This window comes from Mugil cephalus, chromosome 17 (assembly GCF_022458985.1).
Source record: "Mugil cephalus isolate CIBA_MC_2020 chromosome 17, CIBA_Mcephalus_1.1, whole genome shotgun sequence".
NCBI lineage: Eukaryota > Metazoa > Chordata > Actinopteri > Mugiliformes > Mugilidae > Mugil > Mugil cephalus.
Window position 1 is genome coordinate 7,496,504 of NC_061786.1, and position 288,358 is coordinate 7,784,861.

The window sequence follows — 288,358 nt, forward strand, 5'->3', positions numbered from 1 at the left end:
AGAGATATGAGGTCTGGAGGAGCTGGGGGTTGTTATAAATTACCTTGGTGATGAAAGTGATAATCCTTGTCAAAACAGCTCCTATACTGGCATGGGCAAAATCTCTGCCCATCTTTCCCTGCAAAGCTTTGTCACACTTGATTAGATCGTGATCTGGCTGTGGTTGACTTGGGGGCAAAACATAGGATGTATATTAGTAAGCAAATACACAACTACACCCACAGAGTTATGCCTTTACAGCCACACTGACATCAGATCAATTCTGCTGATATTAAAATTGATTGTTGATTTCAAACATGTGCTGTGAACTTTTTTTTTTGCGAAACTAATTTCCCTTAGTGGGATAAAGATAACCTAACCCTGAACCTGAAATCCTGAGTCATTTGTAAGTCATTGAATAGTTAGAAAACCACTCATGTGAACTCTCAAACCATGTTTCAAAAAAAAGATAAAAGTAATCTGTCTATTTAACAGATTTTCAGACCTTAGTAACAATTTCCTGGGTCAAAGCGCAGTCTGTTTATACTCCCGTAATCGAGGCTCGCTCTTCACACGAAAGGTTTCGAGTCCAAGGTATCGTTTAAGGATTAATTACTTTGTTTAAACACAAATGCAGCCTGAAAGCATTTGTAAACCGCTATACACCTAAACGCATTAAAGGCTACGTTCTACTGTGGCTAAAATCTCAACAAATTCTAACTTTTTTGTTTTTTTTTTTTTCAAATAACCAGACATTTAACCACGTAATGACTGTGATAAGTCCCCTTTATCAGGCCAAAGAAAATGCTTTGAGGTTCTGTAGATAATAATTAAGACGATACAGTCAGTCGGAGCTTGCAGAGGGCAACTTCATGTTTAATTGCTTAAATCAACATGATAAGATGCTCTTTAAATGTCTGCGTAGCTCTGACAAAGCATGCTGACATTCTGAACAGGCATTCACTGTTTACTTATTCAAGACCTCCATTACAAAGATCAAATCAGCTACAAACACCAAGATGAAGAACAATGTGACTGCACGTAGGGGTTGTTTGATGTGTGCAAAAACTAAAAAAATAACTGTATTAAATCGTATTATCTCCAGCAGGGTTTGCTGAGTGGGAGGCTGAACTACAATATTCCATAAAAACAACATATGAAATCTCAGCTAAAGCAGTCATATCATTCCACTCTTACTCATCAGACTAGACTGCTCAGCACAAACACAATCTCATAATCATTACCATTACAGATGAAAGGCAAGGCCCAATTAGAGTGGCTCCAATTGCTGCAATTAAATAAGTGTGGTTGGATGATAATATCTTTTCCCCCCAGAAATAAAGAAAAAGACGGCAGCATTGAATAATCATACAATCAAAAACAATCAAGTCGGACTTTGAAGTTGTTGCACTACCAAATCTTAGAAATACATCTGGTGTAGAAATGGTGTTTTGGGCTCAGCCGACAGGCGCCGTTGGCCCACTGCGTCGCGGGCCACGGGGTCGGGCTGGCTTATTCCTGTACCGTAGTACTGCTGCCGGGTTGCTGAGGACACTGGTGTGTGTTCCCACCCACGGAGCACTGCAGCAGACCGCCAGAGTCCACAGCCCTTTCACAGCCGTCCAAGAGTTGTCCCATGATCCCATCCCTGCATCAAAACCAGCTGAGTGCAAGTGCGGCGTGGTAAGCACTCGTGCTCACACATAATTTGTAGCTGACTGCTGCTCTTGCAACCAATTGATCACTGTGTAAACAAACACAATATGAATGGAACAAAACCTCACTGCGTCACTCAGAGATATTTAGACCGCTTTGCACTGAAAACGTGTTCAAACTTTGATTTACGGTCTCATCCTTTCGATTGTATCAAACGCAGGCCGTCCATTTCACAGCTGAAGAGCTTCTCACAGGACAGTTTTCCAGCTGGGCTGATGTCCAGCGTCGTTCCCCTTCACCCAGTGGACTTCACAAGCACTCATGCATGCCAAACAGAATACACCCAGATTGCTCCAGACTGGGACAGCAGATATTTCTTCAGTTGTTAGACATTACTCGAGCAAACAAACACTGCAACCAATTTGATATCTTAAATCAAAGCTAAATGCTAAGGTGGACCCATCTCAATAGGACTAATTATCATTACAATGGTGTGCAGCTGCAGGAAATGATACAGTAGACATTAAATGTGCATGTTGTTTGTAGATATTTCTTCTTCTTCTTTTTTTTTATCTTTTAGGGACTTGGAAACCTTGGTCAAATAGAGGTTTTGATCAAAAATCTTACCATTGAGGCTTCTTGTTGGAACTTTCAAATAATTCATAGAAGCCACTTCCACACTAATGTCATTTTAATTCAGGTTCTGGACTGAGTTTAATGACATCTTCTTTTACGCACACAGACAAACAAACTGGAGCATGAACTAGTTTATCTGGTTACTGGCAATCAGCCCATCTAACCAAATCTTAGGACAGGTTGCTTTATCCTAACCTTTACTGTGAATAGCTGCCACAGGTTTATAAATATATGAAACACAGAGCACATAAAGGGGCATTAAGGGACAGCCAGGATCTTTTGAACCACCTCTGATCTAGAAAAAAATAAATAAATAGATTTAACGTTAGATTAAGGAGGACCAGAAGTTGAAGTTTATTATTCCAGAGCTAATCATAGGCTCCAGTGCTTAGGGATTTGTTGCTGCTACTGGGCAGATATTTTTACCGAGTTTACATAAACTAGCCAGTAACTTGCAGAGTTTACTTCAAAACCAGCATGTAGGACACAGTGATTTAAAATTGTTCAAATGCAACTGCCAGCTAAATGTGAATTCAACTAAAATATTTATTTAGTATAGCCAGTATCGGTGAATAGCTACAGAAATGGTTTAAGTCACAAAACAAAGTTAGAATTTATATTTGTAGCCAGGATAAAATAAAAGGGCGTATTAAGGAATAGACCTATTTATTTATTTATTTATTTTAATAAATACGGTTAAAATACAGTGCTCACTGTATTGTATTTTGCTTCTTTGGGGAAATCATTGTAAATATGGTTTAAAGGTTTTTTCGTGAAAGGAAAGGAAGTATTTTCATTGAAGGGTCAAAATGTAACTCTAACAAATAACAAGTAAATGGTACAATTATAAAAATGTAAAAACTGATAAGTATTCAATTTTATTTCGAAGAGTTTTATGGGACTGGTTATTCATTAGTTGAGAGGTATAAGGATCTGGTTAGAGACAGACAGGGGAAAGTACAGTACACAGCGACTTTTTCATTATCTGGCCTTTTGAGTAAGACAACAAAGCATGAGGTTAAAACACAATAATCTTTTTTTGATAAAGTATTGTATGGTAATCTATTTGTTTGTTGGCATTTATTTTTTTCGTGCTTAACGAAACTGCTCCACGCTCCAGTCCAGTTGGAGGCGGTAATGCGCGTCTGAGCTGGTTTTGCTAAACGCCTTGAATAAACAAACAAAGTTTGACAGTGGGGAGTAAAGAGACGAGAGATTTTTGGAATTAAGTGGCTAGTGTGTAGAAATAGTTTGGAGTTAAAGTGTGTAGCTGTCGATATTCGTTCTGCACACGGCTATTGAGCAACAGAGGAGGTTTCTGCTCGAAGTTTCGCAGTTATTTGCGCAGCTGTTTTCAATCCTGTAGGCGAATTCTGTGCGTGCCATTAGCATTAGCATTAGCTAGCAACAGAGTCAATGGACTTTTACTCAGTGTAGCTAACTTGGCTAACAACATTGGTTGTGAGACATTGTTTTTTATTTATTTTTTACACGAGGATATGATATATTTGAAGTGCTGGCTAGACGTCTCAGCTGGATGCCTACTTCTTCTGCTTCGTCCTTCTGGGACTCAAGTGGTTTTGGACGCCAACAACCTCGTCCTTCACCTCCAACCCTGACACCGAGGAAGAATTTCCTTCTACCAGACTTCTTCCACAAGGTAACATATTTCTTTTAAATACTACTCGGGGAGTGATTTTGTCAAACTGAGCTGATTTCTACGTTATCGGACCTTTAATGGGTGTTTGTTCTGCCCACAAAGTTAGGTGCGGATTATTTTAAGTTTATTTGAAAGGGAAATTTGAATGCAAATGAAATGCATTTGTTTAGTTGCGTTGTATGTATCTACTTTTTAATGTCACGATTGTGTATGTTGGTATTTTTTTTTTCTAAAGCCCTGACTGTGTTGATTATCTGAGAGGCCAAAGGACTGTGTGTTGTTGAAGTATTTTGTTTATATGTATGTTTAACTGAGAGGGTTAAAATGACTTACAGTGATCCAAGTGTTCATAGTTTTTAACTAACTACTAAAATAGCAAGATCGTGTAAACAACAAAATCAGAGGGTGCATGGGCTACGCATTTAAAAGGCTGTTGAGGTTTCAATCAGCCAATGTTTTGACTTTGCTTAAACAAATGACAAAATACTAGGACACAAACAAGTATCAGGATTATTCTTAATCACTGATGGGTATTGTAACGTGTCCTTTTGCGTGTAGTGTATATGACGGATACGAAACATAAAAACCGAGAGTGCACCACACACTTTAAACAAACTGTGGTGCAGTTGCACTTCCAGTCCGTCTTTGGGGGTATAATCTGTCACATATTATGAACTTTGACAGAAGTGTGAAGGAAATACATGAAATTGCCTCGGGGGTACCCATGGCGACTTAACCACAAACAGACCGTGGCAGACTTCTCACTACAGGTATTTCTGAAGGGCCAATAGCCCAACAGAGAGGTGAAAGCTTAGCTTAAGTTACTTCAAATGAGAAAATGCTGTCACGGGCCTTTCATGTTCTGGGCTCAAACGCTTCATGTGATAACCATGAAAAAAATGGTTTTGATGATGATGTCACGAGGTCCTAATTTGATTGCTGTTTTTTCGCCTTGCTCAAGGCCATTTTTTTTTTTTTTCTCTCTCTACATCCTGCCAGGATCACAATTCAATATACAAACTGGTTCCTACAAAGCGATGTACATGCAGGTTAAGTTTCGGTAGGTGATGCAACTTATCCTCCATAGAGTAAATAGTGTAAGCAAATCTTTACAGAGGCTCTTATCCAAGTTAAACAAAGACGTTGGCATGCCAAATACCTGAGGAATAAGCCCTAGTTGATATCTCGTGTTATTACAGAGGGAGGTCAACAGTACAATACAAAAGGTCAATGTTAAGCCATTCCTTACAACAGTGACATATGTTTGGATCTGTTAAAACAAACACGGCATCATTAGAATTCATTTTAGTTTGTGTTTCTGGCCGTTGACAACTGACAGTCTTCCAGTCGCCTCTTTTTAAAGCTAATTTTCACCAACTCTTTTTTGTGTCTTTAGCTGCTAAATCCACCATTATGCTCAATGAATAACTTATCCTCTGTGTTATTTAGGGCTGGATAGTTACAGTTTCAGATGAAGACCAGAATGTAAAGAACTCAGGATGTGAATGCCAGTGTAAAATGTATTAGAAATACGACACACAAAAACCCCTACCTGTAATTGGGCAATTACGATGTCGATTTCAGATTGTATTTAATTGTTCAAATTACCTGCCTGTAACATATAAACAAATTCTTATCGCTCAGGCACAGCCGGAGGCTGCTATAATTATAAGATTGCATTTAAAAAGAAGTGTCTCAGTATTTTCATCCATTGCTAAATTGCTTTCCGGCTCAAACCGAATTTCAATACCGCTCGGAGTTGAGTTGCAGGAGGAAATTTGGTAATTTGCAGATGCTATTTTGGTAATACAGAGTAAGTGAGAAATCCTTGAGGTCAGTTCAAACGTACTCTTTACAGCTTTTAGTAACCCTCCATGAAACCTGTGTGCTGCTAAAGTTTCTGCCAATTGCAGATGATCACACAACACACTACTTTCATGATGCTCTGAGGATTATCGCTCTAACTGAAGTATTTTCTCTCTGGCAACAATATTAAAAGCTTTCAGCACCGCTGCCATTGTCATGGACGCTACTGAGCCTCTGACTCATTCAGCTTTACTTGACCCGTTTTTTAAAGTGAGATTTAAAGTATCACTTCCATGATATTTCGGTTTTCTAAAACGTTTTCTCATGCGCAGGGCATGTTCCTGTGTGCAGGCTTTAAAAAAAAAAAAAGAAGAATCCATAAAAGTCTTACAGTGTGTAGCCGTTTCCTGCTACATGTAGAATAGATTACCTTTGATTATTTTTGTATTTTCTTGTATTCCTAACCCACTTTTCGGTGGCAAGGTACTTCCTTCCTGACTAAGAGCCAAGTGTTTCTGTGTGTACATTTCTGCATGTCTCCGGGCTTATTCCTGAATATGCCCCTCTTCGGTGCAGAAAATTGCATTAGACTCCTGGCAGGAAAACATTTGAAAGCCGACTGAGTTTGTCGACTCGGTTTACAGTTTTTGTTGCAAAAAGGTAACCCAATCTTTCATCCTTAATGAGGACATATTTCATGGCAAATGCATGATCACTTAAACTGTTCACCTCACCTTACTCGAATCACATTTTTCCTGATTGGGACAAGTGATACCCACACATCCCAAATGCACAGAAATGTTTGAAGGCCAAAGGCTTTATGTGATATATGGTATAAGGGGAAGTAATAAGTGTGGCGCAGCTGACATACTGTAAGCTTTTTTACCTCTGAGGTTTGCTTGAGTGAAAGGGTCTGGATTGGCACTATACTGAGTTGTACAGTAAGAAATCTTTCTTCTTGGCTCTGTTCCATTTTCACATATCCTTCTTCCACACAAGCAAGCTGCAGCGTTGTAAATGTAGCCCATCTCTTGTGTGTCTTTTAGTAGCTCCGGGAGAGGAAGAAAAACCCCTAACGGCATCATGATCTGGTGTTCATTTGATAGTTTTGAACATGGGCAGCCCACCTGGTTTTGATTTTCCAGCTAGCATGCTGATCAGAGTTGCCTTATTTTATTGGAAATCTTGTTCGTATATTCTCTGCCCGGTCCTCGCTGACCTCTGACAGCTCCCGTGGGGCTCATGGGTACATCCAGGAAGGAATGAGTTGCCTTATTCTGTGGACACGGATGCTGCTCGCTAAAGTGACACTGGGAGTCTGGGAAGAGTTTGCATAAGTTTGCCATTCAGGCACTCATAGTTCCATAGAAGAGGGAGGAGGTGGTGGTGTCTCGTCACTGAACTGTGAAGAGCTGTTGCGTTGCTATGAAAGGGAGGTGGGTCCTTTGAGCCACACGCTAGCATGGCGGGATCCTGTTACAGCCTGGTGTACAAGTCATGTATTGCACTGTTGGACGCAGGTATCTGTTTGGGGCTGAATGGCTTCTACCGGGGTCTCCATTACACTGCAGGTGTACTGATACACTGTGGAACTACTGTATCGTGCATTGTACAGTTTTCCTCTGTGGCTATTAAAAAAATCTGAAATATAATATCTTTACATGCACACTTTTTATGGACTTCATTTGTCATTATTATTTGAATATGTAGTTGTAAATTCAACTCTAAGCATTTTTAACGGTGTACAAATCACCCTCTTTGACAATTATGTGAAAGTAGAATAAAAATAGAATGAAGTAGAGTTACTTTGTGTCAAATTCCTTTTAGGATTTCTAGGATTAAAACCTTGTAAGCTTTCACAGGCATTTTAAATAAAATGTGGACCTCAGCAACCAAGAGCAAGTTTAACCCAGAGCTGCTGTAATGTGGGCAGAGGTAGTACATGCTCCGCGGATATAATATACAAATAACAGTGCTTTAGATAAGGCCCACAAATCCAATATGATTATAATCGCTATTAAAGCATGAAGATATTTTGGCACCAATAGAGCACATCTCATTTGTGCAGTACGACTTTGTTTTGTTGCGCATCATTTATTTTTACTTACTTGTTTTTAATTTTGAGCATTTTAACTTTTACATCCTGCTTTGCTTCTTTCACATGTTTTTCATATTACAGTGCTGCTTTCCATTTGCTGCTATACAGAATATACTTCATAATTCCTGTTTTTTGAAATGCACACTGGCATAGATCTGACCGTGTGATTTATTAACCATTGTTGCATTTCTTTTAGTAAGTCGCCCAGCCTATGCTGTGTTTTTGCTGAGGATGAAATACTAAATCGTTTGAGTCTTCACAAAGCTCTATCGTGCAGCGTAGTTTTAGAAACGGCCCAAATCCATGTGAAATGTAAAGCAGTAAATAATAGCCTTGGACTTAGCTGGGATAGACCCTGATGCTGGGCCGCTGCTTTGCTTCAAACATAACGTTTCTTTTCCTTGACATGGATCACTATCCTGATGTTAAAGCTGGCATTCTGTTCTGATTTAGACTAATAATTTATTGCATCTGGCATCGGGGTCTGCACAACAAGACCAAAGGCACAGCGCAAGCTTTCAAAAAGAACCTGATATTTCTGCGCCCTAATCAGTTTAAGATGACCCGCTTTTTTGTGAAAAACACTATTTGCTAGGTCTAGCAGACAAAACATCTTTCTAGACTTAGAGAACCATTAATACAGATATAATCACGGGTCTCTTCCAGAGGATTTTACCCTCAGAGGGAATTCCTCTCTAGTGAGTGCCCGACTCCCTTCAAAGCCAAAGTGTGACTTACAAATGGTTTGCAGTGAATGAGTGACGGAGGACATGACAGATGGCCAACATCTCCTTTGTGGAGTATTAATTTTACTCAGACGGAGCCTTAAGCACACACACTGACATACTCTAATACCGGAGTATGTTTTCAAAAAGTCTATTTTTTTGCATTCATCACATATTATCTCGCCGTTTAACAGTTTCAGAGGCCGTTTAAAGTAAACGAGCGGTAGTTTCACTACAACATCTTGCCCTGGTTCGGCCTTGCGATATCGTGGAGGTTTGCAAGATTCAGCAGATCAAAATGAAGAGAGACTCATCAAAGTGGCAAAGTGAAACAAGGGCCAGTCATCAAAGCAAGTTCAGAGCTGCCTTTCGAAAAACAATGGCGCAACAGCTAATGCGGCTCATTGAAACGCTTGGCTGGCCGTGAATGGCCACGTTTCCCCACGTTAAAAGACATCTTCAGAGTCGGGCTTAGTCGAGGTGAGACTGTGTCACATCTACTGGCGCCTGGCCTCACATGGGTGCATATCCTCACCAGTGTCAAGCCAACAATCTCCATAGCCAAGCACACACAGACTTGCTGTATACATAAGAGCTGCCAAATACACACACTTTAGTGCTTTCCATTTGTTCACCAGTCTGATAATTTGCTGTAATAATAAATTCCCCAAATACATAATGTCTTAGGTTTTTGATTTATATATGCCAACATGTCAACGTGACAAAGATTCACTTAGCAGATTATACAGGTTAATTGCAACATTTAACAGATATAATTGTGCTCATAATTTATAGTTCACAAAAAGACACAAATACTCCCTATGTTCAATTCAAATATTTTAAATGCTGTATTGTGTACTTCAGAGGTAGTGCATTGTATGTATTGTAGTTGTAAATATACAGTATGTTTGTCTTACCACAGGGAGTATGCTTGCTTGAACCCACAAAGACAGGGAGCGGTGGGCCATGGGCCACAGACTTTGGGCAGAATTATACAGCTTGGTGAGATCAACTGAGGGTGACCCCGCTTGCTGAAAGAAAACACACAAATAAGGTCTGGTTTCTGAGCAAGGACGGCACAAAGTCGGCCAATGAATATATAAACTTAAGGGATTCTTTATTTAATTCACCAAGAAATCCTTGTTTATTGTAATATAATATGTGGTCAATTGTGGGGAAAAAAGTACGCATTTACAATTACGTACAGCGCACTGTATTTTTCACTTTACACTATCATTTTAGGCTTTTTTTAAATTTTCAGTTATTGTGTGTTGTCCATATTTTAATTTTCTTTTCTTTTCTTAATCAGGTTCGTTTCGGGCAACGTCAGCTTCACCGCAACTGTAGCTGGAACACAGACTCCTACACGCCAAGCAAAAATTTTAATTGATGTTTTTATATTTACGTGTCGGCAAATTAGGCATTGAAATGAAATAATGTCTTCCACTTGTGCCCCAGAACAGCCTGTAATGTTAGCAATTAAGCTATTAAATTGAAAGACACAAAAAATATGAAAACATGTATATATATTTATATTTGAACACACATGCACTTTTAAATTTCACAAAAAACATGAATTTTTATACAAGCAAATTTAATGAATAAAATTAGAGGAGATTCATATGGGTTGAACTTGAGGAAATATTAAATAATTAGCCGCATGCTGTCTCCATCTCGTAATAATGTCACTGTGCATGTGGAGCTTCCAGTGGTAGAACGGTTAAAGCAGCATCAATACTCCCACCTACTGGCTCATGCCCGTTAGTGTGTGTCTCCGCAGTTATTTTGCCCCTTTCTCAACCCCCCCACCGCCCACCTTGAGGTTTCCCTTCCTGCTGGAGGAATGGTAAAGTGATCTGTTGGTCCCTAAGTGCTTTTTGCTGTCAGTGGTGTTGACGTGGGATGCAATAGAAACCCAGCTGAGGCCACCTTGATGGTGGAGGCACATTGGACAATGCAGTGTACACAGACTCTCTGACATGCTGAAACTATATTTAATTTCCCCCCTTTTCTCTCGCCATTTCCGTTAATTCACCTATTTCTATTTATTCAGTAAAATTATTAAAATTTTAGTGTATTTTCCTTGTTAATTTAGCACCTGAAATTGTTAACAGTTCACACAGTAAAACGTGGCAATGTGTGAACAAATTAATTTAAATGATTGACCATCCTCATTTTTGGCTAAACGAGAATAAGTGAAAATTAGAATCTAGCACGTACTGTAAATGTGTTTTTCTTTCCATCATCCTGGAAAAGCGACATCGTTCAAGGCTCCCTCGGAGGAATGGATTGTCTGGGAAAATCCCTACTAACTGGAGGAGGAAGCCACGGACACAAACAGAGGAGAGTTGGGGACTACCTGCTGTTTAAACAGATAGCAGGGCCTGTGTGGCCGTGGCTGGAAAGACCCCTGAACTTCGCTCCACTTCAGATGTTTAAGAGTCCCAGCGAGGGCTTTGGGAGTTCTCCTGAGAAATAAGCAACTATTTGGCCAGAACAGCCTTTGGATCCCAGGGTGGACCGCCAGCGGCGATGCAGAACCCTTGTGCTGATTGGTTAGCGGACATGCAGAACATCCTCCAGGGAACTGATGCTTGGGTGGTTCAGGAGATTGCCAGGCAGCCGTGCAATTAACTCAAATAAGCCTTGTGGAGAATTACTTAATGTGTGTCAGGCTCTCGCTGAGTATACAAACTCTAAAGAATATCAGCGGTCGCAGCAGATCACAAGAGATGCACATTAGTGTACTTCAAATCAAGTCACAGCAAATTATTCAGCTTCACAGTCTATTCCACACCACAGTGTTTTGCATCAAAGATGATACGTGGTACAATGGTAATGAGTTACAGTTTTCGGCTTGTTACAGCGGTGGCATAATGGGAACGGATTCAGTTCAGAGTGAGGCTGTACTAGCAAAACACCTGTATCCGAAGGAGAAGAAGTCCTGAACTTTGGTACGTTGTGTGAGGCCCTCCGCACAGAGCCGATGACTGGCCAGGGACCCAAAAGAGCAGTTGTAAAAATAGATGAAAAAAAAATACGTTCCCAGTCATTGAAGAAGTCTCCATTGCAGAAAAAAGAAGCAAGTGAAGATGAATTGATGTGATTAAAACCAAACGTATCGTTGCGGATTAAATCGTTTTACGACTAGTAGGTAAATGAGGAATTCCTAATTCTCTGGAAACTAATTTTAACCTGGCTTACCAGGGGAAAAAATAGACAGGCCGAGTGAGTCTTCTGCCACCTGAAAGCCTAAAAGAATTCCTTTATGTAGCACACATCATTGTGGTGGACAGAAAAACACTGCATTGATATGCGGGTGCTTCATAGCTGTGTGACCACCTAGGCTCATTTTATTGCTCCCATTTCTGCTTCACAAAGGAAAACTGCAATTATTTAGAGACACATGAAAGTGTCAATAAGCAAAAGTATTAATTGGGAGCCAACCAACCTCACCTCAACAGTAAATCTGTTATTCCAAGTGCCTTACCCATGCATTTCCTCTGGCTGTAGTGACCTAATCATAATATATTAACTGACCATACAGGAAGCCGTGTCCCACTGTGCAGTTTTAGTTACCATGTATGCCTTTCAGTTTTTAAAGGCCATTTAAGGTAAAGGCGGTCAAGGCGAGCATTTTTTTAACTGGTCCATTTGTTTGTGGGTGCCAGACACACACAGCCACAGTTGAACACAGCAGCTTTCACCCTAAAACACCACCTTTAAAAAGAAACAATTTTATAGAGACGCGGTGACATCATTTACACGAATACGTTGTTTAAAATCCAAGAACGGCCTGTTGTATATTTGATTTGGCCTCGGGCACCCCAGCTGACCAATACATCACATGTCCCGGGCTTCGACTATTTAATGTAGAATCTCCAAAACTCACAAATGCAGTGTGACCAAATGTTCCAGAGATGTACCAGTATACTAAACAGGCTATATATCTCGCTGTCCTCTGCAAACAGAAATAGATTTCACTGAATTGTTTGATAAATTTGGTCTAGGTTTTCCAGCCGTCCTTATTGGAGCTCCTACTGTTTTTCTGGCTGTTGGTGGCCTAAGCCCTAATCACCCTCTGTTCCCTCAGAGGCCATAAATTACTCCGATGAGATGGTGCTTTGTGTTCCTACTGCTGGGGAGCGGGGCGAATTCACAGCGCCATATTTTGACAACCCGTACTTTAAATCATTGTTTTATGACAGATGGGAAAACTTCTGCACTTTCACCGGTCTGATTTATGTTCATTTGGGTCTGGAGGACACTATAATTTGCAAGTAATGTGAAAACAGATGGATAGAGAGATACCAAAGGGTAAGACTGACCTATACATTCTCAGTGCAGCTCGCAAATGGCATCCATATGCCGGGAGAACTCTTCCAGTTACATCTCCATTACCGTGCGTTACGTGTGTGTGCACGCATGCTTGACTTGTGCGTGTTTGTTCTGTTAGAGAAAATATGGGGGGAAGTGGGGAAGATTTCGTATCAAAGCAGGTTTTCGAAGGAAGTTCTACTAAATCCTTTAGAGCATTTATCAACAGCGAAATCAGTTGTGTAATACCGTTACATACTTTTATTAGCGATCCAACACACAGTTGACGGCTGTTCATTTGGATGTGTTTGACTTGTACGAACACTTTAATCATTTGTCCTTGGTTTATAGTGCAGCTTCCCATCTCCAGCGAGGCATGAAAAATGGAAGTGAAATAATTTAAGCCATACTGGACAAGATTTCCTCTCTGGTCAAATGTCAGTTTAGAGAAATTACAGAGTTGGTCTGCTTCATTTCCAGTGCCGCAGGTCATGCAGCAAGGTCATAGACAGACCGCTCAACAATGCCGATTCTGTTCACATCCACACGTCAAAATTAGATCAGATACACTCTGCTGGTATCATCCATATCTTTCAGGTTAAGATGGCAGCTAACCGGACTAATGACAAACTGCTGCTTAAATGTCCCACTGGGGTTTTCAGAACATAAGTCCTAGGATGCTTTTCATAAAAGATATTTACTAGTTAATGATGAGTTGCAGTAATGTGAAGATATGTCTGTAGAAAACAAAAAAAAAAATATAAAAATCTCTTCTGGCAGGAAACCAGCAAATGTAAGGTAATCTGTGAGGAAACCGAAAACTCAAAATATATCATGCACAGCCTGGGAGCCCTGAATGACTCGTGTTTTATGGCTTTTCCAATGAGGCAGGACAGTATGTGAGTGAGCAGTGTCTGGTGCAGCCATTGTATTCCAGCAAGGGGGTGGACCACCCACATGAAGTCCGTGATGAAGTAAATACTGTTGCGTGGCCACGTCCCCTTCCTTCGCTCGCAGAGTAAACTGTGGTTGAACGGCAGGCTCTGCTATCTCAGCTTGCGTCCAGATCTCAGGGCAGAGGCTCGAGGCGAAGGGGACGATCGCACCGACTCCCAGTCCCGCTGTGAATCCCCCCCCCCACTCTCTGCCCGCCCCGTGCTGGTCAGGAAGCCAGCTAATAGTAGTCAATGTCTCTGGGCTGGGTTGAACTTGGCAGAGCCCCATGTCTTTAAAGCCGAAGACAAACCGCTTACGCCCCTCTGGAGCCGAAGGCAAAGCAAGGCCCAGAGGGAATGAGGTGCCTACAGACGCCCTTGTCACAGGATGACGCCCTTGGTTTTTCTTCTCTTTAATGCAGGACATCAGGCAAGAGTTCATCATGGGAGGGTACCACATGTTCAGTCACAGACACGAGTGGTAAACTGTTTCAAGCGTCACACAGCTAAATGTACTGAATGTGAAATGCCGAATTTAAACACAACCAAATCTCTTGTGTCGTACATACCAGAGCCCTTTAATCATATCCTCTCTTTTTGTTTATTTGGGCTGTTTAGACATCAAACCTTTCGGGGAAATAATATCCCAGGAGCATGGAAAAGAGTAAGCCAGTTGGTCTCTTACAGGAGGTCTCTGAAAAGTACATTTGTATTCATCCGAGAGGGAAAACATTATTTTCCTTTTGTCAAACTATAAGACCGATTACCATTTGGCGCCTGGTTATTTGGTAAGAAAATGTAGTCGTCTTCCAGGTGGACACTTGTCAGTCAACTCTACGTCGTGAGGATAAATCTGATTGAAGAAACAAAGTGGTTAGATCTTTCTTTCTGATACATGAGCGTTCTTCTAACCTATCACACCTTTGACCTATTTCTGAAACACTGATCCAGTGAAAGCCACACAGAGTCTACTGACATGACATTGACAGTTATATGTGAGGAGGTTGTTCCGACAAATGGGTGCTTTATTGGTCTTAGATGATAGCATCGACCACAATGTCTTTTGCTTTCATAATGATTTACTGCTGCCTGGTGGGATGAGCTCAGTGAATATGTGTGGTTGGCTGCCAAGTCCACTTTTTCCTCTGTTTCTTTTTGGTCTTTGTGGGCCCTGGAGGTTTCTTAACTGTTACAGAGCCATTTGGACTGAAGGCCAGCAAGTATGAAGCTGTGTTTGGCAAAAGACCTCAATGCGTCTCCAAAAATAAGAGAGAGCAGGGTGAATATATTTGTCTATGTCTGCGTGTGTGCATGTGCGGGACACACACAGAAAGCCACGCCGGTCCAGTAGCGCTGGTACCTAAACCTACGAATGGGCATTTTATAGTAAAAACCAATGTGCAACTCACCAGAACATACAAATTTGAGTCGAGTCGTCAAATCCTCTCATTAAGCGTTTATATTGACCATGCAGGCATTAATATGTGTATTTAGTTAAGGCCTTTTGAACGTTAAGAGGGGAGAAATTACAATTTTACAAAACACATCAGTGTTAATGTTTCGCCAGCTGTGGGTAGTCATTTACCTGCAGCTGTTCTTTGCTGGTAGCCATCTTGAGGAAATGTTGTTAAAAAAAAGAAAAGCATAAAAAAAACAGAGGCCTGACCCAGCCGCTGCTGTTGTTTTAAAGGGGAGAGAGGTGAGCGCTCTCCTCCTGAGGGACCGGCGGTCTGACCCGAGGACCAACGGTCAGGGACGTGAACCTTAAAGAGCAGGCAGCAGGCCGTGTCTTTATAGGCGGCTTCAGCTGGAGAGGACACAGGTGAAACATGTGGATTCTTCCCACAGGAGGAAAAATTACACATTATATTGTATTTTATTATCAAAGCAAGATTAAAGCTTTATCTAAAAATATTCTTCATTGGGATGGATTTTGTTTTATTATTATTATTTTACACAATGAAAAGCGGTACATGTCCTGTCTGCTGCTGTATGATGGTGTTATAAGTGACTGGTGTGAGTATTGCGACCTCTAGTGGTCTCTGTCCCACATTTCTGCGCCATATGGAACTGGTTTACATCAGCGGTTAAATATGCTGCACCACACAATATTGGGCATGTTGGGCAGAAGTTGTGGCAACCCCTGCCTACAAATCATATGATCCAAAAATTTGTTGTGCCAATAAGCCAACTCCACTGTTGGCTTATTGTAGGGAATCGTGTTAATCTTGCAGCAAAGGTCGTGCTGAAAGGAAGTGAACTGGAACCATTATATTTATTACCGTAATAGTCAAGCTGCTCCGTATTTTCCTGGCATGAGTCATCCGTACGACAAATGATCCAAATGCATAAATTAGGTTGCTAACTGTTCTGTTTGGCTCCAAGTGGTGAAATGACATAATGCATAGTGGATGTGTTTCGTAGCTGTTCTGCAGCATGCTGCACTGACTTTAGCTTGACAGATATTTTCTCCCCATTATACCCCACCGAGTGACCCCTTTTAGTCAATGTGCCTAAAGAAAGCAGCAAAGCCACTTCTATTTTATACCTAATACAAATGGCTGTATTTGTGAATACAGGAAGGTTACCCAGGCAAAGGCTGCCTGTCTGAGCAGCACACAAACCGAGCCCTGTTCGTCTGTTTTCTCTGGCCACCCTCAAACACGGCGCTCTTACGTCACCCGCGATTTCTCTTTCAACAGGAAAGTGCCATTTATGTTGCGTTCGCCCTCCCTTGCAGTGCATCAGATAGTGATCACATCATGTAAAGCCATTTGTTTGGAGACTTTTGTGCGGCGGCCACCCGCGTTTAAGCGGGGCTCCGGTCTGCTGATGACTTTTCCAATCTTTCCTCACAGGCTGGTAGGCAGAGTGGAGCGGAGCGCGCGGCCCCAGCCCCGCAGCCCTTTCAGCCCCAGACCTCAGACAGGCCCCAGCCTTTCAGATCCCAGCATTCGTGTTTGTTCTTCTTCACCTTTATTCCTGTAAGAGCCTACCATCTGATGTACAGGTCAATAGGAGAGGAAATGACAATCCCAGCTGAGGATGAGGATATAACCTATTAACTTTCTCATCTGTGTGTGGGAAATGGATCACTCAGTAAGTCCTGTTTTCTAACTGGTGGCTGCTTCCGTCCCAAAGGGAATTAACAGTCAACTCCAGAGCTGAAAGCTGAAAAGCTCTTTCTCTCTCAGTTTGTGTACATAAATGTATTTTTCCTGTAAAAAAACACTATATCATGTTAAAAGGGCAAAACCTATATATAGTAAATATAAGTGAGCCTCTGCATTGCGGTGCATGTTTGGTTGTTTTGTTGTCCACCGTGCTCAAAAGTTTTTGTTTGAAAGCAGGTCATTTAGTTAACTGTTTCCGCCCTTGGTTTTGGAAGCTAGTGCCTTCCAAATAAAAGCTGGAATCCGGTGATGATTTATGACTATTTAGACAAGTGGCTAACAGAGGCCTAGGATTATGGAAATTCTGCTTTCATATGAAATACACAGAGCACGTCATGTGGGCTTCAGTGACCACTTAAATCTGTTGGCAGGCCTAAAACGTGCCCTTCATCTCGGCAGATGCACGGGGCTACTTCTCACTCCTCACGCCGAATATTTGACTTCCTCATGAACTTGACAGTTATTGCTAGCCGGAGGTCCCGACGCTCGCCGCATGCCGTCCGTGGAGAGAAATGTGGATCAACACGGAGGCTGTTTATTTTTTTTATCGTATGCAGAAGTACAGAATCACCTTTATAATCTATTCACGTCAAAGCACCTATAACAGCGCCTGGGTGTAACAGAATATAAAATGAGGGGGTCAGTCAAAAATAAAATGTGGATTAGATATGGTATACCACAGTGAATATTAGAATCAGACAGAATTAAACGCAGACTTAGGAATATGGACACATTTTAGGGGTCATTTCGGCTCCTCACATGAACGTTACATGGTTGGTTGTCAGCAGCTGTCCTTGTTTGTGATGTGGTGAAAGAGGGTAGAGGAGGGGAGGATGTCGCAGGCTGCAGAGAGACGGCCGTCTGGCCTGCCTCCTCGCTAACCCTCATCACTCAACAGCACTGAGGCGCTTTTCTCATCTCAGAGGTGGGAGAGACAGGACATGACCAAGGGTCAGACTCACACGCAGACATGAATTTTTCACCGGCATATTTTCTTTGGGTAAATAATCCAGATGAGCGTTGCCCACTGGCAGATGGTAGCTTATAAATCTTGGATCACAAAATAAATACCATTTAAAGGAAAATAAAGGCCTTTTGGCGTTTTCTTGCCAAAAAGGAATACTGTTGTTGCAGACGTAAGAAGGAAAATTCAAAGTCATTTTTCTAAAATGTTCGCACTTAACATTTAGCCTTCGTTTTATTGTTTGTGTGCAACTAAAACGTTGTGTGGAAAGATACTAACGTCGTGAACAATAGTGAGAAATTTGACTCTATTTTCTGTCGCTACTATCAAGACAACACAGACACAGATTTAAGAAGTGAGCCAGATGTATATTTCTTGTGGACGTCTTTGGCCACGGAACAAGAAAACGTCTGCAAATTTTTCAGCTCATAAAATGAAAACACAGAATAGTGTTAAGCACAAAGATGAAAAAACAAAGTTCTTGTGTCCCTCATAATCTCATAAAGTCATTTTGGTTGTCTGCCTAAGATGTCGAAAAGTCTGACTTTAAATAATTAGGTCCCTAGCAGTCCACTAGAAGCATAGCGACACATTCACACACATGACTTATTTTCTTCTGTTTAAAAATAACAAACGAACCTGCTGTACATTAATCCCACCATACTTAACTACCCATCAAGTACATTATTTTTTATAGATTATTCATACAACAGAACATTTGTGTTGCTCCAGCCCAGAGATACTAACAGCAGGACAGTTTCCCTAAATATTCATAACCATCTTTCAAAAGAAAAAAGCTGCAAATATTTAGTTGCACAATTTCTCCTTTTTTTGTGCCACTACATTCACAAGCTAATCACTTTGTAGTATGCAGTGGTATCACTCAAGTATTTTAGCTGAAAACAGCTGCCTGCTGCATCTTGAAACTGGCAAGCTGAGGTCTATTAAACAAAAATAGGTCAAAGACTTAACTGAGACCCGTGACTGCAGAACTGGGAGAATTCATTTAATTGTTTCTGCCTTATGTGCTTAGGCCAGATTTTTGACTTCGTATCTGTTCTTATATGGTATCAGCAGCCAAATGTACTATACAGTGTTGTCAATGTGCATTTATCTGCTTTCTGTTTGGATATTCATATTGAAAATCATCTAATGACAAGATAGAGGTACGTAGCTAAATTTCTGCTCGGCATATCAGTCATAGACTTCTGAGACGCTAACCACCAACATATTGAGGAAAACATCATTTCCATTTTTGCATTAAAAATCACAGGCAAAGTCTAAAGCAAGGTGGAGCAACAATTTTGATCCTTATGGGTTCTTTTATGCGAGTATCCCTACCTTTGATGGCGCATCTGCAACATGTCACAGAAACTATGGGGCCGCACCAGCGTCACAGTGGGTGTGTTGCGGAGGCATACCTCTTTTAATGAGTTCCACTAGCGGGGCAGAAGAACATCCCAGTATTAGACTCGGAGAGACTTTCATTTGTGCTGAGTTGTCCCCCACAAAAGAGCTCTTCTTGTAAAGAAACACCGGGACGACTGTACCTCCTATTCCCAGAGTTTACTGCTGCTTTTAAAAATATGTTTGAAGCTAATAGCCTCCTGAAATCACACTGAAATCATATTTGGACCTTTTGGCCCAACATCACAGACATTCCTTCTGTGATATACTCTTGCTGTTGTATTTATTAGTCGCCCACCTAACAGTAAATGTCAAACTTTGGACGTGTCCTGCAGGGTTCGGCGGTTCAGTGTGCGCAAGCACATGCAGAGGCAGGCAACTCGAACTTTAAACTGGAGCAGTGGTAATATGCTAAGTTTTCAATGACAGTGGGAGACCTCTGTAAGAGGCCTCCACCTGACACAAGTCTGCACACTCAATACTGTTACATGTCGTGTGCTTGACTCTTTAAAGTAGTTAAGTGTTACAATGGCGGCCGATTAAAGAGGAAGGGGAGTTATTGCTGTGGGAGAGAAAAAATGAAGAAAAAGAGGAGTTAGAAAGAAAGCATAATAGTTATAGTTGACAGTAGCTGGATAATGACAATAGCTGACTGAATGCTGCTAGTCTAGTCTTAACTATGGGGAAGAGACAATAACAGCCGCCAGTTTATTTCTTTGAAGTTGAACATCAGCTAACATAGCTAGCAATTAGCTAGCAGCGCAGTGTGTCCAGCCTTTATGTTCGTGACCAAGTCATGTGGACATTTTTGTCTCATGACCCAGTAAACTCTAGAACGGCATCTGAGCACATGAGAAGGATTTCCAAGCAATAAAACATATTTTAACTGATTAAAAAAAAAAAGTGTGATGTTGGTTCTATTTTCATTCATATTCACCTCTTTCCTCTATTTACCTAAAGAGCAAGCTTGGCTCTTATTCTAAATAACCATTTTCAGAAATCCTTCATCGCTTTCATCTCCTGAACAAACACTCGGCCTTGGGAGGCGTCATGTGTTTTTGATGACCAGTTTTCCATTTTAGAAACTCTGAAACATCCCTTGTTTGCTTGAAAAGGATAATCACCTAACCCATGAAATGTTGATGAGCAAAATGAGCAGAGCCGTATTTACCGTGCGCAGAGGCTCATTAGAGAACCAATCCCAGTGACGAGTTGCATGAAGTGGCAAGCACCTGCCTTCTGTCTGAGGCATGCCTCTCTTATTGCACTGGCTTTTATTTACTCACTCTCAAATTATTTTTGGCCCTTAGTTGACAAAGATAAATGGAGGGATTAATATATATTGGACTAATCTGGGAGCTTGCAGTGGGGGTAGCGGAGAGCCTGGATAGTATTTCCCTCAGGTAACCAAACGCAGGCCCACTGGATTAAGAGCCATTTGCAGTAAGGCTTAGCCGTGATCCAAAGCCATTAGCAGAACATGGCTGCTGGAAAAAAATGGAGGAGGAAGAACGAAGGAGCTTTTTAATTGCCTCCTTTAATACCTGATTTCCCTCACACTTCAGCTAATATGCTAGAAATTGAGCATATGGCCTTGGAAATATAATTAAACACCAGAAATCAAACTCTTTGTGCAACATAAAAGAACCTAAGCTTATTATCCTGTGTGATTCTGTGTGTATGTATTTATGTATGTATACCAGTTTTTCCAGCCCCACAAGAACATCTATATTGACATATTTCCGTCATGCTTAGTAATGAGTAAGACTCACTTTTCACAATAACCTAGTTCACATTTAATTTCTCTGTAAACCACCAAACATGTCGGACTACTTTACTGCCCTACACGTTGACGTTTTTTTCCTCAGTATCTTTTCCTTTCAGTTGCTCTGTGTGACATGTAATTAGCCCTAACTTCAAAAGCCAAAGCAGCTTTATTGTGTGCCTCAACAATTGTGTCAACAAAGAGACCAGCAGAGATATCCCACAGCTGCTGTACAGAATGCCCCCCTCCCCCAGCGTTTAAATGGCACTATTTACACATTCGCTGAAGTCACTGGAGCTTATTTCCTATTTAAAATCAAGACAAAAAAGACATGTATTAATGAAATCCAAATTATTGGTATATATCTCATTGTAAATCACTTCTGATTGTAAAAGAGGAATAGAATTCCAGGTTTTAGATACAGAAACCTTGTGCTTTTACGAGGAAAAAGTCACCAGTACAGTATGCAGATGTTCAAACGTGTATTTATGCAAAGAAGTGTTTAAAGAGACTAATTGAGTACATGACAGTTGTCTTGCCACAACTTAAAAAAGAAATTGATCTTGAGGATAGAAAAGGTACATAAAATGTTGTTAATAATTGTGCATTTAAGGCTAATCCTGAACTACAGGACTGGGAGCATAATATAAGAAGGTCATATCTCAGCATCTGCACATGGCTCAGACCTGTTCTTACTTGACTGGGTGAAGTGAACCAGCTGAAAAAACACCTTAGTTGTTAGAGTAATGAGACTTAAAAGAGCGTAATTATCCAAAGGTTATGTTCATTGATGTTGTTACAGAGTGAAAAAAAAAAATCGGGCTTTGAAGGTTGAAGGAAGTTCACCTAAAGCTACAAGATCACAAGAGCAAGAGTTTTTGTTTGCAGCAAACTTTTCATCCATTTTTGCATGACAAAAAAATACACACACAATATGTGTGCGCAGCCAGATTGTTTTGCAATGAGACATTACCCTTATGCATTTATTGGAAAGGGATGCGCCACCCCTACGTGAAATGTAGTCACTCACGTTTCTACTCGATGTGAATGTACAGGTCACAAGAAGTAATTGGGAAAATTCTTGAGTTTATTTATCACTTTTGCGAACGGCTGGCTAATTGGCAATGCTACTTTACAGTGCCAATGCTAAGCTAAAGCTAACAACCGTGCTGCTGGATTAGGACAATACTTGGACCGGTTTAAAAATGCTTTTTCTCACTTATCCAACTCGGAATACGGTGAGTGACTAGATTTCACACAGGGTTGGCGTATCCCTTTAAGTAAGAATATTCTGATCTGTATTGGGGCCAGGTTTGGAACAAACTAGTGTCGGGCTTCAGCCAAGGCTGATCTTATGCAATTCATTATTTAAGGTCAGCTAAACCAAAACCACGTCTTTGTAGCGTCAAAACATCTATTTTCTTGTCTTTTTAAAGGTGGCTGGCTAGCATCAAAGCTGCTAAACATCGACGTAGAAAAACTTGGATCAGGAAAAAGAAGTAAGTCACTCCATTTTCCAGCAATTCGGAAATTACGCAAAGTGGATCATCATTCATTACTACCAGGTTGATTCACCACAAAAAACAATGGGGAAAAAACAAAACAACAACATTGAAATACGTCAAGTATACTCAGGCAAAGGCTGTATCAAAACAACAGAAAACACTGAACGCTGTGTTTAAAAGGTTTCCTTGAGACATATCAGCCTGTCCTTCAACTTATCGCAACACTTGAACTCTGTTTCTGAACTCTGAGTTTTCAGAAAACACCACAAGAGGACGCCGTTCACATGGAGTTTAGTTGTGAACATGATTTGCAGTAAATATTATACTTCATGGCTGATGAAAATTTTCATATTGCCAACAGCCTCTTAATTATGCGTTTGTACTTACATACATTACATGAATTGCTCATTAGTGACTAATAAACGCCAACTTATAGACAATAATGTTGTCATTCCTTACGACAAATTTTACACCTTGTGGTCTACAAAATTATCCCTGTGCTTTGAGAACTTGTGGTCGCGGCATGGTAAGTCATGTACACAAAATGTGTTTAAGTTGTGATTGCATTGCATTTAGGAAACTGTTGGCATAAAGAAGCCAGACAATTACAAGGAAACCTCTGTACAGCTAAACTGCCATATAATAAAACGCCAGCAAACACATCACAGCTCAGACCAGGAAATTTTACAGGTGCAAGGTTGGGGCTGTTGTTTGTATGGACTCTTCTCAAGAACACGTTAAACACAACCTCATTTGAATGACAAGATTCCACTGCAGGTAAAGAGAAGACAGATGTCATTGTGTTTGAAATCCAAATGTCACAAGGTTATAATAGCCACATTAAAACTCTTCATAACAAAATGTGCTATCATGACCCTCATAACAATCTATATACATAACAATCAGTACAATAAGTATTGTGTTTTGTTTGCCACATCTATAAAAGGAAAAACATATTACAATACAGTGACTAGTAGAAGAGCACTGTGGCTGTAAAAATAGAAATGTAAATCAGCCTATCCTATCTATTTGTACACACAGAGTAGTAAGCACTTGGAGCAGTGGGCAGCCATACAAGGCATATTGTATTCCTCGTTCACAGGCATTAAACAGTTCATTAACATGGAGTTTGTGAGGAAAGAAATAGGTGAAAAGAAATCCCATGTCATATAAAGTGATAAATTGCCATATGTTGATATTCATATGTGGAAACATAGAAGAAGCTGCAAAGACTAGATATCAAACTTTAATACTTCAGTCAATAATAACCACTAAAAGCATTGTTTTTTGAGTTTTGATATCAATTATGCACTAAAATGACATTTTGACTTAAGAAATATTTCTAAAACTTTGATTTGCTAGAGTGAAACCATTAAAAAAGGCTGAGATTTAGTTGAGTGTTGATGGTCTTTAAAGCTCCTCGGCACTGACCACTTATTTGGAAACACTGGGACTCTACACTTAAAACTAAAACTCACAATAACTGAGGCAGTTCACTCCCAGTACGTTGCGTAGTATTGCAATACACAACATGAAACACAAGGTGGGGCTAGAGAATAAGCTATGGTTAAACCTGTCTGACTTTTCCACCAGGACGAGGTATGACAAACGGAGAGAGAATCGTCCTCTGCGTTATCCCACACAGACTGAATCTTGTTTTCACAGATATGAACCCTGTATGACACATCCAGACGACGAGACAGCTTCTCCATTTTCCCCCTGACCTTTTCTGCTAATCACAGCCACTGTAAAAGAAGTGCTATAAAACACTGGCCAGCTGGTGATAAAGAGCCCTCATCTAGCAGGTGGTGCTCTGTATATAACGTCCCCTCCATACAGCCAGCCGGTTATGGCTTTATTGCCCCACACATCCCCTTCATATCTGCCTGCTTCCCAGCCACGGCCAGGTAAGACCACCTGTCGGTGCAGCGATAAGACAATAAGAAAGATTGTATGTAGTTATAGCCTGGAAAACACTGGCTGTGGTAATAATAAAGTGCAGCGTTTCAATGACTATGGCCGTGTTGGATTAGTCCAGTTGTGGACAAGTGTGTATATGTTTTATAAATTATTAGTTATGTTTTATTCATATATTTGCAGAAATAGTAACGTAATCATTTCCTTAGGAAGAATAGTAAGGTTAATTTTCCACTGGAGGGCAGTGTTGCTCATTTTAACAGTAATTTTAGTTTAATCTTTTAAGTTATTTTAAGTTTTTTTGTTTATTTTTTAATCAGCAGACAGGTTTGGGGGGTATTATTTGAATTAGGAACCTCAGAAACTGTGAGTGAATTGTAAAGAAGGAAGGCAACGCACACAGACTTGTTGCATTAAACAAATATGGCTCCCCTTTTTGCAAGATTATCTGCAAAGTATCACAGCCGGAGTTGTACACAAAGCTTGCTCGCTTGCAGAGGTCGGTTGGCTTAGCAGTTGTACAAACAGGGCCGGCTGATTATTTTTGCTTTGATTTACCAACATGCCACTGAGATCAACAGATCAACAGCTAGCTTTTCGAGTGCTCTACTTTTCAGTGTGATGTGCAGTAAGTCTGAGGATCTCTGTGCAAACAGCCTCTTTATGACAGAGAGTGAGGTGAGTGGCTTCAGACACTACAAGCCAGACAACTCATCAAACAAACCTACTAAAGGCACTAAGTACACTCTCTCTGTACCATACGATTTGTCTTAATAGAGATTGTATTGACATTAGTATAATATTACAGCTTTCTGTCAATAAATACAGTCCCAGTGTGGTCTCTTCACACATTTATGCGCCGCACTGTCCACACTGTAGTGTACATTATCTTCACAAAGCAACCCATTTACTAAAACATGCTTTCAGCACTGGTATGAACACGCTTTCTGCATTTTTCCAATCGCCTCCTCATTCGTGATAGAACATTATAAGCTGCCGACTTTATTCCCCTCTCGACACTTGTAGTGCTAAGAATCAAATGGTGTTTATACAGGACGTAGGGAGGTGCCATTTTTTCTCTGTGGGCTTTAGCACCTTTCAGCACCTGGCTAGTTGGCTCGACTTGCTATCTGAGTTTCACCTGACGAATCCACACAACTCCCAGCTGCACGGCAGTGAGGCTGCTTTTCGCCAGTGTTCCTGGCAACAGCGTTGCCTCTAATCTCTCTCCATACTGTTTCTGTCTCTTTAAGCCATTTTGCTTTATTGTTTCTTGAATGTGAAAGTCGATGACTGATTATTTTAGTGCTCTGCCACCTTCCAAATCTCTGTGTGCCTTATCTCGAGATAAAAACGCAGTGCCTGTTAATGGTTGAAGTGAATGCAGGTGCACACACTGCAGATCATAGTGGGGTGAAAAAAGCATGTACACGTCACCCTCACACCCTGACAGGCTTTTCGAAGTAGCTGTTAATTCAAACTAAATTAGACAGTATATAACTAAAAACTCTCATGGCAGGTGGTTTAAAGTAAATGCGATGGGATCGGTGCATGTAGCATCAATAGCTAGCGAGGATGCTGCAGCACTGTTATATATATGTCGGTGTGTGTATATGTATATATATATGTGTGTAAAGTTAATGAAAGAGAAAATAATAATCTTTACTTGTTTTTAGAGAGAGCAGTTACTGGGGATGCGGAGGTCCAAACAAAAGCTTTCCACCTGTCTAATATCGGGCGATGCCGGCCCATCTACATCGCTTTCCTCATATCCATAAACGGATGTTTCGGCGTATCATTTAAAGTGTTTAACCAAATTAGCAGTCAAATGAGCAACAGCATCTGCTATACGTTAACGTCGCAATATTTTCCAGAGACAATACATAAAAAGACGTGACCGCAGATTCAAATCCCTGCCTGTTCTTTTCTGTTCCCGGATTTAAAATGGGGCCCATCGTTGGGACGACTATTGTGAGGAATAGGAAAATGTCATTCACGGAATCAATATCTATTTCCATACGAGATGAGGATGATAATAGGGCCCTCATTCAGATGATCGCCAAGGAATGGTGGTTAGGAGGTGTGTTACCAGTTCGCCTCCATAAAAACATTTCATGCCACATTAAATGCTGTGGTCAATGTTTTCAAGATCAACTGCCACAACTGTCAGTTTGGTGCCTTGAACGCAGCAGTGAGCAGCTTTCTAACCGACAACTTAAAATCTAATCACAATCTTACAAGGTCGAAACATTAATGCTCATTGTCTGCTTTTACAAAAGCCTTCCAGTAAGTAGCTCTAAAAAAAAAATGAAAGGGGAAAACAAATCCCACTTGCATTTCCACTGAATAACCCCACAATGCCTTGATGGACGTCTGTGGTGGTGGTGGTGAAAACACTGAGAACGTTTTTGTTTTTTTTGTTTTTTTTTTGTTCTGCTTTGGTTGTGGTCTTTCCACAGTGCCAGAGTGGGCCTGGTTTGCAGCCATGTGTGACAGGGGCACTTAGTGGCTCGCACTAATGACCCTAATTGGGAAAGTGGGCTCCGTTTCAGGGTCACTGACAGACTGACTGGCATGTGAGGAATGTGGCCAGGTGGCACCCGCCTATTGTCTGGGCCACCCGATCAATTAGCTGCTTAGCGCAATGGACACCGACTCTGGTGTTTGCCTCCACAGGTGGAAAAAACTGACCTCCTTTAAAAAAAAAAAACTGGCTCTCCAAGCAACAGATTTTCACATGTTGATCTTTTGTTTGGCTTTGTCAGAGTGACTTGCAAACTTTGGAAACGCAGATGAAAGTCTACAACTTCTTTAGCACTTTAAGACATTTCATTAAAACTTCCTAACACTGACGTCTTCCCAGACTTCTCTGTCAGTGGGAAAGTTAACTCTCACCTCTCTCGGGAGGTTTCGGCTCATTCAGACATCTCTTCTGACTCCCCATCGGTACATTGCAGACGTGCTTTGTCCTTTTGTCACACATCCCTGCCACAGATAGATGTGCTTTGTTAGTAAAAGGGAGTGGTGGGCAATCTGTTAGTGTTCTGCCCTAGAACACTAAGTTTGTCACAGCACTGCGTGGGATGAAGGTTCGTGCGAAAATTCAGAAGAAGTCGACTCACCGAGCTAAACGATTCACAGAACAATTCGCATAGCACGCCTCTCCGGCATCACATCATCAATTAATCTTGCGTTTCATGTGGTTGGCCTCGATTTACACTCCACACCCTCAAACCCCTTCGTGAATGAACCCGTTGTAGCAACTTCAAAACACGACTTCAGTCAAGAATTTTCCTCATTAATTTTGGATATCGGCGTTGCTTTTTCAGTTGTAAATGTGTTTTTAAGACATTCGGATATGAATGCTTAGAGCTTCCTGTAATGCTTTTGATTAAACATACTGGCCATTGTAAGATCCTTTTTACAAATGGAAGTGAAGGAGGGCAACATTCACCGTCCTTGTCCTCTGCTCAAATGTTTTTTCTCTTTTCTCTCTGTTGATCTGAAGCTAAAATGAAGCTTCAGCCGTCTGAGTTGTACAAATCAGGTGGAAAACTTCCAAAGTTAAAGCCTTTTCAGTACAGAATTCCACTCAGTCCTTTATCTGGAGCTCAACAGGGAAACACTGTCCAAAACACCAAGAGGAATATTTAGGACTTTTAGGAGCTTTTTCAAGACAGGAGAAAATGTATTCTTGATTATTCTTTCGAAACCGATTTGAGAAGATGCCAACCTATCCTTAAATCCAAGAAGACATTTGGTCCGATAACCAGTAGCACACACACGGTGCGTCATCAACCGCCTTCGCATTGTTGAGACCTTTTTATCATCTCAAAGGCACAATGTGTACAATAAACAGGCTTCCGTGTGCATCTGTGATCTTTTCTGGCTGTGGGATCCATTCAGCTCTCATTCTGAGCGTGCTACTGTCTGCCACCTGCCTCCCTGTGGTACCGTTCAGATGTGGCTTTTGCTAATACCTGCGCTATGGTCCTCTCATTTCAGCTTCAGCTGTGCATTACATCAGTAGGTGCCCAATGGAAATCAAAGCCCTCTTCTCCTTTTTTTTTTTTTTTTTTTTTTGACCCTGCCACAATTCATAGTGCAGATTGTAATATTGTAGCTTATTTGAGCATGCACTGGGACAAAAAACTAAAAAAATAAATAAATGTTTCTCTCATTTTTTCTCAGAATTTTTTTTAAAGAATAAAATATTTTTTTGGATGGGGATTGGGAAGAGTTTTCATTATCTGATGATTTTTGTTTGCAGCTGTTTAACACAAGTCACTGAAAGACATGGGTGTGAGCCACGCGCAATAAGGTATGTGTGTCAATAGTGCTGGCCTGGAGATGAACTCTTGGATACACCTTGTGTGGAGGGGAGAAGAAAAGGGAAAGGCGGAGAGGGGGGAGATGGAGAAAAGCGGGTGTGTCCCGCTAAGTGACTCAGCCGGAGCCCGAGTCTTCTGAGTGACAAATCAAATGCCAATTGACAGAGCGCACTCTGGCTCCAGATTCACTGGCTCCCTCCACCGCACAGGTGGTCTTTGTCTCGCGCACGGCACCACACGGCGGCACGCTCGCCCGCCTCGCGCGCACGCACACACAACCTACGCGGCAGCCTCAATGGATGATTGCTCTCTGCATTAAACAGGTTAATCTCCGCAGGAAAAACAATACTATTTGAGTTTGACAAACATTCCTGATCACACACGGCGAATCCATATTCAACAGGAAAACAACAACACGCATCACACTATTTTTTTTATTTTATTTTTTTTGCTGCTTCATTAAGATGTTGCAAGTCTTATCCAGTGCCCCGTACGTGACCTAGAAGTTGCAACACGGCATGCCAGGATCTGACCTCATCCACACACAAACCGTGACACTTGATTAATGGGCGCTCAGGTGAACCCTGTGTGTCTGTCCCAGGTCAGTCTTTTTGTGCTGATCCTTGAAGGGAGTGGTCAAGTTGTCCCTGTTAAATTGATGGTGCTTCCAGGAAGGAAGGAGGGAGGTTAAAGTAAGTGCCACATAGTGATACTCGCTGAACCTCTTTAAATATGGCTTCTCTTACTGCCGGTCTCTCTTGCTCTCCCTCTTTTTCTCTCGCTCTCTCATTCACACACACACACACACACACGCTCGCGCACACACACACGCATGCACACACGCAAGAACAAAGAGAAACCACTTTCAGATGTCAGTCACTGTTCTAGTTTACCTTGATAACTTTGGCATACTGTCAAACTTTAATCTATAATAGGCGTGTTTGCAAAGCAAAGAATCCCTAAGAATGATCTATTTGCTCGTTTCTTAGGTCTTGTTTAAATAAATGCATTACATAAACTCTTTCTGCATTTGTTTGTAAACATCAGGAGATGACGTGCTGAGCAAATTTACTCTCGTGTGTGGTCACATGGGTGTTGAAGTAGCTCCACTCCATAACGCCACCTAACAGCTAGGGCCTTTGATGATTTAAGGCTTAAACCCGTATTCATAAATATTATAGAGCATCTCACTTTTGTATTTTATAAAAATTGAAAAAACGAGTCAAACTTTTCTGGATTGTCTAGATTTTTACGATATGTATAAAGATGTATTCCACCATTAATTATTGGATGCAAAGTGAGAACGTGCTGTCCCAGCATCCGTAAAGTCGGACATCTCTTTCTTCGCCTTCGAACTCGCGCGTTCGCACATTATTGCGCGAATCGGGGCTTCCGCTCGCAGAAATCACCCGCGCTGATACCATTGCCGAAATTTTGTAAATGTGAAATGCTCTGTCATGCTCAGCGTGTTAAACATCTTATGAACAGACTTGCAACCTGGCCGCCTGTCTGCCTCCCTGTCTGCACTCCACCTCGGGAGACGGGGATTAGAGGCCTTGGAGGACTGACTGTATGGATGGTGTATGAATAACTTGGAAAGAGGTGACAGACGGGACAGATCGCGTCTCATCACCAGTAAAGCCTTGGGGCTCCCATAGGGGACCAGTGCATCACACAGAGAGCTACATAAAGGGCCGCCGCAGACGAAGGCCTGGTCAAGGCCTAAGCTATAGAAGCCCTGACATCTGGCTTTCTTCTATGCTTCACCGCCAACCTGCTACCCCAGTCTGGCAGCTATATGCACTTCATTATTGTGCCTTAATGCGCTCTTGAACCGCAGTCAAAATTTAGACCTGATATGTGTTTTTATTGCCAATAAATATTTCTCAGATGCGAGGCATCTACAATAAGATACACGCTAAGTTACGGCAGCGCACAGTATATGACGCTGGAAGTATCTTTATTCTTCCCATTTAAGTACAAATGTGCAAAGTGTGTTGCGTTTCCGCCAGAAAACTGTAAAGATAAAATTATGATGAGACAATAAAGGCAGGCTCAATCATTTTGAGGGGAAGACACACAGCAGGTGGTACGGAAAGCTCTGACAGAACCCCTGATTTGTGCAGAATTGTGTTGCTTAAAGGATATGGGCACCAGATGCCCATTTGGATGAAAATCTAGGTTTCAGTCTAATCTGTCAATTTCAGAAGCCAAAAACGTGTCAGCTTCACGAGCAATGCTAGAAACTTTGGTGTTAACACCGTTCCAGAAACACTTCTTTACTTTACTAGATTGAGAATTGTCGGGCGTGTCGTTTGCAATTTTATGATTACAATTATATTTTATTAATCTTATTTACAAATATCAAGGCATAGTTTTTTTTTCCTCCTCTGAATGCTTGATTGCCTTTGTGCTGGGTGCACAGGACCTCAGCAGTCCTAGGAACATAGCCATAGATGGCAGTGTTTTGCCTTATTCTTAACAGCCCACTGCTCTGTGCATATGCACAATTGAAATATTGTTCTTGTTGGTAATATTTTCTCATTGATGTATATATTTTATTTTTTCATCAAATAACTTTATCTGATCAACTACTACACATGGCCGGGGTGGAATTTCTACAACTACTCAAACCTTTATTGGAATAAAAACACTGACCCACACACGCTGACAAGCTTGCATCGTACTCTGTGTACGTTGGTTATTCACTTTTCAGCTTTGCATCTGATCGTATGTTTTTCCCACAACCTTTTCCCCACTTTCTTTAATTTTATGTAATTTTTTGTCCTGTCATCTCATTTTTTATTGTCTCGTGCAACAATTGTTATTTCATGATTTATTTAGGATGTAAAAAGCGTCCACTGTTTATTGTCCTCATGCAATTCTATTTTGTAGTTTGGCAATTAAATTTAGTCAGTGCACAGAATGATTTTTAAACCCGAGATGATTTTATTTTTCAGTTTTACATAAGTACTGAATTTAATAATGATGCTTCTTTTTTTATGAAAGAGGAAACTTCAAAAAGGGACTCTCTGACCTATTTCTGGAAACCTTCTGATCTTCTTTTATTCACTGAGTTATCAAAGATTTGTTGGCAAGTTCGACTTGAATAAATCGCGTGTCAACAACAGTAAATTTCCTTGGTCTTTTGCTCCGACTGGGCCAAGGTCGGTTTTATATTCGACTGAAATCATAAAATGACACTTGAGATAAACAGAATGTTTACCCTCCCCATGTGAGCTGAGGCTGATATGTAAATGCAGCCTTATTCCTTCATCAAATTTGCATTTACCCTCTTAACCAAACACTACAGGGCTCCAATTCAAACAGCACTAATGATGGCTGGCCCTTTATGACCGATTGCCGTATCGGCGAAAAAAGGGAAGAGCAATTTATCCCGGAATGAAAGGAGTAAAGCATAGTAGCTATCTGTGAGTGGCTGACAATAATTGGATCAACTTTGCACAGAAATGGATGTGTTTTGATGCTCTAGTGGCTGACTGGCAATCGGCTGGCTTTCCGCCTATTTATCATTCCCCTTTTATCTGCTGCTGCCAGACCCTTCCACAGCCTCCATTCCAGGGCCGGCTAATCAAACAACTTTTTAATAAGACTAAACGGCATCTCCGCGGCTGGAGAACGGAGCGCGGCTTCGCAGACCGGCGAGGGGAATCTTGGGATGAATATCAATTAACGCTCTGACACGCTGTTTTTCCGCGATGAGAAGTTTGACACAGTATCAAGAACAATCAGCTGACTTTGTTTGCTGCTTTCAGATCTGTCAGGCAGACTGTGATTCACAAGGCCACAGCCTCTTCAGATTCTTACTGCTCGTCAGCAAGAAAAGATTCGGCTTAGCCGGACTTGACTTTTCGGCTGGACGCCTTCCAGAGCTGCTTTGCTCGCTGCAGTTTAATTCGTGTCGTTTTTGCAAGGACTGCGCTGCTGATGTCTTTTTTTTTCTTTTTTCCCTTTTTTCAACCATAATTTTAATACTGCAGATGTTTCAGTAAACATCTGTACCTGTTGACAGTAAACACGTTTCTATATTTCACTTCATATATGTGAAGATTTTGCAAAGATTTTATTGCATATGGCATTTTTTTTTAAGACTCAGCTGTAGTGTGCTACATTACCAATGAGAGATGACTTGTGGTGGTGTGTGGCTCTTTAGCACCTTTACACAACCCTCTGGTCACTAATCCGAGCCAGACGCATGGCTGCTTGGCAATCAGGACAAACGGCATTACAGTGAGAAGATTCAAGGTGCTGTCAAAAGCGAGCCCGGTCTGTTTTCCCTCCCCGTCCTGAGGGTAAAATTGATGTCTCGCAGCCCACCGCAAGCTCACCAGCTGCTGCGTGTCCGTGTGGCTATAGAGAAGTTAACAAGCTCAAAACAAAACAAGTGACACGACCCAACAAAGGGCACCAGGGAGCGAACAGGGCTGCCTTTAAGGAGGATCTCCCTGTCCATCCCCTACCACCAAAGGAGGGCAAGGCAGAAAAGAGGGACCTTGATTCGAGTCCTAGGTAACTGAGGGTCTCATGTTTGGAATGTGTCTCCCTACGTCTGTGATATCCCGCCCTGCACGTCCACTAGCCATAGGTCACACAATTTGTCTTTGTTCTCAATCCTCAATTATGTATTTCCTTTCTGATTTATATAAAAAAAAAAGGGGGGGGTAAGGTGCCCTTGGAAGAGAACAACAAACTCCCATTTTGAGTGTGCCTGTCAAATTGCTATCTAATTGTTGCAGGGCTGCAGGGGGAGCTGATATCTGCTTTTCTCTCGCCGCCGGCTGCCGGCCCTGCCGTTCACAAAGCCCGGGATGCCACACACATTCTGTTTGTTCTACATGAGCAAACAGATTGTAAACTGGCTGATAATTTTTGTACTGACAATGTCATTTACGGCTGTCAGCCTTTTGTCTGCTCTGTTTGCTTTATTCAAATATGAACCGAGTGGACCTCCCCTCCACCGCTCACTTCTGCATTAAAATCACATCAATTCACTTCCATTTTGTCTTATCTGAAATTCATTGGAGGCAATCACTTGGTTGAATGCCCTGCCGTTGCCATGGAGACCAAAGGTCCCGCGTGGACTTCAGGAGGATTAGGAACTTGTAAGATTTAAGTCTTGAAGTACACAGTAGCTTTGTTGTGATTCTCTTTGATTTGATGGGGAGGAATCTGCCTTTTCTAACTTTGGACTGAGGTGAAATAAATCTGTATATGTATTAGCATCAGTTGGCAGGATTGATAAATATTCATCTGCTCCCCTTTGCTCTGGTGTATCTATACATTTACCATTCTCTTTAAAATGCACTTCTATAGTTATTTGCCTGACCCCGATCTGCATTCATATGGCATGGGGCTCCAAACAGCGAACCGCTCTGAATATGACATTTTATTCCTGCGCCGCTCTGCTTCATTTGTCAGGCAGCCATCTTTGTGCTGAAACTATGACAGTCCAAGTGGCATGCAGTGCCTGGGTGCCCTGGTGGCACCTCTTTGCCCCGCCGGGGGACAATAACTCCAACTCAGCGAAACGAGCTGGGGTGCTCGCTGGACGCTCGCCTCCCGGGGCGTCGCGCTCCACTCCTGAGGCATCTCCACCCTCCCTTTGTTCGCCAAGGTCAGGGCACAAAGTGCTGAGTTATTCACATCAAACTGTCTGGCTGGAAGCGGCTGCAGATGTTACTGTTTTTGTGTTTGGTTTTGTCTCCTCGCTCCGTCTTTTCTCTCTCCCTCGCATCTTGTCAGCGCTGGCTGCCAGGGCGCTTGGCGTGTGAGTTTTTAAAAAGCTGAAAAAACGTGGCCTGTGAAAGAGAAGTTGAGGCCTTGGCTCCTGCACCTCGTGAATTGAGTTTTTTTTTTTTTATTTTCTTTGCCTTTACAGCCAAAAGTACAAAGTAAACAGTCTGAAGTAAATGGATTCATTTTTAGTTGCGCCAGGGGTTTTGTGCACAACAGAGAGACGCTTCTTTTTGTCCTCTTTACCATCAGCGCTAACATCTATTAGGCTAGCCTTCATTGTCGGCCATGACAGGCGTTTTTCAGAACTTAATGCATTCCAAATATTTTCTCCACTTGCTCACAAAGGTTAAGAACAAAGGAAATCTTTTGAATAGTTTGTACATTTTACCTAACAAAGGGATGGTCTAGATCAAAACACTGAATAACGTTTCCTAAAATATGCTGTAGATGTATGGAGTAATTTGCATCTCATTTTCTTATTGAATTGAACCGTACACGCCGGCCAGTTTGACGACTGGCAATGCTACTAAAAGAATAGCGAGGGCGCAGGGGTGCAACATATTCCCTTAAATTTAAATGCTGTGTGATTTAAATGTGACTTGCATTTGTAAGAATCCATTTTAACAGAAATATGTCTCTGTACTCTGTACGACACATTCACAAAGACAGCTTAACTCAAAATTTAGTCTTCATTCCCCAGTTTGTTTTTTGCCACCGACACTTTAGCAATATGTCGATAATTTTTTAGTGCCACTTCAACATTCTGTGAAATTTGAGAGGTAAACAAAAGTTCCCTCTGCTGGCATGGTGTCACCTGGAGCATCTAAACAATCAATGCGCATTTGCAACTTGGTATTTACCTGGTGTTGACATCAATGGCAGCCCTTTAAATTAAGGTCATTTTGTCAGATATTGCATGACATTACACATGGCCTTTTGGAAGGATAACTAGACGCTGCATATGAAATAAAGGCGTCCATTTCACTTTCGCGGTGTGTCAACTCGCCTTGCTTTTTTCAATAATGGAAAATTAGCAACACAAATCAAGTAAAAACATGAATAACTTGTAACATGCATAGAGTAGATTTCCTCACTAAAGGAAAGCATTCCATAAACATTTAATTCCATTCCTCTGCTTTAATGGCACATTTCCTGTATTCAAAGCCAGGTGGTAAGTTTACATGTTGTGTCATTAACGAGACATTTTTCCTGCGTAGAACATTGCAGATCTCACAAAGATTCATCCCTGGAAAAGGTTTTGACAGAGTCTTGCCGCTGCCTGTCGAGACACTATTTCATCTATGGAAGGAGGATTATTCTCAAATACCAGCCCCTGTTTGAACAAAAGAAGCTGATGACGGCAAATTAGGCTTGGGCTTTTTCTGTTGGGAAAAAGAGGAGAAACCTCTAAAGTCTAACTTGGTGGTCTCCATTTATTCATAATGATATATTCACCCGCAGTTTACATGATTACACAAAGGGAGTCTTCAAAGTACCTGGAATGGGCAGTTAAAGTCTTCATTTTATTCAAAAGATCGCTGCACTGTGAACAAGCCTTGACTAAGTTGAAGGCTTCAAAGTGCACATGATATAACAGTGTGGGTTACACTTTAGTCAAGGACACATCTCAGGGGTTCGTTGACAGTCTTTATTGTGCCAAGAGGGAATGGGAAATCAATGGAACTGACCTGTCCAAGCCAGTGTACCTATACGCTGACTGAGGTCACTGTCAGGAAAGATCTGGCTCAGCAGAGTACACAGAAAACTTTGAAAGGTCCTCAGGGACATTTTCAACTAAACTGAGATATGGCGCATCAATATTGCACCTCGTCTGCAGTATTCCATTTCCTGCACAGCAAATGCCACAGAAAAACCGGGCTGAAAAGTTCTGAATAAAAGCGAAGTGCACACAAGTAGATCAAAGATAGAGATCTGACAATGTGGCCGGTCTGATCAGCTTTATCTCCTCTGCCTCGCAGCCCTTGCGCGGCCGCCACGGCCGCTAGCTGCTGCACAGTTGGCCGCGCTATTGATCTCATTGTGGTTAAAGACACTTCATGTACCCTGAAAGACTGCTACACAAAGCGGTGACATTGATAGGGCCACACTGAGGTGGGTCTTTTTGTCCCTGCCTGTGTGTGGGAGTCGAGCTGATGATGGGGGTTGGGGGCAGTGCTTTGAGCTGACCCACACAGGACAACGTTTAAACTTCAAGCAACTTAGAAGCTGCTTAGGGGTTAAACTGAAACGTTGGGCTGTCTTTTAATCTGTCCGCGTAACGCTTTTTCTTTTTGACTCATTTAAAGTCATCAGATTTTTTTTACAACTACTAATCCAGTTAATCTACTTTGATGTCTAGACATGCCACCCTAGCTGCGAATTTTGTATTTTGGAAAATGTTGCCGAATTTGGACGTGGTGACACAACACAACATCTCGCTGAACTTCTGCCAAGTTCAGCCCTCGCAGTGTCAGTGATGTTTGTACATTTTGTTAGTACTGAAGGGTTAAACCTTTCTTTGTACGCTGCCTGAAAGGGAAAGTCAGTTTGCAAAGCAATGGCTGTCGACAAGGCTGCCTTCCGTCGTCACACACACAAGTATCCTACATGTATCCACATGAGACTCCTGCCTGCACATCTGGCTTTTATTTTCGTAGCTAAGGAGTATCTAAACAAGGCTGAATCCGAAAATGGCTTTGTTGTTTTAGGCCCAGGTGGAAAGGATGTCGGTCGCCGCAAAAGGAATTTTCATAGCACACCGATTTCTGTCTTCCCTGCATTCCAAGCGTGACATATCACTGTCGTTAGTGGGCACTTTCTTTTATTGTTTTTCCAAAAGGAGTCCATTTTGATAGGATTACCCATTGCTGGGAGCCTTGTTATAGTAGACTTAGTTTATCCAAATGTAGGAGCTGCATTGTGCTGTTTTGAAAGAGCCGTGGCCACCCAGATTTCTGGAGTTGCAGGGGATGACTCTGCAGGCAGGGCGTGACTGATGCGCCTCCCACAGGAGAACAGCAACTTCCGAAAGGCAAGTGGGTAATTGATTCGGTGCTTTGTTAATAGCTCGTGGCTAATTGGGCATGCCATGTCTGGCAGAAAAAAACAACAGGTACAGAATGCCTAAAACTTTCACAGGGCTCAATTACATAGCCTGCAACAGATTAAACAAAAAGCGCACTTTTGTTTAATGTGGTTTAAGATGGAATATGTGGCATTTTGTGAGACGGAGGCAGGGTTGACCTTTAACCTTCATGTCAGGAATGGCCTCTTGCTGCCGTGAAACTGCAAAAAACACACTGCCTGTAAAAAGACACACAATGAAGTCAGATTTATTTTCTCTATCCATGTAAAGATTTATTATATCCTAACCTCAAATCCTAAAATGAATCTCATTAGCATGCTTTTGATTTACCATCCACTGACATTTTTTTTCTTCTAAAGATTCAGCTCAGATTCAACTAAGATTATGCCACAGCATTACATTCGGGCTTTTGTTGCTCTTCAGAATTTCAATGCCACCCTCTAGTATTTACAGTGCTCTGGCGAATCACTTCAGTGGCACATAGGCTGTCCCTAATTAGATCATAATGCTGATCTGTTGTCCTGATTAGCATTGAATGGACTTTGATCACCGTGTATTATCAGATTACTGTGATAGCCCACCTTTGGATTAAGACGAGGTCTACGCTCATTGTGCTCCCTCGCTGGGAAGAAAGAAGGGGGTGTTGGTCGGTTGAGGATTAAGCCCGATGCCTCCTTTGTATGCGGGAAATACCACTTTATCAGGGAGGGCTGTGTCGAGCCGCGGGGTCCAGCAGTGAGAAGGGGGGAGTGGGCTGCTCTTTCAGGGGACGCAGTCTTCTGTACCCTGGCCTCTCTTCCAGGGCCCCAGCCCCCTTTGTGGAGGCCCAGTGACCAGCAAGGATCACAAGGGATGACACACCCCAATCTGGCCTGTTTACCCAGGGAAATAATCACTAATTTTGGAATAATCATGCCTCCCGCTGACCAAGACTAATTGAATGGTGGCATGCCATGGAGGCGTTGGACCAGCTTTGCATTGCGTCTGCCTTGTCAATGGTGTTTGGCTAGGCAGCTCAGAGTGATTGATCCCCATGGAGCTCTGAACACAGAGAGGCGGAGCAGCAAGATATAGAAACATAATTAGTGATGAATATACCTCCATACCCCTGCTGTGATGATCCCGAGATTTTAGGATTGAGGAATGTTGGATTACCCATCAGTGTTATTTGGACAAGTTGGCTGCATTGTGGCGCACAAGGATAGTCCGAAGAAATATGTGACCCAGCCTCGCCCTCATCAAGATATCGTAATTTCATATGTAGGGATCGCCTATTCATAACCATTGAGAGCACTCGCATTTCTTCATTATGAAGTGAGGTTTCAATCTTACGGGCAGCTTTAGAGAAGAAAGAACCATCCCTTGCCAATAAATGGGTCACTCCTGTTGACATTTTTCCCAGCGTGAGCCGTTTTGATCACCCAAAATATCCATGAGTGCACATCCCAAAAAAGAGGATTTAAAGACATTATTCGTTCATTCTGCTGATAGACGAGTTATCGTTTCGCCTCCCCTCAGCTATTTCACCATTCAGCTAAGTCGCTGGAACTTAAAGGGAAGCCTTGAATGAAGTAATGGAAAATTTCAATCCATCTTTTCTCGCTGACAACCCTTCCCTCCTTTTAGATGCAGCTTAATGCAACAAAAGAAGCTGATGCATGTGCTTCGTGCTTTGTTTGGTATTTTTCAGAGGGGAAAAAAACGCCTCTAGGTTTGGATTACTTCGAGGCAGAGCAAAAGCTCAAAGAATGTTTTTTATAATGTAAATCCCTAAACTACATGTCAACCTCTGACTTGTGTCCAACTATATTTAGAAGCTCTCGTGTTTTGCAACAGATTTTGGGGTTCGCGCTGAGAAAATGTTATCACCTTTTTAATGTGGACATTATAAAATCTCCCTTAAGCGGAGGCACTTTGCATGTAAGCCGTGACATAAAAATGAAAAAAATTAAATATAATAAACTGTCACTCCATCTGCATTCAGCTATTCCGCTAATAGCAGAACAAAGCATACCGTTGCGTGGTAAAAACAGATCTTGGAAGGGAGATACTCTGGATTAACTTCAGGCAAAACAAACACGCAATATGTGCTTTTTAATATTTTCCTGAACACATTTGCCACAAATGCTCCAACACATGCACACACATAAAAATACAGACACGGGGAAAAAAACTGAACGCCTGATATCAAGGTTCCCATCTGCTGTCAGATCAATATTTTGTGCAAGCCTTGTAGGCCTGTCTGTTTACCCTAGGCATCTGTGCCTAGCATACCAACCCGGCGCAATGTTTGAGCATGTGACTGTGTAATAATGGCAGATAGGGGAACTAATAGCCACAGCAATATCTGTAGCTTGACCCAGTGTGCCTCTCCCTAATTGATCTATAGATTAACATCAGACACATCAGTCAGGGGTTAACCTTTTCTGTTAGCTGCACTGTCTTTGCTGTGGATTACCAAGCAATTGGAAAGCTGACAGGCGCCTGGCAAGAAGGAGGCAAGTCTTCATTTTAATTTGTTTCAGAGGAGAGGCAAAAGGAAGAAAGGCTTTATAACCACATTCAGTTATTTGGAAATGCATTTTTTTATTCAGAGTGCGGTGCAGTAGGTTTGTCCGTGGCGCTGTCAATGATGTGGATGTCTGTGATTCCACGAAATCTGTGTGAAAATTACAAAAAAGAGAAGAAATTTTTTTTTTCTTCCTTTTTGGCCCAGGTCTTTGAGTAATCTTCCTCCTCTGCGGCTTCTTTCACAAAGTGTCTGTTTCACCGGCTCAGACTCGACGGAGGTCAGGCCAGTTCAGTCCCAGTCGGCCCCACAGTTCCCTTGCCCTATATGTACACTTGGTCTGGCTATGTAAACTTTGACATGTGGGTGTCAATCTCTCCCATATTTACCGTGGGCTTTATCAGACCATGATTAGTTTTCCGAGCAAATTTGGAGGTAAAAAGAAAAACACCGCTAGCAGTGTGTAAGCCAACACTGCGTGTGCCACTGTTGGGCACTGCATATTTACAAGGGTCCTGCTTGTTTTGCTAAGGCTTTCTCTGTAGGTACATGTCAACTGAGGGCTTTTGTAAGAAGCAGGGGTTTATCAACAAAGAAGAAAGGGTGCGTTCTCGCACACCATCCACCCCGGCAGGTCCGTGTTTGTCAGCGGTGCCGTTCCACTACTTGTACTGTAAATACTTAAAGCGCCGCAGATGTCAACAGCAGGATTTGAGTGAAACAATCACAATATCGTCCTCGCGTTTATTCAGTCCCAAGTAGAGCAGGAAGCAGGAAGTCTATATTGTGTAAAAAAAAAATAATAATGCTAATAATTTAAACACAGGAAAAGAGTGGATACCTCTATATTAAAATAAGACAGATGGGATTATTTTCATTCATCGCATTAGGAAAACAGTGGCGCAGGACATCCTAAGATTGAACTTGATAGGATTATATTTGTGGACACTGGTCAATGACATACGAGGGCCCTAAGTGTTTGCCTCAAACAAATGGTCCCCACTAAACGTGTACTCAAGCCAGAGTAAATTTGATTGTGGTGAATGGAGAGAGGAGGGGGCGACTCGGCCATTCCTGTAAACACTGGAGAAAGAGAAACATTTGCTATGACACGGATAAAGCAAAGATGATAATAGCATGCAAATGTTGGCAGATGCAACAAAGCAGTTTGCTTTTACGGACCTTGAAGAGTCCTCATAGAATAATGACACTGACCTTAGTTAGTGGACTAGAAAGTACTCCTGTGGCTTGGTAATGATGTCTGGAAATACATTTTTATATACTGTACATATACTATACGTTATCCTGCATATATAAAGTATATAAGTATTTTGACTGTACAACATTGTACAACTTCTAATGCTTCACTTGAGTTTGCAGGCTTTCTCACTGACCTCTTATTATATTATGTCTTTGATTTCTAAACCTAATCCAGAGTCAACTCACTTTATCCATGTACAATCTCACAACCAGTGACACAGATCTTATTAATAACCAAAAGTTATTAATGTTGAAGTTGGACTTCCTCTCGCTCCCATGTTACCACCGAGCCCGGACCAATCCTACCCCCGCGCCGCGCAGCGTCATGGCAACCGCGGGAGCGCTTGGTCTCTGTTTAATAAACGTGGTCGGACCAGAGCAGGTCCCATATTGACCACTCAAGAAGAGATTAAACGCTGGTGACATTTCCGAGGTGGAATTTGCAATTTCCACAAATATGAGGGCGTCCTCGAGCCCGGCATGACAGCACATAAAATCAATACAAATAACCTGAATCCCTAATACCTTGATCCCTGTTAGTGGAGGGATGCATTACAACTAAGACACTGGGAAGTGGGAGACACAGCCCTTCGTCCCCACCCGCCGCCCCCCCACCCCCACACCCTCCCGCCGCCGCCTGGCTCACTGCTGATTCCTATCGACTCTCTCCAGGCCAAACACAGACGCAATAACAATTAGGTGGGACGCTGGCCCAATTCTCCCCCTGTCTCACACAAACACACACATATGTTCATAACACGACGTTAAAAAAAAAAAAAAAAAGTGGACAAATATATGTTTTTTGTTTTGAAATGCTCACACCTTCTGTAGGTCAGAAATAGAAATAAGAGGCTGCCATTAGAAACTATTTAATGCCACACAACATGATGCACAAAGCCAACATAAACATTCCTATTGATATTCAGACTGTGGAAAAGATATCTTTGGGAACACATTGGCCACACCCGTTGTGAGTCATCACACCAAGCGGGATTAGCGGGTTTACCCCAGACTTAGCCGAGGGGAGACACTGAAAAGAAAACAGCTCTTCTTCTTTATATCTCCCTTTTCTGTCTGTTGCAAGAGCCCAAATTGTGGGGGATTTTGAAGGTGTGCTACGCTGTACGTCGGCACTAGGCAGGGTCTGGATGACACTGGAACCGGGGGAGTTTTTTATTCGCTAAGCCCTCACAGAAGGGGCAGGTGAGGCAAGGCAGGTGGCTCTTTTACTGCTCAGAGAGCGGTTGGCCCGTCTTCAAAGCAGGCGCCTGTAAATGTTGCGCCACTTTGAGACAGTGAAGCTCTCATAAACAAAAGGGATACAACTGCAGGGCACAGAATTACTTAGTTTTACCTTATCGAGAGCGCTAAGTCGCTCGTGGCTCACCAAATGAGAATCGGCTACCGTTATGTGTCTGTTCATATACGGGCTCACATACGTGATTAAAATATTGTTCAGTGCCGTAGAGTGAGCTATCAGGCTCAGCCGGGGCTGCTTCATTTCCTGCCGATTGTGGTGTGGCTTCATTACCTTTCTATGGAGGTGATAACAGTGCACCTGCTGTCTCCGCTTCCTGTGTCTGACCACAGCTGGGCGAGCCCCTCCTAGTCAGCGCAGTTGTGTGCCTACAGGTGGTGGTGGAGGTGGAGCCGTGGACCGTGCAGTGGTGCCGGATGCACACACACACCTACCAGCAGTTCCCATAATGGTCCTGTTCTTAGCTGGGATTAGCTGTTTGTATTCCTCGTCTGTCCAGGAATAAAGAGGCAGTTCCACATTATGTCTAAAAGAGGCGCTCCGCCGATTTCCACGTGAAGCTCATGTGAATGGGAAATCTTTCACAGGCTGAAAAAACAACCTTGATAATGACACGTCGTCACACAGCAATCCACAATCTACTGCATGTAAAAAAATAAATGTAGAAATGTTAAGGGCTACTTATTGCCCTTTAATATTGTCACTCAGTACATTTACATGCATACACCTAACTGGAGAACTTAAGTGCATGTAAACATGTTACTCCGACTAAAATCTGAGCTCTCCTTCTCCGATTAAGACACCCAGATAATGTAATTGGAATTCGGTTTTCTCTAGCACGTATACGCTTAATCAGACTACAACAGGATAATGCGTGTGCGCATGCTCCACAACCGCTGCACTGGCGTGTGACCCCGGAAAAAAAACATTCAAGAAAGCCGGTCGAAGAAGAAGAACTGTCTGAGGGATATTACGCACATTACGTACGAGATTTTAAAAAAGTACTATTGTTTGAAATGACTCTTGTTTTATTAGATGATGTAATAGGTCAACCAGAAAGCGGGCCGTGTTAACATGGTATTAACCTGCTGAAAAGGCACATATCGCCACCTAGTGTGGAGGAGGAGAACATGTTCCTGTCAGTTATTCAGTTTTCTCCGCTGCATGTAAACTGGGACAAGGACTGTATTCAGAAAGTCGAATTTCGAGCATAGCTCGATTAAGCTCTGCATGTAACCGCACTGACTGACAGTCATAGTCTTTGGTAGTTGGGATTTGTAACACATTTATTTAAAAAATATATATACATATATAGCCTTGTTACAAGAAGGCATAACATTATGACCACCTTCCTAATATTGTGTAGGTCTCCCTTGTGCCTCCAAAACTGCTGTGACTTATCAGAGAATAGACATGGGTCTTCTGGGGGTGTGGTATTAGTGGGGACCTTGGGTTGAGGTTGGGCTTGTTCCAGTGCATATCACAGATACTTGATCAGTTTGGGATCTAGTGAATTTGGGGGCCAGGTCAACACCTTGTGCTGTTCTTCATAATTTTGAGTTGTTCCTGAGCCGTGTGTGTGTGTGTGTGTGTGTGCTGCATCCTGCTGAGGATGCCTGCTGCAATCAAGGAGTGTCATTGCTATGGGGTGGGTCTGGTCTGGTCTAGGTGGGTGGTACATGTCTAGGAAACATCCACACAGATTCCAGGTCCAAAAGTTTCCCATCAGAACATTGAATTGAACATTGGAGATGCTCAATGTTATTTACTTCTCCCCTCAGTGGTTTTAATGTTGTGGCTGCTGGCGTTTCTTTATCGAAATACTGCAAAAACTGTAACCATGAAATTAAAACCCCTGTGAGAAAGAAAATGAAGTAAACTCTTTTGGCTTTCCTGGTTGTGTCCGAGAGTGTCTCGTGCCCCTTTTTCCCCTCATGCGCACCGAGGATCCGCATATTTATGTGAGTTGTTTCTTTTTCCGACTCCCTCACATGACGGATCACTGACGGATGTGAGAACCTGAGGCCCGGATTCTAAAGCCCTCCTGTCAGGAGGCATTACTGCGCCCGCGCTGTGCAGGAGAACGTTTGGAATCCTTCAACACTGATATCTTAATCTGTGTGTCTCAGAAGTGTGCGACTCCCGGTGAAATGGTCAGTAGGGTGGGAGGGAGGAGTTTTCGGGGAATCCAGGTGGCCTGTGACGTTCACCGGTATAGGTAAATCTGATGGAAGCAGCATGTCCTGTCTCAACACCTCCTCTGTTCTCTTTTTCTTTTCTTTCTTTCTTTTTTTTTTAAGACAGAAACCTCAGCTTTTGCCCCCAGTACAGGAGAGTGTTTGCAGGTGTGTTAAAAGCTGTGCCCCAGTTAAAGCTGCCATCATCATTACACTAAGAGGTTGAACTGTGGCGGCGTAATGTGTGTGCCGAGTTACTCTGTCTGTTTGAAGGGCCCTCAGCAGAAGTGTGTCTGCTGTTGACACTCCCCATTTAATATTGTTTGAATTTTTCATCAAGATCCCGAGCCTTGTTACAAGAGCCCTTTGTTTTCTGACTTGTTTGTACGATCTTTGTGCGTGTGCATGGGAGTGGATGTTTGCAGAGACATTATAGATATTTATTTAGTTTGAAATGTAGCAAAGTTGGTGTGGCTTTACTTGGCACTTATTCAGCTTTGCTTAAATATTTCGTGTGTGGCGGTCCAGCGAGGGATTCCGGCCTCTGGCCCGGACATCCAGCCGCAGACATCCCCGTGCCCCCGTCCTCCTCTTTTGTGCGGGAGACCCTGACGCTGCCTTGAATGCAGGTCACCGCAGGTTACCGGCACAGCTCGGTCAAAGGGGGTGTTTTGTGTGCGTGTCTGAAAGAAGCGCGCGCGATTAAAAAAAATAGCCTGCCCTCCTGTCAATGCGTCGCCATTAAAAACAGCTGGGCCGGGCTCCTGCCTGCATTCAGCCACGTGAAAGTTGATTCTCTCTTTGTGCCGCTATCTTGTCACGACTCCCCCTTTACTGCCGCCCTTTGTTGGCCGCTTTGTGCGAGCGCCATCACGGAGGCAAAGTCAGCCTCATAAAAAGAGTTCATTTTGGATTCACTGGCCTCCGATGAACACTGGGAACTTTCTTTATTGTGCCTTCGTCCATAAATTGGTGCTCAGTCACCGGGTCCTGTCAGTCCGTGTCAAAGGATTCTTTATGGAGCATTTCCTGCTCCTTCCCTTCGTCACGTTTTGTCAGTTCACCCATGTAGGTAATCAGCCTTATCGCTCAGCTGACTTCCAAGCTCTTAAGACGCGAGTAATTCATCAGCAACGCAGGATGGATGCTCCCCGGATTTAATTTATTCGAATACGGAGGGTCGAGGCCGGGGATCAGTCAATGCATTATTATGTTGTATGACAGCTATAGATTTCTATTTATCAGCTTCAATCTCACCGGGTTGTCAGGTGATCTTGTTGCGCCGTGAGAGTGTTTTCATTTTGCTGTCAGTTATGACACATTAGAGCTTTCATTGGCTTTAGGATGAGTTCTCTGAGCCCACAGGTAAAAGTAAACACTCAGGATCCCACCCATGGAGCAGCTGTCAGTGGCTCCAATGAATCAGCTCTACCTGGGCAAACCAGGGGTTAATGGAAGTGGAGGAGGAAGAGGGCGGCCTCGCCTGTGTGGCACAGCCTCCCCTGTTAGATGTGGTGCTTTCAGGAAGACCTCCTTTACCAGACTTGTCATTTTCCACCACCCCCTCATTGTTCCAACTCTCTCTCTCGCTGTCTCTCTCTCTCTCTCTCTCCCTTGGGCCCTGTCTTCACTCCGTCCAAGGCCTTTTCTGATGCCAAGAGAACACACACGAGCAAGCAGCGACATGCACCCTCACATCGACACATAAAGGCAGGCACAGAAACGGGCCAAAAAGCAGAAGACACACACACACGGTCAGAAAAGTCGCCGAAGGGCTTCTCCTATCTTATCTGTATTGTCATCACTCTGTCAGCCACAGCAGATCGTCTTGTGTGATTATTCAGTGATTAGCAAATAAAAAAAAGAAAACGAAAGAAAAAAGTAGGACGTCGTTTATATAGTTTGTAAGGTTCAGAGGGCGTTTGGAATAAGGCAGTGGATGGAAATGATTAGGAATGATTACTAGGATTGTTCAAAAAATCTATAGTTGCTGGCACTTTTTTCTGTGAAAGATTAAATCATGTTATGAGATTGTCATTAACTTATTTGTGCTTTGCTTCATTTAGTGGATGACACACTAAAAAATAAATAATACATATATATTTACATTTATCTATCTATCTATCTATTGTTTTTATATATTTCAATTTACAAATGATCAGTTTTTAATTTTCATTTCTTTATTCATAGGCCTTTTTTGAGTCCTGTTAAATAAACAGGAACATTGATTTAAAAAAGGAGGGAGAGAGACATGAATTTTATCGATTTAAGCACTGTAGAAGTTTACATAATACCCTTGGTATTTAGTAGAAAGAAATAGAAGAAAAAAAAACTTAATCATAATTACAGAAGGTTTGAAGTTTTAAAGTCAAGACTCATGAAAATGTAGTGTGTGTTGATATTATACTAAGTCTTGAGAAAGAGCACGACATAGCCATTAAACTGCAGGTAAAATTGTATCCTTTGTAATTAACGATCACACGTGACAATGCACTTTTGATGGATCAAAGCAACTCCTTAACGCTGCCATACACAGTATATCACAGATGTGGGCTGCCTAGAAAGTGTTACCAGCTCCCGCTCTGATCCTGCTCATTTTCTCCTCCGCCGCTCTCGTCCTCTCCGCTCTTTTGTCCCGTCTATCTCTCTGTTTTGGCCTGTGCCGCCGCTGATGGAAGGGATTGTCTAGTTTTATTAATATGACAGGTGAGCCTGCCCAGCTGCTACCTGAGTGCGTCTGAGTGCGCCGCGTGTGTGTGTGTGTGCGCGTGTGCGTCCGTGTGTGTGCCAAAAAGCGGCAGCTGTCTCATACACGCAAAGCACACATGGTCTCATGTGAACCCTTTCACACGAGCATAATTGTGGCATATAGAGTTTTATGTTATCGCGCAATTTAAATCCCCCCCCACCCCGTCTAACAAGATCCTCTGAAGTGAAGTGCGTGGACACGTTTTCTCAAACTGGTGCAAAGCAACAACTGGCCAGATGCTCTCCACTCCGGAGCCATATTTGTGCGTTATTACCCTCATATATCACCACTTTGTTTACTTCCTGGGCTGCAAATCACCAGTGTAATTTTCACCGCCCCGCCGAGATGGCCGTAACATCCCCGCTTCTTGTATATACACTTTATGATTTGACTCATATGTTGGGGTTCAATACATCCATATTGACTCAGGTAATTGAACACGAGGGACGCGGGCCGTATTCATAAAAGAGGCGGAGAGACATTTCGGAGAATAGAGGGTTATTGGAACAGCGCTGAGGAGCTTCTGGCGCTTTGATCGACATGGTCTTTGCTTTGAGAGAGGCGTCAGCCTGTGGGTCTGCCATTGACCGCAGTTCAGGCGTGACGATAGCAGGACAGAGGTCTTCCACCTGAGTAGATTTTGTTCTGAGCCGCTCCATTTACCTGAGTAGGCCGCCTTTGTCTTATGGCTCCATGTGGAAAATGAATACATGGTGAAATTGGTCCGGGCCTGCAGCCGTCGCTAGGGTTGTTTGTGTGTGTGTGTGTGTGTGTGTGTGTGTGTGTGTGTGTGTGTGTGTGTGTGTGTGTGTGTGTGTGTGTGCTTTTTGGGTGGATGAAGTTGGAGAATGTTCCTGGATGTTTAAATCTAGGAACACCTGCTCTGTGGTTTCTTGAATCTGATCATATCACGGGCAGATGATTTTAAGCATCTCTCTGCCAAATAGACATTAAGTTAGAATCCCTGCAATCTAGCTTTAAAATCACTAAACTTGATGATTCTTTTTTTTTTTTTTTTTTTTTTAAAGCCTTTGCCGTATCGTTCCGCTGACAAACAAAGGTTAATAGATGCCTACTTGCGACAATAGCCTCTAAAATAGGAGGAGATATATTTTATTAGCGTTCGTTGGCGAGTCAACAAACTGGCCCCGGCTGATGGGTGGAGATAGTGCCGGCACACTTAGTTAACAGAGTCTGGGGACAGAGTCGGCCTGCACTGACCCGTGACTGCCGTCGCTGGCTGCTGGCTAATCTATCAGCTCCACCAAGCTGCTGTTAAGTTTTGTAACTCGCCATAAAACAGGCCCTTGTTAAGTCATGTGATCTTGAGGCTCTTTTTTTTTTTTTTTTTTTTTTAATAAATTTGAAAGACTTGCTTCATTGTGATGTGGACCATTACAGATATTAAATCCCTGCCGGTAGATAATAAATTTAATATAAAGCTAGCGCTTTGAGAAATAAGAGAAAAATGTGCTACAATGCTTCAAAGAAAACACAAGAGGAGGGTAGCTACATGGCAAAGCTTTGAAATGAGGCCAGCTCTATTGGTTTCTTGAACCTCCAAAGGCAGCAGGTAGAATAAGCACAAAGGTTCCCTCCCCTCAAGGATGTCATTACTCATGAACTACATTTTCCATAGAGCGGAATATTACTTCTTTCTAGGTGTGGGCCTGTCAAAAGACAAGGGGTTAATGCAGTGCATTGCTGCTTAAAGCGCACTTTGCTCTTTTCAATTTTTACCATTGTGCCGAGCAAGATCAAAAGGGCCCTTTCAACATGTTCAATGAGCTTTCATGTCTTACCTCATTACTGGAAAACTTTTCTTTGATTGAGCCGAGGTTCTGAGCGGAGTTTGGTCAGACAATGGGGCCAGACGACTTTCAGCGTAACACAATGAGGAGGCAACAAAGATGTTGTGTCAAATCCCTCTCGAGATGCAGGGCCCCCGCGCTCCGCTGCGGCCAGCGGGCTTGTGAATTACAGTAAGACCCCTAAAAGTAAGGATTTGTAACTCCTCTGATCAGACTCAGCTCACGACCAGGAGAGGCTAAATCCCCGCAGGGAACCAGCGCAGGGGAACAGGGGATGAGATGAGCTCTGCCCGTTTTAAACCCCCCTCTGATAGTCCGTGAAGGAATGCTTCGTAGAGGTTGAACTCAGACATTAAAATGTGTTACATTTATATTCAAAAATACATCAGAAACATCGAAAGGTCAAAGCTAGCCTTTTTAGAAAAAGTCTTTTTTAGAAAAATCTGACATTTCAAATGACACACAACACTTTTTTTTTTTTTTTTTAAAGAGAATATTTTATTCATGCTGCTTCTACACAACTTTTTTTTTTCTTTTTCTTCTTTTTTCTTTTTTGTCTTTACCAACGTTTCATGCCAGGGCACCAATATTTTTTCCAATCATTTTTTGGGGAATAGAGCAAACAAAGCAGTGAGTGAATCCTTGAGCATACACGCCCCTCTCTGACTCCGAGAATTGGGCTGTAAAAGTCAGAAAAGCCAGACAGAAGTGGCGTTTTACTGATCAGTGGTGCATCTCTGAGGAAACAACTTTTGACCTTTATTTTTCCCTCTTAACTCTTCCTTACTTTCTCATATAGACACTCCTATACCACATTTCTCTTTTTCTCTCTCTTTTTTTTTCTCTTTTTGCTCGCTGGCTTTCTGCTCCTTTTTCAGTATCTCACCTTTACAACTTAATTTCCTCTCCTGTTGATTTAAATTGTTTGTTTTAAACCATTTCTTTTTATCATCTTTCCACTGATAACTGCTTTATAGGCTCGGGTAATTGCTGATTGTTAAACTAAAATGCCAGCAATAGACAATATAAATATTTGAGCGATAAAAAAAATAAATAGGCCGTTCCTGTGAACTGGCCTACGTAGAAAATTGAAAATGAAATAAACTGCGGCGATTGTGAATTTTCCAGTCTGATAATTTTTCCTTTCCAGGCCAAGCTTTTGTTCCTGTTATCACACAGTGTTCATTTGTCTCCCAGCCGGAAAGCCATGTTAAGATAACGCCATCCTATCATCTGATTGTCTTATCGAAGTTGAGCGACACAGCTCCCCCCCCAGTCACTCTGAACAATCGGACGGACTGGATGAAAAGGTTAAGTGCTCCAGACACCTCTCGTTGAAGTTTGTTGCCAAAAATGCTGGCTCAGAGAAATTAACCGCGCGCAATTTATTAGAAATTTATTTGTCACATGCCACTTCGCAGGCGCGGGCTCGCGTGGGCCGATCCTCCAGCAGCCCTGTTTAATTTCTTACGGCCTCCTCTCGACAATTCAAGTGCAAGAGTGTGCAACCCTTATGCAGCGTTTGACACCAGGGTCAGTGGAATTGCCCCACTTGAACTAAAAAGACGTTTAGTTTGGTTTGGAAAGTGAAAACTCGGACACCATTAATGTGTTTGCTCTCCCACTAGTCATGACCACAGCAAATGCCATCACCTCAAAGAAGCGGTCGGCCGTCCTCGGTTTTATTTGTTTGTTTCTTTGGAGGGTGTGAGAAGTTGTGGAGCCCGGGCTGCGGCGGACATTGGACTTGCAGGGGAGGGGGAGGGGATGGCGGGGGTGGGTTGGTGGTGGTGGTGGTGGAGGGGGGGGTTACGCGCTGACTATCCAGAAGGGAGACTTTGCAGGGAGAAAGCTATAGGGAGCTAGCAAACAAGTTAGCTAGCGACGGAGAAGGTGGGTGGGGGTGGAGGTGGCGGCGGCGATGGCGCTGCTGGGAGGGGTGGGGATTCATTTAGCCAGGCATAGCTGCTCTTGTTTGTGGTTGTCCCTGACAGCGTCGGCAACGCCGCTCCAAAGCACCTGTGTTTGCTCACTAGCTTTCCCCCAATCTGCTCGAAAAATGCTGTGAGCATGTCACATGGTGGCCAGATAGCCCGGGCACCATGGGAATACAAAAGCCGGGGCTTTTAGAACAGTTAATCATTAATGGAGGCCTCTCTTTTGTTCCCATTCAGCTCCACGCTGACAGAGGCTTTGATATTACATATGGCAGACAGGTCAGACGCAGATATAGCCAAGTACATCGACGGGAAAGTGCTTTCAGGTCGCTTTGACGCACGGCGGTGAGAGCGGATGGAAAGCGGCGTCGAGAAAGCGTCCTCCTCCGGATGAGAATCCGTGTAGATCTGTGGAGGACGGAGAAACACACATGTTAATTTTAGAGATAGAAATCTAATTTTGCTATTGTCTGCTGGTTGGAAGCGAGCTGCCAAGTATAGCGAACTATAAATGCGCTTCAGCTCAATAGCCGTCCGCTACAAGAATAAATAAATAAGGACAACAAAACTCATGAATACAGCACTGTCACTGATTGGCAGGACAGCAATAAATGGAACAAGTCTTTCATGCAACCGGAGGCCGTTTAGCATCCCCGCAATTAATTAACATGCCCTAATCTCAGTTTGCGCTCCATCTTGAACTGTCAATGAAAAGTCCAGGGCTCATTTCACGCCTGTCAAAGTGGGCTTTAGAGAAACGGGAGGGGAAAGGGAGGAAAAAAAAAAAAAAAAAAAAAAGCAACGCATGAACTTGCTTTCACAAAGCAGGGCCACATTTATCTAGCGGGGGAGATTAGGTTTGCACAGCCACATTCTTATAAAGCACTAAAAGGGTCGGAGACAAACTCTTATCTTCCATTTACCTTCGCATGGCAATGGTTCTTTATTGAAAGTTAGTCCCCGACCCCACCCCAACCACCCACCCCGCCGACCCCCCCGAGCGCTAATAATACTGTATGGGACTTGGAGAGGATAGTGGGACCACAAACATTTACGGCTGAAAATGCGGCACAAGAGCAGGCAAAGTGGCCACTCAATGCAGGATGCTTGGTGTGCCGAGAGTCAATCATTAACGTGGCACTTTTAGTGATATCTGCTCCCTCTCTCTTGCGCGCGGACTAGAAGTCACAAGATAAATGAAGGTTGCGGCTCAGGGAATGAAGTAAGACTCCATCTCACAGACTTCGGTGCTTTGGCAAACATGCCGAGCCACTCGTGGGTTTCCTTTGAGATGTTTGTGGACGGTTCTCATGCCTCACTCGGGCAACGTGTTCTCAACGGCAGTGAAATGACTCGGGTTTGTTTTCGCGCCGGCGTCAATAAAAAAAACACTTCCTGAAATCTATGATTGAAACCTCTCAACCTTCCCCAAACCAAATGTACCAGCTTCTCATTTGTTTTGTACTTCCTTATTCTGTTGTCAACCTTCGTGGAGCGAACGTCTTTTCGTGACGTTTCATGACGACGCAGTGTGATTTTCATTTCGGTGCGTGAGCGGCCATGCAGCCATAAATCTTTCCCTTCCTTACATGCAGCTTGACTTCACTGCAGCGTGTTTATTTGCTAACCCTGGTCACCGGCGATAAGGCCCCGCCGACGTCCCCAAAACTGTGGCTCGCAATCTCCCTCTTGGTGACAACACGCCCGCGTTTCCACCCACACGTTTGCACTGCGAAACCCACAATAACAGGAAAATAAAGAAATGCGGGCGCTAATAAATCGTCTGACGCTGCTATCAGGAAATAAATTAGGTCGAGCGGAGTCAGAGGATGGGCTTAACAAGTGCATGTTTCGAACAAAAGTTCCTGTTTCGGGAGGGAAGGTGCACGGGTGATGGATGGCTCGGCAAACATAGTTGACATACCTGGCCAAAGCCATGGGCCGGTCACAGCCCAGGACTGAGAGGGACATTGTGTGAGTGTTTTGAGTGTGCGTGAGTGCATCAGCTCTTCCACGGCCATCCCTCTTCCCTCCGGGGCTTCCTCTCTCCCCTCTCCTCCACTCGGGCCGTGGGGATCACTTCAGTCAGCAGAGCCCTGTTTGACAGAGACACAGCCTCCATATAAATCCCATCCTCCTATTTATTTGATGTGCAGTTCTACTAGGACGCCTTCGATCCGTCCTCAGGGAGCCCGCATCTCAAAACACTCAAATAGTCTGGGTGCGCAGATAAGCACGGGGCTGGAATTATACTCCCAAATTCCCAAATCCTTATAGAGCATTGTCCCGTTTCATTTTAAAGCGTAGAATACATAGCCTGAGAGCTGCCAGATGCTGTACAAGTGAGCTGCTGTAATTTAATGTATTGTATTTGTGTGTTACATATAGCTATAAAAGATAAATTCAATAAAAAGCAATATGTGAAGGAGAGAAAAAAAAAACATGCTTTTTTTTTTTTCATGAGTGCAGTTTGGAGCGTGGGAGATGGGTCAGTGGAGTCTGGTGGGTGAGTGGTAGACCTTTTACAGGGAACACCCAGGAATGTTTAGTTAACTCGCCCGTCGCATTCAAGCATGTGTGTCAAAGGTGTTTACAGGGTGTTGACACTCACACACTGGCAGAGGTAAGTGAACGGTATAGCCGAGGCTGCCGAGGCTGCGCTGCGTTTTCAACGGAGCTGATACGCAGCGGTGAAAATCCTCCAGCACAAACAGTGGCATGCAAATAACCAAATAAAAATACTTGTGCAATTTGTTTTTTTTTTTTTTTTTTTACCTTGCTCAGACATTAATGCAACAAACTGCTATTCCTGTTCGATATTTTCCACTAAAAGGCGCCTTTTAAACATGATTGGAAATAACACAGCATTTGTAATGATTTAGACTTTTGTCAGTATTTTCCTTTTCTTGTAATATTTGCATTGTATTTATTATTGATTTATTATTATTGTTTAATTATTATTTAATATATATCTTAAAAAAAACACAAAAAAATGTGAGTAAAGACTGACACAGAATTGGCTCCATGTAGCACAAAAACAGAAACGGGTTTATCTGAACTCCAAGGGAGAAAAGAAGAATAAATATTTCTGATTTACAGCAACCTGAGGCTGATTTCAACAATGGTAAATTTTAAGCCCAATACTAAAACCTTTATTTTTCTAATTATAAGCAATTATATTATTTGTTAGCCTAGTTTAGCATATTTCTTTATAACCTATAAAATTTAGGTTATTATCTATCCTCAAATTCCATCACTAGATAATTGGATCAGTAACATTAATTAAACAAAATGTGTGTTTTTTTTTTTAACATTTTAATATATATGTATATATATATCTTCAGTTAAACATATTTAATTAGAGCTTAAAATATATGTATTGACCTTTTTAATCTAATTAGTTTTCTTGTTATTATTTTGGCCTTATTCTGAGTTGTTTTTAATGTGTTTTTTTTTTAACATCATTCAAATCTTTCTTATTAGTTTTTTTTATTTTCTTTTTTGTAGTTATAATGTGAATAAAGTCTAATTGCTGCGGTAGTAAATTTAACGACGCAGTAATATGTGGTATCTCTGATTAAACCACGCTGATAATGTGCGGTTTCATTTCCCTTCGTGTGATGCCTTGGCAATAAAACACAATTACGCTGCCATATATCCACTCGTTGCAGCAAAGGGCAAACACAAGGTATGTAAATATAAATGTTTGATGACCGAAAGTTGTTGTGTGACTATAAATCACAATTCCGCATTAAAAGAAAAAAAAAAGAAAAGAAAAGAAAACACAAAATTATGTGTGTGATTTGTGTGTCGGTGAAATGGGACCTGTCACCAAATAGATTTAAAAGAAAAAATGTTTTCAACCAACACAGGGGAAGATTTTGAATATTGTAATTTTCAACAGTTAGAAAAATAATAATTCTAATAATTGTATTGTTCTTATTTAAACCTTAAATGCTATTTATTTTGTCTGAAATATCTGAGTTTTAAATAAAAATAAATGTGTGCCAAAATTCTGATAAAAGCTTTTATGCTTTTTAATCTGAAACTGAAATGCCAAAAATCTAATTGCACGCAAGCCGCAACAGCAAGCTGTCTGTCTGTCTGTCTGCCTGCCTGCCTGTCCATATGACCACCCACAGAGAGCTGTAGGACATGAAGTGGAAGGCTCCAGCCGTGTTCCTACCAGCCACGCTGACCTACAGGTGACAAAGCAGCCAACCTGTTAAAGTGCCTGTACACCCAATTACTTTAGGTCACATCACATCCACATTTAGCGACTGAACCGCACACCGGAGAGCTGCAGGCATCACTCACGCCGCCATTGTTTAAGGGTAATTGGAGGAGTGTTGTAAGTTTCCTATGACTCACGCAGCTCTTTTCTCCACCCATGAATGCTAGGAGATTGTAGGCCGTGGTTAACTTAAAAAACGGAGTCCTCTCAACTCATAAATTACACGGCCACGGACAACCTTAAGCGGTGTTGAAATGCCTCGAACAGAGCTTTATTTCAGCGCTGCTGGAGCGTGAAGCTGAGAGCACCACCCCACAAGGAGCTTGGCTCTCACAGGCACAAATAAGACAGCCATTTATCTTGCCATACCTGAGGTCTGACATGCTGGCAAAACCCCACCGGCGCACCATAGGTGAACGTGAAAACAAGCACTTACTGTTTCTTGATGATGTCGCTCTTTGAGGCAGCGCTCCCGTAAACGGGTCCTATCTTTTTTCTTTTTCTTTTCTTTCTTTTTTCTTTTAACAAGGACACCTGTGAATAAAGTCTGGTCTTAAATTTTTAAATTTCTGCCCCAAACAAAAGGGGTTTCCTTCCTGGGACCTGCCTTGGCACAACTACTGGCACTTTGAAATCTGATCTGATAGATTAAGAGCTTAGCCAATAGAATAAACCATTGTGGAGTCATCGTGGGTGAAAAAAAAAAGAGCAGTTTAATGCAATGTGCGTAAGTGTATAAGATGCTTGTAGCCGAATATCATCGCCCTCTTCGGATACATTGCCACTCTTTAGAAACATATACAGACGATGCATTTAAGTGCTTGTGTAAATGCGACAATAAAACCGGAGCCGGTGGACATCTTTTCTCAAAGGCTTCCTTCACAACATCATATTGTGTTGAAATTATCCTCAGTCTGACCACCCAGGGGGTCCCTGACACCACAACCTTTACAGAGGGGGATGGGCTCCTCTGTGTGTGTGTTTGTGTTTAGGCAAGTGTCTGCTCACATGCATGAATATGCTCCTTCATCTTATGTGTATTGATCTTCCTCTGACATCCCTGCTTTTCTTCTTCTTGCCTTTTTTTTTTCTTTTTTTAACTTGTTTGTTTATTTGCTTCTGATTCATTTACTATTGTTATTTTATTCCCGGCAGACCTCGACGGGGAAGCGCGCTGCCTCCCCATTTCCTGCCCACGCAGACAGCGGCACCCGGACCAAATGTGAATACGCATTCGGCAGAGAACTGGTCAATGTAAATGCAAACACAAACCAACACACCAAAACAAAAGGGCACAATATGGATCCTTCTCTCAGCCAGGGCCACTACACTTGCTCTGTTTGCCCTCTCCTCTGGTTGGAGTTGCCATTAGGTCATATAATGCCCGCATCTCATTTCTCCCTCAAGAGCCCTCAGAGGCTTTCTGCTTTTGGCTGGAAAAGCACATTTCTGTCGGGTGCTAGAGACAAGAGTCCTGACTTTAAATTTACTCGCATTCCACATCAAACTCTTAATCGTCGGGTTAAATAGATTTAAGCTACTGTGAAAGGAAAAAAAAAAAAATCCAGTCTCGTGGAAAAAAAAAAAACGCCTGGGTGTCGTTATCGCACTCGGTGCTTGACTTGTGCTTCCTACTCTAAGACAAGAAGAGGGGTCAGCTGTGTCCCCCCCCTTCCCCTCCTCCTAGGCCACAACCCTGCCTTTTATGGCGAAGAGAGAGCAATTCAACCCCTAAACGAGTACACACGCTAAGGTGAACAGAGATACACGCGATAACCCGTTCAATTAGAAAACACGGTCGTGCCGGACAGAATGCGGACAGATAAATGACCATACAGTATGGCGTACAATGGGAATTAAAAGTATAGGGCAGCTGCGCTCTTATCTGGCCGGGGAAGAAGAAACCAGGCAACAAAGGGAGGCCTAAGACTAAGAGGCTTGATGCATGGGAAAGCCATGGGCCGGCCATTGTGGCTGCCCTTCTGCTGAGCAAATAGTCCAAACTGTTCATTCCCCATCTCCCATTCTCTCGCCGGTACATTGTTTGTGTCCTTGCATTTCATTCTGACTGGGGAAGATTGCTCTCAGGGCCAGTGAGCAAACAGTCCAGAAAAGAGCCAGCTATCTCCTGCCGTTCCCAGGAGAACTAGCATTTTTATTTCAGCTCCAAGCTGTCAAAGGATTGGAGAGTTTATGTCAGGATCCTGAATTAATTGCTTTAAGCCTCGGGGCCGACGCCGGCGTTTTTATCACCAAATGTTCGGTAAAATGTTTCCTAGCAAATTATGCAGCCTCCACCTCCCTCCACCCACCCACCCCCACCACCTCACCCGCCACCTTCTCTCTCTCAATGGCCAAACATTTGGTATTGGATACATACAGGATGAGTTTCACACAAATGATGTGTTTAGTTGTTGTGACGGCACAATGGTGTGAATAGTGATGGGCTCTAGCGCGGCTGTCGAGGATTTGGTGGAATGAAGGCAAACAGAAAACTTTTGTGCGTGCGAGTGAGTGTAAATGTGTGTGTTTTCTTTCTTTTTTGTTTTTTTTTCCTCCACGACGGTAGGTCGCACGAGCCAAGCTTGGCGATAAAAAAAAAAAAAAAAAAAAAATGAATAAGCTTACAGATGCCTCAATAAACCATAGCTGTCGAGACATTTGGTGGACCAAGCTTTAGAGGCTCCAAACTGTCCCCCCTGAACTGCCAAACTGACTTCAGAACCGTCTGTCATCCTCGTATCCATCCCCTGCTCCTGCTCGGTTAATAACTATACACTGTATATCATACATTTGGATCTGCACAACTCTCGTGAATGCCTACACTCCATATGGCTCCTTAACTACTTTGTCAACTCAAACAACTAATTTAAAGACAAACTTTGCGCCACATTTCTTTGCAGTGCATTGATCTTTATTAATAATAGTGGAAATCTTGATACAATTTTGGCTCCTTGCACAGTTTTGAATCCACTGTATCTGTCTCACATATTCCTTTTATCCTATTGCTTTTCACCAACATCGGTGTATCCGGATGTTGCGTTGTCATGGCCAACAAACAAGAACAGACAGTCCAACGGTTCTCGTTTTAAAACCGCAAGCATTGATTTATATTCTGCTGTATGTACTTATCAGACAACCTGTCACCGACCCATCACTGGACTAGAATAAGTCGAGATGGATTCCTCTTATCTAAATACTGATAGGGCTTTTCTTCCCAAAAACATTCAGCTTCTCATCACATGGAAGTTTTGCATGCGAAGGGAAGCCGGTGAGAAATTTGCATCAGCGCGTAACTGCAACTGACACCTTGACCTCAAACTGTGGCTGGTTGTAACAAGTCTGAACCCACAGCGAGTGTAACTGTTGCCAAAGGCATCACAAATATTTTATGGCGCGTTATCGTTCGCACCGAGCACTTGAAGGTAATGGTGTCCCAGCTCTGACCAATAAATCTGCCGGTTGACTCCTTAATCTGAAAGGATATTAAGTGACAAACACCGTGGTGTTTCTGTCAGCGTCAAGCAGGCGAGGGTTAAATAGTGTGTATCAAGGGACTACTCTGCAGTGAGGGGAAACATACAGGCCTCATCCTTCACTATAATCTGCTCAACAGCCCTATAGACACCTCCCAGCTTTCCTCGATCCTTCAACCGAGCATCCGTCTCTCCTTTATAAATAACACAGCCATTTATATGGGATTAAATTGGGGATTAATTTGATTCAAGTCAGGGTATGGGAATTCATTAGCAGGCTGACAGTGGCACTATACATGGGGAGAATTTAATTTGAATTCCCCCGAGGGAAGCACTATGAAGCCCTGGAGCCGCGTTGAAATGGAGGTCTGAAAAGACAAGGGGGGATATTGTTACGCTCCTTAGATTTGGACACTAGTAAGGTGGCTCTTTATCGCCGTTGATTGGTTGTCATCAAGTCCAGATGAACATTTTTTATTAAATGAGAGCATCCCGAAGCGGATAGACCGTGCTGGCTGGAGAGATGGGTTTATCTGAAGGAAAAAGGCTAAGCCTCGCAATTGGCCCCGTCTGTCTGCGCGGATCAAGAGTAGTTCCTGTCGCCCCCCGTGACGCTGAAGACGCACGCACGGCTCCTTTCGCCCGGATTTGGTTCTCACTCGTACGGTATTAAAATGAGCACATTATTTGAATGTCAGTGATTCTCATGAATGTTGAGATGGCATATCGTTCGCGGCCGTTCCCCGACAAGCCGCGAGGTGTAAAGTAAAGACATTAAATTCAACTTGGGCCCAGATTACAGAATTCACCCCTGCAGAACAGTGTCCTGGCATTCTCTAAATTGGACAAGTCCCATTGTAAGATAGCCTATCATTGTGCACATGTCTGTGTAGGAGAACATATGCAGGACAAAATATTCCGTAGTTTGTTATTCCGAGGACAGCTCTGGGGGCACACGGGCTTGTTTGCCTTTGCTGGAAGAGGAGATTGGATTGGGGGTTTAAATGAATCGCTGGCGCACCACGTTTATAGGTTTCATTAACTTTTAATGAGTTGGGTGTCCTTCGCTGCGATTGGCTGGCAGAGGATTGCCTTCACTTCCTGGAACTGGGGCTGAGGGGGAAGTGAGGAGACGCTGCAGCCTGTTGGCTTCCATGTCATGGCCATGTGCTGCTGAATGTGCCACAGAGGGTGGAAATGGCTCGGAAAAAAAGGAGATATAATGTGGTACTATTCATCAGCGCTGGCAAGGGCTGGAAATCTGGAGGTATGGAGCCTCGGGGGGAATAAAGAAACCGTGGCAGATCAATCACAGCCAAGTAGGCGTCTCTTCACCACCGCTGACTGACATATCATTTTACGGTAGCTCTGCCAACGAGGTGTGATCTCAAAGACGGGCACGAGGCCCGCTGGGAAATGCCTGCGGAATTACCAAAAGAGTCACCAATACCTAACTTCATATTTTGAGCATCTTTAATCTCCGTCCAATATGGTATCTTTCTGCCTGGTCGATCACACTTCTATTATCTCGCATGGAGGGGTTTTTCTGTATGCTTTATGTTTCCTCTTCAGAAGCTAATCTCCCCCTCCAGTGCGGGGCTGAGCCTCACTTCAGTGCTCCTGAGAAACAAAAGCTCTGGCGGGTCATCTCCATTTTTATCTCTGACATAAGACGGAACGCTCCTCTTCAAAAATTGACATTATCTCCGTCACCTTTGGTATTCAGTCCGGTCTCTCTGCAGAGACGGGCCTGCTAGGTGAGGGCTGCCTCTCTTCCATTTGCATGACGACAGAGCTGTGTTGCAATACCTCGGCGAGGAGAAACGCTGACCATCCATCCACTTCCAGCCTTATAAAAGCAGCAGGGTAGTGAGAGGCGCCCCGTCCTGGCCTGAATAGATTGCCTTAAGGTCACTGCATGTCCCACCAGCTGCTGCCTCACAGTACTCAATGGGCATTGTTGACGGACCTCTCTCTCACTCCTTCTCTCTCTCTCCCTATATCTCTCTCTCTCTCAGGACATGAAGGAGTCCTGCACTGGAATGTCACGTAGTCGTGTCAGAGTAGTGCGGACACATCACAGTTAGCGTCCGCATTCTCACCCTGTCCATCCCGCCATCCCTCTCCGTCTCTCCGTTTCTTTCAGTCTCCCCGGCGGCGTTCTCTTTCACACACACACCACCTCCTTTTCATCATCACCATCATCGAGACGCGCCCGATGACCTCGCCACACATTAAGATTCACAAAATAATGGCTGCATCTGTCTGATGTATTCACTGGGAAAATTGGCAGCGTTTTACTGAGCATTTATTAATAGTAAAAGTGAATAGCTAAAATATGGAGAAACTGCTTCATCTGAACAGGATAGAAATACATTTTTATTAAGATAAATAAGGGCCTTCTATATTATTTATTTCTCTCTGCAGGTTGTTAAAAAAATATAAATCAATGATACACATATAGTAACGCATAAAGTAATACTAATTTATGAAGAGGCCACACTCACTAAAACTAAGCAGTTCTTTTACAACTTCAAAAATCTGCCTGAGGTTTAATTTATTTAACTTTTTTTCCTGTTTTTCCTTTTTCTTTTTTTTTCAAAATAAGATATCAACTTAATGTAAGTAATTGGCCCCAAACTCAATACTCGAGGCCTTTTAGAAACCCATATGCACAGTGCTGCTTGCAAATGACATAGCATGCAATTAGATTCAATTGCTAAATACTATATTGTATTTTCCCAACGTTCAATGCCAGTTGTCTTGATGTTGTTTAACCCAAAATGTGGCCAAAATGTGGGAAAACTCCACAACGTAGGTACAGGAATATATGAATGTTTAAGTGCAATTTTCTTCTTTTAAAGTTAACATAATTAAAAAATATTAGCGTACAGTATGACAATAGAAATAATCATCTGCATTTTGATTTGCAAATTAGCACGTTTTTATGTAAGGCGTTGTTAATATTTTAATTTGTGCTCCTAAATTCTAACAAATTTATTAAAAATATGATACATGAAAATACCTAATAATAATAATAATGATAATAATTATAATAAAACACGAGTGTAATGACAGCTTTGGGACAGAATTATTCCCGCTGCAATGTAGAACAATATGTTTCATTCATTTGCTTAAAATTTAAACGAAATTAATTTGCATCCCCCGTTTATTTTTGTTTGTATTATTATTATTATTATTGTTATTATTATTATTTTCACACACTTCTCGGAACAAAACGGTGATTTAATATATTTATATATATATTGATCCGCTGATGAGTGCGGAGAAAGCTGGAGACACGTACGGTGGCTGGAGGGTCGGGGCAGCGGAGCGTCGCACCGGTCTGGGCCGCCTGCTGAGAAACCATGGGTGGCTTTCAGTTTTGACTTTGTGGTCCCTTTAATATACTGAGGGACGGCAGTTTGCCTTGCTAAGATATGGGATTAGGAGTGTTTCTGGTGAAAGAGGAGTTAAGTCGGGCTAGTGTGGACGGTCCCTCCCCTGCAAAAGGCTGAGACAGAATTACAGCTTGTTGGACCGGTGTCCCGCCGTCGCCATGGAGACAGATCTACTTGGGTGTTCCAGGGCTGCAGCGCTGCAGAGAACCCATATAGGTGCGGCGGACACCCCGCTGCGTGCACTGCGTAAAAACCATCCGACCCCCTCAAATTACAATCTGGTTTAATAAACTGACACATCCTGATGAGTCCGGCAATTACTGATGATCGAAGAGTCCTTATTGTCAGGCCGATCGGAGGATTGATTTGTCTCGTTCGCGCACAGACCTGACTGCTCTGTCTGCTGCTCCCTCTGATGCCAATAATCCTAAAATATTTCAAGCGATTTAAATGTATTAATTCCCCTCTTCCACGGATAAAACTCGGATCTTATAAATTGCAGCTATACGTGCCATCACCCTGCTATATCCTGTTCAGTTGACGCCCATGGGTGGATGCGCGTGTGGCTTATGGCGCTCTGAGTCATTCCCTGAAAATAGGGGCCCAAACTCGCCAAGGCATTAAAACGCATCGCTGTAGGGGAAGTGTCTCACTTTGGTGGGTCTGGTGCAATTAGAAGCTATTTAGAGACAAAGAAGAAAAATGAGGCAAACCGTTTATTGTCTCAGCGTAGCCTAAACATTTAAAAAAGACGCTGCACTTTTGTCTGTAGATCAGCTTGTGAAGAAGAATATCATTCATATCAATCATTTTGTGATTCTGTGCGCGCGTATTTATAGAGAAACTTTTTTTTTCTTCTAAATTTCTATTCCACGTATTATTTTCGGGTAGAGTTGACCTGCGGTCGACGTCAGTTGCCTGAAAAAGATTCGTTTGGGCGCATTGCGCCTCTGAGAAAAAGACTTCAGGCCTTAAACAAAAAAATATGAACATAAAAGATGCAGAGAAATCAGGTTAGCGAAGTAAAGAAGAAGGGGGAAAAAAAAGATCAACAGGCTGAACCATCCTTTATTCAGTTGCTATAACAACAGATGTGCTCCCCTATGATGGCGCGTCAACGGAGCTGCGGAGGTATCCTCCGCCGTGATGGGTGAAGCCTGTGTGAAGTTAGGGGAAGGTGCGGTGAAGTGGCCTCGGTGCACTTTTGTCCGCCAGTACAGATTGAGGTTGGTTACCTTTGAACCGGCCAATCTCCAAAAGGCCATTCCCGTGTCGGTGCGCGCTAGAGGGGGCTTGACTGGGGTTATCCCGCCTATGCAAAAGGTCGGAGGAGAGTTGAGATACAATAGTTGGAGATATTTTAGAGTGATCTCCTTCTCGTCGAAATTTAAAAACGGCCACGTGGACTTTATTTGTAAAGGCAGAAATATTTATTATTATTATTTTTATTATTATTGTTACTATTATTATAGGTATTAATCATGAGTTAATTTTAAAATATTATCAGGAACAGTTGCTTTTACGCATTAAAACGTTCCAGTTTGTGAACTAAATAAAAGCCGTATAGCCCTTAATTATTTTTATATTTTATATTTTGCAAATTTGCGTATTGTCATATAAATACTGGAGCATACAATTAAAAACAAATCAATCTAAATCGATGTATGTAGATTGTCATATAAAAGCTGTGAGGGGTCAGCCGCTTTTATTGCGTTCAGAGCGTCGAGCTTGATATCAATCAGCCGCACACTGCAAAAAATACCATCATGTCCACAAAGAGTCTCATGTGTCTGTGAACAAGAGAGGGGATCCGCCAGTTTCATCTGCTAGAAGCGCTATTGCCTTTCCAGAAAAAAAAATCAATGTTAAATTTTTACTTTAAATGATTTTCTTTTAGTTTTTTTTTATTATTATTATTTATTTATTTATTTATTTTTATTGGCGGAACTGGAAACGCGTCGAACAACGCAATCGGTGCGAAATCTGTCCCGAATAAAACTCATATCGACGAACAGCTTCGTCGCCACCTTGGCAAAGTTTTGCAGTGCATAAACGCTGATCCCTCCATCAAGCACAACAGAGACGCGGAAACTTGACGCAGCCTCCATCACACAACCTGCAGATCTCCCCGGCTTTGCCACCACCCTGTCGCGAAATCCAATACGTCTCATGAATTTTGGGATATCATCCTCTGCCCCCCCACCCGCGTACACTGTGCACGCCGCGGGGACGCCCGTCAAACCATCCCTCCCTTCCGAGCCCCCCCTCCCACCCCCCCACCCCCGAAAAACCACAAAAGCTTTAAGGACGTTATATAGAAATAAAAGCTTCGTACCTGTGCAAAATAGCCGGCGCTTGTTGTTGGCAAGGCGCACAGGAGCCCATTGTAGAAGCTCGCCTTCTGCCTTCTGCAAAGGGCTCCAGACATCACGGCATTTATTTGAGCTCAAACTCTGTCACTGTTGACTTTAGCACAAAGCAAAGATTTCACTGCCCCGCTAGTTAAAAAAAAATGATTATTTTACAGAGATATCGATCAGTGTGCTATAAAAAAAATCAGCTTAGCATTATATGTCTAAAATGAATAGAACGAAATTTAATGTCTGTGTAAATTTACAGAGCCGCGGCGTCCTATTCAAAGTTTACACTTGTGCAATTTGGTTTGTGTGTGTGTACTCTTCCTATATGTGGGCATAGCCTCCACTCTATTGTTTACTGGCTTTGTTTATTCGCAGATCACGCTGTTTAAAGTACGATCTGTAAAGAGGGTCTGGAGAATAAACGCGCACTTTAGGCCCTACGTGTTCAGAAGTCGAAGGGCTTGTGGTTTGGTTATAAGAGGGGGAGGGAGGCGGAGGGGTGTCCCCAAACCGCCTGGCCTTGGATTTGAGCGCGGGGCAGGAGGGGAGTTGGATTCATTTGGTCGCAACTGGCCTATCTTATCTAACAAGAGGGGAGGGTCCGGCTACTTTAAAAAAAACAGGGAGTAGACAATGGAGGCCCAGATTGTGGGGAGAGAAGTTAGAGCATCGCATTCAGGCGCCTCTGTTCCCAAATCAGCCCCCTTTCCCAGGGACCATTCTCCTGCGCCACGGGAGGCTGTTTTATGTGACAATGACACTTAATCTTATTCACTGATCTAAACTTTGCTGTGTGAAGGAGGGAGGGAGAGAGGGGGGGAGAGATGGAGGGAGGGGGAGACGTGTGACTGACAGGTAAGCATGATGTCTGAGTGACATTTTCGCTCGCAATGCGCCTCACTGTATGTGTGGGAATTTGAATGGATGCTTTTAATACATGTAAATGCTCACTCTCCCACCAGCTCTACTCACACACGGAGATGAAACGGTTCCCGATTATCAGTGTATTATATTAATTTTTTTTTTTTTATTGTATTTCCTGATGTGAGTTCCTGCCGAAAAACACAAGTTCAGTCATTTGACGCAATCTTTCCTTCCCTGGGTTGTTGGTTGTCAGTGTTCACACGAGCTTCATAATATTGTTAATATTGTAAAGTAGCTGACGTGTTGGGTAGAATTATATATATATATATATATATATATATATATATATATATATATATATATATAGATATATATATAGATAGATATAGATATGTCTTAATTTGTGTTCGGGATTAATGAGCATATATTTGTTTTGTTTGCATTTCCTGGAGACAGATTGCTGCCCATTGTTCTCGGTTTTATCCAGCAAAGCTATTAATCCCATGCTGAAAGCGTGCGCCTTTATTAAAGCAACACATTCCACAATGTTAAAAAAAAAAACTTCAACTTTTAAACTCAAACTTCTCTTTTCTTTCTCTTTTTTTGCGCATGCTTTCTAAGTTTTTGTGTTATTTTTTTATTTTTTTGTGCCAAAGCTGGATAAATGAAAAAAGTGTGTTCAGCTTAATGTACATCTTTACTCAACAATTTCAAGTTTTGTATATTTAATGAGTATAATTTGTGCAAATGAATTATAATTAATTATTTAATAGTTATGCGTATTGCTTTGACATTTTAATTGTGCGGTTCTTAATTGGAGCAAAAATGCCGCAAACGCAATTTATTGTAATACTGGAGACACTAATTTAATACTAGACTATTGCTAAATTTTGAATACTACTAATAACTAATGATAATAATAATAATAATAAAATAATAATGATAACCCAGACTGAAGCAATAAAGTTCCAAACACTTTCAATGCTTAAACCCTCAGTACTAGTAATAGAAATAATAATGATAATAATAATTGTCAAACACCATCGTGTTCAGAAAACAAAACCATTAACACTTTAATATAGATTCTGTTCTTGTCACTACAAGAATACACATATACAAGCCATAAATAGGAATTACACAAATGATTGAACAAATCCTGCGAGGCATTTAAATTCATTGAGGAATCCAGTGATGCAGGTGGAGGCTATTTTACAGCAACTTCTTGTTTGTCTTTGGGGTCCATTCCTGAAGCCGACTTCTGAACAGATCTCGTCACATTATCGTTACTTAGTTAATTCATTCATTATTATTATTATTATTATTATCATCATCGTCATCGTCATCATCAACATCCGCTTTCAAAATAATTAGGCTACGAACAAACTCGACAACTAAAACGGTGGGAAACGTCAAAAATATCTGAAATACATATTGTACACAAAGTCTATATTTTTTTTTTTTTTCCGTCGTCTTTACAAATGTACAAATCGAATGGGAAGAAAGTCCACGGCGGGTGCGAGGGGTTTGCAGGAGTTTATGAGGAGTTCATGATTGGCCTGGAATACACGCCTTGGTAGTAGGCTGTGTCGGGTATGGATGAGGAATCCAGGCCGGCTTTCCCCGCCATGGAGCCCATGGAAAGAGCTCCGGCCATGGGGGAGCCGTAGCCGGAGTAATGCATCACCTGCTCGTAAGTCTTTAGGTCCATTTTGTGATGCTGCTGCTCCGAGGACATGAGGTTGTTGATGGAGAAGGGGTGGTTGAAGGAGTAGTGGTGCTCCGGCTTCAGGTGGGCGTCGTGCGCGAGGACAGAGTGGTGCTGAGACATGAGGTGCTGGCCCTGCGACACGGGCGAGGCGGCGGTGTGCTCCGGGCTCAGGGCCTGGCTCGCCTTCATGTCCGACAGGGACCTTTTGTGGTCGCTGGAGGAAGTGTTGGAGTGCGGGGACTCGTTGCCGTTGCAGCTCTCCGAGCTGCTGTTGGAGGAGCCGCCGTCCCCGGGCTTGCGGCCGGAGTCCTTCATGGGCATCTTCTTCTCGCACTTGAAGCGCTTCTGCCTCCTCAGATAGCAGCCGTTCTCAAACATGTTCCCGGAGTCCGGGTGGAGAGTCCAAAAGGAGCCCTTCCCGGGCTTATCCGGCGACCTGGGCACTTTCAGGAAACAGTCATTGAATGACAAAGAGTGGCGGATGGAGTTCTGCCAGCGCTGCTGGTTCTGTCGGTAAAAGGGGAAGAGGTCCATTATCCACTGGTAGATCTCGGCCAGCGTCAGCATCTTGCTGGGAGACTGCTGGATGGCCATGGTGATGAGGGAAATGTAGGAATACGGCGGTTTGGCGTGCGTGTAGCTCCTGCGATAGGTCTTAGGGTCCCTGGACCTGTTGATGTTAGACTGTCCGTATATGGGGCTCATGGCGTTCATGTTGGTGTAGGATGTCAGGGCGTTCATGGACGCGGGCTGCGCGGTCATGGGGCTCATACTGGGGCTCAGGGCTGCGCTCATGGCCGTCATCCCCGCGCCCATGCCGTTCATGGCTCCGGTGCCCGGCGACATGCCGGTCATGGAGGGGCTCATGCCCGTGTTGACGTATGACATGTTCATGGAGTTGGCCGTCATGTTGGCAGTGCTGCTCATGCCGGACATGCTCATGTAGGTATTCATCGAGTTCATTCCCAGGCCCGTGTTCATGTTGCCAACCGAGGTGTAACACTGTCAATGAAGGAAAGAGGCATTCATGAGTTTCATTTGGCACCGGCGTTATAAAGCGAGGAAATAAATGGCACTAATATTACCAAATACGGATATTAGTTATTCTTTAAGTCTGATAAAATCCCATTATTGTTTAATCCAGAACCATTCTCAGAAAATATATTTTTTATTGCGCACCGCCTCGTAAATGCTGAAACGGTTTATTAGGCGTTTGCCTTAGGCGTAAATTCGCTTAAAACACTTTAGATGCACACATTTAATAATAATGTATTTATTCGCGCGATTGTGCCGAATAGTCTGAGCAAATTAATCCGCTAAAACTGTGAAATGTCGGGCGAAATGTTTGCACCCAATTTGACTGTGCTCACAGGGAAATAGCGACTGCAGCACAAATATTTGAATCAGCCTCCCTGAAATCAAACAGTGCAGATGTTTATCGAGAGGAAACGTGACAAAAAAAAAGAGAAAAAAAAGAATCTGTTTTAGCAAAGACACGTATAGACTTATGAAATTATAATCCGAGCGAAAAGTTTCTTCCCCCCTACATGTCAAGCAACTTTGTTAGGATAGCGCGCTGCGTGGAGATGGGGGAGGATTTGGAGGCGCCTCAAGTCAATATTTGATCACAAAGTTAATATTATCTCAGGGCTAATATTGAGTTGTATAAAATGGGATCGGCTTTAGACGGAAAAAAATATATATTTAAGGTACCCACCTCAGGCTCTCCGTAGTAGGTGCTCCAGTCGGTGTGTTCGTGTCCTTCCATTTTAACTGCTCCAAGCATCATGGAGGACTTTCACAAAGCGTCTCCCAGCAGAGGAAAAGCCAAAAAGTCTCTCTAATAGCAGGTGACTGGGGACCACTGGGTGTATTTGGGTCGTCGGTGTGTCCCTTCGTCGAGAACTGGCGCATGTGTGTCTTATGGAGCCAGCCGTGAGACGCGTCTGTCAGTGACTGGAGTTCAAATGACGCTCCGTGCTGCTTGTTAACGCTGTGATATAGCTCTGTGCGCTAGGCAAGCCTCCAATCCCTACTTCTACGCCTTGGGCCCTATTTGAATAATCTCCTCGCACCTAGGCGTGAGACTCCTCAAGCTTCTCCCCCCCTCCACCTCCCCCAATTGTACACCTGCGCCGACTGAAAAGAACAGTTTCATATGAAAAGCTTCATTATAAACTAATCTTATTGTATTTTGGCTGGGGAGGGAGAGGGGAAAAAAGAGGGGGAACTATAAAAAGGAATGTTTGGCGCTCTTCCTTAGTGTGCTCCTTTCATTACGCACATCCTCCAACGTGCTTATCATAATCCATTTTTATTGCGCTGTGTTCGAGGAATTTATTGCCCGAGCCTGCCGGTAATAGTTGATTATTTTACGGAGGAACACGAACATGTTCATCTACCAAGAGAAATGCGCATGAAGGATTGTTTTTAGGCAAATGAACCCATTGATTGAGACAAACATCACACATTTACTGCAAGGGTTGCACATGTTTATATTAAATTGCACATATTCAAAAATCTGCAATATTAACCTGAATAGAACAACGACCTTACAGCTGCAGTGTCTTCATTTCTACTTTATAATTTCCACTTTTTTTATTTTAATTTTATAAAGTGACTTAATGTTTCAGTGACATTATAAACCCTTATTAAACAGTTCCAATCAAAACGCCTTTTCCTCCCGTTACCATTTTCCTCAACTGTTTCTTGATATTTACCCAAGATGTTTAAAGCTGATTTTGTAATGACAGAATGACGGTTTCTGAACGTTTTAATTAGTGTTGAATGTGGCTTCGGAGCGCCCTCTCTCGGCCATTTCCGTCAACTGACTTTGCTGTGTGTGGCACAATGAACTGAGAGATTGTGAAACGTTTTTTAAAAAATCGCTAGAATGTGGGCTCTTCTTTTGCGTTTTGACTCCAAAAAGATGTAAAAAAATAAAATAATGAAGGTGCAATATTAATAATAATAATAATAATAACAATCCCCAACCCCGTCTTTTTATTTGCTGACTCTATCATACGGACTATATAAATCCTAATTGGGCTAATTTATCCATTAGATAGTGTTTTGGTTCCGCTCCTGAACGGCAGAGGTTCACCTTTACGGTTCGCCGCGACAGTAGCTGACTTCTGAGGACCTGGTTTGTCGAGGGGGCCCCTTAAATCTCCGGACCCGTACAGTATTTGTATGACACAAACATCAAGGTGAGGCTGCAGAGCGGTGCCAGCCACGTGTCGGTAGTTGTACATCTATTTGACCGCATATTTACGCAAGAGCATAACTATCAGTATAGAGCCCCATTAGTAAAGGCGAGTAAACCCGTCGTGTTGACGAGGGACTAACACGGTCTGCTTAACTTGGAAATGAGATCATGAGAAAAAGCTGCGTGCGTGTGTGTGTGTGTTTGAGGATTTGGGATTGCACCGGCGGAGAGCTGGAGACGGTCAGACCTGCGCCTTCTCGGCTCCACTCCCTCATTATTTCTAATTAAAATGGCATTAATTTTGACAATAACAAAAGATGTTAAAGCAGACATCCCTCCGACACTCCTACATGGGATTTGTATTATTTTAAGGGCACGTTTGCATCCACGGGTAATGAGTTGCGTTCACATGTATAAAATACTAAACATTTAATATATCAGTTTTGCTCGTATTTAAGGCTGAATCTGTTGCATAAATCTTCTAAAATGGTCCCAAACTGACTCGGACCTCCGTGTGCGCGTGGACCATCGTTACGCAACCATCTCGGGTGCTTTTCAGTGTCAAAAATGTATTTTCCACGCATGTGTGCAGACTTTCCCCGACTGCTTTCTCCAGCATTAATTCTAAAATCAAGTGCACGCAGTCTGAAAACACAAACAATCGATGCAGACTTTTGGATATTTACAGATGCAGAACCCCAGCATTTCTAAAACCGACCCTGACCTGCGTGACATTGTGTTCTTGAATGAGACATGTTGCTAATTCCACGGTTAATCATCAACCTGTCAGAGTCCTCTCACATGGGTGAAGGTCACATTTTGGATTTAGTCAAAAACAAAAACCTCACCTGAGGCCTCCATCCAGTTGCTATAGCACCCTGTGTGGTGTTTTGTATTTATCCTCTGATGTAAGGTGTGTGTGTGTGTGTGAGAGAGAGAAAGATATCTCACAAAAATCCCTCCACAACAGTAATACTGGCGTCATTACTTTTTCACATGAGGCATAAAAAAAAAAAAAATTGGGCAACATCGCTTCTGGGCTATGAGTCTGACTATGTAGAGCTAGAGAACTGTAACATGACTCCTTTATGTCTCTGTTGGGCCTGTCAGTGGAACAAATCCTCCCGAACAAAGCCATTGAAACCAGTTTTGTCCTGCTGATGTGCTATTTTTAATGTGTTACGGTCTCGGTTTTCGAAAGGGGCGTAAATTGTGTGCCCCCACGCCGCAGCTTTCTCAAAGGCTCGTCTCCAAGTTGCGACACTGCAGGAAAATGCACTCTTTATTTACAACAATAGCAACGGGGTCGGCCCCTGCGAATTTGATCAAACCTGCAGCGGTGGTGGTGGCGCTGGAGCCAGCTTTGACTCACTGATCCTTCATGGATGAGTGTCAGGTGATAAGTGAAATGCCACAGCTCCAGATTCACTGCGCTGCGCGCAAGCACAAACAAATGTAAGCCCGTTAGTGAATGACAAAACATTAAGTTGCATTTGTGCTAATGCTGCGAGCCGTAGTGCAAATAAAAGGCTTTTTTCTTTCCTTTTACGTGCAAGAAATGTGTTGTTGTTTTTCACTTTAACCATAAAAACGCCTTTTTGTGTTCTATTATTCCTGACACTAACCCTAAACCGAGCGGCAGCCATATTTATTTAGTCCAAATCTTTTAAACTGAAACGCAGTCAAATGTCAATTTTGATTTATTTCATGTGCAGCATGCAAGTTAAAACATTATTTTTTTAAACTGTTTTCCGCACTCTTCCGGCCGTTGCTTGCAGCGTTCGCTGTGAGTCATTGTGTTCCCTGCTCAGGCTTTCACCTTGTGCATACACGGCACACGAGAGCCGAGCTGCATTCACTTGCACTCGCAAGAATGAGTCAAAACGGGCCGTGCAGCTCACCGTGTTCACGTGAGTTATTGAGTGAATATATGTGTTTATATATGTGTCAGTATATGCAACCGTCCCTGCACCTGCCGCCACATTCATCTCCTTCTTCATCAGTCGGCCTCCGTGAGGAGCGGTGTCAACGTTTCACGCCTCCAGGTGTTGTTCCTTCGCTGCTTGTGACGAGGGAAAAGAGCCACTAAGTGGAGAAAGTTTAATGACTCAGTTAAAGAAGTGTAAGCACAGCACCTAGGCCCTAAAATGATTTCTTGGGTGCAGGATAGGGGAGGTGTGGTGGAGGTGGGGTGGGGGGGCTCTGGGAGAGGGAGGCGGAACACTTGGAACATTCCTTCAAACACCCAGGAGTTGTTGACGGGAACGTGTTAACTTTAAGTTTCAGCTTTCAAAGTAAGGATTTTTTTTCTTTTTTTCCTCCAACCGAAATTCAAAGATCCACTTAAGAATGTGCCCTTTTCGTGCCCTTTGTGCCAAGCCACACAAAACAGCACGGGGCGAAAGGTTAAGCGCGTAATTCGTCAAAATAAAATTAATAACCGGAGTTTTCCTCTTGGAAAGTGTCGGAGGGAAAAAAAAAAAAATGTTTGCTGCCAACTTGCCTGTGGTGACAGTAAACATTCCAGAGCCGGGCTGGAGTTTGGACTTGCCATTATCTGCCACAGCTGTGACAACGCCTGTTGGCTGCAGGTTTGTGGCTGGCCACACTGTGTTTACCTGGAAATGAATCTGAAAAGCGGCCGGGACTGGGAAGGCACACAAGCCGGCTAAATAAAAACCATTGCGACGGGATGCGGTGGGAGGGAGTCCAAAGTTATTGCGCTGGCCCCCGGCGGGTCGGGGCGCAAACACAGGCGTAAACGCGCTAAGGATATCCTCAAACACGCACCTTTTGATATTGAGAGGAATGCGGGCGAGGAATGCCATTCGATATGTTTTATGTTGACTGTATCCAGGCCGGTGCGGATTCAATACTCGTCCCTTGTCATGTTAAAGGATCCTGTGTTGACCGCTGCCCTTCATTTATCAAACAAGGTGACAGTTTATCTATTGGACCACAGGGGTAGAGAGAGAGGAAGGTGGAATCCAGAGAGATGTGCGGATCAGATGACGCTAAAGAATGCATTGGTCTAAAACATTTTGAGGTATCATGTTGCAATTTATGAGCAAATGCACAAAAAAAATAAAAAATACTAGTGCTTTATAACCAGCCACCTATAAGCTGCCTTCACAGATAATAACATTTTCTAGAAAAGGGTTGTAGATAATATCTGTGCACTATTGTGTGAAAGGAGAAAGGATAATTCTTTGTAACATAGAGTCCCAGATGTTGGAGTGTTAATGGCTCCGAATAATAATGATTTATTAAAATGTCCTGTTTAAGGCATTTTAGAAGGGGCACCCCGTGATGAAACAATCCTTATTTTTATGTATAATAGTAATTTGTGTAATAAAATAATTGAATACATATCATAATATATAATATTACATACACGTGCATCCTGACTCCTTGAAACGTCTGAACTTTCTAAGAAACGTGGCCGGGATGTGTATTAGAGCCGGAAGATTTAATATCACCAAATCAGCACATTGTTATTCATTAGTGGACCAACTGCAGAGTCAATACACATTTAATCACAGACTGGAGGCAATTAAAACGGGAGGGGGGCCGCTGGTGCTATGTTAATTGGAGTGCCAGGCTCCCATGGGAAGCGCCGTGGCTAAATATCACTACGATCGAGCCCGCGGGATAATCCGCGTCGGGCTATTGGTGTTCACACGCGGCGGCCGCCGCCGCGCTGTCACATCCCCAGTCAGCGTGGACGAGAGGGCAAACCTGGCCTCGTGATTAAAAAAAAAAAAGAAAGAGAAGAAGAAGTTGCGTGTCGGTAATGGACTTTTTGATCCGAGGCACCTCGAAGGACGAGTCCAAGCCGGTGGCATCGTTTCTGTGACAGTCAAATTAGCTCATCAGTGTTTTTGGGTTTTTTTTGTTTTTTTTAATCTGTTTAATGTGGGTTTGATGCGAATGATGCGAAAGCACAGCGACGCTCGGCCTCCTTAAATCTACCGAACTGAAGCCAGTGCTGAGAGGCCTCTTGAGAAAACATGCACACACTCTCTCACACACACACACACATCTCTACATCTGAGTGGTCCATTTCCTTTTTCCATCAATCACTCAGTCAGCCGGCGAGTGAGGTTCATATCTGCCGCCGTCTTATCTGTATTCCGGGCTGATGGGGAAATTCGAGTTTGGGATTACCTCTGACTACTGACCCGAACCCATCTCAGACAACCGGCCAACCCCGTGCTTCCATTATCCTCCGCTTCAAAGCGCCACACAATAAAAACAAAACCCTTTTCTCTCCGAGCTGAGAGGAGAACCGCTGCCGGCATATCTAAAACCCCGAGCGTGGCCGTCCTTGTTTTGCATACGCGAGGATGTAAATGAAAAGCTGATAGAGGAGAATTTATATCTGCCCTGCATTAGAGGAGAGCTGATATCTTTGGCTGCCGTCTACCGGCTAGCTGGTCGTCTCCTTCCTGTAAGGACTGGGGGCCCCATCCATATGCAGATGGCTAATTTGTAGTGTTTACAGAGGAGCACAGAGGGGGCCGACAACTCATGAAGAGGGCTGAAAAGAGGCTGCCTACGTGTCACCCCAGGAGTCCGCTGTTAAAAACCCGCCCCGCCAGAGCTACAACATAAGTGCCCAATCTGTGTTTGCTTACCCGCGGACACCGATGGCCGAGTCCTGGCCCGGGGCCCATAAATTGTGCCTCTTTTTTTTTTTTTTTTTTTTACAGGTCCTGACAGCTAACAGGCTATTGGGAACAGGGGCCCAATGACACAGCCACTCAACAGATTAGCACCTCATCAGCCTCCTGCAGCTTTTAACAAATACGGCCCCTGCCTCCTTCAAGGCACAATGGGGCGGCCACCGCTGAACAGCCCCCCGGCAGGAGAGCCCCCTCCCTCTCCCAGCCGCAAAACTTCCTGGCCTGGTCTTTCTCTGGGCCACAGCTGCGCCGAGAGGGCCTTCCCCAGTCCCTCGGCCCACCCCGACCCCAATTGGCAAGATGTGTGTGTTTCAGGTGAGCAAATATTGCCACTTGCCTGAGAGTTCAATGGCCGTCCCTTTCTGAGGGAAGGTTGGTTGGGGGTTGCGTATTGCGCCGGCCTGCTTCGCAACAGGGGTGCATGTGGCCTCGCACAGCAACCGGTCCACGGGACGGGTCGGGGGGGAATTCTCCGGGCACAGCTGGAGTCGGCAAATCAAACATACCTACGCAGCTCATCTGCATTTTCCCAGACGAGGAGAGCGTTCCCAGCTTTCATTTCCTCCCTCCGCAGCTTTTTACAACAAAGCAATGACCCGATGCCCCTCGCGAGCCGCCACACACGGAGCCCTGACGCGCGCTCCCGCAATACACGAGCCCGCAACTCCGATGACGTGGGAGCGCCCTGCTAAAGCGTTATTATCTTTTCAGGGACTAAAAAAATGAACAAACAAATCTGCAGTGATTCAGGCCGTTTAGGTGCAAGGTAAACACTCGAGGGAATAGAGGGTTGATCTTTGCGGCCACTTGTGATGTTTTTGGACATCTTTGTCTCCAATACGCACACGCTCAAGGCATGCGCGTCCTGTTTGGTCACATTCATTTGTCACTCAGGTCTTAATGTGGTGGGCCAAAAAAAAAAAAGGGAAGGGAAGGGAAAGTGCCTTGTGTGCCGAGAGATTGTATAAGAGATTTTGGGTTGAGTGTTTCTTGGGCGTGTTGCCTTTCGTCAAGGACACAAAACGGCGTGTCAGTCGCGGAGAGTTATGTGGAGAGGGCGCATGACCGATAAAGCGAGAGCAACGTGACGGCGAGAACGGCACTCGCTGAGTGACGGTTTACTGCCCGAGGGACGCCATTGTGCGGTAGGAGTGAACGCCGCGCCGAGCCCTCGGATAAAGGCCGGGACCGCTGGCAAAGAGGGACTGGGCCGGCCAAGGTGTGTTGTTGGGAAAATTCTCAATAAAGTTTGTCTAAAGCAAAGGCTGGAGGCCCGTGGCTGCAGCCAGCTGTGCACCGGGTCAGAAGATGATGTGTCAGCACGCACCGAGGACCACCTTGATCACCCCTGGAAGTCAAACAGAAGTGTGGGTAGCCGCGTCCTGGGAGGCCTCCTCTGCCATCACAGTGAAATGGAACTGGCCCTGAAAGCAAACAAGATCTCTCCCCATTTCTCTCCCCCTCCCTCCGCCTCCCCAGGCCCAGACCGACCCCGTCTGGGTGATGGGTTTTTCTGTTGTTCTGTTTGTTTGCTTGTTTGGTCTGGAGCCCATGGATACCCGGCATGGAGCAGAGAGGAGAAGTGGAGGAGAATAGAGGAGAGGTGGATGTGGATGAGGGCGGATGGGGAGGGAGGGGATTGGGGTGGGGTGGGGGGGCTGAGGATGCGTAACATGCAGACCTCCCCTTGAGGTGACGAGAGACCTGCCGAGAAGCCACCAGGAAAAACTGCTCAACAAATACGCAATACACACAGACCCCAGGATCAGGGGCAACAGATACACATGGCTGTTCTTGATCTTTCCACAGATGCTATTCCTGACATCCTGTAGCTTCACATATAAATGAGCCTTTTCATGCGACTCTCTGAGATTCAGCCGTTTGCCCAGGTCATTTCTACGCAGCGCGGACTTTAACGCTCGTGACTTGATGGTAACATTTGTGGGAAGAATGATTATTTATATGTATGTCAGGGTTACCAGATGCAGTTTTTCCAGAAATCTCCTTCAACTAACTGTGGCGTTACAGTTTCAAAGGATTAACCAACAAAGAGTGACACCTTCTGGCAGGAAAGAGAACTGCCGTCATTGGATGTCAGCCGTGTCCCCACATGACATTCGTTGAAGGAGGGCGGCCCTTTTCCTCCATTCTGATTCGCTATACGCGTGACATCATAGGCTATACGTGTTTCACAGTGGATGACCCGTGCTATTATGGGTTATAAATTGACCTCTGTGCATAAACGGTACGGCCAGAAGATCCCCTAGAGGAAATACTGTCTGTGGTTTTTCCCCACTTAAGTTCAGCAGCTTAGTTTTAATTCTTAACACCACTTCCCCCGAACTAAAAGAGTAACGTAGCCACAATGTGAAAAACTCCAGACTGTCTGAGTTACAGAGAGTGGTTAACGTTTGAACTAGATGTGATATCAAGAAATGACTGAGATTGAAGTAGAGCGTGATGATGTTTAACGGAGGTCACACTAAATCTGTCCTTACAAGGAGAAAACATGGGCGACTGGAACCCTTGCACCTCTGGTCCGGCCAGAGGAGGGAGACATTGCATCTGCTTTTGTCTCGTTCGCTTCTTTACACACTGTGTGATTATCAGCAGGAAGAAAGAAAAAAAAAAGGGTTTATCGCTGGCCGTTCAAAGACCAAACTCGGTGCTGTTGTATTTAGGCCTGTTCAGTGAGTCAGTGTCTCCCCAGCTGAGGTTAATGGGGTCATGTGGACTGGAGGAGAAGTCCACATCTTGAAATCGTTTAAGCTAACAGATAGAGGAGAGTATCGAGTATCTCTTCCGGGAGGAAAAAAAAAAAAAAAAGATACCACTGCAGTAAGGTTGGTCATGATTGCTACCAGTGGTCAGTTGGTATCGAGAGAAGCTCACATCAAACACGTGTCTGAATTAATACCAGCTGTCTGCTCGTTGTAGTACTTCACGGTGAACCGTCCCCCTCAAACAATAGGTCCGTTCAGAAATGCAGCGGAGGAATAACGAGACATGTCATTTTTACGCTCGATTCAAACGCACGTTTGATAATTGAAGGGAGTCTGCGTTTATCATGAGGGATTTCAAAGGCTTCCACGAACCCCCCGCGTCACCACCACCCTCTTTAACTAGGTCATTACCCGCTAGTGGTGAGCGACTGGCTCTGTGTGGTGCAACAATCACATCCAGCTGCTGAGAATGGGATCTGACATACGCGACCGCTACACACACACACACACACACACACACACACGCACACGCACACACACACACGCACACACACACGCACACACACACGCGACAAGCCGGGGCTGCATATACACACAAACTTTCTGTTTTTTATCGTGGAGCCCTTGTTAGGTGAAGGGTGGTGAATACGTGTGTAGGTCTGGAGCATGGACACAAAGATCTGAAGCTTTAAGACGTCTGTTTACGGCTTTTATTCCATTGGTATGTACGGAAATATACAAAACACTGACACCTGCCAATCCAGCGGCAACAGAGACAGGAAATGGACAACAGGAAACAGGAACATACTCCCAAAACACACCAACGGGGCAAAACGACAAGACTGTAGTAATATAAACTCCCATGTGAATCAAATTGCCAATATACCCGGTTTGTACTTCCTCCACTCTAGGCAGAAGAGATGCTGAAGAAAATCATTTTGTTCTGTGTAAAATCTCACATTCAAAAAAAGGGAACACGTGATGTTATGAGAGTCCATAGCTTGTTTTAGCTCACGTCGAGCAGGCTCCATTTCCCCGCAGCTCAGGGTTATGGTCCTCGCAAGAAATTCACAACTACAACAAAGGAAAAAGAGTCTGGAAACACTGAAATGAAGACGTTTTATTTGGTCAGGGCCTCTTGGTTCCTTCTCCAGGGAAAGTCGATCCAACTCCCACACTACAAGCTGCCACTACACTCTGACGACATCCGTGACAGGGAAGCTCATACTGTGTGATTGTCACACTTGACCGCTTTGCACCTTACGCTGAATCTGCAAAAGCGAGTTTGCTTTCTGTAGCAGCGAATAGTGTTTCTATTCAATTGCTATGTTCGGTAGTAACATAGTGCAAACACCTACCACAGTTACTTTAAAAAAAAAAAAAACAACAACATACAAATACATGTGATAGTTCCAGTTTCATGTCAAAGGACAGTCTCACAAATAGTTCAGAGATGAGAACAAACTCGTGTTCAATTCTCAGGCTGTAAATCCCTTGTGAAAAGTGCCCTTTACTCCTGGTGTAAGCTTTTCTCTGTGGCTGACCTCCTCTCTTACATCAAGAACATAGCCATTATTACTCAAAGTTGTCCAAAACCGTGTGTGCATTTAACATTAATCGTTATCAGGTTCAACTTGTGGATTTTGGCTGCAAACGTGAACCAAAAATTGAGCAAATCCATGGAATGTTTTCATACTGTAGAGAAAGAGAGAGAGAACCCTCCTTTCTCCAAACAGTTCCTTAATGCATTTCTGTGGCACGCATCTCCACCTGCTTGTAGCAGTGCATCACGCTACAAATTCTGTTGGGGTTTTTCCCACTTTTATAGCCAGTGGAGAGTAATACTCCACCCGATTGGCTTCTTTGTTTCCACAACAAACAGTTCTGAAGGGAAATACCTGCTGCTCCCAAAGCTTCATGCAAAAAGTCCCCGTGACAGTCCCTGTCCTCAATACATGTCATGTAATAAGTCCCCCGTGCCACTAGGGGTCCTCTTCCATGTCATCCAGGTTGGGAGCCATGATGAAATGTTTGGGGTAAACGAGGCTGTGCTCGTCCGCGTACTCCTCCCAGCGCGCGTCGTCGCTCTCGTGGGTGATGTAGCGCTCTCCCCGCCGCGTCTCAAACTCCCGCAGGTCGAGCCACGTCTGATAGTCCTGAGGAAAACAAGCATTTTCTTTCATCAACACGTCGTCCTCATCAGTGGGACACTGACATGAGAGGCATGTGAACTCTTGGCATTTATGTTTGGCATGACTTTTTCTCTCTTTGTGGATGTAAACACAACAGTCGCTCACGCTGATGTTCCAGCCCGTTGTTCTAAGAATGAGAATGATAAGCATGTAAACATAGGCACGGTTTCCAGCTAAGTCATGTTGGATGTGTAGATATTAGTTGGGTATTGGGAGCATTCGTATCCATTCAGTTGTGTCTTTTCCGTTAATAGTCCGCTCAGTGTGTGTTAGACACAAAAACACTAGTCAGTAGTTAGCAAAGCTGGTGATGCCCGAATGAGAAAACCCTCACATTCCTGGTAGGAAGGAGAAACATGGCCACTTTAAAACATCTTAAAAGGTTTTTTGGATAAGCATCGCTATCATAGTGCCAAACTATTCTGAAAGGTGGTTGAATGGATAGAAGTAGTGGAAAGTTTTGATGTGAAGAAGCAGACTAACAAGAGAAACTAAATATACATATTTAGTTTCTCTTGTTATTCTGCTTCTATATGATGCAATCATATTCATATCCACAGCCTTGTAAACAACTAAATATTATCTTTTCTTTAGAGTGAGGATAAAAACAGAACATGAAGATGGTGAATGGACTATATTATATGCTGAGTCTTGTGGAGACAGTTCCTGTTTGTGCTGTAAAACTCTCACATGAAAACTCTCTGTGGCTCTTGAATGAAACGTCTTTAGTTCACGGGTTCAGAAGTGAAAGTTTTACTTGGATGAGCGACCAAACACCTTCAAGAAACTCTACAAGTTGAGTTGCCCTTGGTTTCAGCTTTTACACAGACATGACAAGATTGAGCTTTCAGAAAGAGTGTGACTAAAAACTCAATTTCAAAAAGAAGAATGTGTCACCTGTAACCACGGGTGGCTGAGACACTTGTCCACGCTGTACCTCTTCCTCATCTTGACTTGGAGGAGATTGTTGATGAGATCGGTGGCTGTGAGGGAGGGAAAACGATAATGAGCAGACGGTATCGCAAACTAAACCTGAAGCCACATCATCTCCTGCTAACTGCATACAGTGCAGAGGCAGGACATGAAACAACTAAAGATGGCAACAGGACCAATAAAAACACAAATCAGGCCCGTTGGGACAGTTGGGTAAAACTGAAAGTGATTCATCACAACCGCAGACAAAGAAATGTCAGCTGAAAGTTCACATCACTCAGAAGTGTAGGTGGGGAGGACGCTCCTGTCTAAATATCAAGTTGACATCAAAGCACAGATGCAACCAGGTCAAAGACGACGCAGACTAAAGGTGAAACCTGGCTAGAAACTAATCAGACATATTATTTGTCTTCCTACCCTCTGCAGAGATGTCCTTCCAGGGTGTCGGGGGGTACATGAAGGCAGCATTCTGGATCTGGTCGTTAATGTCCTCGTCCTCGTTGAAAGGGAAGGTCCCGCTCAAGCTGACGTACACGATGACTCCCACCGACCACATGTCTAAGGAGCGGTTGTAGCCTTTGCTGCGCAGCACCTCCGGAGCCAGGTAAGCCGGAGTGCCCACCACAGACCGCCGGAAGGACTTCTCGCCAATGATACGAGCGAAGCCGAAGTCGCACAGCTTTACCTGGAAGAAAGCCGAGAAGCGCGATCAGCAAATGCACACGTGCGTAAAGGCAAAAACAAAAAGAGAAATACACAATTTTTTGTTTGTACCTGAGGAAAAGGCTCAGCTGAGGCCAGCAGTACATTCTCAGGCTTCAAGTCACAGTGAACAATGTTTTTGAAGTGCAGATGTCTCAAGGCCACCAGGATCTGTTGCAAACACAAGTCCCATAATCACAGACTTAGCTAAAAAAATCCAGATGACAAAATTGTAAACTCCTGTGTCTAAAAGTTTTAATGTATGGAGCGTATGGTATAAACAAAGAGCTGTTTGTATAATGTATGCCGTGGAACCTCTGGTGTGGCCATATGGAAAGAAATAGTAGCAATATAAGCACACTAATGCCCTTAAATACTTCCATCTTGACCAGTACCTTCACATAAAGACATATGATCTCATCTCATCATCTCATCTATATTCACGAGGCCTGGCGTAAGCTAGCGCTGCACGCATGTCTGGCTATGGCCCTGTACCAAAACCACCGTGGGCCTGGCTCTCCTATCCTGACCCCGCGTTTGACAGAAGTCCTCCCTGCCACATCAGAGCCAGGCCCACCGCAGCTAATGGGGCTGTTGTTAATGGCCCCGCTCCCGTTTGGGACCAGGCATCCACCGAGGCCCAGGGGCCCTGCTGCTCCTCTAATCAGGCCGCAAAGCCACCAGCACAGCGCAGGCTGTAATCCGCGGCAGGGGAGGAGGCCGTGATGCCACGCAGACCGATCCCGTAAACAATTCCCCCCCAATCAGCTCACCACAAGAATAAACATGCCTTATAGCTGGAGCGGAGGCTCATCGCACCCCGAAACAGCAGAGCCAAGCTAGAACTGTAAAGGAACAGACAGAAACTACAGAGCGTTCTAGCTAAAGGTAGCTTTAGGAGAAAAAGGACGGAGAGGAAGCGACACAGACCTGTGTTACTAGGAACTTTGTGATGCGTTCAGGCAGTTTGCTTTTCTCGCTTGATAGGATCATCTCCAGCATGTCGCCATGCAGCTTCTCCATGACGACAAACACCCGCTCCGGCGTCTCAAACATACACTCCAAGTTAACGATGCCAGGGTGATGCAGATTCTAAAGGGAAACAGATAAAACGTGAGGTGGTGTGCAAAACACGTAGTGTGAATCAAAAGGCACCGGAGAGAGAGAGAGAAATGTGTCATTACCTGTAATATGGCCACCTCATTTCTTAGCTGGCTCTCCTGCTTGGTGGGGAATCTCATCTTGTCGATAACCTTAATGGCCACGTCCCTGCCGCTCTTCCTGTGTTTGCCTAAAACATTTCAGATTAAATGTCAGATTAAACAGCGTCTACATTTGACTACATTTGAGAGAATGTAAGTTTTAATAAGAAGAGGAACATACCTCCATACACAATGCCAAACTGGCCTGACCCCAGCACTTCGTCACAGAATATTTGGTACACTGAGGCAATATCCTATGCAGACACAACATGCACTGAGTTACTGTATGTACTACCCTTTCTTGCTGGAACTGGCAATCATTAACAGTTACATCATTTATGGTTTGGATAAACTGTTGTTCTTCCAACATATTTTCTGGTGTTGCCAAATATATAACTTTCACTCAATGCAGAAGTGGAACCGAGACAAAAACCCCATGACCAAAATTGAGTCTTCAGCTTCCCCATTTGTGCCGAATAAAAGCTTCCACTGAACGTTTTAGTAGAAGAAACAGTAGGATACAATTTCTGATCTCACCACAACAGCTACTTTAATAGCACATGCATGCATGCCTGTGCAGGCTGTGCTGGGAAATTGTGCAACAGCATCTGAAAGAAAAAAGAAGCTCTACTTACCACATTCTCCTGGATCTGGCAGTTAGACACAGATATGCTGATGGACAGCTCTTCTGGAGGGGAAAACACATGATGTTTCCACATTTAACAACTCGAGAAACACCGCTTCACCAGTGCACAAAGCAGCCAGTGGATCCTTAAGTAATTGTAGTTAGAGATGAATTCTTTCTTCAGTCTTATCACAGCTGCACGCAATAAGTCACAGCCCCACATAATGAAGCATTTTATTACACAATAAATTGGCTATAAAATTGATCTGGAAAACTATGTGTGACTGAATGGTGCAAGCACGCAATGCATTTCAAAACTGGGAATTTAGACAGCCGCAGGGGCTAATTCAGCTCACTAGCCAATGAATAGAAAGCCAGAGATAAAAGGGAGCAGAAAACTCAACGTTGCGATCGTTTAGCTGATGCCACACACAAAAATGTAATATCAATCTTGGAAGACATGCTTTGATTTCGTCTGACAGACATGACCACACGGGTTACACTGATACTCGCAGATGAAATAATAATATGACTTCATATGCTTAATAAATTAATCCAGATCTGTGGAGCAAGAGCATCTTTAAACAATGTGTTTCCAATCCGGAGACAGAGAAGCGGTTTTGTAAGCAGCATAATCAATCTCTTTTATGTCACTGCCTTGTTTTCTAAAATCGTGCCAATGCTTCGAGTCCTCAGCTGCTACTGAGCACAACTCATGAGAATAACTAATCTACAAATCCATTTATAAGAGTACAACCTTAAAACCATTACAGATATTTAATCTCTTTTGAAGCTTAGAGTAAAAACTGTCATAACCAATAAGAGTTGAGCTCAGTTTCTGCTGCCATGTCACTCTAACACTGACCATCATTTTCAAACACTGATTTCACAGCCTCACTTCCTTTGACCCAGACAGTGAAGCAGCACCCTCCCTAGAAAAAGTTAAGCCAGGTCGTCAAATTGTTCTTTTAATTCCAAACTAAGGTTTAGCAAAGACAGCTCTTCTTTTTCTTCCTCCAAACCTCACAAAATCAGAGTCATTTGTCATGGACCTTTCACAAATCAGCAAAAAAGTCATCACTGAAAGTGGAAACAGACTCATGTGTGAATGCAGGATACAGTCACAAACTGACTATATTGTTTCCTTTGACGATCCAATTTCTGTTCTATGGTTAATACATAATTATGTTTCTAATTTCTAATTCTTCCCATGTTTTTAGGACTATAGAGTCATAATAAATTTCACTTACTGTGATCTTTGCCCTGACCAGCCGCACTTGCCACACTAGGCTGAGGGGTGACTGGCATCAGGGCCTGTCTGATGGCCTTCTCCCAGCCTTGGGCCACCTCCATGCCGACTCCAGAGGCGGCCAGCGCGGGGCTGTGGTAGTGGCTGCCGTTGTTCTCCCCGACATAGTACACCATGGTGGCTGTGATGATCTCAAAGCAGTGAGGGTTGCTGCCCTGGGCCAGGCTGCTGTAGTCTCTGGACTGTTCTACCTGGAGGATCTCAGACAGGGGGATTTCCTGTCGGGACAGAGAGGGACAGCTAATATGAAAAACAGACAGCGCCATAAACTGCGTTTCTCAAATAAATTACAAGCAAGAGATGGATTAAACTCGAGACGAAGACTCCGACATTGGAGGGGGCCAGAATACGCACAGGCATACAGTACATCTACATACTGTTCGTAAATACATGGAAATTTAAGTAGGAAAAATAGACAAAATCATAGAAAATAAATGAACAGATAAATAAATATTAAAAGGAAATATTTAGAAAAAAAAATCCCAAGACAAAAGTTCACTTAAAATGTAAACAGATGAATACATCTAGTATGTGTCTTTCACTTTTAAAGAAATGAAAACGGAAAACCTTATGAAAGCAGAAATGCTGCTCAACCAAATGCTGCACATGTTATACCTAGATAGTAACAGTGACACACAGCAAGCAACCATCATACTAAATGTAGAGGCAGCAACACTTACACACTCCGAGTCTCCACTCTCTGTATTTTCAGCTCTAACTTGCTCCTTCTCTCTTCTCTCTCTTATGAGCACCAACAGAAAGGACAGTTGCAGTACACTTTAAAAGTCCCCCCCTTCCCCTTCAGACTCATTGTCAAATCAAGGAGAGGAGGGAGGGTCAAAATAAAAAGTTAAAAAAAAAAACACGGCATTTCCAGCCAATGGGGGCTCACAGAGGCGCACGCTGTCCTCTCCGCGTGGCTCACCACAGAGTATCAGATGAAGTGCTTGTGGTTAGCGGGGGCCTGGTCACGTGAGCGGGCCCTGCGGCAGCCGAGTGCTCTGGTTCCCTGATTACAAGGCAGGGCCAGCCAGAGGCCCCATCTGAGCACGAGCCGCTGGCGCTACCGCTAGCCACTGAGACGAAAGACAAGGCAACTACCGTTCCTCCGCGGGGAAGGGTGTGAGTGGGTAGGTGGGTTTTTGGGTGGGTGGGTGTGTGTGTTCGTGTGTGTGTGTGTGTGTGTGACAGGACTCAATCTGGCAGAGACAGAGAGAAGCCCCCTCACCCCATAAAGGGTTCTTCAGAGGAAGCCACAAGTACAGGGGTCTCATCTTCAAACGAACGACCGTTATGGCTTCCAAATGGTGAAAATGGCTGCCATGCCTGGCAAGCGAGCCACCGCACGACCACCATTAATCAGATTGGAGGTATAAAGAAAATGGAAGAAGGGGAGGACAGTGGCCACACACTGATGAGCAGCAGGCTAGAAACCAGGAAATGAAAGGAAAATGCTCGAGACTGTTTCCCCGGGGAGCTAATAGAGAATCGGTGGTTTCAGAAACGAAACCTCAGAAAGAACCTTTTTCTATTCTGTGTACATGAAATGTTATTTATCACAGATAGATCTTCTACTCTGAAGGAACAGGCATGGAACAAAGGCTTGAGTTTGGAGCATAAAAGAAGGGATTTACAGCTAGCCTTCAATTAGCCTCCTGAAGGTTTTTTAGCGTAGCTGAGTGCCAAGTTGATAATAAAGAACCACATAAAGCTGCCTGTAAACACACCCTGAGGAGTCGGTCCCCACTGAGGTTTCCTCTCCAAGGCTTTAGTGGCAGGAGATACAGGGTGTGACAGAATAATTGGGAGTGAAGGGAGTTTGTTTCACAACCAACTTGGACGGAGGTGGTGCTAAAGCGTGACTCTAGGCTCTAGCAGCTGTGTAACAGTAGTAGCACCTGTTTGACACGCACTCAAGTGAACTGGAAACTCTGCATCCTACACGCCTTCCCACTGGGCCATACCTCCGACCACAGCTCAAGGAGGTGTCAAAGTCTCAAAACTCACAAAGCCATTCGAACAGTATAGCAATTACATCCCCCCCATCCTACACACACAACCACCGACACACATGTGGAAGTCTTTACCTTGCAGTACTGTAATTACTGCACTATTAAGCCCCTGCGGCAGTATAATGACTGACTACGGTGTTGCCACTGAGCGGGAAGTGTCAGTCGTTCTCCACAAGTGATTTTACACACAAAATTACAGCATTTTACCCAAAGCCACTATACAATGAGTTCAGATTTAAAAAAAAAAAAAAAAAAAAGAAAGTTAAAAGCTCACTGTTTTCTTTTAATTAAAACATCTCCTAGAACAACTCAATATGCTAGTGTACAGCCCTCTTTATATATATACACATATCATCTGAATTTTGACTTTCCCTTCAAAACCCCTTCAAATGTCCCATCTTCTGGTGGTGACAACACACAAGCTGAAACTGCAACAACAGTTTATCAAGCTACCCTTTCACTTCATGCAGGGAAGAGACCGGGCTGCAGAGAGAAAAACCACAGGGGAAATTTCAGCAGGCTGAACTGACCCCAAGGTAGTTTACAGTTTCACTCCCGACCTGAAGCTGAGTCACACACTTGTAAAGTGTTCATTCATTTAAATACTGTCCCTCTCATAAGTGTGACAGCGTGACAACATAGAAGTACAGAGTTAAGAGCTGACTGCTGGGAGGACCTTATAGAGGCCATCCACCACAGATTTTCTTCAAGCTGAACAGTCGTTGGACAGTTTAATGAATGTGCGCATTTGATGTGGAGGACAAGACATGTTTTGCCTTTCACAGGGCAAAGATGATAGATCTGAGCTTACTTTGTAGAACTTGGCTCCAGTGTCGTTCTGGAAGAGACTCAGACTCTTGCTGTCCAGCCTCCAGTAATGTCTCTTCCTCTGTTATAAGAGGGGGAAAAAAAAAACAAGTTCACAAAATGGCAAAACATACAACCACCTACCCATATAAAACAAGTGTAAAATTTTTATGTCACAAGGAAAATACCTTCTGTGCTGAATTCAACACATGTGAACAGCTTTGGAGAAGGAGTTTTCCCCAGCATACAGGCTGAGCACAGCTATTTCAGACTGGGCTCCTCTGTTGGGCTTTTGGGGTTATCAGTCTTACCAGGTTGTCCCTGCTTGTATAATGAACCATCCAGCCCTCCTTCACCACAGTGGAGCTCCGCCTCTTGGTGTGTTTGATGGACTGGACCACCCGCATCAGAGGGATGTTGCTGCTAGTGGAGGGGCTAGGAGCAGAAAGGCACAATTTTATTGATGGTGATCATAATTCTCTTACAGCTCATTAAAACGTAATACTAACTGGTTATATTTTAATTCGGCCATAACCATTCCACGAAGACTTTTATATTTGCTTTTCTAACTATCCAGTGTCTGGTAGGTCTTTCCTGACAGAGGTCCTGCGCAGGAAGTGATGCGTTTTATGTTTGCAGCAATAGCAACACTGCTGGAAACATAAAACGTTGCTGCTGGTGTAAAATAAACATAAGAATTGGGCAGTTAGACCTGGTGGTTAAAACATAACCACAAAGTCCCCGGTTTGAATCAGGCGGATGACCTTTATTGAATGTCTCCTTCCTCCCTCTTCGTTTCCTGTCACTCTTTACTGATTTCAATAAAGATGAAAAAGATGAAGTTGAAGCGAATTTTAAAATGTCACAAAAAAAAGAAAAGAAAGTTCCACAAAGCTAATGTAAACAGAGTAGGAGACGTAGAGGTTGAAAACCAAAAATCAAAACAAAACCTGGAAGAATAAGAAACTTCTGAAGGAAAATAGCAAGAGGGCATCTGGCCTTTGTTCAACAGAGCAAGTTGTACTTATTCTTCCATGTCAGCTACTTCGAAGTCAAGACAATGGAAAGCAATGATTCTCATGCACACAGCGAGTCCCATACGACAGCCATGGGTGCCATGGCATGAACAGGAGATGAATGTTACATGTTTGCTATGCCAACATTTGGAAATGGGGTTTCCAACTTCAATACAAACACTAACACATTTAAACAGGAAGCAAGCAAACTGTTTCTGTACTTAATGGAGACACTGCAACAACATAACACCAACAAAAAATGTAAAAAATTGGACAACATGTAATTAAATCAGCTTCTTCGTACCTTATAGTCTTGATGGGCTCTTCATCCTTCTCTCTGTCCAACAAAGGAGAATCCATGTCGAACATCCTCTCTTCTGGGGTGGATGATTCTTCTGGATCGTCCAGTCCTCTGCCACCATCCATGTCACTGCTGTCTACCTCCATAGTATCCATGGTGGTGTCTGAGTCTGGCCCGGGGCTGGCTGGCTCTTCACATTCATATCAAATCGTCAGTATTTGAAAATGCAAACATTAGAGATGTAGAACACATTTTCAAGCCTGACGTAGAGGTTACCTCCGTTGAAGTCCACTTCTCCTAAACAGTCTCTTGGTACCTTTGAAGCACACCGTTTATGGCAGTTAAATCTGCAATCTGGTGAACAAATTATGAAAAGGACTCAGTAAATATTGCCATTTCATTCTGAAATAAGGTTCAATGTCTTCATCAGTTGTCCCACCTTTACACTGCATGCCCTGGCGAAAGAGGCCCTTGAGCAGACGCTTGCAGTACTGGCAGATAGTAGGACGAGTGTAGGTGTGAATGGCGAAGGTGTGCGGCACCTTAACCCGTGTCTTCTCCATCCTATCCATCCAGATAGGCCTGCCGCTCCAGGACAGGATGCGCTTCCCTGCCTCCTGGTGGGACCTCTGCTGCTGAGGTTGGAAGGATGGAAAAAAGGGGGAAGATGGAGGGATTGTTAGAAGAATTAAAAAACATATGCAGGAAGTAAGCAAAGGGGAGAACACAGGAAGAGCATCCTCAAAGGGAGTGTTTGAGCGATAGAGCAAGACAGGGAGAAAAATGACATGGCAGTAGAACAAGGGAAAGAAATTACTGAAGGGGGGGGGCTTGACTTTGAATATTATACACAACCGCACTGATCTTAACAAGGTTATTAGATCTGTCAGAGTTTACCACATATGAGCATTTAGTTGTGATTTTATAGGAATAAATTAAGCACAGAAATAGGAAGGAGGCTTTGATCATTCTTTGATCACATCTAGTCAAACAAGTGAATAGATACATAAACATCAGTAGACTTTAATGTCATTAGCATAATCACATTTCCTGATGACCTTTTGCAGGGACACAGGCAGGAGCAGAATATTTCAGTGTGGGCTTATGCAAAAAACTGTTTCATAAGGCCTCGCTGAGGATCTCTCCACAGAGCTTTGTGCAGCACAATTCAATTTTCTGCATCAGTGGTATTCTACAACACGGCCCAAGAGATTCGCCAATGGAAGAGAGCCAAATATGATGAGTTTAGAAACATTTAACGGCGCAGGCATAGCCTGTGAGCTGCATCTCGATTGCGACTGCCTTACGTTCTTGGCCACTTCACTTCCAGTGTGATTTAGGATGGTGTCGGAGTGTGTGTGAAAAAAATCAGCACGTCCACCCTTTCATTCACAGCTTAAGCAGATACTAAATTCTTTCTACACTGCTCTCTGCACGGTCATGTGGTTGTTCACTTCTATCCAGAGAAAATAACTCACCTCATCTGGGACGACCACTGCATTTTCAGCAGGTAGTGGTCGAGGGACCGAAAGCGATGGTCCTGGCAGCGAAACATTGGACAGTCGCCTCTTCCTGACACCAGTACAGTTATTTGGGATCTTGAAGGCACAGCGCTTGTGGTAGTTCAGCCCACATCCTTTGCAATAGAAAAACATATGTGAGTCACAAAAACTCCATCCAAAAAAAGAAGAAATGCTCCGCTTAGCAAATTGGCCACAAGGTGGCCCACTTATAAACAATGACTTCATTGGTAAATAAATCAACTTAATTCATAGTCGGTTAAGAATTCAAATGAACACTAATAACATGAAAATTATATCATATAGATCTGATTCGTAATGAAAAGCGAGCCAGATTGCCTTAACTCCGCTGGGATCTATCTGTCAAGCATAAATCTCTACCGAGGCCAGACCTCATCATTCATGATTGCTTGTTTATGTCCATGATAGTTCCTCAAGGGCAGAAACATAGCGTGTCTGTGTCTATCTGTGTTTGAATACAGTAAGGTGAGGCTGGATTTTCCACAGATACACTATAAGGTCATGGAGAAGTCACATCATTGACAATACCACTGTGGTCGTGTGTGTGTGTGTGTGTGTGTGTGTGTGCGTGTGTGTGCATGTGTGTGCATGTGTGTGCTGTTCTAACCTTCACATTTGAGCCCCTGTCGGACGAGACCCCATAGCATCTCCCCACAGTAGTCGCAGAAGGTCGGGGCCTTGTAGGAGTGGACATAGAGGGCATGGGGTCGGATCTGGAAATCTTCAACTGTGGCTTGAGCTAGAACCAAAACAACACGTGGTATGACTAAAAAGAATTAAGAAAACAGTTTGGCGGCACAGTGGTCCAGTGGTTAGCACCACTAATGCAGATGTCTGCCTGCTGTTCCTGTGCTCGCCTGGGTTTGCTCCACGTGCCCTGGGTTCCTCCCACATTTCGTTAGATATACATTCTAGGTTAACTGGTGATTCTAAATAGGTTGAAGGTTGTTTGTTTCTTGGTGCTAACCCTGCGATAGACTGGCGACCTGTCCAGGGTGAACCCCGCCTCGCACACATTGATCGGGATAGGCTCTCGAATAAGCAGTATTGGATAAATAGGTGGATTTTTGGTTGAGAAAACAGAAGACTGAGAGGAAATCCATGACAAAATGACAGAACAGACATTTATCATTATATTTCAGCCTTACATTGTAGACAAAATACACTCTTATTATATGCATATGAGCTTGTGTAGGTATGAGAGCAGCTAAAACTACTATAAAAGAGCAGCAGGGAAGATCAAGTGCTCCTATGCAAACATATAACTGTCATATCCCCATAGCAACAGTAGAGGGCGTCACACCTGCAGCAACACAACTTCAATTTAATCATGCCGTCTTTCCAATGATCCAGTGATAGGGCAAACCCACAAGACACTAGACAATGCAGTACTATTCCGTTATATCAGTCCACCTTTGTTATTATGAACATAATATAAAATCCAGCAGAGTTTGACTGTGTCTCTCTTCCTGTTTCTCTCCTATTTTTCCTTCAGTCCTCCGCTGTTTTTGTGTGAAATAAGGCACACTGAGCTCATTGTTGGACAGCAAGACTTGGCTCATCGTGGCAGTGAATCATCAAAGATGTGATGATGAGTAAGATGTGGAGGTGAGCGCTGCCAAACGTGTGTGTACATGACTGAAGCTGCTCTACTCTCATGCAATCATTTATGCGTCTATAGTCACCGACACAGGAAGGCAAGGTTAATCTTTACACTTAAGGTTAAACAGCAAAACCCGTGTGGTGGTGATGTCAGCTTCTGTTTGCAGGTACGTGGCCTTTGAGATGACTCAACCGAACACGACAAGTGAGGTTATTATCAGCTGTTGTTACTGTGACTACATTCAGCCTTGAAAGACACATAGTCAATACATTTCCGGTGAAAATGGAAGATTTGGAATCCAATCAGATAATTTGAGAAAAGAATGGGACATTTCCACAGTCAGGACAGGTCTGTAGTCAATTTCTAGATCAAACTAAATAAATAAACAAGCTTAAGTTAATTTTCTTAATCAGTATGACACAGTGTGGAACAACTGTTATGAACGTCTTGAAGTTTACAGTATCATTAATACTGGAGGAGATCGTCTGAGGTGACTGTCCAAATTTTCTCTTCATTTCAGAGTACTATGACAGCCGGTTGGCATCTTGAATTTGATTTGAAAGAGAAGAAAGAGATCAGGCAGGTCACATGTCATGAGGCAACACAGCTCCGTGGCACAGATACATAAAAGGCGCCATTCATGAGCTTATTCACGCACGTCTGCAAAACAACTGGCTGCTTCTTAGTAGTTGCGATATTATGTAATGCTTGACGCTCTAATTAGCATCAGACAACACCAAACACAAACTCGACGCGTTGTTTTTCGCAGCACTTCTCACGTGGCTCAGAGGCTCACATGAAAGCACTATCTGTTTCCTTTCGGAGACCCGAAGTTTCCATTTAACCAAAATAAGGTCGCACACTGCGTGGCAAACAGAAGTTATTGAAAAATATCAATTTCACTGAAGAAGAGGCTCGTGAAAGTGGGTGGGAATTTAAGAGGAGTGAAAAACAGAACAAAGGGACAATCGGTCAGGCCAAACCTCAAACCTCATGGGCTGAGATGGCCTGCGCAGTGTCCGCTGCGTCCAGGGCCGCCCCTCACATCAGAGCGTGTTTACACTCCGCGGGTCTACTACAATCACTTACTGAAGGAAAAACAAGCCCCTTTTCTTTGAGCTCACAGCCAAGAAAAAGCCACTTCTGCCTCTCTCTCGCAGGGAGGAGATATTCAGGCGACTCTCTCCCACAGCCGCAGAATCCAACAACACGCTGGTTGAGGGAAAATGAACGGAAGATGACAGGAGACAAATTGCGGGGCGGAAAAAGGTTCATATTTTCTTTGAACCAAATGAAAGGCTTGGGAATGTGGATCTCTCCGTTCGGGATTCTCAAACAAAGATCAAGTGTCTGACATGCAAAGACTCTCATGAAAAAGGCCAATTTCATTGAGATTAACATCTAAAAAAGCAGCTCGCATTGCGTAGTGTGTAGCGAATCTGAGATCCTCAGCAGCGGTTTTCATCAGGTACATCTCAGGTTATAAATCGTCTAGCTTCGCCGTTGCGGCTTACACCTGCAGATGGATTTGTTGAGGGAGGAGGGATTAGGATGAGAGAAAGCGAGGAGGGAAAGAGAGCCAGAAAGACTGACACAAAAGAGAGCACAAGACAAACACAGACAGTCAGAAACAAAAAGAAGGAAGTTCTCCAGTCTTTAGTCTACGTTCCTCAGCCCCGATGCTTGAAGTGTCCTCAGATCCTGAAACTATACAATCATCCACTATCTAAATCCCCCCCCAAACAATACTCTCAGCCCAGGAGAGAGAGGGAGATATTCAGCACAGGTGGTATCAGGTGCTACTTAGTGGAGACAGATGGAGCAGGAGAACAGATTAGAGCTGAACAGATACTCTGAGCCATTTGTTGGTCTCAGCACCGCGAAGGAATCTGATTCAGGAAACGGCAGAGGAAAACCTAACACCTGTGTAGCCGCTGCGAAGGTGGACAATCTGCTAGAAAACTGGGATTAAATCACAATGTAAACTTATCACTAAATAAAAGAGTGGAGCGTTGAGTGGCTCAGGCAGCGAAGTTTGAGAGAGGACTCTGGCAGCGAGCGACTGACCCACTGAAGTGCCCTTGAATAAAACACAACAGGCTGTGTTTACTGGAAGGTGTGTCAACTATGACGAGGCACAAAATGTATCAAGTGAAGCTTCCTCCAGTGTATTAGTCTTAGACCATTGTTTGGACTTTAAAACACTTGGTTTATACTGCTCCGAGGAATTTTATGTCCATTTTTCTCCTGTTTTGGAAGTCTAAAGAAGCATGACAGTCTGTTTGGAGAGAAGCAGACCGAACCAAAGCTGTGCCAGCAAACACACTGTAATGTATTACAAGCTGTGTATAAGAAAAGGGTGAAAAAACGGTGCAAACTGTCTGGATGAATTATATCTGTGTGTCATCTCATATTTGTACCTGACCTTTTCGCCCTCCGTGGGTCAAAACATACTCGAGGTTTTCTGCTCCCAAGCCGATCAAATTTAGCAGTCTTTATTTTCACATTTTACACTACATTACACAATAAATATGTACTCAACTGATAATGACCCAATGCCTTCATGAGGGATGACGCCGGGTTATTTGGATAACTTATTTGAATTGTTTAAAATTAAAATTGTTACGTCAAGATGTGTAACCACCGTGACTGAATGATTTAAATGTTTTGTTTCTTCTGCAGTTTTGTATTTCTCAAGATTGACACTTACACAGGGTGAATCAAAGGTTAACAAATGCGCGAGTTGATTTTACTTTGTTCATGTGTCAACTAAACTAAATATATAGAAACACTTTGCCCTTCCATGGTTCCGCCTCACTTTACTCACCCGAGAGCACCACTTCAATGAGGTCTCCTTCATGGATGTCTTCTACGGAGGTCAGCTTCTGCAGGATGTTCTCGTCATTTAAGTTGTGGCGGAACAGCAGGATCTTGTCGTACATGCCAAAGAAGCCGCACTCTGGGAACTGGACAGAAGTGGAGAAACTGGTTAAGTTATAACTTGAATAAAGGCTCTGGTGAAACAGTAAAGATGGTTGTGAAGTTCTACGCATGATAAGTGACGAAAAATGGAAATTGTTCATACATATCTAAAGCTCAGAGTCTGGACATTTATGCGGTTAAGAAGATCCACATCTAATACAGAACACACAAAGAGACACTGATAAACCAGTTCAATCATATTCACAACCTGTTCTACTGTAAATTTCCTCTCGTGTTGTCCAGTGGCTTACATCACCACTGGTACGAGGACTGGGGTACTGGTTCAGGAAGAGAGCTCATGTTTAGCCTCTTTTCTTTCTTTTCCTCCCTCTTTTCCTCCCTTCAAAGGAATCTACTCTATGCAAGTAAGAGGACCCTTCAGTGAAGACAAGCACATTTTCATCACTGCAATCAAAACGAGCCGCCCCGCGTTTGTTTTCAAGCCATAAACCCCAGGTGTTCTGCTTTGTGCCAGTTTTATGAGCAAATCCTTTTATTTCACACGATTTCCAGGAATACAATGACATGCTAATTAGCGCCAGAAAATTGTCGTACTGCTGAGCAACGCACTGAGTGCATGTTTCACTTGTAAAATGTGCACGCTTTAATAATTTCCGACAAAGTCCGATCATTAAGATTCTAAAGTTACCAGAGCTTGTCACCATCAACGCCCGTGTCTTAATCAAAACAAATAACTGGCTGATCGTGAACTGGAGCTGAGTAAATGGCATTAGGCCATATGATCTACGACTGGGGCTGCAGTGAGGGTGGGAGAGGGAGAGGAGGAGGTAAACATCCTGAGAGGAGTAGAGGAGAATCAACGCACGGGAAGTGCAGCTCCAGTCAATACTGACTCACTTCCTGTACTGAGGGCAGCCCTTAACCTCTTAGAGAGCAGCGTTTCTGTCACAAGGATAAGCCCATAATGAAAATATATGACCCCACAGTGTACACAGCATATGTCCATACATTTACTGGACATATGGAAAAATGGTAAAGTGGCTCTGCAGCAAATCTTAATCGTTCTAAAAGGCGACGTCACACCATTAAAGGCTAATTAAAAAATAATATTAATAAGGCTGTTGGAAAACTCTCCTTTTCATTAAGTGCGTTAATAAAAATGTTGGTGAAAGTTTAGCAAAGGTAGCGTTAATTGTACTTGTTAAAATGTCAGAATGGAGTGTTTGTGTCAGTGCAACACATTTAACTCTCCTCATTTCTACAATGAGCCCTGAACCTGTATATGACAGCGTTATGAAGGTATTCATTTATTAACCCCACACCTTATTAAAGCCACACCTGGACAGTCACCCTGAGATCTACTGACTGATTTTCACTGATGAGAAAACCTTGTTCGGTGAGTAAATGTGATTCACTTTGTGTATATTATGTAAACTGACTGTTAATCATGCATGTGTCACACAGTGCTGTATCCAGACACCACACCAAGCTAATGTTTGATTTCTTCAGCCATGCTAAAGTAAATGCTAATTGATGTACAATTACAAGGTTAGCATAAGTAGACTATTACAGTTGTTACAGCTGATGGCAGAAAGAGTAACTGTATCCTGACTATGTAACTGTGACAGTGTTAACATGGCCGTCTGTTAGCATCAAGTTTGACTCTAGCTAAAGCTTGTTAGGTTAGCGAGCCCAGCATATTTGGTGCTGTTATACAATAAGCAAGAGGTGCAAATATCCCACAGGGAAATTTCAGTACCATATTTGGGAGCTTTGTGGTTTACTCAGTAAAATATTAGTAAAGTTGATAAAGACCAACAAGACAGCGTGTGGGTATCGCAGCTCAGAGCAGTCAGTTAAGTTAGCTGGGTATAACTGTACTGCATCGCACTGCACATTTATACATTGGGCACAAATGTAATGAATGTTTCTGTTTTGAAAGGAGGTGTGGAGGCAACCACAAGTGTGCCAACGACTTATGTAATGGGAATTATGACCCTTTATCCGTACCGCCAATATCCATACTCTAAAACTGGTTACACGAGTATCAAATGTCTACATGAAGTCCAAAAACTCAGCATTAGTCATTTGACTATATTTCTATTTCATTTCAACCTTTTAATGTGACTTTGTGTTTGTATATGTTTCTCTAAGCAGGAACTCTGCTATGACCCTGAGGCCGATCTTGGAGACTGGAGACAGTTCAACACAACACCCACCTGCCGTAGGAGCTACTGGCCGGATAACTTCCCACTCATTTTCATTTACTTTAAAGTGTTACTGTGATGCAATTTAAAATAAACGTTTTAAGCTTAACATGGCATCTTTATTTCATTCTGTGGATGGGACTTGAGCAGAAATAAACCACTAAAAATCTTTTTTTTTTTTTTTGGTTTATGGTTGCGAGGAACCAACACTGGTTAATGTTGAGAAGTGTTTAACTATAAGAAGAGTCAATAATAACTTAAAAAAGAGTAAAACAAACACTGTGACGTGTACCCATATAGACACTTACGAAGTGTTGAGTTAAACTCTGATGGTTTGTTGACTTGGCTATGCTGATTTTGCTGTGTATTTTTAAAGCTCAAGGATGGAGAAGAAAAGCCGCTCCATCTCTTGCGCAGCACAACAATACTTTAGCACACCTGACACCTGACTGTGTGGAAAAAGTCGGTCAACAGTAGATGTTCAGCAGTATCCTGCGTGGTTTGTATCAAAGTGGAAATTGGGGTATTGTAGTTATACAGTACGGCAAGAGCCCAGTATTGATGCCAAGCAGAATGGTATTGAAGCATCCAACAGCTGTTTCCCCATGCACCAGGGTCACACACAATGGGCCAGGCAGAACAATGCCACCGTGGCCTGGGAGCACCAGCGGTTGGCACAGTGTCTGGGCACGGGACACATAAGACACCTGGAGCCTTGTAACTGCCAAGAAACACAGAGGCAGCAAGACAGATTCATGGCTCGGCTAAACACTGGTGTATCAGATGACTCGTGTCAACAAAGATCGAAGGATGAAACGGTGACATGTAACTCCGCAAAGAAAGTGATAACTTCTGAAGGTTGTAGTGGCGATTCAGGCAATAGAGCGGACTACTGGTTGGGCAGAGAGAAGCACTTAATCAAGCACCTGGTACCACTGATCCCAGCCTGCGCTCTGATCTCCCTCTGTGGAAGATAACAGTTTCCTCTTGGAAACAAAAATCTTCGCTTCTTGTACGGCCATGGATTTTTCCTCATTAGTCACGGGGAACTATCTATAGAGTCACTTCAGACAACACGTAGCCCCGCGAATAAACAACACAGTTGGAACATCAATGCGCGTCGATGCGATGAGTGACATCGATTATGTAAATATGTAGATTTGCGCCGTGTAAGCATTGCAGTGTTTAAATTCATCCGAGACTGAGGCACCTCCCGCTGTCGGGCAGCGTCTGGGAGTCGTTGTCGCAACCTCATCTGATCAAAGCCTTCCCAGAACTGATGCTAATGGTTAGTGTGTGCTTTCTGCTGGCAAGTCGAACGCTGCTTGTTTAGGTGTTTACGGACCTGTAAAACAAAATGATGTAGACATTACGCTTTAAGGGTTATGCAGCTTCTGACAGGAAAATAATGCAGGTGCTTTTTCATTCCAATCAGCACAAGCAATTGATGTTAATTAATCCCAGAATACAGCAAATATGCTACACTCCATAAATCTTTGGCTTGAAGTTCACCAAAAGGATTAAGTAAGATGTATATGAGATGTTTTAATGTAATTCATAAATATAGCATATTAAATATTGCCCTTGTTGAGGTTGATGATCGCATTCTGCATCTTTTGTTTATTTAACAAACTGTGCTTCAAACTCAACAGAGCTCTTACTAAGTAGCAGCCTGGATGTTCTCTTCTTATTCCTGTGGGTTTTCCCTCTCGGACAAAAGAAGTGCTTGCAGGACGAGCGCTGCGTTTTCTAGCACTCTGTTAGACTGGTGACCTGTCAGGGCAGATGCCTCATCTCTTAGCCCGTGCGTGCTACTCCGCTTGAGTCATTAACGTGCTTTTATAGCACTGCAAAAACACCTTCTTTTCCCATTGAGGAGATACATGTATGTGTTAAACAATGATGTAAAATGTTTGTATTTGCCTGACACACATACATGGAGATCACATTAATTTACTTCAAGAAGTAATCCCCGTATGTAGATTATTTCAGCTAAATCCAAACTATTGAAACATAAACATGAAAGACTAAAGGTTACATGGAAACAAAAGGTTTCGAGTGTAAAACAAGGCACGCGTTCATATAATGGAACGTTTCCAACTCGCCCCCCCCCCTTCTTCTGACATACCTACAGCACATCCTAAATCCCTGTCACGCTTTCAGGTGATTAATGCTATATGGCTCAAACCATCACCACCACAGGCCAGAGAAGGGGGGCATCCTTCCTGAGACGGCTGCAGTGTCACGGTGGGGTTTTCCTCCACTTGCCTGACACGCCTGCTCTCAGACGCACACACCGATATTGCAGTCAATGCCCAAATCTAGCCAGCTCAAGTCACCTCCTCTTGGCACCTTGCACAGCACTTTCCACTGTACAGAATAGGTCCCATTCCAGAGCAGGAGTTCTGCAGGCGAGCACGTAATGGCTATGGGGGCAAAGGACAGTAATTTTTTCCATGCCCCATTAAAGCAAGAGGAAGCCAGAGGTACAAGAACAATAGATTGGCAGGTCTAGGACGCTATTTAACAGTCGCTTGTTCCGATCATACCGATAAAGTGATAACTGACGGCTAACCTGTGGGGGCACGCATGCAGAAAGCAGATTCCTATACACATTTTTCTCCGCCCTGCACGTAAAAATACGCCATACACCTACACCGTGACCTCGCGCACATATGCACCCTTGCACCGTCACCCACGCATGCTACGGCACACATCTCCGAAGCCCGTAGTGACTAAGCATGTCTTTTGTCATCTTCAAACGCAAATCCATTCAGCCGAGCAGCCGCGACCACACACGCACACCAAAGACCCGGGCGCAGAGGAGCTGCGTGTGAGGTCCACAAGTCAGGCTGGAAAGAGGAGTGGAAAGGGGCTTTGCAGTAGTAAGCTTTTGTTAAACCAACTAATCCGCCATTGATATGCTAAATCCTGTTACAAGGAAAGAGTAAGGAGCAAGAGAGAGGAGGAAGGAGGGGAGGCGATCGAGGGAGCGGGACGGAGCCGAAATATGGAGGACAAATGACCAAAACTAAAACAACAACAAAAAAAAAAGGGATCTTGTATGAAAACCCAAGTGTGTCATTTTGATTTGAACGGCAACATATTCACATAAATTGCCTTGGGACACACAAAATGATTAATTCGATAAATTACTCTGATCACTATGAAATTAGAACTGGAAAAACATCTGGCACCTGTGGCGAAATCTCTACTGAATCTCTTGGTATTGGTGTAGAATATCATAAAAGCTGTTATCTGAAGGCATTGAGTCACAGCGGCCAATACAGGTTTTTATCAAAACAGAATAGCGTGCATTTGATTACGCAGTTAGACATTTGTGTTCCTCTGCATGTGTGATGTGTGGCAGAGGTGGCTGGAAAGAAGGAAGCGGTTTGAAAGGCAGAACACAGGCTCTGACAGAAGGCCATGTGATTACAGTAAGGAAAAGTATGCAGCTTGACCTGAGGCCGCCTCGCACCTTTATTAGTGTGGCAGCAGGCCAGACAGATGTGGAGCAGTTACAGTGAAACATTCTTCACCAGATCGCTGTGCGTGAGTTAAAGGCTGGACAGGAATCGGGTTCTTTATTAAACGAGCGCGCATAAAAATGTGTAGCGCAGCACGCAAACGTAGAGCTATGTCATTTTTGTCAAAAAATCTGATCAGTTCCAAATGCTTTCACTCCTGTGTATAAATTGAGGAAAAACCTACTAAGAAAATAGAACTGAGAAATATTGAATATTTATGCATTAAAAATCGTTCAAATGTCAAACCAATGATCCAATTGTTATTTTCACGTGAGCGTATTGATTATTTCAGCTCTTCAAATGCATCCCTTTCTTTTTCATTTTTCCTTTCAGCATTTCATTCACACAATCACAGTGTTGTAGTCTACCATCAAAGGATTTTTGTAAAAAAAAATACTCTTCAAAGAATTTATAAAAGCTTATTTTGTAATACCAGCAAGTAAAAAGTGGTATTGTTACCTCTGGCATCACACTATCATGTGATTTGTTCTAGATAACTCTGAGTAATTAGATTATGCTATTCTTCCTTTTTACACTGTAGATAACTTCTCCCAAGTGGTAATATCAAAAATGCTTACTTTAACAAATGACTCACCATGTTGAGCTTATGGCCCAGAGATAACATTGTATAAAAATCCTTGTATTCACGGTGTTTGATTTTATTTGAGTATTGCGTATTTGATCTCCCAGATCAGACCTTCAGCGGAGTGATGAAGTCACACTGGAGACTCTGCAACTAAAGCCACGTTTACACGAACATGGTTTTTGGGTAAACCGCTTAAGTCTCGCACATTTAGTCCAACCGTCATGACGGAGCTGTATTTTTTTTGTGACTGGAACCGCGCCTTTTTGAAAAAGACAAATACGGAGCCCGTGCGGTTTCTTTTTTTTTTTTCGTTTGTGTGGACGCCTGATGTGAACACGATGATGTCATGGCCCCACCCCTCTAGTCCCCGACATCTCGTAACAGCAACAACGTCGATGGCGGACTACAGGCTTGTGACGGTGCTGCATCGGATATTGACCCTTGTTGGGTGGTTAGGGCAGTACAAACTGTTGCTTCGCCACTATGATGAAGTAAGAAGGATTACGGACTGTAATCCGGACTGTATGTTTGCATATGGCGCACAGGGTTGATGCGCATGCTCCGCCTCTTCTTCTTTTTTGGCTGAGTTCTGTACCAGAAACAATACCACGCAGAGGCCTGGGATATGTACTACAGCCTTTCTACAACTACATGTGGTTTTGCAATGGATCATCATTTATGGAGACATTCTCACCTATTGCCACAGGCGCTGCTAACCACACTGAGACCTTCGGCAGAAATTTCACAGAAAATACAGTGAACCTCCATTATGCAAAGCAACACACTCCTCTCACAAGACATTTTTTTCCAGACTGACAGAACAATGCAATAACAGCCCCGTACTTTTTTTGAGATTATCTTCAACCCTTGTGATCTAGATGTGTTTTCATAATGGAAATAAACCTGAGAATATTACAGTAGAAAACCTACGACATGTTTTGCAGCCCATTCAAATTCAAATGCTAGCAAGGAAACCGTCAATGAGGAACATGAGTAAGCAGCCCTCCCACTCCCCAGTTGCTTCAGAGGCTTCCTTGAGCAGACACGTTGCCCAGGGCTGAAGACAAATGCTCTCGTGGTATCCGCAAGTGTTAATTGTGTAGAAATGAATGAATGCGCTTACACTGTGCTGAAGACATGCGACGGCATAGAGTAAATGTTATCTCAAAAAAACTGTGAAGGTAGAGGGTTCTTGTGAAACATTTATCCAGAGTCAGGAGGTAGCAGCCCCCTGTTCATTTAGCTTGAGGTGGCAAGATGAACACTGTCACAAGATCAGTATGATACAAGGTGCTTTTATTCACCATATAAATACGTCCATTGATTGATAACCTTGCAATTATAATGGCGCTAAGACTCGGATCACACTGCCCCAGAGACACGAGCCAGGAGATAAAGATGGAAGATTTCTTGTAATATAGTTGACGTCTTATAAAGACACCAATGAGAAGAGAGATAATAAATGGCCCACTTTTTCAAATTTGGTCAATAATTACATGCATGAGCTTGATGAGTTTTGATGTATGGCAGATTTAATTAACAACACATGCGGCACCAGCGTGCAGTCATTTGTGAAAACCAAGAGTTCCACCGAGCCGTAGTGAGGGTTTCACAAATAGGAAAACTGTTTTTTTAATGCCTAAACAATGGAGAAACCATTGTTTGACTTTGAGGTGCATTTTAACGCCCACAACAGAGGAAAATACTCTTCAATACTTGAGCTCATCAAACGCCTGCATTTGGAAAATCCAATTATGTGCTCACGAGAACCTTGGGGGAAAGCTGTGTAATTACTTTGTTGAAGTCACATCAAACACAATGTGGAACACTGCGTTAATTTATTAAAGTCAACAGTGGAATTGTCTTTGTTTTCATTACACATTATTAATGTAAGACCAAGCAAAAAGTTTTCCATGCTGCATGGTACAAGAAACACATGTGCAGCAGCTTACTTAAGATAACTAGATGTGGGCAATAACAGCAGCCAAATAATTAATTTGTCACTTGGAGTGATGCATCAAAAGAGGGCACACTGGAAACACTCTGGTTTTCCACTGTCCCGTTCAGCATTAAGTGCTTTTGGTCCTCCATTAACAGTTTCCATATACTTTGGCTGAATAAATTCTAAATAATTCACTTTAATGGTAAAGATCTACCCTCTGTAATGTAGGCATTAAAGAAACTGATTGAATTTCTATGTAAAATGATTCCATTGAGTATTAATTACCTGTAGTCTTGTAATTGTAGCCTCTCAATTTGCTTTAGCTTTCATCAAACAAATAGTGGTACAATATTGAGTAGTGATCAAGTAGGGAAGGTTTGCATGAACCACTCGCCTGGTGGAGAAAGCCGCATGCGCACATGCAGTTGTTGCTTTGCCTTGGACTGCGGGTTAACAAGTATTTAATTTATGCGTACAACAAACACAGCAGATAACACCATTGAGTAAGAAGTTAAAGTTACCGAACAACTAACTTAACAATGACTTTTTTATGTCTGTTCCACACCGAGTACATTTCAGACTATAATGAACTGCAAAGGAAACTCATTAGCCACAGTAGCTTGGTTGCACATAAAAAAAACTATTAAAAAGAAAGATAAACTAAAACAAAAATAAAATATAAATAGTATCTAGTCAATAAAATTAGAAAATAGTACAGAACACTATGAACAATTTTGCAAAAAATAGTGGACAAAACAGAGTCTAAAGTGATGCAGTTGTTTCGACTGTTGCATAGCAACAGTGGCGTGGATATTGCCTCGTAATTTAGCGCCTCAGTGAAATTGATAGAGAAAAAACACATTTGAGACAACACTACAGAATTTATTTTTTGGTAAGCAAAAAATACAAAGTATCCCCAACATAGATATACTGAATTAAAAAGGGTCTGTGGCCGAAATACGTACTACTAGTATTGCTATTTACATATCAGCTTCCTGTCAGTACTGCTCTGTGTAAGGCCAGAGTTAGAACATACTGTAGATCTAGCATGTCGAGCAAATACATACAAGACGTGCTTCCCTTCTGCTCCGCAGCCAGTGTATGGAAAGAATGGCTGAAACGCATGCTTCATTTCAACAGCACATTACATAAAATTGTTTGCTCCTCCGTTTGCAAGCACAGGCCAAGAAAAACACACTACAGCTGGAGGCAGAAATGTGTGTGTGGTGTGGGGGATGTGTAGCTGACTGACAAAGTGCAACCCTCATATGGTTTATATTCGAGGAGGTAGCTCCGCACACTTTCAGCATCAGGCAAACTCTTCCCATCTCTTTAAAAAACATAATACGAGCTCTTTTCCGCTGCAAAAGGAAGGCTTCACTTCAAGTGAACCCACCACATGCAACGGAAAGGAAACTCATGTGGTATCTTAGCGGCAAGAGAAGCTGACACTTTCTCACTCTACAGGCTGACTAACTTGTTTTCTTCCATGTGGTGGAATATGGCTCATAGTTCATTCATAGCTTTTACTGTATGAGGCTGTGTCATCACAGAACACAACAGCGTCTTCTCCGAACCGATGGATCCAGCCTGTAACGCGCCTGATTACTGAAAATTTTAGCCAAGCATGAAATAAAGCTTGACTCAAAATGCAGTCGGTGCATTTTGAGTCAAAACGGTGCAGTCAATTTCAACATGCATGACGCAAAGGCGATGCATTGTCGAAAGTGTGACACACGCGCTGCACAAACTGAAACCTGTAACAGCGGACGTCTGATTGTCAGATTTGTGTAGCCCGCTCATTCTGCAGCTCTGTACGAACAGGGGACAACATCATTTCAAAGCAACTGATTGTTTGACCGACATCTCAAGGCACTGAACCACCCCTGTGTTGCATGCGCATGTTTCAGAGAAGTGTGAACACTGTGGCTCAGACATAGCTGACTCTTACTGAAAGATGAGAAAAGCAGAGGGTTTGAAAAAGTGCCAAACTTTCCTATGCACTTAATTCACCGCTTTTTCCGTCTTATTGTAAGCCGAGGCCCGAGTACGTGTCTGATTACGGCCTGTGAACATTTCTAGTGCAGACAAGGTGAAATCACAACTCTAACCACTGTGTGTAGGTCTGCAGCCGTGTCCAGACCGCAGAATAGTATGAGAGTCTACACCTGTCATCCTAGACCTATTTCAATCATCCGGAGACTCTAGGAAAGCTACACCGTTTACCCCGTTTACATCCGCCGAAAAAGCTGACGGTTTCCAGCCAAATCTCCTCCTGGTTTTATAAAACGTCGCTGTGAAGCACTCCAAAGAAAATCCCACAATTATTTCACTACGCACACAATACTCTTCTGTGGTAATTTGGCCTAAAGTACAAAAGCACTGCTGTGAAGTGGAGATAATGGTGGTGAGGTCACCGTTTGGTTACCAGCCACTGAATCCTCCACAAGAGCCAGGTGGCTTCTTCTTCTTTATTTCTTTTTTTTTATTTTTTTTTTTATTTTTACAAAAACTCCCTCATCTCTTTTCAATGTGACAGTGTGCTGTATACGTGTGGGTGTTTGCCTGCATGCATCTGTGTATGTATAAGTGTGTGCATGAGCTACGCATGCATTAACAGTGTCCAGAGGCCAGGCAGAGAAGAGGAAGGCTGAGTCACAGGATCTCTTGCAGGAAGAGAACAGTGTGATCTAAGAGATGCTTGGCCAGGCCCCTGCACGCTGCTGATGAGTTATAATCCTGCTGCGATCCTCCACCCCAAAGATATACTGCAGAGAACACTCCATCTCCCTGGCCTGGCCTGGAGTAGCCGGGGGACGGCCGCCAGATTTACCTCCGCACGGGGCAAATAAACAGGTGAACGTGGGGGGGATTTATGCGAGATTGATGGCAACTGCACTTTCTCTTGTTCCGGTAGAGTCAGAGGCCAGAAGGTGTGCAATAATAGCAGGATGTAGGAACAGGCTGCTGTTGCTCAACAAAAACATGAATAATTGCTGGGGCTTGTGTTGCAGAAAGTGGTCTAGGAGCAACTTTAGGACAGCTTGAGGTTTTCACTTTCTCTGTGATTAATAATGAGGACCTACTTTAACAGATGTTGAACTAGCAGTTTGCAAAAAATACGAATGTACCTATCCAAAAGAGCTACGCTAAACTAAATACTTGGTACAGCTAAATTCCAAAACTCAAACTGTCCCCTTCTTCAAAACAGAGACACCAACGGGCAATTTCTCTGAAGGTTTAAACACACAGACAAGAATAATAGCAAGTGCAGCGTAGATGAAAAGCCATTAGAACGCAGGCACACAGACTGAACGGGGCTGTGCTGCTCTGCCGACCACAGCAGATTGGAGAGCGGGAGCAGAGAGAATATGGAAACAGGGAGCGGCTCTGAGGGGAACTAACCAGTGAGTGTGGCTGGAGAAAAAGACACAGTCACAAAGGGAGTCATGCTGAGTGGCTTACTGTTGCCCTTAGGTTTAAAAGTTCTCAAAAGACCCAATCAAACTAAAGAGGAGTTTTTGTACAACTATGTTCAGCTTCGACTGTGGCTCTTTTTATTAGGGGAAAATGTTGCTCATTAGACAAGTATTATATTATTAAACCATTTCCCTTGGTAACTCAGAGGGGTTTTTTGCTGTATGAACATGTAATTTCACTTCCTCTGTCACCTTCCTATCACTTTGACAGATCACTACGCTAAAAGACGAGAAAGAAACACAGTGCTAAGACCATAAAAAGACAACACAGTATGAGGCAGTTATCAATAGTGATACAACTGAGGGCCCAGAACACAGACAATATGGTTTTATATTCACAGCTTAATAATAAATAATGAATAGCTTGACACTAGAGGCGTTTTTAGCATGTTAACATGTTGGTAGATAAGATATAGTCATAAATATAACATCTGGCTAGTCTTCTGAGCAGGAGTGACATTAGTGATTAACTAGGTCGAATAAGCAAATGTTAATATGTTGAATAGAGTCCTTGTCATTAAGCCAGTTTACCTCCTTCTCTTCAGCATTTGTCACGCTTGAAGTCCTTTAAGAGTGCTGAGGTTGTCAGTGAGCGTAGTCAATGGGGAACCCGGTTAAAAGATCGGAAAACTGAAACAGTTAATGAGTAAATTAATAAGGGAAATGAGATATCCCTTTTCACTGAACCATATCGTGCCACGGTTACAATTTTATGAATGGAAACTAGTAAGGCTCTCTAGGGAAGTACACCTAAATCACTACATGTGGTTGGCTTCGCAAGCGCAAAGTCACCGTGATCCCCGAGCATTAAACAGTTCTATATTGTCGCTGCCTACCACTTCAACATAATCACAATCAAAGCCCTTTCAGTCAGCATTAGAAGAGAGTGATGGAGTGACGCCAGATCATCTCCAACCACTGGGTAAAGTCAAGTATGGTGAAGGGCATTCGGGCAAGCTGAAAGCACTGAACATCCAAAGCGAAGCCACACTTGGTGGTGGGAGCAGCCTTCTACTGATGGTTTTGGCTTGGAACATCAGCGCCCACAAACCCCTCCGTGCCCCATGCAGGGCCTTGCCAGCAGGGCTGTCCCAGCCTCCCCTGCCCCCCTTTCCCCTGAGAGGACCACGCTTCCCCGCTCTGTCATTCTCTAACTCTTGTGGCCGGGACCTGTGTTCTGCCTTGCCACTTTTCATTTGAAGGAGAGCAAGGCGGCAGAAATGTGCACTGCAGATGGTAGAAATTACTTAGCTCACTTAACTTCAGAGATATTTTTTTTTTTTCCTCCCCCCCCCCCTCCTTTTTCCACAAATTACTCCAAGACTGGGGAAATTGATAGATTCCTTGTGCAAGGCTTTTGAGTTGTACATAGACAGACTTTTTTTTTCTACAATCTCCTTCGTGATATCAATTTAGTCAATTCCATTGCTTTGGAGCGAGCCCGCGAATGAACGCTGAAAACCGAGTGAGCTGGAAAAAGGACCAGCGCCACTGGTGAATATTAACGGGTGACCTGTTTCTTCTTGAGCAGGAGCTGAATGAGCTTTCCAGGAAACGTCTGGCCCCATGTATATCACACATAAAGCCCTGCGCTGTTGGGACGTCCTCTGGGGTGAAATATGTCCGTCAAGTCCATAGGAACATGCAGATGTGGGCTTACACTGTCAAAGGGCAGGAGGGAGGGAGATGGTGGTGATTTATTTCTCGTGTGCTTTGGTTAGCGTTGGTCGATGTGAAACACAGTTTCTCCATTTTCCATCTGCACCCTTCTTTTGAGCTATATTCTTCTCTCATTTTCTTCCCCTTATAGCGTTTTATTTTCTCTTGCTCCTTTCCTCTTCCAAGTCCCTATAATGAAGCTCGAACCACATAAAAAGAGGGCTAGTGAGAGCACAGTAACTTATTGGTTCTATATTCTGTGTTTCACTAAAGTTAGACATTCAGGTCACTGAACAACAACAGCCTTTGGCAAATGGCACCCAAAGGTAGAATCACAATGGAAGCATATAAATGCAAACCAAAAACAATCTTCTCTACTGTTGCAACTTGATCTAATTAATCTTGAAAAGGAATGTTGAGCTGATCTTGTTTTCTCTGCCAACTGTTACCTTGCATCATGCAAGTGATATTACTCAAAGGTTTAGAACAATCCAAATCCTTCTGTTTTTATAATACTTGCTTTTTTTTCCAGTATGCTGTCCAACGTAGCCCATTTCTGTCTCAAAAAGGCCTTTGTCTCACTAATTACAGAGGCAGCTGTACAGCCCTCAACCAGAGACCGGGAGTTACAGCACCGACAAAACCAGCGGGGAAACCTGTGGCTGAGGCAGCTGCCTTCCACAGCATTTCCAGCTGTAGTTAAAATACAGCAACATCCTAAAGACGAGGACTAAAAGCTACGTATTCATGAAACGATCATTCGAGGCGAAGGCTTCATATTTTTTGTCGCCTTTGCCAAATCACTTCACGTTTCTTTCCTCCTGCTATCATTCTCTTTGATTAAGTCAGTAACTTTTAAGTGACCCCAAGCTACGCTGTAACTTATTGGTTTATATCAAACATGGTCGCTGCCAACACCATAAAAAATTCTACCGTGCTGTTTGGAGGATGCTAAACATAATTTTTCCGAAGACTAAAAACTAAAATATGTTGAACACGCAACTGGCACTGCAGCGGCGATCATCAAAACTTAGATATTTGACAGATATTTAATAATACCAAGGCAAGTGTTTAGCTCCAAATATTTCAGTTGCCTTACAGTTTAATCCCACCCATACCCAGCAACATCACATCATCCTCCAAAAATGCCTGGGTGAGGAGGAATGTTCTGTAGCTGGCTGGCTGTCTAGGCTGACCAGCTGGCTAACTGGGAGTCATTCTCAGAGAGTCGTGAACTTTTGTCCCACCACTGCTCCCTGGCTGGCTGCATGAGAGGACTTGGGCGACACCAAACAGGAAACACTCAACAAGTGGAAGCTATGGATGTTTATCTCGCACCATTCATCAAGCCCCAAAATCCAGACAGAGAAGTCAGGACCCAGCTTCTGAAACAAGCCTGTCCCAACTTAGAGCTGCATGTAGCCACGGCGGGGCCGTCGAGGGGCCATCGTGGGTTAGATCTGGGCTCGACAGTAACATGCTAGGGGGGTCTACGCCACCCTGGCTCCCCTTCGCGATTTCTCACAGCCTTCAAGGAGCCTGGCTTAGATCCGATGCTCTCGTGCCAAGTGGTGACACTAAAAGCTCATATTTTTCAGTATTCAGTAGATTGCAGGCGCAGTGACCACAATTGCTGCTCTGACAGACTGAACCTATCAAGATCAGGTTGCGCCATACTAAGGTTGACCTTAACCGCTAAAGTTGGTGATTGTAGTCCAAATCACTGTTATCAAAATCGACTTCAGACTAGCGTAGAGGGCATCAAAAAGTAAACAGATTTTCTGACATATTTTGTGATAGCTAGCCAAGTCATGTGGTCGAGTCCTTAGCAGGAAGAGGAATGAAGCGTACAAAATCTATACAATCCACAGCTATTTCAACAGGCTGCCTGAGTCTTTGTCAAACAATGAAACTGATTCAAATCTAAAGGATGAAGAACAAAAATGCAGAATGTCCACCTTGGAGGCATGACGCATTACTCACAGTAAAACACAGCTTGTGCAAGAAACTGTATAGCTTTGAAGCCACCTCTGGAAAGCGTGTGATGGGATACAGGTTTGTGTCCAAATCACAAGTATATTCAATAGAAAGGGTAACTGGATTTTAGGGTTAGGGTTAGTCAATTTGACAAGCCAGTCATGGTGCTAAGAAAAAATTAGCACTAGCAAAGTAAAGCGCTCAGTCACAAAACCAGCTTTCTGTCCTTAAGCTATGGTCCCAAACTTTAACAAGATCGACCAGTAAAGCTGTAAAGAATAGTTTTCTGTAAGAGTGTACTTTCTTGTGATCTGTTCTCATACATGTAGAATCAAAGTGTGCTGCATTTTCACCAAAAGGGTTCAACAAACCGAAACTTTCCAAGCCTTAGGCTGGCTTTTTTTTTTTTTAGTAAACAGGTGGTGAATTTTAAGTGCTTACAGCACAATGTGTTTTGATCACGCACAATGCATTTGTTTAAACATGTAGTGGTACATCAACAAATCTTATGCTCGAATGTAATTTATGTAATTCCCCTACACTGACTAAAGAACCTGCTATATTGAGTCAAGAGGTCAGTGAGAAGTAGTAGTTGGCTGTGTAAAGGGAAAAAGCAGAAAGAAGACAAGACGTGGAGGAGGATATCAGCGTCTACAGTAGCATGCCTGAAAGCCCATTTCCAAGGAAAAGAGTTCAAGTAAATTGCTGAGAAAAGCCTAGGTTGTTTTTCATGTGCCAGCACAGTGACCCAGATAATCAGGGGGGGAAGGTGGACAAATTGCCACTGTAATACAAGGGTGAAGGTTAACAAGATACTGACATTGTCAATATCACACTTTGCGTGCAACAAACACCCATTCTGAACTCAAATATCTGACGCAGCAGAAATCTGACAACGAACAGCACAGATTAAAGTTGGGATAAGAATCCCTGTTTGTTGCATGGCTGAGTGGTGAGTCACGTAGTGAAGCAGGCCAGCTCTCAGCGGAGGAAACAGCACCACAGATGGGGAATATGCTTCCATCCAGACCCTATCTCCATGCAGATATTACCACATTTTAAAGTTTAAAGCCTTTTCCTGTCTTGCCTCTGCTGACAGACACCTGACGTTCTGCTGACTGGAGGCATCCTGGGAAAAGCTAGCTGGGGTTAGAGATCTTCAGCTGGGAAAGCTGGCCAGGATGAGAGGACTTTGCAAAAAGGCTCACTGCTGTCATGCATATTTTAGAAAAAGAAGTGAGGCAGGGATGGACTGAAAGCACACAAGGCCTACAGTCATATTTTCCATTGATATCAAAGCCATATGGCCGGATTTCATGAAATAGTTGAGGCAGTACACTGCATTTGGCAGTGTTTAATAGAAGAACTGGACAATAATGAGGATGAACCGGCTGGATATGCTCTGTGGTGATGATGTACAGTATATTATGATAAACAGAATATACACAATGTCCAGATATTTATCAAGTTCATAGCTTACAGGTTTTCCCACGAGGGTTGACCATAAATCACATTCTTTCCTGACGCATCTTGACTGACTTCATGCAGTGTTACACGGCGATAAAATTGTACAAAAGTAAGCAATCCTGATCACAGCACATTATCAACACCCATTCCCCGTGAATGCGCCGCGCTGATTATGTGTAAGGGGTTGCCTTTAAAGTTTCTCATTTCCCACCCTTTTCCTGTTACAGATTCTTGCAACTATGCCAATATGTTACAGGATCCATGTAAATATGCGCAGTGATGAGATTTTCTGCTCTGCGGACCAGAACTGTTCATAACTAGCTAGTGAGAATCAGCAGACCTCGTAAAGAACAACAACATTACCCTGCTCCTCTGGAATGTCAGCTTGGACAACATGGAAGCAGAGGACACTGGCTCCACACAGACAGCTCCTTCGCTATCTTCCATTCGTTGTCCAACGCAAGTTTGCTGCCAATTCCCTTTTTCTCTTTATTTTAATTATCATCTCAGACACCGATGTGGACCTGACCTACCTAAACGCTCTGATTCAAGTGGGTGATGAAAGTGCTTTGTTTAATCACTCTGTTTTATTCAGCCAGTGATAATTACAGACACAAATGGAGTAATCATCATTATTCACTAGGGGTTAAAGAACGGCAACATGTGAAAGCACACTGAAGCCATTTCATTAGTAAAGCAGGCCTCGCACACCATTAATCCCACACAACTGTGAAGTACAGTTCATGGAGCGAAAGAAGACAATGGCTGAATAAGAGGTTTAGAGCACCTACATATGTTTAGAAATGTTGTACATCTGAGAGACACATAATAATAGGTGCCACTAATTGCATATTGTAAAAGAAATGTGCAAACGTTAAGATTCATTGTTCAGTTTATGTGTAGTACTCCCTAGTATTCAGGGAAGGTCGATCAACATGTTTTTCTGACGTAGGAAACCACTTCACATAAAGGACATGTGGTGCATGTGTAGCTTTACAGTGCGTCTCATATGGGGCCGTTTCAAATTAAAAACAAAAATTAAAACGTTTAACAGTCGTTCTTACTTTGAACATTCTAAACAGGCACGCAACGCAAAGGAGGAACCAATCCAGAACGAGCGCAAACAAACAAGAACGGGGGAAATTAAAGCTGGCGCCGCTGATTTGCACTTAGGGTGTTCTCACACAACCATATATAACATATAGATTGATGCACTCGCGTTTGAAGCACGCCGGTATGAAGACTGTCATTATGAAGCATTACCAACGTCTTGGAAAATGAAATAAGCCCGACATACACGAGAAGCACACAACCCCGAGTAGATTTGTATATATGTCCGCGTATGATTTTGTATACACTTGAATCGTGTCCAGTAACTTTACACCACAATGTAAATAGCTGGCACTCCTAGACTGTGCCCTGTAACTGGAGGAGCATCCCTGCTGTTGTGTGCATGCTTCTGTGGCGTTTGACTCATTTGCAGGCACACGGCCCACATGTCTGCTTTGGAACACAAAACCTAAACAGATGAATATGCTAGAAGACGGCAGGCCGCATGCTGGTGCATCACCATGTTGGTCCTCTGCAGCCTTCAGTGTTATTGCTTAAGTTTAAAGCGAAGTGACTGTGGTGTGCATGGGTGTGTTGGTGGAAAACCTTCCACTTCTGAAACAGAGTGTGAGTTACATGGAACACAGCGACATCCCTACCTTCTGATCCACTATGGAGCAGACCAGGTCCTTGACGGACGACAGCGACAGGTCGCTGGCCTCCAGGTTCACCGTCTCTCTTGTCAGTCCAATCTGCAGCAGGAAGGAGACCCCATGGAAAGAGCTGCGCGAGTTGGTGGGGCTGGGGGCGCTGTGACTGCCGTTGGACAGCCGCGTGTAGAGCGGCCCGGTCGTGCTCGGAGACAGGGCGGTCGGCGAGGACGGGTGGTGAGGATGGAGAGAGTGGAGGAAGGCTCGAGGTAAGGACGGGGGGGAGGAGGCAGACATTGGGTTTCTTCCAGTTGCAACGTGAAGCGCCGAATAGTGGAGGACTCAGTGAGAAAAGGGAGCAGCTGGATCTCTGCGGACAGACTCGTGGCAGGGGGAACCTCCGGTCCTCATCAGTAGTAGCGAGTCAGCCCTGTGTGTTTTTACAGTCTGGCATTGTCTTCTCTGGAATTAAGAGGATGATAACCTAGCCACCCACCTGAGCTGACACAACTCATTCACTAGGTGGACAGGCGATGGAGGACAAGTCTCTGGACAATCTGCAGACTTATGCAGTAAAATCACTGCAACACACTTCATATCCTGGAGTTGTGTTCCTTCTCCTTACTGAAGTCAGTAATCCACTCTGACCACAGGAAGCCTGTCACCACAGACACACACAAACACACATATTGCTTTTTTACAATGAAAAAAATGATTTACCTTCCTGACAACATTGGAGAATGCATGATGTGTGAATAAATCGTACATTGTTCATCATCTGGTGAACTGTTTATTTAGTTAAATTAATTAAGAAAAACACTTTTTTTATACGGAGGTACTACATTTTTTCTTAAGGTTGATACATTATTCTTGTAGATAATCCTTCAGTCTATTATATGTACTGTTTGTTTCACTGTTGCCTTACATTGTACTTCCCTATAACTTGGTTAGCTTAAAACCAACCTATATCGATCTGCATTCACTTAGCCGTGCTTACGACGTACGCATTTTATATCTATTTTCACGTTTCTATCGGCTTTTTTGGTCTTTTTATTCAATTAACATATATGTTGCTACAACGTGCCTTCATGCTACAGAGCAAAACGAGTAAATAAAAGCCTACAAGACACGTAAAAGTCGACAGAGCGTGTCATTCGAGTGTTTACACATATTCAGACTTCGCAAAACATCTGGAAGCAGAGCTTCTGAACATCTGCACCCCTCCCACTTTCGATTGGCTCGCTGGCAGAACACAGCCCGAGTCGAGAATGCCAGCAAAACAAGTTATACAAGCCATCAATGTCCACTTTCTGAAGGAACTCTAATGTCCCCGAGCCCCCTCTCCGCGTGAAGCCCGTTCAAAACCAAACGTCGAGCTGAACGTTTCTGAAATGATACTTTACCTTCACTCCCAGCGAAGGGCGCTTTTCTTTCCATTGTGCGCGGACTGAAGAAACTTTTTAACTCCATCAACGGAGGGAAGCGGAGACTGAAGTTTCTGCACTGTCCTGGAAGTAACACGCGAAACCTCGGCGTCGTCAACTAAACACGACAAACTTTAGTTTTGCACTCGGTCTCGCTCAGTCTAACCGTGCCGTCCATTTATATTCTCTTATCTTTTATTCCAGTTTGTAAATTCATGCGCATCTTATTATCCTTCCAGCTGTGACTACTCCCCCTGCTTGACGAGAACAAGAGCCGCAAGCGTCGCTGGGGCTTGGAGTCTTTTCGCTTCCCCTGCGTAAGTGACTTTCCACGTGTGGGGAGGAAAACTTGAACTACAGTCCGCGAGAAACAATGGCGCCTCCGACGGAGCTCGACCCACTGCGCATGTCCATTTCTTTTCCGTTATTTCAACTTGGCCAAGAGAAAAAAAAAATTACTCCACATGACCCGGATCAGTTTGTAATGCATTGATTTCAAAAGTAAGGTGCAGGAGTCTAAGGGGCCCTTCAGCCAACCGAGGAATAAATGTCACTTTGATTAAATAAACAACAACAAAAAAATGTATCACAGTGTCCTGCTGAGATTAAACCTCCACCGTTCATGTTTTTAGATTGGGGTTTGTTGCTACATCTTTATACTTGAAGACATAAAAAAAAAATCTGTGTTTATGATAAAATGTAAATACAACTTAAATGAACTTCTAAGTATCAACAGAAACAGGAAGAGGGACGTGATTTTGCAACTGAGCTAACGCGTTGTTTAACTGCCAGCTCAGTAATACACTGTAAATTACACAACCCGTTTTAGGAACTTTGTTGTTACCTTCTGTGTGTGAGTTTTTGCAATTCAGCAGTAACATTTAACACAGTGTACTCAGTAAAAAGACGGCTGACATCAAGCATCGTTTTTATTTATTTTTTTTATTTTTTTAAAAAGTCACATTAAATGCACTAATACTGCGGGAATGCAGTGTCTATTCTCTTCGCCCAAGCCATGAGGCCTCCGCAGATGTCTTTCACCACGATACCCTCCACCTCTGACCCACTCATCTTCTCAAGAAGCTGCACCGCCTTCTGAGAGTCGTTGCCCTGTTTGCAAATCACATACACTGTAGAAAAAAACAGAGGAAACAATATGAAAATGAAACTGTGCGGATGTAACACGTTGCAAAGGAAAACTTCTTAGTATTCAACAAAAACCCGCCAAAAGGAGATTGAATAAGGAGTTTAAAATCAGTGACAAGCTAAAACTGCACAAAGCTAAATTTTGCTCACTGATTAAGGAACGCCCCCAAAATAACATTTTGAATGTTAATTTCTCCAAAGCAGGCCAGCTGCTCAGGTTGACCGTGCATGTTTTGGAAAAGGGGTCACCTAGCAACCCCATTACAACCCGTTTCTAGCCGTCCAAAATAAGCCTCCGGCCCTGCAGTATGAGACTACACAGTGGATTGTGAATATGCACGAGGGACTCTGCGTGTCTGCTCATTTCAAACAACACGTCCAGACTCTAAGCGGTGTTTTGCCATGTTACCTGTTGGCCGGGAGTCACCTGCCATCTGCTGTTTCAATCCGCTGATTCTCTCCTGGAGTAACTGGAGATGTTCGCTCTTCCTCGCCTCTAAACTTGAGAGTGGAATATCTGGCAGCAATATAAGGAGGTTAATTTCACAGAAATGGAAACGAGGATCATGAAGAGACAGTACATAATTATGGCTTTGTTACAACAACAAAAAAAAAAAAGGATACTGAGAGAGAAAGGGAGGTGGCAGATATCCACCTCCACAAGAGGGCGCACATCCAACAAGAGATGGGGTCCTGCGTTGTCCAATATCGTTTTATAATCCTGTAAATGCATTGAAACAGCCATCAATGCACATACACTGCTAACATTAGAGAGAGGTGTGGCTTTGTTTTGGAAAAATGCATTGATTTATATCTTCAGTTACACAGGGAAACTAAAATTACTCACAGTAAATGTGGCCTGGATTTGTAATAGGGGAGTAGTACGAACATCTTAACTGCTTTTCTCTAAATCACAGGAAGCAAAACTGTTTCTAACTGGAGCCCCTTGCACAATCTCAACTGCACCCCAATCAATCATGATCCCCATCTCTGTGCTAAATGACTCAGCGGGTTTCAAAGCGCCAATTCTGCAGAAATATAAACAGATGCAATCCACTACCAGCGCTCTCTGTGCCAAACAGAACGTGTTATTCTTTCCCATAGAAAACCTACAGGCACGTTTTAAGTCATTTCCCATTTGGGGCTGGGTCAGCACTGAGATGTAATCAGTTTATGAATGCACATGAAAACTGAGAAAATTGGGAGTAATCATACAATAAACAGCGCTAAATAGGGGGAGTCACGCAATGACCAAGTGTTCTGGGGTATACAATCCCAACCTGTACAGTGATCCGCTGATCCGTGGACAGTAGGTTGAGTCTGCGGCACTGAAAAGAGAATTGTCCCGTAATTAGATGTACTTTCTAAATGTCGTGAAATACAATTGGTAAAAGACACACTTTACTCCAGCATTCCAGTGGAAATGGGCACAACCCCATGACACTAGGTCTCCCAGCAGCAGCAGCTTATGACCAACCTTATCTGTGGCAGCAGACCCACAGAAAGCCTCGTAGTCCACCAGCTCGGTCACACTTGGGTTCTCCCCGCACACTGCACAGCCGGCCTGCTTGGGCCGAAGCTTGATGGGCCTGAATCTGGCATCTTGAGCGTCGAACAGCAAGAGCTGCTGGCCGCAGGAAGCTGGCACGCCCAGTCAAGGGAAATACGACTTTTTTGAAAAGTACCACCACGTTAGTTGATTCACGGGATCCTCCCTCAGGTCGTCCCGCTTGTATATCGATGCAGCAGTAACATTCACGATTCCCTGGCACATTATGGTCAGGTGTCTGCATGTGTAGGACAATGCCACACAGCAGGCAGGATAGGGCAAGTCTATTAGCCAAAAATAGTCAGTTTTTGCTTTTATTCTACAAGAAACACCCCTCCTATCCTTTGCAACTTTGCTACAGTGAAATCTCTTTTACTGTCGATTCATTCCAATCACTAGGTAAAAAGACTCCATGAAAGCTGCTGTATGCTACGTGGGAGTAAACAAATAAAATTAAAAAAAGATACAGCCTTGTCCAGAAGCAATCTTGAGGACTTCCAAAGCTTGCAAGCAGCCCATTATCCCTGGAACTTAAATAAAAACAAAAAGTGTTACCAAGAAGTGCTATTTACACAGGCTGCTTTCAGTGTAAAGTTAATGACTTCTGAGAAAGACTCACCCACTCCTAACACCCCTCCATCAGAACAGTTGGTCACTGTCTCCGGGGGTGGGGGCATAGGGTATAAACATCTGTAGCAGGGGCCTCCGCGGTAGTTATACACAGTCAACTGCACACGCACACAAACACACAAATCATGCGGCAGATCTCAAGGAGACCGGCTACATTGATGGGGGGCGGAGTTCCACCGTACCTGACCCTCCATCCGCAAAGCACTCGCTGACACAAGAGGCTTGCCGCTGAGCACACAGGCGTCGTTCACCAGATAACGAGTGGGGACGTTGTCGGAGCAATCAGCTACAATGTCGTACATGAGGTCAGCGCAGTCAAGGTGTCCTCATAGGCAGAGTTCATCGCTACAACAGATCACTTCCAGTTTCCTCAAGTACAGCTCTTCTCTTGCAGTATGATAAGCACGATAAGTAGCCGCAAGACGTAGCAGTAAGACTTAGCAGATGGCAGCTATAACATGCATTCATGACGGACAATTAGCCACGGGCAGGTCTGTGCAGCAGATGTAGGCTGAGGATACTGTTGAATGAGTTGCAAGGCGTTCTCCGGGGAGAGCTGCAGGTGGTAGGGAACACACTCCACTGTGGAATTTAGCCTGCAGATGTAAAATTCACATACAGATATGGTCACTTGTTTCTGAAAAAGTCGGATTTTGCCTTCCATAATTAGCAGATTCAATAAAAACCACAGTCTTAAAACATATTCTATAAGGCAATGTGGTAAATGTGCCAACATGTGAGTTTTGAATGACATGGCATTTTAAGACTGACTGATCTTCTCTCTCCCTACTTTGAGTCTTTAAAGTCTACGAGAGCCTAATGTAGACAGACAAAATCAGGCAAAACTTATTTTCTGTTGCAAGTTGTATTATGTGTTCAGCATTAAAACAATAAAAAAGGAAATATAAAAGGAAATAAAAGGTAAGCTGTAGGAGTTATTTGCTAGTCAGAGAAATGGCGCCCTCGTGTGGCTGCAGCTACACAATGTTCGTTTTGACCACAGTAGGCCCACTGTGAGGTAAAGAGGCACCAAAAACAGCCGTCTCTAAAATAACATGTTTACACAATATTTGCAGACTGCAGAGAAATACACAACCAAATATAACCCGTGGTGAGACTGGAAAGCGCCAGTGTACATTATAAAGTGGCCGAAGGCTCACATTAAACATACAAATACACCATGTATCTTAGTTACTGAACATTTACTAATAGTATCAAACTACTTCTAAATTTCAGTTTTATCAGTTTTGTTGGGGCAGAAATAAGAGTTAATCTGTCAGATATGCGTATACATTTTTGTTAAATACAAAATATGAGTTTCCTACCTTCTAACAGAGCTGGCAGCAGACAGAGCCTTGGCTTGGCCCTGGTTCTCCTCCCCATGAAGCACCTGTCTGTGCAGGTTACTGAGCTCCACTTCATCGTAGTCTAGCAGACCAAGGCGTCCTGGGGAGAGACAGACTTGTTCTTGCGAATCGGACCTCGATACCATTAGAAAACCATCGGCATTGAACTCAAATAGAGCACAAGTGACAAAGGGAGCATTTTGCAGAATTCCCTTGCTCTTCTCATTTATGCATACAAAACTTATCTGAACCTTTATCTGAGGCAAACTGTAATCCAACTGTGTCCCCGAAATATATATTCCCAAAATAAAAAATAAAATTGAAAATGATTTTTCCTCGTTACATCCACGTGGGTCATGCCTCTTAAGAGATTGAAGGAATTCAATGACAGTGTTGTACTTAACATTATAATGAACCTTTGTTGCCCTTCTGATTGGTCTACTGACCACCAACCAGAGGGCTCCTACCATCAAGTCCCGACTTCCTGCTACTGTTGCTCGGTTAAACTAACAGTAGCCATGCGGGGGTCCATTCCCATAGAAAACAATGAACACCTATAACAACAGAGTCTAGATTTAATGCGGATCTGAGACGGCAGATGTTGGGAAAATTACTAGTATTCTCACCAGTTTTCACTTGTTATACAACTGAAAAGCTTCCACTTTACTCACACTTGTTGACTTTACGTCCTTCACAGGTTTGAAGAATCACTGGTACAATTTTTTATGTCTCATTAACTGATAAATGTCTAGCGTAGCAACAGTAACATAGGAAGTCAAGACAGATAAAGGGTAGGAGCCCTCTAGTTGGCTGTCAGGAAACCAGTCAGGTCAACAAAGAGTGAGATCGGTTAAGTTAGGTCGGTGACATTATGTCGGTGCGTTCCTCGTGTTTCCTACACAAGAATCGGACATTTACACAGACAGATGACTGGACTACAGACTACAGCTGTCCATGATGTAGAACAAACAGGGTAAATGATTCATCAGTTTGGCATAATGTGCACTGATCGTCTAGATTACCTACCAATGCCAGCTGCTGCAAGATACTGTGCCAGGGGGCAGCCAAGTCCACCACAGCCCACAATCAGCACGGATGTCTTGGACAGTTTTAGCTGACCTGTGGACAGTAAAGACATAGTCATAACATAAACCTCACTTAACGGTTTATGGCACTCAAAATAACTCAGTTTGTGGCCACCTGTACCTTGTACGCCCAACTCCGGCATAAGGAGCTGTCTACTGTAGCGCATGATGTCCTCATTGCTCAGTGCTGGTTTGGGGGTCAGGGGGGTTAGAGGTGTCACTTTGTCATGCAGCTCCAGCACAGAGCCATGGCTCTGAAATCACACAGAGGGGAGGATACGATTACACAAACTAGGACAAACTGAGTTTGGTGCCTGTATGGTTGGACATGGACTCAGTTTTTATCTGATCAGAACATGTTCAAGCTACAGTTGTAACTGTTTCCCTGATGAAGACACGATAACAGAATATACCAAACATTTCCATTAAACAGTTTTTAGTCAGCTACATTTGACTGTACAGAAACCTCATCCCCTCAAATTAACGCTGAAAATCTCCAGTTTAAGAACATGTTCATTATATGACAATAACTTACACTCACTTGTCAAAACATTAGGTACATCTGAGAAATAATATAACAGCGCTGCATTATGTCCCTCTACCTGACTGATCACTGCATGGAGGATGTAATGTGTAGAGCTCTAAAACTGGATTTAATTCATTAAAAACGGAAGTTGTCTACTTATCACTTTTTCTATAGTTCTACTGTAGAATAAGCTTCCAGGTCTATGCTAAAGGAGTAATTTAAACAAAATAAATAAAGCTGCGCCCTAAAACACCGGAATGTGTAACTCTGCTTCATACCTTTTCTAGCTGTGCCAATCTACTCTTCAAAGCAGCAATCTCATTTTCTTTCTGCTCCAGCTGTGCCTTCAAGGAGCAGACCTCCTCGGCCATCGCTGCTGTCAAGCACAGAGGAGGGAAAAAACTAAGGATAATCTTAAAGTTTAATGTGTTATTTCACTGTGCGAGAGAACGATGTTGACATAAGCAGACGGCGCTGACTTCCGGGTTTACCACGTGGAAACGATATCACGTGGTAGGTAGGTGACGCAAAAATCGCCAGTCGAAAAAAATAAAAAACAAGAAGAAGAAGCTAAAACATGAACCAGAATCATTAACACATTATTTATTTCAGTAGCCTACTGTATATATTCAATGGAGGTAATGTAAAATTCTAATGTAAAAATATCACATGTTTTGTTCATGACACTGACCAGATTGAATTTGCTGTCAACGTGTTGATTTTGTTTGGAAATTTTCATCCGCACAGAAGTAGAGTAACCAGAGTAACACTCTGCTTCATACGATTTACGTAATGTGAATTTAAGGAATATATCAAAACTCTAAGGTGTACAAATTAAAAAGTGGACAAAATTTTTTTAATTATATGATACATGGTTCAAAGAGGAATAATGTATATGTTTTAATTTATCTTTTTATTTTATTTATCATTATTATTTCAAATTATTTGTCCCCGATGTCCTTCTACTTATTTTAATCCATAATTTTGTTCTGCCTTAATTATGACCAGTGGTTGAGCACGTCTGCGTTATTTGTATGAACGCGTTTTTTTCCGATAAAGTTTAAAGAAAAAATAAATAAATACATAAGAAAATGAGAAATATTGTGCTCTTATTTTATTGGTTTTAGTTTTGTTTTGTTAAAAAAAAATCTAAAAGAAGCAAAACAACGAAAAGTTTGTGTTTTTTGAGATATCTTTTGTTGTTACTGTACGTTGTATGTGCGTGCGCGCGTGTGTGTGCGTTTTTTGTTTTTTCTTTTGTTTGTTTGTTTTTAATTGTTTATGTCCGTCTAGTAGGCTACTATAACCCGTTTAAACACTGACCAGTAATTTGAAGATATACATGTAAGGTCGTGTCGTGTGATTTCTAGGCTGTGGATGTGGATGTGGATGTGGATGTGGATGTGGATACTTGTTGGTTAACTTGTGAAAATGATCAATTATTTTCAAAGGACTCAATGGACTCATTGTGGTATGGTTGTGACACCCATACATGTGGTTCTTGGGAGTTGGTGAAGCACGCAAACACGAAACACACACACACACACACACACACACAGCAGTGTAGCGGCGCTCTGTGGTTTTAGAGAGAGCCTCGGGTCCTCCCTCCTGCTTTTCACATGATCTCTGGAAGCCTTAACAGAGGAGACGCAGGAATGTGGAAAGGAGCAGCAACATCGATGGCTGAGCGAAGCCGCGGTCCCTCCATAATGCGTTTGTTTTACGCCGCCGTCATCTGGGTGACAGTCGTCCGGTTCACCAACGGAGTCCCCTGGACGCAAGAAAAGGTAAATGAATGAAAATGGTTTGCTCACGACTAAAGGCACTGTGTCATTCTCAGGCTTCCAAAACGCTTCCTAAAGTGAAACCATTCAGAAACTTTCTATGTGCGGTGCTTTCACTGTACATAGCTGTCACCAGAAGCCTTCTTATGACTGTTCTGACACGACTGCTTGCGATTACGAATTAACTCACAATATCAAATTGTAATTATTTAAAAGAATCAAATGTGTGTTGATCCACTTTAAGTGAAATAGGAGAAAACAATTACATTAAGTGTTTTGTTATGTTGCGTTTGTGTGTGCATGCGTTTAATGTTATAGATGTATGATGGATGGATGTTGCCTGAGCTCACGCTGCTGTTATTCCTTTTGAGAAAATAACACTGCAAGTTGCAGGACGCATCTGAATAAACACATTCACTGTGAAATGTTTAATTCATGACGTTCCAACAACTCTGTCTGTGAAATCCTCCTGAGATGCACCTGGGCATGCCTGGACATTCATGATCCCCCATCTATGTTCTCCTTCTCCTCCTCTCCTCTTTGCCTTGTTGCTATGGCAGCACAGCCATCACTATTGATCCTCCAATTGTGGGTCTTGGTATTTATAGAGCTTAAGTGGACCCCCCCTTAACCCCCTGTGAGCTGGGTGAGCCCCAGCTCTTTGGAGGACTGCATTCGGTCTGTGTCACCACATAATTATACCGTGTGCCACTGCACTGCAATTACAGCTCTGATGTATGAGTCAGCCAGTGCAGGTCCAGCTCTCACTGAGAACAGGTTTTGTAAGTGTATGTTTATGCCTCAGCTGCAATGAACAGACTTATGGAATGTGCCCTCCTACTATTGTCTTCAAAGAAGAACAAACACTGATCATGATTTCCCGTAAAAAAAAAATAGTTCATTCGAAAGACTTCCTCAAACCTAAGCCTTTAACAAGCTCTTTTTATGTACTGCAAATTGCTGTGCTCTGAATTAGCGAGGAGCCAGTTTGTCAAATTATAATTTCAGTCATTTATTAAGGTGGGTTTGAACATCTCAGAAGGGATCTTTGTTTGTTATTCACACCTAGACAAATTAAAACATCCGTAAAAAATCTTCATACGTCACATGTAAATGCGTTTTTGACAGTAAAAGGTGCCATTTTGAATAAATGTATGTATTTTTTCTGTATTTTTTATTTGGAGTAAAAGTAATTGTATTGGTTCACGATAATTAGATTAATTGAAAATGGTTAACTTTACACCTAATATAGGTTCAATGATTCTTTTCATTTCCACCACATTGCTAACTATGCTCTGTCTCTGGAGGGCAATTAGAGAAGAAAGAATCAGAGGGAGGATGAACCAGTGTAGACACACGCTAAGGTTGACTTGTCTCTGGTATTTACCGTCAGCGCTTTCTCTCCTGCTCCCTGTCCCTATTTGTTACCAGGACAACCGAGGTTTGCAACAGGTGAACTTTGAGACCAAATGAAAAAGAGCCATGGAATCGGAGGATCAATATGTTGTTGTTTTTTGAGCTCTTGGCTGTAATCAGTCATTTGTGGTCATCTGATAGTTAAGCATGAAACGTGCGTCCACAATGTTTTCCTTATTGGCTCCAAAGCCTTTTTTCTTTTTCTTTTTTTTTTTTAAACCCGCCAAAGTATGTCCTAGAACAAGGGACGTGATGGCAGCTCAACACGTATCTTTCTCTTTTCTGCCTGCTCCGATCACTGGAGCCGTGTTTTGCTAAAGCAGGCCTCGGGTGTAGTTGAAGCCTTTCAATCAATATCCCTTCACGCAGCTCTAATTGGCTCTTGTGTCCCTAGAGGTGTTTTTCACAGCTTATCTAGAGCAGCAATAACATCATTACCACAAGATCAGAGGATTTTTAAGACACTTAGTTTCTGTCTAAGCGACACTACAATATGTATCGGCAATAAAACCTCCTGGTGTTGGTGTGAATAACACTGACTGTCTCATTAGGACGTTATGTTCCTATGGGAAACCTGGCTCCTTTTATTTTTGTCCTTTGCTTTGATGCCTACCACCACCTCAACCAAGATCAATCCATGTGATGCAGAGGGAGCATGAGTCATCAGGCCAGACCACCCTCTTCCGTTGCTCTGTATCGTGGTACTTTTCTCAGTGGACGTGGATCCGCACGGGAACCCTGACTTGTCTCCAGCTACATAGCTCCATATAAAACAAAGTGTGTGCCTTGGCTTCTTTCTCCCAGAACCATCGGTAACTCTTTTATCAATTTAAGCTGCAGTATCTGGTCGATCGGACCGGCCTCCGCTCCCCACTTGCGTCTTTCCAGTCTCGGTTGTCGACGACCCTGTCATTGGTTCCCTACTTTTCCTTCCTTGAACCGCTTTAGAGCTGCAGTTTTGAAGATGCTCTGACCCAGTTGATTAGCCTTTAAAATTTAGCCCCTGTCAGAGTTGCTCAAATCCTGCCACTTGCCTGCTAACCATATCCCACCCGCTAATAGGTGCCATGATAGAGGGATAATTATCAGTAGGTCATAATGTTGTGGCTGACCGTTGTGTATCCCTTGCGTGTGTGAATCATTGAAATTCAAAGTTCCCCTCTTAGTTCATCTTATTGAGTGTTTTCCTGTCATGTGAGAGGATAAACTGACTGTTGTGACATGCAAACATCAACGGCGCCGTTGCCGTCTGTGTCATAATATTGTTGCTCAACTTGACTGCATCATAGACAGACTTCCCAACCTCGGGGAGATTAGTCAACTTGGAAGGCTGACGCACTAATGATCCGCTCACGTAACTGATTACGATTAGAGATGAAGCCTCCCGTACAGTTACTTTCTGTCCAAGATTAATTGAACTAAGTTGGTGTTTCCGCCCATCCGGTTCGTATCATCTTGTTTGTTTTCTCCGGCCCCTTGCAGCTCCAGCACAGAGCCGTCACACTAACACAAGATGAGATCCAAACCGCCCTGGCTCACACTGATCTGGAGCAGATGTGGCTGAGGGACCTGACGCCTCTGCTGGTTACTAGGTACCCGGGATCTCCAGGGAGCCAGGCTGTGCAGGAAGTAAGTCGTCTCCGCCACCGGCGGTACCCATGACATGTTCACATCTCGTACCCATGTCCAAGAAAACACGCAATTAACAACAAGTCAAACTGTCACACACTTCAGCTAATTAACATGGTTTTGATAAGGTGAGGTAGGTATTGAATGCTGGTTACTGAGTTGTCTTTTGCGTGTGCGTTCACAGCATATCAAAACCACCCTTGAGTCTCTCGGGGCAGGCTGGGAGGTGACGGAGGACAAGTTTGTGTCGCACACACCCTACGGGTCCCTTCCCTTCAACAACTTGATCGCCACCCTCAACCCGTCAGCCAAGCGCCGCCTGGTCCTGGCCTGTCACTACGACTCCAAGTACTACCCGCAGCACTGGGACGGGAGGGAGTTCCAAGGCGCCACCGATTCTGCTGTGCCCTGCGCCATGATGTTGGAGCTGGCTAGAGCCCTGGACGGGGAACTGAAGGCTCAGAAGGTAGTGGACCAAGCAGCAGAACGTAGCACGATTCGCTAACAAGACCACGCTTCGGTTAATGAATGAGTGGTTCCAGGGAAAGGGATGAAGGGTTCGAGGGGGTGACCCGATGAATGATACGGGGATGGTCGTGGTACGCCGAAGTCTGGATGCAAGAAGCCAGGGAGTGAGATTCAGGGTGGGAGCATATCTCTGGTTCCTGTCATGAGAATGTAAAGGAGATGAGAGAACAGAGAGGGTTGGGCTGGCAGGGTTTGAGACCTGAGCCAAACGGAGGAGGAGAGGTTAGATGCACCTATATGGGCAGGGTTAGTTACTTAACTTCATTGGAATATTACATTATACATTAACATCATCAATAAGCTTCTCAGTGACACTTGAGCCATCTCTGGAGGCGTAATGTGTTTGGTGCGTGTCTGTGGTTGTGACCAGCAATGACTCGAGTGTGGCTATGAATCATAGAAAAGTCATACAACAACAATAGCAAAGGTTGAAAGTTCCAGGAGTAACATGGCTCAGCTATAGCAAAAAAACAAACAAACGACAACAAGAAAACAATACCAAGAACTCAGTGAGTGTCACTATAACTCAGACATAAGAAACTGCATACGCTGGTAACATGACGAATGAGCCCTGCTAAAAACAAAAACAAAAAAAAACATATTACATCATTTTTTCCTTTATCACGTCTGACCATTCAAATGAAAAGCATTCTAATAAACGCATATTTTACAACAACGTTGTAATGAAGAAATTCTAGACTGATCAGTTTTTTGTTGCTCTTTCAGTTTTCCCCAAGTTCCTAGCTAGCCGTTGCTCTTCAGGCTCTCCCTTCTGAATAGAAAAATGCACCGGCTTGGACGCAGGCTGTAGTATAACTGAGTGTAACTTTTTCATCCAGACACACAAAACCCATTTCATCCCCATTAACTGTATGAGGTTAATCTTGGCAGGTTTTGATGCTGGTTTGTTGTGTCCGAGCATTAGTTTCTCCCTCGCTGAGTTCAAAGTTTCCCTCTGTCTGTCTTGATGAAGGGAATGTGCGTGTCATAATTACGCCTACTGTTGCACTGAAAAAAAAAAAAATAATAATAATAAAAAACATGAAAACATCGGGACACAGTGGTTTTTGGCAAACAATGCTAAGACCATCCTTGTCCAGTAAGTACAGACACTACTCTGCCCTTGTTGACGGGCAATGAAGGGACAGGATGCATTTTTTAACAGCTCTAGACACCAGTAAAATATCATACTTTGTCTATCCAAAATATAAGTGGTAACATCAGATCATATTTCACTTTTCACTTTCACTATAAAAATATAGAAATTGTGTCATCCTTTAAGATCACCCCAAAGAGGAAGAAGAGCGAATAAAATGGGTTTTCCACATCAAAGCCAGAAAATGCTGTGATGAATCAAATATGTGAAGAAAAAATATCTGTATTCTTTCCGTATCTGTAAATAGACTGGGCTTTCCTATGAGATGAAAATGCAGCATAGTTGGTGAAGGGAATCATGGACCTTGAAATGCCCTATTCCCAAACTCAAAGCCAACAATAACATTTCAAGTGAAAGCTTTTTAAATTCTGGTTGTTACGGAGAATGCAATGCGATATTCCCACGGTGGACGTGTGAAAAGAAAACATTAGCATTCGTGGCGCTTGCTCCTCTTCTCTTCTCCTGTCTCACGGCTGAGCTCAGGCGCCTGTCTGCTGGGTGGACAGTGACACCGCCAGTGACAGGGAGATCAGCAGAGGGTCATGTTTATCAGACTCAGCAGTCTGTCACAAAGGTCACCGTGGGAATAGGAATCACAGTGAATGCAAATACATTAGCTGGCCCGGAGGAGGACATATAATCTATATTACAGATGATAAATCATGATGAATATACGGTTAGACACGCATATTCTTGGGAAAGACTAATAAACTAAACCAAACTTCAAGCAAAAACATCTGTCTTTGTATGTAATGTCATCTAAATACCACTAGATGGCAGCAAGACTCCTACAGTGGAAGCGGCAGCCTAATCTATTCTTTTTGTCTTCTCTGCAGGCCTCCAGTCCAGATCTGACCCTGCAGTTGCTCTTCTTCGACGGCGAGGAGGCCCTTGTCCAGTGGACCTCCACAGACTCCCTGTACGGCTCTCGCCACCTGGCCCAGAAGATGGAGAGCACCCCTCACCCAGCAGGAGCCACGAACACCAACCAACTTCACGGCATAGTACACATTGTCAACCCTCTCTCTGTTCAGACTAGGCAGGCTTAGCATAATCACTTAATCACACTGAAGATCATCCTTTTGTTAGCCCACATCAGTTGCAATACAATCTCCTTAGCCCTGATCTCCTCTCACACACGCAGCCCACACCTGAACAAGGGAGGCACAAACCACCCATCTCACCACGTGGGAGGCTAAATGGATGATCGTTTATTAAACAGCGCACGGTAAAATGATGTCATAGTTACTGACGATATCTTCCTGTATCCTAGCTATGGAGAGCAGCTGTTTATCAACACACGGAGACAATGATGTGTGCACGGACAGAGATAGAGCAGACAGTATCTTGTGTGATAGCATGTGTGTACAAACGTGGAGAACTGGGCGTATTTCGTGTGGCACAGAGCCACGATCGCTATGGGAACAGGCTTTTTTTGTCAGAGAGTTATCTTCAGGATGTGCAGACTGAGTTTCTCATGAGAGCATCATCTCCTCGCCCTCTCTCCTCCTCCTCCTCTTCCTCCTCCTCCTCCTCCTCCTCCTCCTCCTCCTCCTCCTCCTCCTCCTCCAGGATCTGTTTGTGTTGTTGGATCTGATCGGAGCGCCCAGCCCTCGCTTTGGCAACCAGTTCCCCAACACGGCGCCCTGGCTCACCAGACTTCAGAATATTGGTGAATAACTGAGGTTTATTAATGCTTTAGATACCACAGATTAGCTCTGGTGAAGGTGTGCCGCAAAGATGAGTCACGGTGAGTTGTTATTAAATTAGTCACACCGTTCATATGGAGGCTATAGTGTGACACACCGCAGACGCTCGCTATTCCACTGGCTTGTGTCACGCTGTACTTTTTTACTCCGTCGCCACTTTTGCAACATTTGAGCCAAAAACCGATGACGTTCATAAAACGTTTTCGCTAATGCTGCTGTGCACATGACCTTTAAGCTATTGCTTATTAACATACAAGGATGGTTTTCCCCTCAAACTAACTAACGCCTTTGTGTTTTTTTGTTTTTTTTTTTGCTCTAACCAGAAAAACGCCTGCACTCCATGAACCAGCTGGTGGAGCATCCTAACAGCGTGCAGTATTTCTGGCCCGATCTCACCGTGAGCCCCGTCCTGGATGACCACATACCATTCCTGAACAGAGGTATAGACAACGACAGCATATCACAATGCAACATTTATTGTGCGTACCACTTGGGTGATCCCCATCCTGTGCTTCTCTGTCAGGCGTGCGCGTCCTCCACCTCATCCCCTCCCCCTTCCCCTCCGTGTGGCACACGTTCGACGACAACGAGCACAACCTGGACCGCTCCACCATCCAGAACCTCAACAAGATCATGCAGGTTTTCGTCCTGGAGTACCTCAACGCCAGACCCGTCGTCCCCTCGAACCCGCAAAACGCCCCGTGAGCCTCCCGGCGCACGCCCTGCACCTTTTGACGTTTCACTGTTGTAAAGATCTTCAGCTGTCACTTAAAGGACTGTAAGAACACAAGGCAAATACTATTTATATCTATCCACGTGTACGCCCTGGTTAATGACTAAGATAAGATGCTGAAACTCAACTCTGGGCATCGGATGCACAGAGCATTTCACATAGACGACATATCTAGAGGTGCTTGATGTCACACACCTTTTATTTTGAAAGTCTGAATAAAAAACATCTCAGTGAATACTTTGTTTTTTGTGCTTAATATAAAATATATTTTTCTTTTCTAAAGATCAGGAAAAACTAATGCATTGTATCTCATTCCCTTCAACTGTCTGGCGTGTGCGTGTATGTTTTACTACACTGGCCTCTTTATATTAACCCTCATTGACATTTTTGAAGAACTCTCCTAGCGTCAGCGCCCACTCGCTTCAGAGAGGAGCGAGAAGAGCGGCGCAGTACCTTATTTTACATTCGAAAGTCAAAAGGCGGTGATCATTTCATTGTAACCTCTTCTGAGGACAGCTTAAGCCTGAGAGCACGTGCTCACAGTCTTGTAATGACACCAAACATCGCCGGTCTGCTGTGTTGTTTGATAAATACGGCCACATGGATGTGGTGCGCATATGTCACATTTCCTCCCCGACATCAAATCTCTGCAGTGTAAAGAGAACAAAGACGTCAGTTACAGGAAGTGTGGTTGATTTGCGTTAAAGCAACATTTTTAGCTCTTTATATCCTGTCGTCTCAGACAGTGAAGTGGATGACTTCCCGTGCTGACGCTTCATGAACTCTTTGTTTGTTGATACGACATTATTAGCCTGGTTTTTACTGTAGATGCCAGAATAACATACACTGCCAAACCTGGACATCCGGACATATGGAGAGAGGAATAAACGTTGAATCAGAAAACAAAGGAGATCATGCCACGTTTGCTTATCTTTATACATCTTTGTTTTAGGGTTTCAGAAGCTGGGGGAAAAAGAAAAAGATCAGATCTTCCCCTGCTGATCTAAGGTGACCTTTTGCATGAGGAAGTATGAACCTTTGCTCTAATTCTGACTTGTTATGCCGAGAATGGCCAGTATTTCTCCTCCAGTTTTGCATCTCAAGCCTTTTCCCATCACTGAGAGCAAACACCGCTTCCCTTCCCTCACCTCAACCACAGTCCCGTGATCCCTTTAATCCTATCAGGAGGCCCTCCCCTGAATTCCACACCACCTAAATCCCCTTCGGTCCAGCCCGCTCCCATGAAAAGTGAACAAGGTTTTGACCCTGCTTGCTGCAGGGAGAAGTGTTTGCGATGCCTGGCAACAATTCACACCAAAATATGTCTCAGCCATTAATCACACAAGATAGTGGCGTGTTGTTTATGCATGTAAAGTTGTAGGGTTTCCACCTAAAATACCTGCGTTATAGGAGCCCCGTAAATTCTTTGTGTGCTAATCAGACTCACGCTATTAGTTCTTGTTTTAAGTCAAAGAGATATTAGATGTAAATTTACATCTAAGTCAATGTCAAAATTAGCCCGCTTAAGAAAACATCGCCACGTCATCTTTTTTATATGACATTTTGGCTCAGATCAGCACGGAAACCACAAGGAGATGATAAACCAAAGTTGCATAACACGCCTTGCGGTTTCCAGTTTGTCTGTGACAGCAAATTGATGCATGCCCAGGTTTAATAACGGCAGCCTCCAGCTAAGCAGAGTGGAGTGGTACGCAATCGCCCTCGTGCAAAGTGTGATTCATGCTCCAAGCAAAGCCAAAGCTTAACGTTTACAAACCCTTAAAAGGTAACATAACTTTTTAAAGTAAAGACATATTTCTTATACTTCCCTGGCCAACATTTTACAAATTCTACACTACAAATTCTGTGTAATGTGACCTTTGCACATTCTCATTTATGTAGCAGCCACCTGTTGCATAGCCGTAAAACCACAATAGCAGCTGCTTTCACCAACGCCAGTTTGCATCATGTTACACGGTGAATATCAACGTATCAGCCAAGATCCCGGAAATAAGAATTTGTGGTCATTCAATTCACAGCTGAATGAATATCACGTTTTACCGCAGCCACTGAAAAAAAGAACCAAATGATTTCAGCTGGTAGTTAGGCCCCCTCGACACACCTCATTTGTATATGTGTTTCTACCGTGTTCCCTCCCCATTCATCTCTTTCAAAACCACTTTTAGGTTTTCATAAAAAGACATTATCACAGATTGATTCTTTTCTAAAAGCAGTAAAGTGACTCTGCACTGTGACTGGGGCCACATCAGACTCATTATAGGCTGCGATTAAGGTTTTACTGTGCAAATGAATTGGAGATATTCTCCAAATTAGTTCATGTGAAACAATATTGTGAGCATGTAAGTGTGAAAGTGTGCAGGGACTGTGGAGCTGGATGCAACTCCGGGACTTGCAAAGAAGCCATGTGCCAACAGAGAGCAGCGGTGAGTCATGTTCAGTTTAAAGGGAAGAACAAGACTCTGCTGCCTCTGTTGTTCTCCTCACATGACATCGTGACTGCAAATATGACTGACAAATCCAGCTGGTATCACCTTAATATCAGTATATATGCACGTATAAGTAATGCTTTTGCAGTGTTAGATAGACCAGTGTATTGTGAAGTTTAACAACAACAAAAATGCAACGATATTTAAGTTTAATTTAAACTGACAGATTTACAGCATTATTCGGCACGATCCTTCATAACTTTTTGTCAAAATAACATAAAGTACACAGCACACTGGTTAATAACGCTGAAACTCACGCCTCCACTTTCAAACGAGGGCGGTGAACTCACGGAGACTACCTACGTCACGCGATGCGTTCTGGTGCTCTCCGTAAACTCGGTTACTTCTACACAATCGGAAAAAAAATACTATATACAAACGGGTGAGTAGAAACATTTACGCCGTTTTACTAAGAAGTAATTGTAACATTTGCTGTTAAAAATTAGAATCAAGAATTAAATTAAGTGGGAAGGAATTATTTCGGCAGCAAAAGTGATTACCTTTGGCTCAATAAGCGTGTGTCCTTGTTAAAAGTATCAGCATATTATATTCAAATAATGACAGTAAAACGAGAATATGATTCGTTAACTACCAACTCTGTAAATGTATCTGTGTGCGGGTAAAGCAAACAGTACTGGGGCTTTGGCGGTGGTTTGTTATTTTGATTCCAAGTAGTCATTTTTCCCAGTATTCCCGGCGGCACCTGAAGGCATCACTAATCCCAGCCCGGTCGGACTCAGCTTGGAGGAGCGGAGTTGGGGGGGTTTTCAGTCCAGCCTCCGGTCGGTCACCCAACCGTGTACGGAGTTTTTCAGAGAGAGTCAACACAAACACACGGACAGCACCGGAGCCTCCGAGAAGAATGTGACAGAGAATATTTGATTTAATTCTCTCTCGGCGTCGCCACGTTTGTTTTTTGTTTTTTTCTTTTGTTTTCTTTTGTTTTCTTTTGGCCACTCACAGTGTCTGATATATTCCTGAAGAAGCCATGGAGCCGATAACGAAGTGGACGCCAAAGCAAGTGGTCGAGTGGATGAAAGGTGAGTCTTTCTGAAGCACTTTTTGTGTGAATTAACGTTAACAACAACACAAACCTTAGCCCAGTGCTCTTAAAGCGCGTTTTATTTTTTATTAGCTCCGAGCCGGTTATCTCTGTCTAGTTTCGTAGAAACTGTGTGACAGCATACCTTCACTGAGGCGCTTAACAATGGGACTGCCTTTCCTTTACTCTCACTAACATACCGTAGAAAACTTGAGCCTTTCATTCAGCTACATAAATAGCCTCTTGATACCAAGTGTGTGCTAATTAAAAAGATTTGTAGAGTTGTACTATAGGGTTTTACTCTAGAGTTACATCCATATGTTGGGCTTCATACAGTAGGTAAATAACTGAATGTTCAATTCAGTCCAAAATAAAGAGTTTTCCCCAAACGTTTTAATGTAAAAAAAAATATAAAAAAAGTTATTTATTAATAATAATAAAAAATAATGTCTCTGATCTGAGTTTGCCTAAGGGTCTAAAATCATGTTATTGTGTAACGTATAAGGAATGACTCTGAACTCTCTCACCACAGCGTACACTCATTCATTTCACACATAACTCTTGATGAAGTCACACTGGCGCGGCTTCGTTGTCCTGTGGGTTTGGGAATCACCGCTCAGTTGACTCTGTGTGGAAGATCATCTGAACGATATCTTCTTCTGACCTCTCAGATAAAGACAGAAAGAAAGAAATAAAACCACGCACACTTGTTTCAGAGGAATGCTGGCTATGACGGTGACATCACTATTCTCCGTGCCTGACTTCAGTCACAGCATAGGTATGTCTAGACCAGGGACGCCAAATGGTGTGTGGCGCACAGAAAAGGTGAAGTTTGTGTATATAATACGGCAAACTGAGTCACGGTCTGTTTGTGTGGCCGACCTATTTACTCTTTCCGAAACTTCCCCCTAACAAATCTTCGGCGGTTTACATTTGATCCCGTGATTTGTAACACTAGCAAAGCTCTCCCGTTGTTTGTGTAGCGGCGTTCGCTAAAGAGCTGATAGAAGCGCGCCCGTCAGTGCTCATCTATAGTTTGGGGGGGGATAGCTTCCATGCGTGGTGTGAAAAGAGTCCGCCTGGGGCATACATGGATGGAGGATTAGCTGTCTATACAGGCTGTCGGCCCGGTGAAAATCTGACTCAGCGATTGTCTCTGTTGGAACCAACGGCTGGATTTGTGGAGGCCGGGAACATTTCACGCACCGTGCAAATGATGTCGGCGACAAGTTTGGCGACCTGCATCGGCCTTTCATTCAAAATGATGGCAAATGCGAGCTTGTTTTGACACTGTTGTCATGTTCGGACCTAATCAGAAGCTACTATTGCAGTTTCGTCTTTATACTTTTGTGTGATGCAGAAATTCAGGACTGGCCCCAGAATCCCGCTTTCTTTATTTGCAATCCAGCTTGGCTGCATAACCATTTGTTTTAGCTAGGAAGTGTTGCCAGTGGGTGTAGTCTGCAATTAGTTTGCAAGCAAGTAGGTCTGCCTTCAAGCAGTCAGACACGCAAAACAAATGAAGCACTCGGCTAAAATTCAAAACGCAGCTCTTCTTGTTGCTTTTAGCCGCAGGTACCAGTCTCCGTAGATGTTGTCAAGACCTTTGTTAAAAATGGGGCTTACGTTATTCGGGCCAGCTCATGCTCCGACGTCATCGTATTTAAGAAAAACAAAGACGCCCAAAGAAAGTCCGGCAGTCACCGACGGTGTCATTAGAAAAGAAGAGACGCTCTTTTGTCCTCGGTGACCACTCGACAGTCTACAGCTGCAGCGTAGTGTGTAGCCGCTCGTGTTGTTCAACTTCAGGACTGCTTGTGCAATCCTTTCATGAGAAAGCAAGCAAACCCCATGAGCAGGGTCGTGATCTCATGTTGACCTGTTCACACCAACGGCAAACACGGGTGTTTTCAGATTTGTTGTGGCCGTGCGACAAAAGTCACATTAAAGTCTCGGGAAGGCCCGGACGAAGACTTCTGCTCTCACGGTTGCCTCAGGTTCTTTTCCTCAGTGGGACAGGGCCTGCCCTTGTGTATTGAGGCAGTTGTTAATCACTTGCATTGTTCAAGGAGATCAAGTGGTGGTTGGTGAATGTTTATTGCCAGTGAAAGGGCGTTTGATTCTTCCAGTTTAAACGCTGCTGTTTTTTTGTTTTGGGACTAGAAATGCCCTGGAGCTCATTTCCTTCACCGCAAGCTCAGATCTTCCAGCTGGACCTGTGGTGTCGTGTGATTGGTATGCCATATGTCACGTGTGGGAATGCTTACCCTCGGGGGGGGGGGGGGGGGGGGGGGGGGTTGCACTTTCCTAATGACAAGGTATTCTCGATAAACGCAGTTTTGGGACGTCGTCACACTCTCGAAAGTCGAACCGGTGCTCGGTTCGAATGCCTGAATCAAGTGACGTTAATACACTGACCTACATACTCGATGTTTGCAAAGTCAGAAGGTTAAATCATACGCTGCGGGTCATTTTCTAAATATAGGCCTGAATTCACATGGGTAGGCTTCTGGCAGCGCTCAGTAAATGTTTGGCTGAATAGTTTCCCATTCACTAATAGTTTTTCACATTTTCCTGCCCTGTACTCAACTGGTAGCCTGTGACTGCCAGGTGCTAACGAGACATCTCAGACATATAAACCTGTACAACTACTTTTTGCCTGGTTGCACTTCGGCAGACACTGGACGTCCTCCAACGTTCGCTGTACTCACTGACTAATCAAATTTCAAAGCCCTGTATCTGTGTCTATGTGTCAGTCTCATGCCCCTCAAGTAGCACCAAGGTGCCAAGAAGGCAATTAGCCCGTCAGAGAGGCGGCAAACGCGCGCTGAATGCGCTTTTGTCTTTGACCGAGCGTGTGCCTGGAAAAATAGCGGGGTTGTGTTGGAGTCCGCGCACGCTGAGTGACTTCGCCGACGGCTACTTTCAGCGGCCTTATCTGCGGAGATGATAGGAAGGTGTGGGCAATGACGGCCCACGATCTTTATCTGGCTAAAACAGAGACTTCCTAAACAGGAGCGCCAACAGACACTGTGCAGAGCACTCGCCCTTATTAAGATATCTACTACCTCTGGCTCGATCAGCCAAGTGGAGTCCTGTGTTTGGACAGTCACCACAGGCACCATCAATCCATTCGAGCTGCCCTTATGCATCAAGAGGCCGTGTGTATATGCATCCGGGATAACAGGTGTCAAATTAATCCAAACACATTCTTAAAGTGCGGCGGAAATCTTTTATGCCCCTTATGCCCTCTTCACTTGTAAAAGGAAGTAACAAGGTGGGATAATTTATTGACCTCAACCTTCCTGCAGAGTTAAAACCCACAGCCTTTGTCGTTTACCAGCTTCCAGTTTCAATTATGCGGGTTTTTAAATTTACCTATTGTGCCCCACAGATGCGGAGATAACCGCGGTACATTTCCATAGAAAATAGCCTTTCGTGTGCAGAAGTGGTGTAAGAGGATTCCCCCTGGGGAGATGCTACTGAAAGAGGCCGCTGTGGTTCAGCCGCTGTCAGACCTTCCGCAGCCTGTTTCTCACACGGCATGGGCGTAGCGGCCTCACAGCCTCAGGAGCAGCGTGGATTTGTAAGGAAGTCATCAATTGTTCATGTGACTCTTCTAATCTAGTGTTTAAGAGACAAAGACTGAAACAAAAGTAGGCGTTTTAATCTATTTTAGGGTTCGTACAAAAGGTCTAAATATTGTGTGTTTTCTTTTTCAATCCTTTTGTTTCGATCTTGTCAGCAGCATCTTCTGTTTGGACGTTCCGAACTAGGCTTTTTTTTTTTTTTTTTTTCCCGAAATGTAGGATTTTTCCATTAAGACATGTGGGTGATTCTGGTGTTAGTCTGATTTCAGGAGAATTCTTTAAGGAGCACGTTCAGAATATGTGTATCGTTTTTTTTTCCTACCGTCTCTTTGTTATGATCTGCTTTGTGTGTTAACCAACTAACCAGCCAACAGTCTGGCTGGAGACGTGTGGTCAAAATGTGAAGCGCACCAACTGTACTTTTAAATATAAAGACTTGGATGTCGACAGTTTTTTTTTTTTTTTAAACATCACAGGGTCAAGCTTTTGTAGAAGGTGGTGGAATAACTGAAAGAGGCACACATTAACACAGCATTTATCATTCATGTGTACAGAGCTGAGGATTTAGTTTATGAGCAAGCCAGTATCAGTTTGAATTTGCATATCTATTTAACAGTTTATCTCATACTCCCAAGGAGCAGAGACAGCGTCGCCCCGTATCCCTACTCTGGGCAAGCCTGGGTTGCTTTTTATTCAAATCTAAAATATGCATTGCAAATCTCCCAGATGATCTGCGCTTAGTAAGACCTACAAGGCCTAAGAGCATTGGCCCAGTCCGCCTTAAGAGCTTTGGCCGTGAAGCCGCATGCGTAGGTCAAGTGAATCAAAGCTCCGACCTGAGGTTAGGCAGAGCAGGTTAGTGTGTAAATACGAGTCACACGTTCACCGACCTCTCAGGCTGCGTGCCTGTGCCTAAGGACTCACACCTGACGTCATGTGACTGCCTCGGACTGGTACCGCACCAGATCTGTGCCTGTCGGTGACTAAAACTCCCAGAAAACGAAAGAGGTTGATATTGTGACCAAAAATGCTGCTAATGCGTTTACGCTCAGATAATCGCAAAGAAATGAGAGGAATGCAGTTGCTGCTGTTTTTTTTTTTTTCCTTCCCACCAGACCGAACCAGCAGCTCTGTGAATGAGCAGTCAAAACAGGACGCACGTGTCCTTGGTTGCATTTGGGGCTACCGGTAGGTTTTAAGGGATTTAAAATGCCCTAGCCACTCGGGTTGTGCAAAGCTTTGTCACCTCGCCGCCTGCTGACGCTACAATGGAGCCTAATGTCATTATGAAGTGATCTGCAGTTTTATGAACTGTTATGCACGTTTGGGTTTAGCCGGGCACTTGGGCGAGTGCCAGGACCAGAGCTTGTCCCGTACATGTCCGGACTAGTCCACATTTTCTCAGTCAACCACTGAGACTGAATTCCTCACTCATTCCTCGTTCTCACAGTTCAAATGCCGCTCTGTGCTGGAAATAACATCGTGAGGGTAAACTGTAAGATAATTCTTTTAACAGTTTTTTTTTCCTGTTTACGTTCGTGTAACGCGATGGTGTCTGTGTCATGTTACACACACACAGACTGCGTGTTGATCCCAGCGCTCATGTTTGTGTTTTACACTTGACTGTGATGCCTCTTTGCGTCTGTCAGCTTTCTTTTTCACCAGTTATATTCAAGGGTGCTGAAAGATAAGGCGGCTATAATGGTCCAGTCAGTGTTTTCAGAGCGTTGATGAGCCTTCGGGTCCACTAGAGCGTGTTTACTCTCGATGGGTGGATGGAAAAAAAAAGTGACAAAAACAGCTGAACAATTAAAGGAACCTCCACACAATACTTGTGGTTGTTTGTCCACATCAACTGCAACACATAAAAGGTGCATATGATCCCGTTGTTGAAGGATCAAGAAGCCGATGTGGTGCCAAGCTTCTGCTATTCATCCAGGGACTCCTCAGAAAATTCCCCCAACCACAGTGCAGTGAAGTCATCGTTCTTCAGGTGATTTCTTTCAGCCTCTGCCCGGACTTCCCCGCACAACCATGACTACCATCATTTGGTCACTTCCTTGTTCTCATCCCAGAACCTGGGTTACTTATTCGAACACTTGTCCTGGGACATGTCCTTTCTACATACTAAACTCAAAACCTGCATTTCAACAAAACTTTATTTCCAGTCACTGTTGTTCAGTGGCTATTAGAGAACTTGCCTGTTGAACTTGTTTAACCCTCAGGCATCTGTTTAATTTTCTACCCTCTTGTAACCTCAGCGAACAAAAACATCCATGTCCAAAAACCGCTTTAAAAACTTAACGGATTCAGATTCTTTTCAGATTTTTTTTCTGCATAAATCTCTTAAACCACTTCAGCAGTTTACAAAGCTGCCAAAAATGTTGAGAAATGTTTGAGGAGTTTTAACACTTTCAAGTCATCGTTTTCTGTAAAACTAATGTTAGGTGGCTGGGGTATTTTTTTTTTTCAAATCAATCTTGGGTATGACCAAGATGATGTAAAAATATTGGCTTGATTGGATTATTTTTTTGTGTAGCATCACATTTAAAATTTACTAGCATCTTGTTACCCATTGACTTCCATTATAACTAGCCATGGCTAAGAGATGAGTAAGTTAAGTTTAAGAGGGTTACAAGAGGGTGGTCAATTTTTTTTCACAGTGTTCTGTTGACCTATTAGAATTAATTCATGATTATTATTGTTTTTTTTTTTATCTCAAAATTTGTGTAGAGATCGACTTTAGAGAGAATTGTGCCATATGCACTAACATAGCCAAAAAGGCGCCAAATGTAGATGAAACTTTTGTCCAAACGTCCCTAAGGCTGCCTGGTAGTTAAACAGGGAGTGGCGGCTCCTCTTTGAGAGAGTTGTGGACCTGGAGAAACATTCATCGTTGGTGCTTCCCTTTGTCTCCATTGGTGAAAACACCTGGGGATGCCCTGTCACCTGCCCTTCATCTCTGTTTGTATACTCTGTTTCCAGCCAACAGCTCATTTATCATTTACGTGAACGTGACTGTCTCTTTTCTCAGCCTGCCATGACTGCGAGGGAAACCCGCAACAGGTGCCGGCGAGACAACAAACAAGGGTCACGTGCAAATGGGCGTTTTTTGCGGCGAAAGCGATTACCGCGTGCGTGTTTTCATAAAGGCATTAAAAAACAAAATCTAAGGACACACATGCCGGCGGATCGGGAGAGTAACACGATACGGCGCAACGTGCGTTTTGTTGCGTGCGTCATAGGTGCCCTGTCCGGGCCTGTGGGTGACACGCTGTCGTTCGCCGCTACCTTTCACTGAAGATGACTCAGCCTCCCCCACCCTCACCCCCCTCTCGGCACGGGAAAACAGGATCAGCTGCTGCAGTCCGTAGGCAGAGCCGGCGATGCCTTACGTTGCATAATTCATTCAAGCGCTCCGTTCTGTCGTTTTGTGAGTCATTATGATTTTTCAGGAAAAGCCAGTTCTTTTGGCGCTCGTGTTTATGCGTCTGGTGGGACATTTGGATGTGTACTTGTGTGTTTGTTTGCCGCTTTCATTGCACCTGTACAGAGAGGATGGACAGACTAATGATGTCCTCGCTCTTTTTGACCTCCTTTTTGTGTTGTCCTGCTCTGTTACGCACAGCCTCCCCCAAAACCTTTGCGCCAACCTCTCGCCACTTCCCCCTGTCACTATAGAAACCTTAATTACATTTACGGCCTCAGCCAGTTCTCGCTGACAACCATTGTGGCCGAGGGGATGACCACCAGTAGCACTTTGCCCGCCACAGCAAAAATCCTCCGGCGGGGTTTAACCGGGGTGGAAAGCAGGCTCACATTTGTGTGCGGACATGCCGGGGCTGGCGAAGGGACCTCCTCTGCGCGCCGCTGCCAGAAATGGACCCATTGTTGGTTTTGATCGAATAAATCCTCATCTTTGTTTGGCTTTCTACTTTTTCAGCTAGGGAATTTCAACAATATATGTCTCCCTCTGGGAGATTTATGGCAATTAGCATCCAGAGATGCTTATGGGTGTCCACGTAAGAATTACAGCGAACGCTACATCCATACAAGCCACCGGGGCGAAATAACTTGGGTTTAATTGAAGGCTTCTCTCTGTCTGTCTCATAAAAGCCCAGTAAAGCATTGTAATACAACAAAAGAGCACAATGGACGCGAGATTAAATTCGTCTCTCCAAGAAAATATACCCACATGCGACGGCGGTAGGATAGCACGCCCTTCCCGCGACACACTAAATAAGTGGGGCTCATTTCCTCCCCCAAACCTTGTTGGTCTTTATTGTGGTTTCCATAGGCAGCTATTATGGTGCTGGTAAATTGGTCTGTAATCAGCGCGCAGGGCCACCCTGCATCATGCGCCATACATGTGATGGGAAAGCAATAAGGCGAGTTTTCCTACGACCTGTTTATATCTCCGTCGCGTCGACTTTGAAGTTTACTGGGAGATGTCACATACCGAAAGTCTTTTTTGTCTTTCCTTGTTTCCCCTGCTTCTTGCTTTTATTCCACAACTTTTTGCCCTGGAAGGCACAACACTCTTTAATTATAGTTTTTTTTCCCTCTCAGGGCAGTGATGAATAGGTTTTAACAAAGTGATTGTTGTTTTGTTTTGTTTTTTTGAAGTTCTGTTGACACAGAAACAGCCCTGTCTTTTATGAAACATCCCGTCTTCAGCAGAGACCCTCGGGCCACACAGAGTGTCCTTGTTACGTTCTGATTGAACATCTATCGTGATCGAAACCGTAAAACACCGAACCGTTCTCAAATTACAAAATCCACTGCGTCTATCGTGTTGTTTACTTTCGAAACACAAAGGCCGTGACTATCTTGCTTGCTTTTGAACCTCAACAATATGAACACCGGAGGGGTCGGGAAAGACGCGGCGTTGTAGTGGGCGGAGAGGCAGTATCTGAGAGGAGAGACAGGAGGGGGAATTTGAGACATTTTTGAGGTCTCTGTTGCTTTCTTTAGTGGCTGTTTATGCTAGCGGTAACGTGCTGCGGCGTGGCCAGGCGGTCAACTGGCTGGAGAGTGATAACCTCAGAAGATGTTGCTCCAGCCCCTCCGGTCACAGTACTCGCACAAAGAATTAGTGTCTCTTTCAAGAAAGACAGCTGACTCCCACAAATACATAATATATCCATGTACAACTCGCATAAAGAAAATATGCTCCAGGTCCGGGGCTTTGACAGCTCAACAAATCACTTGGAACAGAGCTGTCATTACAAATTTGGAACCCACATGATGTACGGTAAGCTCTGTGTTATTTGGTACCTACTGTACACTTGCATGTCTTTTTCAAACTGCCAAAGAAAAAACAGTGTAACTGGAATGCAGGGAATTGCCGGCCATGTGGAGGAAGTACTTGTTAAAGGTAACTAATAATGTGCAGGGTTCAGAGGGTGCAGGCTACATGTGATTGACCAGTGTGGGAATCCAGTGGCTGTCGTCTGACCGCTCAGACTCCGGGGGCTAATGTGTCAGTGCTTCTCATGTAGCCGGTGGATACCATACCCCGGTAAACGTCCAGTGTTTACAGCCCAACTAGACGCGTCAGATGAGAGCATGGTTTAGTGGCGACGTCTACCACCAAATTGTTTCACTTGTCGCTTGTTTACACTCACTTAACAGTTTTTGTTTAAGGTGTTTGACAAGGACAAGATGTTTGCTGATTGCTGACAGGGAATTACCAGGTGCATTGACGTCTTCTCTCCTTACGGACTAACGTAGATTAACATGCTGTACACGCAACCAAAGCATGTTCAAAAGCCATCGGTCAACACAACTAAGACGACTTACAGATTCTGCAAATGGACATTTACATATGTGTTTGGAGACTTTGTGTGAAGCAAGTTAGACAAGAAAAAAACTGCGCGGTGTGTCAGTTGTAAACTCTGTGACCCAGTCAACCAGTTTTTCTTTTCCACGCCTTTAACTAAAGCAGCAACTGTTACAGTTGCTGCTGTTGTGCACTCATTAATGCCTCTAGCAGTTTTCTTATCTTCTTTTTTAGTGTCTCTCTTGCGCTACCATGTTTTTCACAGTCTTCTCATCTGCTTGTGGCAAGAACACGCTATGCTCCTTTGCTCCGACCGACCTGACCTCACCCCTTTCTCCAGTCGACATCACCTGAGCTTCCCGCTTACTCCCAAACACATTCAAACTTAAAACCCAGCCCGAGGTACCCGCCATGTGACTGGGGTTGGGTGATGCTGGAGGTGAGGATTAACTGAACCCGAGGGCTGGTACTCGGGTTTGCAGATGCGCTTCAACCGACGACGGTGCCGTGAACTTTGACCCCTCTTCTCTCATCAGTCACCGTCCATCACCGTTTAAGAAACAGAGCTGCTTTTGTCTCCTGTGGAGGGAATCGCCTCAGCTGCTTTTTCTCACTTAGGAAGCCCACTGGGGACGTGTCACTGCCATTTTGTACTTGTCTGGGTTTAAGATTAGGGTACATGAAGTGAAACGCTCTTTGTTAGTTTGAGGAAGCAACGATTAGATTAAAACATGGGGTGCTCAGGGTCGTAGCCTGTTGAGACAGATAGTGCTAGAAAAATGCTGTCATGGGAATAAACTAGCCTGCATGCTTCCAGCGCCACATGAAAACCTCCGAGCGTTGTTTTCTTGATCTGCTGCGGATCTGATTTAAAAACAGTGAAATGGGTGTTTTTTTGTCTCTGAGCTATGACCCGTTTGGGAGTGAAGAAACCCAAAGCAACACCCTGTACTGTCCACAGACGAGGACACAACAGGCGCGACGGAGAGAAGTAGAGCATCATTGTATAACCCTTATCCCCCGTTCGCACTGTGTGTGTGTACGGGCTTTGTTGCGCTGTGAAGTCATGCATTAGAGGATAGCTTAGCAGCGGCCGAGAGGAGCTTTTTCTTTTCTTTTAATTACAGCACAGCCGGGTCCAGCCAGGGACCATTGTGCCAGAGCGCTGCGAGTTCCCACAATGGAGCAGCTCAGCGGAGAACAATGAGTCAAATTCCTGACCGTTCCCCACAGGTTCAGAGGCCGACCTGACAAATAAAGACAGTGGAGTTACAGTGGCTTTGCTATTCTACACCCAGTAGCTTTCCCACTGGCCACCCCAGTGGGGATATTGGTTTGTGTGTGTGTCCCTATTTGTTTGTGCGTGTGTGTGTGTGTGTGTGTTGCTCGCTGACTACAGGGTGGCTACTGCTCCCACTGGGAGCACAGGGAGGGGTTGAGAGATGGGGGAGGGAGCTCGTTTGCTTCTTTCTGTAGGAGCTGAAAGAGCGCTCGCTCTTTCTACTGGTGTAATCAAGCCCCTGAGAACGAAAAGTTGGCAACCAGCAGCTGCATTGAAGGCATTGTTGATCAAAACTGATCATCAATTTTCCATGGGGACGGAGCGCCGAGCTTGTGCGCGATGGCGCGTTCAGACCTGCGTGCTGTTCTTTAATGCTCAAATGCGCCGAATGTACTAGGCCACCTTAAATCCGGTCTGCTGTTTTTGTGTTGCTGTATGGACAGGAATTGTTGACATTGAGACAGGAATAGCCCAGCCATTTGCGGGAGGAAAGGTTCTGTTGTTTATATTGCCAAAAATGTGTGCTTAAGCAGCCTTTAAGTAGGCTGCATAGCTTGAAGGCGTCCCACTGGGTCCGGTTCCATTTGCGTTGTACAAACTGTCCAGTTCTTGCTTGTCCAGCTGTCCTGAAATATGCCTGCTTCAGAGTGTTTATCCATACTTACGCTGAGACGGTTGTGTTGGTAACCTGTTCTGCGCATTATCACAGTTTGTTGAGCTTCAGGTGGTGGGTGGTAAGAAGGACCCCACGGTGAACAGCAGGTGCCCGAGTTAAGAGAGACACTGGCATATGCCACTCACCTCCTACGCTGTGTTGTTGGATCACACACATTCCTCCTTCTTCCTTGTTCACTTTTGATTATATGTGAAAATAGTACGTTGATCAGACGGATTGCACAGACTTATAACAACTTATCTTTCTAACAGTTTTCACTCATGTAAATGCTTATGTTGTTGGATCTCCAGGTTTCCCTAAAAACATTCTATGGAGCTTTTAGAATGAAATTCGTTTAAGTTTGAGGTCCATTTCAGTGCAGTCTGAATGCCTTTGGTAAATTTCTAATCACAATGAGTTTTAGCTCAGCGTTGCAGTTGACATTGGTGCTTTGTGTCTGCGCCTCTGCTTCACAGCTCCGCCCACTTGGTCTGGTCTGAGGACGTTTGCCAAGTGGTTCACAGAGGTCATAAAAGTCCTCCGAAGCGTTTCATCCTTTGCAGGCTTCTGAGAGGCGTTCGCACAGCGCCTCCCCTCTGCTTTCGCTCCTCACAATTCACAATAACGTGACAGTCTATCTCTTTTACTGGGTTTCTCTGCCCTTAATGAAAATTGATAGTCTCACACGCACGCACACGCCCAGGCAGCCATTGATTGGGGCCCAATAAATGTTTTATAAGCCTCGCTGTAAGGACACCCCTTTTTATTCAGGAGGTGTCAATGGCCTGTGTTCCTTCCTTGGGGACCTGAATCTAGTTGGATAGTGTTTCATTTTGCCCTGTTCTCAGTAATTTGTAGCGCTGAAGTTCTTTCTCTGATGGTTTTTTATTCCAAAACTCACTTTACTTCTGGGATTGGATAGATGAGGAGGAAACTCCAATAAATTGAAGTGTCTTTTCAGACTGTTTTCCCGTACCCGGTCTGTTTAGATGATATCACCACTCAGCTAAAGAACACAGATACGACTGAAGCCTTCAGTCTTAGTGTAACTAAAACCTCCACTTTTCCTCTCTGGCGAAGGCGGTGGCACCGTTCCACAGGAAATGCCTTTTTAACCCAGCAGGAAGGAGAAACTTTGCCCCCTCGGGATCCCGAGTCTTTGTTTGCATCTAATCGCATTAAGTGACCGGCCCCAGTGTTTGCATTTGGCTTGGGCTCACGTCGGTGTGGAGTCCGGCCAGCGCTCGGTGCTTTTCTTACAATCTGAAGTAGATCCGCTTGAAATCCGCCGGCCACTCGGGGGTTAAGCTTAAAATTCTCTGAAGTCCCGCCGAACAATTACCGTGCGGGGAATGAGGAGAATGTAATGAGCCTAACCGGAGTTGACTTGCGTGGAGGCTAATGGTTAACAAGTCATGATGGATTTTCCCTTTGATTCACAGGAAATGAACTGAGCTTTCACCTACACAGTATTTTCTCAGGGATTAAAAATGCTGTCAAGTTAATTTTGATAATTCTGAAAAAAGGAACTTGAAGCAACGGCAAAACTGAAGAATTTCCGTAGTTGCTTCACGTTGACCAAAATGACCGAGTAGAGGAGCTCAGAGAAAAATATGAATGCCTCAAGCCTCATGATATGTAATAACCAAAACCAAAAAACTCTGATGACTGACAGAATAAAGGCCTTATCAACACGATGACATTGGTTTAAGCTTTTAATTGTAATTCACCTGCGCTTGTTATATGTCAGCAGTTTGAAACAGTTTACTTTTTAATACGTACATATGTGCTGTATATAGTTATTATGCTGCGTTTTTATTAAATATACATATATCAGCAAAAACATTGTGTTTCTGGCCTTGTTGTTGTAGCACGTGACGACAGTGCTCCAGCGTGGACGTGTTCGGTCAGCGCTGACTCCTGCCATATCGAATACACACAACTATCTCTGTCTTTGCTTTATGCAAACTGTCAGCGACAGATGCACGGAGTGCGTATCACTGAGGCACGAACACAGGAGCGCCATTCAGAAGTACAGCCACGGAACACGCCCAGCGGCTCCTGACTCACGCTTTGAGTTTCATGCGGACGTATCTGCCGATTGTGACATGCGGCTAAAAAGTCACGCTTTCTGCGACTTAAATGTCAAACCGAAAACGGACCTACCTAGGCTCGTCCCGTGCTGGGGAATGTTGTTTGTGTGCGCGCTGTGGCCTGAAAGAGTTTGGGTGTCTTGCAGCTGACAGGTCTTTCAGAGATGCAGGGCGCGGGGCCATGCCGCTGCAGCTGCCCCCTCTCTGTGCACCCTTTGATGGGGAGAGAAGCGGCGCTTACTTCCACACCCACAGCGAAACGCGCTCACAAAAACACATTCATAAAGGCGCATTTTTCCCCCTCCCCTGTTGTCCCAACATTACTCATTGTTCCGCGCGCTGCGTGCATGGGGGCAGTTCTGCGAATTCGTGATGTGTGTCTTACGGTATCAGAAGAGCCAGTTCACTGTAAATTCATGTGAGTTGAATCCTTGTATGTTCAGCGACCGCAGCTGTTGGTAGTGTAACGGTCCAGCTCTTTCATTATTGAGCTCCAAATAGTAGCAAAGGGACGGTCCCTGATACTGGCCCGTTTATTGCAAACACCCACACCCACACTACATCCACACACACACACACAAATATCCATTGTTTAACCAGCCTAACAGACTCAGAAGTCTCAGCCGTTACTCTGTTGATGGCGTGTTTATCTAGCAAAGATCGCGGTCCCACCTGTTCCTTATCTGCAGTGTACATACACACATGGGCGAACGCTAATGGTCCTCGCGACACCTTTGATTTGCACAGGAACAAAGGGGCTTATGAATGACAACAACGCTCCGGCGTGTTTTTAAGGTTTGTCTGCTTTCCCTTTTCGCCCTGTGCGTTCAGGTCTGGACGACAGCTTGCAGCAATACGTCGGCAACTTCGAGCGGGAGAAGATCAGCGGGGAGCAGCTGCTGAAGATCACGCACCAGGACCTGGAGGAGCTCGGCGTGGCCAGGATCGGACACCAGGAGCTGGTGCTGGAGGCCGTCGACCTGCTCTGCGCTCTGGTCAGTACATTTTTAAGAATGTTACAGGTGAAAGCGAGTGAGTTACCTATACCTTTGGGGTGTTAAGGTTAGAGTTAGGTTTTTTTTTTTTAATAAAGTTTTGTTGGCCACCGCCTGCCCTCCCCCCTGTGAGCGTCCATATCCACTCTAAAAACTCAGCCTCTTGTTTCTGGTTCGGCAACTAAAGGGAGCAGCGATGCAGAAGGGATCATAATTTCCCACACAGCTCAGCGGGGTGTGGAGGCACCAAAACACACAAAGAAGCCAGAGGACGACATGAAGAGAAGAGCAGTCTGGTTCAGAGGGGCCTCGGGGCTCTGTTTAGCAGTTTGAAGCTGTGGGAGATTATTAGAAGCAGTTAACAGGGATTCTCCTGTAGCTTGTAGTGGTGGTTTGATGTGTTAATAGATAAGATACATGTAAAGATCCTTCTTTTTCTCTTTTTGCCAACATCAAATACTGAAGATATGTTTGGTTTCAGTCTCAAATGTGCTGACAGAAATATCAGACAACCGTCTTCATTCTCAATGCTGCGGCCGCCTGCGCACCTCAACAGCTTTTGGTTCATTTTCAAGATCTCATGTCCATAGTCATGGCTCCAAGATGAACTTCCAACAAAAATGTCTCGGCCTTCAACTCTCCTGCACGAAGGGAGCGATGAAAACCGTCCACGCTCCCGCTGAAGGAGAACCAGGTTTTCCAGCAGATGGGATCGATTTGGAGTTTTATCACTTCCTGTACCATAAAAGTCCCAGATTGTGGTCCCTGCGTTTTGATCAGTGTCAGCATTTCTGTCTTTATGCTCTCTTAAAATGCTTTACATTAATCTTTTGCAGCATGTTTATTTTTACCCCAAAGAAACTTAAAAGTTCCCTTTTTTTTTCTCCCCCGAACGCTGTTCCCCGCATAGATGCTGAAGTGAAAGCTGTGGGTTAAATATGTGCGAATCAGCTGATTTCACGTCTCGGAAAATTTCCGCATCAGTGATCCGTGTTGTCGGCGCACAAAAGCCATGCATCACTTTTCATTCATCCTGAGCAGATCGGGAGCATTGGTGCTTTATGTCTCATCGCTTTCATCTTATTACCATTGCTTGGCTTTTCTGCTTTGTGATGGAGCAGATAAATTAAGTTACTGAGACGTGCTCTCTGCAGCTGCAGTCGGTAGCTACAACCTTAAGCTGAAATACATCCTCCGACGACCAAGGTCAACAACAACACTCTTGTTTAACTGCAACGGAGACATGCAAATTTCTCTTTCCTTTGAGGCTGTTTTACGACTCTTATCTTCCCTGTTTCTCCCGTCTTTCTAGAAGACGAGATATGAACCTGGCCTTTATCAGTTTAGAGTATGTTATCTACCTGTAACCATTTGAATGTATGTACACACAGAAACACCTGGCGCATATATAGTTCCCTTTTTGCCTCGATGGATTTACTCCTTATGGAATTTGTTCCATATGGTACATTGGCCCACAACCTCTTTTACTATCAAACTAATCAGACCCAGATATTTGTTCATCCCTATAACCTTTTTGCAGTGAAAGTAGTTTTGATCTTTTTGCTGTAATGTTCCCATATAATGTGATGTGAGTTGGTAATCCTCTATATGTGTTTGTAGAGGGAGTATTTGGCTCACTGCGCTGTCACACTTCCTCTTTTTTCTCTGAGACATACGGTCAGGAATTCTGCACTCTCCGCCACCTTTCACCTCTGATCGAAGCCGCGCGGCTAAATGTTTTTTTGTCCGTTAGAGGGTTTTCTCATTAAGAATGAGGCCTCAGCATTACACAGGTCCCGTGGGAGGAAGTGAGGCCCAGATTCAATTAGCTTTAACTGAGGCAAGGTCATTGCTACCGACAGGAACTCAGGCCACCGGCACCCGAAAACCCCCGCACTTTCTCACACTCTCCCCCGACTTTCCCCTGCTTTATTTACTGTTCGGGCTTCCTGTTCAGTTGCTGCTTTGGCTTTGGTCTTATTTATTTATTTATTTTTAAACGTTGAGGCCCGTGTGCTCGTAGTAGCTTTATGTCCTGGCTGTTTCGAACCAAAATCATGACGATTAATGACCGAGCATACAGCCCTGTAGGAAACATTCGTAGTCATGCTTCTCTTCCGCCCACGGTCCAAACTGCTGTCTAGGGACAAAGAAAGAACATTTCAATTCATTTTACTGGACTCCTCTTAGCAGTGATGTATTCTGCAGAGTCCGCGTTGAAACCTAACACATCTTTATTTGTTCTCAGACCCCAGCATCCGTCTCAAAGTCCACTCGCGTCATGTTATTCACGGAAACACATACGTTAGCTGGATCCCAAAGCCACTGAGCGCACAGTATCTAACAGATACACTGTCTTTTTTTTTTATTACTATTGCCCAGTAGTGAATCTGTCCCAAGATATAATGTAAGATGAGATGGTGTGCTCTTTATCCAGACTATAGACATTTGTATCTTTTACAGTCAGATCTGTGATGGCTGCGGTGAGGGCAGGAAGTTCTGTGTTTTGATAGCCGGTCTCCATTTCTCCCAAGGACACTCACACTGCATCAGTATATAGTTTCTTCAAAGTGGTCTGGCTGGAGCTTACACACACACACACAAAAAAAAAGATTCTGCCATGTTTATTGTAGATTAACGCAGTGCCCCTTACAAAAAAAAAAAAAAAAAAAAAAAAACGCTGAAAGAATTTGGCTGGAAATGTTGTTATCGGAATGAAAAATCATATTCGACCGAAACCGACAGATTTTTTCCTCAGACGTGGTTTCTAGCTCAGCTGGCAAACGCAGGACAAAAGCTCGCTGGACATCTGTGAGCTAGTCAGAGCCGGTGTGTGACTCTGTGATTAGCCTGCTAATGAGAAAGCCAGGGGAGACGTTTGATCTGGAAAATGCTCGCGCTAAAAGTTTGAACGTGCGCGCGGCTGATTGAGAATCCAAACCGTCAAATAATCTCCTTTTCATATGTATCCCCTGACTATATTCATGCACCTTCTAATGCTTTTTCAACAATCCCTTTCACACCAGGAGTGGCGTGAGCAAAGCTGCACACAGCTACTGTTTGACTAGTCCAATTATTCCAGTGTTTTCTTAGGGACTAAAATGAGTGAATTGATCTGTATGTTTTTTGAGCGCATGTTGGAGCGTGGCAGTGGAATAAAGGGAGACACTAACCACTTGCAGATCTCCTTTGTTGGTTGCCAAACACGTGTTGTTACACTCCTTGCAAAGCATATTTAGCTGCTGGCATGTCGCACACGGAGCGGCACTGCTGGCAGCGACGCGGCGCCCGGTAAGCTGATATTTTGCCGGGACAAGAGCCAAACTTGCCCTCGTCTGCCTACCTATAGCAAACGCATTATTCCAGTCGTGTTTTTTTCGATCCCAACGCCGAAAGACAGATGCACATTAACCGCAGGTTTCAGTTGACAGCTGGTGTGTGCTGTACTTGGTGACCCTTTAAGATGCTGAGCACGGCTGCTTTGTGCATGTTAACAACCTATAAATTAGAGGAACGCAGCGGCAGGAAGTAACCACGGCACCACAATGCAAACTCTGTCCCACTCGACGGGGCTCAGGTGATGGCACGTGCACACCTTCAACGCACACCCTGGCACAAATCCAGAGGCTGGCGGTGGAACATCACGCCAATGCCTCCCTCACAGACAAGTGCACTTAAATTATATCTGTCAAAGAAATGATTACAGACATTCATTGTGCAGGAAACAACATGTCTTCCTGGGAGACAAAAAAAAAGTGCATCCCTCCGAGGTGTACACCGTGTAGAGTTTTTTCTCATCCTTGCCTAATTTGAAACGTTTGATCTCATTTCGCCGTTTCAGAACTATGGAGTGGAGACGGACAACTTGAAGAATCTGGTCGTGAGGATGAGAGCCGCGACCAACAGCCTGCACATGGCCACGTCCGACCGCAGGAAGAGCCCCGCGTACGACGGGAGCACCTCGCGCAAGCCGCCCAACGACTTCCTGACCTCTGTGGTGGAGCTGATCGGCGCCGCGAAGAGCCTGCTGGCTTGGCTCGACAGGTACGAAGCCAGATGTCACTAAGTGCTGCACGTACCTGAAGGAAAGCGAATGCAGCTCTAGCCCTAGCCCTAGCCCTAGCCCTAGCTCTGACCCTAACCCTAACCCTTTTGGCCATAATGGTCAAGCAGATCATTTTTAAAACACCAGCCACTGCATGTGAACTTAATACTATATGCAGAAACTGGCAGAGTACCCCGTACTCTCTTATTGACCTGCTCCAAACACATTACACCATAAAAGCAGAGCATATTAAGCAGGATGCCAGGATTAAGTGTTAGCTGGCTGAAATTAAGCTTTTTGTAGCAGGCTTGGCTAAATCGGGCGCAATGATGTCATTGTATAAATGATAGCTGCAATGCTGAGATGAGACATTTCTGTGAACTCTGTCAAAGAAATTTTAACCCAGTTTTATTATTTGTTCTTTTAGTTTGTCAGTGTTTAAACAATACTAGTGTGAAATGCTATTTGTTCACCTTCTTTTTTATGGCACTTTGTCTCCTGTTATACTCTCTATATAAAATAGATCCACTTTAGAGAAAGAAAAGTTCTTTCTACACGAAGTTATGTCCCATCCGCAGGTCAGCCCGCTGCTCTAATCAAATATAATCATCCATAATGAGATACTCCAGAGACTGCAAGGTGGTTTCGGGAGTCATTTTGGAGATCATAAGTGTACGTTTTAGATGGAATGAGGGGACAAAGAGGCAGATAGGATATAAAATGGCACCAGAATGGTGACATTCTTGAGTAATAAGTGTTTTTGTGGCCAGTTGCACAAACACAGCCTTCTGAGCGAGGCTTAAAAACTTCAACGCAACGCTGCGATCTGTCGCCCCGTTTCCAATCTTCTCACTTTCTCCCCGTGTCTGCTTGCAGGACGCCTCTTACAGGGATCAGTGACTTCACAGCCACCAAGAACAAGATCATTCAGCTGTGCCTGGAGCTCACCACCACAGTTCAACAGGTCTGCACGCCACTTAGCTCGACAGTACACGTGTAGCCGGCCCCTAGGAAATATGCACACAAACACACACAGCTTTTTTCCACTGAGCACATACCACCCTAGAGGCACAGACATGCAGGATAATGTGTAGGAGAAAAGCGTTATGGGAAATGTGGTCTGGCAGCCATGACAGAAGCCCGAAGCCAGCAGTCTGAGCGCTATTATTGCAAAAACTGATGTTTTTCTTGGGATCTTTTCCTCCTCGCGCTGGCTAATGAGGAGACCCCCTCGCTGTGGGGACGTTTAATGGTAAACGTCGCTTTTGTGTTTGCAGTTTCATAAAACCCACGAGCGCTCTTTTAAAGGCGGCTGCCAACATTCCCCAGGCCGCTGTACTCCTTCAGCCATGTGGTTCCTGTTTTTGCTGCTCCGAGATGCTCGCAGTGGGAGACCGAAGTGTCTGAAAGTAAATTCCTGCGTGTAGGTTTTAATGCAGGGATGAGGAGGCGGCGCTTCTGACTGCCAGAAAGATGGCTAACAGATAAACCCGGAGCAGCAGCAGCAGCAGCAGCAGGAGCAGACGTCCTTTGTATTCCACTACTTTCTGCAGAGAATTGCTCTGCCGTTGCATCATGGTACAATTTGCGGCCCGTTTCATGCAACCAGTGGCGGTGGGTCATGCATACAGACTTTTAAACAAACGGAGCTGGTGAGTTTCGTCAGGAGTCGTAGCGTCTGTATGTGTATTTTATCCCCTCATGGGCTTATCTTAAGCAAAGCCTACAAGAAACTCATTTTACGCTCAAGGTGAACGTGACTGCTTAGACCGCAGGTGTCATTTTTTAGAGGGTTATTGCATCAAAATTAATTCCTTTCCCAGAGTGCCTATTTCCCAGCTAAAGTCTGGGATTTCAGCAGCTCCGGTGATTTACTGTGGGTGTCTCGGTCGTGGCCGTCCAGGAGAGCGGGGGGGGTATCCATTTCTCACTCTGCCATTTGAAGTTGAGAGGTTGTAGTGCAGAGTAAACTCCTGGTAGGTGCTGAAAGAGTCTCGTAAGACTTCGGCGATTAGTTTCCTCTCGCAGCTGGAGGATAGATGCAGTTTTAGCTTTAAAGCAAGTCAGATGAGGGAGGCCTATTTCTAATCCCGCGATTTAAACATCTAGGCTTTTAAAGGCACCTGACTTGCTTCTCATTAGCCGGGAGCATTCGGTCGCTTTATTTTTTCCTTACTCCTGGGCCTGCATGCGAAGCACTGGTTAATAAAAGAGGTTGCACGTCAGTCTGCCACAGTGATTAGTTTTATGATGGGGGAGGACGGCGTGAGGTTTGCCCGGGCCGTTCATGAACTTCAGCCAAGAATTAGGGCTTTTCAGATCACACAATTTATGTGTTCTGCCTGAATGCAGCCTGTGTGTACGCACACAATGAGGCACGGCTGTAAAACCGTGAACGCATCGCCCATCTTGGCCGACCCAACGGCCTGCAGGTCGTTGTCTTTCAAAGAGTGCGTTTTTCATCGGTCCCCCGGGTCTTTTGTTCATGCCTCCCGCTTGTGCATGTGAAGTTTATTTCTTTGTTTTTTTTTTTAAAGTAGAAAAACAGATTCCGTCGTGTAGGCTCAAAACTGGGATTCATGAAGTGCATCCATCAGCGCGTTCATATATTGTTACCATATGACTGTCAGGATGTCAGACGCTGCAGTCCGTGGCCTTTATTTGCCACTGGTGTAAAATCAGTCCAGGTTACCGCGCCGTGCCAGCGCTCCTCTCTCTCAGCCACTTCATTGCTCGGCCATGTAAATCCGCTCTGGTGGCAGATCAAAGGCCCGGAGAGCTGCACACGGAGTCATCTGATCCACACTGGTTGTGGGATCAAGTCCATAATGTGAGGGATCAGTACACACAGGGAATTGTCCCTCAGCCTCTCACAGCGCTTAGTTTAGGATCTGGCCCCTGAGATGCTAAGAAACGGGAGAACTTTTGATGTTGCGCGCAGATCTTCGAGGGATTTCGTGTTTAGACATGATTTGCTACCGAGAAGTAAGAGAAACGTTGTGTAAATATGAAAGAGACAACTCATGTCTGTAGCTCATAATTACACTGTTTTACTTCATGACCTCTAAACAGCGAAATATGTATTTTTAGTTCATCCCTCTTGGCGCAGTCAACGGTTTAGTCATCCAAACATGGGCCCGTTTAAAAGAAAAATGCAGTTGCTTGTTTACATAAGAATTTATGCAATTCCCTCTGAAACCGCAGTACATTCTTGACTGACATAAATACATTGTATGGAAACATGATTTTGGGACATGAGCATGATTATTGTAAGTCAAATTATTATATTGTTTTTTTTTTCCTACCTTGAATTTATTTCATCTCTTCTGTTTTCTGCTCGGTAAAGTCACATGTATAATACATAAAGCAGCAGAGCTCAGAGCTTCAAGCGGGGATTCAAACACAGATTGAAAAGAATATTTTAGGGAAGCTCAAGATGCGTCGTGCCTCGATGTGAAGCCGTCGCTCACGGCCACGGAGAGACATGCGAACCTCGCGAGCGCAAACAAACCAACAGGACGACGAGGCCAAGTGCGTTTGAAAACACACGCTCCCCTTTAGCCCGGTGGAATGTGCAAGCTATGGAAATATGGGGAGAAGCAGCTCGACCCCCATTCGCTGTCTGCACAATGGATTTACAAAGAGCAACAGAGCAGGCTTTATGCACGACACATGCCAATGCACGTCGCTGGGACCGTAAGGGCTGCAGCTCCAGTTTATTTTGTGTTGACAAAGGCTTGTGGATTGTGAGGGCTTTTCCAGACACAGAGACTTTATTCTTTTGTGCTCTCAGGTTTTGACAGAAGCATTTCACCTGTGTTTTGACGGATGACTTCCCTTGGGTCATTTCCAGCACACGGCCATTTTCATGAGCGGGCAGCCCCCACCACCACCACCACCACCACCAGCAGCAGCACATTCACTGTGAACCCCCTTCCCTCTAACCATTGGCCCGTCCACAGTTGTCAGGGGGAGGCTGTTGCCTCAGCTGTGTCAAGTCCAGCTGCATGAAAGCTATGTTGGGAGACTCTGAGGAGACGGAGGACAGTTTCCCGGCTGACTTTGCAGATTTTATCGGTGGCTCCTTCGTCCGGTCACAGCTATCGTCTTGTTAGACTTCCACACACTTGCGACTCTAAAAAGCAGAGTTGCTTTCAAAACGTTGGAACTGGTTGGATGGTTTTCTGAACGCATGATCACATGTTTCCCTACACGTTGTTAGCTGCTACCGCTCAAGTGTTCATATAGTTTTCACGTTCCAGTATAGTAAACTTAACCACAGAGGACATTATGTGATTTTAGCATCCACATAATTTAGGCAAAGAGGTCATTTAAAACGAAAAGCTGTTTATTTGTGGCCGTTCTATGTGAGAAAATGTGATTGTATTTACTCTGCCCTGATACTTTCTTTCTTTTTCTCATACCGTTGACTCATTTCCTCCTCTTCCCTGTTGTTTACTGTTCTCAAGCCTAATCTGCCATCATTGTCTCCTCTGGAACAGGACTGCAGTGTTTACGAGATGGAGGAAAAGATCCTGGAAGTTGTAAGTATGCTGTAGCTCTACTTTTTGTTTCTCATATTGTAAACTAAACGAGACCAAGACTTTCCCATAAAGCGGCAAAAGGTAATTTAAGTCTTTTTAGGTAGAGATCGTGTGACATGCATTCAGCGGGAAGGGTCAGTTTTCTGAGTGAATAGAGTAGACCGGTCCATAGGATCCTGGAGGAGGAGGCGGCTCTAATACGCCCCAGCCATCAATCAGTGTTTCCTGTTGCTGACACTCTCCAGACTCCATGGGCCTACTCAACACTGGGCCTACTCTAGCCCAAAGACAACAATGGAGTCATCTTTGTCCCATCCTTTTGTACTCCCTTCTTTTTGTCTACGTTCTTTTCTTTCTATATCTATATGCATCTTATTTGTCCTCATTTTTTTGTTCTCGTGTTTTGGGCTTTTCCTTAAGCACAGCTCCACGTCAAGTTTAAAGCGCTGGCTTTAAACAAAATGCTCCAGAGTAAAAAAAAAAACCCTCTAATGATGACAAATTACAGTTTTTGCCCTTTAACGAGTGAGGAACAAAGAAGGGGTGTGTGCGCAGGACTGTTTCAGTGTTGTGCGTCCACTGTTACATCCGGTTAATAGCAGTCTAATAGTGCCTGTTTGCCCATTAAGCTTCGCAGTAGACGTACACAAACAAAGAGGCATGTAGATAGGGAGTAGTTTAACAAACGATGAATGATGTAACCTGTAAACCGCACAATAACTCCACTGACTACTATAGGAATAATGCTCCACTGGAGGCTTTTTATACCCACGTTGCATTTTCTGCCTTTTCCTCTGCAGTCTAAGATTTTGAACAACATCTGCGATCAGACCGTGAGAACCACCTCTGACCCCCTGATGAGCCAGTCCGCCTGCCTGGAGGAAGTGCAGCTGACCGATATCAATCCAGGCGAGGGTCTGGTGAGGACTTTTTTTTTCTTTTTCTTTTTTTGATGAACTGTAAACTTGCTGTCTGCTCCTCCTTGGAATCGCTGACCAGGAATGTGTGCAATGTGTGTCAAATTGTGGCCTTCACATCTCTGGCATACACTTGTCTCCCTCAGGGAATATTGTGTTTTTTTTACCCGAATCATAAATAAAGGTTTATTGTTTTTTGTTTTGTTTTTTTAAATTCAGGGAATGTACATCAAGTCGACATATGATGGGTTACATGTCATCACTGGAACCACAGAGCATGTAAGTATAACAGCTCGCTGACCAGTGAATATATTCAGCCTCTGAACACAGAGGTACGCTCAGTCTTAAAAACAAAGCTGACATAGCTTCGCTCTCCTCCTCCTCACCTTCCTCTTAACTCTCTTGTAACGATATCTGAAGGAGTTAAGAGTTGCTCATCTGTAAAGGGAATACCTTCTTAACTACCGTCCTACCTTTTCCCCGCACTGAGGCACTCAGCCGGTCGCTGACTAACGTGCCAGCATCAATGCCACGGTTGGAACCATACGCCTCCGGTCCCTAATCATGAATCAGAACCTGAATCATCATAAATAATGACTCGTTAATCCCGTTTGGCGTGCGTGTGACACAAAAACAATTCAACTGATTGTCATACACAGAGGGAGGCGTTTTCTTATGACTTTGAACTCTGGGCTGTTTGTTTATCAGATTTCCTTTTTGAAACGAGAGTTGCGAAGCCAGACAGTTGGAATCAGGCCGAATAAAAGTTAATGAAAGTGCGTGCATTTGTTGTTTAGTCGCCTGCAGACCTGACGAGGAAGATCCACGCAGGGGACGAGGTGATCCAGGTTAACCAGCAGACAGTGGTGAGTGTAACATTTTACATATTTGCACTTAAACTGAGCACATAGTGGGGATTTTAATAGAGCTGAGTGTGTGTGTTTTTTGCGTTCTGTTAACCAGGTGGGCTGGCAGCTGAAAAATCTTGTTTTCAAACTGAGGGAGGACCCTAAAGGCGTGGTTCTACTTCTTAAGAAGAGGCCCACAGGCACAACAGGTTTCACCCCTGCTCCACTTAAGAACATGCGCTGGAAGCCTCCAGTACCTCAGGTACATGCACACACGCGTTCACGTGTACGCACGTCCTCCTTTCTTCCTCGAATATAAACAAAACCCTGTGCGACTAATCATTGTCAACCAATTATCAGCTTTTTAGGGAGTTGGTTCCAAAGCAGCAAGTTTAGACAGAGCCACCCAGAAAACGCTGCCGGCTGTATTGAATGCCACATTGAGTTTTTCTTGGCGCACAACAATGGAGGCAAACAAAGTCCTGTGATGTCACTCAGTCTTAGAGATAAAGCTGCCCGCTTCTTGTGTTTGTGTCTGCTTAGCTCGTATTAGGTGCTATTAAAAGACAATAATAGGATTTAAATATTGTGTATGGGTGCTCTTTATTTTCCCAAAGAAAGGTCAAAGGATGCTGAGCCAATAAGGTTATGTGAGTGTAATCCAATTTGCTATCCATCATCATGTGAACACATTAGGCTTAACCTAGCCACATCTCTGCACCTGAGTCCCTCCTAAAGGACGAGGCAGCAACAGGCCAAACCTCTGGCACTGTCTTATCATGCGCAGCCTGCTTTATAGCTGAGAGGGCGAGATGAGATCATATCAGTAAGGAGTGGGCTTCTCAGAACAACAAAGAGCCTCTGAACACAAAGGTGCTCAATGTCGGCATGTGTGCGAGCTTCTTGTCTTAACAAGTTGACAGCGATATCAGAGGTAGCCATCTCAGTTTATCTGTGATAATACGGCTCCAGACGGAAAAGGCAGAGACAAATCGTCACCCTCGTACGAGAGTGAATGACACTCAGCTTTGTATTAGTGGACAGTATCTACACATGGCAGCTATTTGGAGAAGAAAGGAGAGGAGTGATTCAAGAGATCATCGGTTGGATGTTTAGTTTGTCATTACTGTATCTGCAGATGTATCATCTTCTCCGAAGAGACGAGTCGTACATTTAGCCAAGGACACAGTGTTGTTGAGTGTTGGGAAACATAACTGTGGGAAATGAGTGCGTGCCTCGCAGGCTATTTTGGACTTCACTCACAATCTTTCCATAGCTCAAACAAGAACGTTTATGCTCAGTGAAATGCACACGAGCACTTAAACGTCTCACCACATCTGGGGAACTCCTCCCATTTGCCAGCAAGTCATATTTAGTTTTAATGTGAGATTTGACGAAACGAGAACGGGTGATATACATTCGGTGAGAAGGGATAGGTCGATGCATGCCGTAGATCATATCAGAGAGCTTCTCTCAACTAATTGTCGTGCTGTATTTTTTCAGACTAATTCCTCCCTGATCAGAGCCCAGTCTCCATGCGGCTCAGCTAATGGGTCGACCAAAAAGGAGAAGCCAGCTATCTTGGACTTGTACATCCCCCCTCCTCCTCCAGTGCCCTACACCCCACGGTGAGCCGCCCTGTTTTACCTGCACTGCTTACTATATGTTTATTTTATTGATTTTAATGCAGCAGGTTGAGCTCAAAAACTTAAGAAAAAGTATTAACCAGTGAAACAACTTTAGTCAGAACTTTAAGGCTGGTGGATAATCACCTCACCTCTTCCCCCTGCTACTGCACATTTGTTGTTCTTGTCTTCAACCCACTCCGCTCCCACCACTCGTAGTCCTTATGCAACGAGGAGTGTTTCACCATCCACAACTTTGTGATATTCATTTCACTGAAATTAGACTTGGGCCATTAACATAACATCGCTCGCCTACAAATCATTGTCATTGTGTTGTGCTTCTTTGTACAGTTACTCTGCGGAATGTCACGTTGACCTGTGATTAAATAAACTGTGATCTGTTCCTTCACGCAGAGAGGCGAGAACGGAATCCTTCTCCAGCATTGCTAAGAAAACAAAGGGCTCTGAGTCACCCAACTCCTTCCTGGACCAGGAGAGCAGACGGCGCTGCACAGTCGCCGATTATGACAAGTTGAGCGTTGGCTGTCCCATCGAGGCCAACGTGATACAGCCCAGGATGAGGGAGCATAAGCCCTCGCGTGGTCAGTAGTAGCCTCTCATTGGGGATGTTCCACTGACAGATACTGAGTGAACATGTAGTCAGTTAAGTTGTGAAACTCACAAATATAAAACTCTTGTCTTAAGGTAAGCCTCGGCCACTGTCCATGCCAGCGGACACCTGCGTTGGAATATATGATCCTTATGCTAAACCCTGGGCTCATGGAAGGAAAGGTATGTTTTTTTCTTGGATTTGTTTGTATAATACCATCTGGAACATCATATTTTAAATGTGCTCACATTGGTTTATTATGAAATATAATACCACCCTCAACCCCACCTTTAGAAGCATATTTGTAACACAGATCTTAGAAGAACCATAGAATTCCTCTTACTAAATATAAGAAGAGACTAAATTTATTGGTGAATAACTTAAAATGCCAGCAAGGAGCGTTTAAACTATTGAATGTAATCTTTTAAAAAAGATCTAGTCAAATCTGGAAGAGCTCTCTGATAAGAGGAGTGTAGGAGCCACAATAGAAATACATTTGAATGTATGCTGTGATGCGTGTCTATAAATAGGAACTAATCTCTAGGGCATCAGGTGTTCCACCCGGAAGGAAAACTGTTCTCTAATTTTTAATTTCTCTTTATTTGGGATTAGTAGGACCTAATAACCATAAATCATGGTTCATCATCTTTGAACAGGAAGTAATTTTTAGAAAAAACGATGTCCTCATGTGTGGACACTGGGATTATTTTATATATTATTATTAATATAAATATTATATCAATATCATAATAAAGTCACCAATATGTAATAAAATATAAAACTGTTAATTCTCATGTCTGAACATTGCTGTGCAAAAGCAGAATTGCAAATAATGAAGTCCCAGCGTCCTCAATCAAGTACTTGCAAATAAGCAAAGTTACAGCTCATTGCTATTGATAGAATTTGTGTTTTATATTAAAGTAGAAAAGTTAATAAGCACAAATAAACAAGTAAACTGTAAAACTGAGGTTTTGTATCTTGTAGGCTTTTTGTTAAATTACTTCTATCGTGTTTTTACACCATGAGGATAAAAGTTTAAATGAAGAAGAGTAAGAGGCTCCCACAAACCTAAAACTTAACGTCCCCATACGAGGACACGGGGTCTCAGGAGGTTAAACACTGAAGTAGCATTTGGCTGCAAGAATTAGTGGACAGTTCATTCGCATTGTGGTGTTTAATTATGTTCGAGATCTTTGGAAACTAAAGTTCCTTGAGTGTGCAAAATAACAGCCTGTCTCCAACTGTGTTTTTATTCATCTGTAAGACCAAAGCGTCAGTTAGAGTTCCGGCGCGGTGACACTTCAGCGGCTTAAAGCGTTGGCTGAGCTTCCATAAGGAGGTTAAATCATTAAACACGAGCTTTCTCATCATGTTACACATTTTATACGCAGTCTTGTTTGCCAGCCTAAGAAGAATGCCGTGTGTTGCTGCAAGTATTTATGGGCTCTCTGATGACAACTTAATGAGGGGGCTTGTAGAATTCACATTAATAATACTTGGCAAAACCTTATTCAGTGTATGATTGAGGACTCTGTGGTCTGCCTGTACTCGTTCAGTGTTATCAGAGAACAGATGGATGACAACTTATGGTTCTTAGCACCCTGCACTATTGAAAACATCTCCTGTTAATACTTGTGCGTCTGCTCCAGGTGAAGACCTCCTGTACAGATACCTGAGCAACGAGCGGATCCCCACCATCGCCGAGGAGGCGCCCGCGGTGTCTCCGCCCTACAGGCCCGCGGGGGAACGCCACCTCGTCCGTGTGGACCACATCCGGGGCAGCCGCTACTACTCCAACTCAGACCTCCACAACAGCGCCACCATCCCCTACCAGGACGACGTGAAAAAGGCCCCCGTAGCCCCCATCTCCAAGCGCACGTCGGCAGAACGCTCACTACTGGTCAGTTGGATCACGCGGCTTAAGCTATTGACTCACTGATGATGTGCTTCCTGTCCGGGGCTTCCTGTTCCTGTCTTGTGTCCTTCTTCAGTGCCTTTGATATCTAACGTCCAGCTGTCTTTTTGGCAGCTTCGGGCTTTCTCACACTCCTCTCTCCCCAAACCTCCATACTTCCCTGGTGTTACTACTACTACCAACTACTACTCCTCAACCAAACTTGCTTTTGTAGTGCTCACCACATTAAGTCATTGAACCTTTAACACTGCCCACAACCCTCATCTCTGACCATGAGCCTCAGCCTCCAGAGGACACAGCTTGTTTCAGTTTAGAAAACTTTTGCCTTGTGTGCTGTTTATGGACTTTATTGCTTTATTATGCTCTGTACATATTAAGTTATATCATGTTTCATTTCAAATCTGGTACCGTTATTTAATACTTTAGACACTGTTGTTTTCAAAAAAAAAAAGACTTGCCTGATATCCCTTCATATGTGCTTCATTGGTTTTTATTTGGATAAATAATTTATAAGTGAATAAAACTGTGTAAAAATGTTAGCGAAACTGCTTTTGTTTTCCTGTAACTTTTTTGTTTTTCATTATCCGTTAAGCTACCGTCATTACCGTCTGCCAATGGTTGCCTCTTGTAAGCTATGCACAAGATTTTGACTTCAGTTGACTATGCTGCATCGGTTAGCCGAAAGGGTGTTTATATCTTGTCGATAGCAAATATATGTGCATGTTTTAAGGCTATGCACTCCACTCACTAAACTTTTATATCCTGTGTTTCAGTTTACTCTGCAGTCACCCACCTAAAGGGCCTATGCTATATGTACAGCTGGTTGACAGTGATGACTGGTCTTTTAAAGCCAGTGTTTTTGAACCAATCTTTTAGGACACGCAGGTCGAACGGCCTTCTGTTAGCTCGCGCAGATCAGACAGAATGACAGTATTATATCAGAAACTGCAGGGAAGACGTGTCTGTTGTTGCTTTATCTGCCTTTTTGTAAGATTTGAATAGCGTTTTATTAAAAATTGGAGTTCATTTCAGTGAATTTTTTGTATTGTCTTTATTTTACCAGTGAATGAGAAATGACTGCTAACTATACCGTAGCACATGGGCTGGCATTTGTTTTCTGTATCCATACATACTTAAATGAGATACTTAATTAATATTGCAGCTATTTGTATATGAAAGGCAGCTTTAGTCCCCACACCGTCTCTCTAAACTGCTTTGACCTTTGAGCTAAACCCTGCTTCTGCTTTTTAAGCATGTGGTGAAATGGGATAGCTTATGTCAAGTTACCTTTTCTCTCCATCTCAGACCGTGATGGTTGTGCAACCACTTCCCTCTTTGATGAACTCTAAAGTCCAGCTGGGGGACCATATGGTCAAAGTGGGTTTTTTTTCCACCAGGGGATCTTTGTCCTGCACATATGTTGTCCTTTAAACATTTAAACTGCAGGTTAGGATTACCTGCCCATTCGTTTCTATTGATTTTGAAGACCCTGAGAAGGATCAGCAGCTTTCATTAAGGAACTGAAGATCTGAGCTGCCACCAAGGATAGCCCACCGCTCTCAACTCTCCGCCCGTGTTTTTTTTTTTTTTTTTTTTTTTCTCCGTGCATGTATTTACTGGTCGAGAGGAGGCTCTTTTCTTATCTGTCCTTCACTTCTTCTTCCCCATGCCTTGCTCTGCCCAAGCTTGCTGAGCTGTAGTCTCCTGCGGTCCCCACTAATTTGCACTTTCCGAAAACCTGTGGTCTGCCTAAATGCTACCTGCGCTCTGTTTAAACCACTGCATAAGTTTGCTAACCACTAACATTTATGCCTGCACATCACACATGTTTACAAGCGAACAGAACTATTACTAGTGCGTGCATGTGGATGAAAACGTTCTGTCTTTGTTAAATACTTCCTTTATTTCTTCAACCACTGATATGTATAAGTGGATGCAAAGAATGCTTTGATTTGTAAACACTGTCGCGTGCTTTTGAGCGCATGTATGATTTAATTCCCTGCGAGTAAAGATAATTCACTTTCACTGTTAAATTTAAGGTGCGACCACACAAACGATTGCAGCTACTTTAAAATAATCACAAAAGGAGAACTAATCTGAAGGTTTGTTGGTGTGTCTCAGGCAAACTGAGGCTTTCAGAGCTCACGCGTTAACATTTAAATCTTTATGTATCGCAGGGATCTGACTGGCACTCTAGCAGTGACTTCCTCAACCGGTGAGTTCCTCTTCCACACACACACATACAAACACACAGAGTGTAGCCTATAGGTCTTCAACAGGGGGTTCACAAAATCTTTGGTTGATTAGATATTTTTATATACTTATTTTGGTTTTCGCCCACAAATTTAAATTTCTTTAGATACACGTTGAGTCCAACATGTTTTAGTAAAGAGCTAAATGGAGGCAGAAGACTAAGTACCTCCTGTACACAGTAGGCCCCGCCCCTATCGATGCTGAGACGGCGGCAAATCACACATTGAAAAATGGAAGAAAAAAATGAATACTTGCTTTTATGATCAAGGAAAAAAAAAATTCCGAGCTTTACACGCCTGACTTTTCACTTTTGAATTCATTTAGAGCTCGTTATTCAGCCGAATGATAGCGTTTGCAAACACATTTGTCTCTCTGGACCTCCGGAAGCCAACATCTCCCACGCACCGACGTGTCCGTCCACCTCCGAAACACAATCACATGCTGAGGAATCTTCACAAATGTCGCTCATATGACAGATCCTGATTCTTTTTCCAACTATAAATAACCCATACCCCGCTGCGATACATGACGACAATCGAGGATTGCTCCTCCGTCTCCAGATCCCCTGGATCCGCTCAGGTCTCGGATGTAATGCCTGAGGAGGCGTGACTCCCCACATTAACGCATTAATCGCTGACTAAAATGCCTGGCTCGGTAACCCCACCTTTCCCCGGCACTTCTATTCTGAGAGCCTCCCACCAGAGCATCACATCCGGTTTATTGCACGCTTGATCAAAACACATCACTCACATTTGCCACACCTATTAGATGCTATAGTAAAGCAGATGACTCATGGCTGCTGGTGTTTCATCAACGTGTGACACCGGTGAAGAAAATGGTATTTGACTGACAGCGGGTGTAATCAAGTGTCATATTAATTTTGGTTTATCAGGCCGTGAAAACAAACCCGTTTCTTTTCTCACAAGAAGGAATAAAACGGGATGACGCATCAGGTGTCACAAGCGTCGCAAACAAGCTTAAGCGTGCAAAAAAAAGGAGGCCAAGATGTGAACATTTACAGGGTATAGGAGGAGGAGAGCGAAAAAAAATGTCAGCAATCAAAAGGCAGGAAAGAAATGAGTCAAATTCATACTCTGAAATTGCAGGGTGAGGCCCAGCTGAGGTAAATTGAGTATTCTGAGCATTGGGAATGAGCTTCTCGTCTGCCCATGCCGCTGTGGCTGGTTTCCAAACGTATTATCAGGAGCACTGGTACACCAGCTAAACACCAACCCTTAGACGGCCTCCGTGGACGCGCCGTCTTTGTTCAGGCCAAATCAAAGTGAGCCGGATTGGAACGCAGATAAAGATAATGAGTGGTTATGAGTAAACTGGGAAGCAATGAGTGTGTTTTGGAAGTTTTTAAAAGACACTTTTGTCCGAGCCAAAGTATGATGATGTTGGCCAAGGCTGCTCGGCGCATGAGATTAATTTATGTGGCGCGTTCCGAAAGCCTTTCGACTGCTGTGTTGACTTTTAACGTATCCGTCTTGCTTCTTGCAGGTATAACCAGCCGCACATACGATCCTGGTCCTTCTCTCAAGCTGTAAGTAACACGTTATCACCGCATCCGACACACAATCTGTGAAATCACCTCCTTATATCTGAGTTCGCTGCGTGTACAGTGCGATTTGCGGAATGTGGCTGGCCTCAGCGGGAGGCGTTGAAACCGAGACCCTCAATTACATCCTCATTACATCTCACATGGAGATAAAAAAGCACCAGCCCGATCTCTGTCACATACAAACCACCAGAAAGTACGCAGAAATTCAACCGGCGGATCGTGTTCGTCGTGTGAAAGGACTTCATTGACGAACAGGCCTCTGCTCCTCTGAATCTACTCCCTGAAGCTTCACTGCCAAGTTAGCACCTTCGCTCTGTGTTGATCCAAACTTATGACAGTCATTGTCCTCAGAGGACTCGTCTTAACGACTGTGGTGATCCCCGGGTTTTTTCCACCATGAGGTTGACATTCGATACTTGAAATGAAATAATTGGATTGGCATGGAATTTTTTTTTTATATACATATATATAAAAGTTCCCCTGAATTAATATAGCCTTTAAATCTGTAAAAAATCCCCAGCAGGGTAAATTGTAAATTTATATCTTGCACTGTCAATGCTTTTTCATTTTGTACGTATTATATTGTCAGTCTTCGCCTTACTTTGCTGAGTGCTAAATCTGCAAATGTTATAAATCCATGCTAACCAATCCCACTAACCAAAAATGGTGCAGATAGAGACTACAACAGCAGCATGTTAGCATTTAGCTCGAAGCACTTCCTTACACAGCTGCAAATAAGGCTTTGGTTTTGGTGTTCCGGTGGAAAATTGATCGTGTCCCAGCTAGTTTTGGCAGATGTGAAAAAGAAACAACAACTAGTATAAACTGAGGATTGTTTTTTAGTGTCTCTTCACACACAGAGACATGTACTACATAACCACTATGGATTGCTGTGGATCCCTCAGTGGCACATGCCACTCATACACCTCCACAGGGGTCAGATGGATTAGGCGCATAGTCGGTCGTGGCAAGTGAACAAGTGACATTTTGACAGATTTATGATCCATTTGCGACCTCATGGTTGCACCAAACAAGGAAACCTTGACCCTGCTGTCAGCCATTCATATAGGATAGAGTATATAGGACACTGTCGTTGTGTAAAGTATACAGGTATGACAGCCACAGCCAACCTCAACCGCTACCAAAATCCTGGTTTAGTGTCTATTGATACTGCACTTAGAGCTTCACTGAAAAAAAAAAAAGATCTAAACCAAGGTCGCAATAATTTCCAGGTCAACCGGCCGGGCCACCAAACTGAGTGAGCTAGAATCTGATATCATTTCCAGCCCCGCACGCCCTTCCCCCCCTTTACACTGTGTGAGATTCCCCCGCCGAATAATAGCCACTCTGTACTCTCAGTTTCTGGGTGGGACAGTGGGGGCCGTTAACTAAGTGCCATGACAATTCTCAGCATGGATCGTGATGGGAGATTGAGTGCTACAATGGTGTGACCAATCAGCGTTCCCCTGAGTCCTGGAGGCCTTTGACTCGAGTCGCAGGCAAGATTACCTCACTTCCACCAAAACACGGTTTTGGCTAAAAGCCTCTTTAAATCACCCCCAAAGTGACACGCTGAGGCGTTTCTCTCATCACAGAAATGACAAGAATGTGAATTGGCCTGAAATATTCCATTCACTTCAGCACGTTTAATTGAAATGTTAAAGGATTTGTGGGGGTAACAAAAGCAAGTTACTTGATATGGATGGGAATGAAAAGGGGTGACAAATGGGAGGGGAGACAAAGAGGAAGCTACAGTGTGAGAATGTGAGAGATATAAAGGGAGGGGGGTCTCTCTGTGGTCACTTAAGAGCGATCGCTGCGGTACAATAGCAAGTGGAAAGAGAGAAGAGGCCCCTGTCTATTTCAGTAGAAATGAATTAGAGACTATAATAACGCAGGAATGTGTCTGCTGGTTTGCCGCCATCCCTGCGCAGACAGACACAGGCCAGAACATCCAAGCCTCTGCGCAGATACAGCGCAAGCAGTGGTGTTATGGCTGGAAAACTGGCTCCCCACTTAGAGAGTGAGGGGTGTTGATGGCCAGGCCACAGCTTCCCCGAGCGTGGAGTGGACTCTGTAACATGAAACACTTGTTTTTCCGAATTCTACTTTGAGGCGGCGGACATTGGTGGTTTTCTCAACGTCCCTTCAAGCAGTAACAGTGAGAAATGTCCTTTTAACAGTCATCTAGCTCTGTCATGACCCTAACATATTACTGATATATGAGACTTATTCCGTCGGCGCGCTCCTTTAAGGAATTTGTAGGCTATTTGAAACGTTCTTGCAAATCATAACAGATGATTTCAATTACCCAAATAAGTCTTTTCAGCTAAGCAGGTCAGACCATTCTACATGTGATTTATTTGATATAATGACGTTAGCTATAATAAATAGTATTAAGTTGTGCTTCAGTTACAGTGAATGGGCCCGTGTCCTTTGAGCGTTTAGTCTTTGGTTGCATACTTGGCGGTTACATAGCGGGGACTTGGCGACACCCAGTGGTCATATGTGATAACAGCGAGTTCTTTTGGGGGGAAACTTTTAATTTTGTGTGCAACATTTGAAAAAAAAAATACTCTAAATAAATTCAGCTCACGGCTCATAGATGCATTAAAGAAACGAAAACAATAGTAGTTCTCGTTGCTGCAAGGTTTGGGGTGTAGCTGCTCCTCCTCTGTGAAGTGTGGAGGGTAACACCCAAAGTAGAACCTGAATCCACCTGAAACCTGCCGGGCCTCCTCCTGCTCCCAGAGTTTCTCTTTGTCTTTGGGCCCTGGACATGCTCTCCAAATTTTGGTCAGACTTTGAGCAGAGCTGTCGGGCCAATCTACTTTCGCTGAGGCTGTGGTGGCAGGTACGGTTTGTTGGGTTAATTAATTGGGTTACATCTGTTGACATTTTCCGAAACAACCACACAGCAAGCTACGTGCTAACGCTGCTAGATAGAGCATAACCGCTGCTATTTATTATTTGTGTTTTTTTCGATTTGAAAAATGTGAGTGATTACTGAAAGGAGCTTAAAATATTTAGAATATGTAGAAACACACACTATTTTAAATAGTATTTATGTTCATGGGATTCCTGGGATTTTTTCTTAATTGCTATTTGTCACTGTTTTGTTCTGCTAGGGTTTCGATGATTTCTTTTGCATAACCAAAGTGTTTTGCTTCAGTGTTTCCCCTAATTGCTCTCATTGGATCTTTAAAGACGCAAAGCCAAACTGGTTGTTGTCTGTAGTCGGTCTACTGCTCACATCAGTGAAGGAAGGCAAGGGAATATACAGTACAGATGTGGATGTCTCAAGTCATATTGACTTCAACAGGAAGTTAGTTACTAAACACAAGCACTGACAGCCAGTGTAGTGCTGTGGTTTATGTGGTGATCATCATCAAGCTACCACAGGCAGCCAGTGCGCCCGGAAAACAAGACGTGATGCACTGATGTTGTGCAAGACAGTAATACGTATGCACGCATAATTATGTGTCTGAAGGCTGATACAAGGGAATTCAGATAAGACTTCTGTCAGTGCTTTGCAGTCACTCAGAGCGCATTAACACTTGACTACTTGTTTCTGTAAAAAACAAAACAAAACAAAAAAAAAAACAGGTCTTGTCTTATTTCCTCTTCTGGTTGAGGGCATATGTGGACTGAGTCTGTGGTGAGTGATTGAATGAAACAACTGCAACACCACCCAGGGCTCCCTGAGCGACCTGCCACCTGGTTTTTTGCATTTCCTGAGGCCGGTTTTTCTTGCGTGGGGCGCAATCTGGCGGTGTAAAATGTCAAGGTTGGGCAAAACGTAGACCGTGAGGGAGATTTGTCAGCTCTGCAGAGAAGTGTTGGATTCATAATGTCTCACAAAAGACTTGCTAAATGTATTCTGTGGATGTGTTCTCTCTCATTTTGTCCCTTTTGCAAATGGGGAACTCAAGACTGCAGAGGAAGTTAGTCAATAATGGCTACTTGGATTTCTCAATTTCATTGTTCATTTAGGATGTTAAGTTGCATAGTGAAAGGTTATGTGTTTTGTTTTTTGTTGTTTTTATGTCTGGTGAAAAGACACCAGTAGTGACACCTCAGAAGAATAATCAAGATTGTGCGAGCACCTCTTGAAACTTGCAGTATGTGTCACAACATAATGAAACTGCTGACACCTCTCATTATGAGCTGTGAGTCAGTTCTGTTCACAATCATTAAACTTTTCCGCAATTTTTTTTTTTTTCATTTTTTACTCAGCTTCTGCTTTTTCAACTCATTTTCTTGACATCGACATGGGCGTCTTTAAGTCTGCAAGAGCAAAAAGCAAATTGTGAAACAGCGCTTGTGCTGCCGAACCGTGACGCCACATCCTCTTGTCACGATGGAGGAAAAAAAAAAGCCTTTTTCTACCCATTTGTCCGTGGGCTGTAATATTGTCTGCCTACACATCAGTGGATAAGGTGTTTCTTCTGGTTTCTTTTAACAGGCTGCCTTCCCCATTTCTGTGACCCCTTCTATGGCTGCCGATGATTACAACCCTGTGAGTGTTTCCTCTTAGTTTTTTTTTACTGACATTAACCTATCCTCGATGGTGATATAGAAACCCTGCTCAACGTTTAATAGAGGTGCAGCCACTTCTACTTCTCCTATTTCACGATGACCAAGCTAAGCAGTTTTAGACTTTACGTGTTGCTGGGTGGATAAGAGACCAAGGTGTTTTTCTCACCTTTTAGCTTAACTCACAAGGTGATCAAACAGGAACGAGCTACAGTGTAGAATGTCAAGTCGCAGATGAGGATGTTGAGGAGTGTGGACTGTGTGTAGAGAGAACGGCAGAGAGAAAATGCATGTGACACTCGATGTGAGAAACAGGATGTTTCAGGCAGCTTCTTCTTCTGAGACTGGCGGTTTTGCCCCTCTCGCCTCCTGCCTCTGGCTCTCTGACCTCCGTCTGTCCCCCGTTTCTCTGCTCTCTCCCTGAAAGGTCTCCCTCCGACACAAGTCCAAGAAGAAGAGCCGAGGAGGTAAGCCAGCTCTCATCACTTTGACCTTTTTTTTTTTGTGTGCGCGTGCAGCTGTAATTTGGACCCCCGGCGGTGGGCGTGTGTGAAGTGGCACCGCAATTAGGGTGTGCAGAGGGATTTTAGACAACGCTTACTTACTTTCACTTCACTTCTTCTTCCTCCTCGCCAGCGTCTTGTGCTCTTCTGTAAAGCTAACTTTAATTCTTGAGTTGCTGTTTCAAACTGGTTAAAAACCATAGCAGGTAGGCTGCATGTGGCACAGCACTTTTGAATCGGGTGTCTCTGCGTGTTGTGTGGGTTCGTTCAGTGCTATTTATAGAGTGCATTTTGTTATTGACCAAAACGCAGTGGCCTGTTTTGCTTTGCGTTGAGTGGAAATGTTTTTCTTGCCTGTGTGTTGGGTCAACCCTGTGCTTCCTGTAATGCTGTGCTTGCGCTTAACCGTGGCTCCGCTTCTCTCTGAGCTGAGGCGGAGGAGGACTTTGTATTTATGCGTGTTCTCTGTGCACAGGCAATGGCACAATGAGCAGAAGACGGATCTCGGTCAAAGAGCTGGGTCAGCCGGACCATCAGGGCTGGCTGTACCGGAAGAAAGAGAGCAAAGGCTTCCTGGGTATCAAGTGGAAGAAGTACTGGTTCGTGCTGAAGAGGACGGCCCTGTACTGGTACGCCAACCAGTTGGTGAGTAAAACGCCCTTTTGTCAGGAGGGCCTGTTTGTGATGTGGACGTGCTCATGTCCCAGCACGCTGCCGTTGAAATCGGTCAACACAAACCCTGTTTAACACAGGATATTTAACAAAGAAAGACATTCTCTGTGTATTATATGTTTAAGAAAAGGCATGAAAAGACCAACAATGGCTTTCCCCAGCTCCTGATGTCACGCTCAGCAATTTCTTAACACAGCTGGGGATCTTTAGTTTTAGTCAAAGATTATGTAACCTAACTATATATATATATAACCTAATCTATATTTCACTTCTTAACTCATCAGCTATGTCTGTGTCTGTACAACAAGCTAGTTCATGACTGTTAATTGACAAAACCTAACGTCTATTTGTTTTTTTTTTTCCCTCCTAATCGGGATTCTGAGAAAATAATCTTGCAGCACAGATCTGTTCATTGCGTTACTAAGGTTGTTTTCGCAAATTACAACAAGACATCAACGCACAATCTTAACACAGCCTCAACACATGACGAATTTAACACCTGTTGAGTCACAGATGTGGGTGTGAGGCACCAGGGGCTTCGCATGAGTCATACTCATGTCTTCCACAACCGGCTCCCTGGCAGACTGTCGCGGTGTCACCGTGCTTGCCTAAATGTAGCGCTGCCTCTGACATCCCGTCAGGCCCTGATGCAGGCAGACGTGTAACTGACGTGTTCGATTTACTGGCACGATGACTTCAGCCGGGCCGGTCGTGTTCCATTGTTGCACGCGAGGACAAAATAGAAGAAGTAGCCTTTTGCAATTCAGCAGCAGGTGTCACTGTACGGAGGCGATTTGACATCATCGCCGTGTTTTAACCCTCGCCGTTGTCCAACCTGTGTGTTGCAGGCCGAGAAGGCGGAGGGCTTCATCGACCTCACCAACTTCATGATAGACAGAGCCATCGAGTGCAAGAAGAAACAGTAAGACTGTCATATCTTGATCAGGCTTCTGTTAAAAGCCACCCACTCCCAGTGACTACGAAGAAAAAGGGAACTATATTTAGATCATATAAAGTGTTATCACATGGTGGGCTAGGTATCATGAAATGACCTCAAAGCTATCGGTGTAATAGAGTTTCACCCACACTTTGAATTTATTCCAGTGCACCATCCGGTGGATCCTTTCCTAACTGCTGTGTCTGTTCTTCCTCAGCGCGTTCAAAGCCTGTCACCCGCAAGTGATGATGTTTTATTTCGCTGCCGAGAGCCATGAGGACATGAATGTGTAGGTCACATGACGGTGCAACATGAGTCGCGTTGTCTCGTTCTAGCAGAAGTGTGCTTAAGTTGAACCATTCCCCCTTTTGTTTTCCTCAGGTGGCTGAACAAACTTGGACTAGCCGCCATTCAGTACGAGCCAGCAGAACGAAATGCAGCCGGTGAGTTCCATCAGAGATTTGTGGGACTTCGTCGTTGCTCTTAAGCAACAGCCCTGCGTTGTCAATATGGAAAATACTTTAAGAAGTAAATTCCGTTTCTGACGTCGGTCGGTTTTGAAATCGGCTTTGACATTTTTTACCTGAGAGCTCTGAATGAACGCAACTCGATTAAAACCGTTTCCACTCAGTGGTGCCACTGATCTTTCAGATTATTATACAGCTTTGATAAAATTGTATTTTATTTCTGGACAGCATGTGTCATGTTAAGAATTCAGATTTTTTTGTTTTGTGTGTGTCCTCCCCTCGGTTTAGAGTGTTACAGTGAAGCCAGTGACCACGAGGAAGCTGAAACACCTGAGATCCCCCCTCCGCCTTACTCTGAGCAGACCCTGCGGGACTCTGTGGATGCAGCGGGTCCACCCGGTAGCACACATCAGGTCAGTGATGTTTGGATCAGGATGCACATGCTGATTAATCATTTCCTGATTAATAAAAGCCTTGGGTTTACACTTTACAATTATTTCATCCAACTGTGCTATATTTTCCCTTCAGGGTACCCTACCTCCACCTTACTCCTCAGCAGTACCCAGCGAAGCCAACGGTTCACTCTCCTCGCCCGTCAGCACCATGACATCGCAGAGCTCCGCCTCCTCCCTCGCCAAGCAGCGCCAGTCCTGGTTGGACCTGGTCTCCCAGGCGACGCCCGCCTCCGGGGAAACGGCAGTGGTGTGCTCGGCCCAGGTCCACTCGCATCGACCTCCTCCAGAGGAGACGGAAGAGGAGACGGAGAGTTCGATTCCCTCGGAAGCGGTGTCACATGAGGACAGCTCGGCAACGGACGGGGACGAACAGGGGGACGTTTTACCTGCTCCAGACAAAGGTGAAGCTCAGTTTTTTCGTTTGTTTTCTACTAACCTGTCTCGTCATTAAACCGCTGGGATTTTTTTTTTGTCATCTTTCTCATCAGTAGTGTATCATTTCCGTATGTCAAGAAACATGTTACCAGGAAACATTTCCTGTTTCTCACAACTTTGATTTGAATTAGTTCTCAAAGGAAGTTCTGTTTTTTGCAATATTTTAGAGCACATTTTTGTTCTCTTTCCAGTTTTGTAGTGTATTTTTAACACTGTTGTTCTCACTGTAATTTCCATACGAGATAGAAGATAGTGTTTACCTTCATCATTCATTACCCATAAGGGAAATTTCTATTCATTTTTCTCTCTTTGTTCGCTGAGAACAGGAAGTTCCGCGCGTAACCTTTGTGTTGTGTTGTGTAAGCTGACGATACAGACCGTTGTGATCTCATTTTGATGCAGGCCCTCTTGGGAAGAACTCAGACGAGATGGAGAAGCTGTACATTCATCTCAAAGAGGCCAGCCTCTCGCCACTAGGAGATCGTAAACCATCCACCAAAAGGGAATTCAGAGCCTCCTTCATAAAACGCTGTAAAAATCAAACCGTCAATGATAAACTGCACCTTATCAGGACACTCAACAGCACATTAAAGGTACATGATTTGTCTGCCCGCTTTAAACATCTGATACTGTTTTTCCCATATAACTATACATGAACTTTTAAAAAAAATACATAAATAGAAACAGAATGGAGTTGAATGCAGATTTATGATGTTACTGATTTTCCCTTTTTGCTGTCTTTGTTTCTTCCGGCGCAGTCTAAAGAGGCGGACTTGCTGACCATAGAACAGATACTCTCGGACCCAGAGCTTACCTCGGACAAGTTCAGAAAGTGGAAGGAGGCCAACGCACCCTTGGTGCAGGAGATCTCCATCAAAATGGTGGCATCAGAGGCTACGAAGGTGGTGGAGACCAGCCTATAAAGACTAGCTATGACTCTTTTTACTGTGTTTGGAGTCGGAAGACATCACAGTCTCGTACTTTGGATCAGACACACTGCTGGGATTCAGTTGAGACCTCTGGATATTAAACTGCTGTTGAACAAGTAACTGGATCAAGGAAGAGTTTGTAAGTGGAGATGCAGACGTTAAATGACAAACAGCTCACACTGAAATGTGAAATGTGTCTTAGTATTACTTTTACTGTTTAATTTGTAGGATTGGCAAATTTTACAGCCGATTATGTTGATGTTGTAATCCTGTGAACTTGTGCATAAACTGTTTTAATATTCGGAATGATGGAGTACGTTGGAATAATGGATCCATTGTTCTCTTCGTGGAAACACTTGTTTTTACAGTTGTTTTCATCAACTTTTGAGTTTTCATCTGTAGTGAACAATTAGTTTTTGTTTTTTTACAGTTTTTAAACGGTTTACAGTCAATTATTGGTGCCATGCACCGCCGCTGCCTGTTAGCACATGTTAGCACATGTTTTACAGCAACTGTTGTGAATGATCTGTGTGCGTTGTTGACCCGAAATAACGATGATCTTATTAGGGAGACTTTACTTTTTCAGACTGAACACTTGGGCCTTCAACAGAATAAATGTTGCTAACAAATCATGAAAATGTCAGACGAGTGAAATAATTGTTGCTGTAACACAATTTAAAGCCAAGATACGCGATAGCCGACTTTTTTTAGTAGAGAAGACTAATGGTCTGTTCTTTTGATCCAAAACAGACTCTTTAAAAATGAAGAATTCTAACCTAATTGTAAAAAAACCTTTGACTACGAACCTTGACAGTATGAGACAGTTTAATTTATATTTTTCTCCACATGTAATAAAGACTTTATTACTAACTGAATCAGCTGGATATGTGGCATGTTGAACTTGAAGCGGGATGTTGCAGTATTCATTTGCATAGAAATGCAGAATGCATGGTGGATCATTCTCAGGAAAAACTCCCCAGGTCCATACGAACAAGTCCAGTAGACCCAGCAGACCCTGTACTGATTACAGATGAATGGATAACGAGGTCTGGCATTATGTGACAGTAGAACATGGATGCATGCAAAGATGCTTTTTTTTTTTTTGTTAAGTTTGTTAAATATTAACTCGGTGTAAATATTTGTACATGGATTTGTGATGTCAATTCTCTTTGTTTCTCGTAATTCTCATATGAAAGTTATCGTTCTTGTTTGTATACAGGGAAATAAACTATTGCCACTAAAGTGAACATTTATCTTATCTGCTTTATTTTTATCTTAACAGTATAGCGTATTAGGACTAGATTACTATTTCAACATACACATATAGCACATACGCAGATTAAAATGTCAGAATTTAGGCCAATACTATTTTTAAATTGAAAGCCCCTGTGCAAGGTTAGAAAATGCAGATGTAACATTAGTCAAGATGCTGATACAGGTGAGTGATATTTTTTCTAGATGACTTCATGTGACAGTCTAAGTATAACTCATATCACTGCTGATGCACTCAAAACTAATATTAGCTCCAGCCTTGGCTGTAGATTTGCTATATGTCACCTCTGGCTCATGCCTGAGCAGGAGCAAATTGTTAAATGTGTGCATATACTGACACCTGCTGGCAGACAGAGGACGGTGCCGTTTATGTTTTACACCAGTGTTGAGACGTATTGAAAGAGTATACCATGTGTAATCATAATAAAAGGCTACCTTCAACAAGTAAGAAATTTTACAAGTATTGACCTGGTCGTGGTTGTGTTACCGCTGCCATTAGCCACTTGTTGACAGCATGACTGAAATGCTGTCGTTTTTGTCTCGCATTATAATTTTAATGATAGTAGACCACATAAATGAAGCACGTTTGAGAAAACAGTAGTCCAGTTTGGCAGCAAATTACAAATTGTGTAGTTTACCTTCCCATAGTTGTCTCCGTGCCATGATATTCCTGTGCTGTATTTCTAATAATGATGTTGTTTCTCCACGCTCCAGTGACGACCAGTTCTTCTATTGTTTAAGTCTTTGTTTTCATTGCTTTGATGCCATGTCATTATTGTGTTTTCTTGCTGCCTGTTTTTCTGTTACTCTTTGGTATTACGTACCTACAACTAGCATCTCCACCCTATGGCATCCCTATACTGTATTTCTATTCATCATGTTACAATCAATCTTATTTTCATAATATTAATAATAATGCAGATTAAAGACGTCCCAATGCGTGTATAATTTTATTTGCTTGCTACTACTTCTCTCTTCTCCCTTGTCCTCTGTCTCACCTCGCTCTTTTTCATTCTCTCTGCAGGCCTGGCCTCAAGCAGATGGGTCTGTGTTGTTGGCTACATCTGGTGAAAATGCAACAGTACTGTGTTTGTGTCTCTATCACGGCAGCACTCTGTGTACTCTGGATGCATTATGCCTGCCTGCTTTGGAAAAGAACACCACCTCAAACACTATTGAAGAATTTAAAAATACACCCAGCGGTAATGCTACTTATAAGTTGAACTGAACTGTTCTGTGTGGCTAAGAAAAATCTGTTTTACAGAAACGAAGGGGGGAAAAGAAATACAACATGGGGTTCTAATAACTTCGTCCAGAGTTACAGATAGTTGAATGTTAAATTAAGTTGTGAGCAAGATGTGAATTTTGAGTCTTCAAATAATGAGACGAACTCGACAATCGTTTTTCGATCAGAGCCAAGTGGAGAGGTTTGTATAAAGACATCTGATGCAATGAAATAAACCTAAAAGACAACACTATAAATGTTTCTCATCGCCAGTGACACCAACAGATTTTTTGCACAGGTGTCAAACATACGGGCCTATACGGGCCCTCCAGATGGTCTAATGTGGCCCGCAGCATGAATTTGCTATGTGTGAAAATTACATACATTATGAATGCAATTTTTCAATTAATATAACTTCTATTCCCAATCTATCCCCTGTTTTAGCCAGAGAAGTGGACAGAACTCATCACTGAGACCCAGGGTTAAATAGCAAACGGCAATCTGCCCCGATTTTTTTTTTTTTTTTTTTTGTAAAGGATACTTTATTAAATGTAAACATTTTCCTACTTTACTTGTACCTATTTGCACCAAAACAAAAGGGGAAAACTATTTTTGTTGTCATTATTTATTAGTTATTAAGCTGTTATGTTACTGGTCTGGCCCCCTTGAGATGAAATAATGGGTATGAAACTCAAATGAGTTTCACACCCAGTGTTATTATTAACTCTATACTACTACTACTACTACTACTACTACTACTACTACTAATAATAATAATAATAATAATAATAATAATAATAATAATAATTAATGACCACTGTATAGTACCTCGGTAAAACTGGTAGTGCCTCGAAGTTGACGCTAGGAGGCGCCGGTTCCTCCGCATATTCCCCATTGAGTAGGTTATGCGCCATATTGGCAGTCTCCTCCATCTCACCAAACGTCGGGCATGCACGTCTGTAACCGGTTATTGAGGAGACCTCTGTAAATACATACAGGGCGCTACGAGCCGAAATACAACACCATGGAGGCCGTCAAAGCCTTTAACAATGAGGTTTGTTTCGAACCCTTGCAGATAGCTGCATACCGAGAATGTGTTGTTGTCTAATTCAGTTAGTTGGCTAACGTTAGCCTCGCTAGCGTCAAGTAGCAGAAAAGAAGAGGGGTTAGCCTCACACAAGGCCGCTGTTTGTACACGGCTATGTAACGATAATGTAACGATAGGTGGCATTTAATCCACTGCAGAGACCATAGTTTAAAAGATATTGTGTTTCTAAATATACGCCGCGTTAATTTGCAAATGTATGAAAACGTGTTTTTCACCGACTGGTACTAACGCTAACTAGTTAGCTTCCAAGTTAGCTCAACCACCGGAGTTGCGTGATAACTTGGTAAAGCTAACTCACTGGCACGAACGTGGCCAAGATACCATTATGTCACTTAGCCAATTACCACACAAATCACATCTTCGTTAGCTGCTTGGTGCACACTGTGTACATGACCTACAGCAATGAAGCATCACAATGTTTCTATCCTGACCGTTAGCTACCAGAAGGCTCCAAGCTATTAGCGCTGGGATCGTTTGTCTGCATCGATACTGAAGTGTGTCTGTGCTTTTCCACTGCCCGTGTGAACGAGCAAATGCACACCCACGATCCACTCGCGACTGATAATTATTTAATCGACAACTGATGATGCGAATGATTATTTTTGTTGTAATGAATGTTACCATCAGATGCCACGATGCGCTCATTACACCGTTTTATTGTGAACTTAGCGGCCCTTTGATACCCAACATAATCCAAAATAAAGGGTTTTCAAATTGTGTACAGAGCTTGCAGAAGTACAGGCGGGAGGATGTGGTCGTTTACTTTTGACTATTATCGTCTCTTATGTAATAGCAGTTACATTGTATTACAAGATGTTCTCTTTGTCTCTTTTCATCCTTCAGTTGTACTCATTGAATGAGTACAAGCCGCCGATCTCCAAGGCCAAGATGACCCAGATCACCAAGTCTGGAATAAAGGCTATAAAAGTAAGTATGTAGTATTAAAGGATAGGCAGGTAATGGATAAATACAGAAATGGTCATTAAAGGGATCTGTTCCCCAACTCTTATCACTGTATATATCTTGATGAGTAAACATAAACATAAAATTAGTCTTTAGGGACAGTAGGTTTCAAACCATTTTGAATAGTAATAAACATTAAGCCACATTTCACGCACCAGTACCATGAAGGGATGCGTTCATTTATGTTTCTAAATAGATAGATTGGAACCTAGCAAATTGTGGAGTTGGTATTGACTTTCTTTACTCTGAACGTCAGCCTCAGACTGCAAACCCGTATGCGTCTTAATTAATACAGAATTTTTAAAACATTGTCTAAAATGTCTAAACATTGAAATGGTTTTGGAAAAAAAGTGTCCAACTTGTAGTCGCTGAAACTGAAAAAACTGTCACACTAATGAGGGTAAAAACTAAAAGACGAACATGCAAATGTAGAGTCTGTGGATCACAGACACAAATTGCTGTAATCCATCATAATTTATTTGCAAGACGCTGTTTTTCTTTTTGTGTTAGTGACCGGTTCCATCAGTGTGATGACAGCCCATTTACACTGTAGCCGGCCTTTTGACTTCATTTTTTCTGATAATAATTTAGCTCAACATGTGTAAATATATATTATTTTGGTGAGATTTATATCATACATTCTTACACGAGACAAAAAAAAAATATTTGAAATAAATATAAAGTATAGTTGTGATGACTATATACTTTCTACTTCTACTCTAAATTCTACTAGTGAGGAAGACTGAACAAACAGGGAAAAAGATTTTGCGAGAGTTGGTATTTGAGCCTTGTCATTGTCATATTTAAGAAGTGATGGAGCATTACATCATGAGTCGGGTACATATATTCATAGTTGGAGTCTCTGCAATTCCCTTATTGCTTTGTTTCAATTTGAAATTGATTAGCTATTATTACCCAGTTAGTAAAATAAAATCCGTAACACTTTGATCATTTCTGTTAAGCCTCGAGTCTGTTACTCATGTCATACCATATAGATATGTAGATGGTAGAGACATAATTCAGGCAAACAGTGAGAGTACGTTGCTTAGTTTGTGTGGGGAAAAAAAAGATTAGATGAAAACAGCAAGCCAAAATATGTTATTTTGATATTTCTGAACTGCTACTTTATACTGTAAGCACTGCCTAGTTCACAAGTGAGTTTCCATACAGGCAACGTTAAATAAATAATGTTGCTTATATTGATTCATTCGTGTTGGAGGCATGAGCCACAGGGCTGCAGGAGCAGTGAGATCATGTGGGAGTGGATGACTCAGGGCAAAAAATCCAGGAGGCTGAACAGATAGTATCAACAAAAGTGGATACTGTATAACATTTAGCAAATTATTAAACCTGTTGATTAAAGTGAAGTAGTTTCCTAGGCTTTTTATTTTCACATTTTTACTTTTCATAGTGCGAAAAGCAGGTGCCACCAACGTGACCATTACTTTACCAGTCTCAGTGCTTCTTTACTGTTGTTTCATGGCAGATTTTCTCTTGATGAGTTGTTGCACTGATTAGAAGCTGTGCTGGAGATTTGGTATTTAATTAGAACCGAATACTTTGTTTCTTAGTAATGGTAGTACAATAGACATGAAAAAGTTTAAACAGGAGTTACAGGAACAGACAAAAACACATCCTGTGTAAACAGTCTTACAGTCATTATTGACAATGGCTGCGACTTCTACTATTACAACAAACAAGACAAACGCCATCAGTTTATCATTGACTCTTACATCTGAATGTCAAAATGTCAGACTTGGCAAATGATCTTATAAAAATGACACCATATCAATATTTTGTTGTGACTGGAGGAGAAATTGCAACAAGATCTTGTACGTAGAGATACAGTCTGATAAATATGAGAGAGGGACGTTAAGGATATTATTCGTCAGTCTGGCAGATGTGTTGTCGAACTCTTGTAATTGACCAAACTAGAACCGACCCATATAATGAATATGAGCTTAAAGATACATAAAAGTGTTTTGCTTTTTGCTCAGTAAAGTATTTTGTAAGTATTAACACAACATTGTGTCCCATTGTGGGCAGTGTGTGTTTTTGAAGCCATATTTATTTGCATAAAGTACACAGACTGGTTGTGTGGTGGACTGTATTTGTTTACTAAAATTTGTAAATGTCCCCTTAATTCAAACACCAAATCTGATTGAATAACAAAAGCATTACTCTAACATTATGGCAACATTGTGACATTTTTGATACTTATCACCGGAACATGAGACACAGTGACCCAACCACTTCCTAAACTCATCATGTATGAGTCATAAACTCATCATTTGAGTCTTAAAAAAATCTTTTAATGCACTGAATTAGTAGTTCCACATAGGTTTTACGTTTTTTAATTCCCACGTGAAACTTGTTTTTGGCCCAGATATCGCACTCGTGTAACATAAACTATATTTGGGACGTGCTGCTACTTTTTACTGAATTTTCTATAAATGGTTTGTTAGAAGGGGAGTTTTTGGGTGTGCATTCCCTTTAAAACTGAATATGTGTCTGTTTTGCAATGAAGTTCCTCTCAGCTGTACATCCTCATTGCTGGTTTCCTGCACCCTGGCTCCATTGAAAAAACATAGTTTGTCATTATTTAATAACAACTAACCACGGCCCGTTGACCATTTCTGCGGTGATTAAGGGATAATCTTGGACAATTCCTTTTTCTTAACAAATGTATGAGTCTTATTATCACTACTACTACTACATGTTGAATCATTAACCTCTAGGCCTGACAGCACATGTTCAAGACACCAGCCCTTAACAATGAATCGTCCAATAATGTATTTCTAAGTTGTGTTTGTGCTCCTGTTTCTTAAGGAACTGTTTTGGTGTTGCTGTGCCTTGTGTTGCCTGTGAATAACACCCGTTTCCCCTTCCCTCAGCAGCTCTCCCAGCTCCCCCAAAGCACTGAAAGTGAAGCAGGAGGATGGGGTGGAGAGAGTTACAAAGAGATAAGAGAATCCCTTACCAGCTTAGGTAGGAGTATGGGTTGTTTCACAAGGAAGATGGAAGAAGACAAAAATGATTTAAACTTAATTTGTTCCCACACACCCAGGGAAGCAGGACTTTTGCTGTTCTTGTTGTCACACATTGGTCGATGTTGGTTTGAGCTCTTGATTGTGCTTGTAGTTGAGGGTTCAGTCTTTTTCTTTTCTTCTTGAATTATCTGATAGCAGTGTTGTGTTTCACAGGTGTCACGTCAGTTTCTGTGTTGTTTCGCACTGAATATTGATGGAGCTGGAGGAATCATTTGTTAGTGTGAGGTTTAAAATTAGGATTTGTGAAGACGCGTATCGTCAGGTTTCCACAGGTGATTTTAAAAATGTTGATTTATGGGTTCAAATTGCATTGATACATTTATGGCAAACATACAATTTTAATGATTCAGCTTTCGTCTCACATATATACACACACATATATATACACTTGTTTGCGTGACATAGGGTGATGAATACTTGTGTTTGATATGAGTGTTTTTACAGAACCATCACTTTGTGGCAGATTTTTAGGGAGTTAGTTGTAATTCAAAAGCTGGTGTCACATTAGTATGACAGTATTTATTAACATTGGTAATTTCAGTCATCCCTGGGGGTATTCAATGCCTAAACCTTGAATGTTTGTTCTGATAAAGCAGCAGGGATTTATGAGTCCTGCACGCACAGTATCTTCCTGTTGCTACAGGGAAGATTTCAGTCTAGTTTGCTTTACTGGTTGGTATTTTTAGTTTAGTTTAAGTGCTGATTTAATAACAAATTAGGGCTCTGTTCAATTTTTTATTCAGATTTTATGTTACAAATTTGATGCTGGTTGTTCAGTACTATGCTTAACCTAAGAAACAAGCTATCAGCTTAGTTTAGTTTTGATTTCAAATTCATGAGGACAACAAACAGTAAAACTAAGGCTGAGTTTATCCAGAATTTTATCCAGAGTTTTATCAGAATATGAGTTTGGTAACACAGATTAGATTTCATTAGAGAGAGTTGTTTCAATTTATACAGAGAAAAAAAAAATATTCTCAACACGCTTTTGAATAATCCTAGAACAAACATTGTGACATTTTGTTGCAAATTGAACTCAGATGACATGGATCAGTACACCACCATTACTCCTCTGTACATAGCTGCATAAAGTCCACCAAAACAATCTGATTGGCTGGGCACATCTTCACCAGTGTTATCCGTTCCCAATGGTTCCCAATTTCACAGAAGCGAAGAGAACCACAATATGTTGAAAGAGCATGTGCTGTAGGATCAGAGTGAGCTCTCCCCTTTACTGGAGTACAAGGCACAGTCTGTTGCTTCTGTGTGCTGCTAAGTCTGACATGCAAGAGTTGATTACAGATAGAGTAAAAGTCCTACATTTGTTGCCCTTCATGACAGCCATATAATCAAATCTGTTGATGGGCAGTGACGCTGTTTATCATACAGCGTTGTTCCAGGTGCACACGGACGTCTAAACTAGGCATTGCTGGGATCTGTTGTGTGTCCAACAGCAACTGAAAGCACAGCACAAGTTTTTTTCCCCTTGCAGTTCACAATCACAAGATTCTTTGTTCACTTATAGATACCATGTCCTCCTAGACAAGAACTGAGCAAATGGGACAGATGTGGACAATGCCACACATCGGTCCGTCTGTAGAGTTGTCACTCTTCTGTGTGTTTTGTCTCTCTGTGTTGTACTTCCAGCAGAAAGAGAGAAGCGTTCCTAATAACAATCTCTTAACACCCTTGGAATCACATAATATGTAATGCTACACAGATCCTCCTCTGTACACACAGAAATATTTAGGACTTAAAATCCAAAGATGTGGTGAACCAAGTTGATTAAGGTATGCAAGTTAAATAACAACACTGATGATATTTTCATCAAGAGCGAGTATAATAAAGTTATAGTCAGAGATCGACCGATATATCGGTCGATCTCTGCTGCAGACTTATTTTAATGATCATTCATAAGTCAAATCATTAAGGTAGGAAGTAGAGTTATTTTCCACGAAAAGAACTTTGTTTAGTTGTGAATGTGAACAACTAGTTTAACTGATATTAATTATAGTTAGTAGTTTGTTTGTCTAATGATGAGTTACTGATAGTTCAGACTTTTTACATGCTGCCTTGTAAAATAGTGCATTTTTTTAAAAGCGAATATTTTCAGTCATCACTTAGATAATGTTGAAACATTTAGAGTTAATAATGTGTCAGAAAGAAAGTTAATCTAGGATCAGTTACGTTTCTTTTGGTAATTCTAGTGTAAAGTCAAAGCTGTCAAGGGGATTAGACACTTGATAAATGTAGAACAGCCTGCCTGTCAAACTCTGCAGTGACCCTCATCTAATTTACATAGAATTAAAACTACATTTGATCACATACCGTAGAACACAGAAAGTCCCCTATTGTTTTATTTGTGGTATATTTGGTAAAAGAACTTTACACAAAAGAGGACGTAGAATGTTGACTCCCTAATATTTCTTATTAAAATGCAGAGCTTAATTTGTAGTTTTTCTGTACATACTGTTTAATATGATCTTATATTAAATATGGGACCTCCACGACTGTACCTGCAGCAGTAATCACGGTTCGTCCCTTTGTCTTAAGCTATTTGTTGACACAACATTAAAACTCCTGCGCGTCTGAGGCACTTTGTGCATATGAGTTTCTGTGCATCTTAATTACAGCTCGGACTAATCATAGGCTGTTTTCTCCCCTATATTGTGTTCAGATTCTTGTAATACGTTATATGTTCCAATGTTGCATTTAACTTTGACACGTTCATGTTTATAGGGTAGTTGGAAAAAAGTTGTACACAATTAACAAACAGCATTGCAGGAAGATTCGTGGTTGATGATAATTTAGCAGAAGTTTCAGGGAATTGTTGAATGGAAAGTGGAGGACATTGACCTTTATTCTGGTTTTGTGGTTCATGTACCAGTGTGCTGTATGTGAACCACATGTTTGTGTGAACATCTATATGACTGCACTAGTGATACCAGACACCTCTATCGAGTGTTCATTGCTTGGTTATATAATTCTAGTGGTATCGGCCAGTGGGTAACGCGTTCACAGTGCAAACAAACCGCTCCAGGGAGCGACCGTGAGCGGGCAGACCTCCCTCTTTAACCAATCTCAGCTCGGTGGATTTGTTATGGAACAAAGTGCAACTGCTGTGTGCACAGTAGCCCAAGCGAACTGACGTGGGGGAAACCCTCCCGGTTTCGGAACAACAAACTAGATGTGAAAGTGCTCATGGACTGAACAAGTTATGTTTTTATTCATCTTGACCTAGCAGCTCGTCGTAGCAGGAGAAAGTGATACTTGTTTTGGCAGAGATGGCTCAGTTACATGAAGTGTGTTAGTTAGTCATGTCACTTGGCATGAATAAAACATGGGGTGCTCAAACTAGCCCACCTAAATGTAGTGTAATTGTTTTTCATGTCATCAGTTATCCGTTTTTCTGCTATGACATGATAAAATCTCTGCTGCAAATACTTAGACTCCAGTCTGACTGAACCTGACAGGGGAAATTACCGGCCTCTGTGAAGTCAGTTTGAGAGAGGTGGTGGGATGGATGTGTCTGTAGCTGCTTTTCTATCACAGTTTTTACGAGATAAAAGGGAATTCTGTCATTTCGGTTAAGTTTCACTTTCTACGTGGTTCCATTGAAAGGTGTTTTGGGAATGAGCAGTAACTCTCATAAAGTCTCATCTCACGATATCACATAATAATGACTAATAATGAGACTTCACTTTGAGGAAGATGGGCTTCAAATGAAGTGGTCACATGACCCCCTATGTCATCTCCAGTGATGGGGAAATCTGGAAAAATTGAGTATTTCCATTGCACTTTTGCAATATACTTCCATATCTTCTGAAAAAAACACCTAATGAGAGCGTAAAAATGTTTCAGCGATGTTTGAGAGCTTGTTCAGAATGTAGGTGTTTCCGTTATCAGTTTTTTATTGCCACATTTAGGTTTTGCTCATTTCTTGGGATAATGGAAACACAGCATATGAGCAGTTCAGATATGCACTGGCTGTTGGAAAGTTCAGGAATTTTCCGGGTGTGCGTTTATGTCAGAACAACAACATGACTGGTGTGATCTGTGACAGCAGGTTGCAGCCGCCATCACCACTGAAATAATCTAGCACTCGTTGCTAAAGCTTTGATAGAAATAGAAACCTCACAGCCAGCAGTGCAGAGAAGGTTTGCTGAAAAGAAAAAGGCTTGTTAAGACAAAGAGGCTAAAACATCAGCGAGCAAGTGGTTGGATCATGTTGCCAAAGTAAAAAACTAAATGTTGTTACGCTTCAGCGTTAGATTCCCTTTGCTGATGTAACCATTAAACTAATGAGACAATATAACCATTAAACTAATGAGCTGTTAATGGGTGACCATGTCAATTTGATATTTTCTTCTAGACCACTTAATCCAGTAAAAATGATTGATGCTACAACGAAACAGTAATCCTCTTCAATCCAATCAAACGGCTGAATGTGGTTGTGAGCTAGAAAAGGAAAAGATTAAGGAGAAGGGAGCAATGACCAGCAGAGATCCAATTAGAGACACATTGTTGAATGTTATTGTGTGAATGAAGGAAACTGGAGCTTAATGCATCATTCATGTGGGAGAGTTGGATAACGTGGTTCAAGTTATTGTTTTTTCCAAGAAATGGAATGAATGGCAAATATGTTGCATAATATTCTTCACATTTTAAACAAACCTCTTGTGTCAGTTCCAGTGATGTGTATTAAATTAGGGCTAGGCAGTAGCAACTTTTTCCTAGTCCACCTAACATTTGTTACATCCTGGCTTTTGTAACTGCAGAGAAAATGAATGCATCGAGGTGTGAGAGGAGCAGGATACTCAACTCGAATGAGTTAAGGAGAGTCTCATGTTGATGATGGTTGGTTTTCATAACAAACAAGAGAGGTTACAGTTTATCCTTTCGTTCCTACTCGTGATTGGGACATTTCACCAAGCTACCAGACAAATGATTGCAAGGTGAAATTCTGAATGCGTCCTTTCGGCCAGTGCAGTTGTTGAAAAATGATGTTTGTTTGTAAAATACACTATTAGATTATTAGATTGCTTGTGGTTTCTGCTGTAGTGTGTAATATAAGGGAACTCCAAAATTCCTATCTATTATATGCATTTTTTCCAACTTTTAGTATAATTTTTATTTTATTTTTTTCCCTCTTATTTGTAATATTGTAACTCAAGCAATTTGTGCGTTTTCACAGAGTGGAAACGATAACTTAAAGCAATAGAGCTCAGACTGAATGCTTTATCACCTGACCTCCTTCAGTTTGTCTTTCATTTAATTCCCAATGTACACTGAATGAATTAAGCTTAATGCTGGCTTAACTGACTGTTATTTAGTTTATTTTTTCATTATTATTATTATTTAGTTATTTGATTTAAATCTGAAATTGACCTTTTGGGGTTTTTTTTATTAAAAGGAAACAATAGTTGAATAGAATTAAAGCTGGCGTCACCCTGTCTTTACAGTTCACATTATGTCAAAGTGCAGCCTGCATGGACATACTCATGCTCACTGCATCATCTTGACATAAATACCAACAGTACTGCGACCAACAGGTACCTAATGTTTAGTGATTAGTGAGTTTATACGCTGTAGTTCAGATTGTGCTTCATGCAAAAGATATCAGCAAAACATTCCAACTGCTCTTCTGTCTTATTGTGTTAAAACATAACATACACTGCCTGGCCAAAAAAAAAAGTCACCACTAAAAGAAGGTCCCGTGCTGTAATATTTCATTACACCGCCTTTAGCTTTGACTACTGGACGCATTCACTGGGGCATTGTTTTGATTATCTTCTGCAATGTCCAGTTTTGCATTCATTTTTCACCAAAACCTTGTGTTGATGATAGCAGAGTCTGACCACTGCGCAAAGCCTTCTCCAGCACGTCCCAAAAATTCTCAGTGGGGTTCAGTCCATGTGTGAAAATGATGCTTCATGCTCCCTGAACCACTCTTTCACAACTTGAGCCCCATGACTCCTGGCATTGTCATCATGAAATATGCCCTTGTCATCAGGGAAGAAAAAAAATCACTGATGGAGTAACCTGGTCATTAAGTATATTCAGGTAGTCAGCTGACCTCATTCTTAGGACATAATGATACTGTTGAGCAACCGCAGAAACCCCAGATCATAGCACTGAACCCACAGGCTTGTACAGTAGGAACTAGACATGATCTGCCTCACTTCTTAACCTGATGCTCCATCACTCTGGACCAGGGTCAATCTGGACTCATCAGACCACATGACCTTCTTCCATTACTCCAGAGTCCAGTCTTTACGCTCCCTAGCAAACTGAAGCATTGTTCTGGTTAGTCTCTCCGCTTAGTTTTCCTAAGGCTACACAGCTGTTCACTCCCAATCCCTGGAGTCCTTTCACATTGTACGTGTGGAAATGCTCATAGGCTCACTATTAAACGTAGCCCAGAGTTCTACTGTTGTTTTTCTTTGATTTGATTTCAACATCTACATGAGCGATTGTGGTCAGGATTTTTTTCTGACCGCATTTCCTTTTGGAAGATGATGGTTCTCCACTATCCTTCCAGTTTTTAATAATGCGTTCGACTGTTATTATTATACAATCTCCTTAGATGTTGCCTCTGCTTGATGCATGCCAATGATTTGACCCTTCTCAAACAGACTAACATCTTTTCCACGACCACGGCATGTGTCTTACAACATGGTCTGAAGAAATAAGAAACTACTCATCGCATCGGTTGGTGTTAAATAACTTGTTGCCAGCTGAAAGATAATATCCCATGCAGTAATTGTCCAATAGGAGACTTGTACCTATTTGCTTAGTTAAATCCCAGTGGCCTCTTTATTTTTGGCCAGGCAGTGTGTATTAAGAATAATCAAGTCTTAGAGCTACAGTGTCTCAGTGCTTTTATACACAGACAGACCACGGGAGCTGCTGTTGTTAATATGCTGCTCACACTGGACACCCTGTGTAGGTGGAGAATAAGGCTGAAAACATTATTTTTCATAATCCTTGATTGTTTTTTTAAAATGAGGCTGAGTAAGTCAGGGTGAATGTTGCGGGCAAAGTTCTTTGTGTCTTCTGCATTATGCTTGGACCAGTTGCTTGGAGACAGCACTGCAGCAAATTATGTTTTGTTAAAGTGTGTGTTTTTTACGTCTGTGATAAAGGTTTGTGCTCTGGTGGGTGGCTGTATGTCAAAAGGTGGAGAATCTCATGATTTAATTTCATCTTTATTCAATTCTTACTACAGGTCAATGCAGTAAGAATGGCTCTTCTTTCTGCATACTCTGTGACATGCAAGTTGTTATTTTTTAAGAGAAATTTGACATTTACTGACAAAATGAACAGTATTTTGAACCTTCAGTCACTGCAGTCCAAACCTTTTTACTCTTGAGGATGTTGAGGGTACATTTACACTTAAGAAGCAGGATTTGATGTTTAATGTTGAACTCACTAAACTGAAATTATTATTAAATCATTATTTTTAATGGCATTTTATTCAAATATTGGCTAAAAACACATAATCCATGGTCGGCAGCGGTCAGTAATTGGGATGGATTGTTATTAGCACCCTTATAAGGCTAGCTAGCCTTTTAGATAGTCCAAAATAGATAGTACAGATTCTTTCTGCTAAGTCTGAGATGTCAGTGCTTCTGTAATATCTCAGTGTTGAACGAGTGGCCAGTCTAGACAAGAATGTGAAGCACCAGATATTTTGCTGTGGTTTGCAATTGGGACTGGAGCTAGAACCTGACTACCGCCACTTCTTAGAAAAATCCGAGAGGAAACACTGTGTAGACAGTCAGACACATTTTCACTACCGACAGTATATTGACAGAATACTAATGTTTTGTTTAGGTGAGGGATGGGCATCTGGGTAGAGCATAAAAGTGTAGGGACAAAACCAAAAACCTCTGCTGCATTTTATTTGAGTTCTCACATGCTCATCTGGATCTGGAAACGATATGGGCTACAGGGTATGAAAACAGATTGCGACTTTGTGAATGTGGTCCCTGTCCCAGTTTACATGCAATGGAGAAAATCAAATTAGTGCCGGGAGCTACTGGTTGTGGAGCATGCACACGCACGTTGTCTACTTTAACTTTAACTATACTTAAGGCGTATATATGTTGGTGAAAATTTTTTTCTCGCATTATCCAATCGCAGAACTCTATTAGTCGGAGTAACACGTTTATATGGTCTTAAAGTGTCCAGTTAGTGGGATTAAGGTGATAATTGTTTATTTTTTTCACGTGCATGTAAATGTACTAACTATGCTGCTACTTACAGTTCAAATATAGGATTTACAAACTTCCCACACTAATCAGTAGCCTGTGTTAACCTCCACCTTTTCCATATCATCTTCAGAAAATTACACTATTAAACTATTATTAGGGCTGTTTAAGAAGCATGCTTCAATTATTTTTCTGCAATTTGCAAAAAGAGTTTTCCACTCAATGTTCTTTATTATCTTTATATATCTTTATAAGGGCTGTTTTATGTCATAATCACAGTATTTGATTCATCACATTTTCTTGCATATTTTTTTCTTTTCATGGCACTTTTGTTTTCATCAGACATCACTATCAAATCTGTCAAACTCCTTATCTGCAACTCTCCTCAGGCAGTAACTAAAATTGTTTTATTTAGCTAAACAACTATTTTATATCCGATACATCTAAGCTGACTGCTGAGCTTATAGTAACACTATTGGCACAACTCATTATGCTAGGCATGACAGGAAAGAACTGTTGTTTGGAGCTAGCTGGGCAATTTAGAGCAGTTATTTACCACAGTGTTTAGTTAAATGGTGCTTTCTGAAATGGAGACAAAAGCAAAAAGACAGCATGGTTCTTTTACCAAAAACTTGCAAGTCCAGATTCATCAGTTCAAACGGGGCATGAGGTTAAATCTCCACAAATTTGATTGATTTAATTTAATTAGTGTGGCCACAAATTAATGTCATACTGTTCATCTGCAGTTGCTGGAAGCCTTACCATACACTAAGCTTTTTTTTGGTAAAATATAAATGAGTTAAATTCTTCTAATAATGCCGTACTGCCATTTCCACGGTCAAGCTTTTATAAGTCTTTAAGATTTTACGTTTACCTTGCGTGCCAAGCTTTTCTGAAGACTTGTCATGCGCTTGTTTTAGAGGTTCTTTTCCTTCCATGTGCTTAGTAAAACAGGTTTTCATTAATCTAATACGCCTAAGTGAAGTGTAATTTATAATGAAAGAAGGCAGCCAGACTTCTGTTTTTGAAGAACAAAAGAAAAAAATAAACAGAGTTGTCCTCGAGTCACGCTCATTGTATTACTGTTACCTGGATAGTTGACATAGTGTTTTTAATTTCTGCAACTATAGAAATATGTGTTGGATGCTGCTGTTCTGTTGTCATTGAATCCATCTGATCATCATTCTTAATGGACTCATGCTTTCTTCAAACTCACTGAAAAGTTGCTGACAGTTTATTATTCCTGAACCTCAATGAATTTCGATTTTGACAGTGACACCTAACATTTTATTTAATTACAATTGTTTTACTTCTCAATGATGTTTGGGTCATTACATGTACTATACCTCCATCTGCTGGCCGATTGGAGAACTTGTGGTTTTAATTGGAAAACAATGACTTTCCTTGGGTTTTATGTAGTATGTGTTTCCACATCTTTTTGCTCATTTGTTCACTGATGAACTGACACCAAGTGATTCTGCTGCATCATATGTACAAATGAGACTGAATGTTAATGTTAATGTTACACTTGTACATACAGTGTAAACCTTTCACAGATACTGTGCCAAAATATATTTTCATACTTCCACACTAGGTGAAAGATGGTTGTGGTGGGCAGTCCTGGCGTGAAGAAGCCACTTGGATGAGTAGTGAAATGAAAAAATGGAAAGAAGATGGCCAGTTGCCTCTGTTTATCTTTGGTTTTAGATACGTGAGATGTAGCTCTATGGTAGCTGTGGTGTCAATGGTGCGGAAAAATGACCATTGACTAAAAAGCGCTGCAACAGATTGGGCCTTGGGTGTTATTAACCTGAATTTTATGACAAATTGTTTTTCTTTCTCTCTCCCATTCACATTCTGAGCAACATCATGTCCTAAATTAGTATTTTGGTTGATCTCTTATCGATGGCTTGGCCCAAACTACCATAAGCACTCGGTTTCTCACTCCTTAATCGTTGGCTAACTGTCATTTTTCAGTGGCAAAATCTGGCAAGGCACAGCACATTAAACATGATTGTTTTGTGTTTGACATGCTGGTCTTTGGATTTGTTTCCTTAAACTTTTACTTCACTATCTGTGCTCATGTACACAAATACTTTGCAGTTACTTGTATTTTAGTTTTTAATGTACATAAATGAAATATTCTGTCCTGATGGTTGATGTTTGTGGCTTCCTTTCATTATTATTATTATAGTTCTTATATAAGACATTGCATTTATATGCCCCTATGAAAGTACAGCTTGGGCGATGTAATGTTTTTTTTTTCTGGTTTTGTACAAATTATATATCTTCTAGTAGACAAAATTATGGCTAATCCTTCTGTTTTCGGTGTCAGTAAGGGGTGCTGGCAGTGGAGGTGTTTAAGAGCGATGGGAAAATTGGAGAGGTGTTCTAACTAATATTCAGTCTGAGTATTTTCTGTTCCGTGTTCATGTTTTTAATAGGCAGCGCTACTGTCTTTTTACTCTTGTCTGCACCAATACTGTGGCTGTAAGTAGTGCGCCACTGCTGTTCAGGTCACTCAAAAGGTTTTTCCTTTGCTTCCCTTTCAGTTCTACAAGCACGTTGTCCAGAGTGTAGAGAAGTTCATACAAAAGGTGAGTTATACTTTAAATAAGGATCAGTCAGTTTCATCCCCCAAAGACTGTAAACCATGAAGAAGAACGTTTACATTTTCTACATGTGATTATGGGGTCAATTTTAAAAAAAATGTGTAGATGGGAAGATGATCCATTTAATAGTATCGCACCAGTGTTTTTCTTTTCACTGTCAATGTGCTTTAACAATTTCATAAATTGTTAGTGACCAACTTTAACTAATACTTTAAATTGGTGCATTTGTTGCTTAATGAATGAATGAAGAACCCACAGGAAGTGTTTCATTTCTCACTGTTGTATATTCTTAACACCAGATATCTGATTATTCCACAGTGCAAGCCAGAATACAAGGTCCCAGGGCTGTATGTCATCGACTCAATTGTCAGACAGTCACGACACCAGTTTGGCACAGAGAAGGATGTTTTTGCTCCACGCTTCAGCAAGAACATCATTGCGACGTTTCAGCATCTCTACCGCTGCCCTTCAGATGATAAGGTCAGGCAGTTTTTAATAGAGTTTCACTTCCTCTCTGTTGCTTTTCTGTAGCTGGTCATGGTTTAATGGGAGTTGATTGTGGGTTTCTTGATTTATAGGATATAGGACTGGACTAGTGGTTTGAGAACAAGATGATATGACAGACAGACAATCCACCCAAATATAATAAAGTGGAATATCCGACAATGGTTGTAAGATATTTTGTCTTTATTGATGTTTCCAGAGTAAGATAGTGAGAGTCCTGAATCTATGGCAAAAGAATGCTGTCTTCAAGAGTGACATCATTCAGCCTCTGTTGGACATGGCTGCAGGGATTCCTCCTCCCAGCGTCACACCCGTCATGCCCAGCAGTGCTTCCCAGGTCAACAACACCACCCCTGGTCAGTAAGAGCCCATGTGTAGAGTAAAACACATATATTCTGCCACTATATCCTGCAGAGTAAGTTTACCTCATGTTGTCGTCTCCCTCTGAATCTAGGCACCCCAGCTACACCAGCCACTCCAGCCAATATAGTCCAGGCTCTACCTGACTGGGCTTCCCAGATTACCAACACAGACACTGTGGCTGCTGTTGCGCAGATCTTACAGAGTCCCCAGGGACAACAGGTCGGTGAATATATCTCCGTTACTAAACTGTTTCTGAGTGAATTTAGTTTTTTATTTACATGATGTGACATGATATTTGTTTATTTGCTTGTGTTTAAAATGTGTCCAATACATTGCATTGTCACCTGTTACAGCTGCAGCAGCTGGTCCAGAGTCTGCAGATGCAGCAACAGAAGCCTCAGCCATCTCTGCTGCAGGCCTTGGATGCTGGCCTGGTGGTGCAGTTGCAAGCTCTGACAGCTCAACTCACCGCCGCCGCTACAGCCAACAGCCTCAACCCTTTGGAGCAGCGGGTCTCCTCTTTTAATAAGGTAATGGAGCAGACAGTAGCCATTGCTCTTTTTTTTTTCTTTCTGTTACGTATGTGTTGCTTTATCTCTTCTAATGTGATTACTTTGTGTCTCAGAAACTTTTGGGTCCTTTTGACTTTGGGAATGATTCTGAACGCGGCGAGGAGTCTAAGAAGGACAGCTCATCAACTCAACTGTGAGTGTAGTGGGCCTAATTGCTACCTTGTTAATAATCTATCTAGAGCTCATGTCCCTTCATTGTTGTATCTAATCAATCCTCTGACCACTTGTAGGCCCATGGTGTCCGAGCCCATGAACAGCTCCCTTTTCCATCAGTTGGCCGAGCAACTACAACAGCAAAACCTGGAGCAGTTTCAGAAGCAGCTGCTTGAGCACCAACAGAAGGTATTTCATCTGCACAAAAACATCACTGCTTTGTTAACATTTTTTATGATGGATGATCTACTGTTAAAGGCTGTTTTTTATCAATTAGGATGTAATATAATAAATAAGTAATAAAGGATGAAGAATAAAGGATATAATTCCGTATTATAGTTATTTATTATTATTATTATTTTGGTTTCCTGTTCAAGTTGGATACTCCTTATACTATGTAATAATTCTGGCCTTGTTTTTTTCTAGGCAATGAACATAGAAGGACAGGACTCTATCTTTGGACAAGAGAACTCGGTTGCGACTGCTCAGAGCAGCAGTCAGTCACAGCTTACTGAGCCAGAGAATAAGGTGGATGACTCCATAGACAACCAGCAGGAGGTATTTCTCTTGGTCAATGTGCCATTACCAAAAACTTCTTTTTAAATTTATACATGGATTGTATGTATTCAGGTTTATAACAGAAAAGCTGCATAATGTAATTATTTACAGTATGCCTAGATACCGAGATACTTTACTGCATGCCCTGAATATTAACAATGTCCTCTTTAGGACATGGATCTCGACGAGGGCCCTGATGGGATGGAAGAGGAGATCTTTGAGACAGAGGAGAAAAAGACCTTAAGCACACGATCCAGAACACGCTCAAGGTCACGCTCTAGGTCAGTCCCGTTTGTTTCTGAAATCTCATTTTGTGGAAAATGATTGTGAATGTGACTGGAATATTGAATTATCCATTAATATTGAAGAAGCTATGAAATGCTAACTACGCTGGGGGGAAGAGCGCTTGATGTCCTAAAGGTCAAATGATGCACAAGAAGCTGTATAGAACTGGTTCTGACCAGAGGATGTCTTTCAGTAATTCTGCTCCCTATGACCTTGTGTATTTGTCTATTTTAGAATATGTGTAAGTGTTAAATGTTAATACTTCTGTTTCCTTTCCATATCTAGTTCAGTCCAAGGTTGTTGTGAACCCAATTACAGGGTTATTGATTGTGTTCTCAAGTAGAGGTGTTAGTTAAAGCTTCCTTAAATTCACATATAGCTATAGTTCCTTAATGTCAGTGCAGCAGTAAATTGTGAAAACTGGGTTTGATCTTCTAAAAAAGTGGTGTCAAATTTTGTATGTCACATAGTCAGCTTGGATAGAATTACTAAGTGTTTCTGTGTTGTTTCTTGGTAGGTCTCCCAAAAGGAGAAGGTCCAGATCTCGCTCTGGCTCACGGAAACGTAAGCACCGCAAACGGTCACGGTCACGCTCCAGAGATCGCAAGAGGAAATCATCTCGGTCGTACTCAAGTGAACGTCGCGCCAGAGAACGGGAAAAGGAGAGGCAGAAGAAAGGGCTGCCTCCCATAAGATCCAAGACACTAAGTGGTTCGTGGAAGTCATTTCTGACCAGATGTTTCGCTTATTATTTTCTGAATGAACTTTAATTATTTTGTCTTCTCCTTACCTAGTGTGCAGCACTACTCTGTGGGTGGGCCAAGTGGACAAAAAGGCAACTCAGCAAGACCTCACCAATCTGTTTGAAGAGTTTGGCCAGATAGAGTCCATCAATGTAAGCAGACTTCTAATTTATCGGTAGTGTATCAGACAGTTCTTTGATCATCAAAAGCTTTAAAAGAAATGTGATGAGGGAGTGCGTCATTACCCCAGTGTTGACCTTAAGCTTCAATGATTTTGAACTACTGCCTATCCTTTTCTGTCATTTTTCTATATGGTGTATTCTCTGTGATTTTCTATCTCGATAAGTCTTCATACCCAAGTCTATTGGTATTCTTGGTTATGGTCAAGTGTTGTTGTTTAACCTTCCTATGTCCTATGTAATACAATCTGTGTGTTTGTGCGTCTCTCTGCAGATGATCCCTCCCAGAGGCTGTGCCTACATCTGTATGGTCCACAGACAGGATGCATACCGTGCCCGCCAGAAGCTCAGTACTGGCTCTTTTAAGATTGGCTCCAAGATCATTAAGGTCCCATTTCCTTTATAATTTAATTCATTAAATTCTCTCTGCTTTTTCTTCTAATGCCATTTTCTTTTGACCTCCACTGGTGAAAGATTAACTTTCCGAGCACATCATTGTACGCTTCCTGCAAAACGCTGTTTCTTGACCTTTGCGTGTCCATCTGATGCAGATTGCATGGGCTCTGAACAAAGGTGTGAAGCAGGAGTACAAGCAGTTTTGGGATGTGGACCTGGGTGTCACCTACATACCGTGGGAGAAAGTGAAGCTGGACGATCTGGATGGCTTTGCTGAAGGAGGAATCATTGACCAGGAGACAGTCAATGATGGTGAAGAGAAACACTTCTTTCTTTGGCACAGACACTTAAGTCTGTTTGTTCAGTAGCTGTGCTTGTTAAGCATAAACGGGACACAGACAATTTTACATCCGTATGATGAAAGCACACATTTCATCAATTACTTGAATTTGTTTTCTGCCCCATTACTTCCGTTTGTTTTATAATGACTATGCAAATCCTAAAGGATAAGGAATGTCATTGTAAAACCCAATGGAGAGTAAAGATTTGGTTTGTTTGTTTGTTTATCTTAGTCCAAACACATAATTGGACAATAGTTAACTCTTCATCGTTTTGTCTACGTCTCCAGAGTGGGAAGCAGCTAAAAATTCTGAACCAGCCAAGGAAGCTACAAGTCAGCAAGTAAGCGCTGAGACCGCAGCAGCATCTAACACCCAAACTGAGACGTACAACCAGCAGGTCACCATGATGCCTGTACAGGTATGGAAGTAGATAGGTTGTCAACAGTTTGCCTGACATAGTCCACTTCTCATCAGAGTATGTATCTAGTAATACACATTAAAAGTATCTCTGCATGTAATTGATAGTCCTACAAAAGGACACCAAACCACAAGTCTTTGAACAGCTCATTTCTGTAAACAAATTCAACTCCATCATTCTCAGTTGACCTGAATGACTGTCTATCACCACATAAAGGGCAGCAATGGGCTTGAACACCCACAGACTATTAATGTATCATTGTTTCGTATGTTCACTCATATCTCGCATCATGTCTCGCATATGTCTCATATTCAGCTTTCAGTGCCGCAGGCAGTTCCCAGTGCTGTAGGCTTGGTGCCTCCCACTTTCCCTGTCACTATGAGTATACCCCCACCAGGCTACGGGCCACCACCACCCTTCATAAGGGCTGGCTTCAACGCCTCACAGCCTCCACCAGGTAAATGATACAAGCAGTTGTCTAAAAAAAAATCAGACCTACAGAAATTCTCCAGCTTACTCCAAGTTATTATTTGTTGTGCAGGTTTCCTGCAGGCTGCACACACAGCAGCAATGGCTTCAGCAACTACTTGTAAGTATGACGTTATACCCTTATGACTAATACCTACATAGTTAAAAAATCATAAGTTTGGATTAAATTTGTTGTTTCTCTTTTCACCTATAGCTCTAGTCCAGCCGTCAATGGCCTCCAGCCAAGACGTCAAGGAATCACCATTCAGTGCAATGATTCCTCCAACAAGCATCCCTGGCAGCTTCATGCCCACAGCCATCCCCGGAGCTGGTGTGTTCAACCCGGTGGGAGTCCAAACTCAGCAGTCCGCTAATGACAAGACTCCACAGTCTGCAGAGGGTATGGATGCTGCTGCAGAACTTACTCTGCAAGGTGAGATGATGCTTTTTGAATCCCAATAAAAATCATCTTTCATTTTAAGATCATATGTGGGGGTTTTATAAATACTAAGTTTATAGCAGAGGTGAAGTTTGAGAGTTTGTGTGTGTACCACCACATTGGAAACATGTCTCTGAGCCAAAAGACCCTAATTAACAGCCGTCTTGTTTGCACCTTCAGAGCTAATGAGGTGAATCTTAATGCTACATAAAAGTGGTATCAGGCACAGTTGTATCTAAGCTGTTTTACAAAGATTAATTTAGGTGAGCACAGTATCATACTGACACCTGACACTCTGGTTCTAGTGCATCCCTTATTTATGGATTTCTGTTTGCCCACGAAGAATTTTAATTTTATTTTCTGTGTGTTGTTTCTCCAGGTATGCAGAATGCAGTCCGTAGTGGGATGGGTCTTCTTGGCATGCATCCTACAGCTTCCCTCACACACACGCTGCATCAGTCCGGTCTGGGTGGGCAGAGAATGCCCGGGCTGCTGCCCCTGGATGTGCGACCCAACCTCCTCCAGTCTGGTGCAGCTGCCCGCTTCCCCCTCCTCATGCAACAGGGTCCCGCACAACAAGCTGCCGGCCTCCTCGACGCCTCCCTCCAGGCTCAGGCCCGTGCCAGGGCCCCCTTCGCTCAGCTCGACCCCTTCAACAGGGCCCCCAACATCAACAATGAAAACGTGTCTAAAACAGAAGATGAACCTTCCACTGGGGCTGATGAGGGCAAAGACCAGGACTACCGCTTCCCCCCGATGGAAAAGCAGAGCACAGGCCTGCTGCGGACGCCTCCGCCGGAGCATCGGGAGCCACTGGGAGGTGGCGGAGGCGCGGGAGGTGTCAGGCCGCCGTTGCTCCAGACGCCAGGGAACCCTCCAGCCAGATCCAGCCTAGTGGGACGTCTGCAGGCCCTCGCAGGCTTCACTCCTGATAACCACTGGAACCAAACCAGAGGGGACTTTGATGAAAGAGATGGCATGCGCGGAGGCTCACAGACCCCAGGTGGTCCAAAAGGCTTCCAGGACGACCGCCAGAATTTCCCGAACCGCTTTGACAACCGTCCTGGGACGGCAGGGGGGGCGGCTGGTGCTTCTGGAAACGCTGGATCTGCTGGGGGGGCGCAGCCCTGGAACCGTAGCGGCGGTGCCGCAGCTCCCTTTGACAGTGAACTTCACCAAGACCTCGATGAACGAAGGCGTCCGTGGGAGAGACAAAGAGACAGAGATGAAAGAGATTTTGACTTCAGGAGAGAGATGAATGGCAGCCGCCACAGCCGGGAGAGAGAGCGCGAGAGGGAGCGAGAGAGGGACAGAGACAGAGACAGAGACAGAGATCGCGGCCGAGACCGCACCAGAGAGCATGAACGAGACAGAGACCACGACAAAGATAGGGATCGCGAACGTGGGAGCTGGACGCCTCTCCTCCCTCTCCCTACACCCCTGCTTCCAACTCCAACTCTTAATCCTAACCTCGCACTGAACCAAGGCAAACTGCTCCCCCCTCTCAAACTGAACCCTCAGATTCAGTCCCGATTCCAGTCCCCTCTTTTGCCTCAGGCTCAGGCCAAACCTCCTCTCCTGGGTTTGAATCAGCTGCTGCCTCAGGTTCCTCCTCCTTTACAGAGCCAGGCAGCCGCGTCCAAGCCCCAGTCAGAAAGCCCTGTCCAATCTGAGACATCTCAGACGCAGTCGCCACCTTCAGCCCATTCACCGCCCTCAACCCACTCACCGGAGCCGTCATCCGACAACAGCGGTCAGAGCACGCAGACCGAGGCTCCCGCTCAGTCCGAGTCTCCGCAGCCAGAGGCCCCCGCACACACACAGTCCGCATCCCAGCCCACAGCCGAATCCCCCTCCCCCAAAGCCACTCCTTCTCCCGACGTAGAGACCCCAAGCAACGCCTCACCGCTGGCCGAGGCCTCGTCCCAGGACTCACTTGCGGCCTTCGCACAAGCTACCAGCCCCCCTGAGGATTCGGTTCACTCTCTGGAGGAGCAGGAGAGCCCGCAGAGGGACGAGGAGGAGTCACAAGAGGGAGCTTCCTCGCCCCAACCCGAGTGGGCCAATGGACCCGCGATGGACAATATTGCTATGGCTGAGCCCACGCCCGAGGCCTCGCCCGAGCCCGCACCAGACCCTTCCTTTGATTCTTTGCTCCCTGAAAGTGAAACAGAGTCACAACAGGAGCTGCCTGCCTCTCCTAAGGACGCAGACAATGAACAGAGTGAGCCCATGGAGGAAGCTGCGAGTCAGCCAGTGGTAGACACTGTCACAGACACTGAGGGGACATAATCATCACTCAGTAGGTAAAAGATCATTTTGTAAAGTTGTCTCTTCTTCTCTGTGCTCATGTCAGATAAACCACCCCCACAACACGGGACATGACGAATACTGACTCACACCAGTTATTGTCTAATAACAAATGATTTTATCTCTCACGATTACCAGTGTACTTAAATAGAAGGCTCTTAGCTGTTTTATGGATAGAACATTTTGTTTGTATTTTATTTCCTTTTTCCTTTTTTAAATTTTAATGCCACGTCACCCATTTTAATTAATGTAAGCTTGGTAAATCTATTCAATTGCCTGCCAAAATGTTTCAATTGTATATGGGGAAAATTAGCTTTGACCTTCCTATGGAAGAGAGTAATAACTCCTGGCTGATCGACAACGGATTGAATGCAAAGACATGTGATACTTGAACAAGGCAGCTGCTGGCCCCGATTTCTGTCTGCTCTCCTTTTAAAATGCTGCTGCAGTTTTTAATGAATGCTTTTGTGCTGTCCTACAATGCTTTCTTTTTCTAAGCAGAACAAATAGCCCACATACAGCGAGACCAGCACAGCTGCTTGTAATTGGAGAAACATTTTTGAAATTGAAAAACATGAAAATGTTGTATCCCCAAAAATAAATGTGTGTAATTTGTTTTTAATTATTCAGTGAACACAAACAGAGAAATGACATGAGAGGGGGAAGGAAAAGAAAATGAACAGAGGGATGTTCTGATGTCGGGTGCATATTGTTTTAGTATGAAATAAACATGCTTTGTCTGTTTCAAAACACATGCTTTTAGGACTGTTTTCTGACCCAGGACCATTGGAAAAAACGCATACCGCTTTACAGACTCGTACACACTGTGTGCTGTCACTTCAGTCGATTTGATGTTCTCGCAACTCAAGTTGCTGCTATACCATCCATCCACAGAGCACTTTGTTGGATGCAACCGTGGGACTTGTAGCTTTTAGTTTCTGATGACTTCAGCCTGTACGTTTCCCTAAGCGTTTGCTGGGTGACTGTTGAGGATGGGATTGTGCCTTTTCTTTGAATGGACTTGTCGTTCACGATGTTACCCAACGCTACTGTGTGACGTACGCCAGACTGTGCGTGCGGCTGGGTTTCAGACAGCTCTCTGAAACAGACGCTGCCCGCACAGAATTGACTGACCTACCGCTTGAATGGTAGCCGCGCAGTTTGTACAGCACCCGCCTAGAGGAGAACAATATATATATATATATATATATACCCCATCGTTCTGTGCATGCAGGCCTGTAGCCATGTTTTAACCCTTCTGTCTCTCCTGTTCATTTCATACTTGTAGTGGTTTTCTGTTGAGACGTACTACTAGAAATCCGTAGTCTGCTGTTCTCTCAGACCAAATGTCTACTACAGGAGATGTGATGTTGAATAAAAGTTGAAGGTGCATCAGATTTCCACCCCTGTTACTGTCATGAATTTTAATTTAGTTGAATTTCACTCGCGATGGAAACCGGGGCAACTTGGATAGTTTCGACTCATCTTAGTAGTTAAAATCACTAAACATGTCGAGATTATTAGACACACATACCTAACTTTGAGATAACACATGTTTATCTCTAAGCATCTAAAAACAAACGTTGGTTACATTAAGTGCAGAGGCACACAATAGAAAATATACTAAGTATTTAAGATGCAGAAGGAAGGTGATAAAATATCAATAATCCTCTATAATCCTCTAATATTTTGTACTTCTCTCCCAACAATAAAGGTGTATGTTATTACTAGATGCCCTCTTTTTAAAGCGAAATTCTTCAAGCACATTCTCAAGCCTATATTTAATTTTTTAAAGAAAAGCATCTCCACGGAACAAAGGGGAAAGGAGGGGAATAAATAAAACAAGGAGATGCTGCCTACGTTACTCCCTCCGCCCTGCACTGCCGGGGACCCAGCTGCTACCGCTGGAGGAGGTGCTTACTCAGCAAATACGAGCTCCTCTCGGCTCGTTTATAGCCCGACCGGTGCCACGGAGCGCGAGCCCGAGGATTTATTTAAACAATCGCCTCCATCGCGGCGTCTACTGATGCCGTTTCAGCGCTTTCTATTATCGCAGCCGTACAACAATGGCGCGCGGGGGAGCAGTCCAGCATGCTGCGTGATGCCTCTACCTCCAATTACATATGAGTTTATGAGCTAATCCGAGCATTCAAGGGGGGGAAAAAAAAAAATCTGTATTTCGTAATCTGGATTAAGCATTTAGAGACCGGGTTACTGCTGAAAATATCCAGTAGTATGACTCAGTCCAAACAGCCCAGGCGGTGAGCCAGGTCCAGGCAGCTCCCCGTGATCTCCCCTTAGAAAGAGTTGACAGGGACTTTGAATCAACCGCTATCTGCCCTCAAACAGGCGCACGTGCGCGTGTCGTTTGCTAGCAACAAAAATAAATCCTCGCCCTACCCACTCGAGCATCCTTCAGCTGTTAAAAGCCGAATCGCACGTTTGGGCCGTTTAGATTTGGAGACGCGGTGAGATGGACTGTGCACGTGCAGACGTAGCGTCCACATGCTTATTCCTTCTTGGCAAACCTCACCTCGCAGACGCACACCCGTCTGTAGTCTGATCTCGCCGAGCCATTTGCACATCACAACCGGTCAATGCTCCGTGTGAGTGCAGGCCGGGCCCACGCACAGAGAGCAAAGCACGCCTGACCTTTAGCTGAGGATTACCCCAGCGTGGGCAACTCATCGGGGCATCGAAACTATACCGGCGGGGAGTGATGACACACTGCCAGATCAGGCCCCGGTGGTCGTGCTAATGTGTGGTTTTGACTTTGGGTCAGATGCAGAGGAGTCCCCTGCTGTGAGGAAGTCAATTAGACAGGGTGCTTCTGAATGTCAGCCTTGTCGGTGGGTTTTACCATGAGGACAATATAAAATCTTGTGGTGTATTAGCAGAACTCCAAGGCTCGATCCGTTCTATGACGAGCCTTTCTCCGGAGTTATTAACATTATATGCCGGAGGTGCATTTCCAGCACAGATGCCGTTTTAGGCGTAGTGGCAGTACCGCTTCCGACCATTTGAGGTCAGTGTGGCACCGCGCTGATCGGTATCGCGGGGCAATGAGCTCAGTGCAGACTTGATTCTTGGAGTGCGACAGCTCAAAATCTGCAGTGCTCACCTCTCTTACCTCGCCACTGGCACGGCAAAACAGACCTCCACACAAAAGCCCCTCCTCTGAAAACAACTGGCTCGGCGTAAGGACGAACCCGTAGACGATCCCTCACCCAGCCAGGAGCTTCACGGTGCCACCTCACAGCAAATTAATTCATCAGATCCCTCTTTCAGTACCTTTTCGGGATCAATATAGGTGCGGTGTGATAAATGGGATGAGGTCCTTTTTTCTTTTTTTTGCGAGGGACTTGGCTGTTTCCTGCAGCTTTTCAGTTGCTGCATTCTTAATTGATTAAAGCTATCGATTAGGACTCCCAAGGCCTCCAGACTAAAATCAGCCTTTTTTTGTCCCATGGCCACATATATTCATATTCGCACACAGTGCAAGCCTGTGCCAAATGGAGAGAGACGGAGGGTGTTAGCTTGACTGCTCGCGCCGATTCGTGAGCGCCGGAGATCGAGTTAGAGGGGAAAAAACAGAGCCATCTATCTTCCGTCCGCCTAGTTATGCAGGAGAGGAATCCCCTATCTCAGCCGGCAGCCACGGTAATTACTCACCACTGTGGGTGTGCGCATAACTTTCCTCCCGCTTTCAAGAAGCCACTGCCTGTCTGGCTCGCCGTTATCAGGGCCAGCAGATTCTCCCAGGCTGGGAGGGGTCCAAAGTTCCCCTCACCCGAGAACTCGGCCTCGTCCCGAGTTCAAGCGAAGCCGCCGGCCGCGCCCTGCTGCGACTTGGCGGAGAGGAGCTGGGGGGGGAGGGTTGGAGGAAGGTAGCACAGTTGTCCCGTCGCACCGAGTCAGAGCGGCAGGCCCGGGGGGTGGTCGGTGGTGGGGGTTTAGCGGCGTGCTCGAGAGCACGTCAAGCAGCAGCAGTCAGGCTGGAAACAGAGGCCTTCAGGTCTCCACTCCTTCAGACTCCAGTGTGAATTTTAATGCGAAACAGCCAGAGGGGGTTATTTTATAGTTTTCGAAGTGAGAAAATGAAAGGTGCCCCGATATTCACTCTGCAGCACGACGTGACCCCTTTAGTCCTGAAGAAATGATGCAGCGATGGCGTCCCAGTGTCAGTGCTTTGACTGATCATGTGTTCTTGCTCCGTGTTTAACTGGACACGCTAAAGCTGCCGGCTATCGTCTTTGTGGAAGAAAAGTTCAACTGTAAACACGCCGTTTTGTTTGTTTTTTTGTTAAATTACTTCTTAATGGTAATGTAAACTCCTCTAAGATTTGTGGTCGCACGTAACTTCCACGGCGTAGGTACGACGTGCCCGCAGACGCTGCGTCGTAACCTGAGAAACGAGGCCCTACACATGTAACTAAATGCGTCGGCAGCGCAGACCACAGCAGTTGTGGTCGGTCTGGAACGCATTTCCTCGTCTGTGTCTCTCGGTGCCCGGACAAAAAGTCTCCTTCCTTCTGCCTCCTACACTTGACCAAGAGTTTACTGCGCACCAATAAACGTCCACACCAGCGCAGGCTCTGCGTAGATCCGTCGCAGACGTGTGAACCGCACTCTAGGGATGTGGACATGCCTCTTCACAAATATCCTACTGTCAAACCCAATTACGGTCCAGTCCACCTCAACTGGATTCTAATTAGCTGAGCTCAGCATGCTAACATGCTAAGCTAAGGCGTTAACGCTGTCCTTTTCTGTAGCTTTTGAATAGGAAGTGTTGCTGATTGTTCCCCCACTAAAGAGAAACTTTCATGAGGATGTTTCATTTCACCTCCTCGAGGGACGAACAGAAATCTGGCAGCGAGTGTTGGAAGCAGGAGGAGAGAAAGCCGGTGTTTGCCAAGTCAGTGTGTATTTGCATACTGAGGAGGAGTGTGCGTGTGTGTTATCAGTGGTCCACATGCCTGTCACTGCATACCTTTCCCCCGACATAACTTACTGTCGCTAATGTGTGCGAGCTGAGCAGAACCGAACCCATCAGTGAAAAACAAGGTTTGCACAGGCAGGGCCGTTACGCTCGCGCAACCCTGGGATTGATGTCGACAACTGTTCCCTGTTGTTGGCGGCTAATCTTTCCCGTTGTTGGCGGCGGCGCGTCAACACGCGAGCAATCGGTAAACACACGTCGCGGGTTTTACGCGCGGTTATCTGCCAGATGCGGCCGCGTCCCAGCCATCGGGCGACAGCGGTTCTGCTTCTCGTCTCCCGCTGGCTTAACATCGCGGAGCGAGGGTTGGGTCACGAGGGCGTCAACAGGTCAAAGTTCACCCCGGGCTGGAGGCGCGGGGAAAGTAAATAAGTTGCCAAGGAGGCAAGTCCGAGCAAAAACAAACACCTTTCCCTGATTCCAGTCCAGCCGTGATTCACGGCAGGTCTTCGCGTTTCCATGTGTAATCTGGGTGACAGGGGAGCTTATTAACACAAACAAGCGCTGAGTGTGTGTGTGTGAGTGTGTGTGAGTGTGTTCTGGGGAAGATGTGCAGGGAGGGAGGCGCGCTGAGATGCTGAGCAAGCAGGGGCGAGCAGTTTGACAGCGCAGCACATTTTCCCTGAAAATGGGGGGAAATTGGGAGACACGAAGTGTATCTGGGAAGAAGACAGGCAGGTAGTGGCTGCAGCCTCCCGCTGTCTGTCTTAAACCTGCCCCCACTTCCCCCGAGAGTGGAGGCATCACCGCGCTGCAGCCGAACCCTCTGAACTTCTGTCAGGTTCCTGATCACAGAGGCTCATTTTAGCGCCGCTCCGCACCGATAGGAGACGTAAACCCCACCAAAAAAAACTCATTTATACCTGCTTTATTCTCCTGCTGTCTGTTTCACCCCCTTTCACACGGCTTTCATCATTTGCAAAAAAAAAAAAAAGAACACGTAAAAGCTGGTTATTAAAGGCTGACTCAGCTCCTTCCTCCTGCAGATGTGACACCTGTTTCACCAACCGCCAGAGCAAGCCTCATTGTTTCCATTAAGGCGCACAGTGACTGTGCGTCTACCTGCCCACACATGAACAAACAGAGCCCCTGTTTGTTCGTTTCCTTGCCCCCCCTCCTCCCCCTCCCCACCGTTTGTTAGCGCCAGCAGCAGCTAGCTGGCAATTAGCCCCGGAGGCCTCCTCTCGTTGTCTGCCTGTTTTGTTTACGATGGTAAGGAGCAGATTCCCTCCCGAGGGTCGGAGGCGTCTCTCAGAAGTGCGCGCAAGAGACGGAGCAGACGGTGTCAAATTAAAAAGATAGGAAATTCCTGACTCACAGGGATCGTGCTGTGGGGTGGCGGTGGGGCTGGGGACGGGGGGGCTAAAAGAGGGAGATGACAGATTTGCAAAGATCAGAGTGGCATGATCAAACCCAGTGGTGTTTCTCTTTTTTTTTTTTAACTGATGCATACGAGCTCCGTTTATCTCTCACAACTAAACATTAGAGTGCGACTAGTTTGAGAGTTTTGAAGGCTGATGCCTTCGAAAAGCTAACAAGGTTTTTTTTTTATTTTTACGACACAAAGTTGTAAAGCACAAACCGAAAATCAAACGTCTTCTCTTTAAGCACGTGTGTCGTCCTGATGGGAGGAAGTTAAGTGCATTTACTCATGAACTGTGCTTAACTACACACTTTGCTTTACCCAGGTATTTGTCTGACACCTTTAGTCAGAAGTTACTTTGCCGACTTTTCATGCGTCTTCTCATCCAGCGAAAACGTCCAAGCGCGCCGCTTTGTGATTATTTCATGAGTTGAGGAAATTCTCTGACTCCCGAATCCAAATAAATCATTCAATGACCTTTGTGGACGAGTTGAAAAGATGTATTGAAGACGCTGATTTTCTGAACTCATGAGCTGAGAAACTCATCGTTCCAGGCTTTGAGGTGCATGTTGTGATGATCTGAGACATACTGCGGTGGAGATGTATCGGACTTCAGTACTATACTTACTTCAGTATATACTGTACTTACTTACTACTTCACTACTTCAATACTATCAGCTTATCATCTGTCAAAAGAAATGAGCTAAAACTGCCCAGACTGTAATGTGTACGTCAAAGTAAAAACTTCTTTTTGTTGTGGCTTTTTCCCAAAATCCCCATATAAATCAGTGTAATTACATATATTAATAAAATTAAAGTTAAGACCTGCATCAATTTAGAGAGTTGACACAACAAGCTATCAAAGACATTCTCCTAAAACAACCCCGTTTTGATCCTCTCCGTCTCTGATCGGGATTTATTATATATTTAAACATTTTCTGTTTATAGTCAAACTGATATTCCCGCTACAGCCAGGAACAGACCACCTGTGCATGCGTCTCAATCAGTGCTGAGTACGGGCACATTTTAAAACAAGGCAAATTAATATTTGATCAGCTTTAACACAGAACATCTACAGACAGTGACTGCACCGCAAATTAATGGATGTTGTCCTGAAACAACTGAGAGACTTCTGAGATTAATGTTGCCTGTGAAGTCATTTACTTTATTTATTCCGTCTGGTTTCAAGCTAATCTTTCTTTGATGAGTCATGAAATATGTGAACCCTTGGCCACTTTTTCCCTCCTTGGGCTCACTTCCACAGTGCGCACTTGTTCGTTTAGCCCCGGTGGCTGTTAAACACGTGTTTATTGTACATAGTTGTTATGAATAGGCCCTTAATATCTGAACACACATAAAAGGAGCTTTGTAGAGAGATTCATTCGAAAGTAAAACGCGGCGTGGAGCGAAAAAATGAATAAATAAATAAAAAAACACTGCTGCTTACGAGCAGTTAACCTCGCTTCGTACCTCCCTCCCTCCCACCGCTCGCCCAATCTGTCCGCCGCGTGCGTGTAAACGCGTGCGCTTCGTCAATATCACCCACGGGGGCTCCCGTGGCACCCCGCTGATCGGGATTAAACATTCATGATCATGTTTATTAATGACCAGCAGGCATCAGGGATCTCCAGGCGGTCACACACACACACGCAAGCGCTCACGTTTAAGCCGCACACAATTATTTTAATCTGCACACATTTGCACTTTCTTTCTCGCACGCCCACGCTTCTCCTCCTCCTTCTGCCTCACACGCTGCATCTCTCTGCTTTCCCACGTTTTAGAGGAACGCGCAGAGATGAAAACACACGCCTACCTGCAAACATTTGTGAAACACGGAGTGATGTCTGCTTTAATACTCTTTAACAGTAGTAAGGTTTGAAGTGTGTGCCTGTGTGTGTGTGTGTGTGTGTCCCACCGGCCTGTTAAGTCGAAGCAGAACAGATTTCCTGTCTCTCTGTCTCTCTGGACCGCCGGTCTGAACTCTCCCAGGGGTGGAGGGATGGACTGAGGACCTCACTGAGAACATCTGCGACGTGCGGCCCCAGCAGAGACTGCAGTGTGACAGTTCCTATCTGCAGCAGATGTCGCACGTGTGTGTGTGTGTGTACGTGTGTGTGTGAATTCAGGGTTGAAAAGTCCATGACCTATAGAGGATGTAGAGGAAATGCTCTCACACTCTTTCCCTTCCTGTCCCTCTTATCCCTCTTATTAGTCCTCTCTTCCTGCTAATATTTGTGGCGGTTAGGAGGCAGGTGGGTAAACATGACATGTTATAGGGTTATAACATATTATAATTGGGTAAAGGTTCATTTAGCTTTATTCATCGTCAGCGTCCCCATTCGATGCGGTATAAAAACTCTACATGCTTTGCCCCACAGCTTCTGCACATGAAATGACGAGTGAGTGAAGAGCAGAGGAGCGCCACATCCTCCCATCTTATTCCACACCTCTTCCTCTCTCTCCCCTCCCTCTCCATACTTTCCCCAAATCCCCCCTTAGCCTCCATTATTCTTTTGCTCCACTCCCTCTGCTCATCCCTTTTTTAGCCGTTTGTGTCTAATTTTACCTCTCTGCCCTCTATCTCTCCAGTCTCTCCTAGCCATCGTTTTTTTTTTTTTTTTTTTTTTGAAGCATGTCACAGTCTGGTCCAATTCCCTGGTAACAGAGCCTCTCAGTGGGAGCGACTGCCTGGATCATAAAACTAACTAAAAATACAGTTTATAAAAAAAAAGAAAGAAAAGAAAAAGATAATAAAAAATCCATCCAGACAGGCCGGAGAGAAATAAATCACCCTTCAGGCTGCGAAAATTCAGCTCAAAAGAATTCACCCTTTTAAAGGGGAATCATCAGTTAGCCGGTACTTATTAAAAAAAGGGGGAATATTGACTTTAAAGTGACCGCGTATATTCATTCACTGGATCCCGTCTTACATTTGAATATTTTCCAAGGACACAGTTATGGTTCAGCTGCGGGGGAACGCACATGAGTTAAGTTGATATATATACCATATAAAATAACTGAAAACATGTGGCTCCTTTGCCTCATTTTAAATACATATAACTGAAAATAAATGCTCTGAAAATCTAATGTACCACTTAAGATGACCGTTTACTTTCCAAGACACCATTAACTTTATGTTGCATACTTTCCTTACTATACTGAGCGCTGTCGTTCACTGCCTTGCCTTTGGTTGGAGGTCAGTTAAACAATATTCACTGTAAATAAATGCAAAAAAAAGTATTTTAATGTCAAAAATGTGCATGCAGTACAACCTCCACCTTTTTGAAGTTACACCGGTAACACTTTGTGCAGCCCGGAAGGCAAAACCCGAAGCAAAAGAAACATTTAAATCACTTGTTTCTGCTGTTGTTGCCCATTTGTTGCAAAAATATAATGTAGTGGCTTTGTTTTTATTCTTATCCGAGCTCTCTGAAGACTTCTAGTGACTGTGGGCTTTAAAACTGAGGCTGATTGCATCAAACACTCAACCTTTTCCGATGTGCTTTGAGATTTGTGCAGAGTGTGCTAGAAAAACACTTTAGTTAGTTTTCACTATCAAGCACTGCTCTCTCAATTTGTTTACCCTCGGACCAACTAAATACATCCATGTAACTGCATCAGATTAGTCAGGCTGTATTTTATATGCGAGAAACTGTCAGTTTCCGTAGCCTGAAGAACGCTTCTTTGATCTCGAGGCAGATTTCTGAAAATCAGCACTGGCATCAAAGAACAAATGAAAGCGTGCGTACAACGCAGTGTACCAAACACGCCGCCTTTGTGGAGTCATGTTAGAAAATGGGATATCGTTATATCGAAGCTAATTTAATTTAGTGCTAACTGCGAAACAATGAGGCTGAACTTGAACTGGAAGCCACGCTCAGAACGAGAACGGGCCGCTTTGATAGGGAGTTACAAGAGGAGATGCAGGAGGTGGGAGCAGAGGCTTTGACGGGACAGGGTGAAGGAAGGATTTGTTCCTAATGAGTAAGCGGACAATGTGCTCTTCTGCCGACCTGTGTGGACCTTCTCGCTCTGCGTCGTCACATGGGATGCCAGTCAGAAAATGAGAAACATGAATCTAGCTCTCATCTCGAGTGTGAGAAGTCTCTGCTTTAGAGGGAATGTGGGTCAGGTCTGACCTGAAAATTCACAGACGGGCCGGTCCCAGCGGGCGGTAAAGTGATGGAGGCCGAGAGGGTGAAAGAGCCTGCATCTATTTTGTAAGATAGCAGAGACTGGACAGAAGGGAAGGTGAACTTGCTTTCATTTACAGCAGTTAAACTTGGATATTGTAATCAAAAGACGCGAATGGGAAGAGGTGAAGCTACACGAAAAGACATAGTATCAGAAACATTAAGTCTGAAGCGGCTTTCATCGTCATGTAAAGTAATTACAAGTTCTGCTACACAGTCAGAGTAACCAATGTACCAATTAGTGGTGTGTGTCAGCTGTAAAAGAGGCCTGATGATCGCTTTTTAATGAACACTGTGTGGCTTACGGTATATGGGATGTGGATTCATACATTTATAAAACGTTATATTAGGCCAATACAGCTGATGTAATCACAGTTTATGCTTGGAAATGTTTCAGTTCAGTAATTACATCCTCATCTGCTCTTTTATTAAAATGACAAAAAAAAACAAAAAACTTCTTGATAGAGTCGCATCAGCAGAGCTGAGATGATTCCTGGCGCGTTTACATGACGCTTTGTGGTCTGTAACAAAGCGTTGATCGGTAAATGACGCATCAAACAGCTGCTCTGCAGAAGGTCACCCAGTCAAACCTCATTACCAGGGACAAATCTGCTGAAGAAATGTGGACAAAAGTCGCACAAACTTGAAATGCTCACAAGAAAAGTTGTTCGGTAATAGACATTTTAACAATTGCCAGGTTATCCCCACTGCTTCCACTCCCCTGAGTGTTTTGTGTGTTTCTGTCCACTGGTCCAAGGGTGATAAATTGATTAAATGTAGTAAACAATGAGGTTATTGAAATGTAATGATAAATAAGCTCAAACCACTTAGCACGCAGTTAGCCTAGATCTTCCACCGCCTCTAGAGTTCTGAGGTCACACAGCTCTCTTTATATAACTTGTAATCCAGTCTTAGTGCTGTAGCTATATGGGCAGTTTTCCTTATGTCCTTATACACGCATCTAAAACAGAAAATTGACTGAAAACCAGCACAAACTCAAATGGTTCCCATGACCTCTCAAATCACCAGGTCTAAACACCATTAAACCTGTCTGGGATGTCCCGTGTATCCTCCGAAGACCTGGAGCCTTTCCCCATTATAGTAAGCTCCAATATCCTGTTAGACACAGTTCAGGATTTTTAACAGCAGCACAAGAAGACATGAAAATGTTTTCAAGGGGTATATGTAACTTTATATAATATAAAGTTTTTCTGGTGCTTCCCACCTTCCATGTTTCACGATCATGTGCACACATCGCAGCACCTAGCAGAACTAATCTGATTTCACAGCCCAAATGAGAAGAGTCTCTCATGCACACAACCATTAGCTATTACAGGCTAATATGTAGACACACACACACACATACACACAGAGGGCTGCGATAAAGAACACAAACGCCAGGGGAGACCTGCTGCAACAACATGGAAACATGTTGAGTGCTTTTCTGTTTCAAATAGCTTTCCCTCATGAATAAACACAATATTACAGCGTGCACTCATTTTAAAATTGACCTAAATAACTAATTATGATTCTCTCCTTCTCTTAGAAGCCGACGAGTCACATTACATGTGTATAATTTCCTTTGTGTATTGTTTTTATAACCTGGTTACACAGACTGACTCACATACATGTCTCCTTTTCGCTTCAGCTGCAACAATGTCGCTTGTTGTTACAATGGCAACACATTTTCCCCTGGAATTTTTTTTTTATATAATGTGTTTTGATTTCAGTCAAAAGCAGAAAATATCTGGCTGCTCCTCTTTACCATCAATCTTATTGTCCTAAATGACGAGTTAACTTGCTAATCTGGCTAACTGCATTGATTTGTTCGGGACAGTTGGTTTGGTTACTTACTCCATATGATGCATTAAAAAAAAGATATGCACTTTGTTAGCTTACATACTTAAATACTAACTTTCAAAGAGTACATTGCTGTGTATCAAACTAATGGTCTCTGTATGGAACAAATTAATTCAAAACATTGCAAAGATGGTGTGTTTGATAAGTTAAATGTAGCATAATGCTGTGTCAGACCAACTTTCCTCATAATGTCCTTTTTGACCTGTGATGTAATGACCTGTTAAGCCACTTGTGGCATTGAATTTATGAATATGTAAGGTACACAAAATGTTTAGTGCTGAAACGGTAACATTAGCTAAAAGTTACGAGAACACCGCTACCAGGCAGCTATTAGCATCTAGAACCTACAGAGGCTAACGTTTTAGCGAGCTAACTAGCAGCTAACATAATGTAGCAAAGGCCTAATGAAAGAAAAAGGCTGTTGGGGAAGTGAGCATTTTCTGGAAAAACCTAAAAAAAATCCAATTTAATTGCAGAGTATGTGTTAAATTCCCATACAGAAAGCAATTACTTTCCATGGCCAACTCCGTTTCTGAAAACGTCCGCAAATATGTCACAAACCATTAAGTTGGAGCTTTCAGAAAAAAAGGCACTTTCAAGGCTGTGTTGTAAGACTAGTGTATTCGTATCGACTCCTCTGATAAATACAGTCAACACAACCCTATCTGAGGCACCATTAATCCTACTGATGGTAACGTAGTGAGCCGGACATGCTAACAACTGCAGCATAGAAAGACCTGTTCAGTCCATTCCTTAAAAAAGATACCACTGTCCAAACTCTCGACACTATCGGTCAACTCCATGTACACCATGTAAATCCAAAGCTCACCAGAGCATCTGCGCCCCTCTCACCTAAGCTACAAATGGATAATGATTGTGTGGAGGAGGGGTTTAGCAACAGTCAATTAGCGAAGGTGTAATTCATTTGTGGCTAAGTGCAACTCTAATCAGCTCAGTGAATTATAGTTTTTACTGCACTGTCTTGAAACTAACTGAAGTTTATCCCCAAGGCAACGTTTAAAAAAATACACAGGAACGTAAAACACAAACTTGTATGTATACGCCCACAAGCACAAACGCTAATCCATCGTTGCCAAGAGGGCTTCCACGAGGCCTGTAAACAAACCAGTCCAGATAGTTTGGAGGGGAAGTATCAGCTTTCCATTAACAGATAATTTCCTCCTTTGTTTAAAACCTGAGCTTCTAGACAAACAACCGCCCTGCTTGGTTTGGTGCTTTCTGCATCGCACTGTTTATATGATGATTTTGTGGGAAAGACCCAGAGCATGTTTCTAATTAAGAAAGTGAAATGAGCAGATTTTAACAAGGCAGGTTTAACAGCCCAGTGCTCTACTCCCTTCACATGGGTGTGAAAGTGTTTCCCAGCGGGGAGCGAGGAGGTAATGGGTGTGGGAACGTCACCTTAGTGGGCTCAAATTTGTTTCTACCACATAAGCCGGCCAGTAATATCGCAGTCATAACTTCATTAATTGGTGAAAGAGTAATTTTGTGGTCAAATGTTGTTGTCATAAAGAGTCATTCCCAGACTTTCTGTGCCGTGCTGTTTGTGTCTGAACTGTCTGGCTTGTTTTCGGTTTGCCTGGTGCCTTTATTGAATTCAAATGAAGCAGAATTTAGCCTCAGCTCGACACAAATCACATTACACTTCAGAGTGAATGATTGCATTTGGCTCATTGGAATCAGCCTTTACCGTTTTAAAATGAATAGTGCTTTTGATTTTTAAGGTATGTTTGTTGGCCTATAATGCGTTACTCTCGTTTGCCTCGCTTAAAGTTTGTAACTCAATCAAATGTCCCCGCGTTTGCTCTGGACTCCTCTCCTCTGGCGTCTGGCTGCATGACTGTAGTAGTCACACTAACAGGAGTGAAGGGATTTGAAGCAGCTTAAAGTGTCACGCCAGCCCAGAGCAACGGACTGCTTCCTTATTCTCTTTCTCTCAGTCTATAAAAGACAAGGCTTGTCCAGTCTTGATCTTACTTTCATAACGTAATCTCCCCACAGTCTCTCAATCATTTATGTCCCATCCTCTCTCATGTGTGATATGCCTTCCTACTTACATGCTCTCAACTTTATCATTGTCAAATCTGCCCCACATTCAGGGAAAGAAAGCGGACACTTTTTGTTTTTGCTGGTGCATTTTTAGATCTGTCGACCTCACGTTAAGCTGCCCACCATCAGATCCACTTCAGTCACGTTTCCTCTCTCCGTGTTAGGACATGGTGCGGTTCCACCATGTGCCAGACTTAACACGGTCTAATGGGAAGAAAAGCTTGTTTTTTCTACGACGGGCAATTTTCTTTCGGGCGCTCCCTGTTACATGCAGTGAGAAAATCAAGGAATGAATGTCTTTGAGCTTGAGAGGAGTTGGTAAAAAGGTAGAAATTCTGTACAGATAAAATGAGCTCAAAGGGATGACACAAATATTTTTTTTTTTTTTTTTTTTTTTTTCAGGAGTTTTCCTTGTGTAGCACTGTAGCCTTAAGGGATTTTGTAAAGCTATGGAACAGATTTCACACAACAGATGCTCTCATGTATAAGGAAAGCTTATCTGAGAGAGCCAGACATTGGGCTATACCATTAACTGTTAAGTGAACGTAGTCTGTGTGGGGTTTGTACAGCTTTTGTGTGTATATGTTTACTACATGTAAATAAATGTCTCTCTGGGAGAGAAATGGAAATGTAACCAGTGCCTGCGTTACACTTGTATTCGTGTTGGTGCTTATCTAATGGCACTTGTGGGCATTTAGCATTAAGAGTTCAATTGTGATGTGCAAAAATAGACTGCACAGTGATGTGGAATGGTGCCACTACAGCAGCACTCACATTAACACTCCCACACAATATTCCCACCTTCAGTAACAGACTGTACTTACAGTAAAGCCCTTTAAAATTGAGCAATTTCTACTTATGAGCCTTTAACTTACAGCATGTCTTTGGGATGTGAAAATTCATTTAAATGAATCAATTTTCCTCCGTGACGTGACCCATGGGATTCCTGAAGAGTGGTTTTAGACTCAGTATAGGGAGCTCTGGGACTCACCATCTCCATGACACCAGCTATCTCCAAGCTAATTTAAAAATGAGCAAAGGTCCCATTTACACAAAGCTGGGTTTCATTATAAACTGTAAAATATTTTATTGTTTAGGCCTAACCCTAACCCTAACCCTTCCATCTTAACGGAGCCAGCGTTTTCAGAATCCGCACATTTTAGAAACTGGCTTCCAGAGCAGTAAAGTTTGAAAACCCTGGGTTGCGCTATGTTTTTTGGAGACGATGACGTCATAGTCCTGCCGTGCTAACTTATGCTCCAGGTCATACCTTTAAGCCTTGATAAAGATTTAAATTTAAAAATGGATCCTGGTGGTCATGAATTGGGAAATTTATGTTGTACTAGACTCTATACACGTTTATTTGTGTGATAAAATTGAACATTTTAAAATAGAGCTCTTCAGGGATTGACTCAGTTTCAGAATAAGCCTCAAGTGGTCGGTGGAGGAACTGCAGTGTTCGACAGTTGACACAGCTGTCTATGAATGTTTGCCTAACCCATCGGTTCATATTGGTTATAATTGGGACCATTTTGACCACGTGTTATGTTTCTTTGTTTCTTTTATCAACTTCTTTTATGTGGTTTTGCACATTCTGAGACCCTCAGCTCTGTTTAGCATTGCCATGATGGCTGACTGATGACAACAACAACATAACGCTGCCTTTTGGTTGGTGAGGGGTGTGTGGCTCAAAGTGATTCATTTTGGCAAAAGTAATGGGTGCAATTAGATGGAAGCAGGCAATCACCTGACACGATCCATGCCGCTGTTGCTATGCAACTGGCCAAACAACCACATCACCTTGGACGCTGTTTTGCCACCTACTTTTTGTATGTTTGCTCTTAACGCTAATTCTGTAAAATTTGTGATTACACTGTTTATTTTATTTTTCTAGATCATTCTTATTTCTATTTTACTTTAATCTAATTTTATTTCATCTTTCTTGTGGTGTTTATGAGTGTTTACTGTTATGTAAAATGAAGCTACGGTGAGAAAGTAATTTCCCTCGTGGATCATTAAAGTCAATCATAATATATACAGCTGGTATTTTATTAGATAAACAACAGACATCTTGTCAGTCTATTTTTCCCAGTGCAGGCTTACAGCTTTGTCTTATAGTCCCACCCTTGTATTCATCAAACGGTCATCTCAGGCTTTCCTCCTTTTACGCTGGGACACAAAAGACTGATTCAACTCATTACCCTGTCACACCCCTGTGTTATTTTCTTCACCTAGAACTCAAGTAATCAACAGCTCGGGCACATCCAGCTCCCCTCCCTGCTCTCCGGCGCTCTCCTCTCTGTAATGACATATCTGCGTGGCAGACGGGGCGGGTGATGCAATGAGAGAGAGACAAATCTTGCACTTTCCCCACTCCAGTGCATTTATACAGGTTTATATATCCTCTGATAACTGGTGCAGGCCACTCTATCAGGCCTCTGGCGGACGCCGTTTTCAGCTCCGGGATTTATTTCTGCGCAAAATGAGAACTGTTGAGTGACGTCTCTGCTGAGTTATCACAGAGGTCTCGCAGGTCTGCAGCTCAGAAAGCCTCTGTGTGAGGCTCATTACAATTACGGGACTCAGGGTTTTATCTCATGTTAATGAAATCACATGTAAATCAGGGGATTTAAGCGCGCCGCCTGTCCTTTAAAGACCTGAATAACGCCGGCGTGAGGGGCGACTGCAGCGACACACAGTTCACTGGTTGTCGTCATTGATTTCTCATTAGCTCGGCCCTCAGGAGTCTGCGAGCTATCACCAGGATCAGACCTGTCATGTTCAATTAAAAGCCTTTCCAGAAAGGCCGGCCTTTATCATACCTTTTTGTTACACGTTCACCTTGCTCTTTTTCTATATAAAGATTTCCTTTGTCTATTGTGCGAGCTGCTGCAGTGACCTCTTTGTGTTCCTAGATGCTTTAAATTTGGCTGCCATATAAGGACACGAGTGAGGCGTTGTTTCAGGGTGTGGCGTTAGTCGATCTGATCATCGCCCTGCCTTTGTCTGCCTCGCACACACTTTACGTCTACTCCTTGCTTGTGTTTCTGGATGCCACAGACGCCTTCTGCCGTTTTCTTCCAGCCACGACGAGCCGTTAAGGGCTACATCACAAATGAGCTCTGTAATTACACGTGGACACCGAATAGGCCAGGACTCGCACCTCAGCACTTCATACACGGGTAATAATGGCGGATCACATCCCACAATAGGCAGCAGTGTGAGAAGGGTGAGAAAATCACTTAGCAGGGGATTTGCACCCCACCCCTCTCCTCTCTCGTACAGTAACACACACACTCTGGCAGACATGCATTTACAACGACGACCCTATTAGAGTGGCTGTTACGGCAGAACGAAGTGGTGACAGCGGGGACGCCTGGGCTGGGGGGTGTTGAGAAGCCTCATTAAAGGGAAGGAGAAGGCTCGAGTGTGTGACCATGTGTGTATTGCGGGAGCCCATGCTCATCTGCTTATCTGCGTTTTTTTCACATCAGCAAAAAAAGAAAAGGAAAGAAAAGGAAAATTCTGGCTGAGCTCAGTGTTTTTCAGCTCCCTCTTGTGTTTTAAAGCAATGAACTGACAATACTGATCCATTTCGTGGGACCTCGACGAATGGGTCCATGTGAGCAGCATGGTCAGGGCTGTGGTCTTATGCCAGACACACACACGGCTAATAGTTAATAGGATAGAAGCAGAGTCACTAGAGCCCCCTGAAAGCAACCACATGCTTCTATGTGGCCAGAATTTATCCACGGTTTTGTGTTCGACAACATCATTTACTGGGTGTGGATCCAAAGCGTGCCACTGATAACGCTGAAGACATTTACCCATTGGACTGCAGTCGTGACAGTGTTTTCTCGTTAAAAATATCCGAATCCCTTCAAATGCCATTTTGTCTTTACCTCTCGGAGACAAATTTGTCTGCATAATCCTTTGACAGTCCTAAAGATGCATAATAAGATATGATAGTTTCCAAACAATATGCATTGTTAACTGCAGTGAAAGTCCTCGCGGCTGTCTCCAGCCAAAGGGGATGAAAGGCTGCTTGTTGTGTAGACAGATCCTGATGGGTCTGTGATGAAAGGAGCAGAGCGTCACTGTATCTGCTGCTACACTTGGCAGGAGACAGATATCTTTATTGTGGCGCCCACTGAAGGAACTGTAAAACAGCTGATATGCAGATTGAATTGGTCTGACCTGGCTGGCACTCCTGTCCAAAGGTAGACATTATGAAACATCAGATTCATGGGCACGCAATGGAGACTGAAGCATCGTCATCATAACTGCGTATATGGAAGTCGAGGAATTGTCACAGGGAGTGATGAAGAATAAGTGAAAGGTAAAAGTAAAGATTAGGCTCAAGAGTACAGTGGCTATTGTGATTGGCAGCATTCTTTCTGATTGTCTTGAGTAAACCTGTTTTCTATCTCTCTGCTTATCAGTTCTTTAGTCTACATGACGGATGGGGTTGTTAGTGTTATGCAAAATATGCACACCTTTTATATTTCCAAGTAAAAGTAGTATCTAAGGGCAGGAAACTTTGCAGGTAATTGCCAGGCATATCTTTACAGGCTTGATTTCAACATCAGGACGCTGGATTGACCGTGAACCAACTGTATGTGCAGTGGTTAAGGAGGAAAAAATATAATATTCTGTAATATTGTATTTTTTCCTCCTTAACCACTGCACATACAGTTGGTTCAGGGTCAATTTACGAATGTCTACAAGTGTTTTGTGGACTGTACACGTCATTGCGGGAACAGTTTCTTGAGGCAAACATTAAAACTAGTATAAACACATGTTCTTGGATCATTAATAATTTCAGTGATTTTCTGTTGCACTTCCATAAACTTCAGTCAACAAAAAAAAAGATTAAAAAAAGGGCAAAAGTGAAGTCTTTAACATTGACCAAGCTCAAATAAATACTACAGTTGGCTACTGCTAGTATTGTTCCTGCGTTTTGTTTATCTTGGATATCAGAGGTCAAGCCTAAAACAAGTTGGAGATTAAAATACAATGACTGCTCATTGGCTAGTTAGCTATCGTGAGCGATACCAGTTGATAATAATGCATTATGATGTATTGTGAGCAGGCAAACTCCACAGCAACATGTCCAGGGACAGAAGGTGGGCGGTGCTGAGTGTAGGGCTGATTTAATTATACACAAATAGACAAATCCCTCTAATATACAGGTAATAAACAGTGTATTAGTCCAGCTGATGCTAGGAGCAACCATCTTGGATTTTAAGATCTGGGCAATTTTCCAAGCCAGACTTCTCAGATGTTCAGATTAGAATTTCCTTATGTGAACTCAAAAAAATTAACTTCCTGCTTCAAAAGGAACACAAATTTTGACAACTGTTGCTTTCTAAATGTGCATCTTTTATTTCACGACCCCTTTTTGTTAAAAAATAAAAAAAAACAGCTGCACAGGCTGATATGTACTCATCATGATGCGAATAAAAACATTACTCATTTTTAACTGAATTGAAAGGATGTGGCAGTTACACTGTAGTTGATTTAGCAGAGGACCCTGTCATCTCCCCGAGGGACCTTTAAAAGTCCACGAACCCGAGTTTGGAACGTCCATGATTTATCATACATTATAGGGCTATACTTGTCACTAATCCCCCGGTACTCCATGTTACATTGAGGCAGACGGCCATCCCCCCTCTCAGTGTCCGTGGGAAGGAGGAGTTTAACCCCACATTGTCTGGGAGGAGTCCGCAGTCTCTTGGCGCTCCGTCCCAGGATCGTTTGGTCTGGAAACGGAGGGCTCCAAGAAAACCCCACTGTTTTTACTTACTGTTTTTGTTACGTGCAACGGCGTCGTGTTTAAAGATTCCGAAGAAGGAAACATGTGAATGTAGCGGGGAGTATGTCTGTCGAGAGGGAACGTTTGCCGGTGAGTTGCAAGTGAACTTATTTCACAGTCACGCTGCTCTTTAAAGGACTCCGTTCACTCGTGCGCGTTTTTACTCATCGTTAAGTTTTTTTTGTTGTTTTTTATTTATTTAGTTTTTAGAATAAAAGTTTGTGGATGTTTTTTGTGTGTGTAGCAGGGGCCATTGGTCCTAACACGGACTTAATTAAATCTCATTGTTGCAGCTGCGACAAGCTCTTTGAAAGTCTCGCTATCGGTTCTTGGTGAATGTCTTTTTATTTTAATAGAAGACCACGGATCAGTGTATGAAAAGTACAGAGCAGTTACTCAGTCTTACCATTTATATTTACGACTCAAAAACGTCAGTCCACCTTTAAAATTCAGTGTTTATTGACAGAGGCTGTGTGACATGAAAAAGTAATTTGGTAGGATAAGAAAAGCAAATTCCACATTGTCCTTATAACGAGGAGCCTTGGAAATGAGTTCAAACTAATACCAAACGAACCTTTATTGTCATTCCACAGATACAGTAGACATAGTGTAGGTGCTGGGAGAGTCTGGTTCAAGGTGCTTTCTTCCTTCTGATTTATGGACTGGGAGATTGGGAGAACTGGTCATTCCACTAAATACCGGGGCATGTTCTGATCTTGTGTTCGGATGTGATTTACCCTCCCTGTATTGTTGTTTGGCCGCGTGCTGGGGTGGAAGGGCTCTCTAGGCTCTTACAGAAGCAACAAAAGGGCCACGGGGACCCCTGGAGTGGAGGGCCAACCCAGAGCAAACAGAGCTGTGGATCAGGAGGAAAAGGTCAGGGTATGCCTTTTGGCATGACAAACCCTCTGTCATGGAAACCCTCACAGGGAGGTATCCGTGTGACCGTGCTACCTTTAAAAGCCACAGAGGAGGGTTGTAATAATAAAAACACTGGCTAATGTTTGACTTTAAGAGGCTGGTTTGCTCATTGATCGCTCTGAAGACTGGAGTCTCTCCAATGTTCTCGCAGCCATATCTGGGTGGAAAGGATTAATGTTCAGGAAGTGTCATATAGAAATGTTAATTAGTGTGATTAATGATTATTGAAATATGGGTTGGTGAAGTGAGTGCACTTTAAATGCATCCAGTCTTTCCCTGAATCATTTTTTTATCCAGGGGTAATGTTCAGCCTAGGATGAGGGCAAGAGGAAAAAAATTACTGAAGACTGCCTTCTGTTTATTTTTCTGCGGGGGAAACATGCTGTGTGATTGGTTTATATTTCCTCAGACCCCTGCCTGTTTAATGGACCATACAGAAATAGTTATTTACTTAGATAATTGCTGTTCTTCTCATGTGTGCACACAGTTTTTTTGAGCTTGTGTTGGAGATAGGTAACAAATAAAAAGCACCAGGTCATAAGACCCATGTAGATATTTTGGCCTTTGCGTTTCACATTTTTGCGGCTAAGAAATCCCCCACCACAAGGAACAGTATGTTTTTACTATTCTGTTTTTCCTTGAGTTGGAAAAGGGGTCTTGAACCCACTGATCGAATGTGGCCAGTAATTTCCTTTTAGTACAAAACATATGACTGTTGTCCTTTCACTTCTTTTCCATTTGCGACACGAGTTATGAGTTACGCTCCTCAACTGGTGGGGACGTCACTTGTCAAAGTTGTTTACCAGTGACAAAAGGGAAATTCAATTCTCCCCTGTCGCTCTTTGGGTGGCACAGAGTTGCTCCAGAGGCACCTCCAGCTCATCTAATTTAAGATGAAGGACTCAATAACAACGCAGCGCTGTGACATAATTACAGCTGGAACTTCCCCCATGGAGCAGTCTGTTTTGAAACCAGTTGATACGCCGTTTGTAACTTTGTAGAGTTGCGTCCAGAACAACAGCCGAACTGTTGACTGCTCCTGTCTTTGGCGCCTTGACGCTCCGCGGGAGCAGCCATCTTTGTCAGCCGAGGAACTTGGAATGGCTCTCCTCTCCGCAGGCTGCATGTGTGTGTGAGTGCCCGTCGTCGTTAATTCTCAAGTGCTAGCACGCTGGCCGAGAAACGCCAATGTTTCATGTCTTCTCCCCGGCACATTTTTCTCCATATAAGGCGCCGGTGCGTGTGACTTATCAGGCACGGGTAACATCTGTGCTTATTGTCACACGGGGATGAAATGAAGGCCTTCACTGCCTCTAGGTAGAGAGGCCCTGCACGGGGGAAGCTACAGGGGCTCCGCCGTGCATGATGGAGACAAAAGCGTTTGAAATGGATTGAGTTGAAATGAGAAGAACTTTCTCTTCCCGTCTTGTCACTTCCCCGACTGCCGCGTTATTTTGTAGCCTCTGTTCAAGTATAGACAATCCACCCGAAGAAGAATAATGGCGGCCTGTGTGATTCTATTTCTTGTTGCTGTGGTTGACATTATATTTGGCCTTCAAAGTGTTTGTTGGTGGTGTATGGCCAGCAGTGTTCGGAGTGGTTGCTATAAAAAGCAGGTGAGCTGAAAGCTGGTGTTGACAGCGACTTGGCCGAGGCTTCTCATTTGCTACCACGCTCCCCGAGATGCCGACCGAAAGCCACAAGACTGGCTTTGACCCCTTCTGTGTGCACATAACTGCAGGTCAGAGAGCTATCAGCAACACTACGCTGATATAACCCGTCCTGTCTTATGACAGACAAAAGTAATTACTGAACCCTGTGACTAACAAAAAAACAAACAAAAAAAAAGGAGTACCGCCCTGTGTTGCATAATTCAGCGATTCTGAATTTAACTTGTTTTGCTGTGGCTACTTCTGGTACACACACACACACACACACACACACGTCCACTTAGAGGGATTTGTTCAGTCAGCTGCACTTTGTGTATCTGCTCCGACACAAGAGCCCCTGCTCTACTGCACATACACGAACCTTCTGTCCAGCTCAGCAGAGCGACGCAGTTTCATCCACCTGAACCGATGCGCCCATTCGTGCTCCCACTTACAGCGGCGGCTCCTGAGCCCCGGAGCAGATTAATACACAGGCCTAAATTGAGCTACGCTCGTTCTGGGTCACGTGCTTAAGTGACAGCCTGTAAGGACTGCGAAGAAAACGGAGATTAAATGAAGGCTGCCGCTTTAACAGTGTGCCAGGCAAGGCATGAGATTAGGAGTTCCCGCGGCAGATGATTGGATTGTAGGTGAAGCAAGAAGGCGAGGGAGCCCTAAAACAAAGCCAGACGAGGGCACGTGTGATTCAGACTTTCATTAACCCCGAAGAAATTACTGCAGGACATGCCATTACAACTCTTTCATTGATGATCATATAAATCACGTGGCAATCGGTGCTCCACGAGGCGAAAGGCCCCCATGACAGCAGTTGAGTAGTGGTGCATGTAATTTCTGTGAGCTTTCTAGACGGCATACAATATTTCAGTCTGGTAAAGGTGCCGCCTCAGCACTTTCAGTCCGAGTCTGTGATTTATTGTAGATATGCAAGTAATAGTTTGATTACCTAAATGTATGAACAATGAAATGCGTGCGAGATGGAGCGCAGCGTGCAGGCGTATTGATCCGCGTATGGGACTTGATGTCTCGACAGTACAACAGCTGCAGGGGACCTAGTCGGGGATTGTGTCATTGCTTATGCTCACAGCATATTCTTTCAGAACGCTGGTGCCGTGTGTAAACACCGGTTGAGCCTTTGATTACGATTTCAAACTGGAAACATCCATGCAGCATCTAGGCTCTGCAGTAAACTCTGCATATACATGAGATTTGTGTTTCTGATATTTGCTTCAAAAGGCCACGCGTGCTGCCACATTCATCCGGCGATCAACAGCCCGGTTTGTATGGAAATGCCACGTTCTGCACCCCCTCCCACTCATTGTCTCTAAGCCCGCTTACCGGTCAATCCTCATAACAATAGAAATTGTGATTGATCTGCCCTACCTCGGTCCAGTAGCCATAAGGTCCTACTTACTACCCGTGCCCTATTGGAAAGGCAAACACAGCTGGTGCTGCAGCCAAAGTGCTCGTTGCTGTGATGTTCCGTTGGCGCCATGTGTCCTCTGCTCGTATTTTCCCCCCACCCCCCATGATGGATGGAGCAAATTTTCTGGGTACACATTCACTCCCAACACATCCCACCTGCTCATCAGTGGGTGGAGATTGACTATCTTTTTGTTTCTGAAGAAAGCTGAAGAACCCACCCTCTCCTGGTCTTTTTGCACTGCACCAGAAGCTAGGTGGTTGATACATTCATCTCTGTCATATTCATAATGCCTCAATTTGTGAAAGATCAATTAAGTTTTTACACTGATACAGCAGTTTGGACAAAGCATGTGTGCAGCATCATAGTCTGATCCATACCACACCGCAGTGTGATTCCATCTGAAGATGGTAAATGACAATTGCTACAAAGCTGTATAGAGCAGATGAGAAAGAATGTTTAGATCTGCACAAATCTATCTCTGACCGCACATGGATCCATCTGTATCCAGCAGTCCATTCATCACAGTCTTCAGCAGCCACATATCTATCTTGACAAATATGGCTATAACTCTGCAGTCTTGCATGATATTGATGTCGTTTCCCATCTTTTGCTTGCTCAGAAGCCCGCTCCACTGAGCTGCGTGGAACATGGTGCACTCTTATCTGTGGTTTCCTGGGCTCTGGGATAGACATGAAGTGCTTTGGAGGGTCTTTGGCAGCCCCTGTATTCGTGTTACGTTTAGGAACATTTTCAGGCTCATTAGCGCTGCTCTCCCTGTCCAGCCCCTTCCCCTCTTTAACAGTTAGTGGTTTGATCTCTGAACAAGATAAGCTCTTTTCTCCACTTTCCCGTCTCCAGGCTTTGTCATGTTGGTTCAGTCATTTGGCGTCCGGCCAGCATAAACAGAGACGGGGTCCTGATTGTTTCAGGTCGACGGCAACGCTGGCATCCACTCAGAGAGCATGCTCAATTAAAGCTTCCTCAAAAATCCTTTCCCTCCAAAGAGGTAAATGTATCTAAAAAACCTGCTGGGGTGATATTATCGTCAAGGCTTGTTTGGCTGACAGGCCTCAGTTGTTTGAAGGAAAAGGGTGACGGACCTCACTGTGACACAAGTCAAGATAAGAGCAAAGAAAGAGTAGTTGTCAGAACATTTGATCTGTTTGATCAGTTTTTGCCATTTATGCCTCTGTGAAATTGCACAAAATTATGCATCCTTTGAAAAAGACGCCAAGAGGTCTATGAATCAGGCCGATGTAGGTGGGTGGGCTTTTTACAGCACCTTCTGGGCACCCCAAGCAGTGATGTGCTTTTCTTCACTTTTCACCCGGGTTGACTCGGGGTTCCCTCACTGCCCAGATACTTCCAGCTCTGCTTCTGTGCATCCTGCTAGTGCCAAGGCTGGATCTATGCACAGCTGTTACATGTGCCGTATTTAACCCTGGGCTCACTCTCCCTGGCCCAACCTTACGCATTTACTAGCTCTCTGTGGAACTTTGTCTGTCCAGACCACTGCTAGGGTGGTTTTCATAGTAGATGGGTGCAGGTGCAAAGGACCATCTGGACTTATCTATCCAGAAAGCCTCTTTCCACTTTGTGTGCCACAGGAGCTTTCCCCAGGTCTGGTGTATTTATACTACTTAAACACTATGAAATGATTCATGCCATGCCTACAAGGACACAGTCTTTATAGAAAGTCAGGAGGGTCAGTATTATGGATAGTTGGTTTGCTAATTTAAGCAGGTTATGCAGAGTTCAGGTCACTGCCCAGCTTTTTGCAGTTTTGCAGAGAGTTGTACAATATTAATACATGTCTTCGCCGAAACCGTGTCAAAGCAGATGCCTCCCGTCTCGCTTATAAATGCCGCCTTTTAAAAGTTTTAGACGTGGGTTCACAGCCGTGTCAGAGGATTACTAAATCTCTGCGCTCACAGAAACGTGAGGCAGGGAATCTTAGTGAATCTTCGAAGCCTGATGTTGGGCGATGTGGGGCAACCGGTTCACCGTGGCCGAGGTAAACACACCAGTCACATGTGTGAGTTACGTACGTACAGGAGGCACCAAGGGCTATTAATGGGATCTGACATTCAAGTGTCATTGGAGATGCTGGCTCCTGGTCTGTCTGCAGCTCAATCCTAATGTTATTAAAGGTGCAGGAGCCAAGAAAGTGAACTGCCTGGTTTATAGACTGATCTGGTTCTTGCTCCTCTGTCCAAGTACTGCACCTTAATCTAAGAAAGGTGATCAGATGTGTTTATGTTTAAAGGAATTGTTTGAACTTTTTGGGTAAATACATCCATATACATTTTTCTTGCTTCGGAAGGTTGATGCCTCTTACTCCATGTATGAGACAACTGGCACAATACATAGACATGGAAGCAACACCCAGTCTGGCTCCGTCCAAGGGTTAAAAAGGGTCAGGCAAGAGGTGGGCACTTGTTTCTCTGTGTTCTTCTAGCCCTTATGCTGAGCTAAGCTCACAGATAGACGGGAGTGTTGTACAATCTTCTCAACAGTCTCTCAGTAAGGTCAAAACATCTACATACAGTATTCTGTATCCAAGATGTTCCGCATTTTTGCCTTAGGGTTAGGGTTGCTATGGTTGAATGGATAGCCAAGAACTGTGTGGAGAGAGAGCCGGGAATAGAAATGCAGTAAAGTTCTGGATGACCAGGAGTCGAACCTGTAAGTGCTGCATGCCAACGTGGTATGTGCCCTGACCATTCACCATCGGGTCCCCACATTTTTCTACGTCCAAGCCAAGATTTAATGCATAGCTTGGACAGTGGCTCAAACATCCCCGGTGGTTTGACAGACTCAACGGGACTGTTGTTGTCTTGTCCACATGGATTTCCCAGGGTGTGGAGAATATGTGAGCGCACAGTTTAGACTGTCTCTTTGTGGTGAAAAGAGGAACAAGTGACTCACAACTACAAGGGATGCGCATATCCTTTGTGTGAGAAAATCACTAACGAAGTATGTGGGGCCACTGTGGTGCACATGTTGTATAGCAGCTCCCGTTGCATTCTTTTTAGCTGAAAAACAAGAAGCCTGTGTTAGTCCGCATAACTCTGTCATAGCCTTCAGGATCCATGTTGATGGACTAGCTGTGTGTGAACCGCCTTTTGGCTTGCACTGACTGAGCTAGTATCTCTACCTCGAATGCATTTTATTGCGTCCAGCAACCGGCCTTTCACACGCATTGATATTCGACTTGCATGGATCTGTTGTAAAGTGAATACATACAGCAGTGAAGTCATTCATTATAAATCATTTCCCCTTTGGAGGGTGAAATCATTTATCCACAATCTCATGAGGGTAGTGATCCAAGGAGCACGCCCTGACTGGTGACTAATGGGTGGATGATGTCGTGTCACTCAACCCACTGACATACAGCGGATACACTTTGGTTTCTAGGTTGTTGCAATACATCATCCCTGTCAATACAAACAACTGCTAGAAAGCTTCATTTCGCTTATTGTTTTGCCGCGGGTATCGTCGCGCATGCTTTTATGTCGTTTGACAGTTTTTTATTCGGCGATTGCCAAATACAAAACTGTCTCTCCTGGCAGGGACTCTGACTGGAAAAGAATGACTTTAATAACGGTGATATCTTCTTGAAGTTATTTTTGAAAGCCATCCCTGTCTGCTCAGGCGCTTGTCCTGCGCCTCGGTAGCAATTTTGTGTGTGCGCGCGCGCACGCGTGAGGCGAGCGGTTTCGACTCCAGCGGCAAGCCCTGTGGTCTGCTCGCGTGGAGAAATCGTCCTCACTGGAAAGTTGCGGCCGCCGTTTTTTTTAAATGCTAATAACGATATTCTACAGTTCTTCGGTCGGTGCTGGCATACCCAGCCACAAGCTAATAATAAGAGTCTAGAGAAATGCCAGGAACTGGGTTTTCCTGACAGTCATGATTGTTACAGTTCAAGGAGCTGGGTGAAAGCTGTATTTACGCAGTCATGTTGTATTATTAACCTCGTGTATCATTTCTTTCTGTGTTTTTTTTTTTTCCTCTTTCATACATAAATTGTGGTTGATGACATTTTTATTTAATAAGCGGAAGCTTATTAACATAGTTCAGCCCCTGGTTTTTCACACTCTTGCACACTTAATTGGTCCTTGTGTGTGGTGTAAAGAGAATACGCCGGTAGTCTGTGGGCAGCTTTTCTAAAATGATGATGTGTGTTTGTGAGTCTCTAATGGGGGTTCTCCGAGTGTTCATGTTCGGTCCCAGACAGGCCTGCTGCTTTTTGCTAATTATGCTATCATACAGTGCCACGGGCTTTTTTTTGTCTAAGCCAACAAGTATTTTAACAAGCTGGAAGACCGCACTCATTCTTTCCGATCTTTTACCAGCATCTATATCATCGTGCTTAATGTCTGGGCCTTTTGGCAAGCTGCAAGCGTTGGCTGGCCGCAGGAGTCGCAGGCCAAGATACATTTGAGCATGAAATATGTTGAAAAACTGTTTGTCGTCTTCTCCGTGCAGTGTGCCGCCGCGCTCCAGAGCCACTTTGATGAAGTCTGAGACAGAACAGCTTCACACAGACTCCGCAGACAAGTCGGATCAGGTTAGATTGTTTAAACTGCCATAGATGCCTCTGTGGTCATTACTGCTGTGTAAAGTGGGCTGCAGTGCATTAGCGCTGGCAGCGAGTGTTGTCAGAACACCCCATGCTTTTCTGTTATTATGTGGCCTGGATGGGAGCGCTTTCTCTGCGCTCAGGATTCAGATCATGTAGGTTTCTCCTCATACTTTTCTCCGAGTGGGTGGAACAGTTGCCGTATCTTCACCGGGAATGAGAGAAACAGTGGATGTTTTGTAGTCAACCCTTTGCCCGAAGGGTTAAGCATCTCCGTTTCCCCCCCTAAGCCCATCCCCTGCTTAGGAGGAGAAGCTTGTGAATAAATGCCACCCTTGTCCTCCACTAATGGAACAGCTTGACCTTTCGTGACCCCTGCCGGCCGGAGCATCTGCCTGTCGATTCCCCCCGGCCCGTCCTGTGGGACATCGCCAGGCTGTCACATCTGGCTGTGAGCAGTAATTCAATTAGTCGAGGAATTTATTTCGCTGAATGATAAATTAAGGACTGGCCTGTAATTTTTTCGTGTTTTCTTAGTCTCAAAAGTAAGCCCCGCCATTTTTATCGCCGTTGATTCATTTCGTGTAATGGTGTGAAAGTTTCCTTTTCTGGGCGCTGTGCACCACGACTGCATAATGAGCTTGATCCTCATTGACATTCTTGAGCCTCCCCTGTACGGATGGGATAGTAATGAGTTCGGCAGGGGCCTTAATTCAATCTTGTGGGTAGAAGGAGGCACACATGTGGCACAGCTGCTAGCGCTTAGCCCAGCCTTGCCTTGCCGTGCCGTGCCGTGCCCTGCCCTCAGACAAGGTGCCATTCGGTGCCCGTGATGGCTTGTTTCGGTGTTATCAGCCATTATGAACCACATTCCTCAGTGAAAAGGCCTCGCAGGACTGAACAAAGGAGTTTGCTTTGAGGTGGTTTTGCTACGACTTTTTCCACGGCAATCGAATTAGCTCACGTGCCTCAGCGTCCGCGTGACTGGTGGAACTGGTCGCGCAGGTCAGGCTTTGTTGTCGCATTTGACTTCGCTGGTTAAACACAGTTGCTGCTCGAGCTCTTTGTGGAGCACCTGTCGTGGATTATGGGTCGATAAGCGGCCCCCCGGCTAATTTCTTGTCATAATTCAACAGTGGAATGTAATCTGACCTTTGATTTATGGGATGAGATGTTAAAAAAAAAAAAAAAAAAATCAAGTCAATCAATTTCTATTTAAATCGACAAAGAGTCAGTTACAAACCTTACACAAAGACACATTTAAACATTTACTTTCATACATATTCTTCAAACTAATGTCGATCGGCATCGTTTGCGCTCTAGTGAGTTGCGTGTTAACCTATGACACAGATTTAGGGAAAGAATCTAGGTCATGTTCAGGTTTTTGAACTTCAACCTTCAGGAGGAGCCCGGTGTGGCGACACACACCCGTACACGCTCTATAAAGCTCGATGCTAACATCAGGTGTGGTTGCTTATTGGCTTTTGTAATGAAATAAAGGCCGCCAGAGTTATTTCAAAGTCTGTGCATAAATACAATCAGCTTCGACCAAATAACTCTTAATCTACAAGTAAAAAATGAAAATGTGGCTCGGGTTTGTGTGAAGCCCGTGCGTGCTTGTGGCTGATATTTAAAAGAGCAATGTGCAATCTCAGACGTCCACAAGTGGTAGCTCTGGCGTCGAGTAAAACCTGCCAGTGTGTGTCTGCGCTGGGCTCTTCACCAGCTGTCTCACCCATCACCAGTGCTTTCAGGATGCTGAGCAGGCAGCCCGGCTCAGATTTCCCTCCTCTCCAGAGATACTGTACGCGTATGAAACACATACTTTAGATTTTGGTCCGCTGAACTTGAAGCCACAATAAAACACCAACAGAAGCAGAGCGGTGTTATACTGTGAGAGTGAAATTGCACTACGCCGGTCCTAATTCAAATCTAGTTGCCTGCCTGGGGAATTTACCCACCTTTGATCACCGTCCAGCTCAACACAGAATATTAGTTATTTATCCTCTTCAGTGCAGAGCCAGCAGCCGTGTGCTTGTCTTACGTCAGAGGGTGGTTACTTTATGTGGAGATTTACGTGAGCCCTGCGAGTTCAGCGCCGTGTTTACTAAAGCTCTACTGTAAGTGGGATACGTTCTTATTAGAGGCTACGTGAGCGTTCAAGGACATTTAAATGCTGAACGTGAATAAATACACACGTGTGTAGGTCCTAGGTGCAGCAAGACATGTCTAAACAGAGCTGATTTCACCTGATGGATGGTTTATGCAGCCGTCCGGACTGTGGTCCTGTGTTTACAGGGCTCTGATGTAGGTCCATGACCCGATGCTGACAACTCCACCACTTTATCGCACCATCTACCGCCGGCTCCGGCCGGCTCCTCTCAGCTCGGCCGGAGACGAGGATATATATCTCCGTCTCGCGCGGGCCTCGGCAGCGTGGCGAGAATACTAAGGCCTCTCTGGTGAATCATCACAGTCGTTTTCGTTTTAACAGAACAGAATTGTGGCGCTGCTCTGTGCGGGCACGATCGACGTGGAGGCTGAGAAGGAATTTGGTTCGAGCAAGTGAATCAGAGCTAAGGGTAATCTTGTCGTTTCAGGAAGTTGTCGGTGCCGCTGCATTTAGAGAAGTTTAACCACGCGAAAGGTTGTTTTTCACTGACTTAAATCGGACTGTTGCAAACACTTTCATGGTGAATTAAACTGGCCCACCACACTCGCTGGCTATTGCTGTAACATCCCTCCTGAGCCCTTAACAGAAGCGATCTTTCAGGCCTGCCGATGAGGTAACGAAAGCCTTTAATAAGGACATTAATCGCTTCAGGTAATGGGCCCTAATGGGCTGCTGGGCATGACTCCTTTGTTATCTTTGTTAACCTTGACCACAATGAGCAAACCAACCGGACGGGCCCAGACTAGTCTAACCGCCTCTAATAGACTGAAAACATCACCAGGGCTTTTGCCTGTCAGTTTGTCAAAGTTTAAGGCTTTAGCAGACATGACTGTGATGTATAAACAGTGGTGAGAGTGCTGAGCCAGCGCCAGCAATTAGTCTGACCCCGGTCACTGCCTTATTCTGGATCCCTCGGCAATTTATCATAAGTAAGGTCACTTACTACGCGTCAGATGGTCCCCTAACCTGTAAAGTCAAGAGAACAATGCCCAATAATTTGATCAGAGCCAGCTGAGTGATTTATGTTCTGTTTGGCCCGACTGCGATCCACGCTTTTGCCCTCAGTAGACTATAAAAGACAAGACAGCGCCAGTCGGAGTGCTAGTTTACCATGAACATATGGCTCCGCTTGGCACGCGGAGGTATAATTTTAATTTTCATTAGCGTCAACCTGTCCTCTGGCTTTCCAGGCTTGAATCACGTGCTAGTGATCCGTCAGCTCACGCAGAGCCAACAGATTTCTTTGAGTTTTATCCTTGCAGTGGCCAGAAGTGGCCCGGGGAAGTGTGGAGGGGAGGGGGGGGCGGCACTCCACACCCTCCACACCCAGGGTGGGGGAGGCCACAGGGGCTTACTCCCTATGGCGTCAGGGCTGCTCAAGAATGCAGGGAGGGATTAAAGCACGTCTGTGGCAGTGATGGATGGGACTAGGAGCCACTCACACTCCCACAGACATATACCCATAGAGCATCTGGATGCAGACTGTTTGGCCCTGCTCCGCTGAAGCAGGTGTGTGTGGTTTGTGTGTGTGTGTCTGCTGGGACACAGCCAGACTCGGTTGTTTGTCCTACTACCCCAGATAGAGCCCGCGCTTCGTTTTTATTTCCAAGCTGCTGCTTTTATCTGCTCCAGCTCACCTCTGTGACACTTTGAGCGATTCACTTTGTCCCTTTTTTTTTTTTTTTTAAATTGCAGATGAATCGATTTCTGCTCCCTCAGTAGGTTTTTCTTTCCAATTGCGTGTGGTGATTGATGCTTCGCACGTGGGTCTGCAAGTTTCACTCTGCATGTGTGTCGTCTGGACCTTGTAGGGGAACATTGATTACTGTACATGCGCGCGTGTACCCGCTTCCCAAATCCCCCAAACCCCATTGTTTCCCTGAAACCTCTGGTGAGCCTGTGTGACCTCCAGCGGCCGCGCGACCGATCCTGCTCTGCAGTGGTCAATGATCGCTGATGGATCACCTCGGGGAGTCAGGAGAGTGTCTCCTGACACGGCTGCCACGGTACACTACGGCGGCTGTTGCTATGATAATGAGCGAGTGGGTTGCGGGCTGATTGTATTAATCACTAGAGCTCACACCGCGTGAGCGTTTGACAGATTATCCGGCAGCGCGCAAAGGACAGCTGCAGTCACTTCCAGTCGAGCTGGTACTTTGTGTGTATCGAGTTGAATGCGGGTGTATTATGCAGCCGTTTAGATGTGGAAATATACAGTCGTTAGGCACCTTGGATTCAAACTGCGCTTCCTGAAGGTTAGCAGCTAACGTTGCTCTTCTTTTTCCTCAAATGCACTTTCCGCTGTCTCTTATCAGATACCTCTTCTTTCCTTTGCATGAGGAAGCTGTCGGGCTTCGCCCTACCATCCAGGGCAGGGCTGGGTGTGCGCTTGTTTTCCCAGAAGCCCCCAGGTCTTGTGTCTGACCCTACTGGCTGCGGCACACTCTAGTTTCCCCTGTTTCCTAAGCGCCACCTGTCATTCGCTCTATTACCCGTTCCATTCTAGTTCCATTTTCTCTGTAACTTCTCCTAAAACTTGTTGTAGATACATGACAGTGGGATGAAGCCAGTGAAGCAGCTCGCCTGAGGTGTTCTGCTGCAGCTGCAGAAGTCGAGGCGTGTGTGTGTGTCAGAGAGGGAGCATGCTGATTGCACGGGAAAATCAATCCAGCTAAACTGTGGGGATAGCAGTCAGTCAGAAAGCCAGATACTGCGGCTCTGGATTCAGTTCAAGTGCATGCTGCGCGTGTGCGTGTCTGTCTTTTCCCTTCACCGACTTAACCCTCGAAAACGACCTTCCGCTGTCCATTAAGCTGCTTAATTTGGCAGAGGAGCTGATTTGCACCTGCAGTCGTCCAGCTGTTTGCTAGCACACTTCATTCCCTCGTTAACCTCTTCCTCCCTGTGCCGTTCACACAGCCTGCATGCAAAGGGCCGCTGCAGACGGGTGACACCGCCCCCTGGAGGAGCTGCCGAGTCAGTGTCTCCTCTGAGCGAAGCCTCGGAAGATGTTTGTACCACGTCCTTCACGTTGTCAGGAGACAATAATCCCGGTGTTGTCCTTTTGCGCTCATCATCCCTCTTTTGTGAGCGGAGACGCGGCTTTCACGCGGCGACGCATCCCGGTTAATTTAAAGTTGCTGCTGAACTCTGTCTGAAGTCTTGGGCTGACAGGAGCACCAGACTGTAGAGAGTTATGTGTTGAAGAGAGATTAGAGGAGTGGAGAATAGAGGATAGTTATTGGGTACTTATAAAAAAAAAAGATGAAGAAGGAATACAACATTGGTCTAGTCTGTCAGCAGATAGTATTCAGTTGTTTGATGTGTTGTTTTATAGTAAAAACCAGAAACGATACAATTTTTCTCACTTCAAAACTTATTTGTTTTTAAGGCGTGGATGGTGTTGTATAGGTAGAAATCCAGATCGACAACACAAAGACTATGGACTTATCAAGCCCGGATCAAGGGTACACCCCTGACACAAAATTACCTATCAGTCCGCCTCGCATCCCACCAGCTCCGCCCCACCCGCCTCGCCGCACATGCTTCCATCCCATTAGATATTTTAAATCCATACATGAGGCGGTGTGCTAATCGCTGCTAAAATGAGCAATTAAGATCCACTTATTCCCTCCCTGTGGATACTTCACCGCAGACTGCAGTCCCCAGTGAGCGCGATAATCAATGGCATCAAACCATAAACGGCCTGCAGCCACCAGAACGACTCCGTCGTGCTTTTTTTTACGAGGGAGTGGAGAAATATTAGCGCGCTAACTGAAACCTCATATTTCCTCCCTCCCCTCGCCCCATCCGTCAGCCCGCCCCCACGAGCGTCATTCCGCACCAGTGTGGGACTGATCACTGCGAGCTTCTCAGTCCGAGACAGAACGTGACATAATTAATGTGTTTTACATAAAAAAAATCATCGTTCACGCGCAGTTAATGGGCCTACCGCAGCACATTAATGCAACGGATGTCTAAGGAACACATGAAGGGCCGTGCAGTCATTAAGCCGGGTATGTGCCGGGTCTTTAAAAGCATTGAATTCATTTTCCTCCAATTTCAAAAATTGCCTTCACATAAATTTAAAAGTCTTAAATGTCGCGGTTCAGTCCTCTGTCCACTCTCTGCTGCTTATCTGTGCAGTTTTTTATGATTATGATAAAATAAGGAATGAATTTATGTCACTTCTGGAGAGTACATGTCCTTGTAAATTTGCGTAATTTGTGATTTTTGCATGTGCGGGGTTGATTTAATCGTCGTTACATTCTGAGGTTGGACGATCTGTTTGGGAAGTGGAGCCGGTGGCACTGGTGTTATTAAGCCCAGTAACAAAAAGCCCATCAGGGGTTGCCTGGACTTAACAATCAGAGGGTATTCCTGTTATTTCTAAGCATCGTCTCAAAGCAAATCCGTCCTGATGAAGTCCTCAAACCGTGGGTCCCACTAATAAAACTCTGGATTTCCTCTATATGAAATCTCTCTTACACTTTTCTTAATCAGTATTTTCTTAAATAACGTCATTGTGCGGTGCAAGGTGGCCTTCCACGCATTAGTTCATCTCATCAGTGGAAAACATGTAAGTGGAAATTGTGTGTGCGGAGCTTGGATATAGAGGGATTTGATTTGGCTCTGGAGCTTGTTAAATCCTTAATTGATCATAATTAGAGGTCAGATCATTTGGCCCAGGGAGAAATTAGACCCAGCACCTGCTCTGTGTGAATATGTATCGCAGCAACACTCCCGGGCTTCTCTTTCTTTCTTTCCTCAGCGGCTCTCAGTCACTCGGGGTGTGTTGTCGACCAGCCTTTTAGCTGCCTCTGTCTATAGCTGGACAAAGGCCTTTGAGAGGAGCACGGTCTAGGCCACAAGGACTATTGTGTTGTCAACAATGTTGTTTAGAGCCGGTGAACGCTGCTGATATTGTGTCCTGGAGCTGATGTCTCTGTGTCAAGCAGCCGGCTGATGGAAGGCAACTCCACAGCTGCTCATACAAGCGCAGACATGAATAGCTTATTCAGAACGAAATCATTTTCCAGAGAAGAACCCCGTCCACGCCATAAACTCTTTATATTTTCAGCTATAATTGTGCCGCGATACGTCCCCCCCCAAACACCAACAGCATTCTCTCGGCTGCTCCGAAATAAACAAGCGGCTCCCGGGAGACGGCTTTTAGACGGGCCTGGCACGCGTCGTCCAGCTCTCAAACGCGTGTTGTTCTGGTGTGGCTTTCTGAATGGGTCCGGCTTTGCTGCGCGACCACAACTATGCGAACCGTAGACGGATGGAGGCATGCGAGCGCTCTCAGCCTGACGGCGGTCTCCAGTTGGACTCCGCTGGGGTGAGGGCTGAGTCACAACGCTCGCAGAAATCCTAATTCCAGGGAGGGTTTCGCCTCATTTCTTCGCGTTTTAATTTGCCCCGAAATGCGCTCCATTGGTGGCCCCTTCAGCCCTTAGAAACTCTCAAAAAGGCATGACGCCGACTGTTTCCTTCTGTGTGTGATTTCCTCTCTTTTCTCACCAAACTGCTGTCCTCACTCACTGGACTTTTTTCTCCGTAGCTCACTCGTGCCTACATATACTCTTTCTCTATATATATTTCTGTCCCCCAAGTAGCTGGCTGCCTTCCTGGCCTCCTCCTGGGGTCATTGCGGTATTTAGGGTCAGACAAGGGCTCCAGTCATTGCGCCCTCCCCAGTGCCTCCCAGGCAGTGCTGCAGCATTACTCGCCAGCTTGTCTCGCCCAATCGCCTCAAACGGCTACAGAAAACCGCCTTGGCTGCAACAAGTCCCTGCATCCTCCTCTGAGCCAACGGAAAAGCTGCATATAGGAAAAACAACACCGTTGAGCGGTGGAGCCTCTTTTTTTAATTTTTTTTTTTTTTTTTGCAGTGGAGACTCTAAATGGACAAGAGCTATAAAACATCCTCCCTTCGCTTTCTGAGAGAGCTTTTCTGTTGAGAACTTTTTCACTTTTTCCCCCCGTGCGCTCTGGCTTTTCCTCTTGGCGCTCCGTTACCCACGGTTACCCTGAGGGGATTGTGATTCGCTAGGAGCCGGGGAGGGAGTTTCCACGTGTCCTGGGTGTGTGTGTGTGTGTGTGTGTGTGAGTCAGATGCAGTGTGTGTATGTTGCTTTAAGACTCAACGAGGCTTCGCGAGGAGAATCCACTTTGAGATCAGAGAACACCAGCTAGATTCCTCCTTTGCAAGCTCTTCAAAGAGCTTTTAGATTAAAGCCCGGGCCACGGAGGTAAGGCATGTTATGGGTTCTGTGTTTTATCCTTCTCTGCCTTTGTTTGTCCTGTTTCTCGGATTAAGAGGAGACTGGGGTGAAGAGGTTGCATTGTGCTTCCCATTGTCCAGATGCGCAGGTGTGGATTTGCATGCGTGAGTGCTGTTTATCTCCACCTGTGTCTGGCAGAGGCCAGTTTGTGCTTGAGTTTTTATCTCTTATTTTACAGTGTACCTATCTGTATGAGGCCTCAGCGTGTCGCCTTGTAAAAAAGTAACCTCTCACAGCTTCACACTTAATCACCTCTGCTGGTGTGTTTCAAGGTTGTCAGCGTTTTCTGCCTCGCTCACGGCGAACGGCTCAGGAGCAACCGATTTAGCCGAACTTACCACCTTGTCTAAAGTTTGTATCTCCTTCCCGCCGGATGCTTGCTCAGTGGGAGAACACGGTATGGAAATATTTGGAAACGTTTTCTTGGCATCGCTCTGGAATGACAGCGGCATACATGTATAAATCTTTCAGGAGGCTGCCATGTCATTTTTGGTCGGGCGCCAGGCACGGAGCCTCTAAATGTATAATGAAAAAGTCCAAAAGACACTTAACAAGCCCTCGGATGGATGTTTGGTGGCTTTGGCTGGGACAACCACGCGATAATATGGGCTTTCAGCGAGTGATTCATACATGGACATTTCTCCTCATAAGCAAACAACCGCAGGATACTTTAAATCTGGTTCATATGACAAAAACTCAGTGGGAGACGGGCTGGTCCTCTGCTCCAATAGTGCTGTTCTCTCTTCTTCATCACTTCCTGTTGTTGTTTTTGCGCTGAAAACATTTGCGGGCGGCCTTGTGTAAGTTTGAATTCAAGCTGAGAAAGTGAAGTTTTCCCCGTGCTGTTCCTTTAAGAGTGGAGTTGTTGCAGCGCTAGAGGAAAGTGATAAGAGACAGGTCCCACGGGCTGTGATTTGACAGGAGGAAGGCAGTGCGATTGTTAAACAGTCACTGCCAATAACAAATTACCTCACTGCTCCTTTTTCTAGCATTAGAATTTAAAAACACGAAACCATGTCGCTACTTTACTTCGTGTCGTGCATTTTGACATTTGCTGCTGATTTATGACTTTTTCTCCCCACCAGAACCACGTGTGAACGCGCACGTTTGGGAAAACCGCTAAAAAAAGTGCTGCAAGTTCTCTGTGTGTATACGATTTTACGGCAGCGTAGATCGAAAAACTGCAATAGTGGCATCATGAAATTACTGTGAGGCTTAGTTCTTTGGGGAAATTGTCCTGTGTTTCACACTGCTGTGTCAATAATTATTTCTAAGGCTAAGATTCAAGGACATGAAGGTCACAAACTTAACTGTGCGTGTGTGTTTGTGAGAGGTCACAGCTACTGTTCAACAAATGCTTGGTGGTCTTCAAGGAGGAAAAAGGACGATTACTTCCCTAACAGTTCATGTACCTACTGTGTTTATACCACGCCGAGGTGTGGCCCATTCCTCACCGTTATCCCAGACTTAAAACACACACAGTGTCAGACTAAACATGGAGCTTAGGTAGGAGTCACCCAGGGGCAGCCTGAGAAGAATGCCAGGTCACAGGGTGTGCCGAGGAGCGATGGGGTGGCAGTGGTCCCCCGGCCCCCGAGCAGATGGCCTGTAGGAAGCCTTTTGACGAGAACAGAGGGCTGAAGGGGAAGAGGGAGGGAGAGTTCAAGACTGGGCGCAGCGGTTTGTAAGTAAAAGGAAGACTTGTCTTGTTGTTGTTCCCTCAAAACATTCGCACAATACTCCGGTTCAGCTCGCAGCAGAAGGCAAACGTGTGCGTCTCAGGGTTTGTGTGCTGGCACGCCTTTGAGCTTTTCATAGTCACAGCCCCGCTCTGCCTGAATAAACTTTTCAAGAAAAGCATCAGTAGTAGTGTTAAAAGAAAGCCGGTCGTTGTGACAAGTTCGACAACCGGCTTTATTTTGACTCTTGGTGTGGTAGGCAGCTGCTCTTTACTCCGAGATGGAGCATTGTTTACTGGCTCTTCATGCATCTGGAGGGATTTTGTACCGTTTAAATTCCACTTCCTCTGGAAAATATTCCTGTAATCTCACTGCAAACCTGTGAACCTAACGGAGTCAGCGGTTGGTAGGAATAGTAAGGGTTTAAAATCAAGGATTTGAAGGAAGGATTGAGCGTTTTCCCACTGCTTTCCAGCTTAATGAAGGGGAGTGAAATGTTTGGATTTGAAGCCATTCAGGCGCAGTTGGCTGCACACATAAACACTACCGACTTGGGTCTGTCCAGGGTTCACATGAACCACGACCCCGATTCAACTTGCACGACAAAGCTGGAAATAGTTGGTGTTACAGGGAAAAAAGCAGCTTGTCTGTGTGGGTCCATGATTATAGTGCCTAGACAAATCTCCCCGTATCACTGCTGCTTGCATTTAACCTCTCTCTTTAACTCATGACGAACGAAGCAAGTGTTTAGGTAATCCCCTGATCAGCTCAGAGTGATGGTTCAAGTTCATTACCAGGCCTTTCGTGTCTCCAGCCAACTTTCCACTGTACTTTCAAGTGCTACATTTTCACATTCATCCTGAACAGTTGCAGGACGAGAGAATAACTTCCCCGTGTGCCTCCCGGTCATTTCTTTTTTCGTAACACTATTCTGGATCTCTGCCCTGTCCTTGAACTTCAGGACCGCCTCATGTTTTTTACATTTAAAATCTTCCAGTCCCTTGGAATTCCTGTCTCAAACTCATGTATTAAGCATGCTCTTTAACAGTAGTCCATTTACTCAGCCAGCACAATTTAATCTCACCTCACAGTCAAGGTGCATTCAAGCAGGAGCAGATAAACTCTTAATGCTGCAGATCACTTAATCCAGAAGGTTAGGGCTTTTGGAAGTGGGCTGTTTACAATGTAACCGTACACATGTTGTACGTGTGCTTCAAGGCTTAGCGGAGTTAGCACTATTTCAAAGAAGTCTTGGAGTGTGAACTACATGGTTGGGTTATATTACGCTCACAAGACGGGGTCACACTGCTTCAACGTGCTACGAGACGCCTGGTACTGCAGTAAAGAACGTTCTTCAGCTCCTTCTCGCTTTGGATCCTGCCCCCCTAGGACAGATTTGCCAATGACGAGGGAAAAAAAAAAATAAAAAAAATGAGCAAACTTGGATTCCCGGGTTTAAAAATAAACAGACGGTAAACTGTAGCCGTCTTTGAAAAACTTTCCCCAGCTTGATCAAAGACGACGTCATTGACTTGTGGGGAGGTGGAAAAATGCGACAAATGTTTGGGTTGGATGGCTGATTGGGGAGCGTTGGATTCACAGGGGTGGAGTGCATATTTGAACAAGTCATACTGTAGTGCCAGGGTGGCACTGCTACACTGTGCTGCCTTGTACATTACACCAGTAGCATCACAAGTTGGAGTTAACCTCAATGGACCTGTTTGATACTTTGCATGCATTTTTAAAGGGAAATGTTTTAAGGGCATTGTTTTTTTCCCTGTGTATTTCAGATGACGGAGGAATGAGTTTATTTCAAGACATGAGGTGCACATAGGAGCTCCAATCGCATAAGACTTTCAGAGAGGTGAGTCCAAGAACAATCCCTTTAGTTTAGTTTTGTGGCTGGGTATTAACCCTTTCTTCCACTATATCTGCCCTTTTGGTCTGGTCATTATTAGGTTAGATTGGTTCAGCATGTTTTGTCAGTAAAACAGTTTTTAAAAATACGTTCAATCCCTTGCACGTGTTGTGGAGATGTTTATTTTAGTCGCTAATCTACTTGATGTCCTAATTGAAAGACTCAAAGGCCGTTTGGCCCTACCATCGCTGATTATGCAATCGTAGGTGAGAACAGATACAACACCTGTGTTTTACAGGCAGGCGTCATTTAATGCTCTATGGCTCGACCGTAAAATTTCTGTCTGGTCATGGTCCTCGCTGTTACTAATGTGAGAGTGTTGTGGACAGTCTGGAAGCGATTTTTTTATTGTCCTGAACATTGTCACACATAAAAACCATGACAGTCTAAAGCCTGTGCATGTTTTTCACTTGGCTTTTCTGTGGAAATAACTGAAGAATGCAGCTAAGTGCGAGGGGGGTAGATCTTAAACCCTAATGACCAGATGTGATAGAATGGCATGGCTATTCTCTTTGATAGGCATATGAAAGATATTAGACCTGCTGCTGTTTTACTCTGGAAACAGCCACTGCAAATTAAATGATTGTGAGTGTGCACACGGTATGAGTAATAAGTTAATTTTATGCCTCTGACGAATAGGCACCATACTATGTCACTATGCAGTGACTTATGTGTGAGTATCAGGAATTTTCCCGCTTTACAATTTGCTTTTTTTTTTTTTTTTTTTTTTCTTTCAGGCCAGGATGGGGAATTCAGAAAGCCAGTACAGCATCCAGGGCCCCAAAGGCACAAGCTTTATCTTCCCTGGGAAACAGAAGCCATATTCATTGAAGCTCGGCTCAGCCAAAGATGAAGTTCTGTCACCACACACGTGGTGGAAAAACGCTCCAGCAGGCTCAGGGTACAAGGCCAGGTGTGTTGGCCGTGGTTGTCTTTCTCCTCCTAAAAGCAGACAGCCTTACTCCGCCAGACACTGTGATTATGTCACCAAGGGAGCGAGGAGCAGCCCAAGTCAGCATCGCTGGCATCAGACCCCTGGATGCGGTATACCGAGGCGGCATGTGTCAGATGATTATGAGGATAATCCGTATGGGGCAGAGCTTAATGGGCACACCTTGAATGGACATGAGGACGAGCATGAGGTTTTAGAGGAGCAGAGCAGCCCACGGGTGGTGATCAAAAAGGACGGCAGTCTCAGGGTAGAGTTCACCAACACCTCAGGAAATCCCCTCCTCCTGGACGGGACCTCTGGCCCCGTCCAGCTCCTCAAGTTCTCTCCCAATCCGGAGTCTGCCTCCAACCCCAGTTTGCCTGGTTCTAGTGGCAGCAGACAGGATGACACCCGCAGTGGTCCACCACCAGCCTCTACCTCCTCCACTGCCAGGACAAGCAAGGGGAGCTCACTGAGCTCTGATGGCTCTTGGTATGACTCTCCCTGGGGGCCCAGCACAGAGCTCTGTGAGCAGGACCAACCTGGCTCTGCCAGCAGAACGTTACTGCCCTCCCCCATCCACCAACGCGACTCCTTCGCAGAACAGCCCCCACCCGTGTCCATCACAGACCTTTACAGGGACCCCACAATGTCCGCTACATTTCCCACAGCCAGGGACTTGTCCTGCCAGATGCAGGAGCCCCAGCCAGTCCAGAGGCCACATCGAGCCTCTTTTGCATCTGTCCTTGATGTTCCTTTGGAGGAAGAATGCCCGGAGGCCCGTCAGTACTCGTCATACACCCTGCCCTGTCGTAGGCCCAAAGCTCACACCATTGGCGAGAACTCGGACCAGTACCCTGACCGGGAGCAGCACCAGGAAGAGCCTGGATCTGATTTCATCTTCCACAAGAAGGACTCCATCAAAAACCGCATCAGGCGCTTCAGTGACTGGACAGGGAGCCTCAGCCGTAAGAAGAGAAAATCTCAGGTAAGTTTGAACTGGATGAGGTTTGAGAATCATAAAGATTTAGTCTTGTGCTCAGCATTAATTAATGATTCACACTCTTTTGGTACTGGCAGGGTTCATACAACGATCTTGTCAACATGGTATGTAAAACTTGTTAGATGTAAATAGATGTAGCATTTGCAGTCACCCCATAATTCAGAACATCGTAGAAAAATGTCTGTAGTCATGTGTAGTTCCTCCATAGCCTTAAAAGAGGGCATCAGTAACAACCATGCACAGACAGCATCCTGCCTGGCAAGGTTTATTTGATCGTGAGCCACAGTGGTTGTCCTGGCATGGCTGTGAACCAACCACGGTCCTCTGGTCCTTTAGCACCACAACACCAGCTGTCTGAGGACAGGGCGCAGTGGGGTGACACAAAATGAAATTTGTAAGGCAGCCAGGGCTGGGTCTTGTTATTGTGAGGATGCAACAAGGATGGGAGTGACTTTTAATACAGTGCAAGACATGGACAATTTTCAGCGGAAGAGAAGTCAGGGGCCGATATGCAGATGTCACGATGATATTTCCTGGGTGGGTAAATCTGAACTATTATTGTATTGTTTGTGATTAGTTGTGGAATATATTGTGCTTGTTCCATGTAATGATTTTTTTTAGCTCTCTTGGTCATAGGTGTAGACTGTAACATATTTAGCTCTATGTTTTTAGTATCTATAGCCATTAGCCTAATAATTGCAGTATGTTAAAAGGATTTTGAAGATTTTGACAAACCAAAATCCGAGTAGGACGATGAAAAAAAAAAAAAAAAAGCCAGACAGCTGATATTTACATATTTGATTTCCGAGGAGTAAAATGATAGTTGTTCCGTACGGACACGGGTCAGAGGAGAGGTTGGAAATAACCGCAGCTTGTCTGCATGTTGCCTGCACATGTTTGTAAGAACCCTGCGATGTACTTGAACACTGCCAGCTTTAATTTGACATAAAACTCTTGTTTAAACTGAGCTTGAACTCGTGTCACTCTGTGTCTTTGAGGCTTGAAAGCAATTGTTTCTGCATTAATTCGTTTAGCTTGGCCTTGTAAAAGTTTAAGAATGCTGTTTGGGTACTGCAGAGAGAATAGCTGTAAGCCTTTGAGAGGCTCTGTGGAGTGAAACTAAATCCTTTCCCGAGATTTAACTCCACCCCTCCTCTAGTGTTAATGAATGACTTATGGTTGTTCTGGTTGTTGTGTTCAGATGTTCTGGTCGTCCGCTCACGTTCCTGAGAGGATAAATACTCTAATCGGGATTGGTGTTAAGTCATTTGGGTCTTAGAGCAAAACAGAGGACAGAATTGAACAATTATGGAATTCACCAAGCATTTTCTTATTTGCTGGTGTAAGACTGAGTGAGCTTCTCCTTGTGCTGAAACAGCATCTTGAGTAACGTGATTTGCGGTGAGAAATACCCTTGTGGACTAGACGAGTATAAATGTTTAGTGTTATACACTTAATTTAAGTATCGTCACCCATAAATCTAATTTATGGCCATGTGATTACGCTTAACTAGTTTTGGGGGCTACAGTTTTACTTTTGTTTCCTGATTCCAAATAACTGCTGATATAAGGCTGATTTTATTTTTGCTTTTCTAAAACTTAAATTAGGTGTGGTTAGAAAGAAAGACCTTTCCATTGCCAATTGCAGGTATTGTCAATAAACATAAATGCTTAAAAGACTCTTTTTTTAAATTTGCCTCAGCTGCCTCAAGTGATGACTTTCGGGGCTTTAGGTTTCTTGGTGACCGATGAGGCCTGTGACAAATTTAAAGCGAACGAGGTTTTTAAACCTGGTCTTGGGACTTTAGGAGCCATTTTGTTGTCAAACGTCAATGTGCCATATATCTCCAAGGGTTGGCCACAATGCCTCCTTTTAGTAGTTCAACCGGAATCGGCAGTACCTCAAGCTCTTGCTACCCTCCACCTGGACTTGGGGGTATTAAGGTCGCACTGTGACCCTGATGCCAAAGACCAAGAAGCTGCTCGTAATGAAAAACAGCTGGTAGAGAACTTGGAGAGGATAAATCTAGTCTGTGACGGCCAACTGAAACTAGAGAAAGTTGAGGAAATGCCCGCCCTATGGACAGTTCGCATTTTCCTTCGGCTGAACTATACAAATATTGTGTATAGTTCAGAGGCAGTTGGACAAAACTGCTAAAAAAGTAGAACTGTCCTCAAGTGAACGCTGTGAGTTCACTTGGGTTCTCTGCCGAACTGGAACTTAAACATAAGTCCTGAGCTGTCTGGTTATTGGATGCGAAAGGGAAAATGTAAAATTGCTCTCTAAATCTGAAAAAGGGGTCAGTGGAAGCAGCATGAAGCATGGACAGAGCGCAGTGAGACACATGAACAAACAAAAGACAGAGAATGGGGTCTAACATGACAGCTACTCTGCGTCTGCATGTCGAGAGCGCTCCGCTCTGTTGACAGGGGCAGAATCGATGCTGCAATCTAGTCAAGTGTAGGTAGACTGTCATTAGGCATGAAAGGGTGCAATTCCATCAAGTGTTCATTTGGGGAATCGAGAAGCCACATCAGACCTCAAATGACGTGAAATTGTTTGAGCCTGGAGGGTTCCAACCTCCCAGGTGCCATCACAGAAAAATTTGTCCCACTTTCTCAGCCTAGCGAAAAGAAATCGCGACTGTAATGCAGACTTTGAAGTAGGTTGAAGTGGTTTGACGAGATTTCTCTAAAGTTTTGCATTGCCCCAAGTTCAATTGAAAGCAGCACAGTTAATTTAGGTTCCAGGGTTTGGCGTACATACAGAGGTGTGTATGTCTGGGGGCAAACATGGTGTGTTTTGCTAAATAGGAATAATGAATCTCTGAATGAATTGTAAAGCCCAACACTTCCACTGGTAACTAGTGGCTAATAGTCCACTTCTTTCTTTCTCCACCTGACATCTTACACTTCCTAAGCCCTTTCCTTTGTGCCTCCTTAGGAAACTAGGTACAAGGACTTGACCGATGCCTTCGACAGTGGGGTTGACGGTCTGACTGCAGACACCAGCTCCCCCTCTCAGGTCTCTAGCCTGTGGTTCCCCGGAGCCTCCCGGGCTCAATCTTCAGGAGCCATTCACCAAACAACCAGCGACGCCGTCCGGCAAAACATCTACGAGAACTTCATGAGGGAGCTAGAGACGGGCACCGGACAGGGAGCAGGGTTAGGGGGCGACAGAAGAGACCCATCCACTGGCACGGAGGAGGGCGACAGCAGCAGCGAGTCGGCCGAGGGATCCCTGGAGGAGCTGGACCTTCAGTTCGAAAAGGAGCAGGGGGTGGTGAGACGGGCGGGCTGGCTTTCTTTCAAACCTCTCATCACCCTGCACAAGGACAGGAAGCTGGAGCTGGTGACCCGCCGCAAGTGGAAGCAGTACTGGGTGACCCTGAAAGGTGAGGTTGAATCTCACGTCCTTGAAAGTTGTCAAGCTGTAGAATTTGCTGACTTGTGGTTTTGAAATAAGGAGATAAGTAGATTAGCCTAGCTTCTGCTCTGTGATTCCTTTTTGATCAGCAGGTATTTATTTATTTATTCTCAGGGGTTTCCTCTTAACAGCAGTCATGTCCTTGAGCGTAGCGTCAGAGTTGATGTTAAGTGACTGTGCCTCCCTTTTATCCTCAACACTTACATGGAATTGTTCTTGTGCTTCGGCCAAATGGATAAAATGAAGGCGCCAGTTTTGTTAGTACGTTCACGCACTGCTTTTATAACGCTACTCGCTGAAGGACTCTTGGAACAAAAACAGACAATATATATATGTAGGGACAGTTTTATCTTCAATCTTAGATGTTTTTACTAAGACAATTACGGTCTAGTGGAACTTGTTGGCTTGTTTTCTACACTTTTAACTTTAATTTTGTGTTTTTCACCCCTTCCAGGATGTACGCTGCTGTTTTACGAAACTTACGGTAAAGGCTCTCCGGAGCAGGAGCTGTCGCCTCGCTACGCCCTCTTGGCTGAGGACAGCGTTGTCCAGGCCGTTCCCGAACACCCCAAGAAGGAGAACGTGTTCTGCCTCAGCAACTCGTACGGTGACGTCTACCTCTTCCAGGTAATGCACATGACACCGTTTCTCTGGAATCGGTTCATCGGCGATAAACCTCAAAAATTTGGTCATGGTGACATAATAATACTGTCAATGGACTCAAAAGGAAACAGAAAGAAGCAGAACATAGTTGCGCAAGACGTACACGTGAAACTACCAGTTTTAGCCTGAGAGGAAAAAGCCCAAACTTTTTAGCACAGGGACCTGAGACATCAGTGTTGCCTGTTGTGCTCATTGACCCTCATATCTTGACCAAATCCATATCCAACCTCTTTCTATGTTACCTCCTTCACCTAAGATTAAAAGCTTCCCAGACGGCACTACTTCATTTTGTCCAGACCTACATCTAATAAAATATCTGTGTATGGACCTGACATGGGCCCCACAGGGAAGCAACTCTGTAACGTGAAAACAGCCTGGGTTTCATCCCATGTTTCCACTCACATGACCAGCTGAGCATGAGTCACACTCATTCAGAAAGGGGCTCAACTGATTTCTCAACCAGTACGTTGCCAGAGTGATAAAATTATAGTAAACATGAAACGGCTGAATAAGAAAAAGTTTTAAACACCGGTTCAGTCTCTGCAGTTTCTCCTTGAGACACTGATAATCAGGTTTTTTGTTGTTGATCCTGAAATTCTGACCTTGCTACCCAGTAATCTCTTTGACAGCAGTGCACAGACAATATAAGTATATTCTTTAGGCTTTAGATCCTAGCTTAAAAAGGGAAAATTAGCCTCCACAGTTCATCAAATTCAACTCTTTGTGATTCTTTGCCCTTACAGGCCAGCAACCAGACCGACCTGGAAAACTGGGTGACAGCCATCCACTCTGCCAGTGCCTCGCTGCTGGCCAAGCGCCAGGGGAAGGAGGATACGGTGCGTCTGCTGCGGAGCCAGGTCCGTGGCCTGCTGCAGAAAATCGACATGGACGGGAAGATGAAGAAGATGGCCGAGCTGCAGCTGACCGTAGTCAGCGACCCCAAGAACCGCAAGGCCATTGAGAACCAGGTGAGCTGGGGGTTAAGAATATAAGAGATATTGAATTTTATGCCTGTGTGACATATTACACGGAAATCTACTGGATTTTCATTTTCGTATTTTTGAGGTCCTCTGTGCTAGATCTATATTGCGGAACAGCGTCCCAACCATGATGTGCCCTACTTAATTTGCCTGATTTTGTGAGTGCAGTGACAAGCCTGTGTTTTATTTTTGTCTGTGGGTGGGTGAAGTGGCCTAAATGCATCAGTCCCCAAACACATCGCAAGGGGCCCCAGGGAGCAGCTAGCTCCCCGGGCATCAGATTGGGATTCCAGATGTTTCCCGGTAATGGGCTCTCAACATGCATTATCCTCTTCCTCCTCCTCCTCACAGCCTGGGGGAAAATCCAAAGCACCCAGCACTGTGCTGTAGCCTACATACAGCAGATTAGAGAGGGGCATGAAAAGCCCCTAACCTGTAGCTTCGCAAGAACACAAATTCTTTAACAAGAAGATGGTGTTTGTTGTGGGGGATGGGGAAAATCAATATATATATATATATATATATATATATATATATATATATATATATTTATACCTTGGTCAGTGACCTCTACAGCTTACTTTCACAATTTAATAAGCTGTTCAATGCATGTGCACTGACTGACTATCTGCTTGAAAAGTAAAATGGGTACTTGCTCCTGTAGGTGCCTACCCTGGAGTGTGTTCAGGCTCTCATATGGTCTTTAGTTAAACCCCCGCGAGGAATTGTATGTTATTATGAGGAGCAGTCAGGAGACCAAGGGAGATGTCACTGCATAACTACCAGACTGACTCTGCTCAGGTCTGTTTTCAATTATCCACCGTGCCACCTCAGAGTAGACAAAGAGACAGGCGGGGTGGAAGTCAATGATAGGGTCAGAAGGGGTATGGGCCAGGACTCCGATGCAGGCGCCTCCAGGCTGATGATAGATTTAAGGTTTCGGTCGGGTTGTCTAGCACCAACAGGGCACAACTTTGATGTCTCCACCCGCCCCCACCCATGTCTACTGAAATCAGTGCCAGGAGACCTTGTTTGATGTTTCCCTTTGCCCCCTGTCATACACACACACACACACACACACGATCAAATTGCATTGTAAGACTTATTATCCATTAGGGCTTTTACAGAGAGCGTGGGGCAGATGTTGAAGAGGGCAAACAAGAAAAGATGAGAATCTGGTAAAAGAAAGGCTTCTGCTGAGCTTAATGGCTCTGAAATGGATGTAAATAAGTTGTGCACGCAGACCAGATGGGCCCGAACATGCCTTGTTTTTCACCGACTTCTCAGTTGATTGTTTCATCACACTTCTTCAAGCCCGCTAGACGTAAAAAGCAATAAACTGCGTATAAGCTTTAATCAGGAAATTCTATTTATCGGCGATGCACCCCAACATGAATCACCAAATCGAATTTTATGCTCCGGACTATTTTAAGACATCCCTGAATGAAGACTGTTGACAAATAGATCCAGATGGCGGGTAAATCAGAAGCATGCGAGGATCCGGTTATGCATAGACACAAATTTTTCCAAAGGAGCAACCCTCCTAAATTTGTCTTTGCTTTTGAGGAAGGAGCTTATCTGATTTAGTCGGTAATACCTGCCTCTCCGTCTAAAGTCATTGTCTGACTACTCAGTGGAATTAAATCACAGCCCCCCCCCCCCCCCCCCCCCCCCCACAGAACACTGCTTTTTATATAATGTCCCAAGAATAGCAGGATATAAAAAAAAAAGTCATTTACCTACTTACATCAGAGGATTAGTGTAGAGGGGTCTTGAAGTTCAAGATGACGCCAACCAAGAATTGAATAAGAAGCAAAGTACCTTTGAAAGTGTCGACTTTCCTATTAGGTGATGAAAACGCTCACGCACCAAAGTCCTCCTTGTGTCCCCTCTGGATCACTGGCACGTGTGAGCACCACATCCAAGTCAGAGCACAGCACCTTTTAGCTGGAGAAACTTGTTTTGTCATGTTTACTACCACTTTTAGGTGAGTTTAGCTGCATGTAATCCCTCTTTAGATCGTGCTAATTGCCACTGATTGGTTAGTTTTTTTGCTAACCTGTGGCTGTAGGTACAGGAAAATGAATCAAAACTGTAACAATAACTCAAGTGGAGTGTGAGGCTGCTGCAGTAAAATACTTGAACGATTAGATTGAAGCATGGCTTGGCTTTATTGCATATCAATTAAAGTTTTAATTTGTGTGAAGTAAAGCTATGAAAGTTGCAGACCTTGGCTTTAAGAGTTAGCACCTTGCATTCAGGGAAAAGTTCAGAACCCAACGAAACATTTACAGTATTTCAAATTCATCCTTAGAAATATGCGTTCCTTGTTGTTGCTCATTTTTCAAATGGTACAGATAGCTCCATTGCCAAATGTGAGATAATTTTCAGCTCAAAAATACAGATTCCTACCCGATGCCCTCATGCTCTAAGACTGGAATGTCTGAATGTCATTGACTCAAGGCTTGTTAACCGAGGCCACCTGCACTGTTACATACATAGAGGTTTCACAGAGCACAATATTGGTCTCCATAGTCATTTCAGCGCCAGTTCTTTGTTTACGATGTTTAGAAAGTCAGAGGTTCATAAAACACCACCCCACTCCCGCCTCTCACTTCGTTCCTGATCCTAAAGAATGCCGTCAGCGTGAATGAGGCCTAATGGGACCACGCCATAGGGTGCGCTATTGTAAATGAACTCACAGTGCAGACGAGACCCATTAAAGTCAGTTGTTATGGGGGGGGTTGTTTAACTCCAGTGTTCTCATTAAAACCGGTCTCCAGCCAACAAAATAAGCGTTTTCTTATAGCTTACATAGTGCAAACAGGGATAGGGGATAGGCAACGTGTGCACGTTTGCGTGCAGAGATTTTAACGGGTGGTCTGTGTAACATCACAGGCCTCTCAAGGCTTGCATAAAAAAAAATGGCCATTTGGATTTACTGCTCGCACACACACACCCCGCTCTGCTAGATATGCAGTCATCCCTCACTATCAAACCTCCACCAAGTTATGCCCTTACCCTCCAACATCTGCAAGCAATTGCTGCTGAGAGTATGAAAGCACTCAGCTGACCCTGGATCTCCCTCTTTGGTTTCTCCTCCCCCCGCTCCTTGCTCGCTCCGCTATTCCTCCCCCAACTTACACCAATGCTAACTAAGTAATATGTTTTTTGCTTTTACTAGATCCAGCAGTGGGAGCAGAACCTGGAGAGGTTCAACATGGATCTCTTCAGGATGCGCTGCTACCTTGCCAGTCTACAGGGCGGGGAGCTGCCCAACCCAAAGGGCCTTTTGGCCATCGCCAGCCGGCCCACCAAAACTACACTGGGACGCCTTGGGATTTTCTCCGTCTCCTCCTTCCATGCACTGGTGAGGAACAGATGACGGATTTATTATTTAAACTAGACACTCAGAGTAAACCAACATTACGTCCTGTTTAGTTGCTTCTTAGCGGTCCTGCTTCTACGCTTCTTTCTTTGTAACCTTGAAAACCTTTTAATTATTTCAAAACTTCACTGCAGGAAAATAAACTTAATTAAGATGGTTTGATTAGATGAGATATTTTTTTTTTACCAAGTGGATTAAATGATTGCAGTCCTGACGCAGCGTATCTGTTCAGATTTGTTCCAGAGACGAAGCCACGGTCAGGAGGCGCTCATTGTCCCTGACGCACAGACAGCGCAAAAGAGGTCTGTTCTCCTCGCTCAAAGGTCTCGACAACCTCACCAAGAGAGGCCGGGACAAGAGACCCTCTGCCTCCCAGGTATTACTACTGCAGCTATTAAGGGGGAAGTGTTACACGCTTTCTAAGCATACATGCAAAACACTAAGGGTGTTTGATATTTGCTTCAAGCTTCAAGGTGTGGCTGCAGCGAGGAAGAGCTGAGATGGTGGAATACATAATGAACTACACACCAGCGTCTTTGTGTTCTCGAAACCCTGACAGCTTCACTTCGTAGTCGAGGTGACAATAAATAATCTCCACCGAATCCCAGAGTAATGAAACACTCCATGTGGTCTGGATTAACGGCTCCGTATTGCAGGATCCCCGTCTATTCGGCGGCAGGAGAAGCTACTGACACACACTCATAACATGAGCATGCAGAATTCATGACAGCGCCGTGTTGACATTTAATGTGCATGATTGTATGTGAGCTCAGACTCTCCTGGGACGCACTGCTGAGAAATGATGATCTTCCTGCTCAGGACTCGGTGCACAGTGCACACATTCCCTAACGAAAGCAACCGAAAACACGTGTTCACTGCTTTTCATTCACATTACAGAAATCGTTACAGCGCATTTTACCCCAAAGGAGTTTTTATGAATTAAAAGCACATAAACTCTTATCCCTCCTGCTTTCCTGTAAGTACAAGCCCATCAACGTAAACACGGGGGAGCATTCCTCACCCAGGTGCAGAGGGTGAAGACTAAATCCTCTCCGGTTAGTAATTAGACTCATCCATGCTGGTTATTTATTGATACAGAAATCCACCGCTCTGTACCCTGAAGGTGCGACCCCAGAGAATACTCAACTCTCGGTGGTCTATTTTAAGAACCGCCACAGGAAACGCTTACTCACGCTAGTCTTTTATGGACCTCTGTTTATTAGATGAGGTGTTCACCTTCATTTTTCTCTGTGCTGCGAAGTCATTATGGTGTCTTATTGTCTCTGAGCTAGCACAGCTAAGAGCTAATCATATTCTCCAGTATCTGAGCCTCCTGACTTCATACAAAGCGTCGCCTGTCCCGTCTCGCTTGCTCTCACCCAGCTCATCTATCCCACCACCTGCCTCTGTGATATTTATGTTTGAGCATTTGTGCGCCTCTGTCATCGACTAGGTCCGCGCGCACGTGTTATTACTTTCCCGGGGAACTCCAGCCGGCCGGCCTAATGAGGCCCAGTCACATTTCGCGGTGCAGAAGGCCGAGGTGGCGCTGCAGCACACACATGAATTATTAAAAGCCATATGTGGTAGATGGCATTCTCTGCTCTTTCCTCAGTCCCGCAGACACAGGCAGATGGTTGGTGTAAAGTCTCTAAATATTAAATAGCATCCGTTTATTTTTTTTCCCGCTGGTTTCCCCTCTCTTACAAGCGGTTTTCTTCTTTACTTACAGGCTAATAATGAACAGTTAACTGCTTGTAACTGCTTCAAGGGATTTTTGTGTCTGCTCATTGCCGTCTTAGTTTCGGTTTTCTGTTACTCTCTTGTGGGAGATTGAGCCGTGGCCGTTTTAAATGACATCATCAGCTCCTTGGCTCTCCTCTCATGTGGCACTGACACGTCTTCGCTTTGGAACCATTTGGACAGCGATGCCGTCTCAGGAGCCAAGCCGTCCTCCGAGCACTTAAACTGTTCTTTACCTTCTCAGGTTTTCCGTCGGCGCCGTCTCAAGACATCTTCTTCGCTTCTCTCCCCCTTCACTCTCCATTCATCCCCCTTGCGCCCACTCAAGTACGCGGCCTTTCAGCTTCTCCTCTCCCCCTGCTTCTTTAATCTCTTAAACCTTCCGCTTCATCTCGCCCTCGCCCCCAATTCCTTTCGCCGTTCGTCTTTCCCTTTTCTCCCTTCCCTCCCCCTCCTCCAAACCCCCTTGTTTCTCAGAGTGTAAACATCAGAGCGTTACCCGGCGGTCCTTCTCCGCAGTTTCCATACTGACTCATCTGTGTTGACTAAGTCTAAATCCCGTTTACCACAGCTCCACAACCTTGCCCCAAAGTCATGCCCCACCTCCCCCCCCACCTCCTTCCCTCTCGTTTTCCCTTTTCTCATCCGTCTTAGCGGAGCTCTGTGTACAGTAAGGAGCTGGCCGGCAGTCGGCTGTGGGAAGTAGGCCAGAAAGGTCTGAAGATTTGTGGGAGCGTTGGTAAAGCTTTCTAAAATTAGCCAGTTTACGGCGAAGCAGCACTGTTTACAGCCACTTTATAAATGTGCTTGTGTAGGGGGGGAGGGAGATCAGGTCAGACGAGGCCTCTTACTACCATATCAGGAGCTCAAATTCTATTTCTATTTCTCTGATTGTTAAAAGGTTTCCTTTTTCATTTTCAGAAAAAAAAAAGCCATCCAGAGCCTCTATAAACCACTTCCCCACACCAGATTTAAGCAGTAGTGTGCGTGATATCGGGAAACATTTAGTGGAAAATCCAGCCCGAGATAATTTGATTTTACAGCACATTTACACCGATCAGCCATAACATTAAAACCACCGACAGGAGAATTGAGTTTGACGATGCAATGAACCACCCACCTAGACCTAGACTTTATGGCAGCAGCCATCCCCAGCAGGATGTAGCCTGACACAGGCACACACACAAAAGCAGGAATATCTCAAAAAACCATGAAGAAGAGATAGAGGCCCCTCCCCTCAACACACAGGACCCAAAGGCCCCCACCCCCACCCCCACCCCCTACCACCACCACTATCAACATCCTGTTACGAGACACCACACCCTCAGAAGGCCCATGTTCGTTCTCTGATGAGTCACAACCTGATGAGAGACCTACGTAGTATTTGGAATGTGGTCATAATGTTATGGCCGATTAGTGCTAAAGGCCCTCTGAGAACAAACTTCCACTTTGTTGCCCACTGACGAGCAAAACCTTAACTGCAGCCTTTTTGAGAGCGAACTGGAGCCCTGCCCCTGTGCAACAGATGCCTGTGTGTCATCGGCGTATTATAGAGCTGTTGGAGCCCTCTGAGTCTGCACAGTCATCTCCAGCAGCCGACTCAGCCCGACACGACGCAGACTCATGACCAGAACGAATCAAGAAGCGGTGGGACGTCTACCGAAGGGTGGATGTGAAGATGGAGAGGAGAGAGAGCTTGTCCTTTTTTATCTGCTGTCGGACCCTTTCCCTCTTTCTTCTCTCTGCTACACAGAAACAACTCGGTGTCCATACAAACCCCCCTCCCTCTCTCCCCTTCCCTCCCCACTCGCACGCTCACTCACACACACACACAGCATATTTCCACCATTGCCCCATCAAAGGCTACAGATCCTGTTTGGAGGCAGTATCAAAGCGCCGCTGTCGCCGCGTGTAGCTTTTAATTAACTCCATAATAGCACCGTGTGTGTCTAATATTGTGTTACTTAGGTGGGCAGGCGTTTAATCGGTTATGAGTCAATCAGCGCGGGGCCCCTATGTCTGTACTTCTAAAAGCCTGTCTCTCGATTTCAGATCTTTGAGAGCGACGCTGGAGGTCAGACGTACGCCCTGCCCCCCAGGAGCACCGAGGTGAGTCAGTAACTTTCCCCGTCACGGTTTGTAAACCTTTTGATATATCTTTTAAAAATTCCACCGCCATCTGTCCTATCCATCTTGTCGTGGCAGCGTTTTACGCGAACAATTATCAGTTACAGCGTGAAGCTGTCGTTCGTGGTTTTGACAGTGGGCTGTGTAAAGATATTTTTACTCATACGTATGTGATGGGCTCAGAAAGCGTGTGTGTGTGCGTGCGCCTTGGTATATTACTTGTCCAGGATCAAAGCAGAGACTCCTTTCATGTTTAACTACAGGTGCAAGATAAATAGACAGCATACTGTATCTAAAGGGAGAATTTTAATGTGGTAGAATCCAGTTCAGAAGCTGCCGTGAACAGGGGGTCCGGTTCACACAGTCTGTTTGAGCTAGTCTGTTGGAGGGGAAGTGTTGAATGATGGGCGAGTGTGAATTGTGGCCATCTGAGCAGCCAGACGCACTTGAAGGGTATTGGATTGTCAACATGCCTGCAACTGTGAAACATTGCTGTGTGCTCTTTGTCCTCACGATCAGCCTTTTTGTTTTTCATTCGTGGTTAATTAGACTGCATTCAGAGGTGTAGAATTTGAGCTGAAATCCTCTTCACAAGAATCAACTCCTGATTATGTGAAAAGCTTGTAACCTTAAAGCTGCATCTTAATCGTAGATCCTCAAACACTCTGCAAGCTTTTTCTGCCCGGCAACAATATGATTTAGCAATACCAAGCGTTAATAATAATAATAATAATAATATTAATAATTATCATAAACCTTTCAGGCTATGGTTGCCCAGGGATCTGGAGACGCTACAGATATTTCTTGGAGTGAGAAAGTCCCCCCAATTGACAACGCAATCCAGTAACTAGCGTATTTTTTGTTTTTTTATCAATATGTGTTTTTGTCTGTGTTCTGGTTAGAGTGGGATCACCATGGCCACATAGACAGACTCACCAGGACAAAACAAGGAAAACAAGATGAATGGGGAAAAGAAATGGAAACACAATAAGTGAGGGAGGGGCAACGCTAGCGCCATGACACTGGTGTGACTGAGGCGTCTTAAAATCCGTCCTTCTCAGTTTGATCCGCCCCTCGCGCCACCCCAGCTCCTCCCTCTCATACAAATATAGGCTCTTCGTCAGTATTGGTTTGCGTTTGCTTTTGTGAAACGTCTTTAGTTGATGATCAAGTGTGATTCCAATTCAATGAACACACCTCACCAAGTAAGATGTGTTCGTGCCCCGCCTGTTCTATGGAGGATGGCAACTTGTGTGAATTTGGGACATCCAATTATCTCCCATTGCATCTTTAGTGCACCATCCAGTGATCCAGTCTTGGTTACATACTCCTAATTGTTCTCTGTGACCAGTGTGCCTTAAGTTATCATATCATGACCAGTGTCTGCGGTTCCCCTTAGCCATCTTCTTTGTTTCAGGATGTTGAAATTCGTCGTTTTGGCATAGTTATTTTTTTGTTTCACAGCGTTGGTTTTGGCCAGACCAGGCGGTTGGCACATACTCAGATATGCTAACTATGTGCTAACATGATGTCAGTATCAAATTTACAAGGCGCTTATATGCTAGTTCATTTAGTTTCTGGTGCCCCCAGAAAACCAAAATAAATGTAACAGGCTGATGAGTATAGTGGAGACAGAACAGTACTGGTGTTGTGAAGGCCTCCATTTCACAAGAGACAGTGAATCATAGTACGGGTTTGTGGCGAGTGTTAAAACTGCCCTCATTAAGTGTCTAGAAATGGATTCAGAACAGGAAGCGGCGTCGGGGAACAATGATGGCTTTCATTGGGTCAAAGCTTTAATGTGGCTTTACGATTTAAACCCTCAGCCCCTTCGGTTGAGGGTTTAAATCTTGTAAATGTGAACGTGGAAATTGGCCCATCACGAGGATCCACTTTGATTTGGTAGAGATTAACACTCCTCGGGGTGGGAAGTGGGAAAACAGAGAGGCTAGCGAGGCTGTATTGATTTTTTTCTTGACACATACAGTTCTTCATTCCTGTTCTGATGACTTTGCGCCTGTTGTTCTTCTACTTGGGGTTGCAAATCCCTTGAATGACTCTAATAAGCAGTCATCTTCTGCTAATCCACTGAAGTGAAGTCAAGTTGAAGGGTGCGTTTGTGCCCAGGCTTTCGACGCAGCAGCGCCTCAACATCAGCGCGCGGTTGCTGCCATTTCTACACGATCTGAACCCACCAGCTCTTCCAGCTGAGGATGTGCCAATAGTGTGCAGCTGTGGCATTAGGAAGTCGAAACAAACAGCATGTCAGACGGACTCGTCAGTTTTTCAGCTGCCTTGGCTTGTGCAGAGGTTAAGACTCACTCTGCCTGGCATAGTTTTGCACTTCCAATCCTCGATCCGCCCACACCTTCTGTCAGAGGTGGAGTGAGTCGATGTGTTTTGACTGCTAGAAAGGAAAGTGACATGCTCGACTTATGTTACTTAGGAATCAATTGTTCTAAGTTAATGGTGTGAACCAGACTCCTGATCATTTTTGAGTTTTTTGCGCACGGAAATGTACGTCAGTGGTTTAAGTTGGATTAACTCCTTCCTTCTTGTATCCTCTTCTTTGGCAGTCCCCTCAGAGAATGACATACCACCTGAGACGAGTGTTTTGCGCTTCCATTTTTTATTTATTTTTTTTAAAACTGGCTCGTGACCAGCTTTCTGACATGACTGATCCCTCTTTCTGTGTCACCACCTCTCTCACCACACTCCACTACCCGTGAATACACTTCTTTAATCTGTAAGTCTGGCCAAGAATCTGTCATCCTAGCCAATCTTGGGCGACTATTGTGTGCGACCGTGTAGGAAAGTGTCATAATGGTGGAAAGAGGAATTTGGGTGGGGTTTTAAGGAAATAGAGACTAATACTCTTTTAATAGGGGGGAAATAGGCTGAAATTGTGTGTGTGACTACTTCTTCGTGGTCGGATCTATCTATTTTAAGGCAGTCCTGTAATATTTGCGTTACCAGGTTACTAAATGGAACAGAAAGGGTGTTTCTTGCGCGGCCGGCCGCTGAGCGTCCGTTACTCCACGTTCCATCTTTAGAAGCTCCAGGGTGGAGGATGTCTCGGCTGGAAATAATTTCCACACTCGGGAGGAAAGAGTGAAGTTTCGGCTTGAGTTATTTGGCCCAGCGCAAACATAAATAGCATTTACACGGCCGCCTCACAGAGCTCTCGTTGAAGGCCAGCGCGTGCCTGGGCTGGACTCTTGGCAGCGGCCGGTGGAACGTTGACGGGGGCGACCGTCGGCCCCGTCCGACCATGAATGAGTGTGCAGTGTTAGTCAGCCTCTGGTCAGGTCAGCGCAGGCGACCAAATCTTAGTTTTCCGGTCACGTTAGTGTTGCCGGGACACCCGCTTGTGTCCCAGCAACATTATGCAACCGGTTGCCATGACGACCCCCGTCTGGAAGCATGACCTCACATTACTAAAGGTGCAGGCAGAAGCGGGGCGTTGAAGTGGTACCTTGTGTTCCTTTCCCGGCAGGTTAGGGAAACATTTTTGGTAAGAACATTGGTGGCTTTTATTTTGGCTCCAAAGTAGACGAGTCACGGGGGATATCGAGATGGAAAACGAGGCAAATGTTTGTGTTTACCCGCCAACACTGCTCGTGTGTGTGTGTGCGTGGAGCTACTGTAAGTGGTGCTCTGAATCAGATACTTTAGCCTGTCCCTTTAGGCTTTTTGTCTGGCAGGAAAAGTAATCTTTTTTCCTCTGAAGGTGATTCATCAGCAGCAAGCAATCGGCTTTTTGAGGTAGACACAAAGCCTCACACGCCACTTTACGGCCCCATAATGCATTTGAAAACATCAACTTATACCCGAGGCCTATTCGCTGAGGTCGTTATCCTTCATTACGGTCGGGGCATCGTGTGGTCTCTGTCAGAAGTGCTGAATCCTTCAACCCATGCGTTTCATTTGGTGTGAGTGAGCCTTTCCTCGTAATCAGGGGGTGGAGGGGGGCCTCAGGCAGCACTGTGGCGTCTCCCCACAGCTCCACGTCGCAGCTGTGGCGCGTTCCCCTGCAGAGACACCGAGTCGCAACCAAAACCCCCAAATGGCTGCTTGTGAGGCCACGCGGCAGACCGGCTTAATACGCAGCCCCGACCTCACTGTTATCCGCCACAGATAATGCAACACATAATTACCTCCTGAAAGGTTGACTGATTGTTAAATAAATTGTTGCTACAAATCACTGGAGTCGAAATGATTCTTGTGGCCTTCGGGAAAAAAAGTCCCGGAGAACAGCAGCGGCACGGCCTGGACCTGCCAGGCGACCCTTGCCAATCGTCTCGTGTACACGGCCGTTATGATAACTATTATGCGGACCAACTGCCGTCTATGTTGTCAAATGAATTTCCGAAAGGCTAATTGTATGACATCTGCTTGAGCCGCCGCCAAGCATTTAGACTAATGGAGCCGTATTGATCCGCGCGCCGTTCCACTCACTCTCGCACACTTACTCCTCCCTCTCTGTTTGCGTCTTTCTTCCTCTTCTTCCGTGCCCTCCTCCGTCTAACGCTCCTCGCTCCTTTCTGTGTTCTCACTTGTTGCCCCGCTTCCCTCCCCACGCAGAGGCTCGACGTGCTGGCCAGCATCTACTCCATGTCGCCCCCCGAGGGCGGTGTTTGGGACAGCTTCGGAGACGTGCTGGTGTGTGTCTACATGCCAGACGGCCTGACAGTACAAGTTCCCGTCAGACGAGACCAGACAGCCGCTGACCTTCTCTCTGCAGCCTGCAAGGTTGGATTTTAAAGAAATGATGCCACATCAACGCAAAAATAAAAAAATTCCGCCATTTAGTGGCAGCAGTTGTGTGTTTATGGTGAGAATTAATACAAACGACTGCGGTTTTGTTAAAGCACAAATAATCTTTTGTGGAGCTTCGGTTATTCCGCAGAGAAATGGACACACGCCCACACAACAACATCATACACGCAGTCCCTTGGGCGAAGCATTTTTGTCGACCTTAAATTTCCCATCACCAAGTGTAAAGTTTGAATAATTCACACCTCCACGCAGCAGATGTCAGACTTAAGCGTTTCGGTGCATGAAATGCGCCAGATGATGATGATGATGATGATAATGTGCACGCAGGCCGCTGAACATTAGGGGCTCTTGTGTAAACAGGTGAAACAGCTGGAGCCGAGGCTGCACTGCCTCCGAGCGCGCAGGCGACTGGGACAGGACGCCGAGGCTCGACACGTGCACCCGGGCGAGCTCCTCCGCGATCTGGTGAGAAGGACAAACAGGCGCGATGACACCTTCTGATCTTGGCGGCCCCGCTCTTTCCCTAATGAGCATTGATTTGTTTCACATCACCCCCGCAGGTCAACGATCAGCTGGAGGTGGTCCCCGATAATGTGTTTACCCTGCACATGAGCCGGCAGAGCGGCTCTGGAGACTTTGGTGAGTCGGCCGAATGTGGAGTGGCTGTTGTTGTTGTTGTTGTGTACACCTCACGACCCTTTATGTAACCGTCGTGTTGAACTCGTCCCTCCAGGGTTCGCAGTGACAGGACACATAGACTTCCAGAAGAACAGCAGGATATTTGTCAGTGAAGTGCTTCCCGACGGACTGGCCTTCAATGAAGGTGAAAACTTAAACAATAAAACCATCGATCGATCACTCGTGTGTGTGTGTGTGATCTGAACTCTTCTCTGAAACGTGCTTTCATATGTCACACCAGGTCTGCGTCCGGGCGACGAGATCCTAGTGCTGAACGGCCGCTGTGTGTCCGGTCTGGACCTGGCGTTGATCCAGACGCTGTTCGCCGAACAGACCCTCCACCTGAGCCTGAGGCGGGACGGGCCCCCGCCGCCGAATGCGTCCACAGAGCGCCCGACCCTTCAGCGCAAACGCAGCCTGGAGGTTCGCGGCAAGCACCACCGGGCCAAATCCTCATCAGGTGCTCTAATCACACACACACACACACAGAGGATAGTGGAACTCTTTTAGTATTAAGGTGCTTAGTATAATAGACACGTTTAACTGTAAAAATAAAAAGGGAAGTTGATATTGATCAGTGTGAAAGCGCTTCCCCGTGAGACTGCAGTTCTGCGGCCTCTTTTCTGAAAGGCTGTCATTTGAACCACAGCTTCTCAGTTTGCCCTTCCAGTATTTTATTTCTCTATGTAATTGTGTCATTTTTTGTTTTGTAACCTGTTGCGGAAACATGTATCAGAAGTTTGATGGTCTGCTGATCTAATTAGTAGGTAGTTCTTGTCAACTCAGCCACAGGACAGCCTCTCCACTTCCGTTTCAGTTAGGCGCTCCACTTCCTCAAAACGACACACTCTGTTCTGTGAGGGAAAAAAAGGCTTTAAAAAAAAAAACAATAGAAGAAGCTGTAGAAAAGCCCCAGATGATGTTTCACAGTTTGGTGTATACAGGAGGAGAGGAGAGGAAAGGCCAGGAGCGGCTTTTGACCGCATAGAGCTCATTAACGCTGTGAATGTATAGTATCCTGTCAGTCCGATTTAATCTCACTGCAGACGTGAGGTGTCAGTACTGAACAGTAAGGTCGTCTGTGTCATCAGACGCAGCTGATGCCACGCCGCTAGAGAAACGCTTTGTTGTTCGAGCCTTGAAGTGAAGGTAAGGGAGATTTAACCACGGGCATATTATCTGTGAATTGGAAGAATCTGACGTAGTTTCTCAATTAAATGCTTTCAAAACAGATCAGATCAGAAAACCGAGTCGTCAGAGCGTGGAATGAATCGTACAGGATTAGTTCTGTAGGTCTTAAAAGGGCAGAAAGTAAGAAGTTTCAAACATTTCATCATGATTGTCTTTGTGTGTTTTTCACTTTTTTACAAAAGGAATAGAGATGAGTGTTAAGTGCAGACTTGAACACAGGAAGTTTCCGCTTCATGAGCTGAAATTTACTGCGCTAGATTTTTAAAGCTGATATTCTGAAGCTGAACGGTTATTTATGTGCACGGGGGAGGGTGCAGAACGCTGTGTCTCCCGTGTTGCAAGAAAACAGAAAAGAAAGAGTCAGTTTAGGAGAAAATGCTAAGTGTCATCTTAATGATAGCAATTCATTAACGCTTCCTCCACTGCAGCCATAATTAAACACAAAGGGATTAATGACTTGAAGGCTTCATTACTGCACAAGCGATCAAAGCGCCTGCAGTTGTCTTCTCAGTCTCTAGAGGGCGCAGGTTCCCTGGCGGGCTGATAAAGAGTCAGGGAGATGAACGTCAGCAGCGGAGGAATTAAAACTTGTCTGACACGAATTACAAAAAAAAAACTTGATGATGGATTATTAGAAGAAAGATGTCTGTTATCTGGTATTCACTGTGCCTCACGCAACTGTATAAGACAAGGAAGCTGAAAGCACGTGACTAGATATCTGTAGAAATTCTGCTCTAGATATTAGACATTTGTTGACGATGATTGCTGGCTTAAAAACGTAGAAGTTCAGCTCGGCGGGAGGCCCTGAAGTTTTCTTTTGTTTCCTGCCGTCACACTGGCCTGCCTCCCAGGCAGGAATAAAGCCTTTTCATGTGCCAACTGCCAGAGAGTTTGTCCTCGGGACCTTGAATTTAATGAGAAGCAGCCAGTCAGGAAAATATTTTCATAAAAACTCTGTGTATCTGATAATATCACACTGTATATATGTTTATATTTAGAGGGAAATTTAGGGAAAGTTATCTGCAGATATTTTTTTTTTCAAGCAAACAAGGAAAGAAGATAACCGAGTCTCTAATTAGGATTACACAGAGTGCTTTTTTTCTTCTTGTTCTGGATTACCGAATGCCTTTGTTGTTTTCAGTTTGGATATATTTAGCGCCTGTTTGACTGATAGGCTCCCATGATGGTTTTAGACTGTGACCACACATCTTTGCTTGTGTTTTGTGGTCAGTAGAAGGCTGTCGTTAAGCTATATTTGGGTAAAACAGTACGCACGCAGTGACACTATCTCTTTCTCTTTGTCTTTCTCCAGATGTGTGCACTGCAGCTGACGGGGCTGAGGCCCAGCACGTAGGACTGGAGAATGGTCACTCCCACTGCGCACACAGGCCTGTTCAGCACAGCAAGGTAGGAGGAGCTCGCGGGCTGGGAAGATGGCGCTTCCACTGACGCCAAGACATTCCCGCGCTCTACCTCTCTGTGCAGTTACCTGTGAATGAACGTGTGCCCGCTGCGTCGCCTGAGGCCAGGCGGGCACCAGTCCTTACTATTACCATAATTAGGATACTCCATCATAGCCACTGGTAGAAGCACGGCTTATTAATATCAGCAGACATGGCGCAGACTGAAGGGAGAGGCTGTATCACTGTGGCCTCGATCAGGCATAACATTATGACCACCTTCCTAATATTGTGTAGGTCTCCCTTGTGTCTCCAAGGCTCATCAGAGAATGGACATGGGCCTTCTGAGGGCGTCCTGTGGTGTCTGGCCTGGTCCTACGGGTTCAGGGGAGGGGCCTCTGTGGATCAGACTTGTGCCACTGCGTCCCACAGATACTGGATCAGTTTAGGATCTAGTGAACTCGGAGGCCAGGTCAACACCTCATGCTGTTCTGCTATGAGTTAAACTGTTTGTGCGTGGGTGGTACATGTCAGGCGCTGTCACAAGATAATTTAGCTCGGCAGATTTTCTTTGCCTTATATTTAATCTTACTTTCAAACCACTTTGGAGGGATGTATCCCCTATCAATGTGCCAAATAGTCATCTCTAAGGAAAATGCAGATTGTCTGTACCTGTCCCGTCAGTTATTGAATAATTTTTTCATACGTAAAACTTTATTGAAGTCATTAAACCGACTGAGGGCCTGGGGCCTTTGCGATGCGGCAATGTAATACAGGCATATCAGTATGCCGGTGTGTTCACTGAGAGCAGTAATGAGCGTGTGCGGTCATCACCAGAGAGCCATGTGTTAATGATGTAGGCATGGCCGGGAGCCCGAGAGCGTGCGCGCGAGCTCGCGCGCCTTCGCTCGCGCCGTCCGGCTAATATTTCATGTCCTTCAGAGCCGTTTACACAGTGGTTGTTATTATAATTGTGAGTGCATGTTTGGCGAACTTGCCCGTTATGTAATACGGGCTAAATGAAACGGGAGCAGGCATTAGCGTTGCGCTCGTTTCATCGGGGGATTCATTGACGGTAAATCCGGGCCAAATATCCTGAAAGCATCGCTAATTGCCACAACTGCCATTGCTTTCCCCTAATTGTCTGTGTAAGAAGATGCCATGCGGCGTTTGACCCCAGGTCAGCCTGGAGGTGGATTAGAAAGGACAATTTGCCCTCTTCTCCTTCGTCTGTAATCTGGCTCTGGCCGTTTCTCTTTTTGTTTGCCCGGCGACATGAGTCAGTCCCACTGCACTAGGATCTGCACTGCACCACTTCTGCCGCTGCTCAGCTCCCTGCTGTTTGTGTTTTACTGAGGAATGAATGGGGAGATTGGTGTGTGTGGGCGCACGAGGGAGGCTTATGAATGCGTGTGTCTAATGTCTCTGCGTACATGATGCACAAAAGGAGAAAAAACCTCCCTTCCTTCCATCACGGAGAGTCGGCCACTGTGAAGGAAATATAAAAAAAAATAATAATAAAATAAAACACAGGGTGAGATATTGGTGCTGCTAAATCAGATTTCTGCTGCCACGCAGAGCGGGGTTTAATCACCGTCAGTTTGTTCTCCGGGGCGGGGAGAAAGAAGCGGAGTCGCCGGGTAGAAAATGAGCCGTGTATCAGCATATAGGCGCACACGTGCGTGCACACGGCGTCCTCAAAGTCAATAGAGATGGATGGAAGGGAAGGACTCATTTCAAACCTCTTGTCACATCTTGTAATCGGCCGCCTCGCCAGACTGACTAACTTTGATTAATTGGTACGCTGCGTTTCCAATTTGCGCCCATGACACGAGAGCGATTCATGTGTGTGGGTTTGTTTGAGGTAAGTGCTTACTCGGCGCAGTTAACAGCACTGTTTACCATCAGGCTGCTGATTGTGATTCTTGTGCGTGCGAGTTGCTTAATGAAACATTTGGCTGTGGAGCGACACAGCAATTTGTTTAACATACTGTTATGAGCTCAACCGATCGATGGGAGAAGTCGACTGAACTGGTGCCGGTTAACCCCCACGAGGCACCTTAAATCGAACCGAACGGACGAGGTTCGCAGCGGCAAAGCGTGCTAGGACGAAAACCGCGTAGATGTGTGCTCCACTTAAGCTTTACAAGTTGAGGAACTAAAAGGCTTGATGGGGATTTGTTGCCTGGCAGGACTTCGACACACTCTCCCACATACATGAGAGCACACAGCTATGAAAATACAACTATGTGTGTGAAGTAATCTGACGTGGTCCAGTTTCACCACATGGAGCCAGTCTACCATTTCTTGCATCAATTGAAAAACATCCTTCTTGAAATAATCAGGTGAATCATATATTTAACCGAACAGTCTATTCACACTTCCCGGGTGTGAATATATGTCATTTCCTTTTCACTCGAGCATGGGAGGAGGCATGAGAACCTGTAGAAAACCTGCACAGACTCAGTGATTCTATTACGGGATCTGATGAACTTTATATGCCTTATTTGGTAAACAGTTTCGTTTTATTGATCTATACTTAGCAGTTTAACAGGTCGTAAAAGAAACAGTCATGTCTTGAGTAAAAGCAAAGGTTAAACAGTGGACAGACATATTAAGCCTCTTTGCATTGGTCCAGACCAGACATTTCAGTAAGAGCATTTAAATGGACTTATGGAGAGAGCTATGACTGGAGCCACGCTCTGTCTGGATGTCACTGAACAGAGATTAGGCTCGATTCAAGCACATATTGATACGATATTATGATATTATTGTTTTGCCCCTGAGGAAGACGCAGGCTTCTACGCAGTATGAGAAAGCATTGAATTTAATTAGATTTTTCAGGTCTGGACAAATGTGGAAAAAGGGAAAGAGTATTCTCTTCTGTCTTTCTTTTTTTAATTTTTTTTTATTATTGTGACTGGAGCCGGAAGCCAAAACAATGTGAGAGAAGGCCGGAGCACACTTTAAATTTACATTATTTATCTTTTCCAACTAATTTTAATCTTTTTAAAAGAATTCCTACTTTCAGCTATCTGGGATCACATAACCTAAATCTGTAGGTAACAGGTCCAACAAATTTACACAATACACATCAAGCCATGTAGCTGGATGTCAAACATGATCTGAATGATGATCTGTGTAAATGTAATGCTGATAAAGTATGTTTTAAAATGGAAAATGTGTAACATATATACACGCATATATATATATATATAGATATAGATATATAGATATAGATATATAGATATAGATATATATATAGATATAGATATATATATAGATATAGATATAGATAGATATAGATATAGATAGATATACATTTAGTAAACTGTGACCTTTGTGCTGTTCTTCTTTGTTAAATAATCCCTTTTTAGGAGAGAAAAAAGTTGCAAGAGAAAGATTCAGTCCTCCTCTCTTATCGCACACCCTAGACTTCAAAAAGATACGGTGCATGCCTGCAATATTAGGTTGTATCTTCTTCAAACATGATCCCCTCTTCCTTGGAGCCATCTCCTCCCTAAACTTTAGAGAGTCTGCTCCAGCCGACTGGTGTTTGTGTGTCTGTCTGTTGGATGGGAGTTGGGGGGTAATTTGGGGAAGTGTATGTGTGTGTGTTATGACTAAGCCCATCAGTCGCCATCTGGCCGTGAGCAGGCTAATAATCTGGGCTTACCGCTGTCAGCACAGTTAATTCTAGCCCGCGCTTGTCAGTCCACTCCACTGTAAACAAGTTGGAAAAGCAGAGTGGGAGATAAAAACTTAAAAGGAAGGAGCAACAGAGGAACCAACGGGGACTCCGCTTCACAATGACCCAGTTCTGGCTGAGATGACCACACCTGAGGCGGCCGGTGCGGCCATGACGGTGGTTGTGCCAATTGTAGCCCCGGCGGGGAGCGATGAAGCGCCCCAGCGGTGTCTTTACCTCACCACCTTACTGGAGCTCTTCACGCGGGACCAGTCTCCCGCCCAGGCCCTGTGCTCCCTCCTGGCCATGTGCTGGTTCTGGCCGTCCAGCTGCCAAGGAGACGAGAAGGATCTATTCCTGGGATCTGCTCTTCTCAGTCTGGGACGTCTCCTTAAAGATAAACTGGCCTGCCTGGCCCAGGACGTGACGACCTGCCTGTCCTGCCAGAGAGACACCAAAGTGGACAAACGGCCGGTAACTATTGGCTGCTCGATTCTGTGCGGCTTTAACTGTGAGCTGATACAGCTCTCACAGTGTCTTCTCACTTGACACACCTTCGCACAACTTCCTTAGTTGTCACTGTGTGCGTGTGGCATTTTTTTTGTCAGAGAATTCACATGCCTGTTATCTGCATTAGCATTTTAGCATTAGTTGCAATAATTAGAAAACCCCAGGGGCTCACAGGATGGCTCAAGGGATGGTCCACTTTGGTTTAGGCTGTCTCATGTGATGAATGCGATGAATTGTCTTCAAATTTGATGCATTTAATTACAGTGTAATTTGCCCAGTACCCACGCGGTTTTAATGACCACTGACATTATGTTCTTTGTGTTTAACAATAGCACCGCCATTGTGTCTTAGCATAGAGGTATTTAGAGAGAGCTTCATTAACAGAACCGCTTATAGACTTTTTAATTGAAGTTTTATTAGCTTAGTAGCTTAGCTTAGTTTATTCTCATGCATGTGTTTGGAGCCGCAGTGCACATGACTCCACAACGGCAATACGTCTCTACTCTTTAATTCCTTGTACGTTTTATTACATGGCAAATAGTAAAAAGGTTAATAGGTCATTAAGTTGCTCCTATGTTATCCCAGCAGCAGCCTACAGGTTCTGTTAAGATTAACGGTGGTGGTTTGCCCGTTAGTTTCTGTCTTAATGGCCGTGTATTTACTCTCCAGCGGTCACCTTGTGTGCTCATTAGCTCCTTTATCAGCTGGTATCGTGTCATCTTCGACAGTCGTGCAGCGCGGATAGTTCAGCGAGCGTCCTTTGGTTCTGATTCACCCCGATTGACCGTTTTCCGGTTCAAGAGGGGGAACGTGAGCAGCACAGGGATCGCCGTTAGTTATTCCACGGGCTCGTTCGTCAAGCCATGTTTAATGTCGGCAACAAGCATTTCCACTTAACCTTTCATTTAGTTTAGGCATCTTGGAGGAAGAATGGCGACGAGTGCGAGCATTACTTTGCCTTTGTACTGGCAGTCATACGGAGGAGGGGCTCTGAATAGCCCAGGGAGCTCCGCAGAATAGGCGCTTTAATCTGAAGCTGGCTTCATTATTAAAACACACTCCTCTCCCAAAGTCCTCAGAGACTTGGCGGGATAATATTTGTTTAGGATGAATAATAAAAGGCGAAAATGGGCTTGAGTGGAGCGCGACGGGACCAGCCCTCCCTCTCATCTCCCTCTCTCCTCCCCTCTGCTCTGTTTGATTTATGAGAGCACATCTTCTTTTATTGAGCTTTGAAAAGAAGATGGCATCGTGGCACTATAGCCCACTAACATGGCAAATGAATCACTGGCCTGCCTACCGGCCACTGGGTCTTCTCTTTCTGCTCCGTCCCCCCCTCACAGTGTAATGACAAGGCTGTTTCCTGTGAGGGATGGGTAAAACCAGCCCCAGGGACACGCCTGTATTTCATCCCCGCTCTTTATCCTCTCCCGCCCCACATTTGTTTATTTCTGCTAAGATGGGGCTTCTCCGCCGGTAAAGCGCGTGGCTTCTGCTCCCTTTGATTTGAGCAAAGTTTCATCTGCAAAGCAGGCGAACGACTGTACATAATAGCTCCATCGGAGCATTAAAGGGGAGATGGAGATGGTGTTTGGTATTTTTTCCAGTCATAGCTCAGTTGGGTATTTTTTCTTCCTTTTTTTTTTTGCATTTGTTTATTCACAAAACTTGGGGAAAACAAGTAGCAGAATACGCCTGAAATGGGACTAAATTAATTTTCTATGTGTAAGTACGCCTCAGATGACTGTTTTCACACGTCCGATTTCAGTTACTGCCTTTCAAGGAAACGCCATCTAAAAATAGTGAAATAAGAAGAAGGGTGAGATGGTGAAGGATTGCCATGGGCTGAGAGGAATCTTGACGATGCTAGTGTCTTTTTTTGTTCTGCGGTGGCAGCGGTAGCTCCTGGCCTGTGATTTCTGATGCAGTTTGTAGCACAGTGTACAGATGCCCCTGTCTGTCTAGCGCTGAAGTGTTACCTTATCACAAAGTAACACCAAGCCTGAGGATGTTCTTGATGTCGGAACAGGTATGAACATGATTACTTTTGGACATGGCTGCAAACTGTGTTGCAGCATTAATTATTGCGGTAAATAGAAAAAAAAACCTTGGTGCAAACAGTGACACGGCAACACGCAAAAGTGAAGAGTGCGCTTGTGTAAGGGTTTGTGGTCTAGTCACTTTGTGACATTGTTCTTTTATCTTCTCAGCCTTCATTTGTCTATTTATTCCATGTGTAAAGACCCTGCGCGTTGAGCGATACGTGTCACGTTTTTATTCTTGTGCGAGGCCATAGTTAACATTCCTGCCCCGTTACCCCCACCGGCTCAGAGCCTCCCATTTTTGAGTCAGCCATTCCTCTGTGTGTGGAGGTAACAAGCCAGAACAGTCGACATTGTGCTGCTGCTATTGAGAGACTGGACACTGATGCAGCCCACGGCCCCTCCATTCAGCCCTCTGCAAATCACGCCAGGGAGTTCACCTGGAACCGAAAAGGAGTGGAAAAGGCAGGGGAAGAGGAAGGAGGAATGGGGGTGTCTGGAGGCGAATGGACAGAGGGAAGTAGGATGTATGGCAAGGCGTATAGGTAGAGACTTAGGGATAAAACCGCTGAGGAAAACAGACAAGAGTAATAGGTGCTAGAGGACGAATTGCCTCTCCGTTTAGCCGGACTCTCTGCAACTGTCTGATATGCAAAACAAGACGGCAGAAAGCACTTTTTCCTCTGCCCACGCTCACAGAACTGCAGGATTCAGGATCAATGGCTCGATCCTCATCAAAGTCCAGTCTGCTGCAGAGACAGAGGTGCACCTGAGGCTCCTGACCCGGGCCTAACGGGGAGAGAGGCTGCGGCGAAATAAAAGCAGGGAGGAAGCTGGGTAAAGTGATCATCAGATGAGAATTAAAGGTGGACAGAGCAAGAAGATAAACATCGTCGAGAGTGCTGAGACGACCCCCTCGTCACGGATATTTTTGCCAGCGGCGCACGCGCTTGGCGGTCATGCCGGCATCCAGAGGAAGCAAGCTGCGGAGGAAGGGTTGCTCTCTGGCCCGAAGGACCCAAAGGCAGGCCACGGCAGCATGGAGGCTGCTCTACAGACTGCTCTTCATGGTGACCAGGAGGCTGGGAGAGGTAGTGAACAGGTTTAGTTTGTGTGTCGGCAGACCTTCTTTGGTCCGCTCGGAGTGAAAGTGTGTCTGGATTTGTAAAAACTGAGAATTTTCACTTGAAAGGTCTGACATTTTGAAATTAAACTCTTCGCTGTGGCCCAGGGGATGTGGGAAGTGGAAATGCTACTAGATGATGTCAGAATGCCACCGGAGACAAAATGACAACCACCTGAGTTAATTTTTTATTTTTTATTTTTTCTCAACTACAAAGGTTGACAAATAATTCTTTTCTAAATTGACTAAAGGGCATGAGCAGGGGTGGAAACACGATCCCGAGCTGACACCTGTCAGAAGGAAACCTGAATAGGAATTCGCAGCGGCGCTGTCAGCTCCACTCGACGTTTGTGGCGCTCCCAGGCTTTCCTCCCGCCTCTGCTGGCTCCCGTCCTCGGCTCTTAATTGCTTATTTGGGCTAGCTGTCAGGCTGCGTTGGTGGGATTGTTGTTAGGAAAATCCAATTCCTGAGTCATGGCTACGCAGCCCCCACCCATCCTCTTCTCCTCATTCTTTCTGCCAGCCGTGTCACGCTCCGGTGCAGGTATCTGTCATTTAGTGTTGATGAAACTCTTGCCCGGGAGGCTGTGTGAGAGGCGAAAGCGCGTTCCACGCGCACATGTCCTCCAGCATCCAGCCGAGCATTTTCTCTCCCTTTCCCTCCCGTGCCGCGGCTCCGCCATCGTCTCGTTTATGCGAGGTAAACATGAGCCCGTATCGTCCCGCTGTGGGGGTGTGATGAGAATTAACTCGGCACTTGAGTGCTTGTATGTGCTACCGGGTGCACACATGTTTCTGAAGACCTCAGCAGGCCTCCCCTTTGGGTTCTTGTAGCAGAAATAAACAGCAGATATGACTGTTATCTGTCTCTGCAAGGCTGCTCTCCCCTGTCTGGAGCAACCAGTGGGCTATTTGATGAATATGTCGCTCTGATATCCTTCAACCCCTGTGTTTCCTTCAGGCAATCTCGCCCTATCCGCCTGTCTGGCGCATTATGGAGTTTTCCCAGAGCGTGCATCAGTGAATGGAAGCTGACTGACGCTGTGGGTGGCAGCATCATCACTGTTTGAGGCAGATTTTTATGATCTTTTAAAGGGATAGTATTTGTCAGCAGCTGTAGTTACATCGCGCACGTGAACCCAGTAACATCGCCACGTTCACATGGAATGTTGGGAAACGTGTCTTATCAGCTCCCACAAGGACGTGTCTGCGTTTTAGCATTTACACCGTGAGCACGTCAACACGCCGAGGTTAGCTTTCGCCTCGAAGAACAGCTGTGCTCGCAAACACAGGCCTTTGCTCTTGTTTTGACCATCGCTGGAGCAGAAGCTCGTTTGTCAGTCCGGTTTCGCGTGCAGGTATGTCCGTTTGCAGCGTGCGAGAACACCTTGTGCTGCCCATTAGGAACATTAGTCCCTCCACTGAGTCACAGGGAGACATTAAGTCGCTTCATAATTATCGGCCCACATTCAAAGAACTCCAGAGTGGAGCGCTGCTGTGGTCGGCGGATCACTCGAAAGAGGCTTAGCCCAGACATACATAGAGGACATGGAGAGGAATTTCCCTCTCCTGTCCATTCCTTCTCCTTTTTTCAGTCTTGATATGCACAGAGTGTGCTGGAGTACTGCAGGGCCGTCTCTGGAGTGGCCATGCTATAATGAGCTTGCTGATGAGTCGCAAGCTTATTAATGGATGCCTTGATTGTCCGTGGGCTCCCAGGGAGTGGGTGGATGGTCGGGTCGGCGGTTATTGTGGTTTGGGGGGGGGGTAGCTCACACCAGTACCAGAGCTGAATGACCCAGACAGGCTTTCACACACTGTTAAGTTGCATGGATGCATATCAATGCCTTGAGCGTCACAATGAAGTGCGTATCGATTCGCGTCTGTTGCCGCGCAGCCTCCGGTAGACACTGCACTTGACTGCTTGCTCAAGCGGTATTTTAAATACCAGCACACGCACACACTCGCGAGCAGAGGTAGGTGGAGAGTGCTGAGCAGCTGTTTTGCTTGGCATCGCGGCCGTCCCGCCGCGCTGTGTTGCTGTGCAGCGGATTGGAACCTCCAATTACTGGCACTTACCAGCCTCTGCTGATTTTAGAGCCTGGCCGCGGATCATAATGCTACATCATGTCATTCACTTGGAATAAGCAGGGCTGGCCATCACGAGACTATTTTTAACACCGAAATCACATCATAATTGATGGTTTGCTGCAGTCTAGCAGAGCTTGCTGGAGATGAAGTGTTGTGCTTGACTAGCTTGTCAGGTTAGAAATTAGGTAGGATTTTGATTAAGTGTACATACATTTATCGTCGCGGTAGAAAAGCCTATACCTGAAGGAGTAGGGAGAACAGAGGTTTCTTATTTTCTTTCCCAGGGAGTAGAACTAAGAAGCTAACAATGTTTCATTTTCTGCCACAGACTATAAAACCATACCTGCCATAGGCTAGAATTCACAGTATGGTGCCTATGTGTGATGTTAATTATCATACCCCAGGCATTAGGCCAGTATAAAGCGATGCAGATTATCCGTTTCTGTAAAAGTGTGACGCCGAGTTCTTCCTGGGGTTCTACTTACTAAGAGCCGGAAGGAATTATACGTTTTGTGAATGAGCGCGGAGAACGACGTACTACTAACCCCTCCTCCACCCCAAACTAACACATGACCACTTGGGATTTCCTAGCATGTCAGATTTTCTGTTATTGATGTGACACAAAGCTGCAATAAATGTCCGCTATGGATTTAAAGGAATTGTGTAAGACTATCTGCTGGGATATCCAGTTAGATGCACTGTAAAGTCTTTGATGCAAAGCCAATTAGCACAGAGTGCATAACTAAATCTCCATAACGCTCTTAGTATACCCGGGGGGGATCACTGATCATCCACAGTGTAGATTCTATACATTATTCCATATAGCTTTCGAGTCAAAATCATTAATAGAATGGCTAATATGGGTGTATCCTCGAGAATGTGCTGTTTCTGTTAACGAGGGTGACCCTCATTTTATCCAGCCTCCTGTTGTAATCCGTGAGCTGCCGAAACTAAACCACTTACTTTCCCCCTCTTTCTCTCTCTCTCTCTCTGTCGCCCCCTACAGAGCGTGGACACAGTGTGCACCCTCTACCAGTCGTTCCAGGAGGGGACGGGCTCAGGGACCGGGGGTTTGATGGACGACACCAGGGAGGCTTCAGGGAGGCAGGGAGGGGGTGCCGGCTCGGGTCCTACAGGAGAGGCTGCCCTACTCAGACCTTGCCCCAAGCACATGAGCGCCACCGAGAGGTTACGCAAGGTCATCCAGGAGCTGGTGGACACAGAGAAGTCGTACGTGAAGGTGAGATCACTGTAACATCGTTTCACGGTGAATTAATGACTTGTCAGCTGCCTTCTAAAGATTTTGGAAGCTGCTCTGCTGCTGCTGTCTTTTTTTTTTTTTTTTTGATGTAAGGTACTTTTTATAGTATATTGCTTACAGAACAAAATATGCTATTTGGCACAGCTATAGATATGCCTCCTCCTGACTAGATTCATTTATTTCCCTCTTGCTCAAATTATTTTGCTGCCCCCATGTTTTCCGATTTGACTCCTTTCTCCCCGACGCCCATTAAAAGCCGCGATCATGAGCTTCTCGTCTCTGTAACTTGTCATGGCGGGTTTTTTTCCCCTCATTTCCTCATTTTTCACTCAGTCCCCTTCACCGTGCACTCCCCCTCCTCCTCCTCCTCCTCTTCTTCTTCTGAATGCCACTGAATTGTAATTGAGGGAGAATATTGTCTTCCCGGAGTGGCTTGATGCAGGCCCTTTTTTTTTCGCCTGTATCCATGCACCACAAACCCTGGGAGGGGGGGAGGAGGAGGAAGCTCATAAATCAACCTAATGAGAATATCCCCACTGATCCCCACGACAAGCTACAGCCACATTAAAGGAGTCGGGGAGGGGGGATGGAGATAGAGGGGAGAATGGAGGGTGAATGAGGTGATTGTGGGAGGGACACAGTTGGAGGTTATGAAGGGAGAAATAAGGGCTGATCTGATGATGGAAGAGCTTTTAAAGGACAGGCAGGTTAAGAGATGATGTTTTATCTTGTTTATTTCTCGTCATTGACCTTCATTCGGATGTTTTTTTTTTTGTTTTGTGTGTGTGTGTAGGACCTGGCCTGTTTGTTTGAGATCTACCTGAAACCGCTGCAGAATGAAACCTTCCTCACTCAGGACGAGGTAGGTGTTTGTGTGAAATATGAAGGAGAGTGGGTGTAACGCCCAGAGGTGTGTCCGGGCAGGTTCCTAGACTATATAGGACATCACATTCATTGTTTCTTTGTGTATCAGTGAATGCATCTCCCTTATTACTGCTCCAAGTGCCTGGAGGACAAATTAGCACTCCCCTACGCTGACCTTCCAGCGTCCCATAGGGACTCACTAATAAAGACGATCTTAATAGTAGACCCACCCTTGAATCTCTCACCTCATTTTAATACACCACAGTATAAATGTCCACTGATTTCTTCTTCAGGAACGTGGGATCTGTCTCCATCTTAAAACACTTTGAATGAAACCAATTTGTGCGCGTTTGTGACAACAAATTGTGTCACCGCAGCACGCTAACGACCATAGCGGGGCAGTTTGCAGCTCCGTGCGAGGCGTGACCTCGAACACAGGACGCCCCTCCCAAGACAGACTGGTCGATAGGCCACTGAGCACCGGGGCAAATTAAAAGGCTATTATGGGACAGAGGGATGTGTCCAGACACAGAATGGACAAGGGCATGTTTGCCCGCGAATGGCTTTTGATAAAGAGAAGCGGTGACCCTGACTACAGAGAATGTGACGGAGCGTGTGTGTGTTGGACAGCTGAAGTTTGCACGTTTATGTGTTGGACTTATTTCTAGCAGGGTACCATATCTTGTCCCTAAGTGCCTTTGTCAGAGATGGATCCATCAGAGTGGAGGTTTTATAACACTCCGGGGTGCCGCTCTGACTGACTGTTATGAATTACGAGCTATCTTGGCTGCGTTTTTTCTTCTTTCTTTTTTTTTTCTTTGTAGCCTCATATTCCCTCCTCTCTCGTCCTCCCACTCCCCACGTCCCTGCTGCTCTGCTTTCATCCTTCCTTATCCATCAACTTCTCCACAATTTCACCTTACCTCTTACCATCCACTCTGCTTTCTTCTCCTACCTCCTTTAGATGGAGAGTTTGTTTGGCAGCCTGCCCGAGATGCTGGACTTCCAGAGGGTCTTCCTGCAGACGCTGGAGGAGAGGATCGCCTCCTCGCCTGACTTCAGCACCCTGGAAACCCCTTCCCAGTTCAAGGTGAGACATACAATAACATACCACAGTATTGATTAAATGTCTGAAGATGCAGTGTGGATTCAATGAGTATACAGAGCAACATTATTCTCAAACCTTTTAGCCACTATTCCAGAGGAGGGTATGATCTTTGAGATCTTGAGGTTTATAAGTAATTGAGGTGTGAAAGCAGATTTATAGGCTTGACATAACCAGGCGTGGGGGTCTATTGATCGAGGCAGTGGTTCACTGGGTGGATTGTGAGCTGCTGAATGCTAGCGTGTACTGGAGAGGTTAGGCGAGAGGGTGAGGACAGAACAGTCTCCCAAGAGAGGGAGAACATAGGGATCTGGTCACGACTTCACATGTCCCCACTCTTTCATAACTCTCTCCTGCTTTTTTTCTGGAGCCACTTTCTCTCCATCTGTGTGCAGCACTCACCCTCCGCCTTTGTTTTTTCCTTTTCACAGAAACTGCTGTTTTCCCTCGGGGGTTCATTCCTCTACTACGCTGACCACTTCAAGCTCTACAGCGGCTTCTGCGCCAACCACATCAAGGTCCAAAAGGTCTTGGAGAGAGGTACTAACGCCACACATAAACACATCATGTACGCACTCCAGCAAAGAACAGGCATGTAATAAACACGTCTAATCCAAAATGAGCCCCACCCCGGCCACATTCCGCTTCCTTGCACCTGTGTTGCATCAGGGAATCAATTATGCATGAAGGTAAATGTCCCAGAGAGAGGGACGGTGGATGAAAGTGAGGTGAGCGATGCCCCTCCGATTTACAGCGAGCCCCCGCTCCATCTCCAAAATCCAGCTCACAAGCAAACACCACATTAGAGATGCGCGCGGCAGCGCTCTCCCCCTTTCGCTGTGTGATGAACAGTTTCAAAACATTCAGAGCGATTATCCGTTTAAACAAATACATGCACATATTAATGCGCAGACTTTGAATAACCTTGCCCACTGGCACAGCAGATATGCGGCAGTGACAACCTGAGAGCCCTAATAACTCCTTGCTTCTCCCACAGCATGTGACAGTGTAGAAATTTTAAAGTTGATTTATGCCCGCTATGACGGCGGCCTTTCTGACACGACTTGGGACCGCTGCCCGGCACAGAGAGAAATCTAAGAAGATTGGCTTCTTTGCCGACGTGGGAGAGTGGGGAGGGGAGGGCAAATTGCCTCCTGTGCCGCTTAAATCTGCCCCATTACCAGAACGTGGAGAGAAATTTCTCAAAGTAAGCACCAGGATGGATATTTAATAGGATTAGACAGGAGCAATACACTCTATTCTCCTTCTAGGTAATTCTGACCCATCTCAGACTTGTGTGTGGCAAATATGGTAATCAGTAAACACTGGTGCATTAAAGGCTTTTTGGTGCTGTTAAATGTCTCGATAATAAAATTATGTTAATGATTTATAAAGCTGCAAAACAACTGTTAAATAGATTTGACTGTACTCTACCTTTAGAGGAAAAGCTCTGAGAAATTTTGAATAACTATTGGAAAATGTGAAGGTACGTTTATATTTATATGGTCAAAAACCGTCTGGCCTTTACAAAAGCACCTGTGATCTTTGCATAGTGATTATTCTAAAGTGCTTCGGTGTGTAGGTGGCGCCAGTTTGGCACAGAATGACTCCAAATGTTGAGTGAGGGAAAAATTATGCCCGGTCCGAGGTATTATAACAGTATTCAGAGGCTTTATGCACCCTGTCCTTTAACCAGAGCTGTAAATGGCAGGGGGTACTGTATTACAGTAGGAGAACACAATCTAATACTAGAATAACAGGTAGAGGCCATAATTGCACGACGCGGATATAAGAGCCTAGCGCGACGAGCAGCCGGCAGTTGCATAGTGCGTTCGGATTAGCATGACGGAGAAAACCCAGCACAGCCCGGTCATTACTCGCAGATCTGAGGACGCAGAAGAAATCTGTGGGCGTGAGTCAACCCTTTAAGTAATTACATGCCCGTTCTCTGCCATCTTCATCGGCCCGCCGCCCTCCCCTTCCCCTCTTCCCCATCATGCCAGGGGCCCTGGGATGCCTCCGTTTCGCTGTTTATTTGTCGACTCGTTAATTGCCTGCCAATTACTCTGGGAGGTGTCGATGCGGCTGCCTGTCTGTGGCTGCGCGCGCTATAATTAATACTTTAATAGCCCCCCTCGGTAGGCGCTCTGGAAGCATACTGCTCAGGGAAAATGTCACCACCTTTTACAGAAAGCCCGTTCTGTGTAATACCTGCTGTTTCACATCAGCTTAAACTAAGTGGTCCCAACTTGGTTATTTTTATCAGGTTGTAAATAAGACAACACTAATATTTTAGCATCTCTAAGAGACTATTAGGGGCCTTTTATTTACCTGAATTAAACCCATTGTGCTCAGTTTAATAGAAGAAGTAGGACGTTTACACTGATAGTGCAGTGGGGATGGCAGGTGGAGGTGAGGCTTACACTACCCCCTACTGGAGACATTTTATTGCACCATGATTCTGCGCTGACCTACATTTGTCTTGATGTGCGAGTCCCAACAATGCAGCCACGTGTTTTTTTTGCTACGTAAGCTGGAGACCGCTAGCGTACACCTGGAAACAAAAACAAAGCTAGGAAACTGCGGATAATTGACCGTGTGCGTGTTTTTCTCTCTCAGCTAAGACGGATCAGGCGTTCAAAGAATTCCTGGATGCGAGGAACCCCACCAAGCAGCACTCCTCCACTCTGGAGTCGTACCTGATTAAACCGGTGCAGAGGGTGCTCAAGTACCCCCTGCTGCTGAGGGAGCTGGTCTCCCTCACCGACGCCGACAGCGAGGAGCACTACCACCTCACCGGTACGGAGAGGAAAAACTTTTCTCACACACACGCACCATAAACACAGGACACGTCCAACCTTGGCCTTTCAATGCCATTACAGTCACGACAGATAAGAGGCCGCACCGTTTCAGAACACAATGAACGCACAATGAGCGTGCAAAACACGCGCTGAATACACAGCCACGGCTTGATCCCTGCTAACGCCTCGTTTTGTTCACGCAGAGGCTCTGAAGGCCATGGAGAAGGTGGCCAGCCATATCAATGAGATGCAGAAGATCTACGAAGATTACGGCTCTGTGTTCGATCAGCTGGTTGCTGAGCAGACTGGCCACGATAAAGAGGTAGATGCACTTTTTCCATTCATCATCATTATCTGCTAGCAGGGCTTGAAATGAACACTGAAGAGGATCATTGCGAGTGAGAAGTCTGACGGGGCGGTTGATTAAACTTAAGCCACATCTAACTGATAGGACAAGGTTTGATTTAGTACCTATAAGATGGGAGATCAGTGCCAGTATTCAGGCTTTGAATTATTTACTATTCATCAACATATTTAAAGATTTGCTTCACACTTTGCTTAAGTTTCTGCTTCAGTTTATTTACACTGCGTTAGCCCGGCTAGCTACATCAGAGCTGAGCTGTTTAGCTCATGTTGTTTATACCGTCCTCTGTGCCTTGCCTCAAGGGGCCGAGCACATTTACACGATGCATGGAATATTTAGCTGCTACCCATCGCAGTATGAATATTCAAAGGGAATGCTAAATAATGATGTCTAGGGTACAGTATGTTTTATTCTGTCTTAAAGACCACATTAAGACTTAAAAATCAGCTTTCAGCCCGTGTACAAACATTAGTTTGCAGTATGTCTCCAGCTTCACACGCACAATCGCTTAGTATGTATCTCACAGCGTCTTGAAGAGTCAGAAGTCTGGCTTGTTATTCTACTGCCTCTTTTAAATGGTTTCGCCGTCTCTCGTGTCCTCTCTCAGGTCACAGAGATTTCTATGGGAGAGTTTCTCATGCATTCCTCAGTGGTCTGGCTCAACCCCCTCCCATCGCTGGGCCGCATGAGAAAAGACCCTGAGATGACCGTGTTTGGTGAGTCTCCAGTGTGTTTTTATGTCACTCACGGACGCTTCCAGTTAACGGTTTCATAAGCATAAACCAAGTGTATTGGGTTTTTGCTGTAGAGTCGCACAGACTGAAGTGAATTTGAATACCCGTGCCCATAACGCTGATATGTGCTTCAAGGCTTCAAGCCGGAATCTGAAGTGCTTCCGTTGCCTTTCCCCAAGAGGCGTTCAAAAGTAAGATGTGTTCTCTCTCACCAGTGTTCAAGAAAGCGGTGATATTGGTCTACAGGGAAAACAACAAGCTGAAGAAAAAGATGGTAAGTGTTGTGTCTGATGCTCTCAGTTATTTTTCTCATGCCGCAAACAGCGTGTGTGAAACTTTTTTTCTTTTTCTCCCCCCCTCTACGTGACGACCAGACCAACCCGCGTTCGGCGCTTTCTCACGGTGATTCGGACCCCTTCAAGTTCCGCTGGCTCATCCCGCTCTCTGCGCTGCAGGTCAGGCTGGGAAATGCTGCAGGTAAGAGGCCCTCACGCTGCCACTTCATCCTCACTAAATCACTCACGAAGTACATCCACGAAGTAAATCTTTTTGTTCATTTCCCACCCCCCTCGCCAACCCGTCACACGTACACCCCCTAAGCTCATTCTACGTGCCAGCACACCCCTCTCCTGGCATTTCCATTCAGCTCCCTCCCTTCTTATCTCCTTCTGAAACCATAAACCATATTTGGACCGTGTGATTAAAAGCCTTCCCCTTTATTTCCCCGCTCTCCTAGGAACAGGCACTGAAAGCAGCTGCATCTGGGAGCTCATTCACTCCAGGTCTGAAGTGGAAGGGAGACCGGAGACGGTGTTCCAGCTGTGCAGCAGGTCAGAAATCATACCTTGAGGTGATGGAATTGCAGACGAACAATTCTGGTAGTCCAGATTTTTCCACAGACCATGTCGTTTTCCCCAAGTATCAGCTGTCTTTATATTCTGCTGGTTTGGCTGCCAACATTTATATTCTGGTTTTCATACTCAAGGTAATTATTAAATGCTGGGAGCATAGTGATGTTGTTAAAACAGAGTCCAGAAAAGGAATAGAAGCAGTCATGTTGTCAGCAAGCCAGCCGCGTTTATCCAGATTAGGCAGCCCACTGTATTTGGAAGCGAAATGAAAAAGAGCTGGCTCATGAGGTCAGTTAACTCTTGTCACACCGGGAAACTGTACAACGTAGAAAGCGGCTAAGCTCTTCTTTTACCAAGTTGTCAGTCCCTACTATCTCAGGCTCATCAATTAACATGCCAGACCTTGTTTTTACATAATTTACATATTAAAATCACAATGTCATAAGAGGTGCAGTTGTTTTAAACCCTTGGACAGCCTTTAATTTCCTTTATGCTAAAATAATTCATTCAACAAATGAGAGAGGTATCTGACTCTCAGGAAATTAAATTTAAATTTAAATGTATTTCACAAAATTTTGACCTTTTCCACTAATTACTCTTTGTTAAACAGAAGATTAACTGTTATACACTGTAAAATATCAATGTGCTACATAATCAGGTTACAGTTTTCCTATGTATATGAGTAATCTAGTATTGCTAAGCCATGTCTCTATTGTGGACTCTAAAGTAGACACATTAGGTTATTGGCTTAGGATTCCGTCCCATGGATGATTCCTGTGTCTTCTGTTGTTTAAGCATTTAACTGTGTACATGGAGACTGTGGTGAGAGTGAAGCCTGTGACCAACTTGGTAATTCTCATTACACGCTGTGAAATTGGGATCAGTCCTAATGAATTAAATCAGCCATTTCGCTGGGGACACAGCGGAACTCTCCCACCAATCCTCTTACTCTATATTTAGCTTCGGAAATGAAGTATAAAAATGTACGCTGTGCTCACGTTACTATGGTACCTCTGATGTGTCCTCCTCAGTGTGCCGGAGAGCAAGGTCAGCATCGTCAAGGTGATTCGCTCCATCCTCAGGGAGAACGTGAGGAGGACCATGAGGTGCGATGGCACGCTGGAGAGGAGCTGTAAGGAGCGCCTGGCTCCTCTGCGCAACACCCGGCCCTCCTCCGCCAAGCTGGGTGAGCTTTGAGAAGAAATCATCCTGTGCATTACATGGAGCACATACTTCACAGATGATCATATCTTATTTTTTTTGCGTCATCGTTTCAAGTGCTTTGCTCAGATAAGGGTGACTTTTCTGACTGTAATCACCACCTTTGTTACCAGGTTCCTCCAGAGCTTCCTGGCTGTGTAAGCCGCCGCTTGGAGAGCCGCCCAGCCAGGGAGGAAACGGCAAACTGGCTCCAGACTCGGATGAAGGAAGCCTAAGCAGTGGAACCTTCAGTATGTCTGGGGCTCCTCCAGCTCCCTCCTCCGACTCCCAGACCGCCCCTGTTCCGCAGAACTGGCCCCAGCCACAAGGCTCCGACTCCCAAGCCCGCCCCGCCTCTGTGAAGGAGTCGGACATTCTAAGCGATGAGGATGACGATGGTTTTAGTGAGGAGAGAACAAGGAGGGACAGCGGAGATGGCCACTCCCCAGCTAGTGCAATCGAGGTTCAGTTCCTCCAACTTAAACTGTCGGAGGACGCTGTGCCAAAGAGCTCACCGGCCCCCTGCGTCCAGCCCGAGGCGGTCGGGGACACTCCGGAGATCCAGCCCAAGCTAACGCGGGGACACGTCAGCGCTGTCCACAGGAAAGTCAACAGTTTCAGGAGGAGCCAGGGTGCACTGTTGAACATGAACCAGCAGAGCAGGTCACTGGACAGCCAGGCGGATGCAGCGTCGGCGTCTGCGGATCTCAACACGCTGCTGGAGAGAGAGTTCAGCGTCCAAAGCCTGACTTCTGTAGTGAACGAGGACTGTTTCTATGACCCGGCTGAGAGCTGTGCCACCGACTCTGAAAATGCCACCTCCTCGTAGGGGCCAGTATGTGCAGAGCAGAGCAGAATATATTATACTGTATCTGGCCCTCAAGTTAGTGGCCATGAAGGTGAGGGGGGGGGGGTCTGACTGAAGGCTCTGCCAGGGTGACTGTGAAGCTTTCTCACACCCGCCTGTAAAAGGTTAGACATAAATGATCTGATCTGATGGAGGCCTGTTGGCTGGCAGACTAGGCTTCTCCCTTAGTGAGGCGTACTGCGGTGATTTCTGTCCCAGTGATAATGACTGCAATGAATCTGCCAAGCACTGATGTGTGCCCGCGCTCCCCTCAGCTCTCAAACCTTCTGAGTGGCATATTCCGTTCAAGTTTCGCCCTCGCAGCTCGCACTGATCGGCAGTTTTTATTTGATTTTCAACCTTTTATGTGAAGGAATGAGGTGTACGTCCTTGTCCGCCAGTCCCAAACGCAGAAAGAGGGGGTGAAGTCTGCACCAGGTGTATATTTAGCCACGGGATACTGAGATGAATTAAGTTTCTCAGGCAGGCAGACAGGCTGGTGAATGGGCACAGTTTGCCAGGCAGCAGGCGTCCACATGAGATCAGCATTGAATCATATACGATTTCACAGAATAAAACACTGTCGGTCACTGCTAGTATAAATAGGAGGCACTGAGGAAAGGAAGAAAAAAAAAAAAAAAAGCTTCACAGACATATGAAGATCCACCTAAAGAGCTGCAGTGGTCAGGTCAGACTTCCCGAGAGGTGCCGTTAGCTCCCCCAGACAGGAAGGAGGCCGACTTGCATAACAAAGCCTTTCTTGCTGTATTTTGTGCACTAAAGTACACTGTTTGCCTATATATTTGAAATATTTTGTACCTGTACAGGTTTTAATGTTATTACTGCTGTTTTTATTTATTACTAGGTTTGATTACGTTATATTATCATAGCTGAGAAACCTTTTTGGGTGAAGGCTTGAACTCTTGGCTACGTATTTGATCGCCTCTTGAACAATAATAATAATAATAAAAAGTTAATACAGTTTGATGTTTATTCATTTTAAATGTAGCCTACTGGATTTGGTTGTGTTTCGCTGAAGACTGTAATTTCCAGCGTATGCATTGGAATGTACAAGCTTTTCTAAGATTGACTGATTGACTTACATCGCAATAATGTTTAAAGCCCAAATGTTTCTTTTTATGTTTATACGTATCCTGTACATACATAATCTTTTCTATCTTTGAAACATTTATGTATTCTCATACATACTTGACACTGTACAGGTGAGAAACAAGGCAGGAATTAATGCAATAAATGCAGCTGATATTTTTTTAAACCTCGTTTGCCACAGCATAAAGTACACACTGAGGTACATTTAAAAAAATAAAATAAAATAAAAAATAATGGCAAACTACATAATTTACCCTTTCAGCTCTACTTTACATGCCTTCAATGCTAGCATACCAATGAATGTGAATGCTCCGTTCTTATGGAATTGTTTTCTAAATAAAAGTTTTTATCTGTGAATGATATTTGGAGAAAAATGCTTTCTTCTTCTTCTGCTTCAAAGTGCGCCACTACAACTCCAGCATATTTTTATTGACAGGTAAAGCAGCGCTGCGAGGTATGTGTCTTATCTGGGGCTCAGTCCTTCAGACTGGAGCTGAGGGACAGCCTCTGATTAGCTGTCATAAGAAACACACAACTCTGTGGCCTGGATTTGGAAGCGAAAGGTATATCCTCAATAGAATACATAATTATCTGACAGAAGTGGGGCACGGTTGCGCGAAGGCAGGCCGGGAACCAGATTTACAGCGGCGCTTTGGATTTAAACATGGATGTGTGCAATTAACCGACTCGGGGAATTTTTTTTCCTCCTGGCTGCTTGCGTTTAGCATCTCGGCGAGCGGAATTAATTTGTTTTCTGTTCGTAATTATCTTTTCATGTATTAAAGCCAACAAACGAACACCCGATGTCTCATTCATATTACAGCGCGGCCTCGCTGCTTTCTGCTCGGCTGGAGAGATTCGGTTACATTTTGAGACGTCCGTTGTAATTTTTGCCAAAATCCAAATGAGGGCTGCGTGTAATTCATTTGAGTTGCTGAAAGCCAGCCTGTGTAACGATTGCCGTTCTAGGCCTGTGAGGAACAATTAAAGTATGTGAAAATGTTCTAAAACTAAGTGACCCATAGCACAAGACCTGAAGAGTCGTCTTTAAAAAACTTCCAAACTGCAGGATCTGGATTAGTCTGAAGCATATTAGCAAAATCCAGTTCATTAAATTAGAGCTTGTAAATTTAGAATTCTTGCTTTAACGCAGGGACAATTTATCTGAACAGCTTCATCACGTTTTCACATTACTGCATCGGGCCTCACGACGGAAAATAAATGTAAGGCCGTGTTTAGCATTCACCCCGAGGCTGCGTACGATGTGATAAAAGACACCGCCAGAGAGCCAGTGATGTTAGAATAACAGCAGTTTTGCTCTTTACTGCATTTTACAATCTGTGACAAATCACTAGGAGTGAATATGTCAAGATGGTGCCTGGTCGCAGCCACGCAACCGTCAACCGGCAACAACGCGGTCTGGTTCTGGTGGTGGTGGTGGTGAGGGGGGATTATGAAGTTAGAGAGCGATGATCCAGCAGCGGTTTAATAGCAGCGCACTAAAAAAAAAAAAAACATTAATTATGAATGATGGTGGGCTGAGGGTCATTATTATTAAGTGACTTTTTTTTTTTTTTTTTTTGCAAAAATCATAGCGTTTCCTCTGGAGCGTGGAGAGGTCCTGCAGCACCTTTACCCAGCTGAGATTTTAAATGCAGGACCTCCGTTGTAATTTCTTCTGGATATTCCAGTTTGGCTGCTTCTACCATCGCTTAACACGTAGTCCTTTTTATAAACATATTCATTTATACTCCAGTGACTTATATTAGAGTGCATTCGTCTGCAATAGTTTACCCAATAGACCACAAACGAGTGCATATATACACTTAAACGTATGATCTGGTCTAAGTAACATCAACACGAATGCCAGATCTAAAAGTTTCTCCAGCACAACATCGTCCTGTCACAAGACGCTCAACGTTATCAACTTCTCCTGTCGGTAGTTTTAATGTTATGGCTGATCGGTGTACGTAATGCGTGGTTCTTGATAGCAGGGTGTTTGACGCATGCACATATTACCTTAAGACACCATACACAGTTATTATAAGGGATACCTGGCAGTTTTGTCTGACTCACGTGTCGCTGTGGGACCGGACTCTCCATCATCACACACCTGGTCCTCACGTGACGCTGCTGGAAATAGCAACTGTGACCGTCTTCTGTGTCGCAGAGTTGGCTGTGGAAGTATAATTTTGAGGTAGAATCGTTGAAGGGAGGGTTCAGTCCGAACAGACTCCTGTCTCTGCTGCACAGGTGTATCTCATCAGTGTGTAATTACCCTCCTCCCCTCCTCTCCTCCCCACCCTGCTGTCCTCCGTCCTCCTCCTCCACCAAAGTAAAAGCTTCTCCAGACCACATCACATTTCTCTTGGGTCACCGAGCTAACCGGATAACTCACGGCACATCGCTCCTGCGTATCTGCCGCGTAGGTCCTTGATTGTGGCAGGAGATTATCGCTGACCGATCACCAAAACTGAGCAAATTCTCCCTTTGGCGAGTCAACCCCAGCAAACCATCTGCCGCGCTGGCAGGAAGCAGAACCGCCACGTTCCGCTGGTGACAATCTGTTCAAACACTCAAACACTTCATTGTTGTGAAACCTTGAATAATGACAGCACGTTGAGCTGAACTTAAAAGACACGCCATTTATAATATTTCCCAA

The 288,358-nt window shown here is 44.2% G+C and overlaps 8 protein-coding genes and 2 long non-coding RNA genes across 20 annotated transcripts in view; 5 read left to right on the forward strand and 5 right to left on the reverse strand.

The window, feature by feature from the left end:
* Positions 1 to 3,408: 3,408 nt before the first annotated feature.
* LOC125023975 lies at positions 3,409 to 10,494 on the forward strand. The gene is made up of 3 exons (XR_007114686.1): positions 3,409 to 3,931; positions 9,483 to 9,614; positions 9,870 to 10,494. It is a non-coding gene; the product is annotated as an uncharacterized LOC125023975 (long non-coding RNA).
* Positions 10,495 to 49,949: 39,455 nt separating this feature from the next.
* LOC125023279 lies at positions 49,950 to 64,975 on the reverse strand. 2 transcript variants are annotated; one of them, XR_007114566.1, is made up of 3 exons: positions 64,864 to 64,975; positions 53,342 to 53,513; positions 49,950 to 51,825 (listed from the first exon to the last, which is right to left on the reverse strand). It is a non-coding gene; the product is annotated as an uncharacterized LOC125023279 (long non-coding RNA). The 2 variants fall into 2 exon arrangements; XR_007114567.1 differs by lacking the exon at positions 64,864 to 64,975 and adding an exon at positions 56,088 to 57,346.
* A 1,825-nt stretch (positions 64,976 to 66,800) lies between these two features.
* foxa2 (forkhead box A2) lies at positions 66,801 to 69,467 on the reverse strand. The gene is made up of 2 exons (XM_047610321.1): positions 69,178 to 69,467; positions 66,801 to 68,462 (listed from the first exon to the last, which is right to left on the reverse strand). Exons 1-2 carry the CDS (start codon positions 69,247 to 69,249, stop codon positions 67,287 to 67,289), a joined length of 1,248 nt encoding a protein of 415 aa, XP_047466277.1. The 5' UTR covers positions 69,250 to 69,467; the 3' UTR covers positions 66,801 to 67,286.
* A 9,305-nt stretch (positions 69,468 to 78,772) lies between these two features.
* Positions 78,773 to 115,559, reverse strand: prkd3 (protein kinase D3). 4 transcript variants are annotated; one of them, XM_047611453.1, is made up of 19 exons: positions 115,213 to 115,559; positions 113,819 to 114,467; positions 95,147 to 95,285; positions 91,324 to 91,455; positions 90,654 to 90,811; positions 89,615 to 89,807; positions 89,452 to 89,529; positions 89,179 to 89,365; positions 88,170 to 88,293; positions 87,863 to 87,940; positions 84,981 to 85,257; positions 83,741 to 83,790; positions 83,287 to 83,359; positions 83,088 to 83,194; positions 82,834 to 82,995; positions 81,976 to 82,074; positions 81,619 to 81,886; positions 81,166 to 81,251; positions 78,773 to 80,232 (listed from the first exon to the last, which is right to left on the reverse strand). In XM_047611453.1, the coding sequence occupies exons 2-19, from the start codon at positions 114,104 to 114,106 to the stop codon at positions 80,059 to 80,061; spliced, it is 2,673 nt and encodes an 890-aa protein (XP_047467409.1). In that variant the 5' UTR covers positions 114,107 to 114,467; positions 115,213 to 115,559; the 3' UTR covers positions 78,773 to 80,058. The 4 variants fall into 4 exon arrangements, with proteins under 4 accessions (XP_047467409.1, XP_047467407.1, XP_047467408.1 ...); XM_047611451.1 differs by having other exon boundaries at positions 83,741 to 83,793; positions 115,213 to 115,558; XM_047611452.1 differs by having other exon boundaries at positions 89,615 to 89,810; positions 115,213 to 115,558.
* Positions 115,560 to 116,158: 599 nt separating this feature from the next.
* Positions 116,159 to 121,995, reverse strand: mocs3 (molybdenum cofactor synthesis 3). Of its 2 annotated transcripts, none has more exons than XM_047611184.1 (13): positions 121,794 to 121,995; positions 121,111 to 121,243; positions 120,931 to 121,023; positions 119,884 to 120,004; positions 119,080 to 119,154; positions 118,741 to 118,858; positions 118,548 to 118,656; positions 118,396 to 118,458; positions 117,857 to 118,020; positions 117,660 to 117,707; positions 117,004 to 117,100; positions 116,807 to 116,896; positions 116,159 to 116,363 (listed from the first exon to the last, which is right to left on the reverse strand). In XM_047611184.1, exons 1-13 carry the CDS (start codon positions 121,884 to 121,886, stop codon positions 116,206 to 116,208), a joined length of 1,362 nt encoding a protein of 453 aa, XP_047467140.1. In that variant the 5' UTR covers positions 121,887 to 121,995; the 3' UTR covers positions 116,159 to 116,205. The 2 variants fall into 2 exon arrangements, with proteins under 2 accessions (XP_047467140.1, XP_047467139.1); XM_047611183.1 differs by having other exon boundaries at positions 116,789 to 116,896.
* A 1,082-nt stretch (positions 121,996 to 123,077) lies between these two features.
* qpct (glutaminyl-peptide cyclotransferase) lies at positions 123,078 to 130,705 on the forward strand. Its single transcript, XM_047610157.1, has 7 exons — positions 123,078 to 123,302; positions 126,198 to 126,344; positions 126,529 to 126,810; positions 128,865 to 129,032; positions 129,601 to 129,700; positions 130,061 to 130,177; positions 130,261 to 130,705. The coding sequence occupies exons 1-7, from the start codon at positions 123,135 to 123,137 to the stop codon at positions 130,440 to 130,442; spliced, it is 1,164 nt and encodes a 387-aa protein (XP_047466113.1). The 5' UTR covers positions 123,078 to 123,134; the 3' UTR covers positions 130,443 to 130,705.
* A 3,026-nt stretch (positions 130,706 to 133,731) lies between these two features.
* Positions 133,732 to 176,918, forward strand: LOC125023519 (connector enhancer of kinase suppressor of ras 3-like). The gene is made up of 25 exons (XM_047610836.1): positions 133,732 to 134,017; positions 148,253 to 148,416; positions 152,258 to 152,460; positions 153,338 to 153,425; positions 156,964 to 157,005; positions 157,806 to 157,925; positions 158,142 to 158,201; positions 158,720 to 158,788; positions 158,886 to 159,032; positions 160,274 to 160,398; positions 160,810 to 160,997; positions 161,101 to 161,187; positions 162,655 to 162,905; positions 165,098 to 165,135; positions 166,677 to 166,719; positions 171,203 to 171,256; positions 171,701 to 171,740; positions 172,252 to 172,421; positions 173,297 to 173,370; positions 173,603 to 173,674; positions 173,767 to 173,828; positions 174,141 to 174,265; positions 174,381 to 174,708; positions 175,145 to 175,335; positions 175,501 to 176,918. Exons 1-25 carry the CDS (start codon positions 133,966 to 133,968, stop codon positions 175,663 to 175,665), a joined length of 2,958 nt encoding a protein of 985 aa, XP_047466792.1. The 5' UTR covers positions 133,732 to 133,965; the 3' UTR covers positions 175,666 to 176,918.
* Positions 176,919 to 179,057: 2,139 nt separating this feature from the next.
* On the forward strand, positions 179,058 to 203,240 carry scaf8 (SR-related CTD-associated factor 8). Of its 2 annotated transcripts, XM_047611020.1 has the most exons (21): positions 179,173 to 179,222; positions 180,120 to 180,203; positions 183,134 to 183,227; positions 194,055 to 194,099; positions 194,433 to 194,594; positions 194,818 to 194,974; positions 195,073 to 195,200; positions 195,335 to 195,511; positions 195,607 to 195,686; positions 195,784 to 195,895; positions 196,133 to 196,264; positions 196,436 to 196,545; positions 197,067 to 197,260; positions 197,344 to 197,444; positions 197,746 to 197,859; positions 198,023 to 198,179; positions 198,496 to 198,626; positions 198,942 to 199,083; positions 199,168 to 199,215; positions 199,309 to 199,527; positions 199,913 to 203,240. In XM_047611020.1, exons 6-21 carry the CDS (start codon positions 194,896 to 194,898, stop codon positions 201,823 to 201,825), a joined length of 3,837 nt encoding a protein of 1,278 aa, XP_047466976.1. In that variant the 5' UTR covers positions 179,173 to 179,222; positions 180,120 to 180,203; positions 183,134 to 183,227; positions 194,055 to 194,099; positions 194,433 to 194,594; positions 194,818 to 194,895; the 3' UTR covers positions 201,826 to 203,240. The 2 variants fall into 2 exon arrangements, with proteins under 2 accessions (XP_047466975.1, XP_047466976.1); XM_047611019.1 differs by lacking the exon at positions 183,134 to 183,227 and having other exon boundaries at positions 179,058 to 179,222.
* Positions 201,762 to 286,058, forward strand: tiam2a (TIAM Rac1 associated GEF 2a). 5 transcript variants are annotated; one of them, XM_047611014.1, is made up of 28 exons: positions 222,020 to 222,233; positions 230,646 to 230,727; positions 242,669 to 242,742; positions 243,534 to 244,715; positions 247,674 to 248,124; positions 248,611 to 248,783; positions 249,563 to 249,787; positions 252,984 to 253,169; positions 253,420 to 253,563; positions 256,983 to 257,039; positions 261,642 to 261,809; positions 262,197 to 262,301; positions 262,397 to 262,475; positions 262,570 to 262,659; positions 262,756 to 262,974; positions 265,018 to 265,112; positions 275,566 to 275,799; positions 276,614 to 276,682; positions 277,649 to 277,774; positions 278,221 to 278,329; positions 280,409 to 280,588; positions 280,794 to 280,912; positions 281,562 to 281,670; positions 281,904 to 281,962; positions 282,063 to 282,165; positions 282,425 to 282,518; positions 283,571 to 283,725; positions 283,874 to 286,058. In XM_047611014.1, the coding sequence occupies exons 4-28, from the start codon at positions 243,540 to 243,542 to the stop codon at positions 284,566 to 284,568; spliced, it is 5,220 nt and encodes a 1,739-aa protein (XP_047466970.1). In that variant the 5' UTR covers positions 222,020 to 222,233; positions 230,646 to 230,727; positions 242,669 to 242,742; positions 243,534 to 243,539; the 3' UTR covers positions 284,569 to 286,058. The 5 variants fall into 5 exon arrangements, with proteins under 5 accessions (XP_047466972.1, XP_047466970.1, XP_047466969.1 ...); XM_047611016.1 differs by lacking the exons at positions 222,020 to 222,233; positions 230,646 to 230,727 and adding an exon at positions 201,762 to 201,839; XM_047611013.1 differs by lacking the exon at positions 230,646 to 230,727 and having other exon boundaries at positions 222,021 to 222,233.
* Positions 286,059 to 288,321: 2,263 nt separating this feature from the next.
* Positions 288,322 to 288,358, reverse strand: part of tfb1m (transcription factor B1, mitochondrial) — a 30,687-nt gene continuing 30,650 nt past the window's right edge. The window contains exon 8 of the mRNA XM_047610897.1: positions 288,322 to 288,358. This exon is cut by the window's right edge and continues 960 nt beyond it. The gene's annotated coding sequence lies outside the window, so the exon portion shown is untranslated.

Coding starts and splice junctions, on each gene's coding strand:
- foxa2 (XM_047610321.1), bottom strand. CDS start 69,249: ATGATGCTTGGAGCAGTTAAAATGGAAGGACACGAACACACCGACTGG. Junction 68,463..69,177: donor CCTACTACGGAGAGCCTGAG/GTGGGTACCTTA, acceptor CTTCATTGACAG/TGTTACACCTCGGTTGGCAA.
- prkd3 (XM_047611450.1), bottom strand. CDS start 114,106: ATGTCTGCCTCCTCCCCCCCGTCCTTACCTCGAGCCTTCCTCCACTCT. Junction 83,360..83,740: donor GCCAGATCCAGGAGAATGTG/GTAAGTAGAGCT, acceptor GTGTCTGCATAG/GATATTGCCTCAGTGTACCA. Junction 80,233..81,165: donor TCAGCCACCCGTGGTTACAG/GTGACACATTCT, acceptor TGTTTTCCTCAG/GACTATCAGACGTGGCTCGA.
- mocs3 (XM_047611183.1), bottom strand. CDS start 121,886: ATGGCCGAGGAGGTCTGCTCCTTGAAGGCACAGCTGGAGCAGAAAGAA. Junction 118,657..118,740: donor CTTTGCGGATGGAGGGTCAG/GTACGGTGGAAC, acceptor GTGCGTGTGCAG/TTGACTGTGTATAACTACCG. Junction 118,459..118,547: donor TGGAGGGGTGTTAGGAGTGG/GTGAGTCTTTCT, acceptor TTTTTATTTAAG/TTCCAGGGATAATGGGCTGC.
- qpct (XM_047610157.1), top strand. CDS start 123,135: ATGATCTCTGGAAGCCTTAACAGAGGAGACGCAGGAATGTGGAAAGGA. Junction 126,345..126,528: donor GGAGCCAGGCTGTGCAGGAA/GTAAGTCGTCTC, acceptor GTGCGTTCACAG/CATATCAAAACCACCCTTGA. Junction 129,701..130,060: donor CACCAGACTTCAGAATATTG/GTGAATAACTGA, acceptor TGCTCTAACCAG/AAAAACGCCTGCACTCCATG.
- LOC125023519 (XM_047610836.1), top strand. CDS start 133,966: ATGGAGCCGATAACGAAGTGGACGCCAAAGCAAGTGGTCGAGTGGATG. Junction 134,018..148,252: donor AGTGGTCGAGTGGATGAAAG/GTGAGTCTTTCT, acceptor CTGTGCGTTCAG/GTCTGGACGACAGCTTGCAG. Junction 159,033..160,273: donor GGAAGCCTCCAGTACCTCAG/GTACATGCACAC, acceptor GTATTTTTTCAG/ACTAATTCCTCCCTGATCAG.
- scaf8 (XM_047611019.1), top strand. CDS start 179,193: ATGGAGGCCGTCAAAGCCTTTAACAATGAG. Junction 179,223..180,119: donor TCAAAGCCTTTAACAATGAG/GTTTGTTTCGAA, acceptor TTCATCCTTCAG/TTGTACTCATTGAATGAGTA. Junction 194,100..194,432: donor TAGAGAAGTTCATACAAAAG/GTGAGTTATACT, acceptor ATTATTCCACAG/TGCAAGCCAGAATACAAGGT.
- tiam2a (XM_047611016.1), top strand. CDS start 243,540: ATGGGGAATTCAGAAAGCCAGTACAGCATCCAGGGCCCCAAAGGCACA. Junction 248,784..249,562: donor GTGACGTCTACCTCTTCCAG/GTAATGCACATG, acceptor TTGCCCTTACAG/GCCAGCAACCAGACCGACCT. Junction 275,800..276,613: donor CAGAGAAGTCGTACGTGAAG/GTGAGATCACTG, acceptor GTGTGTGTGTAG/GACCTGGCCTGTTTGTTTGA.